Consider the following 239814-nt stretch of genomic DNA (forward strand, 5'->3'; position numbering starts at 1 on the left):
ATTATTGTCCATGCAGGGGGTGACATGGGATTTATACCTAATTGCCAACTAATATTCAAGTCGGGTACAAAATCGGGGGATTACCACTCTGAAATGAATTCTGAAAATTATGGTAAATGGTTACAGGAAAGGTTAATCCCAAATTTACCTGTAAATTCGATATTTGTGACCGATAACGCTCCATACCATAATGTTCAAATTCATGCAGCCCCTAATTCTAATTCTAGGAAAGCTGATATGATAAATTGGTTGCACGAGAAAAACATTATATTTGATCGTAGCATGCTCAAACCTCAGTTATACGAGTTAATCAAAATAAATAAAAAACGTCATATTAGGTATAAATTTGATGAAGTAATGCTTGCTCACGGACATACCGTTTTGCGGCTTCCACCCTACCATCCGGATTTGAATCCCATCGAACTTATTTGGGCTACCGTAAAAAACAACGTGTTTAAAAAAAATATAACTTTTAAGTTGGAAGATGTGAGGAAACTGGCAGAGCACGAGTTTGATCAAATCACTCCAGAGGAATGGCAAAAGCATTGCCAACATGTAATAAACATAGAACAAAAATATTTGGAAAATGAAGCTTTTACAGACATTCAAACGGAAATAAATCCATTGATAATAAATTTAAATGACGATAGCAGCACAAGCAGTAGTGAAAGTGAAGAAAATCATTATTCGGATAGTACTGAATAAATTTCATTTCAAATTTAATTTCCTTTATCATTTGTTCCCCTTATTTAAACTGTCTATGTACGTCACTGGCCTGCCAGTTGCTTTAGGCGAATGATGCTTGAGAGGGGAGTGTTCTACCTGCGCGACCGCTCGCCATCACGTTTGGCGTTGGCTGTACTAGTTTGTCTAACGTTGCGAAGCTAGCGGCACATGCCAAATTTGTGTGGGTTTTCAACGCCAACTGCGATGGGACGGTTTGGGACAATCATTTATAATGACCCTGTATTTTCGAGGTAGAATGCACTGTTGGTGGATTTTTGATTTTGAAACAGATTATACAGTAGCATAATGAACGCTTTAAGTGACATTACAAACATCGAAAATGATACAGAGATAATTTTTGTTCATGCATTAAATATTAAATAATCTCTTGTTTGTGTTTAGCCATTTTCGAAAAAAGCTTGATATTTTAATTTCAGTAGCCAGCTTTTTTCGGAAATTCGAAAATGTATGGTGCGTTGCATTTTTTAATTCCGTTGGGCACATTATCACTCGTGAAATACCCTGTACTAATTAAACCTAATATATTACTCCTACTATACTGAAGTTTTCTTTCGTCTTTCCTAAGTGCAAACATGCAGAATAATAATAAAACATCACGTGTAAACCTGCTCTTTCCATTTTTTTTTTAATTTCGCGTAGAGTGTAGAGTGTAGCGTAGAGTGAACACTTTTAGTAACATTTATATCAAGCATATATCAAGCAATCTATGAGTGGACCGTAAGTGCAGAGTTTATCTATAGTTGACTCAAGTTGCAAAGAACCACTTGTCATTTGCAACAGCACTTTTATGGCATTAGTCATTTGAAATTACTTCAAAACTGTACTTATATGGAAAATATTCAATCCAAACTATGATTTTCTGGTCCCGTTGTGCCTTTATTTGGTTCAAAAATATTGAAAAAATGCTGTTGCAAATGACAAGTGATTCTTTGCAACTTGAGTCAACTTTATTTTAGAAGATCAAATTGGAATACAGTCAGATCTAATTGTATTTCACTTTGACAAGAATCGACAGTACGGAGTAGAGAGCCTTGCATATCTGTAAAGCGAAACAAAATAAAAAACTGACGAGAAAAAGTTCTGAAATGTTACTCACGAACACCAGGAGGTCAAAGTTTATGACGAAACTCTCGGAAAATTTCAACCGTAGGGGTTGGGCAGTGTTCATCAAAATCAGAACTAGTTTCTTTCGGTTTCTGATGTTCCAAGTATACCATTCGGTTGCCGTAAATTTTAGGAACATGTTTTCTGACTGTAAAAGGACCTTCATATAAAATAAATTTGTTATTTACTTTTACCTCGTCCTGGAAACATTGTCCAGCCGTGATTAGACTTGAGATGGTAAAGAGCGCAACGACAGCCATCAAATAATAACGTCACGAGAGCACCTCCTACAATTTACAAAGTTGCAAGAGAAAACGATTAAATTAAATTTCTTCACAGTGACAGGAGTAGTAGGACGTTTTTATCGCGATAAACATTTTTGATTGGATGAACACGTACGTTTGATGTATGTGGGAATTAATCGATAATAATTTAATCAAATAATATATCAAATTTCAAATAAATAAGAAGACAGAAGCAAACAACTTACTTGCAAGAATGAAAGCACAATACTTATTCCAATGATGATAGCACAAATAGTAAATGGTATTATCAGATTACTCATCAGCATCAAACCGTTATTTGTCCATCTGTAAAGAACTTAAATTTATAAACACTATTCTCGTAGTTGATAATAATAATTGTTTCGCTCTATACATAACTGATTCTCATAGTATGTTAGAATAGAGTTAACGAATGAAATATTCCAATCAAAATAAAATTTTGATAATTTGTTTTTGATAAACTAATGAAATAAGAAAAATTGGAGAAATGAAAAAAAACCTTACCGAAGAAATACGCAGTGTCTGTCTATTATCATCTTCAGTTTCGACTCGATCTCCTTTTGATAAATGTTACTACGGATGGGATCCTCAAGCTCTTGAAAATGAATGTTAAGTCCTTCGATGAATGCGTTACAGAGATACATTTGAAATTTCACTTGTTGAGTGACATAAATAACTTGGTATGTATGTGCCACCATCACAAGACACCCCAAAGTCATCGTCGTTTTGAAAATGAAAACACAAATATTGGCCTCCCGGGGACACAACTTGTCGAATATAACTTGAATAAAAATTATTTCGGGGTCATTATGACATGATAAAATGTGAGAGGTGCTGCACAGCACGATCAGAGTTATGTTGACCACGACGAACGCGTTAATCTGCCTCGACTCTCTCAGAATTCTCAGTTTGACGTCGTTTCCGGCCGAACTGATGTCCCAGAGCTCTATGGCGCTCATAACATCATCGACCAGATGATTTTTAACCAAGAGAATGACGAACGCAAAGGAAACCTGAAATCATTTCTTGCATACAAGTGTCATACTGGTCGGGGCAAATTACGAAACACATTTGGAAGAAGAGTGGTCCGTATCTAATTAGGTCTTCCACATTAGGTGTTTGAAAGAAGTAATAAAGCTGAAGGAGTAAGAGTATTAAGTAGGCGATGAGCGTTAACTTCAGCAACTGTTTAACAAATTTGAACTGATAAATGTCGCTGCCTATCACACGGACTAGTTTTAGGTAGTCGTCTGAAAATATTCCACTAGAATTTATTTATTCATTTTTGATAAACTTACAGTTCATTCGACCCGGATTCATTATTTTATTTCAAAGAATGAGTTTCCAACAAAAAGACCACGACTATAACTATCGAAATTGATTCTGCTTCCGAAATATTATTTGTAATTGTTTCCTAATTTCATCGATCAATACACCTAATAATGATTCTCGGTAATGTAATAAAGAATTAGACTAACAACACTCTACTATTGGATTTTTTGAACAGTAGAGAATTCTTTCACTATTTGTTTCGTACGTCTGTGTCTAAGAATTAGTTTGCAAACTATAGTAGCGAATTTTCAAAATCCGATTAAAAGAAATAAAAATTTGAAGATGAATTTGTCAAAGTGACCCTGAAGTCCTTTTGCGGTTTTGTTTGGCAATTAAATGTGAAATCCAAATAATTGAATTTATTATAAGTCTACTATTTTTTTGACCCATTTTTTTCATAAAATCTCAATCGTTTCCTATTGTGGAGTTCTACCGGGTGATCAAGAAGGACTGTTTAAGTTGGCAACACAATTAAGAACATTTTTTTATTCGGCTATTTACAACACTGCAACCGGATATGTTTTGTGAGTTTATTTGACAGATATCTGACGTAGCATTAATAACGACAAAATGATAGGTTATGAGAGTAAAAATTAACGGCAAAAAGAAATCAAAGTTGGAATTCGGAATAATAATCTAAAAATTAAGTAAAGGAAATTCTCGAAGTGCTTCCCATTTTGCTCCAAACATAAATTAACTCTTCTCTCGAACGATTCACCAGCATGTTTAATTTAATTTGAAATGTCAAATTTGTCACTGATGCGGCTGTCAGTGTGAAGCCGTCAACAACCGGAAGTTAGTTCAGTTGTACCATTTAAAAATAAAATTCAGCATTACCAACTTAAACAGTCCTTCTTGATCACCCCGTATCACTGGTTAAAATATCTGCATAATTTTCAAAGTCAGGCTGTATACAGAGTGTATCTGAAATATGTGTGTTAATTTTAACCAGTGAAAGACCTCGTCAATTTATGAAACTTTTCTCTATAACATTTTGCAAAATTCGTAAAAGAATTCCAATATTTTTGCCTCCAAATTTTAAATCAATTTGTAATGCTTTTTCGTAAAAGTGTTACAGAGAAAAGTTTCATGAATTGGCGAGTTCTTCCACTGGTTAAAATTAACACACGTATTTCAGATACACCCTGTATAATTGTTTTCACTGATTTTGTACATAACAACAAAATGAATTGGTTGTCATAATGCGCACGAAGTAGTTAGAAATAGAATGATTTTGTTAAAATTTCCCAAAGAAAACAAAAATCATAATTGATAAACTGCGGCGAGAAGCGAAATCATAATTGAGGCTTCCTAGCGATTCGAGAACCCAAACGAATGTATTAATTGTTAATGGCATTGGGGATTTGCAATCGGCACATGGACATGAGGCATTATCACAAGAATCAAAAAATTGTGTTTTTTTGTTGAATTGATATTTTATTAGTGGTATTCAAATAGTTTCTTACTTACGAGTATGATAAAGAATTAATAATAATATAGCTCAAGATAATTAGGTTTGAATAATTTATCTATTGGCTCGTTGCCTTCAAGTAATATTTCTAATCTATCTCTTATCTACTATCGCGGCCAAAAAATAGTAGGACAATACGTTACTGTAGACACGTATTGTCCTACTATTTTTTGGCCGCGATAGTATACAATGTGGAAACTTTAACTGGAATAAAATTCATAACTTGGACATGGGCGATTTTTGTAAAAAATTCCAAAACAGTTCGATTTTTGTTTTTCGTTTCCCACATTCCTATATGGTTTTTGCATATCTCATCCCGGAAGTGCGCAACCACCCCTAACTTTTTTTTCAAATGTAAGGGTATGCCAAGTGACGGTTATACGGGAATTTATTAGACCCTTTTGTAGCCTATTCACAATCATTTAATTTGGTGTATAGTTAATTAAAATCCTCCGATAAACAAGGGAGCTATGGAGTCGCCTTTTTTTTGGGACACCTGTAAAACCAAATTTAGCAATAGCGAAGCATTGCCGGGTCCGCTAGTAGAAGAATGAAAAGCTGACCAAAGACAAAGCAATGAGCAAACATTTTACGACATGTTTGAACAAAGGAAAAACTTATTCCGTTTCATTTTTCTGCCGATAATTCAGAATCAATAAATGTTTAACCTTTTTCCAAAGTTAACAACAGCGCCGTTGCTTTAAAATTGACGTTTCTTTGACATTTCCGCAAAACATCTGCTTTACCAGTGGCGTCTCATGTGACAATAAACCTGGTAATTTACGCACTCTTAGAGGTCGATTTCAAGTTGACTTGCCACGGTTGCACTTGCTGTTGGCATGGTAACGGCGCAAGAGAGAAAGATGACGCATATTGGTAATTAATGTGTAGGACAAAGATAGCTACACATTTGCGCTGCACCACCTATTTGCCACCATAACTTGAAATCGGGTCCTTAGGAATGTAAAGTGTTGCTCTTGTTTATTTTATAAATGTTCTCAATTATCAGACAATAATAATAAAATGCACAATTTTACACCCATGCATTGAACGCTTATTTGCATAGGATTCCGCTACGACATGACCCATAATTTGCAACGCCTGCTTTAGTTTGTTTTCTTTTTGATCACTTTTTATATGGAACGTGACAAAAACATTATATTAACTTCAAGTGATTAACAAATAAAAATTTTGTGAGCTTAATCCCAGTCTTTATTATAATTTCATCGTATTAAAATTTTTCATGTACAAGCAAACTTCTTAATTTTTTTTTTGTTACAATAAATAAATTACCCTTTCCTTAAATCTTAACAAGAACCACGCTCACGCTTCAATCACATTTTCATAGCTTCCAGTTTTTTGCAGGTATCTGTAACGTTGATGTTGGCCAAGTGGGCGTCCCAGATTTTTGGAATTAAGAGAGAGGCGCCGGCGGCAGTGGAGTTGGTGGTTTCTTTTGTTGTTGTTATCGTTGGTAGTAGTGAAAAAGCGTTGGTGGCGGTTGGTTTGGTTGCTGTATCATGCTGGGTGAGGGCGGAAGCGGTTGTTACGGCGGTTGGGGGTTGACGCGGCAGCTGCCCTGCATCGACACGAAATACTTCTCTGGGTGTTGCTCCATGATAGACAGGAGCGTCACCACTGACGTTTTTGTAGTCTGCCGGTTGGTGTCGGCTTCCGCCGGCGGTTCTTCTTGGAATAAAGAGAGAGGCGCCGGCGGCAGTGGAGTTGGTGGTTTCTTTTGTTGTTGTTATCGTTGGTAGTAGTGAAAAAGCGTTGGTGGCGGTTGGTTTGGTTGCTGTATCATGCTGGGTGAGGGCGGAAGCGGTTGTTACGGCGGTTGGGGGTTGACGCGGCAGCTGCCCTGCATCGACACGAAATACTTCTCTGGATGTTGCTCCATAATAGACAGGAGCGTCACCACTAGCGTTTTTGTCGTCTGCCGGTTGGTGTCGGCTTCCGCCGGCGGTTCCTCTTGGAATGAAGAGAAAGGCGCCGGCGGAAGTGGATTGGGTGGTTTCTTTTGTTGTTGTTATCGTTGGTAGTAGTGAAAAAGCGGCGGCGGCGGTTGGTTTGGTTGCTGTATCATGATGAGTGGGGTTGGAAGCGGTTGTTACGGCGGTTGGGGGTTGACGCGGCAGCTGCCCTGCATCGACACGAAATACTTCTCTGGGTGTTGCTCCATGATAGACAGGAGCGTCACCACTGGCGTTTTTGTGGTCTGCCGGTTGGTGTCGGCTTCCGCCGGCGGTTCTTCTTGGAATAAAGAGAGAGGCGCCGGCGGCAGTGGAGTTGGTGGTTTCTTTTGTTGTTGTTATCGTTGGTAGTAGTGAAAAAGCGTTGGTGGCGGTTGGTTTGGTTGCTGTATCATGCTGGGTGAGGGCGGAAGCGGTTGTTACGGCGGTTGGGGGTTGACGCGGCAGCTGCCCTGCATCGACACGAAATACTTCTCTGGGTGTTGCTCCATGATAGACAGGAGCGTCACCACTGGCGTTTTTGTAGTCTGCCGGTTGGTGTCGGCTTCCGCCGGCGGTTCTTCTTGGAATAAAGAGAGAGGCGCCGGCGGCAGTGGAGTTGGTGGTTTCTTTTGTTGTTGTTATCGTTGGTAGTAGTGAAAAAGCGGCGGCGGCGGTTGGTTTGGTTGCTGTATCATGATGGGTGGGGGCGGAAGCGGTTGTCACGGCGGTTGGGGGTTGACGCGGCAGCTGCTCTGCACCGAAACGAAATATTCCTCTTGGTGTTGCTCCATGATAGAATTGATAGACAGGAGCGTCACCACTGGCCTTTTTGTCGCCTGCCGATTGGTGTCGGCTTCCGCCGACGGTTCCTCTTGGAATAAAGAGAAAGGCGCCGGCGGAAGTGGAGTGGGTGGTTTCTGTTGTTGTTGTTGTTATTGTTGGTAGTAGTGAAAAAGCGGCGGTGGCGTACTCGAAGGTCGGAGGTTTTGGAACAAATGAATCAACTGCAACAATTGTCACACACAAAACATGCAAAAAACAATATTAATTTCTACATGAATGACACAAAAATGTTTGAATTTTCTTTCGACGAAGACTTTGGATTTGTCAACATTAGACTAATATCGCAATCACAGATAGGTGGCGGTACTAGCGGTAGTTTTTGCCACCGGACATTTGTCAACTGTCATGTAGGAATGTATGTACTCGTATATACCTAAAGCGGCACACCTAAAATTAATCGCCCAGCCAACTACGATGATAGAAACATTTATAACAACCCTGTCTACAAAAAATTGTCATAGATGTCATCTATTTTCACCGAAAATTTTGATACCTTTGAGAACTTAATTGCAAACCATACAATCTATTACAGAAATTTTTTATCTGATATGTAGGTACTCGATCATTTTATCAATGTATTGTGTGCAATTAATGATATCTAATATACCTACGTAACGGCTGAGAAACTAATCTTTGAGATAATCAAGATTCAAACTAGCTTTTCGTCGTGTCTCTTTTGCCAACTATTGAACGAAAATAAAATACGAAGCACAAACTTATTACGAGGTGATAAAAGACATATTAAACGTTTTTACCGAACAAAATAATCTGGTTGGCTTTGTCGACATCGACCAATCAGCACCCAGCGTTTGGGCGGCAAGTTTAAATAATCTACTCAACTTACAATCTTTTGGTAAACAAAGACCGAGAAAGTGGCTTAGGTCGTCCTTAAAATTCCAACACACCAAACACTTTTCGCGTGGTTTCCCACTGCCGAGCTTGTACCCCGGGTCCAGCATTCTGTCGTACTTCCGTATCAGCCGCTCTTTCCTCGCCGCCGCCTTCTTGTCCTGGATCGCTTTTTGCTCCCGGTAGTACGAACTGAGTTCCAGCTTGATGGGAGACGGCGGCGGCGGCTTCTTCTTCTGCTTGGCTACCACGCAGGGGCAGGCCTTCTTATGGCTCTCGAACTGATTCCTCGGGATCGGTTCTGTGCAGAGGTGGCAGAGAGTGATGTTGCGGGCGCAGTGCGCCGTGTGCAACACGTAGTTGTGTGGGGGGATTTCTTTATTGCTGGGGAAGAAAGCGTCAGCTGTGAGGTCGAAGGACCGAAAGGGCTTACCAGTTGCCGCAGGCTTTGTGATCTGTCTTGCCTCTCATGGTTGACGATTTTGATGCCACTTCGCGATATCGATGCACTGTTTTTAAGGAGGCACTGAGTCCGCGACAAATGGTAATTCCCCCGATTGCCGTTATTGTTATCTTTCAAGTGGCTGATTTAACTTAATTCAGTGAAAGGGGAATTCACAAAGACAGAAAACTGTGCGTATGATGAAGGGTTTCTGGGCATTGATTATGCAAATTAGCAAAGTTCTTCGATTGGAAATGTTCCAAGAAATCCACCGACAATTTCCGGCGCTCATCAACATTTTCGAACGCACTCTGAGAAAATAAGTTTCTTGTCGTTTCTGGAAAACACTTTGACAAGATGGTTCACGAGTGGCGGCCGTGGCTACCACAATGAGTCCAAAGTGGAGGCTGATGATCGACAGTAGATGTAGATAGTGTCGTTGGATTTTTTTCCCAACTGGAAGAATGCACCAGTTAGGAAAAAGACACAAGACACAATCATGTAGCCCAGAAGTGGAAATGTGGCGTAGTACAAATAAGCGAGACAAGTAGAGCAGAAAGGTGCAACTTTTTCGAAGAAGAATTTCGCGTAGTAGATGTTGCGATTTTGACCAGGGGAAACTCGAGGAACACCATCGCGCCCATCATGATGTTGTTTTCCATCCTTTCGTACAACTCGGACGTGACGTTGAAAACCTAGAGCTGACCAAGAGTCCCAGAGGTCGCAAATGACAGCGATGCCCCTACCGCAGAGAAGAAAATTGGAAAAAATAAAGTACGATCTAGGCAACGACATGTATTTTAGAATCATTTCTTCACGTTCAAATTTGAATACAGTCATATCTAATTGTATTTCTCTTTGACAAGAATCGACAGTACGGAGTAGAGAGCCTTGCATATCTGTAAAGCGAAACAAAATGAAAAACTGACGAGAAAAAGTTCTGAAATGTTACTCACGAACACCAGGAGGTCAAAGTTTATGACGAAACTCTCGGAAAATTTCAACCGTAGGGGTTGGGCAGTGTTCATCAAAATCAGAACTAGTGTCTTTCTGTTTCTGATGTTCCAAGTATACCATTCGGTTGCCGTAAATTTTAGGAACATGTTTTCTGACTGTAAAAGGATCTTCGTACAAAATAAATTTGTTATTTATTTTTACCTCGTCCTCGAAAAGTTGTCCAGCCGTGACTAGACTTGAGATGGTAAAGAGCGCAACGACAGTCATCAAATAATAACGCCACGACAGCACCTCCTACAATTTACAAAGTTGCAAGAGAAAACGATTAAATTAAATTTCTTCACAGTGACAGGAGTAGTAGGACGTTTTTATCGCGATAAACATTCTTGGTTGGATGACCACGTACGTTTGATGTATGTGGGAATTAATCGATAATTATTTAATCAAATAATATATCAAATAAATAAGAAGACAGAAGCAAACAACTTACTTATAAGAATGAAAGCACCATACTTATTCCAATGGTGATAGCACCAATAGTAAATGGTATTATCAGATTACTCATTAGCATCAAACTGTTATTTTTCCTTCTGTAAAGAACTTAAATTTATAAACACTATCCTCGTAGTTGATAATAATTGTTTCGCTCTATACATAACTAATTCTCATTGTATGTTAGAATAGAGTTAACGAATGAAACATTCCAACTAATGAAATAAGAAAAATTGGAGAAATGAAAATAAAACCTTACCGAAGAAATACGCAGTGTCTGTCTATTATCATCTTCAGTTTCGACTCGATCTCCTTTTGATAAATGTTACTACGGATGGGATCCTCAAGCTCTTGAAAATGAATGTTAAGTCCTTCGATGAATGCGTTACAGAGATACATTTGAAATTTCACTTGTTGAGTGACATAAATAACTTGGTATGTATGTGCCACCATCACAAGACACCCCAAATACATCGTCGTTTTGAAAATGAAAACACAAATATTGGCCTCCCGGGGATACAACTTGTCGAATATAACTTGAATAAAAATTACTTCTGGGTCATTATGAAATGATAAAATGCGAGAGGTGCTGCACAGCACGATCAGAGTTATGTTGACCACTACGAACGCGTTAATCTGCCTCGACTCTCTCAGTATTCTCAGTTTGACGTCGTTTCCGGCCGAACTGATGTCCCAGAGCTCTATGGTGCTCATAACATCATCGACCATATGGTTTTTGACCAAGAGAATGGTGAACGCAAAAACGGCCTGAAATCATTTCCCGTATACAAGTGTGATACTGGTCGGGGCAAATTACGAAACACATTTGCAAGAAGAGTGGTCCGTATTTAATTAGGTCTTCCACGTTAGGTGTTTGAAAGAAATAATAAAGCTGAAGGAATAACAGTGTTAAGTAGGCGATGAGCGTTAGCTTCAGCAACTGTTTAACAAATTTGAACTGATAAATGTCGCTGCCTATCACACGGACTAGTTTTAGGTAGTCGTCTGAAAATATTCCATTAGAATTTGTTTATTCATTTTTGATAAACTTACAGTTCATTCGACTCGGATTCATAATTTAATTTCAGAGAAAGAGTGACCACTAAAACGACCACAACTAACTGTCGAAGTTGATTCTACGCTTACTTCGGGGCTAGTATTCGTAATTGTTTTTTAATTTGTTCGATCAATACACTTAATAATCCTTCTCTATAATGTAAAAAAGAATTAGGCTAAGAACACTTTACCTATTGACTTTTCTGAACGTACGTCGATCGTACGTCTGTGCCAAGAATTAGTTTGCAAACAAGAGTAGCGAATTTTCAAAATCCGATTCAAAGGAACGAAAAACCGCAAAAGGCGACAGTGAGAATAAATTTTTCGTCATCTTCAAGATCTGAATCAATTTCAGTTAATTCGTAATTTATTTTTTGCGCGACTGAATTCTGTTTGCTTGTTTACCACGTCTGTTTCGAAGACAGTACATTGTGTTTACTTGTGTTAAACTTGACAGTAATATCTTAATATCAAAAAGTCTTTGGATCGCGATAGCCATTAAGTGTAAAAACCCTCTGTAGAATTATTTACTTCTACTGCCCGTAGTTTTTATGTGTACTTCAAAGTAGCGCTAATCTCTCAAGGAACTCATTTAAACATAAACGAAGCGAATAAACCCATTTACAATTTTCACCACGATTTCCATTCCTGTAGCATGATTCAATCATAAAAAAATATGCTCTCTTTGAAACATTTTGAATTATAACCTGCTAACTTGAAAGTTGTCAAGTAAATATCAAAAATAATTGAAGTAAATAATTTCCTAGCGACTCGTAGCTTATTAATTCCATGGCAACCCTGATCCAAAGACTTTTTGATCATACGATAGTTGTTTGTATATCAAGGCCGCGAAATCGTTCTTTAACGTACCGAGAGAAAAATTGTCGTCGAGGCCGCTTGCGGCCGAGGCAAGACAATTTCGAAGATGTTAAAGGATTTCGCTGCCAAGGTGTACACAAAATTTTTTGTGCAACCGAAAATTTGTAATTATAAAATGAACAAGTAAGATTTACTTTACTGTCAATATGTAAATATAAAGTCGGCTTACATGTCGGCATGTCGCTATAGAAATATTGTTTGAAGGTAAATGTTAAGTTCTGTTATGATAAGTAAGATTGTAAGATTATACATGTTGCAAATCATCGGAAATTCTAGTTTACTTTAACGGCCTTCGATAAGAGCACCGGCCGCGAAATTGGATTTCGTCAATATTTTCACAAAAACTCCAATGGCGGTAATGTTTGCAGATTGCTATAGAAACGTAATACAAAAATCGACATTATGGCAACATGATGTGGAAGGGTAACATATATCGCATTGCCTATTCTACGAACGCTTTGTAATAAATATTCAATCGCGCAAAAAACCTCAAAGGGTCACGAACGTTAAGGACATTATACCGATCGAAGACAATTGTTGTTGTCTTCGATCGGTATAATGTCCTTACCTATCTTAATACTCATAAAATCTTTTGATACTTACGAGAAATTGCCATTTCTGTCATTTAAAAACCTTTGTTGCCAATATCAAAATGACTCGACAAAAAAGATCCACGTGAGACTTGGAACCACATTTCCTAACATTCGCTATTCGTTACTTATATTTAAATAAATGGACTACGTTAATACTTTTGAATTTAAATAACAAAAATGGGTGATTGATAACAAAACTTTAATGAATGCATGAACGTCACTCGACCGGCACCCTATTCTGAAATTAAACTACCGTGCGATCGAAAATTTAATAGTACATATTTTTTTAATAACATCATTCCTGGTATAGCATCTTGTTTTCATACAGATTTTTTTTCTGTTTATTTTTCAAATTGATATTATTATTTCTTTGATACATTTTTAAAGTGACGAAAGAAATTGTATGAAAACATGATGGTACAAATAGTTCTGTTAGCGGCTGATGGGGTTAATCTATATACGAGGGTCATCCAGAAAGTAAGGTTACAACATTTATGTAGGATCGAGAAATGCTTGTATTCAATTGAAATTCACAGGATACTTCACAAATATATTAAACTATTTTTCAACGTAATCGCCGTCGAGATCGAGATATTTTTGCAGTCGGGGCACCAGCTTTTGTATTCCATTGTCATAAACCTTCACCGCCAGCTCTTTCAGCCACTTCTTCGACCTCCTGATTGTTGTAAAAACGTTTCCCACCCAAAAACTCCTTTTGTTTAGTGAAAAAGTGATAGTCCGAAGGCGCCAAGTCCGGTGAATAGGGGGGGTGGGTCACAATATCCCATCCAAACGATGTCAGCAGCTCCTGTGAAACTGGCGCGGTATGGCGCCTGGCGTTGTCATGCAGGAGGCTGACTCCTCGGGTCAGCATTTCCCTTCTGCGGTTCTAAATGGCTTTTCTGAGTTTTTTTAGGGTATTGCAGTAAACCTCTGCATTAATGGTAGTCCTTTTAGGCATGAAATCCACCAAAAGGAACCCATTACGGTCCCAAAAACAGATGCCATGACTTCTCCGGCTGAATGGTTCGTCTTGAACATTCTGGTGGCTGAGGAAAATGAATGACGCCACTAAAGTGATTGTCTTTTGGATTCTGGGGTGTAGTGACACACCGTCGTCTCATTCCCCGTCACGATAGAACCCAGAAAAGCTTCTCCTTCCTGTGCAAAACGGAGGTGGCGGGAGCGCACGACGACCTCTCCATCGGAAAAATTTATTGTGGCTGAACAAAATGGCCGACAAACACGCAGAACCAAACAAACTTACAGCTAGGATCCCCCCTACATGCCAGGTGCTCCAACTTCGAAACAAAAAATTTCCCTCGGCCTCAGGAGCCCTTGTAACCTTACTTCTGGATGACCCTCGTAAATAAAAATGTACCGTGTTCGTTTGTTCAAAATCTAAGATCTCCGAAAGTTCTTCACCGATTGCTATGAAAATTTGACACAACGTTGCATTTGAATAGGTGCGTGTTGTTATGTAGGTACCTTATATTATACAGGGTGATTCATGTAGCCCGTTCGTTAGAAACTTTCTGATTTCCTAAAATCGTATGAATATGAAAATTGGTAGCCGACTATAATGGACGGCTCCAAATTCAAATAAAATATTTTCCAAATGGCGACACTTCCGGAATTACCGGAAATCGACGCCATCTTTGTTTTTTATGGAAAGGTTTCATTTTGATTTAAAATTTTGATTCTAAGTTAAATTTTAAGTTTAGAATCTCCTTTTGTCAACATTTATCTGTCATCGTTTTAGATTAATGTCATCTTTTTCGTAAAAAAGTGGGGTTACAGGGGTTCCATTAAAAAATGTATAACTCCTGAACTATTGCTATTTCCAATTTTTTTTTTTTATTAAATTTCTAAAGGTTTGGCCGATCTTTTGCGCTGTTAGTAACGGCAAAATACGAAAATCCACTATTTCTCAATCTATAGGTTCGTTTGTTCAAAATATTAAATCCCCGAAAGTTCTTCACCGATTGTTTTGAAATTTTGACACAACGTTGCATTCGAATACGCGCGTGTTTTTATTTACCTACAGGGTGATTCATATGGTATCATACAAACTTTAACTGGTGGTAGATTCCGACCTCTAGACACTCTTACAAAAATGCCTAGGTTCTAACGTTAAAATTGTTGAAGATAAAGCATGCTGAAGAGTGTACATAACTACCACCTTTTAAGAACCGCAGAAAAATGAAAATATTTTACGTTGAAACAAGCTGCCGGGGTGATTCGAAGGAATTGTTATCAAAATGAAACTAAAGCGACCTTCATGATACCAATATTTGCTTTATATCAATAATTGTTTGTTTCTGTTATGACATAAAGGTAAAGTGGAATAAATAATTAATAAATTAGCGAAGAAATAGCATTTGATAATAGTGAAAAGACCGATGTGGTAATTTTTGCCAATTTTTGATGTATGACTCAATATTTTATTGTTAAGAGCCTTTTGAGATCGGAATCTGCTACTGATTAAAATATGTATGAAACTATATGAATCACCCTGAATATTAGTTATAACATTTTAACCAAAATCGTGTGTAATTGATTTAAATATTGAAATAATATTTATAAAATTTTCACAAGAATATATTCCAAGGGTGTGGGATGATTGTTATTGTGACATTTTGTTTTGTTTGTGGATGTTATAATGACTTTTCATGTTTATTAACAAAACTGTGAGAAAACCTAATTATTCCGAGAGTCCGAGTTTTTCTCTCACTAGTGGGTAATGAATAACGATCTATATTCCTTGCCTCAAATGGTCAAATGACCACAATAATTCGCTTATTACACATGATTTTGGATAAAAATAGTATATTATTATACGAGTTTAATAAGACGCTTTATTATCACATGAGTGTGTTTAAAGCACGACGAGCATAGCCAGAAGTGCTTTAATGGAACGAATGTGATAATACGTCTTATTAAACGAGTGTAATATACTATTTTATCTACTTTGCTTTACTAATTCCTGAAATTTTAGCTGTTCAAGTTGTCATATGGACTAGGGACTTTCGCGTGGGTTGTAACAGACATTTTTCACAAAAACGTAAGGATATATTTACTAAATTTACTTCGTGACCTGACCTGACATCAAACGGCTGATGTTGCCAATGTAACAAAAGCTAAAAGTTACCAAAACCAGTTTAATAATATGATTCATTATTAAACTGTTTTCGATATAATAATGAGTCCATTTGTAATCCAAAGTAGATAAAAAAAAATTTGTGGCCGAGTACTTTTTTTTTACTGGGCCACAGCAACACGTGGCTGGGTACAGCTAGTTTACTAATAAATCGACCTGAGCGAACCACAGAACGGTCGAACGAAATAGTGTTGCTGCACCTCCCCACCTAATGTCCCTTCCCAAGCGACTGGAGTCTACAAAGAGATACTTTGCAGAGCGCAAAAAAACCGAAAATTTTTACTACTGATATGTTTTCGCTATTTCTTTTAGTTTGAAAATGTAAGCGGAAAACGAAAAACCCTCGGATTCCAGGAGGAGATTTCGTTTAATCTTTGATTTAATATTAATATAAAATCAAAGGCTCGGCCCTTGATAGCGTACGTTATGTCTGTGAAAATTGGCAAAGAAAGAACCGCTCGCCTGAATATTCATCAACTCTAATTAGTGCTCACAAATTCATTCGGTCGACTGTAAAAATTTGTTTCGTTGATTGCTGCGCTCTCTATGAGTGACATCCAAAAGTAAAATTTCTTGCATAGGGTTGCATTTAGGTGGCCAATTTAGTAATATAAAATCAAAGGCAATAGGAATTGATTTTTTACTCGTTTAGTCGAGATAATGATATTTAACGAAGTATTGGAATATGAGTATTAGGTATTAGGAGAAATCATTAAAAATTTAAATAAAGGAGAATTTTATAAATATTTAGGTATTAATCAATCAAATCATATTCAACACTCAATTATAAAAGAAAATTTAGAAAAGCAATTTTATTTAAGAATTAAATCTATTTTAAAATCAAAATTAAACGGTAATAATTTAATTAAAGCAGTTAATACATATGCTGTTCCATTGTTGACCTATTCTTTTGGTGTTATAAAATGGTCCAAAACTAATTTACAGAATATAAACATTAAAAGCGAGTTCTTTTTAACAAACTTAGTAAACATCACCCCAAATCTGCTATTGAAAGATTTAATTTACCACGTGAAAACGGTGGTAGGGGTTTTTCAAATCTAGAAATACTGCTAAAAAATCAAATTGCTTCAATAAAAAATTATTTCCTCAATAGAGCTCGTGATAACACCTTTTTCAATGCTTTGGTTTCAGCCGATAAAGGCTACACACCTTTAAATTTAAGTGATAATATAATTTCAGACATTGTTAAGCCAAATATACCTGACACAATAGCAAATATAAAACAGAAGTCTTTACATGGGAGATACTTTAAAGAACTGGAACAACCAGAAGTTAATATTCAGGCATCTCATGCATGGCTTAAGAAATCAAATATTCACCCTGAGACGGAGGGTTTTATATTTGCAATACAAGATCGTGTTATAAATACAAGAAATTATAAAAAACACATATGCGGTTTACAATCGATAATTGATAAATGTAGGATTTGCGGAACTAAAGGGGAAACAATTGAACACATTATTTCTTCTTGCACCGTTCTGGCTCAAAGCGAATATAAAAAACGACACGATATATTCGCTAAAATTATACACATGAATTTAGCTGTTAAATTCAATTTATTAAAGAATACACAACCACATTATAGTTATACACCAGAAAGTTGTTTGGAAAATGACAGTTACAAGTTATATTTTGATAGAACAATTTTAACTGACATTCATATTAAGCATAACAGACCAGACATTATTATTTTAAATAAACAACAAAAGCAAGCATATCTTTTAGATATAGCTGTTCCAAATTCACACAATATAACACAGACATATAACACAAAAATTAATAAATATTTAGAGCTGTCCGTTGCTATGAGAAATCTTTGGTGTTTAGAAAAAATTTCGATTTTACCACTTGTAATTTCAGCAACGGGAATAGTACCGCAATCTCTTTTTAAAAATTTAAAAATTCTGAATTTAGATAACAAATTAGTAGTTGAAATTCAAAAAGGTATATTATTATACTCATGTCACATCGTGAGGAAGTTCCTTAAAATTGACACAGAACATAATACACAACAAAGTCAAAATGCGGAGGCGAGACGCCGGTAATTATGTTGATAAGCACTGCACTATTACTTGATAGTAATATCCGTAATAGTGTATGTACTCCGGCAAAATTGCCGTGCCGCCGGGTGGAGGTGGGATAGTAAAAGGTAACATAAGTATAGTCAGAATCACGAGGCGATGCGTGTACATCATTACGCATCCATGACGTCACGACATTACTACGTTTATCTACGTTAGTCAACGCGAATATTCGTTATCTTCGAATGTTTTGAAACTTGCAGGGATCGTAAAAAACACAGGCAAAAGTTAGCTCCGAAAAGAATTGTTTTATTACACGTAGGAAAGCAATGAAACGAGGATCTCAAAAGGAACGTAAACACTAAACAACAGCGACGACTTTTTCTAACCTCACAATTTGCTTTAATCGTTATCGATCAACAAGATAATGTAAATTGACATTCAAGACTTCCTTGAATGAAGACTAGAGGTGACCTGCTTCGATACTGTATTGCACCCCAAATTATAGCACCGGGTGTTAAGCCAGAATGGCGTCGAAGTTCGAATTGCAAATTTAGCCTTTGTCCTCTAGGTCTTCTGACATGCAACCGCCCATCAGATTGCCATAGGCAAAACCGAGATTCATCACTAAAGATGATTTGGTGCCATTCATCGATCCAATGCTCCCTCAGCGTACACCACTCGATCAATTGGTCGTTATGAGCTAAGCCATGTGAACGGATTCCGCGATAAATTGTTCGCATAGACACCTGTTTTTCCAAAACAAGCCTCCAAGTAACCTCCACCGACCGAGTTGTCTCAAACGGGTTAACTGAAGCCAGTCGCCGAAGACGCCTTTCTTGACGTTCATTCGTAATTCTTGGCCGACCACTACCTTTCCTACGTCATTCTGAGCCTTCGTTGGACCAAGCCCTCCATTCTCGAATGATTGTAGAGTCACGTCGGTCCAATCTTTAATTTAATCATTCATTCCTTCGTTTGAAGAATTTCAAGCTCGTGCGATCATCCCTTCTGGGTGCTCTGCTTTTTTTGGCGAATAGTGTAGATTCAAATTAACCGTGAAGAGAAATGTTTTGAACAAAAAATGACGGAACCTCAGACTTTATCCAAAAAATGCTGCTTCTACAGAGAAGAAAATTGTGAAAAATAAAGTACGATACAGGCAACGAGAGACTACGTCCACTGATAGAATGACTTTTTTAAATAACCTTAGATAACAAAATCCCTAAACCATAACATTAAAATATTAACAAAGTATCATAGATTGTATTGGTAGTATCTTGAAACATTCGCGCCACTGATTTTCATTGGTTGTTATGAAACCCACGCGAAAAATTAATTTATCCAACATTCAATAGTAATATCGTGTTTTACTAGTTAGTTTTAATTGAGTAAACTGGGCTATAACTAGTCTGTTGTTTTAACCCACGTTGCCATTTGCACCGTGGGTTATAACATACATAACCCACGTTGCCATTAGCACCGTGGGTTATTAACGTTCATAACCCATCGGGAGCAGAATTTCATCAATAATGTCATTATCTAAAAATTTTGGAATATTGGATAAAACGTTGTATGGCATACGTGGGTTATTAAGTACTACCCACTCGAGGTAATAACCTACTCGGGCAAGCCCTCGTAGGTTACAAATACCTCTCGTGGGTAATATCTTAAATAACCCACTTATACCATAAATAACTATATTTGATATTTCAAATTTGAATTTGTCAGTGCTGTCAACTGGTTTAAGCATTTAGATTTGCGATTTTTCATCTTTAGACTTTGTTTTGCGTTCCACTGGTTTTAATAGTACATTATACAACAAGATTTGTAAACGGCACTTTAGATTAGACACGAGTTTTATGTTAGGCACGAGTTGAATACTATACTTTTTCTACAACCAAATAAACAAATGAAACAAGCAACTTTTTTATTAAACGTTAATTTAAACATACAAACTAAAGAGAGTAGGAGTATAATATAGATATTTCTCAGGCAGCAAATCATGGGGTGGCTTCAGGTCCATATTTAAAAAATAGAACGAATTATTTCACTGCAATGACGTTTTCTTTTACGCCGGATGCGAAACTGTTAAACGTCAAAATACCAACTTGATCTAGGGCTAAATATGTCCAAAAAATTCAAGCCGTGTTTAAAGAAACTTCGAGCGTGTTTAATATTCCGAAAACGCGCTAATGGACACCAAGTTGTGACTATACTAAGGACAACGTAACATTTTATCTGCCCCGCCCATTTCATTTTCTTAGTTACCAATCAAATAGGTTGTTAAGACGATCTGATTTACACAGTAAAAATTTCTGACATTCGAATTGTCTTAATGACATTTTATTTTTTAGAACCTAAAACAATAATTGTGGACTTGACAGCAAAATTCTAACCTTAACTTTTTTTACGTGGCAAATGTGATGAAAAGTTGTACAGATTGAATCTGACTTTGATTCTGATTGGTCAATTTTAGTGGGCGGAGCAGATAAAAAGTTATAACGGCAATACTATAATATAATTAAAGTGACGTTTTATACACTATTTGTCAGTGCAAAATGTGTCACTTTAGAGAAGGAAGTAGAAAAAAGTTATCAGTTTTGATCGTGTTGCTCTTTTGATCTGTTTCGTTGGGATTTTTGTTGATTTTTTTGAATTTGTGAAGTGAGTGCAGGCCTCAAGAATCTGTTTCAAAATCAAAAATCCACCACCTGTTGAATTATGTTGGCAGAAAAAAAGAAATCCCTAGAAAAAGTTTAATTCAGCTTAGTCATACAAAATTATTTTTACCCCGAATAAAATATACTATTTTATCTTCAAACGCAATAAAACCATAAAACGAACACCATTAAAATGCAATTTTAGTGATTTAAATTATTAATAAGTATTGTGTAATGTTCGTGGTTAAACATTAATAAATGATTTCGCTGAACTGATTTTTGTAGTTTATGTGATTTGGCACATAAAATAGTCAATTTTGCTATTCATGTGTTTAATCACACAAAATGACACTTTTATTTTGTCATTTGAGTGACACAATTTGTCACTTTTATGACGTTTGAAGATAAAAAGGGTTTTAGCTACCATATCATACTTTTTGAGTGAAATAATAAAATGAGAATAAAAAACACGATGAACTACGACCAAAACGACTGTCCAACAGTTTTCTCTCATAACTCCACTTTTTTCTGACACTTGCAAACACATTAAAAACAAAAGTCGGCAACGTTGTCGGTCGTATTTTCGAGGTAGAATGCACTGTTGATGGATTTTTGATTTTGAAACGGATTATACAGTAGCATAATGAACGCTTTAAGTGACATTACAAACATCGAAAATGATACAGAGGCGTAGAGTACAGAGGTAATTTTTGCTAATGCATTAAATATTAAATAATCTCTTGTTTGTGTTTAGCCATTTTCGAAAAAAGCTGGATATTTTAATTTTAGTAGCCAGCTTTTTTCGGAAATTCGAAAATGTATTGTACGTTGCATTTTTTAATTCCGGTGGGCACATTATCACTCGTGAAATATCCTGTATTAATTAAACCTAATATATTACTCCTACTATACTGAAGTTTTCTTTCGTCTTTCCTAAGTGCAAACATGCAGAATAATAATAAAACATCACGTGTAAACCTGCTCTTTCCATTTTTTTTAAATTTCGCGTAGAGTGTAAAGGGTGTTTTTTTTAATTTGGCGTCGAAGTAGGCGTTGGAGAGTCGATTGAGAGCGCACCACTCGTGTAAAATTTAAACAGCTGGGGTGCGTTCAGAAATCGTACCCAGGTGCACCTAGGTCGCCATGCGCCGTTCGTAAATTACCGGTAATGCAGACATGGCCATCTGTCATGCGTTCAGAATTGTTTGGGTGATTGCCTGACGGTGTTCCCAAGTTACCATGCTCCATGAGTGTGGGAAGAATTGCCGCACATGCGCAATAATAATAATAAACTGTCAATTCACCGTCATTTTGGCGCCTCAATAATAAGCTGGGTGGCTAAGTCGCTAAGGACTATGTATTGCCAATTTGGTGATTTTTTTACCTTTACCTATATTTTTCTAATTTAATAAAATAATATAGGTTGAACGGAGTAAAATAATGTAATATTTGTTTTAAAAAGTTTATTTGATTTATATAATTTTCTTCAGTTTATATTTGTTTTAAAAGGCTTATACAGTGAACGGCAAAAGTATGGAATAAATTCATTAAAAATGAAACAAAATTTTTTTCATCTTTGGACAGGTCAATTTTAGTTTTTAAAAATACATATTTTAATACAAAATAAAATTTCAAGCAGTTATTTGTTTCCGAGTTATGACATCATCGATAGTTTTTTTAAATGGAAACCCCCAATAGAACAACTCCCACTCCTACCAGTACCACAAAATTGCAACAAACCGTTCACAAATGTGATGTTGCCGCGGCACATCTCGGCAATGACGTCATAATCCTTGGGTGTACCATTACCTTACCATTACCTATTCCCACAGCACATTTCCGAACGCACCCCTGATCCGTAATCCGTAACCTGTATAGTGCGTTCACAATCGACAGTTCAACGCTTACTTCGACGCCAAATTAAAAAAAACACCCGTTAGAGTGTAGCGTAGAGTGAACACTTTTAGTAACATTTATGTCAAGCATGTATCAAGCAATCTATGAGTGGACAGAGTTTATCTATAGTTGACTCAAGTTGCAAAGAACCACTTATCATTTACAACAGCACTTTTATGGCATTAGTTATTTGAAATTACTTCAAAACTGTACTTATATGGAAAATATTCAATCTAAACTATGATTTTCTGGTCCCGTTGTGCCTTTATTTGGTTCAAAAATATTGAAAAAATGCTGTTGCAAATGACAAGTGGTTCTTTGCAACTTGAGTCAACTTTATTTTAGAAGATCAAATTGGAATACAGTCAGATCTAATTGTATTTCACTTTGACAAGAATCGACAGTACGGAGTAGAGAGCCTTGCATATCTGTAAAGCGAAACAAAATGAAAAACTGACGAGAAAAAGTTCTGAAATATTACTCACGAACACCAGGAGGTCAAAGTTTATGATGAAACTCTCGGAAAATTTCAACTGTAGGGGTTGGGCAGTGTTCATCAAAATCAGAACTAGTTTCTTTCTGTTTCTGATGTTCCAAGTATACCATTCGGTTGCCGTAAATTTTAAGAACACATTTTCTGACTGTAAAAGGACCTTCATACAAAATAAATTTGTTATTTATTTTTACCTCGTCCTCGAAAAATTGTCCAGCCGTGATTAGACTTGAGATGGTAAAGAGCGCAACGACAGCCTTCAAATAATAACGCCACAACAGCACGTCCTACAATTTACAAAGTTGCAAGAGAAAACGATTAAATTAAATTTCTTCATAGTGACATAGTGAGTAGTAGGATGTTTTTATCGCGATAAACATTTTTGATTGGATGACCACGTACGTTTGATGGATGTGGGGATTAATCGATAATAATTTAATCAAATAATATATCAAATTTCAAATAAATAAGAAGGCAGAAGCAAACAACTTACTTGCAAGAATAAAAGCACAATACTTATTCCAACGATGATAGCACAAATAGTGAATGGTATTATCAGATTACTCATCACCATCAAAGTGTTATTTTTCCATCTGTAAAGAACATAAATTTATAAACACTATTCTCGTAGTTGATAATAATTGTTTCGCTCTATACATAACTGATTCTCATAGTATGTTAGAACAGAGTTAACGAATGAAACATCCCAATCAAAATTTTGATAATTTGTATTTGATAAACTAATGAAATAAAAAAATTGGAGAAATAAAAAACCTTACCGAAGAAATACGCAGTGTCTGTCTATTATCATATTCAGTTTTGTCTCGATTACCTTTTGATAAATTTCATTACGGATGGGATCTTCAAACTCTTGAAAATGAATATTAAGCCCTTCGATGAATGCGTTACAAAGATACATTTGAAATTTCACTTATTGAGTGAAATAAATAATTTGGTATGTTTGTGCCGCCATCACAAGCCCCCCCAAATACATCGTCGTTTTGAAAATGAAAACACAAATAGGTGTTTGAAAGAAGTAATAAAGCTGAAGGAATAACAGTGTTAAGTAGGCGATGAGCGTTAACTTCAGCAACTGTTTCACAAATTTGAACTGATAAATGTCGCTACCTATCACACGGACTAGTTTTAGACAGTCGTCTGAAAATATTCCACTTCCGTATCTCACCTCCAACGGGGGCCCGGCAATTTTGCCGGAGTACATACACTATTAGGGATAATAGTAATACTATCAAGTAATAGTGCAGTGCTTATCAACATAATTACCGGCCCCACATTTTGACTTTTTTGTGTTTTATGTTCTGTGTCAATGTTAAGGAACTTCCTAACGATATGATATGAGTATAATAATATACCTTTTTGAATTTCAACCACCAATGTTTTCTCTAAGTCCAAAATTTTTAAATTTTTAAAAAGAGATTGCGGTACTATTCCTGTTGCTGAAATTATAAATGGTAAAATCCAAAATTTTTCCACTAGAATTTATTTATTCATTTTTGATAAACTTACAGTTCATTCGACCCCGATTCATAATTTAATTTCAGAGAAAGAGTGACCACTAAAACGACCACAACTAACTGTCGAAGTTGATTCTACGCTTACTTCGGGGCTAGTATTCGTTATTGTTTCTTAATTTGGTCGATCAATACACCTAATAATCCTTCTCTATAATGTAAAAAAGAATTAGGCTAAGAACACTTTACCTATTGACTTTTCTGAATAGTCGATTGTACGTCTGTGCCCAAGAATTAGTTTGCAAACAAGAATAGCGAATTTTCAAAATCCGATTCAAAGGAACGAAAAACCACAAAAGACGACAAGTTCAAAGGCGATAGTGAGAATAAATTTTTCGTCACCTTCAAGATCTGAATCAATTTCAGTTAATTCGTAATTTATTTTTTGCGCGACTGAATTCTGTTTGCTTGTTTACCACGTCTGTTTCGAAGACAGTACATTGTGTTTACTTGTGTTAAACTCGACAGTAATATCGTATGATCAAAAAGTCTTTGGATCGCGATAGCCATTAAGTGTAAAAACCCTCTATAGAATTATTTACTTCTACTGCCCCTAGTTTTTATGTGTACTTCAAAGTAGCGCTAATCTCTCAAGGAACTCATTTAAACATAAACGAAGCGAATAAACCCATTTACAATTTTCACCACGATTTCCATTCCTGTAGCATGATTCAATAATACTCGTAAAAAAAATATGTTATCTTTGAAACAATTTGAATTATAACCTGTTAAATTGAAAGTTGTCAAGCAAATATCAAAAATAATTGAAGTAAATAATTTCATAGCGACTCGTAGCTTATTAATTCCATGGCAACCCTGATCCAAAGACTTTTTGATCATACGATAGTTGTTTGTATATCAAGGCCGCGAAATCGTTCTTTAACGTACCGAGAGAAAAATTGTCGTCGAGGCCGCTTGCGGCCGAGGCAAGACAATTTCGAAGATGTTAAAGGATTTCGCTGCCAAGGTGTACACAAAATTTTTTGTGCAACAGAAAATTTGTAATTATAAAATGAACAAGTAAGATTTACTTTACTGTCAATATGTAAATATAAAATCGGCTTACATGTCGGCATGTCTCTATAGAAATATTCTTTGAAGGTAAATGTTAAGTTCTGTTATGATAAGTAAGATTGTAAGATTATACATGTTGCAAATCATCGGATATTCTAGTTTACTTTAACGGCCGTCGATAAGAGCACCGGCCGCGAAATTGGATTTCGTCAATATTTTCACAAAAACTCCAATAGCGGTAATGTTTGCAGATTGCTATAGAAACGTAATATAAAAATCGAGATTATGGCAACATGATGTGGAAGGGTAACATATATCGCATTGGCTATTCTACGAACGCTTTGTAATAAATATTCTATCGCGCAAAAAACCTCAAAGGGTCACGAACGTTAAGGACATTATACCGATCGAAGACAATTGTTGTTGTCTTCGATCGGTATAATGTCCTTACCTATCTTAATACTCATAAAATCTTTTGACACCTACGAGAAATTGCCATTTCTGTCATTTCAAAACCTTTGTTGCCAATATCAAAATGACTCCACGTGCATGAGACTTGGAACCACATTTCCTAACATTCGCTATTCGTTACTTATATTTAAATAAATGAACTACGTAAATACTTTTGAATTTAAATAACAAAAATGGGTGATAACAAAACTTTAATGAATGCATGAACGTCACTCGACCGGCACCTTACTCTGAAATTAAACTACCGTGCGATCGAAAATTTAATAGTACATATTTTTTTAATAACATCATTCCTGGTATAGCATCTTGTTTTCATACAGATTTTTTTTCTGTTTATTTTTCAAATTGATAATGGTATTATTTATTATTTCTTTGATACATTTTTAAAGTGACGAAAGAAATTGTATGAAAACATGATGGTACAAATAATTCTGTTAGCGGCTGATGGGGTTAATCTATATACGAGGGTCATCCAGAAAGTAAGGTTACAACATTTATGTAGGATCGAGAAATGCTTGTATTCAATTGAAATTCACAGGATACTTCACAAATATATTAAACTATTTTTCAACGTAATCGCTGTCGAGATCGAGATATTTTTGCAGTCGGGGCACCAGCTTTTGTATGCCAGTGTCATAAACCTCCACCGCCAGCTCTTTCAGCCACTTCCTCGACCTCCTGATTGTTAGAAAAACGTTTCCCACCCAAAAACTCCTTTAGTTTAGTGAAAAAGTGATAGTCCGAAGGCGCCAAGTCGAGTGAATAGGGGGGGTGGGTGACAATATCCCATCCAAACGATGTCAGCAACTCCTGTGAAACTGGTGCAGTATGGCGCCTGGCGTTATCATGCAAGAGACTGACTCCTCGGGTCAGCATTTCCCTTCTGCGGTTCTGAATGGCTCTTCTGAGTTTTTTTAGGGTATTGCAGCAAACCTCTGCATTAATGGTAGTCCTTTTAGGCATGAAATCCACCAAAAGGAACCCCTTACGGTCCCAAAAACAAGTATGTGACACACCGACGTCTCATTCCCCCGTCACGATAGAACCCAGAAAAGCTTCTCGTTCCTGTGCAAAATGAAGGTGGCGGGAGCGCACGACGACCTCTCCATCGGAAAAATTTATTGTGGCTGAACAAAATGGCCGACAAACACGCAGAACCAAACAAACTTACAGCTAGGATCCCCCCTACATGCCAGGTGCGCCAACTTCGAAACAAAAAATTTCCCTCGGCCTCAGGAGCCCTTGTAACCTTGCTTCTGGATGACCCTCGTAAATAAAAATGTACCTATATGTAAGTGTTCGTTTGTTCAAAATCTAAGATCTCCTAAAGTTCTTCACCGATTGTTATGAAATTTTGACACAACGTTGCATTTGAATAGGCGCGTGTGGTTATGTAGGTACCTTATATTATACAGGGTGATTCATGTAGCCCGTTCGTTAGAAACTTTCTGATTTCCTAAAATCGTATGAATATGAAAATTGGTAGCCGACTATAATGGACGGCTCCAAGTTCAAATAAAATATTTTCCAAATGGCGACACTTCCGGAATTACCGGAAATCGACGCCATCTTTGTTTTTTATGGAAAGGTTTCATTTTGATTTAAAATTTTGATTCTAAGTTAAATTTTAAGTTTAGAATCTCCTTTTGTCAACATTTATCTGTCATCGTTTTTGATTAATGTCATCTTTTTCGTAAAAAAGTGGGGTTGCAGGGGTTCCATTAAAAAATGTATAACTCCTGAACTATTGGAAATAGATAATTGATTTTTTTTTTTTATTAAATTTCTAAAGGTTTGGCCGATCTTTTGCGCTGTTAGTAACGAAAAAATACCAAAATCCACTATTTCTCAATCTATAGGTTCGTTTGTTCAAAATATTAAATCCCCGAAAGTTCTTCACCGATTGCTTTGAAATTTTGACACAACGTTGCATTCGAATACGCGCGTGTTTTGATTTACCTAGAGGGTGATTCATATAGTATCATAAAAACCTCAACCGGTGGTAGATTCCGACCTCTAGACACTCTTACAAAAATGCCTAGGTTCTAACGTTAAAATTGTTGAAGATAAAACATGTTGAAGAGTGTACATACTACCACCTTTTAAGAACTGCAGAAAAATGAAAATATTTTACGTTGAAACAAGCTGCCGGGGTGATTCGAAGGAATTGTTATCAAAATGAAACTAAAGCGACCTTCATGATACCAATATTTTCTTTATATCAATAATTGTTTGTTTCTGTTATGACATAAAGGTAAAGTGGAATAAATAATTAATAAATTAGCGAAGAATAGCATTTGATAATAGTGAAAAGACCGATGTGGTAATTTTTGCCATTTTTTGATGTATGACTCTATGTTTTATTGTTAAGAGCCTTTTGAGATCGGAATCTGCCACTGATTAAAATATGTATGAAACTATATGAATCACCCTGAATATTAGTTATAACATTTTAACCAAAATCGTGTGTAATTGATTTAAATATTGAAATAATATTTATAAAATTTTCACAAGAATATATTCCAAGGGTGTGGGATGATTGATATTGTGACATTTTGTTTTGTTTGTGGATGTTATAATGACTTTTCATGTTTATTAACAAAACTGTGAGAAAACCTAATTATTCCGAGAGTCCGAGTTTTTCTCTCACTAGTGGGTAATGAATAACGATCTATATTCCTTGCCTCAAATGGTCAAATGACCACAATAATTCGCTTATTACACACGATTTTGGATAAAAATAGTATATTATTATACGAGTTTAATAAGACGCTTTATTATCACATGAGTGTGTTTAAAGCACGACGAGCATAGCGAGAAGTGCTTTAATGGAACGAATGTGATAATACGTCTTATTAAACGAGTGTAATATACTATTTTATCTACTTTGCTTTACTAATTCCTGAAATTTTAGCTGTTCAAGTTTTCATATAGACTAGGGACTTTCGCGTGGGTTGTAACAGACATTTTTCACAAAAACGTAAGGATATATTTACTAAATTTACATCGTGACCTGACCTGACATCAAACGGCTGATGTTGCCAATGTAACAAAAGCTAAAAGTTACCAAAACCAGTTTAATAATATGATTCATTATTAAACTGTTTTCGATATAATAATGAGCCCATTTGTAATCCAAAGTAGATAAAAAAAAATTTTGTGGCCGGGCACTTTATTTTGACTGGGCCACAGTAACACGTGGCTGGGTACAGCTAGTTTACTAATAAATGGACCTGATCGAACCACAGAACGGGTGAACGAAATAGTGTTGCTGCACCTCCCCACCTAATGTCCCTTCCCAAGCGACTGGAGTCTACAAAGAGATACTTTGCAGAGCGCAAAAAAAACGAAAATTTTTACTACTGATATGTTTTCGCTATTTCTTTTAGTTTGAAAATGTAAGCGGAAAACGAAAAACCCTCGGATTCCAGGAGGAGATTTCGTTTAATCTTTGATTTAATATTAATATAAAATCAAAGGCTCGGCCCTTGATAGCGTACGTTATGTCTGTGAAAATTGGCAAAGAAAGAACCGCTCCCCTGAATATTCATCAACTCTAATTAGTGTTCACAAATTCATTCGGTCGAATGTAAAAATTTGTTTCGTTGATTGCTGCGCTCTCTATGAGTGACATCCAAAAGTAAAATTTCTTGCATGGGGTTGCATTTAGGTGGCCAATTTAGTAATATAAAATCAAAGGCAATAGGAATACATTTTTTACTCGTTTAGTCGAGATAATGACATTTAACGAATTATTGGAGTATGAGTATTAGGTAACATAGGTACAGTCAGAATCACGAGGCAATGCGTGTACGTCATTACACATCCATGACGTCACGACATTACTACGTTTATCTGCGTTAGTCAACGCGAATATTCGTTGTCTTCGATTGTTTTGAAACTTGCAGGGATCGTAAAAAACACAGGCAAAAGTTAGCTCCGAAAAGAATTGTTTTATTACACGCAGGAAAGCAATGAAAGGAGGATCTCAAAAGGAACGTAAACACTAAACAACAGCGACGACTTTTTCTAACCTCACAATTTGCTTTAATCGTTATCGATCAACAAGATAATGTAAATTGACATTCAAGACTTCCTTGAATGAAGACTAGAGGTGACCTGCTTCGATACTGTATTGCACCCCAAATTATAGCACCGGGTGTTAAGCCAGAATGGCGTCGAAGTTCGAATTGCAAATTTAGCCTTTGTCCTCTAGGTCTTCTGACATGCAACCGCCCATCAGATTGCCATAGGCAAAACCGAAATTCATCACTAAAGATGATTTGGTGCCATTCATCGATCCAATGCTCCCTCAGCTTACACCACTCGAGTCTGGCAACTCGATGCTTTAGGGTTAAAAGAAGCCGAACAATTGGTCGTTATGAGCTAAGTCATGTGAACGGATTCCGCGATAAATTGTTCGCATAGACACCTGTTTTTCCAAAACAAGCCTCCAAGTAACCTCCACCGACCGAGTTGTCTCAAACGGGTTAACTGAAGCCAGTCGCCGAAGACGCCTTTCTTGACGTTCATTCGTAATTCTTGGCCGACCACTACCTTTCCTACGTCTTTCTGAGCCTTCGTTGGACCAAGCCCTCCATTCTCGAATGATTGTAGAGTCACGTCGGCCCAATCTTTAATTTAATCATTCATTCCTTCGTTTGAAGAATTTCAAGCTCGTGCGATCATCCCTTCTGGGTGCTCTGCTTTTTTTGGCGAATAGTGTAGATTCAAATTAACCGTGAGGAGAAATGTTTTGAACAAAAAATGACGGAACCTCAGACTTTATCCAAAAAATGCTGCTTCTACAGAGAAGAAAATTGTGAAAAATAAAGTACGATACAGGCAACGAGAGACTACGTCCACTGATAGAATGACTTTTTTAAATAACCTTAGATAACAAAATCCCTAAACCATAACATTAAAATATTAACAAAGTATCATAGATTGTATTGGTAGTATCTTGAAACATTCGCGCCACTGATTTTCATTGGTTGTTATGAAACCCACGCGAAAAATTAATTATTTGACATTTCAAATTTGAATTTGTCAGTGCTGTCAACTGGTTTAAGCATTTAGATTTGCGATTTTTCATCTTTAGACTTTGTTTTGCGTTCCACTGGTTTTAATAGTACATTATGCAACAAGATTTGTAAACGGCACTTTAGATTAGACACGAGTTTTATGTTAGGCACGAGTTGAATACTATACTTTTTCTACAACCAAATAAACAAATGAAACAAGCAACTTTTTTATTAAACGTTAATTTAAACATACAAACTAAAGAGAGTCGGAGTATAATATAGATATTTCTCAGGCAGCAAATCATGGGGTGGCTTCAGGTCCATATTTGAAAAATAGAACGAATTATTTCACTGCAATGACGTTTTCTTTTACACCGGATGCGAAACTGTTAAACGTCAAAATACCAACTTGATCTAGGGCTAAATATGTCCAAAAAATTCAAGCCGTGTTTAAAGAAACTTCGAGCGTGTTTAATATTCCGAAAACGCCCTAATGGACACCAAGTTGTGACTATATTAAGGACAACGTAACATTTTATCTGCCCCGCCCATTTCATTTTCTTAGTTACCAATCAAATAGGTTGTTAAGACGATCTGATTTACACAGTAAAAATTTCTGACATTCGAATTGTCTTAATGACATTTTATTTTTTAGAACCTAAAACAATAATTGTGGACTTGACAGCAAAATTCTAACCTTAACTTTTTTTACGTGGCAAATGTGATGAAAAGTTGTACAGATTGAATCTGGCTTTGATTCTGATTGGTCAATTTTAGTGGGCGGAGCAGATAAAAAGTTATAACGGCAATACTATAATATAATTAAAGTGACGTTTTATACACTATTTGTCAGTGCAAAATGTGTCACTTTAGAGAAGGAAGTAGAAAAAAGTTATCAGTTTTGATCGTGTTGCTCTTTTGATCTGTTTCGTTGGGATTTTTGTTGATTTTTTTGAATTTGTGAAGTGATTGATGATTTCGCTGAACTCTTTGATTTTTGTAGTTTATGTGATTTGGCACATAAAATAGTCAATTTTGCTATTCATGTGTTTAATCACACAAAATGACACTTTTATCTTGTCATTTGAGTGATACAATTTGTCACTTTTATGAGGTTTGAAGATAAAAAGGGTTTTAGCTACCATATCATACTTTTTGAGTGAAATAATAAAATGAGAATAAAAAACACGATGAACTACGACCAAAACGACTGTCCAACAGTTTTCTCTCATAACTCCACTTTTTTCTGACACTTGCAGACACATTAAAAACAAAAGTCGGCAACGTTGTCGGTCGTATTTTCGAAGTAGAATGCACTGTTGATGGATTTTTGATTTTGAAACAGATTATACAGTAGCATAATGAACGCTTTAAGTGACATTACAAACATCGAAAATGATACAGAGTCGTAGAGTACAGAGGTAATTTTTGCTAATGCATTAAATATTAAATAATCTCTTTTTTGTGTTTAGCCATTTTCGAAAAAAGCTGGATATTTTAATTTTAGTAGCCAGCTTTTTTCGGAAATTCGAAAATGTATTGTGCGTTGCATTTTTTAATTCCGGTGGGCACATTATCACTCGTGAAATACCCTGTATTAATTAAACCTAATATATTATTCCTACTATACTGAAGTTTTCTTTCGTCTTTCCTAAGTGCAAACATGCAGAATAATAATAAAACATCACGTGTAAACCTGCTCTTTCCATTTTTTTTTAATTTCGCGTAGAGTGTAAAGGGTGTTTTTTTTAATTTGGCGTCGAAGTAGGCGTTGGAGAGTCGATTGAGAGCGCACCACTCGTGTAAAATTTAAACAGCTGATCCGTAATCCGTAACCTGTATAGTGCGTTCACAATCGACAGTTCAACGCTTACTTCGACGCCAAATTAAAAAAAAAACACCGGTTAGAGTGTAGCGTAGAGTGAACACTTTTAGTAACATTTATGTCAAGCATGTATCAAGCAATCTATGAGTGGACAGAGTTTATCTATAGTTGACTCAAGTTGCAAAGAACCACTTATCATTTACAACAGCACTTTTATGGCATTAGTCATTTGAAATTACTTCAAAACTGTACTTATATGGAAAATATTCAATCTAAACTATGATTTTCTGGTCCCGTTGTGCCTTTATTTGGTTCAAAAATATTGAAAAAATGCTGTTGCAAATGACAAGTGGTTCTTTGCAACTTGAGTCAACTTTATTTTAGAAGATCAAATTGGAATACAGTCAGATCTAATTGTATTTCACTTTGACAAGAATCGACAGTACGGAGTAGAGAGCCTTGCATATCTGTAAAGCGAAACAAAATGAAAAACTGACGAGAAAATAAAAATATTACTCACGAACACCAGGAGGTCAAAGTTTATGATGAAACTCTCGGAAAATTTCAACTGTAGGGGTTGGGCAGTGTTCATCAAAATCAGAACTAGTTTCTTTCTGTTTCTGATGTTCCAAGTATACCATTCGGTTGCCGTAAATTTTAAGAACACATTTTCTGACTGTAAAAGGACCTTCATACAAAATAAATTTGTTATTTATTTTTACCTCGTCCTCGAAAAATTGTCCAGCCGTGATTAGACTTGAGATGGTAAAGAGCGCAACGACAGCCTTCAAATAATAACGCCACAACAGCACGTCCTACAATTTACAAAGTTGCAAGAGAAAACGATTAAATTAAATTTCTTCATAGTGACATAGTGAGTAGTAGGATGTTTTTATCGCGATAAACATTTTTGATTGGATGACCACGTACGTTTGATGAATGTGGGGATTAATCGATAATAATTTAATCAAATAATATATCAAATTTCAAATAAATAAGAAGGCAGAAGCAAACAACTTACTTGCAAGAATAAAAGCACAATACTTATTCCAACGATGATAGCACAAATAGTGAATGGTATTATCAGATTACTCATCACCATCAAAGTGTTATTTTTCCATCTGTAAAGAACATAAATTTATAAACACTATTCTCGTAGTTGATAATAATTGTTTCGCTCTATACATAACTGATTCTCATAGTATGTTAGAACAGAGTTAACGAATGACACATCCCAATCAAAATTTTGATAATTTGTATTTGATAAACTAATGAAATAAAAAAATTGGAGAAATAAAAAACCTTACCGAAGAAATACGCAGTGTCTGTCTATTATCATATTCAGTTTTGTCTCGATTACCTTTTGATAAATTTCATTACGGATGGGATCTTCAAACTCTTGAAATTTCACTTGTTGAGTGAAATAAATAATTTGGTATGTTTGTGCCGCCATCACAAGTCCCCCCAAATACATCGTCGTTTTGAAAATGAAAACACAAATAGGTGTTTGAAAGAAGTAATAAAGCTGAAGGAATAACAGTGTTAAGTAGGCGATGAGCGTTAACTTCAGCAACTGTTTCACAAATTTGAACTGATAAATGTCGCTACCTATCACACGGACTAGTTTTAGACAGTCATCTGAAAATATTCCACTTCCGTATCCCACCTCCAACGGGGGCCCGGCAATTTTGCCGGAGTACATACACTATTAGGGATAATAGTGATAATACTATCAAGTAATAGTGCAGTGCTTATCAACATAATTACCGGCGTCTCGCCTCCACATTTTGACTTTTTTGTGTTTTATGTTCTGTGTCAATGTTAAGGAACTTCCTAACGATATGATATGAGTATAATAATATACCTTTTTGAATTTCAACCACCAATGTTTTCTCTAAGTCCAAAATTTTAAATTTTTAAAAAGAGATTGCGGTACTATTCCTGTTGCTGAAATTATAAATGGTAAAATCGAAATTTTTTCCACTAGAATTTATTTATTCATTTTTGATAAACTTACAGTTCATTCGACCCGGATTCATAATTTAATTTCAGAGAAAGAGTGACCACTAAAACGACCACAACTAACTGTCGAAGTTGATTCTACGCTTACTTCGGGGCTAGTATTCGTTATTGTTTCTTAATTTGGTCGATCAATACACCTAATAATCCTTCTCTATAATGTAAAAAAGAATTAGGCTAAGAACACTTTACCTATTGACTTTTCTGAATAGTCGATTGTACGTCTGTGCCCAAGAATTAGTTTGCAAACAAGAATAGCGAATTTTCAAAATCCGATTCAAAGGAACGAAAAACCACAAAAGACGACAAGTTCAAAGGTGATAGTGAGAATAAATTTTTCGTCACCTTCAAGATCTGAATCAATTTCAGTTAATTCGTAATTTATTTTTTGCGCGACTGAATTCTGTTTGCTTGTTTACTGCCCGTAGTTTTTATGTGTACTTCAAAGTAGCGCTAATCTCTCAAGGAACTCATTTAAACATAAACGAAGCGAATAAACCCATTTACAATTTTCACCACGATTTCCATTCCTGTAGCATGATTCAATAATACTCGTAAAAAAATATGTTCTCTTTGAAACAATTTGAATTATAACCTGTTAACTTGAAAGTTGTCAAGTAAATATCAAAAATAATTGAAGTAAATAATTTCATGGCGACTCGTAGCTTATTAATTCCATGGCAACCCTGATACAAAGACTTTTTGATCATACGATAGTTATTTGTATATCAAGGCCGCAAAATCGTTCTTTAACATACCGAGAGAAAAATTGTCGTCGAGGCCGCTTGCGGCCGAGGCAAGACAATTTCGAAGATGTTAAAGGATTTCGCTGCCAAGGTGTACACAAAATTTTTTGTGCAACAGAAAATTTGTAATTATAAAATGAACAAGTAAGATTTACTTTACTGTCAATATGTAAATATAAAGTCGGCTTACATGTCGGCATGTCGCTATAGAAATATTGTTTGAAGGTAAATGTTAAGTTCTGTTATGATAAGTAAGATTGTAAGATTATACATGTTGCAAATCATCGGATATTCTAGTTTACTTTAACGGCCGTCGATAAGAGCACCGGCCGCGAAATTGGATTTCGGCAATATTTTCACAAAAACTCCAATAGCGGTAATGTTTGCAGATTGCTATAGAAACGTAATATAAAAATCGAGATTATGGCAACATGATGTGGAAGGGTAACATATATCGCATTGCCTATTCTACGAACGCTTTGTAATAATTATTCTATCGCGCAAAAAACCTCAAAGGGTCACGAACGTTAAGGACATTATACCGATCGAAGACAATTGTTGTTGTCTTCGATCGGTATAATGTCCTTACCTATCTTAATACTCATAAAATCTTTTGATACTTACGAGAAATTGCCATTTCTGTCATTTCAAAACCTTTGTTGCCAATATCAAAATGACTCGACAAAAAAGATCCACGTAAGACTTGGAACCACATTTCCTAACATTCGCTATTCGTTACTTATATTTAAATAAATTGACTATGTAAATACTTTTGAATTTAAATAACAAAAATGGGTGATTGATAACAAAACTTTAATGAATGCATGAACGTCACTCGACCGGCACCCTATTCTGAAATTAAACTACCGTGCGATCGAAAATTTAATAGTACATATTTTTTTAATAACATCATTCCTGGTATAGCATCTTGTTTTCATACAGATTTTTTTTCTGTTTATTTTTCAAATTGATATTATTATTTCTTTGATAAATTTTTAAAGTGACGAAAGAAATTGTATGAAAACATGATGGTACAAATAGTTCTGTTAGCGGCTGATGGGGTTAATCTATATACGAGGGTCATCCAGAAAGTAAGGTTACAACATTTATGTAGGATCGAGAAATGCTTGTATTCAATTGAAATTCACAGGATACCTCACAAATATATTAAACTATTTTTCAACGTAATCGCCGTCGAGATCGAGATATTTTTGCAGTCGGGGCACCAGCTTTTGTATGCCATTGTCATAAACCTTCACCGCCAGCTCTTTCAGCCACTTCCTCGATTGTTCCTGATTGTTGTAAAAACGTTTCCCACCCAAAAACTCCTTTAGTTTAGTGAAAAAGTGATAGTCCGAAGGCGCCAAGTCCGGTGAATAGGGGGGGTGGGTCACAATATCCCATCCAAACGATGTCAGCAGCTCCTGTGAAACTGGCGCGGTATGGCGCCTGGCGTTGTCATGCAGGAGGCCGACTCCTCGGGTCAGCATTTCCCTTCTGCGGTTCTAAATGGCTTTTCTGAGTTTTTTTAGGGTATTGCAGTAAACCTCTGCATTAATGGTAGTCCTTTTAGGCATGAAATCCACCAAAAGGAACCCATTACGGTCCCAAAAACAGATGCCATGACTTCTCCGGCTGAATGGTTCGTCTTGAACATTATGGTGGCTGGGGAAAATGAATGACGCCACTAAAGTGATTGTCTTTTGTATTCTGGGGTGTAGTGACACACCGACGTCTCATTCCCCCGTCACGATAGAACCCAGAAAAGTTTCTCCTTCCTGTACAAAACGGAGGTGGTGGGAGCGCACGACGACCTCTCCATCGGAAAAATTTATTGTGGCTGAACAAAATGGCCCACAAACACGCAGAACCAAACAAACTTACAGCTAGGATCCCCCCTACATGCCAGGTGCGCCAACTTCGAAACAAAAAATTTCCCTCGGCCTCAGGAGCCCTTGTAACCTTACTTCTGGATGACCCTCGTTAATAAAAATGTACCTATATGTAAGTGTTGTTCAAAATCTAAGATCTCCTAAAGTTCTTCACCGATTGCTATGAAATTTTGACATAACGTTTAATTAAAAATTAAATTAAATTTTTGAAGTAAAATTTGTCATTTTCTCAAAAAAATTGTTATCTAAGGTACCAATTTTTTTCATTAATCGCTTAGGTAGTAGTAAGGTCTATCAGAAAAAGAAGAAAAAAGTCAGTGTTGTCATTTAAAAAAAATGGTGATGACGTCATAGCTCAAAAATGGATGACGTCATGAACAAGTGAAGCAACTTAAAATAAGCACCATGAAAAATAAAAATTTACCTGTTTCAGCGTTTTTGACAAATGCCATTAGTTTTGAAATTACTGAATTTATTCCATAAGTAATTTCCACAGTATATTAATACGTGAAGGAAAACCTTTGTACCCCTTTTTAAGCAAATTGCGCGCACGGAGGAGTGTGAGATTTGGCATAGTTAAAGTTTATGTGGAGAAGAAGTGCAGAAAGATAAAATTTATGAATAATATACAGGGCGTCTTCAAAAAAAGAGACAAATTCATAGCTCCCTCATTTATCGAAGGATTTTAATTATCTATACACCAAATTAAATGGTTGTGAATAAGCTACAAAATGGCGTATCTACTAAATTCACGTAAAATCCAAAGTACTTCAAGGTTAAACTGTCAAAATATTTTTTTCAAATACAGATACATACTTTTTTTAAGTAATTCTGATAGAGATTCTTATTCTGAAAACAACAATGTATGACATGTGTAACCTCATACAGTCGCCTGAAAATATTCCACTAGAATTTGTTTATTCATTTTTGATAAACTTACAGTTCATCTGACTTGGATTCATAATTTTATTTCAAAGAATGAGTCTCCAACAAAAAGACCACGACTATAACTGTCGAAATTGATTCTTCCTCCGAAATATTATTTGTAATTGTTTCGTAATTTCATCGATCAATAGTAGAGAATTCTTTTACTATTTGTTGAAGTTTCGTAGGTCTGTGCCTAAGAATTAGTTTGCAAACTATAGTAGCGAATTTTCAAAATCCGATTAAAAGAAATAAAAATTTGAAGATGAATTTGTCAAAGTGACAATCAAGTCCTTTTGCGGTTTTGTTTGGAAATTAAATGTAAAATCCAAATTAATGAATTTATTATAAGTCTACTATTTTTTTGACCCATTTTTTTTAATTACATCTCAATTGTTTCCTATTCCTAGTGTGGAGTTCTAAATTTAATAAACTTACAGTTTATTCGACTTGAATTCATCATTTAGTTTTTTTAATAAGGAACAGTCTCAATCAAAGTGACCACGACTAACTGTTGAAATTGATTCTATTTCGGAGATATTATTCCTAGTCCAATCAATAGGGAGTTTTACCTTGCAAAAGGTACATCAAAGTTTATACTTGGCAGGTATCTTCTGTCAGGCATATTATTAATATTGTTGAGTTTGCGACCTTGGGGGGTTGCCGCTCGCCCTGCCATACTGGAGAACCCTGAGGAACAAAAGGAAAATTCTCAAGAGGAATTCCCGAATTCATAAACTCTGATGAATTCAGCTCATCGATACCGATCGATCCAGATCATTTGGATCCGTCTACGTTACAAAGAGATCAAAAAGAGTAAAACAGTAAACTTCTACTGCATCGTGGACTATGCCCACTGGGGACACCACGTCAAAAAAAAACGCACCCTATTACTCTACCTCTATGGTGGTGTGGAAAAGAATAAAAAGTACAAAAATAAAAGAAATTCTCGATTTATACACGCTGTAACTACGAAACTATTGATCTGACAAAAAAATATAAACAACAAAAAATGTAGAGAATTGTACGCTCTACATTTTCTATAATAACTTAGATAGACGTATATCGCACGGATAATGAAATAATCGCAGAAATGTGATTTTCCACCCCTATTCTCCAGTATGGCGGGGCGAACGGCAAACCTCCAAGGTCGCAAACTCGGCAATATTAATAAAATGCCTAATAGAAGATACCTGCCAAGTATAAACTTTTCTGTACCTTTTGCAAGGTGGAGCCATTTTTATGTCTCTATTGACTGGACTATCCTAATGTTTTATTAATTTGATCGATCAATAGGTATACCTAATAATCTTTCTCAATAATGTAAAAAACGAATAGACTAAGAGCATAGCACTCAGTAGTAAAAGAGGCACATTAGTAGGCTCATTAAAGGTCGTTGGCGACCTTGATGAGCCATTAAAGGTCCATTAACCAACTTGGAAGTGACTGTCGCCGCCGGCTTTAATTACAATTACAGGAAACGTTCGTAAATTTTCTCGAAATCGAAAACTATTTTCAAGGTTGCTTTAAAACTGACGTTTGTTTAAAATTTTACCAAAAAATCTGCGTACCAGTGGCGTCGGGTTTGGGAATAAAGCTTGTTCTTACGAATGTAAAATGTTGCTCTTGTTTATTTTTTCCAACGTCTATAATTCATGAGGTATGATTTATTATAAAGTAGCGTTCATCAATGCTCAAGTATTGTTTATAAAACACAAATCGAAAGTCAAGTCTGTCTCAAGATTGAGTCTAACTTAAGTTTGGACCTAAGTCAACCGAGGGGAAAAACATGAATATCTCCCGTGGTGCATACAATATTTTATTTTTTTGTGTATGTGTTGCGTTATAATAACCAATAAAAATGCAATTACTAAAGATGCGAACGTTTATTTTAGGACTGTTCGTCTTACAAGCAACAAGCGACTGCCCAAATTACAAGCGGGGGTGAGCAATGAGGGTGGTAACCCCCCTCTGTAAATAGGCGTCAACAGTATGTACTTAAAAGTTAAAACTTTCTTAAATAGTTATTGTATATCAAGAATGCGAAATCGTTCTTTGACGTACCAAGAGAAAAATTGTCGCCGAGTGCGTTTAGGCCGAGGCAAGACAATCTCAAGGTCGTCAAAGGATTTCGCAGCCACGGTGTAAAGTCCTCGTCTAGAAATAGTCAATTTTGACTTAAATTGTAAATCATTTTACAATAGGACAGCAAACCGTCTTATAACTACCATAATACCCTCTAACTTTATTGCCCCTTTGTTGTGCAGTGCCGACCTAAGGAAGAGCAAACATCAGGTAAAGTAACAGCCCCTATTTATTTATGGAATTATTTATGGTAGTTATAAGACGATTTTCTCTCCTATTGTAATTAATTTACACAACATTTTGTGTGCAACCGAATATTTGTAGTTATAAAATGAACAGGTAAAATTTCCTTCGCTGTCAATAAAAATAAAATCGGCTCACATGTCGCCACGTCGCTATAGAAACGAAATAAATAAAACAATTCGTTTTGAAAAAATTTGTAGAAATGTCGGAGGAAAATTACGATGTTTCAGTTCCGTAATTATAAATAAAATTGTGCAGTGTCGAATTTGAAACCTGAAAAATCGAAACGGCAATTTGAAAAACGTTACACTGACTTCAGACTGGTGTAACAAGAATAATGTGAAAACGGTGTCGGAAAACGTATTGGCTTATTTACTGGAATTTATTTATTGTGGAAGGTAAATGTTAAGTTATGTTATGATGCATCATCTGCCCCCCCTCACAGCCCCCATTGGTCAACCGTTCTCGCCGACACCACACCATCGAGAGAACGCCAACCGACGCCTACAAAAGATCAACACCCAGCAAGCATTTACAAGAAATTTTGCTTTCGCAGGGACTCAGCTCGTCTAACCTCTCTCCTATCCTGTATACCTACACTGCTTACTTTTTGTGACTTGTACCTATTTAGTTAGTTAGTTTGCTGGAAATAAACACCAATTATATTGAACCCCACATTCTTATACATTTATTACGGCCGTCGTCGGATAATTTATTTATTGTGGAAGGTAAATGTTAAGTTCTGTTATGCTATGTTGTATCATCTGCTCCTTTTTAGGTTATTTTCATCTTGGAAATATCAGGAGCCGTGCAAAGACACAAATAAACCAAAATGTCTGTTGATGACATTCAGGAAATGATACGAGATATTTCTCTTTGTGATCGGTGAAAAACTAACCAAAATTAACCTAATTCACATGTGTATGTTTCATATTAGACAATATTAGATGATAGATCGATAATGGGGATCTTTCTTATCGACTCCTCAACCTCATGCGGCTGTCTTATTTGAAATTGGCGGAAATTTCAAACCGGATGAAAATTCTGTACTATACTTGGGCCAACCAACAGATATATGTAGTAATAAAAAAAAGGGGATGTGGCCTAGTTGCGTAGAACGATATACGCCGAAGCCTGTTTCACAATGAAGCAGGTTCTTTCTAACAAATAGAGAACCAAAAGTCTTGAACAAAAATTATTTTGTAATACAAATCGAAAAATGCCAAGGAAAACAAACAAACATAAACAGGTGGTCAAACTCCCGAAGCGAGGTTAAAACGAATGAGATGCCGGATGCCGTCAAGTAATTTTTGTGGATGTACACTTCTATTAAAAAAAAAGCGTACCTACACGTATTGAGGGCTACTGTAAATGGGGATAAAATTAATTAATCGTTTCCAAGAAAACGTATTACTGACATTTTGTATGTACGAGTATGTCAAAACACTGTTTTTTATAAATTTTTAAATTGTTGTTAGATTGTTGAGAGTTGCCTTTTTCCATTAATTTGTGAATAAAAGTTTGTAGTAATTGGTAATACTTGCCTAATAAAAGGCAAAACATTTATACACATTAAAATCTCTGAAGAATACATCGATCAAATCCAGCTATCATCACGGGTTTTGTTACAGGTTTTTAAGTAACAACAATTAAAAGATAGGTTTACGATATGGCAATCTAGCCTAAATTGTGCTCACTACTTGTACGCTTTTTTTTTTAATAGAAGTCAGGCTTTCGAAAATCTACGCACGTTTTGAATAAGCCAATTGGAAGCTGCTATTTAAAATACGCGGGCACTAAGGGGCGGTTTCATTACTATATCTGTTGGTTGGCCCAAGTATAATAGTGGCCGTTGCTGACACAAAATCAAACTTTAACTGTAACCAATCCAGATTTTGTAAGATTACACCGGAAATATGCAGATAGATATGTTGTAATTGTAATAATAAATAAATATAAAAATGACTTTTACTTTTACGGCCGTCGTCAAGGCAACGGCTGCGAAATTCAATTTCGCGGCCTGTTGTACGCACGCGAAGTGCTCATTTCGCGTACGGTTGCACACAAAATTCTTTATGAAAATCAAGATTTCAACATCCTCAAAATCACTAACCTAACTTTTAAGACTGACATCTGTTAATTGAAATCTCACGAATTGCCAACTGAAATGTTTGGTCAGCGCCTACTCTAATGTTTTTTTTTTTTTAGATCTCACGGTACGATGCTTATACAGGGTTATTCTAAATGATTGTAGTCGAAGTAGGCGTGAAAACTGAATGTAAAATGTATGGTTACCGCTCCATATAAGAAACATTAAAATGATGTGAATAAGTGAGTACACACCGTTCACACACGGGAGTTAAAGTGGGTGCAAAACAGCTCAATATTTCTGGATTCAATCGTTAATTTAACAAAAATAAATAAAAATCTCATCACGGCACTTTTCACCTAAAAAAATGACAATGACAGCGACAAAACTGACAGTTCACATGAAAGCGGCAAAAATGTAATAACATGGGTATGGCCTACTTCGACTACAATCATTTAGAATAATCCTGTCCAACGTAGATAGCACTAATAGTAATAGTTATTTATTAAACGAGTTTTATAAGACACCATTTTGTCTCACGCGTTTTTTAGAGCGCGAGGAGCTCAGCGACGAGTGCTTTAAGCAAACAAGTGTGACAAAATGTCTTAAAAACGGAGTATAATACAATATTTTTTCTACTTTGCCCCTTAAATCTAAAAAAAGTTCAAAACATAATGCTAATATAAGGGTTGGTAACGCTGGTAAATAGACAATTGTACGTTTTGAATTTAAAGTGTCACGTGAAATGCAGTGATCACGTAGCAACAACTCACTATGAGTCACTGCCAACATTAAAAATTTAAGTTTTAAGAAAAGAGCTCCTTTTCGAAACCCGTTTGAGTGTTATACTGACTGTGTTATAGGTGCAAAATAGAAAATAGTATATTAAAGAACGAGTTTTATTAGGGTTGATTTGGCACACGAGTCCCAAGTGTAGAAAACGACCCGTAGGGGAGTTTTGTATGGGACGAGTGCGCCAATGCCCTTTTAAAACGAGTTTTTCATGTTATTTTCTAGAATTTGCACCCTTGTTTTAATTTTTAAATAAAAAAATTTAATTTTCAAATTCTAGGGAATTAATGGGTACTAATTGGTAATTCAAGGTAACGGATGCAACTTCATCTGCAACATATGTTAAAAAGTAGAGTTTGAACATTAATCTGTAAACAACTTAAATTTATAAACACTATTCATTCTCATAGATAGAACAGAGCTTTCGAATGAAACATTCCAATAAAAATAAAATTTTGATAATTTGTTTTTGATAAACTGATGAAAGAAGAAAAATTGGAGAAATCCTTTGAAGGTGTTCGTGTAGTGTGGTCTGTATCGAGTCTCTGAAAAACTAAAAATAAAAAAACTTACCGAATAAATACGCAGTGTCTGTCTATTATCATATTCAGTTTCGATCCGATCTCCTCTTGATACATTTTATCACGGATGAGAACCTCAAGTTCTTCAACATTAGTATTCAGCCCTTCGATGAATGCGTTACAAAGATATATTTGAAATTTCACTTGTTGAGTGGCATAAATAGTTTGGTATGGTTGTGCTACCATCGCAAGCCCCCCCAAATATATCGTCGTTTTGAAAATGAAAACACAAATATTGGCCTCCCGGGGACACAACTTGTCAAATATAATTTGAATGAAAATTACTTCGGGGTCATTATGACATGATAAAATGTAAGAGGTGCTGCACAGCACGATCAGAGTTGTGTTGACCACGACGAACGTGTTAATCTGCCTCGACTCTCTCAGAATTCTCAGTTTGACGTCGTTTCCGGCCGAACTGATGTCCCAGAGCTTTATGGCGGTCATAATATCATCGACCATATGGTTTTTGACCAAGAGAACGACGAACGCAAAGACGGCCTGAAATCATTTCTTGCATACAAGTGAGACACTGGTCGGTGCAAATTACGGAACACATTTGCAAGAAGAGTGGTCCGTATTTAATCAGGTCTTCCACGCTAGGTGTTTGAAAGAAGTAATAAAGCTGAAGGAGTAACAGTGTTAAGTAGGCGATGAGCGTTAACTTCAGCAACAGTTTAACAAATTTGAATTGATAAATGTCGCTGCCTATCACACGGACTACTTTTAGACAGTCGTCTGAAAACATTCAAAAATAATTTGTTTCTTTATATTTAATAAACTTACAGTTCATTCGACTCGGATTCATATTTAATTTCAGAGAAAGAGTCTCCACTAATACGACCACACCTAACTGTCGAAGTTGAGTCTACTCTTACTTCGGAGCTAGTATTCGTAATTGTTTCTTAATTTGGTCGATCAATACACCTAATAATCCTTCTCTATAATGTAAAAGAATTAGGCTAAGAACATTCTACCTATTGACTTTTCTGAACAGTCGATCGTAGGTACGTAGAAAGTGGGTCTGTATCCATGGTTACCAGTGGGTGAAGGTTTCACTTTCGCTCATTCTCTTTCGCTCACGCACTTTCGCACACGGACTTTCGCTCACGCATAATTGAAATTCAATTTTATGAAAAAGAAGTTGTATATTGAAAATAATTACATACCAATAATAATAGAAATCAAAGACTTTATTACAGAAGTTACATATTTATTCTAAACGACTCAAAAGATATAAAAATAATAAACAACGGAAATTTGAAAACAAACTATTTAGAAATAATGAGAAGTTGTTTTACAAAATTTTAACAGATAATAAAACTCAAACTAATAATGGTACACCAAATATAAACGAAATTAAAGAATTCTGGTCAAACATATGGTCAAATGAAGTTCAATTTAATAATCAGGCAGAATGGATTCCTCATTTAGAAAATGATATACCAGATAGTAATAATCGACATCATATTCAAATTAGCCTTGAAATTTTAGTTAAAAATATTAATAGTTCACATAATTGGAAATCCCCTGGAGGTGACCAAATTCATAACTTTTGGTTAAAAAAATTTACTTGTATTCATAAATGCTTACTTGATCACTTTAACGGATTTATTAGGGAACCTAACACATTTCCAGAGTTTTTGGCCCATGGTATAACATATCTGAAACCAAAAGATTCCGATACTAAAAATCCATCAAAATATAGGCCAATCACATGTCTGCCTACAATTTATAAAATTATGACATCTTGCATTAAAGTAATAATTTACGACCATTGTCAAAAATTAAATATACTTAATGAAGAACAAAAAGGTTGTGTTAAAGAGTGTTTTGGTTGTAAAGAACAACTCATAATAGGTACGGTAATAATGGAACAAGCTAGAAAAAATAATAGAAATATTTATACCGCATTCATAGACTACAAAAAAGCCTATGATTCAGTACCACATTCATGGTTAATTAAAATTCTTAAAATTTATAAAATTAATTTGGATTTAATTAACTTTTTATCTCATGTTATGACATTTTGGAGAACTACTTTAAATTTATCAATAAACAATACTAAATTAAAATCCGAGCCTATTCAAATTAAACGGGGAATTTATCAAGGAGATTCTTTAAGTCCTTTATGGTTTTGTCTAGCCATTAATCCTTTGACAAATCTATTAAATAGCACTGGATATGGTTTCAATATTAGAGTTAATAATACCACACTATCCAAATTAAATCACCTTCTTTATATGGATGACATAAAACTTTATGCATCAAAAAAGAATCACATTTTATCTTTACTAACAATAACTGAAAATTTCTCAAATGATATTGGGATGAGTTTTGGTATTGATAAGTGTAAAATGCAATCAATATGTCGCGGTCATTACGAACATTTAGAATATATAACTCAAGAAGGAGAAATCATTAAAAATTTAAATAAAGGAGAATTTTATAAATATTTAGGTATTAATCAATCAAATCATATTCAACACTCAATTATAAAAGAAAATTTAGAAAAGCAATTTTATTTAAGAATTAAATCTAGTTTAAAATCAAAATTAAACGGTAATAATTTAATTAAAGCAGTTAATACATATGCTGTTCCATTACTGACCTATTCTTTCGGTGTTATAAAATGGTCCAAAACTAATTTACAGAACATAAACATTAAAACTAGAGTTCTTTTTACCAAATTTAGTAAACACCATCCTAAATCTGCTATTGAAAGATTTAATTTACCACGCGAAAACGGTGGTAGGGGTTTTTCAAATCTAGAAATACTGCTAAAAAATCAAATTGCTTCAATAAAAAATTATTTCCTCAATAGAGCTCGTGATAACACCTTTTTCAATGCTTTGGTTTCAGCCGATAAAGGCTACACACCTTTAAATTTAAGTGATAATATAATTTCAGACATTGTTAAGCCAAATATACCTGACACAATAGCAAATATAAAACAGAAGTCTTTACATGGGAGATACTTTAAAGAACTGGAACAACCAGAAGTTAATATTCAGGCATCTCATGCATGGCTTAAGAAATCAAATATTCACCCTGAGACGGAGGGTTTTATATTTGCTATACAAGGTCGTGTTATAAATACAAGAAATTATAAAAAACACATATGCGGTTTACAATCGATAATTGATAAATGTAGGATTTGCGGAACTGAAGGGGAAACAATTGAACACATTATTTCTTCTTGCACCGTTCTGGCTCAAAGCGAATATAAAAAACGACACGATATATTCGCTAAAATAATACACATGAATTTAGCTGTTAAATTCAATTTATTAAAGAATACACAACCACATTATAGTTATACACCAGAAAGTTGTTTGGAAAATGACAGTTACAAGTTATATTTTGATAGAACAATTTTAACTGACATTCGTATTAAGCATAACAGACCAGACATTATAATTTTAAATAAACAACAAAAGCAAGCATATCTTTTAGATATAGCTGTTCCAAATTCACATAATATAACACAGACATATAACACAAAAATTAATAAATATTTAGAGCTGTCCGTTGCTATGAGAAATCTTTGGTGTTTAGAAAAAATTTCGATTTTACCACTTGTAATTTCAGCAACGGGAATAGTACCGCAATCTCTTTTTAAAAATTTAAAAATTCTGGATTTAGATAACACATTGGTAGTTGAAATTCAAAAAGGTATATTATTGTACTCATGTCACATCGTGAGGAAGTTCCTTAACATTGACACAGAACATAATACACAACAAAGTCAAAATGCGGAGGCGAGACGCCGGTAATTATGTTGATAAGCACTGCACTATTACTTGATAGTAATATCCGTAATAGTGTATGTACTCCGGCAAAATTGCCGTGCCGCCGGGTGGAGGTGGGATAGTGCTAGTAACTATAACAATTCATCACTTTACATAATTCATCACAACGATAGCCACCGAATATGCCCATCATCAGTACAACTTTTTGAAGGATCCACTCTTGGTCCGCCGCTTCCAGTAAAATAGCTATTTGTGTATTAAGAGCGCAAAGTGATACATTGTCGATTGAGAGATTGTTTTCGACAATCGACAATGTACATTTGCGCTCGCAACACACAAGATTTTTTCTACAATCGCAACTATCACTACTACATATTATTTTATTTGGACCAAATAAATGTAATACCTTCTTAAAATCACAATATTGACATTAAAAGCACTAATTACGGTATTTGAAAAGTAATCCATGCTCTGGAAGTGTGCATTCTGGTTCTTTTGCTGCACTTACAATTTCGGAAGGTGTACACGAAAACGCTTCCTCAACAGTTTCCCTTCCTTCTACAGGCTTTTGAGCAATGTTTTTTGTAAAAACACAAAGAACACCGACACAAACTGACAAAACAATTCTTTCTGTTTATTCGTTGTCACTAGTTACAATAATCACTGGACATCTGATTTTAACAAAAAAAAAAGTGACAGTCCTCGGAAAACGTCAACTTTGCGTTGTCAAATGCAAGCGCAAAGACCTACTTTCTACATCAATTGTAGAAAAACTTCATTTCTTGAAAAAGTTGCAGCTTTTTTTGGCTGATGGTTTCTGCAATTTTGTTTTAAAAAAGGAGGTGAGACTGCTGAACCTGTACCATTTAGGCTAGGGCCACACTACAGACTTTTCATCGGCCGACAATTTAGTTGGTTCTTAATAAGTATGAGGACTTATGTGAGTGCGCACACTAAAGCGATTGTAGTCGGCCGACAGATTGATCGAAAAAGAGTTGGAATTCCCATTCAACAAGAAAGTTGGCCAACTATTGATAGAGTATGGTGTACAATACGAGTGCGCACATTCACCGACTATCCAGTCGGTGATCCACACATATTAGGCGCTCAGTGGCTCTCTGCAGTGCAAAAATTTCGATTTTTAATTTATGATTATGAAAGTAATAAAATATATTGAACCAAAGGATATTTTAAACCTATGTCAAATCTCATATGTATTTAATTAATATCGCGTAAGATTTATTAAGATACCAACAAAAGTAGGAAATATTCCAGCAAAAAATGAGACGTGCTTTATTATTTAAATATCTATAATTCAGAATTAAACTAGATTCCTTTACACATATTTTTATGCGTTAATACAAAGGTAAAAACGCAGTCGGAACGCGCTACTATGAACTATGACAATAACAGTTAATAATTATTCGTTATTTTTGTTCATTACCAAAAGTGAAAAAAGACCATGAATTCGAATGAACTTTCAGATTCTATTAGGACCCCTCGTAAAGTTTAATTTTTTGTTGTTTTTTTACTCTCTCCTTTATTGCACCGACACGTTCTTTTAAACCACTTTTGCAATCCCTTTTTTATTGCTGTCTTCTCCGCCTTCACATTACCCTTATTCCTTAATTAATGACTCGTTATTAGAATTGAAGAAATTGAAAAAAGACCAGCTTTATGTAGTAAATCAGCAGTGAGTCCTGGCACAGTGCAAAAATTTTGATTTTTAATTTATGATTATAAAAGGTATTCAATATATTGAACTAAAGGATATCTTTATCCTATGTCAGATGTCATATTTAATTAAAATCGCGTTGATTTTATCAACTGTGCATAAGCAGTCGGCCGATTAATAGTCGACTGTCTGCGCACCAACGCCACCAACAGCCAACCAAACAGTTTAGTTTGCCTGGTGTGCGCGGAAGCCACACAATCGGACTAAATTATCGGCCAATTATTTAGTCTGTAGTGTGGCCCTAGCCTTAAAGAATAAGTTTTAAGAAATCAGTGTTGTTGAGTTGAATTCGTCTATGATAAAGTTAAAATCGAAAAGTCTTTGGTGTTGATTCATCGTTTAAAGTACCTACTCTTTAACATAATGTCGGAAAAGAATTGAACAAACGTTCCAAAAAAAAAAGTTATTACGGAAACTTCTTCCTCTTTCTGTAGGCTAATTGCCTATTCAGTACCTTCTGGATTTATACGGACAATTGTTTTTCAATTGGATTAATCAACATATTATTTGATAATGACCCTTGTTAACGTGGACAGTTGACATAATCGAAAATTGAGTAATTCCAAATCGATATTGATTGATTAAAAATCTACAACTTATCGAAACTAATGCTCACATTGTCTCCCTTCCATTGTTACAACAAACTATTCTTGAAATTGTTTTAAATGTAATACTTTGTGTTACTCTTGCAATGTGTGGCTTAGCGTTGTCTTGCTGAAAAACACTGTTGCGATGCCTTTGAAGATATGGCAACAAAACTGGTTCCAAAACTTCGTTGATGTACCGGGCTGCATTCAAGACTTCCTTGAATGAAGACTAAAGGTGACCTGCTTCGAAACTGTATTGCACCCCAAACCATAACACCGGGTGTTAAGCCAGAATGGCGTCGAAGTGCGAATTGCAAATTTAGCCTTTGTCCTCTAGGTCTTCTGACACGCAACCGTCCATCAAATTGCCATAGGCAAAACCGAGATTCATCACTAAAGATGATTTGGTGCCATTCATCGATCCAATGCTCCCTCAGCGTACACCACTCGATCAATTGGTCGTTATGAGCTAAGCCATGTGAACGGATTCCGCAATAAATTGTTCGCATAGACACCTGTTTTTCCAAAACAAGCCTCCAAGTAACCTCCACCGAACGAGTTGTCTCAAACGGGTTAACTCAAGCCAGTCGCCGAAGACGCCTTTCTTGACGTTCATTCGTAATTCTTGGCCGACCACTGTCTTTCCTACGTCTTTCTGAGCCTTCGTTGGACCAAGCCCTCCATTCTCGAATGATTGTAGAGTCACGTCGGCCCAATCTTTAATTTAATCATTCATTCCTTCGTTTGAAGAATTTCAAGTTCGTGCGATCATTCCTTCTGGCTGCTCTGCTTTTTTTTGGCGAATAGTGTAGATTCAAATTAACCGTGAGGAGAAATGTTTTGAACAAAAAATGACGGAACCTCAGACTTTATCCAAAAAATGCTGCTTCTACAGAGAAGAAAATTGTGAGAAATAAAGTACGATACAGGTAACAAGAGACTACGTCCACTGATAGAATGACTTTTTTAAATAAACTTAGATAACAAAATCCCCAAACCATAACATTAAAATATTAACAAAGTATCATAGATTGTATTGGTAGTATCTTGAAACAATCGCGCCACTGATTTTCATTGGTTGTTATAAAACCCAGGCGAAAAATTAATTATTTGACATTTCAAATTTGAAATTGTCAGTGCTGTCAACTGATTTAAGCATTTAGATTTGCTATTTTCCATCTTTAGAGCTTTGTTTTGCGTTCCTCTGGTTTTAATAGTATATTATGCAACAAGACTTATAAACGGCACTTTAGACACGAGTTTTATGTTAGGCACGAGCGAAGCGTAGCAGAGCGAGTGTTTAATAAACAAGTGTCTAGAGAAGTTTATAAATGAGTTGAATAGGTACTATACTTTTTCTACAACCAAATAAAGAAATGAATCAAGCAACTTTTTTATTAAACGTTAATTTAAACATACAAAATGAATGAACCAAGTAGGAGTATAATATATTTCTCAGGCAGCAAATTGTTGGTGGCTTCAGGTCCATATTTGAAAAATAGAACGAATTATTTCACTGCAATGACGTTTTCTTTTATGCCGGATGCGAAATTGTTAAACGTCAAAATACCAACTTGATCTAGGGCTAAATATGTCCAAAAAATTGAAGCCGCGTTTAAAGAAACTTCGAGCGTGTTTAATATGCCGAAAACGCCCGAAGGGACATCAAGTTGTAACTAATGAACAATCGGTTTTAAAGTGACGTTTTATACACTATTTGTCAGTGCAAGATGTGACACTTTAGAGAAAGAAGTAGAAAAAAGTTATTAGTTTTGATCATGTTGCTCTTTTGATCTGTTCCGTTGCGATTTTTGTTGATTTTTTTGAATTTGTGAAGTGAGTGTGTGCTTCAAGAATCTACTTAGCATAATGAACACTTTAAGTGACATTACAAACATCGAAAATGATACAGAGGTAATTTTTGTTCATGCATTAAATATCTATTAATCTGTTGTTTGTGTTTAGCCATTTCCGAAAAAAGTTGGATATTTTAATTTCATTAGCCAGCTTTTTTCGGAAATTCGAAATGTATATTGTGCGTTGCATTTTTTAATTACGTTGGGCACATTATCACTCGTGAAATACCCTGTATTAATTAACACTAATATATTACTCCTACTATACTGAAGTTTTCTTTCGTCTTTCCTAAGTGCAAACATGCCGAATAATAATAAAACATCACGTGAAAACCTGCTATGCTCTTTCCATTTTTTTTTTAATTTCGCGTAGAGTGTAGAGTGTAGCGTAGAGTGAACTCGTTTAGTAACATTTATGTCAAGCATATATCAAGCAAGGAATATAGAAGTAATAGGGCGGGGACATACGGCCGGCCGAGTGAAGCCGCCTTAATGCGCATGTCTGCTATTAGTACGCCTCAAAAAAGTAAATAAAATCACTTGCGTTGTGATATTTAGTGTGGTTTTCTAGTTTCTCATACTCCGAATACATTTGTGATGCAAAAAAAATATATAGTGTTGTATTTTCCTGCAGTTTTATTGTTAATTACCAACATCTCAAGTAGTGTTAAGTGGGGCGTACCTCTCGGGTTGCATAAAATTGCGCCCGTTTCCTTGTCCTTCACCGCTTCAATTTACCGCGCCCATAAGCTTGCGTATGTCCCCTCCTCATTACTTCTATACTCCTTGATATCAAGCAACCTATGAGTGGACAGAGTTTATCTATAGTTGACTCAAGTTGCAAAGAACCATTTGTCATTTGCAACAGCACTTTTATGGCATTAGTTATTTGAAATTACTTCAAAACTGTACTCATATGGAAAATATTCAGTCCAAACTATGATTTTCTGGTCCAGTTGTGCCTTTATTTGGTTCAAAAATATTGAAAAAATGCTGTTGCAAATGACAAGTGGTTCTTTGCAACTTGAGTCAACTTTATTTTCGAAGATCAAATTTGAATACAGTCAGATCTAATTCTATTTAACTTTGACAAGAATCGACAGTACGGAGTAGAGAGCCTTGCATATCTGTAAAGCGAAACAAAATGAAAAACTGACGAGAAAAAGTTCTGAAATATTACTCACGAACACCAGGAGGTCAAAGTTTATGACGAAATTCTCGGAAAATTTCAACTGTAGGGGTTGGGCAGTGTTCATCAAAACCAGAACTAGTTTCTTTCTGTTTCTGATGTTCCAAGTATACCATTCGGTTGTCGTAAATTTTAAGAACATGTTTTCTGACTGTAAAAAAATCTTCATAAAAAGTAATTGTGTGATTTACTTTTACCTCGTCCTGGAAACGTTGTCCGGCCGTGATTAGACCTGGGATGGTAAAGAGCGCAATGACAGCTAGCAAATAATAACGCCAGCAGAGCACCTCCTACAATTTACAAAGTTGCAAAGACAGGAGTAGTAGGATGTTTTAATCGCGATAAACATTTTTCATTGGAGGAACACGTACGTTTGATGTATGTGGGAATTAATTGATAATAATTTAATCAAATAATAGATCAAATAAATAAGAAGACAGAAGCAAACAACTTACTTGCAAGAATAAAAGCACAATACTTATTCCAACGATAATAGCACAAATAGTGAATGGTATTATCAGATTACTCATCAGCATCAAAGTATTATTTTTCCATCTGTAAAGAACTTAAATTTATAAACACTATTCTCGTAGTTGATAATAATGGTTTCGCTCTGACTGATTCTCATAGTATGTTCCAATAAAAATAAAATTTTGATAACTTGTTTTTGATAAACTAATGAAATAAGAAAAATTGGAGAAATAAAAAACCTTACCGAAGAAATACGCAGTGTCTGTCTATTATCATCTTTAGTTTCGACTCGATCTCCTTTTGATAAATGTTATTACGGATGGGATCCTCAAGCTCTTGAAAATGAATGTTGAGCCCTTCGATGAATGCGTTACAGAAATACATTTGAAATTTCACTTGTTGAGTGATATACATAACTTGGTATGTAGATGCCACCATCGCAAGCCCCTCCAAATACATCGTCGTTTTGAAAATGAAAACGCAAATATTGGCCTCCCGGGGACACATCTTGTCGAATATAATTTGAATAAAAATTACTTGGGGGTCTTTATCACATGATAAAATGTAAGAGGTGCTCCACAGCACGATCAGAGTCGTGTTGACCACGACGAACGCGTTAATCTGCCTCGACTCTCTCAGAATTCTCAGTTTGACGTCGTTTCCGGCCGAACTGATGTCCCAGAGCTCTATAGCGCTCATAATATCATCGACCAGATGATTTTTGACCAAGAGAAAGGCGAATATAAAAACGGCCTGAAATCATTTCTCGCATACAAGTGAGACACTGGTCGGTGCAAATTACGGAACACATTTGCAAGAAGAGTGGTCCGTATTTAATTAGGTCTTCCACGTTAGGTGTTTGAAAGAAGTAATAAAGCTGGAGGAGTAACAGTGTTAAGTAGGCGATGAGCGTTAACTTCAGCAACTGTTTAACAAATTTGATTTGATAAATGTTCTTGCCTATCACACGGACTAGTTTTAGGCAGTCGTCTGAAAATATTCCACTAGAATTTATTTATTCGTTTTTGATAAACTTACAGTTCATTCGACCTGGATTCATAATTTAATTTCAGAGAAAGAGTGACCACTAAAACGACCACAACTAACTGTCGAAGTTGATTCTACGCTTACTTCGGGGCTAGTAATCGTAATTGTTTCTTAATTTGGTGGATCAATACACCTAATAATCCTAATAATTCTTCTCTATAATGTAAAAAAGAATTAGGCTAAGAACACTCTACCTATTGACTTTTCTGAACGTACGTCGATCGTACGTCTGTGCCCAAGAATTAGTTTACAAACAAGAGTAGCGAATTTTCAAAATCCAATTCAAAGGAACGAAAAACCACAAAAGACGACAACTTTAAAGGCGACAGTGAGAATAAATTTTTCGTCACCTTCAAGATCTGAATCAATTTCAGTTAATTCGTAATTTATTTTTTGCGCGAGTGAATTCTGTTTGCTTGTTTACCACGTCTGTTTCGAAGACAGTACATTGTGTTTACTTGTGTTAAACTCGACAGTAATATCGTATGATCAAAAAGTCTTTGGATCGCGATAGCCATTAAGTGTAAAAACCATCTATAGAATTATTTACTTCTACTGCCCGTAGTTTTTATGTGTACTTCAAAATAGCGCTAATCTTTAAAGGAACTCATTTAAACATAAACGAAGCGAATAAACCCATTTACAATTTTCACCACGATTTCAATTCCTGTAGCAAGATTCAATAATAAAAAAAATATGTTCTCTTTGAAACATTTTGAATTATAACCTGCTAACTTGAAAGTTGTCAAGTAAATGTCAAAAATAATTGAAACAAATAATTTCATAGATAGCTTGTTAATTCCACGGACCACGGCAACCCTGATCCAAAGACATTTTGATCATACGATAATTATTTGTATATCAAGGCCGCAAAATCGTTCTTTAACGTACCGAGAGAAAAATTGTCGCCGAGGCCGCTTGCGGCCGAGGCAAGACAATCTCGAGGCTGTTAAAGGATTCTGCGGCCAAGATGTACACAACATTTTTTGTGCAACCGAAAATTTGTAATTATAAAATGAACAAGTAAGATTTACTTCACTGTCAATAAATATAAAGTCGGTTTACATGTCGGCATGTCTCTATAGAAATATTGTTTGAAGGTAAATGTTAAGTTCTGTTATGATAAGCAAGATTGTAAGATTATACAAAACATGTTGCAAATCATCGGATATTCTAGTTTACTTTAACGGCCGTCGATAAGAGCAACGGCCGCGAAATCCAATTTCGCGGCCTGTTTTAGGTACGCGAAATGCTCGTTTCGCGTACGGTTCCACAAAAAGTATTTTTCCACTTCCCTAAATGGTAAACACATCTGTACCTACACCTGTACTGCTTCTTTTTTAACACGACTGGCGTCAATATTTTCGCAAAAACTCCAATGGCGGTAACTGTTTGCAGATTGCTATAGAAACGTAATACAAAAATCGACATTATGGCAACATGATGTGGAAGGGTAACATATATCGCATTGCCTATTCTACGAACGATTTGTAATAAATATTCAATCGCGCAAAAAACTTCAAAGGGTCACGAACGTTAAGAACATTATACCGATCGAAGCCAATTGTTGTTGTCTTCGATCGGTATAATGTCCTTAACGTTCGTGACCCTTTGAGGTTTTTTGCGGGATCAATTGTTGTTGTCTTCGATTTTAATTTAGTCGGGGTTTGATCTCCAAAGTAGCCGGAGCTACGTTCAGTACTTCCAGCAGCCATTTTGTGACCGCGTGCTTAACATTTACAAGGTAAATTATTTTTCTACTTCTTGTACTATGCCGGCCAAAAAATTTTGGCCGTCATTGTCTGTCAACTCAAAAAAAAAAATTGTAATCCGTACTTTATTGTCATCATGATTACCGGCTTGATTATGAACGTTATTTTTTGGGTGGTAAATTTCAAAACTCAAAATTATTTTGTCATTTCTACTACACATAACGTTTACCTTAGATTATCTATGTACGATTGCTGTAATTTTATTCATTCATGTCGGATTTTTGGAATATCTGAGCTTCAAACAGTTTAAATTGATTGTCAAAATGACAAGAATCGAAAGTGGGGTTACGATTCCTAAAGGTTTATATACACTTTACTTGAATGTCAAGAAAGTGACGGCTAAAATTTTTTGGCCGCCATAGTACATTATTTGTAATCGCGATTTAATTACTCAAACAGCATTTAGTTCCTTATCCTTCTAAAGTAAAGATTATATTATTTTCTTTGAGCATTTGACGACCACGTGACTCTTTAGAATCTTGAATTAAATTCTTTATCGCGAAGTATGTGATCGTCTTGCATTTACCGATTGGGGAAACGTGTTCTTGCCAAGGCGATCTATTACAACTTATTATAAAATAGCTTCATTATTTATTCATTACTTGGGGGCCTTCACCGTCGGGGAAGCTACCGCCAGTGTCCGTCGCACTCAATTAGCTGTGGTCCGGCATAAGGGCACAAACCGCCATGTCACCCGTAAACAGGACAGTGACCAAACTAGGCCAGCTGACACCTGAAGAGGGGTACCCTATAAGTCTGTTAGAACCTTTTTCCCTTTTATTTTCAATCATCGGAGTAGACCAGGCTTTGACTGAAGGTTTCCAGGGCACCGCGTCGGGATCAATTAAATTGTGGGGTAATTTAAATCTACATCGGATCACATAGTTCGCATCTCAAACTCTTATAATGCTGTTCGCGCCATAAACTCCTATATTTGCCCAGCTCAGTCATTTATTCATGAGTCAGATCGCAATTCGTGGGCCGCGAGTCAAAGCTCATTGGGTCAAATTTCCACCAACTGCTGTTATTAAAGTCATTTATTTCTTTCTATCATTTGTTGGGACCAAACGCCATCACACTCGATTATTTGTTAAATAAAATTTAAGTGAAGTGTGCTCAATCGTTTTAATTCTATCTTTGAAAAACTTTCCGAAGGTACGGTCTCTCGTTAGAGCCCAATTAAACAAAATAAAAAATAAAACACAACCGTAAGATCCATAAATATTTGTTTTCTCATTATTTTTGTTTCGTATTTTTCCACAAAAATTAAATCCGAGGGAATGCGACAACCAACAATACACCAAATGAGGGAGGAAAGTTTCATCGAGGAAAAATCAAGATAGTCGAAACGTTTCAGTATGTACATGTTTGTATTTATTTGTCGCTACAATTGTCGCATCGGTTACATTAAGAGTAATCAAAAAACTACTTACTTAACTTACTAACTACGTACTTTAACTCGTACACAAAATTATACATATAAGTAATTATTAATTATATAGTTACTGTCCACAGTCGTTTTATTTGTTGCCTCTTCACCCAGATTCCAAAGTAATATTCTTTCTAATATTGAAGGGCGCGTCTGAATTAATTCTTAAATTATTTTCCAGTTTATCAAGCGTTTATTGCCTTGATACGAAAATTAGACAGTTTTTGAGCTGTATTTAGGACCCGAAAATTTATATTTTCTGGAATTTATTCCACTTAATAAGAAAATGTTGGCAATAAAAAATATTTATTTTTTGGCTCTGTAATTATGTTTTGTAAATAGTGACATGCAGCTAACCAACATAATGCGAATTTAGCAATGCTCAATCCAACGTGAACGGTATTTACCTGCATGTCACTATTTACAAAATTATTTGACCTTGAAATGTTTAATTCAACGTGAATAACGTATACAGTGCGTTTTTTTATAACTGGCCAGAGGGTTTTACATGCTAATTTTTCAACCCCCTGTTAACTTTTATTTTTGTGAAAATTACAAAACCTAGCGCTGTTTTTGCAACCCCCACTTGACCAAAGTGACCAATCCGCTCGGTTCTACTTTACCCCGATTGCGACACCCTTTCGATATCTCTAGAACTTTTGAAATTACAGTTTCCGTTTTCCATCATAATCTTAAATGTTTAAATTTAGGCTTTTGTTAGGACCAGACCGAATGTACATAATTTATTGTTGAATTAGAACTCTGAAAAAGAACACTAACATACTGACTCTATACAATAATAAACCTCAACATCAAGAAACAAACACAATCTAAAAAATGGGACAAACAGAATTAACAGGAACACTGAATTACTGACTCTATACAATAATAATAATAATCAGCACCAAGAATTAAACAGAATTTAAATGAAACAAACAAACAGAAGTAAAATGAAACAAACAGAATTAACATATGAAACGAACATAATCAAAATGAAACGAACAGAATTAAAATGAAACAACCAGAATTAAAATGAAACAAACAGAATTCAAATGAATCAAACATAATTAAAATGAAACGAATTAACCTTATTTTGAAACATAAATTGGGCTTGAAACGCTGGTACGTAAGTGTCATGTCATGCAACTAAATTCCGTTGATCTGCTACTTCTAAAAATTGTTCTACATTGGTTTGGTTCCCCAAAACCGTTCTAATTGATAATTACTTCGTAAATTTCATTCTCTCTCTCTCACTCACCGTGTTTTCTACCGACTCCCTTTCTACTTTGCTTTGTTACTTTTTTAACTAAAAGTGCAAACGATTCTAGTTATTTTCTACGATAAAGCGCTCTGTTTCTATTTTGCAATTCTCGCCCTTTAATTACAAATATGCCACAAATTTGAGAATGCTATAAAAAGTAAATTAACCTAATGAACATTAATTTTGTTGTCCTCTCAATTTGAAACCTGCTAATATCAAATTCATTAATTCAATTATCCCCTGATTTTAACTGGACTCCCCAAATTGTCGAACGAGTAAATTTTCCAATGTTTCTTTTCCCATAAAAACTGTTATCTTTGTGTTGTGTTCTGACAGGACGCGTACCTGCATTTTCAAAGAAAGGTTGGCAGATTTCACTTGAGGACACGGCTTCAATAAAATTTACAACTGACCAGCATTTCCGTCGCAAATGAAGGGTATTTACAATATTTCATTGAAATTATTTTAAAATTAAAATTCTTAATTTATCGAACCTATTCGGACCGTTACAATACTGAAGTTTCCTTTCGCCTTTCCTAAGTGCAAACATGCAGAATAATAATAAAACATCACGTGTAAACCTACTCTTTCCATTTTTTTTTAAATTTCGCGCCGGATCTATTTGTTGTAGCGTAGAGTGAACACTTTTAGTAACATTTATGTCAAGCATATATCAAGCAATCTATGAGTGGACAGAGTTTATCTATAGTTGACTCAAGTTGCAAACTACCACTTGTCATTTGCAACAGCACTTTTATGGCACTTATATGGAAAATATTCATTCCAAACTATGATTTTCTGGTCCCGCTGTGACTTTATTTGGTTCAAAAATATTGAAAAAATGCTGTTGCAAATGACAAGTGGTTCTTTGCAACTTGAGTCAACTTTATTTTAGAAGATCAAATTTGAATACAGTCAGATCTAATTGTATTTCACTTTGACAAGAATCGACAGTACGGAGTAGAGAGCCTTGCATATCTGTAAAGCGAAACAAAATGAAAAACCGACGAGAAAAAGTTCTGAAAGTTTACTCACGAACACCAGGAGGTCAAAGTTTATGACGAAACTCTCGGAAAATTTCAACCGTAGGGGTTGGGCAGTGTTCATCAAAATCAGAACTAGATTCTTTCTGTTTCTGATGTTCCAAGTATACCATTCGGTTGCCGTAAATTTGAAGAACATGTTTTCTGACTGTAAAAAGATCTTCATAAAAAGGAATTGTGTGATTTACTTTTACCTCGTCCTGGAAACGTTGTCCGGCCGTGATTAGACCTGGGATGGTAAAGAGAGCAATGACAGCTAGCAAATAATCACGCCAGGAGAGCACCTCCTACAATTTACAAAGTTGCAAGAGAAAACGATTAAATTAAATTTCTTCACAGTGACAGGAGTAGTAGGATGTTTTTATCGCCATAAACATTTTTCATTGGAGGAACACGTACGTTTGATGTATGTGGGAATTAATCGATAATAATTTAATCAAATAATATATCAAATAAATAAAAAGACAGAAGCAAACAACTTACTTGCAAGAATAAAAGCACAATACTTATTCCAACGATGATAGCACAAATAGTGAATGGTATTATCAGATTACTCATCAGCATCAAAGTGTTATTTTTCCATCTGTAAAGAACTTAAATTTATAAACACTATTCTCGTAGTTGATAATAATTGTTTCGGTCTATACATAACTGATTCTCATAGTATGTTTTAATCAAAATGAAATTTTGATAACTTGTTTTTGATAAACTAATGAAATAAGAAAAATTTGAGAAATAAAAAAACCTTACCGAAGAAATATGCAGTGTCTGTCTATTATCATCTTCAGTTTCGACTCGATCTCCTTTTGATAAATGTTATTACGGATGGGATCTTCAAGCTCTTGAAAATGAATGTTGAGCCCTTCGATGAATGCGTTACAGAGATACATTTGAAATTTCACTTGTTGAGTGACATAAATAACTTGGTATGTATGTGCCACCATCGCAAGCCCCTCCAAATACATCGTCGTTTTGAAAATGAAAACACAAATATAATTGGCCTCCCAGGGACACAACTTGTCGAATATAATTTGAATAAAAATTACTTGGGGGTCTTTATTACATGATAAAATGTAAGAGGTGCTCCACAGCATGAGCAGAGTTGTATTGACCACGACGAACGCGTTAATCTGCCTCGACTCTCTCAGAATTCTCAGTTTGACGTCGTTTCCGGCCGAACTGATGTCCCAGAGCTCTATGGTGCTCATAGCATCATCGACCATACGGTTTTTGACCAAGAGAATAGCGAATGTAAAGACGGCCTGAAATCATTTCTTGCATACAAGTGAGACACTGGTTGGTGCAAATTACGGAACACATTTGCAAGAAAAGTGGTCCGTATTTAATTAGGTCTTCCACGTTAGGTGTTTGAAAGAAGTAATAAAGCTGAAGGAGTAAGAGTATTAAGTAGGCGATTAGCGTTAACTTCAGCAACTGTTTAACAAATTTTAACTGATAAATGTCGCTGCCTATCACACGGACTAGTTTTAGGCAGTCGTCTGAAAATATTCCACTAGAATTTATTTAGTCATTTTTGATAAACTTACAGTTCATTCGACCCGGATTCATAATTAAATTTCAGAGAAAAAGTGACCACTAAAACGACCACAACTAACTGTCGAAGTTGATTCTACGCTTACTTCGGGGTAGTAAAATTATTCGTAATTGTTCCTTAATTTGGTCGATCAATACACCTAATAATCCTTCTCTATAATGTAAAAAAGAATTAGGCTAAGAATACTCTACCTATTGACTTTTCTGAACAGTCGATCGTACGTCTGTGCCCAAGAATTAATTTGCAAACAAGAGTAGCGAATTTTCAAAATCCGATTCAAAGGAACGAAAAACCACGACAAAGTTCAAACGCGACAGTGAGAATAAATTTTTCGTCATCTTCAAGATCTGAATCAATTTCATTTAATTCGTAATTTATTTTTTGCACGAGTGAATTCTGTTTGCTTGTTTATCATGTCTGTTTCGAAGACAGTACATTGTGTTTACTTGTATTAAACTCGACAGTAATATCGTATGATTAAAAAGTCCTCGGATTGCGATAGCCATTAAGTGTAAAAACCATCTATAGAATTATTTACTTCTACTGTCCGTAGTTTTTATGTGTACTTCAAAGTAGCGCTAATCTCTTAAGGAACTCATTTAAAAATAAACGAAGCGAATAAACCCATTTACAATTTTCACCACGATTTCCATTCCTGTAGCATGATTCAATAATAAAAAATATGTTCTCTTTGAAACATTTTGAATTATAACCTGCTAACTTGAAAGTTGTCAAGTAAATGTCAAAAATAATTGACATAAATAATTTTACAGATAGCTTGTTAATTCCACGGCAACCCTGATCCAAAAACTTTTTGATCATACCATAGTTATTTATATATCAAGGCCGCAAAATCGTTCTTTAACGTACCGAGAGAAAAATTGTCGCCGGGGCCGCTTGCGGTCGAGGCAAGACAATCTCGAGGAAGTTAAAGAATTTCGCGGCCAAGGTGTAGACAGCATTTTTTATGCAACCGAAAATTTGTAATTATAAAATGAACAAGTAAGATTTACTTTACTGTCAATATGTAAATATAAAATCGGCTTACATGTCGGCATGTCGCTATAGAAATATTGTTTGAAGGTAAATGTTAAGTTCTGTTATGATAAGTAAGATTGTCAGATTATACAAAACATGTTGCACATCATCGGATATTCTAGTTTACTTTAACGGCCGTCGATAAGACCAACGGCCGCGAAATTGTATTTCGCGGCCTGTTTTAGGTACGCGAAATGTACGGTTCCACAAAAAGTATTTTTCCACTTCCCTAAATAGTAAACATATCTGTACCTGCACCTGTACCGCTTCTTTTTTAACACGACTGGCGTCAATATTTTCACAAAAACTCCAATGGCGGTAACTGCAGATTGCTATAGAAACATAATACAAAAATCGACGTTATGGCAACATGATGTGGATCGCATGGCCTATTCTACGAACGCTTTGTAATTAATAAATATTCAATCGCGCAAAAAACCTCTAACGTTCACGAACGTTAAAGACATTATACCGATCGAAGACAATTGTTGTTGGTTGTCGTCTTCGATCGGTATAATGTCGAATGTCCTTACTCATTAAATCTTTTGATACCTATGAGAAATTGCCATTTCTGTAATTTCAACACATTTGTTGCCAATATCAAAATGACTCGACAAAAAAGATCCACGTGAGACTTGGAACCACATTTCCTAACATTCGCTATTCGTTACTTAAATTATTAATTATTATTTAAATAAATGGACTACGTAAATACTTTTGAATTTAAATAACAAAAATGGGTGATAACAAAACTTTAATGAATGCATGAACATCAGTCGACCGACACCCTATTCTGAAATTAAACTATATTCAGTAACTTGGTGAAAATTTACGTAAGTATATACTTATTTGTATTTATTTGTCGCTACAATTGTTGCATCGGTCACATTAAGAGTAATCAAAAAACTACTTACATAACTTACTAACTACGTATTTATTATTTAACTCGTACGCAAAATTATTCATATAATTATTAATTATATAGTTACTATGCACAGTCGTTTTATTTGTTGCCTATTCACCCCGTTTCCAAAGTAACATTTTAATAAAAATGCTTTCTCGTTAATGATGAAACCCATTTTACCATTTATTCTGGGATAATTGTTACTTACAATTACAGTAAACGTCTGTAAGCTTTGCCGAAATCGAAAAGTTGTTTTCTAGGTTAACAACAGCACATCGTTGACGTTTCTTTGACATTTCACCGAAAAATCTGCTTACCAGTGGCGTCACCTGCTCTGATTTGTTTTTTATCACCCTGTATAAAAACTACAATTTTTGGCAAAGCTGACAATTTGAGTCTTCAAGGTGACAAAATTTTGTAGCTTCAACATGATTGACGAAGCTCTTTTCCAACAACGCCTCAACGACTTCAAACCAGAACCTTTAATAACCTCAGTGGACCCAACGAAAGAAATAGAAATCCTCATGGTGGCAGAAGATGACGACAACATCGACTTGGCCAAAGTGAATTATCTGAACGTATTAAACAACAACGAAATTAAAAAGACTTCTGAAGATACAATCAGAGAATACGGTGTGGGGACATGCGGACCTCGAGCTTCTTACGGTAAGTGCCACAAATCTCTTCCTTCGTTAACTAAGTAGGTACTACTGTCAATTTAGGCACCACTGACGTGCACTTTGAACTGGAAAAGAACCTCGCCGAGTTGCTCCATAAGGAAGACTGCCTAGTTTACTGCTACGGATTTGTAGCGATCTCGAGTTCCATCGCGGCATTCTGCAAAAAAAGCGACGTGGTTTTTATCGACGAACGCGCAAATTTACCAATCGAACAGGGTCTAGACGATGCTCGCAGCAAAGTCGTGAAGTTCGCCCACAACGACCCCGAAGACTTCAAAGCCAAAGTCGAGAAAGAGACAAAGAAAACTAGAAAGTTTCTGGTCGTCGAGGGAATTTCCTGGCGCACCGGAAAGCTCTGTCCCCTTCCCGAGTTCATCGCGGTCGCTGAAGAATTCAAAATTCGGGTCTTCCTCGAGGAGAGCCACACTTTGGGGGTGTTCGGCGCAACCGGTCGGGGGTTGACCGAGTTTTACGACATCGACCCGAAGAGAGTCGACATGATCTTCGGGACGCTCGAAGGAGCGATCGGCTCTATCGGCGGCTTCTCGGCGGGTTCTCACGACGCAATCGAGCATCATCGGTTGTTCGGTTCTGGGTACATGTACTCGGCGTCGCTTCCCACTTATCTGGTCAAGGTGGTATTGAAATCGATCGAGTTGTTGGGGGATGCGCCTCAAAAATTCTCAGGGTTGGCCAAAACCTTCCACCAGTTCCTGGAAGAGGAATGTAGGTTTAAGGTGGAGAGTCACCCCGAGGCTCCCTTCAAGTTGATTCGCATCGAACCAAAGATGGACGAGACCAAAGTGCATCAGTATTGCAAAGAGAAAGGTGTTCATTTTATACAAAACGACGAAGGGTTGGTGATTAATTTGAATGTGAGGTTGCTCGACGAGAAGGAGAGGCTGGAAAGGGTTTACGAAGTCTTGAAGGGCGCCTCTGAATTAATCGCTTAAATTATTTTCCAGTTTTATCAAGGACTATGTTTATTTGTATTTTATTTCCGTGTTGTTTACTTCATATTTTGATAAAGGAATTAGGGAATTACTTGTGGCGCCCTCAGCAGGTGCGGCGAAGATTGTCCACCGATTCCAACATAAAAATTAGGTTATGATTTTTAAATTAGATTGGCAACATTGACTGTTGACAGCTTGATTTGAATTGTCAAAGTGACACTTCAAAATGTTTACTTTAGAACCTAAATTTTTACGGAGAGTCATTTTAAGAACGCTGAATGGCAGCAAAATGGTAAATGGAAGTATACCATACAAGATTGCGTTGGAGATTTTCGAAATACATTGGTTCAACAAATTAACACATGTGTGGTGAGGTTTCGTAAAGTAGGAACTGTTGGTCAAAAAGCTGGTGGTGGAGCCCCCAAAAAAAAGCACCTGAGGTTGTGGAGGATGTTGCAGCAATAATGGAATAGTCTCCTAAAAAATCTCTCCGCAGGTTTGCATAGGAAACTAGAAACTTGCCAGAAAATATTGAAAAAATTTAGATCCATACATATGGCTGTTCAAGAGCTGCTCCCATGAGATTTTCGTATTCAAAGGGGAATATTGACACTGGTTTTTAGATCATTTGAATAACAACAACCCCTTGGATTTAAAATTTTTTTACGGACGAGGCATGGTTTCACCTTTCTGGCTATATAAACAAACAAAACATGCGTATTTGGTCCGCAGAGAGTGCAGAGACTTCCCATGACTTTGTTCAATCGCCTTTTCATCCGGAGAAAATTGTTGTTTGGCTGGCAATCTCCAGAAGACGCATATTTGGACCTTTTTTTTAAGGGACTGTCAATGTCCAGACATATCGAAATAATTTACTTGAACCTTTTTACCAAAATCTTCGTGATGCATGGGTATTTTCAACAGGTCAATGCTACAGCTCACAAGACAAGGAACGAATTTACGAGTTTTACAATGACCGAGTCGTGGAATTTCCCCTCGAAGTCCGGATCTGACTATTCTAGATTTTTTTATTTTTCCATACTTCAAAAACACCATGTTTAAAAATAATCCCCACAATCTTGAAAAACTGCAGAAGTGCAATTGCTAATGCAAGCAACGCTGTAACTGTTCAGTTGTTGGAAAATGCGTTTGAAAATATAAAACGGGCAGTTAACAGTTATATCCAAGCCGGTGGAGAACACTTTGAACATTTGTTATAATTGTTAATAAAAATGCATTATTCTCTAGTGCTTCATTTCCTTTAAATTACAGATTAAAACGACTGAACATAAGAGAGAACTCTAAACCAGAGATATCTCCATATCTCTGCCCTAAACGTCAACCTGTTTACATAACCTCACAGGATCTGCACAATCAACACTCAATGTTGCCAAACTAATTTAAAAATCATAGCTTACTCTAATTATAAATTTAAGTGATTTCTCAGTATCAGGTGCAGTGTTGCAAATAGTCAAATAAAAAAAATCTTCTTAATAGTATTGCCAACATGCCAACTCAAAGAGTCCTTCTTGATTAAAATTAGTATATTAATTCTTGATCACCCCATACTAAAATACATCATGCGTTCAAATGAAATCCTGGACTGAGTAGGCGTTGAAAAAAGTAAACCAATTGGAACAGTTTTAAGTTTGAATTTCCCGCCGTTTGACACGAATGACATATGTTTAATCGGCACATAATTGAACATGTTTGTTTTCAGCAAAGGGTGCCCTTAGATATTTGTTTCGAGACTAGGAATCGTTAGTTAGATAAGTATTCTATTTTTAATGTACCTAAAACATTGCAAAGAGAGAAAAAAACATAAAGATGTTTTGTTTATAAATTGTAGGTTATGTCAACATGCTCTAATTACAACTGCCAATTTACACTTTAAAAAAGCAAAACAATTGACGGCTTCTAACGCCTTCCCAGCCCAGGACTTCATTTGAACGACCGATATTATCATACGAGTCTTATAAGAAGCGTTTTGTAGAGATATTTTCATATTTGATGGCGGAAACAAAAGACTGAGAAATGTCACAAATTTGTATTGTCAGTGCCAAATTTCTCAAAGACGTTCGTGATTTCGACAGAAATGCAGCAAATTAGCAATAAGAAAGTTATTCATCGTCGAATTAGAGACAAAATTTGTAATCCGTTTGATTACGAGTATACGAGAATAACTTTTCCCTTTGAACCACTGACAAAAATTGGTTTCCTTAGAATTTATTTTTTCAATCAATTTAGCGAAAGTTTAAATTTACCTAGACATTCCTTTTTACGGCGTTTATGACAAATTTGACACTGACAATACATTTTTGTGACATTCATCAGTCTTTTGTTTCCGCCACCAAATATGAAAGTACCTCTAGCAAGCACGGGTTTATACCTATATTATAATTCAGAATAAGTGGCATCGCGGTAGGCTTTGGAAATTCAAATTTACGTTGGCAACAAGGCCCTTGCTAATAATACCCTAGTTTCGATGCTGTTGGTAACCTTCGCTTTTAATTTGGCCTTGATATTATCATTGGAATCGTTTTGTGTTTATTTTCTTGTTATAAGTAGTGATGGATAAATGACCGGTCATTTATTTTTGGTCAAAGTTGACCGGTCCTTGAGCGGTCAATTACCAGTCATTATTGGTGAAAAAGTAGGAATTAGTTAAACATCACAAAATGATTCTTTCAATGTCAAGGATTATTTTAATACCAAATAATGGTTCTTAATTAAATTTTTTATAAGATTTATTGATCGATAAATTATTGTTCTAAAATTGTGTAAGTGAGGTTAAGTTTGAATTGTTTGAAGTTATACTTTAATTTTTCTTTAACATATTTGCTTGAATTTGAACTTTTTGTTAATTTAAAATGCTTTAAAACTTTCAACACAACTGTGTGTGTGTATTTTCAGTTTTTTAGTTTCTTTTAAAATACTTAAACATTCCTTTAGAATTAAAAAAAGTAAGTGCATAAGTATTTTATGAAAATAAAAATATATCGTGTCATGTTAAGAAGACACAAAAACGATTGAAAAACAAAAACCACTTCTTCCTATTAGATAAAAAGCTTAGGTAATCGTTTTCCACAATGATCTTTATTAAAGTTTTAGATGTTTCATTGTCATAATTTACTTATTTATTGTCATAATCGATTTCTTCGTTGTCAGCAGCTATGTAAATGACATCAGACAACCCAACATACCCTCATCTCATCAGTCAAACAGTCATCATATCCTATAATCTTCAACATTATAAGCGGGAAATTTAAATTTTAAAAATGACTGGTCAAATACGTCAAGTCATTGACAATTATTGACCAGTCAAATGGGTCATTGACTAAGTCAATTACCGGACCTCACAACACTAGTTATAAGTATTTGGAATTTCCTTGTTTCATTTATGAAAAGTGTATTATTTGTCTGGGGGTTATCTCTGCTGTGGGTGAAAACCATGTCAAAATTATGTAACGCATAACCTCAGAATAAAGTAATGACGGTTTCGCATGTTTACTAAATTTTTTGACATAACATAAAGCTCACTTTAGAGAATCAACGCCTACCGCGATGCCACTTATTCTGAATTATACTATAAAATAAATTCATAATGGATTGGGTATTTCAAGGTCAAATAATTTTATTTTTTGGCTATGTGATTATGTCTTAAAATAGTGAGATGCAGGATGCAGGGAACCAACATAATGTAAATTTAGCGTAGTAAATTCAGTATGGATTTGGTATTTCAAGGTCAAATAATTTTATTTTTTGGCTATAATCGATTCACGCTGAATGTGGATAAGGGGTGGCTATGACATCTGGTAACATTGTTGGTAGTCTAGTAGCTGTCTTGTAAATAGTGACATGTAGGGAAGTAACCAACCAACATAATGCGAATCTATTTAGCAATGCTCAATCCAACGTGAACGGTGTATAGGTCATGCCAATACCAAATAACCACCATTAAGTTGGTGAAAACAAAATTACACAAAGTGTACTAATGGCAATTATGATATTCCTAGGATGCTAGATCAATCAAATCTAAGTACACAACGTTGCCGATTGATTTTCTGGGTAGAATGCAATATTGAAACACAAATTTTATAAAACTTTGGTAATATTAAGACACGAGTTAGATTTGCAGCACGACTGTCGCAAACAGGTAAATGACGAGTAAATGAGTGCTCTTAAGTTTTATAAAACGAGTTTTTGGATATTATTTTTTCTATGCATGTTTTTTTACAAATAAAATACCTAAATTTTTGTAATTTAGGGAATTTTGTGACAGTTGGTGACACTTTTATTTCAAAGTTGACATTTAAAGTAAAATTTTAAATTTGAATCAAGTAGACTATACATAATTGCCATTTCTCACAAGTGCAATTGCAATTAAAGATGAATTATTCGGAAATCTCTTGCACTCTTGCAATTATTCAGAAATATGGCAGATAGCAGTAAAATCCGAATTTTAACCACTGCACTTTTTCAAAAAATAATTGTATAATTTGAATGATTTTCCGTATCTCATCTGAAACCATATAACAATAACCTCAAATTCACACTGACATTCTAGATTTCTGGTTTGTTAATGGTTTATAAACGCATTCACAACGAATGCGTCAACAGCCTTTTTAAAACAGCAAATTAGAAAAACAATTTACATTGATAACCTCGATTTAAATAAATTTATGGGCGTCAATCATAACCTACAAATTTTAGATGTGCATCTGATATCGTGCGTTCTGTTAAATTTATCCTCAAAGTTGGCGTTGGAGAGTCGATTGAGAACGCACCGGTCGTGTAAAAGCGTAAGATTTAAACAGCTGATCCGTGATCCGTTATCTGTATAGTGCGTTCAGAATCGAGTTTTCAAGGCCAACTTTGCAGAGAAATTTAAAAGAACGCACGATATCAAGTGGCCGTCGCAGCGCAACTTGACAGCATATATCTATATATGCTTGGCAGTCTTGACACCGCCATATTGCGATGTCGCTGCGACCGGGGTTTGCGACTCGATTTCAAGTCGCTAAATTTTACCGGCGCAACGGCGTCGCAACTACGAGAGGATTGCGACCGTGCTACGAACGTTTGCGTCTATCACGTGGCGTGTCATTCTAGAGCGTTACTTTGTATTACATTCCATTGCATTTTGTACGTTAAATTATTGTTAAGATATCAATATGGAAAAGCAAACGTAAGTATTGTATAATTTATTGCGACAGTTTTTACTCTAATCGACGGCAAAAAAAAAACTTAAATTAGTGCTTATCTTTGTTTATTTTAGCTATAAAAAAGGTCGCCGCGCCAAGAATTTTACACACTCCGAAACAAGTGTTTTGGTTACGGAAGTGGAAAAACGAAGGCAGGTTTTGTATGGGCCGCTTCGAGGGCCCTCCCTGACTCAATTTCATCGAGACAGGGGATGGGAGCAGGTCCTCAGTTGTGTCAACGCGGTGGCACCCACATTAAGAACAGTTGGGGATCTGAAGAAGAAATTCAAGGATCTAAAGAGCCGCGTCAAAGCAAAAGCAAATGTGTACAAGCAGGAGGTGGAAAAAACAGGAGGTGCATACAAAGTGCCCCCTTTCAGTGCTCTAGAGAAAAAAATTCTTTCCTTTCTTGAGACTGAAAGTAATGAGGGAACTTCATCGAGGAAAAACCTTCCACAAAACTGGTAAGATCATAAATATACAAATAAATATGATTTACTCAGATTTATTGAGTTTGCATTATTTTGTTGAATCATATTGTATGTTCTGTATAGTTTTGAAGAGCAATCCTCTTCCAGTGCAAATAAAGTGCCTCCTCTCACTGATCTAGAGAAAAGAATCCTTTCTTTTGTTGAGACTGAAAGTAATGAGAGAACTTCATCGAGGAAAAACCTTCCACAGAACTGGTAAGATCATATTGTATGTTCTGTATAGTTTTGAAGAACAATCCTCTTCCAGTGCAAACAAAGTGCCTCCTCTCACTGATCTAGAGAAAAGAATCCTTTCCTTTATTGAGCCTGAAAATAGTGAGGGAATTTCATCGAAGCAAAACCTTCCACAAAACTGGTAAGGACAAATATACATTAATCAGATTTATCTAGTCTGTATTGGTTGTATTATTTTATGTTCTGTATAGTTTTGAGGAACAATTCTGTACTATTTCTCCACCTGAGCCCCCTCTGGAGAGAGCACTGAGCCCAGAATCAATACATGTAAAAAGTGAATCCCGGTCGCCACCGCCGTCACCATTGGAAATTTTGGAAACTTCCACCACCTCAGAACTGTTGGGGCAGTTGGTGGAAGAGTTTCGTGGCTTCAGGGAGCAGTTTGGTCAGTTTCTACAGCTGAAAAAACGCGAGCTCGATTTAATGGAAGCAACTGCCAAATGCAAAAAAGAGCGAACGTGATAACTTTAAAAAAATATATGGTTTTAGTTGTATGAATTAATTTCTATTATGTTACTTGTTTGTTTTTCAATGAAAGAATTATTTTTGCCAGTTTTATTACTTCCTCCTTGAGATTGTTGTGAAAGCATCCAGAGGGACTATGAAGGTGTTGGGTAATGTGAATACAAAACATTATGCAACACAAAATACATTTGGATTATGAGCAACTTTACTCTCTGATTGTATGGAGTGGCTCTTTTTCACCCTTGGGCAAAAAAACATAGCCAATTCAACCTTTTATGATATCATATTTATTTCATATTAATTTTTTTACTCCAGGTGCAGTTACTATTTTTTGCACGGCCCAAAAATTTTAATCGAAAAAAACCAAAAGGTGAAAAATTATTTTTAACTGTCAACATGACACTTAAACTTAACCTCAGTTAAAAATAATTTACAAATTTTCGGCTTTTTTCAATTGAAATCGTTGGGTCGTGCAAAAAATAGTATACAGAGTGTTTTTGAGATGCGTGTACAAATTATAACCACGAGCTACTGGCTTGATGTAGAAGTCGGAAAAAATATTTAAAAAATTCAGTCAAAAAATAAAATGACATTTTTTGAGTTACAATTTTTTTTTAATTGCTTTTAGTCTTTTACACCACAACCTCGTAGGTAAAATTTCGGCACATTTTAAAAATACACCCTGTATATCATATTTTATAAAATTTACGCCAATGCGAAGTAACATCTAGGAAATATGCTTTGAAACAAGGAAACCGCGGCATACACAGCTAAAATATTATTGAAGTAAAAATCAGACTGCCAAAAAAATAAATAATTTGACCTTGGCGAGGAAAATCCAACATGAATGAACTTTACAAATTTGTCTTCGCTCATTTTTAATTTGTTATTGACAATTGAAATTTGAATCTTCAAATAATATAACATTTGTTGCCAACCGCGACAAAATACCCCAAATTTAAAAATCGATAGGTAGGTAATTATTTTCACTTTGACAATTCAAATCAAGGTGTCAACACTGTTGCCAATCTCATTTAGAAGTCGTGGCCTACTTTAATTATAAATTTAAATGTGTCTCCGGAAGGAGTACCCAACTACATCATTTGTGAGTCTAGCAAACGTGATTCTGTGCAATACGTGTTTCGATTTCTAGAGAGAATCAATCGAGTTTTCTTTTCTCACAATTTTTTTCCAAATATCCGAGGGGAAGAGGTGAAGAAGCAAACTCTTCAAAAATATCCACAAAATGGCAAACCTTACAATACTTGAAGACACATTGCTTATAAAATTATAAAAGAAAAATTAAAAAAAAACGAAGTTAAGAGTTTTTTAAAAAGTACTATGTAGCGTTTTATTCTCCTTTGTCTTCATCATAAAAACTAAAACATTTTTTTCTGCCAATGATTCGAACTTAAATTTAATAAACCAAACATAAAATTACATTATACGGGGAGGGCCAAATGAAATGAACAGAATATTGTTAGAGCTCCTGCCAACTCTCATGATCGATGACGCAGAAACCAAAATGCGTACCGAAGCGTCTGTACTATTCGAACTAAAAACATCGGTACCATTTTGTCACGCTTTACAGATTTGTGAGCTAATTTATGTTGATATTTATTTGGCGAGAAGCCGACAAGTCTTTAGATAATGTCGGACATTCTAATCCAAATCCTTGAACAATGTAAAATGCAAATTGCTCGCCACCCTGAAAATTTGAACTAAACGACCAACGTTTTTACGTTTCACTTATCAAAATTGGGCTCCGCTTTCGCGCAGCTTTTGTCAAGGTCATCGATCATGACAGTTGGCACAAGCTCTAGTAGAGGTCTTGGATTTTCTCATGGGCTATGAGTCATATATCGGTCTCAAGTAGGCGTTACAAACCGACCGCAAAACATCGTCATTGCTTACATTAGTTTTGTCTCTCTCTCTGGTCTATTTGTATGTACAGTCGCGGACAAAAAAAAGTACGACAAGTCTTATTCAGAAATTTAGTCAAAATTAAGTTGAGTAAACCGGGCTTACTATAATAAATAAATAAATATTTTAATAGTAACCATAGAAAGAGTAAACAGACTTACATTAGCGAAAAAACATTGTCCTACTTTTTCTGTCCGCAACTGTATGTATTTGAATTTGAAAGTAGTCGACGCCTTCGCGCAGATATTTCCAAGGTCACATCCCATGAGAGAATCCAATACCTTTACTATTATTAAATTGAGTGAATTCTTTTATGTTCGAAACTACCATCATCTGCAAAATAACCACCCCTTCTTTTTTCAAAGAAATTTGAGTTGCGCGAGGCGATAGCGTGGACCAACTAAATTTCTCTCTGAAAGTCCTTTCGACTTTATCAGTTAAGCTTACTATACAACTATCGAACTACATATCACATTGTTCTCAATTTTCTTAAGCCAAGACTGAGGAATTTCAAAAAGAACTTAAGCTACTAATCTCATAATCTAGAGAAAACCAGATGGAGGTGAGGTTCGCGAATTCAAGATAACGCTCAGTTTAACAAATTTATATCTTAAGTAAATTTTTACATAAAATGGCCTTACTTATTAAAGGTAGTCACGTATAGTCAGAAACTAATTACAGTAGAAACAAAATTAAAATTGGTGAACATTTTAAGGGCCAGTTTACACAAACGAAATAAAGTTAATCGTAATCAAATGCGAGATTAACTGAACACGCGATCAGATTGAACCAATCGAACTTTCGGATTCATGAGTTAATCGCCCATTAAAATTTAATTCCAATTAAATATTTAATTTGCTTTCTATAAACTGGTCCTAAGTCTTTTAAATCATATAAATAAACAAGGAGTTATTTTTAGGAGACATATTAAGTCTATTATGTAGCGAAGTAATTAAAGTTTTAATATATCGGGGTATTTCACGAGTGATAATGAGCCCGATGGAATTGAAAATGCAACCCACAATACATTTCCAAAGTTAACGTGGGTGTTTTAAATGCCAGGTTGTGATTTGCTTCTTAGTTCAGGAGTAGAGACGATCACAAAAATATGAATGCTAAAATTTTTGAGAAATGAGTCAAGAATTAATTGCTCCCAGCACTAAATGATGTTCCATTTGTATTTACTGCGATTTGTTGCATTTATTACACAAATTCTGTCTTTTGTCTTTGATTTCGATCGTTTTTCTTTTATTGTTGACACACGTGTCTCAAACTCACAAACAAATGCAACATAACATCAATAATGATCTAGGGGAAATCTAGGGTGAAGCTGAGATAGAACTGGACCAAATGTCAATTATTTTTAATATACAGTTTGGTCTTTTTCAGTATTTTGACACTGACAATTGATTATACAAAAAAAACGGACTATATAATCTGTTTCAAAATCAAAAATCCACCAACAGTGCATTCTACCTCGAAAATACAACCGACAACGTCGCCGACTTTTGTTTTTAGTGTCTGCAAGTGTCAGAAAAAAGTGGGGTTATGAAAGAAAACTGTTGGACAGTCGTTTTGGTCGTAGTTCATCGTGTTTTTTATTCTCATTTTATTATTTCACTCAAAAAGTATGATATGGTACTGGTAGCTAAAATCTTTTTGTACATAATAATTATTTTTTGTTTCATTTCAACAGTTCAATGTCAAATTTTGGCGGGAGGTTGAGCCAACCCAAAAAAATTAAACTTTTTCTAGGGATTTCTTTTTTTCTGCCAACATAATTCAACAGGTGGTGGATTTTTGATTTTGAAACAGATTATAGTTTTTAGTTTTTAAATGTATGAAAATACCATCTCGGGCACTAGGTGCACAAATCATAAATTTTCTTAGGATCAGAACAAAGGTAGTAATCCTTTATTAAGATATATTGATTTTAATCTAAATCCAAAACTTACGAGGATTAGAGACTATTGTTTTTCAAAACATAATAGTTATAATTGATCTGATAAGAACAACGCAACGTAACAAACATTTGTTATGTACAAATTGTCACTAACTGGTGTCCGATTGCAAAGTTTACAGTGTATCAATTGATATGTAACTCAGTAAAATCTTCAATTTACTTCTTTTCGGGAGAAGGGTTCAAGGAATCTTCATTTGTTGCCTGAACGATCAGTTTTGGTAACAACTAACTTTACAAACCTATCAGTAGAATCTTGATCTGTTTTCATTTTGGATTTGACAATTAGTGACAAATCGTCAAGAAGTAGAAGCAAACTTATTATATCTAATAATAATTACCTACAATTAGGAAACGTCCGTAAACTTTGCCCAAAATCGGAAACTTTTCCTCAAGGTTAACATCAACACCGTTGCTTCAAAACTGACGTTTGTTTGACATTTCACCAAAAAATTTGCTTACCAGTGGTGTCGCGTTTGGCAATAAATCTATACATTTTTTTTCTTCGTCATCAGATAATAATAATAATAAAATGCACAATTAGAATTCCAACGTCTAAAATTCATGAGGTATGATTTATTCATTCCTAATGAAAATTTGAGTTTGTCCATTTGTCAGTTAATTGTTTAGTTGACAATACCTATGAAATAATTTTAAAAAATGTCATTAAATTTTGACGTTAATTCTAACCTCTCTCGTAAGAAGGTTTCACACTATGAAAAAATTCTAAAAATGTGTCAATTTTATTCTGACAGTTCCTGTTTTTTTTGCAACCAACTGTAAGTAATTAATTACGAAATGTAAATTGCAGGATAATCATTTTTGTGTCTTCCTTGGAAATCTACAAACACAAAGGGCCAATTGCCAGTTTATAGAAAGAGAATTAAATATTTAATTTCGTTTCTGTAAACTGGTCCTAAGTGAATTAATTACAGTGTGGTGATAAAGTAAGGAACAACATTTATAATTGCGTTATTTAATGTTTTCAAGCAAAACACTCGGACAGAGCAATTTTATCCTTTAGTTGGCCACCTTACGACATAAAAATTTTACTTATGACGTCATGTATTTTTGCACAATGACGTCATCATGGTTTTTTTTTCAATAACAATCCCATTTTTTTTTGTTTTTTATAGATGGTCCAACTACTTAAATCATGGTGTAAAAAAAAATTGCTATGTACCTTACATTACAATTTTTTTTGAGAAAATGACAATTTTTATAAAAAAAAAATTGGAATAAACAATTGAGAAAAAAGGAAGACGTGAAAACAAATGTAATTTCAAAGAAAAATAAAAACGTTAGTTGTAAATATTTTAAACAAGTATCTTTAATAATTGTGGATTAATTCTTAATCAGCGAAGATCTGATCGTTCTTATCCAAGGCTCTATAAAAGTGTCATGTAATGTAATATTCTTTTGTATTCTGTCTGATTATTTACTGATTAGGAGTTTGTTAAAGTTAATCGACACAGTAAAGCAAAATGTATGTTTAAAATCGAAGTGGTGCAGAGATGCCTGGTGTAAGTACCTATAGTTTATTTTGAAAATATTTATGTAGTAAAAAAATATAGATACAAATAAAAATAAAATAAATATTATCGGAAATTTTTGTATTATAAAACAAAAATGTTTATGTAATTATGTTATTAATATAACAAATAAATTATTTTATAAGCCGTTAAAATATATAAAAGTCATAATTTTTACACAGGAAATTCCGAATTTTATTTTTAGAATATATACAGGATGTATCTAAAATGCGTGTGTTTATTTTAACGCGCAACAGAGCTTGCTAAATGAAACGTTTTTTCTATTAGAATTTTTTTACGAAAAAGCGTTTAAATTGATTTAAATAAATTTTTAAAGTTTTCTGTGGTAATAGAAACGGAGCCTTGTTAAAAAAGTTACAGTGTTATAGAAAAAATTAAATAATTAAAATTAACAATAGAGACTAGTTAATCGCACAAAACGACTCGTTTGGTGACAATTGTGGGGCAAAATCTTGGAAAACTTTTGCGAATTTTGTAAAATGTTATAGAGGAAAGTTTCATAAATTAGTGAGTTCTTTCACTGGTTAAAATTAACACACTTATTTCAGATACACCCTGTATAAAAGAACTGAATTGTCTCGATCGTCAATGTGTCTTGGATATTAAGAAAACAAATTACATATTTATCATATTATTATACGTATAGTCTATTTTTTAATCAAAGAACCACAACACCGCAATTTACACCCAAAATAGAGCTGACAACATAGGGTGAAAAATCTCATCATATAAAAATTGAAGTTATGAAGTTAATAACAACTAATTTGAGAGTTTAATAAATGTCGTACACGTTCAAATTTTAGATGCGAGTTTGCGTACTTTCAAGGACAAGGACATTAAAAATGACAGACGTTGGCTGGTATATAGCCAATAGATATCATTAAATTCCCTAAATTTAGTAAAATTTTATATTTGCAAACCTAAATCAACAGGTCGTGGTTCTTTGATTAAAAAATAGATTATACAGTGTGGAATAAAATGATTTACATCTAGTTACCTTTAGAATTTTTGCACATGTAAATTTTCCTGTACCGCTCTACTTTTTTTTTTGAAGTGCCGAACTATTAGTTCTGTCAGTAAATGTCATCAATCGAATTGACAATTGTTACAATTAACTAAATTGAATTAACAAACGTTGGTGGCCACTTTCAACACTAGCTGTGACTTGCTTTTGTTAGCTCCTTTTTAATTTCAAATCTCTACTTTGCATTCATATCATCCCTTCGCAATAAATCACATTTGGAATTTTGGAATATTTTGAGGTTAGGCTTTCTTTTTTTTGTACAGCGGCCTTTCGTATTTTTACAAGGGTAATGCAAAGGTAACTAGATGTAAATCATTTTATTCCACACTGTATATCTACTTAATTATTAAGAATTAAAATCTTTGACACTTGTATTAGAGCATGTTGACAGCCAACTTAAAATTTATAAACAAAAAATCTTTCTGTTTTTTCCTTTCTTTGCAATCTTTTACATTAAAAATATGTAGGATAATTAACGTTTACTCGAAGCAAATAACTAAGAGCTCCCTTTGCTGAAAACAAACATGTTCAATCATGTGCCGATTAATGTCATTCGCGTCGAAGGGCGGGAAATTCAAACTTTCAAATGGTTTATTTTTTCAACGTCTTCTTAGCCCAGGTTTTCATTTGAACGCATGATAATTATAAGCTCTACAGGATACTTCTTAAATGCAATGAAACATCAAACTTTGAACGATTTTCATTTCTCGTTCAAGGTCTTTCATTATTTTCGTAGCATTTGGTGAAATTAACATCGAAATTAAATTTCAGAGTTCAAAACAGATCGCACCACGGAAAAAAGCAAATGTTTCAAGACGCTTTTCCACGGTAAGTACTTTTTGTTGGAAGAGAAACGTCAAAATAAACACACAACTTATGGGCCGTTATCAGTTCTTTCTGCGTGTCAAAACGTTATTTATACAAGTTCCACGGTTTTGTAAAAATAGATCAGATTATTTTCTCCAAAACGTGCTGAAACTACACTCGCTTGACAAACTTTTGAATAAAGTTTATCTTTTAGATCTTTGAAAAAAGAAGCGGAACCACTGATCGGGGTAAAGACTACGAACATTTATACATCGCACATTTGATTTTGAAACTGATAAAAAATGACAACATCGAAGATTTTTCAATATCTTCGAATAACAAAAAATTCGGAGATTTTGACGACGTGGTCCTCGAAATAAAATATTACAACCAAAACTCACAAACCTACGCTTTGCAGTTAAAACACATAAACAAGAGAAGGGTACTGACTGTAGCCGGATTGACTGGCAAAAATGGCAATTTTAGTATCACAAAGTACATCAAAGGATTTAAATTTGTCGACGACTCCGTCAGAGTTATTCTTTTTACCAACTCTCTCTTTAACGGATCCGAAGGACAAAGAATTAAATTCGAGCCGAACTTCATCATAATACTACATAAATCTCCACAAGATTCGCTCCTGGCAACTTCGGAGAAAGGACACTCTTACAAATTCACAATCGAAAATCCAGTCAATCTACCAGAACCAACAATGAAGTTTTTTGACAATTTTCTCGCTTACACAAATCAAATGAACGTTGAGGAACTCGAAGAAAGGACTCAAAGTGAATTTCAAAACATGTTCAGTTCCGAAGAGTCAGTTTTTAAAGACTACATTTACTTCGTCAACAACTGGAGTCTCGCAGAAGGAAAAAAAATGAAGTTGGGGAAATCGTGGGTGAAACGTGCGATTGCTCTTCAGTTATTAACACCTTTTATAAAACCATTGTCGTTCGCTCCTGGTCCAGTTAACGAAAACACAAAACTTCTACGAGAGGCTATCTCAAGATTTAGAATTGCAATTTTCGACAGAAAACATCGTAGAGAAGTTACGATTTTGTGGAAAGACTTCAAGGATGAAATCAATGATTTTACACTAGTTAATAAAATTAGAAAACAATATCAGATAAGAGTGGGTCATATTCACAGACTGGATGATTTGAGCAAGAAGGAACTCAGCAAAATGTTGTGGTTGATGGGAAAATGCCCACTGGTTGTCGATGGTAGAAGCAACATTTCTGCAGGTCTTAAACTATGTCTTGACGACAAGTTTGTCATACTTAGTCCAAATTTTCCAATTGATTCTTCTTCGAGCTTTCAAAATTTATCTGACTTGCAAGAGGACCCAGAGATGTTCCAAAATTTTCTAAACAATTTCACTTACTCACTGCCCTGTACGGAAACAGTGACTTTGACTGACCTGGATGTGGACATCAAAGACATCACCACAGATGAGCTACTGGAAATGTCAAGAAGTTACAATCTTGAAGACAAAGAAGATGAGACCTTGCCACCGCACTACATTAAAAGAAATTTGGGAAGAATCATGATAGACCCAACATTCTTGAACCAGATTTGTAGAAACAATCTAATTCTAATTAGTTCTGTCACAAATGTGGACAGTTTAAAACGCCGCTTCATCTATGTCACCTTTGTTAAATTAGAAGAGTTTTCCAACGATGTCTGCGACGACATCGTCACTTACGTCACCGACGGTGAATATTCTCAAAAGCAATTTGACGAATTGTGTCTCAAGAGACCACACACTCACTGCCATCACTTTCGATACGTCAACGACAACTGTCTAGAGTGGATCAGAAGCAAGAACTCTATCGAAAAGTTGCGAAAATATCTGCTGGTAGGTGACAGCTATGACAAGTATGTCATCAGCGAAACTGAACTGTTTGACAGCCCGTCCACAAATCACGTGAACATCATTTGCGCCAATCCCGGAATGGGAAAAAGCGCGTTGATGAAGAATTTGAAAAAGGACGCTCCTGCGACAGTCTTGAGAGTCTTGATCTACGCCAGAAATCATGCATCGTACTTTCGCAAGAAAGACCCCGACGCTGGAGCATTCGTAGACTACATTCTTAACGACACGCACAAGAAAGATGGAAATTTCAACAAGCGGATTTTGAAGATGTTGAAAACTAGAGGAAGACTCGAGTTTATCTGGGACGGACTGGATGAGATTTCTGAAGGAAGTCTGGTGGTCGTCAAGGAGATTATCAAGAACGTTTCGAAAAAGGGACACCGACAGTGGATAACTTCCCGCAACAATTTGAAAACTGAGTTGGAAAGTGAGTTTAACGTTTTTTCCAAAACGCTAACTCAGTTTGATGATTCGGAACAAAGAAGATACGTCGGCAACCGGCTAGACTTGTACGGTGATGATTTGACCAAGATTTTCCAAAAAATCAAGAAAACCATTCTGCACAACAACAATATTTTGGGCATTCCGCTTCAAATCTTCATGTTGACGGAACTGTTTGTCCAAGATGAAGAAAAGTACTGTGACTTGGTGAATGAGACATTCTCGGCGGCCGACTTGTACCAACATTTTGTCGACCAAAAATTCAAACTCTACTTCAAAGAGAAAGAAAATCAGGATGACAAATTTGACATAATTTACGCGAAAATCAAGACTTCAAAGATATCTGTCATAAACAATTACAAAAAGGTAGCTGCTGCGACGTATTTAGGAAAAGATCACTCAGAAGATGTAGGTTATCAAAACTTTTTGAAAAAAATCCAAAGCGATAAAGATCTTTTCGGGTTTATAACTTACGTGTCGGATCCCGAATTTTGTCACAACTCGTTCGGTGAATATTTCGCAGCTTTGTATATTTCGGAAAAATCCAGCGAGATCTTCCAATACAACGAGTTTCTGTACAACGAAGAGTACAACAACATTCGATTCTTTTTTGATCTAATTGTGTCTCAAAACAGCAAAGCTCACATCGCGGTGTTGTACAACAACTTTGAGCTTTTGATAGAATGTAATGAAGAAGAGTTGGTACGAAGGGACAAGATTGAGCGTACAGCTTTTGACTTAGCACTCAACAGGCGTAGAAAGTACCCTATTTTGAAAACTAGTAAAACAAACCATGGCTGTTACATTTACTATTCGAACGTAAAACTCGAAGGATTCAAGGATGTCGCTTTTCAAAAGATTTTGAACTTTCTCTGCGACTACAACGGCAACCATCAAAACTCGATTTTTTCTGCCAACAACTTCTTTCTGTTACCTCTTATTAGGTTGTCCGAAAAGGACAAAACGAAAATTTCTGAATTGAGAAACAAGTTGTTGCCAACTCTTTTGTTTTACGCGGTACTTGAAGATTCCACTGTTTTTGAACAACTGAAATACATACCTCTGGTAAAAACTGACTACCGCGAAACCCTCTTACACTTGGCAGTTACCTGTAAATCAGTCAACAGTTTAAAACGGATATTGTATAACGAAAACTACAAAAACTTCCTAACCGAACATACAAAACTTTTAAGCACAATGTGTAATTCCACATTTGGCAAAATTTTGAAAATTCATCAAATAGATCTGAACGTGGTAGACTCCGACAAGAAAACACCCTTCCACCATGCCTGCGAGAGCAACAATCTCGAAGCAATCAACTTCTTGATCCAATCTGGAGCAAAACTAAATACGCGAAGCAAAAATGGCGAAACTCCTCTGCACTGCGCTCTAGATTGTTGCTCCCTAGAAGTGACGCAACTGCTGATTCAAAATGGCGCCGATGTGAATATCAGAGATGCGTCCAGTAAAACCGTGTTGCACTATGCATGTAAAAACCGTCGTCGCGACCTTTTACAATTGCTGATTGAAAATAATGCAGATTTGAATGTTGCCGACGGAAGTGGCCAAGCTGCGATACATTACGTTTGTCTGAAAGGCTCCTCTGATACTTTGAATCTCCTGATTCGAAACGGAGCCAATGTGAATTTGACAGACAAGACTGACAAAACTCCGCTGCATTACGTTTGTGCAAATCAGCAAGTTTCTGACGAAGTTGTGACAATTTTGATCAAAGCTGGGGCTCAGCTGAATGCGTTAGATACAAGAGGTGACGCCCCCATTCATTACGCCTGTCAGAAGGGTTTTTCTGAGAAGGTGAAACTGTTGGTCAAAAGCGGTGCAAAAGTGAACCTTGGAGACAGAAAGAGAAGAACTGCGCTGCATTACTGTTGTTATAATAAGAAGATTTCTGACGACGTTGTCAAGTTGTTGATTAGAAAATCAGCACGAAAGGATGTCACAGACAAGACTGATCGTGCTGCTGTACATTACGCTTGCATGAGTGGTTCGCTTAACAAACTGAAGTTGTTGATTGAAGGGGGCGCCAGTGTCAATGCTACAAATTCATATGGACAAACGGTGTTACATTATGTGTGCCAGCACCAGTCTATTTCTCCATCTTTTATCAACATCCTAATTGACAATAAAGCAGATTTAAATGTTGCCGATGACTGTTGCCGTACCCCTCTCCACTACGCCTGTCTAAATGGTTTATGTGAAAAAGTGATATTGTTGATTCAAAATGGCGTCCGTTTGAATATCAAAGACGACGTCGGTAGAACTCCGTTGCACTATACTTGTGAAAACCCCAATATTTCGTTGGATTGCGTCGAAACGCTTATCAAGAACGAAGCTAAACTAAATATTATCGATAAGGCAGATTGTACCGCTATACACTACGCTTGCGCGAGTTCTTCACTCGAAAAACTGAAGTTGTTGATTCAAAATGGCGCCGATGTGAATATCAAGAATTCAGCGTCCAGGACAGCTTTGCATTTTGTGTGTGAGAGATCGTCTATTCCACACAGCGTGTTACAAGTCTTGATAGATAGCGAAGCAAAGTTAAATATTTTTGACAATCACAATTGTTGTCCGTTACATTACGCATGTTATAATGGTTCTTCTGAGAAACTCATCTTGCTGATTAAGAGGGGCGCCAGAGTGACTACTAAAGACAGCGATGACAAAACAGCTCTGCATTATGCTTGTCAGAACGATTTCTTTTCGATCAAGGTTGTCAGAGCTTTGCTTGAAAGGGGTGCACATGTGAATGCTGTCGACAGGGACGGACGTACCCCGATGCATTATGCATGTATCAATAATAATAGTCTCAAAATTGATACGTTATTAGGGAAACGTGCGAATCAGAATATTAAAGACAGGAATGGTAAAAAACCTTTTCAATATGCATCTCAGGATGTGTGCAATAGTCTTAAAAAACGTCGTTCTTGTTTATTATCGTGTATTATTAATTAATTAATTCATTAAATCTAATTTAAATTAAATCTTGTCTCATTCTACAAATGTTTGAATTTACTGTTGAGACTTCGTCCTCGAAATTTGGTACCAAGGTCAAAAGCAGATCTCTTGCAATAAGTTGAAATGTATTTTTTTTTTTTAATTAATACTACAATTATAATTCTGTATTGTTTCTCTTCTTTGCCTAAAGTACTAAGTAGTTTAGTTTTATTCTGTAATATCTAAGTCCCACTATTGTTATAACGGGTGACTATTAAAATTTTCACTTAGGGTTGGCTATGGATCATTCTTTGTTTTACGTTGCACCTTAGACACTGACAAGTTTGACATTTCAATAAATGTTTTCAATTGTACTGACTGACATTTGTCGTTTGTTCTTGCGTGCGTCTAAAGTAACAGAAAAAATAAAAACTCGTTCAAAGCCAACTCCAAGTGAAAATTTTAATAGTCACCCGTTATTTAGAGGCCTATGACAATTTTACCACCTTTGTACTTCATTCATGAAATTAAATTAGATATTGAAGTTAATTACATTTATGCACCTCGTTAAATCCTTAACCTTATCTTCATAGAAAAATGGACGATTATTGTTAAAATTTGCGACACCTGCGTTAGTTCTATTTTGGTAAGAACCCCCTTTAGAAAAATTTACTCTTTTCCCTCCAATCAATTTTATAACATTCTGCCATATTCGTGTCAACATCGTGTACCTAATAAACTGGATGCATTATTAGCTACTCTTTTAAATGTCTATTAATATCTGAGAAAACCTCATTTTAACATTATGCCCCACGTTGTGGAGCCACTTTTAACAGTGTTTGTGTTGTAAATTGTTTATTTACATTAAGGTAAACAAAGTTAATAAAGGTTTGCAGTGAGACTCTTGAGGGAGCTCGAATGATCATATGAATAATGATTGATTTGTCCATGCGTGCATCCCTTTTATAGCCTGACTGGGGATGGTGCGGCACGCTCCGACGGCGCGCAGCTGATGATGATGGTAGGGGCGATTAGATTCTCGCTGGCGACGGTAGCGCTTGGAAAGGGTTAGTACGGGGCGCTTTGGTACTACATCACTGATTTATGCTAAGTACACAATATTTATTTTTTATGCCAATGTAGAATATTTTTTTCGTTCTCATACCAATTATGCATGCGACACCAGAAGAAGCATTGTAAGTGGTCTTGTAAGACCTCTTACACCATGCTCAATCAACAATTACAGAAATGTACGGAATACCATCAACATCCAGGTCTCCTGCTTCTACAGCCAAAGCTCTTTCTTGTTTACCTGCCTCTATGTGCTTGTGAATCGTTCGAGAGAAGAGTTAATTTATGTTTAGAGCAAAATGGGGAGCACTTCGAGAATTAGTTAATTTTTAGATTATTATTCTGAATTCCAAATTTGATTTCTTTTTGTCGTTAATTTTTACTCTCATAACCTTCCATTTTGTCGTTATTAACGCTACGTCAGAAATCTGTCAAATAAACCCACAAAACATATCCGGTTGCAGTGTTGTAAATAGCCGAATAAAAAAATGTTCTTAATTGTATTGCCAACTTAAACAGTCCTTCTTGATCACCCGGTATTATACAGGGTGTTTCTGAAATACGTGTGTTAATTTTAACCAGTGGAAAAACGCGCCAAATCATGGAACTTTTCTCTATAACATTTTTACGAAAAAGCAATACAAATTGATTTAAAATTTGGAATAAATTAACCATCAAAGTGTATACCCGCCAATGGGTAAGGGCGAAAATTTTCTGTTGTGATAGAAACAGAGCTTTGTTAAAAAGTTCCATTGTTATAGAAAAAAATAAATAATCAAAATTTAGATTCTCATGGTTACAAAAAATAGAAACTAGTTAATCACACAAAACGACTCGTTTGGTAAAAATTGTACTTTTACGAATTTTACAAAATGTTATAGAGAAAAGTTTCATAAATTGGCGAGTTTTTTCACTGGTTAAAATTAACACACGTATTTCAGAAACATCCTGTATATACAGATGTCCCCAAAAATGAAGACGAGTCCATAGCTCCCTTATTTATCGGAGGATTTTAATTATCTATACACCAAATTAAATGGTTGTTAATAGGCTACAAAACGGCTTAATAAATTCAGGTATAGCTCCAAGGGCTTCAAGACTAAACTGTCAAAATATTTTTTTTCAAATGGGATTACACACTTTTTTTTAGTAATTCTGATAGAGATTTTGATTCTGAAAACAACAATGTATCACAAGTATAACTTCACATAAAAAAAATAACAGTAACTTTTGAAACAATTCATAGTAACCAACAACCAGCATTCAAAATTACTTTTGAAAATTCTAGTTACACACAACATGAAAAACCGTTATTTCCCTAAAAGTTCGAATTCTAGGGAGTAATTTATTTTTGACACGAGAGTAATCGTTTTCAATGACATCCGTGCTGTCAATATGACAGTATGTTGGCATCACTTGCTGTTTCAGTTTAGTAATTTTGAATTTCCTAATTTGGCAATTTACCTTGATATGGCAAATTGACAAATTCAAATTATTATCTATCATTTCCGACAAATTAAAGAAAATATGTGGTCTGATTTGGATTCCGAGGATAACTTAGTTTAACCATGTTGGAGATCGAGTTTTATTGTCTGTTGTTGATGTTTCACGAAATCTAAATTTTCTTTTCCCATAACCTCAATTTCTTGTTTGACATTTTTTTAACAAGGATTTGCTTATACTCTGAATACTGGTTATGAAATTGTGTGTACAGTTCGAGACACGGAATTTCGGGCATCACTATCAATATACTGTCAAAAAATGTAAATTAGGCTTTACATTACTAACCTCAATTTTACCATTTGCGACGTAGAGGGTTTGCGGTGATATTGATTGACATGCAATTGACGTGAACAGAAAATAAATTTCAAAACTTGACTTTTGAATGTCACGTTGACAATAAAGAGTGATTTACGTCGCAATTTTTTGAAGTGACAGAAAAATGATGCCCGAAATTTCGTGTCCTTAAACTGTACAATCTGCTACAACGTATTAAAAATGACACCACGGATGTCATTGAAAACGACTATATTTGGTATTTACTGTCGCGAGCAAAAAATTCTCGTCGTCAGTGTCACTTCAAAATTTGGTTAAATTGTCACAAATGAAAAAAAAATCCTGTCTGATTATGCCCATGTCAACAAAGTGTCAAAAAAAAAATGACAATTACAGTCATACAACATGATGATAGGCATGATAGAAAGAAGTCTTATGTATATCGTGATGATAGGTTATGATATTTATAACCGTTTTACAGTGGAACATTTTCCATTGCGTCAAAGTATCGGGTGTTTTTTTAAATTTCACCTCATAGTAGACGTTGAAGAGTCGATTGTGAACGCACTCTACAGGTTACGAATCACGGAGCAGCTGTTTGAATCTTACGTTTTATACGAGTGGTGCGTTCACAATTGTCTCTTCGACGCTTACTTCGAGGTGAAATTTAAAAAAATACCCAATATGATTTTGACGACCTGTTTTTTTACATTCATTACTAAAACATAAACTGATTTTTAAAACTTTTCTACACAGCGGTTTTTTTGTAAAACGATTTTCTTTTTCTCGAATTTGTTTCTTCCAAGCAAATGTTGTTTTTAGTGGTTTTACAGTAATAACAATTAGTAATTTACATAATTCAGTACTGAACAGGAGAAAAGAGAATTTTAAGGTTGTATCACTTCAATTACCAAACTGACCACATGTGTTTTTGCAATCCAAAACAGGTAACATTTGCTGCACTATGTCAGCAATTTTTTAATAATCCCTACAAAAATTTAATCCATTTTGACCGGGTGATTGGATTCACAAAAACTTCAAATAAAGGAGGATTTTTATTTTTACAAATAATGCACATTTTAGCCATGTTTTTATGTTTTGATACGTACTGTAATTCTTTACAAAAGTGTACAATAAACTCTGGATTCCAACCAGATTTAAACAGTCAAAATTTTATTGTACCAGTATTCTTTGACCGCGATGGTATGCATGGAATAAAAGACATTTTCGTTTACAATATATTTATTCTAGCTTAATAGTGTTGCCATTAATTTAACGTCTAATAAAATAACATAAGAACTGGAATGACATAACCTCAACTGTCGAGACCACGTTACAATCTAATTGAGTTAAACATTCTTGATGAACGCATCGTACGCTTGAAAAACGTACGGAGCCACCTCGACCGACCTCGACTTGAGACTCAACGTGGCGTGGCTGACCCCCGGTTGCAACTTCAACTCCAGCAACACCCAAATGTTGTTGGTCAGCTTCAACGACTGGTACAGCATGTCCTGTCCTTCGACGTTGCGTTTCGCTATCGTGAAAATATTGTTGTGGGTCATCTTCCCCGACACCGAATCCGCGTTCCCTCTGATGTCGCTTATCGTGTACTGGACCTCGTTGGCGGACGGTATGTCGCGCCAGGTGGTCAGAAACACTCTCTTGTCCAACGTGCCGTCTTCGACGAACAACACCTGGATCGGGATCTGACAGGCGTAGTAGAACACGTCGACGTTGTTCTTGATCGCCACTTGCAGCGTCGTCAGCGGCTCCATCCGCTGGACCGGGCCGTTCGTGTTCAGGGGGAGGTTGTACTCGAGGGTCTGGCCCGGCTGGAGGGCCCCCAGATTCATGGGGGCGGCGGGGGCCACCCCGAAGCTGTTCTTGTTGAACTGGATGGCGAACGCTGACATTGCCTGCGCACGATCTCATTTACCTCTCAATTCATGTCTTGCAGGATGGAGTACTGACCTGCATGGCCTTGTTGGTGAAGGTGAGATCCATGGTGACCTGTCCGGAGCGCCGCGAGAACGTACCCATGATTTCCATACCTTTGCCTTTTTCAGCCGGCAACCAGCAGGTCTTCGGGGGGGTGTACATCGTGGGGGCCGACGTCAGCCCGAAGATGTCGCCCAGGAGGCCGGTGGTGGACGGGGCCACGCCTCCCCCCAAATCAGACGTGCTGCCGAGCTGCAATCACATCTTTTGCAACTCTGCGGACCGCAGACTAAACGGGTCACATCACCCCTCTACTCACCAAAACGTCCAATCCTCCGCCCAACAGGTCCACATTGCTCGCGGGTTGACTCGCTGGGGTCGGCTGCGCCACCGAACTCCCGATATCCATCGACAGGAGATCCCCGATGAGCGACTCCTGGTTGGGTATGACCGTCGCTTCTGGAGCGGCGGTCTCTTCAGCTGATCCTTGTCTCGCCGGTAGTGTCTTCCTGATCCCGGCGCTTCGTCCTTCGACGAACGCCGTCGGCGGCTTGTGGTACACGCTCGCCAGAGAAGATATGTGACAGATCAACTCGTCCAAGAGAGTGGGTTCCAGAAGGTCCGTCTCTTCGGAGATTAAAGGCTTGTCGGCCAAGACCACTTCTTTGGCGGCTGCTGGATCGGTGCTCAACAGTCTCCAGTAGATGAAGCCGCGGTCTCGCAAGTCGGGATTGTCCGAATCTTGAGTGGCCAAGCTGAGGACGTGCTGGACTAGTGCTTGGGTGTGCGCCGGACGCTTGAGGAAGAGCTTGACGACGGCGGTGAGGAGCTGGAGCTGGACTTGAGCGTTTTCGTCGGCGAAGCCTTCCAGGAAGCTGTCGAGGAGCTCGTCGGCGTTGTCGATGCGTTCCGCGTACTCTCCTATGATCCAAACCATGCTGGCTCTGGCCTCGGGTTCGTCCAGCGTGTCCAGATTCTCGCAGAGCGTGCTGATGATGCTCTCGTACTTGTTGGGGTACTTGCGGAAGATATCTTTGATGACGACAATCGCCTCCTGGACGACGTAGTTGACCTTGGTCTGGATCAGATCCAGCAGCGTCGAGACGCACCTCTCCGCCGACGGTTCCACCTTGATGGCGCACCTCCCAATGGCCCTGACCGCCTTCCGCACGAAGTCCACGTCCACCTCCGTGGCGTACTCCTTCAGCTCGCTCAGCACTTGCGCAATATTGGCTTGCGACGCCAGCCGGATCATGATGTCCAGCTTCTCGAGCTTGACGTAGATGGGGTCGTTGTACTTGACGAAGAACACCTTCATCTCGTGCTTGAGGATGTCCGGCTTCTTCTGGACGATCAGGTTGATATTGCGGAGGGCCACGTATTGCACTTCCGGTTCGGACGAGAGGAGGGTGACCAACGGCGGGGCCAGCTTCTTGCTGAGGGTGCCGCAGAACTCGGTGTCGCCGGCGAGGATCTCCATCATCTTCATCAGGACCTTGACCGCCGACAGGACGACGGCGGCGTTGGCGTGGGCCAGGCGCGGCGTTATGCGCTCGCAGATGCTCTGCGCCTCGCGCTCGTCCTTCGGATTGTAGTTGGAGAGCGAGTCCAGGATGAAGACCTGGCCCCACTCGGTGCACTCGTTCAGGGCGGTCAGCAGCTTGTTGATGGTGGCGTGGTTCAGCTCTGGAAAGATTCGGAAATAGACTCGGGGGGCGGCGGAGCGCCAAAAAAACAATAATCGCGTTACCAACTAGCGGCTGTCCAGTGGGGCTGCTCTCGTTGATCTCGGACAGCGCAGCCACCGCGTTGGCGACCACCATCGGGTTGGAGTCGCTCAGCAGCTCCTTCAGCTGCTCCAGGAAGCCCTGGTCCTCCACCAGCCCTGCAACCGCGATTGACTCACTGTGGTCGCGTGGCGAGCCCAAATACCTGACGAGATGTCGTACAGCTTGGCCACGCACACCGCCGCGGTCTTCCTCACGTAGGGGTCCTCGTCCTTGAGACACTTGCGCAGCGGCTCGCACAGATACTCGGTGATTTTGTCGACGCGAATGCAGCCCATGGTCCGCACCGCCAGCGCCCTGATCAACGGGTTGGGGTCCTCGCAGTCCTTGACAACGAACAAAAACGCAACTTGTTGTAATGCGGTCGCGACCGTTTTTAATAGTAATTCTACGAGAATTAGAACTGAATTTACCTTGACTAGCTGAGATGTAGGCAAATCCTTGCAGTAAAAATATAATTGAGAGAGTGTTGCGATATAAGCAAACTCATCTTAGGAGAGGTTGGAAAAAGCGTACATACCTTGACGAACGTGTTGACAGCCATGATGGCCATGTCCGGCTGGGACTTTGCATAGTTCATCAAGTACAAGTACACGAGCTTCTTCAGTTCGAGATTGTCGGTCTGCATGCAGTTCACCACGTCGGGGAACAAGGCCGAGACGTCTTTGCCAACTGTCATCGAAGCGATAACCTAAAACACCACTAATCACACGACGATACACCCCAAAACTCTCACAAATACCTTCTTCACGGCCTCCTTCTTCTTCTCCTTCTTGTCATTGTTCAGTTCTGATTTTAATTCGAATATTTCACCCTTTTTGGTGGTCGTGAAATATTTAGAATCCGTCATTTCGCGTCAGCTCCTGCAAACAATCGATAATCGCTCTGTTGGTTGCAAATCACCCCAAAACCAAACCACACAGTTTAAAACATGATTTAGCCATTCCAAAATGCACAATTGATTAAACAAACTGCAATATTTACCTTGCAACAGCCCGGTTTTATCAAAATAAGGGGCGGAGAGCGAACGCCTACTGACAGCTGACAGACAGCAACGTCATACGTCAATCGTTTAGGGAATTTTGCTCCATCCTCCATCACCAATCTATTTTTATTACTTTTAGATAAACCAGTCGTAAAAACGTAAATATTGATTACGTTTTGGACGCACCAATTTGTAGTCAAATCAATTAAGCTTTATTATATTTTTTAGGTGATGATTGTACAATTTCCTGAATTTTCTGAATACGGTTGGTAGCTCTGCGTGTGCGATTTAATTTGAATTTTCTCTTCGAGTATCGGTGAGTAGAACTATTAGAAATACGATTTGTTTATTTACTTGGATAGTTTGGTAAATGTTTCAGTTTTGGTTAGATTTAAATACAAAAGTAGACCAGAGTTTCTGGGGATCGTATCGAAAGTGAGGTTAGATTGACTTTGACGTCATCATGGGGGCTGTCGAGGGTTTTCAGTTTATTTTCGTTGGCGTTTGTTTGGGAGTGGGGGGCGAATTGAAACGAGAATTGATATAAATACTGATCTTTTTTTAAAAAAACAACACATACAATCACAGAAAATAACATAATTACACTCATACAAAATCATACATACGAAATTTAAATCCTTAACTGAATTAAAATACACGTCGACTTTAGTCGACAATTAAAATCATTTTAATGATTGGATTATACGTATACCTAATATTTGAGAATAAAAACGAAACAGATAAAGCAGGAAACAGACTAGCTATGAACGAAAAATGAGAGAAAGAGGAGAGAGAGATAGGACCGATCTGTCGGCGAAACAAACTATATGGCAAAAAAATTCACTTGAAACAAAAATCACAAAAAAAATTATACAATAAAAATGTGAAATAAATAAGTTTTGAGCATGCAAAATGATAAGATATGACACCTCGTTAACCTATCCTAAAGTTATTTTGAAAAAATCTACTCTTTAACGTTTAAATAATGTATATTTTGTTACAATATGGCACTTATGGAATGAATTACTCTTTTCAACTGTTTATTGTTCGGTACACCTGAATTTTGTTCGTCTCTACCCAAAGTACCCGAGAAGGCACCGAAATTATATGTCTTTTCTAAGGCACTAATCTAGTATTTTTTGTTTTTTCTTGTTTGAAAGAAAGGCCTCTAAACTACACCTAAAAATACTATGTCTTTTTCCAATTTACAATTGTTCCCTACGATAATACTTAGAAAAACTACATCTCGATATAGTAAATAAATTTTCCTCGATAGTTTTACAGCGACTCGCTTTGTGTGTTTGTCCAAAAACACGATTGACTTTCAGTCGGGCTCGAATAATCTCAGTCGACATCAATAAATAAATAAAACTGGGCAGGGGGGGCCCCCGTTTTTCCTCGTTATCAAATAGTCGAGGTTAGTTCCACTTGTTGCAACTTATTTACATACTCTATACAGGCGAGCGAAATGTACAAATATATACAGAGTTGAGCAAAAACGCGTCGTCCGACTCAGCCTTCCATGTGTCGGTACTTGTGCGCGGACATCTGGGCCAGCCCCAGCACGGCGTACTGACAAGACAGACAGTGGTAGTGGGTCTGCTTGCCGCTGTGCTGGCAGTTGGGCACTCGACAGTGCTGGCTCGGGGTGAACTTCTCGAAGCCGGCGGCCTGGATCGAATCCAGCTTCTGGTGCTGTCTCCGGTGCGCCACCACCTTGTTGGTGTCGGTGCAGACGAAGTCGCACTTGAGGCAGTGGAAGTGGGACGCCTTGTTCTGGGTCGACCCTGCAAAGAACCATCACAACGTGAACGTGTCGCTGGACAGGGATAAAAAGAGAGCTAAATAGTTCTTCCTTGTAGGATTTATTTATAGATCTCCTTCAAATAATCTTTATGTGTGTACAGAACATTGTGAGAACCTTTTATCATTTATTACTTCTCAGTATGAAAATATAATCACACTTCATATTGATGAAGTAACGTGCGTTCAAAAAATTAGTGTGCGAAAGGAAGCGAAAGAGAAGAAAGAGGAAACAATACAAATTCAATTTGTCATTAAAGTGTGATCGAAATGGGGTTACGCATTTGATGGATTTGTCAAGAAGCCGACCTACGTTTGGACAAGACCTGCTTGCTTTTTTTGAACACTCGTTACAAGATATCTTTAGCGCCTACGATTTTACAAAGCAATAAACGAGCCCACTGGAATAATTCAACACTCTGACACATATTAGATGTTACTTTTGTGAATAGTTTTAATGCGATATCTGCTCGTGGAGTACTAAATGCAGATTTAACATCGACTGTTGTGGCATTTATTGCAAATTAAAATGTTCGTCATCAGTTACGATATCTCGCATAATTTGGTGTGGAAAGTTTGAACATTTCTCTGTCGACAGCAAAGATTTAAATGAGATATCATGGGAGAAATTTGTGACAGTCTTGTTGCTCCAAGACTAAATTCTGTGCGCCCTGGCTGACCGTTGACAGAAAAGAAATGATGCATCCACGTGGCGTAGCCTTGAGAAAATACAAAAGAACTGAAGATGGTAGAATACAAACAACGAAGGAATCCGACAGTTGCTTCAATGACATGTGGAAAAGAAGCGTATTTGTGTTATGTAGGTCGCAATTTGAATACGAGTGAATTTAAATATCAAGCAAAATATGAATTCGTTAGTGGTAAATTCCGCCATAGATTTTACGTTTTTTGACAGACGCTACGCGATGAAAAGTAGAACGGCTCGCGACGTGTTTAGTTATTTTCACTGCGTTGTGTTTTGCAACTAGAATATAAAAACGTAAAGTCTCTTAGGAAGGGGACTTTTTTACTTACCCAGATTGGTGGTGTAGGCACAGTCGGGCCTCCCGCACGCCACGTTGGCGCGGTACTGCTGGAAGTCTCCACCCATCAAAGTGTCGAGTCTCTCGTGGCGCGCGGTGTGCTGGACGAACCGCGTCTTGTCGCAGAAGCTGTACCCGCAATCCTGCCTCTGGCAGTGGAAGTGCGTCTGGTGCTCTCTGTAGCCGCAGTGTTGGTACTGGCAGTCCTCGTTGAACCTGGACAACTCGCTTAGCAACCAAGAGACTAAGACACTCTGGGTACCAACCTGAATCGGAGATAGCCTTCCGGCACCGGCTCGTCCTTCAGTATCCTCATCGAGTTCTGTATCCTGGCCTTCTTCTGCTCGGGCGAGATCTCGTGGTGCGGACTCAGCGCCCTCTTGTTCAAGTTGGCGGCCATCGCGGCCAGCGGACTCGTCATGTTGTCGGCCTGGTAGCCGTGCTGGGGCGCCAGCAGCGGGCTCTGCATCAGCTGCGAGTGCTGGAACATCAGCTGGGTGGGGATCCCCGCGTTCTGGTACAGCCCTTGCGGCATGAACGCGTTCTGCATGCTCTGCTGCTGCGACATCAGCGCGAACTGCGTGGCCAAGTTGGCGGGAAAATTCGAAAAGTGGTTGTAGGCGTCGAAGGTGGGCGTCAAGTAGGGCGTCTCGTGCTCGGATTTGACCAGCACGGGGTTCTGGAGCGTCTGCAAGGGGGCCACGTTGATCTTGGCCTCGTTCTTGACCGGCGTGGACCCTCCGGAGCTCTGCTGGTTGTTGTTGTCCTCTTGGAGTTGGCTGTTGAGGGCGCCGGTGCTGTGCTTGGCCACGTGGACGACCAGGCGGTCCATCTCGGAGAAGGCCTGCGAAAGCAACGGTCAGACGAGGACTTCGCCGTCGGCGGGGACTTACCTGGTTGCAAGCGTTGCAATGGTAGTGGTACTTGCGTTTGAGCTTGCAGAACGGGCGGGAGCAGCTCAGCTCGGGGCCGTACAAGGTGCTGCTGCCGTTGCCGGCGTCCTGGACAGGGCTCGAGTCTGGAATTTGGGAAAACGGGACTTGAACAGTGGTACTGAAAGCTCTAAACGTCCAATCGAAGTAACACATCTAGTACCACTTTCTACCAAGAACTGTTACTTCTGTAGCATTCTTGGTGGGAACTATTTAGTTCTGGTCACCACACAAATCTGAACTGTCCCAAGTTGCTTCGAGATATCTCGAGTAGTTCCGATTTGTGTAGCGACAGAGCGATACAAGACAACACAAAGAGCAAAGAAAGAACGACGGCCAACGAGAGCAGATTTGAGCAAGATCGGAATGACGATTAGTACCGGACAATAACTTTAAAGGGTTAGTACGTGCGTTCGTACCTGTTGGTAAATTTTTACAAATTTCTGGCGACTTTCGTTCAGTTGGCAATGTAGAAAGAGGAAAGAAAGTTCCTGAAGCCTTCACCACTAGAAATAAAGATAGTAAACGCTATATACACACCAACGAACTACAACACAAGAGACAAGTGACCCCGCTTACCTGACACTTTGTTCTCCACGTTCTGGCTGAGATTCATCGCTTTGGAGTCGCTGTTCCTGTCTTCGGCCGGTTCCGCCTTGACCTCGACGGAGTCGTCGTCGAGGTGCTTCTGGTTGTGCTGCGCCATCGTGGAGTACTGCACGAAGGAGTAGTTGCAGTTGGGCCGAGTGCAATGGAAGTGCCGGTTGATCTTGTTGCTGGGACAGTCCGCGAGACGGCAGTCGACGTTGCGGTCGTAGAATTCGAAGCCGTCGAGGATCTCGATGTTGTCGTGGAAGTCCTTGCTGTGCATGATGAGGACGTCCTCCTTGTCGGTGACGTAGAGGCAGCGGTGCTGGTTGCAGTGGAAGTGGGTGGAGCCCAAGTAGGGGCACAGGCTGTCGGAGCACTTGGAGTTCTCCTTGAAGACGTCGAAGCCTTGCAAGCTGTAGTCCTGCAGCTGCAACGGTTCAAAATCGTGATTGGGCGCGGCGGGGGCAGTGAAGGGACTCACGGTGGGGCTCTGGGTGCTGGATCTGGAGTCGCTCGAGTCCTGCTGCTCGATCTCCTTGCTGCTGGAGGGCGTGGCCGAGGGTTTGGGCAGCTTGAAACTGGTGAAGATCGCTTGGGGGGAGTCCAGGAGGCTTTGGCTCCCCAATGGAGACTGTCGAAATCGAGCCATGTAGACTGACGCGGGTTGTGCTTTGATTGTACTTACGTAATCGTTCCACACTTCGATCACTCGGTTCTTGGGGGGGCGTCCGCGCTTCCGGCAGAACATACCATCGATGGACGTCGCCAGATGGGTCATGGTCAACGGGTCTTTCGTCAGACTCAACTTTCTGGAGTACTCGTGCATCTTGTAGTGCTCCAAGCGACGAAACGGTTTGTCCGTTGGGAGTATCACTTCGCGACAGTTGTCCTGTGAAGATTGACGTTTGAGCTTGGTACATTTCGAGTGGTCGCAAACACATACCCAGTTGCAATGGTAGTGCTTCTCCTTGTCCTGGTATATGCAACCGTCGTCGCACCCCCCGTTTTGGCTAGTGACAGTTGTGAAGTAGTTGTCGGTGACGATCTCCTGTTGTTCGTGGTTTCTGGCATGCTCCCGGACGCCATCTTTGGCATTGAAGACCATGTCGCAGTTCTCCACGACGCAATGGTAGTGGTCGGAGTAGTTGTAGTCGCACTTTTCGCTGCAACTGTCCTGCTGACTCACGAACTGGCAGTACTTCCTCCAGAAGTCCTCGCTGTTCCAGTTGGTCTCCTCTTGCATGAAGTTGGAGTCACCCGCCGTCAAATCTATGGCGGACTCGCTCTCTTCGTAGCTGACCGGGGAGTTCCTCTCGCTCAGGCTCTCCGTGTTGGACATGTTGGAGGTGCTGCTGTTCTGGCTGAACATGGACAAGTTGAGACCTTCCAGTTGCTGTTCGTACTCGCGGGCGAAGGATGGGTTGATGGCGCCGTCTTGCAAACTCTTCATCATGCTCTGGGCCAGTTTGTACTTCCGGTAGGCCAACTCGGAGTCCTTGCGTTCGTGTTTCCGCTTGTGGGAGAAGAGCTGACCGGAACTGTGGAGGACGTAGCTGCACTGGGGGCGGATGCAGTGGATGTGGTTGCAGACTTTGGAGAAGCGGCATTTCTCGAACGGGCACACTTCGTTCTTCATGAACTTCTTGAAGCCGTCGCGGGACAGTTGCTCGTCTTTGATGTGGTAGGATTTGTGCTTTTCTGCAAAAAATGGCAACTGTCAGAAACCTTCAAAGAAGAATGGAAAAAACGCTTGGAATCTCTTCGGTGGAGCTCCGACTCACCCATATCGGACTTGTTTTTGAAGGTGAACCGACAGCCCGCCCTCCTGCAGTGGAAGTGCGTGGTCCTCTGTCCGAAGAAGGCGCAGTAAGAGGCGCCGCACTCTTCCGTCGCCCTGTACCTCTGGAAGCCCTCCTGTATGATGGCGGAGTCCTTCCTGTGGTAGTTGGCGTGCATCTGGACGTCCGACGTCGAGATGTATACTTTATCACAGCCTTCCTTGATGCAATGATAGTGTGTCTGCTTCTTGTTGTGGGTGCAGTTGCCGAAGCGGTCGCTGCAGTCGTCCAGCGGGCTGTACCTCATGAAGCCGTGCTGGAGCGATTCGTCGCGCTTCTTGTGCCACTTGAAGTGCCGTATCATCTCCTCCTTCTTGATGAAGACGCGCGAGTTGCAGTCGAGGCAGTGGAAGTGCTCCCTGGAAGAGGTCTCATAGTAGTCGGTCCGCGCAGACGAACTGTACGAGTGTAAAGCGTCGCCCGAGGGCGACGTAGAAAGTGGAGGACCTCCGAGCGGCGCATACCCACCTGTAGTTGAGGTCCTTGCAGTAGGAGCTGCCGCACTCGAGCGACGACGAGAACTTCTTCACGTACTTGGAGTAGTCGAGTTGCGCGGCGGGCTTGTTCAGCAGCAGGTTGGGCGTCGAGACGGCGTCCCTGGGCGTCGGCTGCAAGGACTGCGCCATCATCGCTGCAACGACGACACGAGTTAAGCGCGGTGACGCAACCATTCGGATCGCTCCGAAAGTCCAGATGTTCTCCTGAAGGGTCAAAAGGCGGCGATTTCCGCGAGTGAGAGTCGCACGGCGGCCGCGGATAAGGAGCGGAATCGCGTCCCACGAGACCGTTTTGTTTGGACAAGTGTTTTCAAGTCTCTTTCGGTTTTTTTTTCCGTCGAGTTATTATTATTTCAAATCCAGATATTAGATTCGAAAGCATGTCGCGTTTCAATGAGCACTCGACGATTAGTCTCGATGGGAACGAATTTTCGGTCCTTCGAGCCGGATTTTTTTCCGTTGGAAATCCGGATCGGGTTCGCACACACGTGTTTCATTTAAATACAATAAAAAAACTACCCAAAATAAAGAGGTATAGAATTTCGAAAATCGGGGTAGACGCACAATGAAAAAACAGAGTATTTATCTTCAACCCTTTCACGGGGGAATAAAAAGAGTCGGAATATGCGGAGATTTGGGCTGCGGCTCGGCTGAGTCGTGCTCGTGCGGGCCATTCGACCCTCCCCACCCATCATCTGGGCGACAACGGAATTATACACCCGACCGACCCATCGATGGTACTGCCCCGATTAGATCTCGTCGAGTGCTGGGTCTGGCCGGCTGCCCTTTAAAAAACTAGATTTTACATTTATACGTGAGGACTACTTTAAATACGCGACCGGGCTATGGGGGCACCCTCATGACGCCGTAAAAAAGGGTGGCCGAAAGGGGTGCGCGCTGCGATTTTACACAGCGCCCTTTGTCGGTTATTTCGGATTTTTCTAATTGAAATTTTTTCGTCCGCCGCCCCTCCGCTCCGCCGTAATTAACGTCGCCGCCCGCGTCCGTTTTTACCAGCGTAAAAACCGACGAACGGATGTCTGCTATTGGATTTATCTTTTTTTATTTCGAATGTGTTTTGAGTATTAACAGAAACATCAGGAATGATCGTAAAATATTAAAGGCGAAACAACGCTCACACATATCTGGTTTCTATTTTTACAGCAATAATAAGAGCGATTCGGGGATTCTGGACGGGGGCGTTGACGGGGAGGGTGTCGCGAGGTGAGGAATCCGCGGCGGCGGCGAGTGCGGTGCTTGGGGGCAAAACAATCGCTTTTACGACGGAAAAATCGGGATTAAGTGCCGCGACGGTTCGATCGGGCGGGGGTGAAGTGGGGGCGGAGGTAGAGAGGGGTGCGGGCGGATCGTAAAAAAGTTGGAGAGAAACGAGTAGGAAAAGTTTGACACAAATATTTCAGATTCTAGATATAAATAATAACACTTTGATTTATTTTGACGTTTGCACTGTCACATTTGAATTTGACAGTTAAGTGTACCAACATAAAATCGTAAATGTGTTCCCTATCGAACAAAAATAATTTCAATCACATATTAAATTGAAGGGCCAAGATCCGGCTCGAAGGACCATTTAATGTCGTTTATGTTGTTTCGATTTAGACGCAAATGATAAATGCTTCACGCGATTTGTTGTTGAAGAGGTGGAATATGTGAGGGTTGAAAGAGCGTGAAGGGGCGTCAACCCCGACAGGGATACATATTTGTAATTTGGGAACTGTGCCTCTTCCGTGCGCCGCCGCCTCTCGCGCGAAATTTCGAAATCGCCGCCGCCCCCGTCGCCCCAAAAGGAAACACTAAATCAGGAGAAGTGCACGCTATTCCTGTCCCATTCTATTTGTAAATAAAGCATAATCACTACAATTGAGTCAATGAAAATCTCCACAGCCTGTCTCACGACAATTGAACGCCAATTTAACCAATTTAAAGCTTTTTATTATTCATAAAATTTCATAAACCAACTAGGCTCGTTTGTAATGGAGTTTGTTTGTTCTTCGGACGTCATTGTTACGGAGTCTAATTGAATAAATGCCATCAACCGGACCCATCTCTGCCACCTATTGTGGGTCCACGCCCCAAGTCCCCACGGATTTCGTGGCGATTTGTATATTTTTTTGTGTGTCGTATCTGGCGCTGATTTAATTAGGCGCGATTTATCGTTTGCCTCAATCTAACGAATTAATGATTGACGTATTTGACAATTAATTGGGTGAAAGTCTGGATCGCCACGGGCGTGGGGTACGGTGGAAAAAATTTCTGACGGAAAACAAGCGGAGGCATGTCGGACGGTAATTTGAAACGTAATTACGAAATACTAATTAATTGTAGGATTTCGGAGGTCGAGATCGGTGGTGAGATAAAGCGGGAATCGAGTTGGAAACGCGGTAATTAAGAAATTGGAAGTTCAGAGGGTGTGGTGCAAATTTTCGTGGCGAATTTCGACTGGCGCCAGATTTTGAAAAAAAATTTGAAAAAAAACAGGCACTCAGCTTCGCCTCGTCTCTGAAACCTAGTTTTCGCGGTGTAAAACACCCCTACCGTACTCTAATGTAATTTTTTTTTCTCTGAGTCCTTTATTGAGCTTTAATTTTTCCTTTTGGTTTATTTTTACATAAATAGTGGTTTAGTGTCCGGGGGCGGCGTCGATCTGGAAGATTCTCTCTTGAGCGGCACAGTCGTGCCGCTCGCGCCAGCCGCGACCTCCACTACAAAAAATGTGAAATCATATTTCATGTGATTTTTTTATTTATTCCTTATTGAATTTTAAGACGGAGCCTCGGAGGGGCCCCGAGCGAGTCTCGACCTTACGCGGTTGGCCGTGCGGGCCGGTTCTGCTCGGGCCCCTCCGCCGAACGTATTTATTTTTACAGCTCTTTATTGAAGTTATATTGTGAATGTATATTAAAAATTGGTATTTCTGTCTTCGCCGTTGGACGGTCTGCACGTCGGCGGCGCGCCGGAGCGAGAGAACCGCCGCCGGTGCCGCTTTCGGAGGCGAAAAATGCAGATCGGACCCTTCGCGCCTTTCCCCCGGTGGACTTCGAGCGTTCGTTGACGTCATTCAATCATTGGAAGTGTCAAATTTTCGTAAACAATACTTGACCTTCCATCAAACGGAATTTATTTGATTAGGGATTTTTCGACGAAAATCATTAATAATCATCACCGTCAATGATGAAGAGAGGCAAAAACTTACTTCATCATCCTCTAATTACCGGAGGAAATACCGAAAATTAAAAACAGTGCGATCGAAAGAACGAACAGATGGTCGGGAATAATTACTGGAAATGAATATTATCAAAAGGAACTGGTGCTCTGGTAAAAAAGACCCACTAATTTATGGATGCGTGGATTAATGGAGGTTGCGTAAGACATGGTGGTCGGGGCGCAGAGCCGGACTGGCCACCCCGATTTGTTCGCCTCGAGGGGCACAGTCGCTCAAAGAACGCTCTAACAATCTCCGCACGTTATACACGGTGTGGCCAAAAATACGATCGACGATGCTTCTTCCCATGTTGGAATTTTATCAGTGGAGCTACTGTTTTTTCGACCGAAACAGTAACTTATCCACGTTAAATTACTCACATTCTGGTTCAGGTTCGTAAAAACCTGTTCCTTTTTTTTTACCGCGTTTTTTGTACGATGGGTGGATCACAACAACCAGCTAGTATTTATTAAGTATTGTGTGATGGATGTCGGCGAACTTTTACGATATTGAAATTTGAGTTATTTATTTTTTTGAATTAAAATTTTAAACAGGTGGGAAGGTTGCCTTTAATGTGTCGTGCAAGTTCTGAAATCGACTTTCAATTGTTATTTTTGGCGGTATTTGCTGCAAAACAATCTTTGCGAATTTTTTTCTGACATTCCTAGTTTTGTCAGTCAATTTTTTTATCTTGTTCGGGGTCATTAATTCTCTTTTAAATTAACTATCTAATTTATTTTGTGTTTATTTATTGCAGAATTATTAATGTTATGCAGAGAGGAAATCAGTCAATCATGATTTGTATTATTTTGTTAGGCACCCTTAATGAAAAGGGTAATTTTACGTACTCACAAACGGACGAAAAGTAACTCTTTTTCGGACGGTGACCGTGGGGACATCTTTTGCTCTGTTCAGTAAGTTAGCAAAGAAACCGACAAAACCGATAATTATGTAAACAAGTATGTAATTGCATTGCAAATAGTAAATTTCTAGTTTTGTTGGCAATTAATAAATTTATCTATTTGAAAAAGGTGGATACAAAATAAATTTGTGTCTTTTGCTTTGTAGTTCGTGCGGTCGCCTAAAAAATTTAATGTGCACCTCTGCCAAAAATCGCTTGTTCCTCGGCTGCGCCTCGGATGAAAAAAATGCACTTTTTAGCCTTGATACATTAAAATTTTCAAATATTTTAAACCAACAAAAAAAGCTAAAAAACATCAAAAATACGGCGCAAATCATAATATGTAATAATATACACTACGATCCTAAAACAAAATAATTTATTTTCTCTGGGGAAGAGACAATGTTTCATTTTTCTATTTCCTTTTTTTTAACTCAAATTTCAGCTTTTGATTCATTCTTTATAAGAGTGTAGTCCTGGAAGGTCTTGTATTAGTGCATTTATTATTTAGGAAATTTTTTTTGGAAAGTTTCTTTGGAAAGAAAAAAAAACAACGGAGAGAAAGTTGTAAAAAAATAATATACAATGTGATTCCAAATATGTAATTCCAAATTTCTTCGATGGTTATTTATTGCAGAATCACTTATTTTCGCCTGATTTCAATTTCTTTTTTCTCATAATTTTTTATCATTTTTTTCAATACACGAAATGATTCTGAATCAATTCTAAATTCTCTTTTGTAATTTATAAAATAATAATAATAATAATAAAAAGCGACTTCTTTACTTTTGTCTATTCTTTGCTTTATTTATTCCTGATTTAATTATCCTTCGCAGTTGTCTTTTTATTTAATTTTTGTCAATTTTTCTGCATTTGCATGCAATAAATAAAAACAAGCAACAAATTATGTATAAAATCCACCTAACACATTGTGCGACTCTGAAACAATTTAAACTTTTATTGTATTTTATTGAACAATAATTTCTCTTCTCCGGCAAGGACATCAACTTTTTCACCGTATCCTTAATTGACTTCTTTTAAGTGAATTTTGTTTGTTATTTTATTCGGCTGTCACATTCTCTTTGAAATACATTTTGCGATTTCTCAACGGAAACAAATGAAAATGTTCCTGGCGGTTTCTCAGCGCATTAAAAGCCCGTGTGAGTTATCGGCGAACGGAATTTTAAGTCATCGTCGAAGTGGCTTTGAAGGAGTTTGCTTAATTTACGACATGTAAAAACTTCCGCGAAGTCTGCAGCGGCAGAAGTGTCCGCCTCGGGGAAAGACCGGGTGCGCCCCTTTCGGCGGGAAATTCAAGCGTGTCGAATTTTTGCATCGTCTCGGTTGGTACGCGTGCCATTAAAGTGTCACAGTGTCGTAGTGTATAAAACGATATCGCCTGCAAATGGACCATCACATCGAGTTGTTGGTAATTGTAATTTACGATTGAAAGCAACACTAAATAAATATAAATAAATATGCAATAAAACTTAATTCTCTATACAAATACATTGTAAGTTTATGTTCGGATCCGTGTATAATGATCATTTTATGATACACGAGAGACATTATAGTGGTGAGGAGAGAAAAGATGCATGGCCGGACGTAAAATCGTATTTTTGCGGCCTCGCTTTTATACAACTCTACACGTTTTCACGAGCTTTTAATCCTTTATTGCCAGCCTTTCTGCGCAAAAGAACGTTCCGAGAAACTACTCACCCCGTCTAGATGCACCGCGTCCGTCAGACTGCAATAAAATTTGCCCTTTCGACGTGCTAAATATGCATGGCTTCGCGTTCAAAACGCACACATTCGACAGGTAAAATAAAACAACGCTCTGGTATCGCTGCGATACACGGTGATCCGCTCAGATCCGCAAGAAAACGTCTGCAAAGCTACGACGCGGACTACACGGTGTGCCAAAAAATTCTTCTCTTCGTTGGAATGTCTCCCAAGAATTAAAGAAATTTTGAAGAATCGCGGCCGCGGTATCCCTGCGATACACGGTGATCCGCTTTACGTTCGTAAAAAATTCTCGCTGTCGCAAGAAAACGCTGCAAAGCGACGACGCGGACTACACGGTGTGCAATAAAACATACGTATTTTGAAATCCAATAAGAATTCTTCAAAAATCAAGAATTGGACAAAATCAAGATGGCGCGTTTTTTCTAGAATGTTTCAAAAGAATGAAAGAAATCGTGAGGAATTTTTCAAATTGAAGTGCTCGAAACGACCATTTTATAATTTGCTTCGACTGTTTCGATATTGTGATTGTCAAGATGCTAAAAATCGAAAAGAAAGTACTAGTGCGAGAATATAACTTACGAAACATGTGCTAAATTGAGAAGAAACTCTATAAGCTTCGGGAAGCAAACTAACTCAGGGTTGTTGCCTCAAAATATTAATATGATGACTATTTATGTATTCAACAATGCCCAAGGGTTATAAAAGAGCATTTAAACATTTTTATAAATATTTCTATTTAGTCTTATAAGTTCAGGGATTTCAATAAATCAAAAGGAAACTAGAAATTCTTTCGAAAGGAAACTATCTCAGCAACGTATCATATTTGATATGAGAGTTTTTATTAATTGTTTCAAAATATTGATAAGAGGCATAAAACTGGTGCATTTTGATAAGTAGAGTAATTATTGTGGCGCGGTAAACTAAGAAACTATATCAAAATTCTAGAGACTATAAAATCTACTAAAACAAAACTATCTCAGAAATTCCCCTGTTATTGCAAAATATGTTGTTTTATTTCGATATGTGAAAAGAAAACTAAATAACTTTTTTAAGTTTTTTTAAATAAGAACTGTCTGAAAACTATTTGACTTATTAATACACTAAAAAGAAACTGAATTTTCAGTGTTTTGTTTGAAATTGTTCATTTATCTGATACTTTTATTGTTATATTTTAAACAATAACTCGGTCTTGTCAACTGTGAAAAATTATTATTTGTGATTTAAAGCAAACTACCTCATAATTGATATTGATTGTCTCAGAATATTTAGGTTGAAACTAAATGTCTCGTCAAGATCTCATTGTTTCATTCGTTTAATTAAAACTGATTTAGCTTATGACTAAAATTCTAAAAAAAATATCTTAAAAAATCTGCTGCGTTGTGTCTAGGAATGTCTAAGAACTAAGAAGAGACTATTTCAAAAATAGTTTACGTCTGATTTAGAGCGGGTTCTTGTTGGATAAAAAAATGGATCACTTGTCATTTTCAGATGTTTCTCACGCAAGATTTTAAAATGCTTGGTGAAAATTGTGATTCTGACGAACCAAGAGACTGTATCAAAAATTTTAGTAGCGAAAAGAGAAACTCTCTCAGGGCAACTATGTCTTTCTTAGAGTTGTTGTAAATTGGCCTCAAATTATTATATTTTGAGTTGCTATGAAGAAACTGTCAGTTAAAATTGTTAGTAATAAATAGAAACCACTGAAATTAAATATAAATTGTCTAGGAATTTTGGTATTTCGCTAAATTAGGAGAAAACTATCTCAGAAATAATTTAGAGCGGCTTCCTGTTGGATAAATAACTGGATCACTTGTCATTTTCAAATCTTTCTCACGCAAAATAATTTTAAAATGTATGGTAAAAATTGTGATTTTGACAAACTAAGAGACTATATCAAAAATTTTAGTAGGGAAAAGAGAAACTATCTCAGAATAAGTACGTCTTTCTTACAACTATTGTAAATTGGTCTCAAATTATTATATTTTGACGTCCTATGAGGAAATTGTCAGTTAAAATTGTTAGTAATAATATAAACCACTGAAATTAAATTAATTAGGAGAAAACTATCTCACAATTAATTTTTGTGCTGCCGTAGTTGCAATTGGCATTTTAAGTGGACGATTAGCGTGCGGCAATGAAAATGAGAACACTCTAGTGCTGCAATGGACCAACAAGAAATCTAAGGCAAGAAAAAATAAACTAATTGTGGCAAATCAAGTATTACTGAAAGATAATTATGTCTCTAATGTTTTAAAACAAAAGGTGCTTCGTAAATATTTAAAAAATGCTAAAATGTGTTAATTTTAGGTTTGGGGGGTTTATTTATAAAAATTTCGATTGGTGACCTTGCAAGCTATAAAGTTGCGTTTGAATTTGAAATTCGAGCACTGATAGATTGACATTTGACATATTTAGTGCTAAATTGATTACCAACATAATTTTGTTTAAGTAATATTTATTAAGTTAATGATTCAAAAATATGTTTTATCACAAAAAGCAGCACAAAAAATATTGTATGGTACTCTTGTGAAAACTCCATTGCTTTACTCACTCACATACAGCGCTCGACTGCGTCTCGCGCCATATTACCGTTCGTAAAGCAATGGATCGTTTTCAACACTTGTAACATAAATAACTATTACAGTGGTGTATTTGTTTTGCTGCTATTTTTCACTTCGTTGAAATTGTATTACATATAAAGAATTAAACCAGGAAGCTATATCAAAAATCTTCAACTAAAACTATCTCAGAAATTGAAATACATATAAAAACATTTTCACGATATGTCTATATTTCAAAAACTTTGAATTATTTTTTATTTTCTCTAACTATTTAATAGTTTTAAAGCAGTGCAAGAAGTGTATCAATCAAGATCAAATAAAAATAGTTACATTACATCTACGAACTAGGTTCGATAGTTAACTCAACTAGGAGGAAACTATCTCACTTTTGTGATTTTCATCACTTTTAATCACACGGTTTCAGAATTGCTTCCGACAGTCTAAAAATTGTACTAAACATTTCATAATATGTATATTCAAATTAAGCAACTATATCAAAAATCTCGTTGATTAATTCCACAAAACTATTTCAGAAAATGTCTATTTTGTCACATTCTCCCCGGTTCTCAACTGAGAAATTTTGCAGAGCTTTATTTTCTTTCAAAGTAAATTATATCAGTACTTGCCAATTCATGGTATCTCGACATTCTAAAAACTATATCAAAACTGTCACCGACATCATAAAATCAACTAAATCAAAACTATCTCAGATTCTTTCACTTAGTGTACGGAAAATCTATTGGATTTAAATGATATTTTAATCTTCTCGACTGTCTAAAAACTGAGTTGTTGCTCTGATTGTTGATTATTCTCGGAATTGATATTTATTATGTCGTAATAGTCACAACTAGTTCGGAATTTAGTCTTCCGACCTCACCTCGACACTTCCGCTTCATTTCACAACGCTCTCGGAATCATTTTAATTTTTCTCATTTCTTTCCATCAACAGAGTTATCTGGAAGCTATTTTAACCGTTTTATTTTAACCTCCCAAAGAGAAACTATTTCAGAAATGTCGGAACAATCTGACTCCCATGTCCAGCGATAATTCAAATTGTACCACACGAACCGACCAACTATGGCAACTTTCTTCGATTCGGACAACAAACCAGTACTCCAACTTATGCAATTTTTCAATATTAATTATAGATTATCGATAGAATTTAGATCCGCAATAAAAAAAACACAAACGGTTCCGAAAGTCAGTGTTTTGGTAAACTTTTCCAATTACGTAATTATAATTGGCATCTGGGGGCAATTAAAGGTTGTCCTAGTTGGCTGAAAATTAATTAAATTTCTCCGCGAACTTATGCCTACTCGAAATTAGTTTTTAATTAAGAAAAACTGGCTCAAGATTGCACATTGTGCACTCCATCCAGGACCCGGAGACTAATTAATTACTAATTAATTCGTCGATTGGTATTTTATTGTGACAATTATGTCGGAAATTACTCGTAATTCCGATGCCAAGCGAACGTTTAAATAAATTCTTACAAGCAGTTTGCAAATTGTCGAACACGAATTTTATTTAAACGATGAATAATTTATAAATTCTTGGGTATTACGCGATTCGCTCGAAAATGAGCGATCCCACGACGGAATTAATTAGCGTAAGCGCGATCAATTAAAATTACAACCAGATGGATTAAAGATTGTCGTAGGGCGAGGTTTGAAGAGATCGGAGTCACGTCTGAGCTCGGTTCGCAGTGACTGGAACAATGTGACGACGGTAATTAATTAGTGCAATTAGACCGAATTAGCGCCAATTAAGACGGGACAAGTGTCCACGATCAGAGCCGCGTTGATTATTAGATTTTTGTAAACTGGTGAACATGTGCGGATGTGATTTAACAGTCGGAAAAAAATCCGGCGATCGCATTCCTGTCATGATCGCAGATAATTTAAATGAACGTTTGAAAAAATCGCGGTAGCCTTGAAACGTCACAAAACAAAATATCCGGGCGATGGTTTTTTGTTCGATATGGGCAACTGCGATGGATCGAAAAACTGGGCCAGGCCCGCCGCCATCGCTCGAATTTTTCCTCAACTAATAAAACTCAAGTGGATGTGAAACGGAATTAAATCTGTCACAGTCAATTTAAGGCAATTTGTGCGGCGGTCGTCATCGTCGGCCCCCGATCGACGATTCCCGACTTACGTAAAGCGTGCGCCGCCGCCGGGCGGGACAATGGGAGCGACGGAGACGGCGACGGCGTCGGTAATTAGCCGGATTGGATCTATTTTAAACGAAAACGCGGCTAGAAAATTTCTGTTCAAATAGAATTTCGAGTCGTCGACGGCGTCGGCCAAAAATTTGGCATTTGAAATTTAAAAATCCCAAAGCTTGGCTTCGGATAAACTTGCATTATGCTCTTTAATTAGAATTTGAACGGCCGGTGTGAGACGGCAGGCTAATTAAAATCCGGGAAAAGGTTGCGGTTGTGACACCGTATACAGGGTGAAACCGCGAAGCGACGAACTTTTACGAACCAGCTGTCACTAACTGTACACAACGCCGGTGGAAATGTCTCTTTTAATATTCATGATGCTCGGTTTGTTTGCTTGCGAATAGATTTATTCGCGCAAATGGAATCCGGATTTTTTTTTCTCGATGCCTGACAGGTGGTCGTCTTACCTTGACAAACTGCAAGTTTTCATTTTTATGTTTTACGCGGTGATGTTTGATTAACTGTGTGGTCGGTCATGAATCGATTAAAAATGTCCGCGAGGTGCGAGTGTGCGATTCGAGGCGCGCTCGTGGGTACAGGGCGTCCCAAAAATATTTGTGCGAAGCAATTTTGGCATATCAGAAGAGGTTTTTGAAACTGTGTGAAATATCGGGTTTGTATGAGAAACTAGAAATTTTTCAAAATTGGAAAGGGTTGAGGTGTTTTTGGATTTTTTATTGAAATGTGGGTGTCCCAAAAATGGCACCGCGGATGAAGAAAGAAAAGACAAAAGACGTTCCGAATGTTTTCAAAAAACATAAAATTGATGGACCAGATGCGAGTGTGCGATTCGAGACGCGCCCGTGGGTACAGGGCGTCCCAAAAATATTTGTACGAAGCTATTTTGATAGGTTGAAAGGTTTTCGGGGTTTTTGAAATTGTGCAAAATATCGGGTTTTTATGAGAAACTAGGAATTTTTCAAAATTGGGAAAAGTTGGAGCGTTTTTGGAATTATTATTGTAATGTGGGTGTCCCAAAAATGGCACCGGGGAGCGGGGATGAAGGAAGAAGAAATGAAAGAAGTTTCGAACATTTTCAAAAATCGGGGCACCCTGATCTATTTAAATTTATAAATTTTTGGAAATTAGTCAAGTACCTATACTGTAGTATTTGACAATTTGACATATTATACTACGCAGTGTCCAAAAAAGTGTTTAGGCATTTCAAAAATCGCGTTAGAAAATTTCTGTGATGATTTTTTGAAACTGACCGCTTTTGAAAACTAAGAAACCGTTATTCGTTTGTTTGTGCAGCGTGTCACTAGCTTAGGTGAGATCCAGCTAATTTTAGATTGATGCAGAGCATCAAACATAATTAACTTTTTGAAAAAACGGCCTTTTAAAAACACTGAAAAAATGTATACAGGCTGATCAGAAAAATGTTGAAATTTGAGCGGTAACTTTTTATTTTTGAATGTTTACCTTGAATGAAATCGTTATTCATTTGTTTGGATTCGTAGTGAGCGTTAAGAAATCATTCAATCAAGTTGAGAAACTCAGAAACATTTTCGGAAAATATATACAGGATGATCAGATTTTTTTTTTAATTTAGTGGTAATTTGAAATTTTTTGTAAACTCATTACTTACGATTTATTTTATTATGAAATCATTACTCATTTTGGACCTAATTTTGGATTTGTACAGAGTATCTAAAAATAATCCGCTTTCGGAAATACCCTTTCAAAAACACTCTATCAAAAGATATACAGAACAATCTGAAAAATGGTGACAATTGAGTGACCCCTTTTATCAAACATACACAGGACGAAAAAAAAAAGGATCCGTCAATTTTTGATTGTGAAATCGTTATTCGTTTGTTTATATAATCCAGTAGCAACAGTTAATACAGAATTGAAATAATTTTAGATTTAATCATATAAAGTTATAATCATAAACTTCAAGAAACGTTTTTTCAAAAATTAAAATGAAATTTTTTTGGGAATTAAGTAGAAATTTTTTCTCTTTCAAATTTAACTGCAAGTAAATTCGCGTTGTTTTGGGAGGCCATGGAAATGTTGCATTTAATTTGGTAGTAAGGGTGTCTGTTAGGTTATATTTTTCAAACTTTGAGGTTATAAATAGCGTCAATGTGTAGTGCACTGTTGCCAGTTTGACTAGTTTGCAATAGAAGAATCAGACATCGGGGGAAATTCAGCAACATGTTATGGTCATTTTGATGGGTCCGCATGTCAGGCATTTTAGTGGCGGAAATCAGTGTGTCCAACGTAAAAAAATAATAAATCATGACCTCTCATTATGCCAAAACAACGTGAACGTTGTTTCACCAGCAGTTTTTTATTCAATTGTTAATTTGGACGATATTTGACATAAAATTGAAACAAAACGAGATTATTCAAAATTAATTTTTGAAAATATAAAAATATTTGAATATAAAACAACCATAAAAGGGGGTAAGATCTTCATTATTAATTTCTCTTGGTGTAAATTCCAATCAAATCGTATCTTTAGCAGAAATAGTCACTTTTCTAAAAAATATTTCAAAAAATGTATATACAGGGTGACAAAAAAAAAACACGCTAGTAGTACTTCCATAATTCAGAGAAAACTTTTTGTTCTTATTATTTGAGACTAGTTTTTTCATTCTAGGACAACAACATTAGTTGGCTGCGTGATTTCGCTGGAAACAATTTCAACTCTGATTTTATCATTCCAGATCTATAATTTCATTCAAATTTAATTCTTTGTCTAGAGTGTTGTGCTATTCTGTAAATTACATTCGACAAGAAATAAATTAAGATTATGCTTCTCTTTAGGGAAGTGTTATTTAGAGTGTTATTTAAAAAGTGTTATTACAAAGAATTCAAAGATATAAAACAGAAAAAAAATACAGAAATGTCAGTCCACCCAATCTGGTAGAATTTTTTTTTTGTTCCTTATTTTTTCAAACAATTTTTACATTTGTAAATGTTTAAAATTTTTTTTTTTTTTAATTTTTTTATTTTTTAAACATTTACAAATGTAGAAATTGTTTGAAAAAAATATGTTTAATATTATTATTTTGTTAAATAGGATAATTATAAAAATATCGGGTGTTGAATAGTCGATTGTGAACGCACCACTCGTCAAAAACACAAAACGTATAAAGTAAGGTTAAATTGAAACAGCTGATCCGTGATCCGTGGTGCGTTCACAATCGACTCTTCAACGTCTACTTTGAAGATAAATTTAAATGAATAATTATATTTTGTAAAATCTTGTAATAGTAAAAATTATTTTTATACCGGGTGGACAATTCCAAGCCATAAATCATGACATTGTTTTTTAATCATATTTTTTAAAACGTTTCTTTATGCATTTTTTGATTATCTAACTTCTAAAAATCTAGTAAAATCTCAGTCACAAAAAAACAAAAGCCAAAAGAAGAAACAATTCTTCAAACTAATGAAATTCAAAATGATTTATAGATCGTAGAATGGGCAAAGCAAAAAAAAGTGAAGAACTGAAAATTGAGTTCTTCCCTTCTAAAAATTATCCAACATTATTGAGACAAAAGCAAAAAGAAGAAACAAAAATTCTACAAACTGATGAAATTCTAATTAAATCTTTTCTAAAATTTCTGAGCGCTCCTATAATAATCAATTATAAATTATTTATAATTCGTAAAATTAGTAAAACAAAAAAAAAGTGAAGATTTGCAAATCGAATTCATGCTTTCTAAAAATTATTATAATTGTGTAAAATGTATTTTCTTTCAAAAATACAAAATTTTGCAATTCATTTTTTCTTTTAAAATCTCTCAAGAGACCCAGAGACAAAAACAAGAAAATATTTGTGAAAATGTCCCTCGCGTTTTTTAATTTTTGTTTTTTTATTTTTGAGCAATAATAATTTATCGCTTCTGTATTTAGCTCATCAGCATCCGCCTCGGAGTGACAGTTGACGGTGGCGAAAATAACCCATTGCCAAGTTCACCAGTGGCGTACTTACCGTTGAGGGGGCTCTGTTCGAAAGGCGGGGGGCTCGACGAGTCAGTCTTGAGTTGCGAAGTGGCGAACGGGAGAATGCTCGACGGAAAAATTCCCTGCGGCACAGCAAACAGAAAAAAAAATGCATTAAACATCGCCAACCACCATCAAGATCTTGTACTGTTATTAGGCGCAATTTGCCAACACCGATTAGATTTACTAATTAATGCAAATCGCGAGCCGAGTCGCGTCGAAAAAGAGCCGAATAACAGTACAGCCGGGACAAACAATGGCCGAAGTGGCTCTCAAAGCGGAATATAAATAATGAAAAGGTTATAAAATTTGTGTGAAAATATGTAAAGTACACACAGAAGGGGGACCCGCCGCTCGATTCTCATGGTTCAGATTTGGAGGCCCCGGCACAGTTAGGCGAGAAATCGGACGAAAAACGCAAACAACACGAGTAATTTACGTTTTAATTGTGCTCGGAGTGGATCTAAATAAAATCGTAACGATTCTCACAATTTTTCTTCGCGTTATCATCAAAATTACCGTGAAAGGTAATTAGGAGAAGGAACAATGGGCCCGGCTGAGATGGTGATTTTTCGGCGGAAATCCGATTTGCTCGAGAAACGAACGATTCAGGAAAATGGAATGAACTGTCGTAATGACGGCCGCTGCTGCCGTTGTTTGCTTTGGTGTGAGACCGATTTTTAAACACTTTACAACCGGATCTATGTTGTTCGCTTCGTTATCCGACATTAACGTGGAGCGCGCCGGTTATTTTTGAGATTGTTACGATATGGGACGTGGGGGCGGCTCCAGGGACCGGCCTCGAGCCGTTCCCGTTACCGATCGATTCGAATATCGCGAAAATCGACCGAAAAATACAAGAATGACCTTGGACGCGGAGTTGAACCTCCATGAGAAAACGCCAGGGATTTTGGGGGGTTATCTGCTCATGCGGATTTCTACGAAAAATGTGGGAAAAATCGAGTGTTTTGAAATTGCTAAGAATACTTGACTGCATATTTTAGTTCTTTGACAAAAAAAAACAAGAAAAAAGATAATTGTTGGAAAAGAATTAAATCAAATACTCGTATGTGCTTGATGCAAATTATTGTCAATGTTGACTTAAATTGCGGTTTTACCGGTTCAAAAGTCAGTTTTTTAATTACTTATTCTTGAATTTGCATTAATTTATTTAATTAGCGATTGGTACAAATTTTGAGTGCAAAATGACCCAAGCGAAAGAAACTGTTTTAAAAATCTGAGAGAGATCTTCACATCTATACTTAGAAAATTTGTATTTAGTCAGAATAATTACTTAATTGTAATTTATTCAAATTTATTTAATTGGCGATTAGTATGAAGTGTTGTAAAATGTGATAGAACGCTCCAAACATTGTAGTGGTTGGGATGATAATTGGTTAATTTAATTAGGGTAATTTGTTCAAACACATAATCAGGAATCGGCAAAAAAGTAAATTTTAATTAGTAAATTTAATTCAATTGACTTGTCATGATTTGTCCAAATTTATTTTGTCAGCAAATGTCGTTCAGATTTGGACAAAAAGGAACTCTTCTAGAAAGTGATAAATTAACGTCAATTGTCCAAAAACTTCCAAATAATTAATGTACTTGAATTTGCGTATTTAGAAATTAGTATAAATTAAATTCCAAAATTTGGTCCAGTCAGAAACAGAATTCTAAAATCTTTCGAATCACAAGATATATTTTTTTTACTAAAACGTTTGTAGTAAAACAGTGATCAGTATTTTTCGTTTCGATCATAATTAGTAAATTTCTCTGTATTATTCATAATTTTATTGTTTTAGAACAAAATTAAATTTGCAATTATAACAAAAGTGGTGATTTTCCCCAAGTTTTGAACATTATTCAACATTTTTCTCTTCTCCCACAAAATACAATTCATTTAATTCAATGTAATCATCGCAATTTACTTAAAACTTATTTCACTTGAAATTGGTATAAATTTAGATTTAATTTTTTTGTTTTGAAAAAACGCTAAAGAAACTACTCTGCAACTTATTTGTAATTCGTAAAATTAATAAAGCAACTTAATTTAACTGAATTTAATTAACGTAATTGGGTAAAATTTATTTTAATCGCGACTAATACGAATTGAGGTTAGATTATCTAATTGTGAGTTGGAAAAACAAAATATTCTTTAAAAGTGGAATTTTCCAATAAGAATTTTTTGCAAAATTTCTAAACATTGTTAAGTACATGCTTGTCTTTCAGCTGATCTACTAATTAATTAATTTAAGTCCGTTTTAAATACCAGTGGTGATTTTAATTGAATCTGATTGAACTAATTTACATTTTTTTTAAATTACCGTTCAAATTTAGATTCCAAAATTTGGGTGTAGTGACAAAAAGTTGTTTAAAAACTGCTAAACGTCAACATTCCTGAGCTCCGGATGTGGCTTTTAAATCATTCATAATTAACAAATTTGATCCAATTTAATTGTGTCCATTGGCTAAAATTTATTCCGTTCCCAATCAGCACAAATTAAAGCCTCGACTGAATTTTCATAAGAAAACATGCAATTAATTGTGCAATTGGATTAATTAATTACCTAAAACAGTGAGCGAAATCAAAAATGAACTGATAACTTGCAAAATAATTGAGAGAAAAATTAGAAATAATTGGAATTAATTATTGTACATAATGTGTTCATTTGCTAAAATATATTTCATTAGCAATCAGCACAAATCAGTCTCGAGTGAATTTTTAGGAAAAAATTGCAATCAATTATGAAATTGGATTAATTAATTGCCTAAATAGTGAGCGAAATCAAAAATGAATTGAGAACTTGCAAAATAATTTAGAAAAAAATTAGAAATCATTGGAATTAATTATTGTACATGATTTGTCCATTTGCTAAAATATATTTCATTACTAATTAACACAAATTAAAGCCTGGAGTGGATTTTTGTAAGAAAACAAGCAATTAATGATGAAATTAGATTAATTAATTGCCTAAAATAGTTAGCGAAATCAAAAATGAACTGATAGCTTGCAAAATAATTTAGAGAAAAATTAGAAATAATTGGACTGGAATTAATTATTGTACATAATGTGTCCATTTGCTAAAATGTACCTATTTCATTAGCAATCAGCACAAATCAAAGTCTCGAGTGAATTTTTGGGAAAAAATTGCAATCAATTATGAAATTGGATTAGTTAATTTCCTGAAATAGTGAGCGAAATCAAAAATTAATTCAGAACTTACAAAATAATTTAGAAAAAAATTAGGAATCATTGGAATTAATTATTGTAGATGATGTGTCCATTTGCTAAAATATATTTCATTACTAATTAACACAAATTAAAGCCTCGAGTGATTTTCTTGAAAGAAAAAATTGCAATTAATTATGAAATTGTATTAATTAACTGCCTAAAATAGTTAGCGAAATCAAAAATGAACTGATAACTTGCAAAATAATTTAGAGAAAAATTAGAAATAATTGGAATGGAATTAATTATTGTACATAATGTGTTGATTTGCTAAAATGTATTTCATTAGTCATTACCAATCAGCACAAATTAAAGCCTCGAGTAAATTTTTGTGAGAAAACATGCAATTAATTATGAAATTAGATTAATTAATTGCCTAAAATAGAGAGCAAAATCAAAAATGAATTGAGAACTTTCAAAATAATTTAAAGAAAAATTAGAAATCATTGGAATTAATTATTGTACATGACTTGTCCATTTGCAAAAATATATTTCATTACTAATTAACAAAAGTTAAACCCTGGAGTGAATTTTCATAAGAAAACATGCAATTAATTATGAAATTGGATTAATTAATTACCTAAAATAGAGAGCGAAATCAAAAATGAACTGATAACTTGCAAAATAATTCAGAGAAAAATTAGAAATAATTGGAATTAATTATATGTAATACATAGTGTTTATTTGCTAAAATCAATCGGTACAAATTAAAGACTCGAGTGAATTTTAGGAAAAAAAATTGCAATGAATAATGAAATTGGATTAATTAATTGCCTAAAATAGTGAGCAAAATCAAAAATGAATTGAGAACTTGCAAAATAATTTAGAGAAAAATTAGAAATCATTGGAATTAATTATGGTACATGATTTGTCCATTTGCTAAAATATATTTCATTAACACAAATTAAAGCCTCGAGTGAATTTTTGTAAGAAAACATGCAATTAATAATGAAATTAGATTAATTAATTGCCTAAAATAACTGAACTAATACCTTGCAAAGCAATTTAGAGAACAATTAGAAATAATTGGAATTAATTTATTACACTGTACAATTAATTATGGGTATTTACTAAGTTTTGTAAATATGTACTGAGTTTAGTAAAATTAATTAAAATTAGTTGTAAAATTGTAAAGAATTTGGCAACGACGTTCTAGTTTTGCAATTAAAGCGTTCAATTCAAATTCTATCGGAGAGAACGAAATCAATTACAATAAATTTTGCATTTGAAATTGAAATAATACGATTAGTGCATTTTTTCCAGCTCTGGCAATTACGCATTGTGAAAGAATTTTTGTAATCCTTTCAGTCCAGCCTTGTACCGAAAGCCTCAAATAACTGTTATTGGCATCAAAAGAACTGTTCGACATTACAAAAACGTAATTCGGAATTATCTAAAATAGATATCTGACAACCGGGGGACCACATGAGATTGTGGAATTCGAATAAATTGTCTACGAATGACTGTGTATTTTTCCAATTAACAAAAAACCACTGACAAAAGCGCGATTAACTAATTTAAAAAAAATATATAGTAGAGTTGTGCTCACCCGGGACGCTTGTCCTCCCTTCTGGTCCGCCCCCATCTTGGCGTCGTCGACCTTCCCCCTCGCCTCCAGGTCAGCGAAGGAGTATTCGCCCCCCTGCAGCCCATTGGCGTACGTCGTTTTTGGCTTGAGCCCCAAATTGAGGGGCGTCTTCTGAGCGGTGGCGAAATTTTGAGGTATGTTCGGACTAGAATTGTGCGTTATTATTAGGTTAGGAATGTTGGGGATGGTGGTTGAGGTATATTTATTTGACAGGTCGCCGGCGGACTTGGGCGACAGCGGCGTGCTCGGCGGGGTGGGCGGCTGGCTGGGGGGCGAGCCCCCGTCCACTTTGCCCCCCGGATTCAGCGTGAAATTCTCGAAGATTTTACCTGCAACAAGACGCGGAGATAACCATCACTGATCGCCTGTCAATTGTCAATAATGCATGGCACGCTGTGTTTATAATAAGCTGAAATATGCACGTTCATATATTAGATATTGGTCGGGTTGGGACGGGGGTCATCGCCCTCCGGCTCCTCCACGAACAATTAAAGTATCTCCATGTACATGCCAATCAGATATCGTGTAATGTAACCTAATAGACAGATGGGAACCGTGATACCGGACGCCTTAAGGGGGGACTACACGAGGACGGCGAGTGGCGGCCTCTAGGGCGCGCCGCGGGAACTGAAAAGAGGCAGGAAATACGAAATTTCTTGGAACAAAAATGCGGGGAAAACCAGAAAAGGAATGATGAAAGAAAAGAGAAAAGAAATTAATAACAAATCGTTTGATGTGCGGTGACCTTTAAGATTAAAAAACAAGTTGGCTGCGGCAAAAATGCGAAATCATTTATCAATGGGTGCGCTGGAAACAAAGTAATTCTCCCCGGGCAACTTGATTATAATAACCAGATAGAAAAAGAAAGTAGGTAAGCGATATAAAGAGACAAATATTCTTAAAATGCGAAAGAAAAAACCGCACAAAAAAAAGGAAGAAATTTGAGTAGAAAATGAGGAAGTACGACAGGGTTGCGCACTGAGGCCAGGTCTATTTACAAGTTATGTTAGTGGTCGGACGAAGTTACGTTCGAATGTTATAAAAAAAAAGGGAAAAAAAAAGAGCAAAAGGATAATAACCGAAAAAATTGAAACATAAAGTAAACAATGAAAAAATAATAGAATCGAGTAATTTTATAATCGAGTTAGCCTTGGAAATATCGGTGATTTAACTGCACCGCTAATTGTCTAATAAAATGGAAGAAAAAAAAACAAAAGAAAAAATGACGGAAATGAAAATTAATAAGTATGGTTTTATTATTAAAAATACGTGACTACTGCGAGGACACATATTTTAATAAATTGTAGCAGAAACGACGCCAGAATACACGAATGCGAGAAAGTAAGGTTAGGACGTTGTGCGTTGACGCTTCACAACATGTGGGAGCAGTGGTTGAAGTTACAACGAAACAGAAACCGCGAATGGGAGAAAGTAAGGTTAGGACGTTGTGTGCAGACGCTTCACGCCAACATGTGGAAGCAGTGGTTCAAGTTACAACGAAATGTCTACCAAGAAGCTGACGAAAAATGTAAATTGACGTCGAAAAATAAGTTGTAAAGGTGGCACATGTGTTTGAAATATCATGTGTAGCAACTAAAATGAATCGTATTAAAGTTTTCAAGCGACGTAGCTTTAGATTAAGCATATCAGTCGGAGAAGATGAGAAAAAAATATGACAGTTTAGGTAGAGTGGAAAGAAAAAGTGTAAAAGGGTCTTAATAGGTAGGGTAATTGGAATAAGCGAGAGAATGACAAGTGGAAGAAGTGAAAGAAAAAGAAGAAAGAAAATAATTAATAAAATGATCGGTATGACAGATGGGTCGGCGTGCAGCGACCTCTAGCCATCGATTCGAAAGTAAAAAAACCTCGCCGGCCAGAATAAGAATGCGAAGTCAAATCATTTATCATTGTGTGCGCTGGAAACAAATGAATTTTCCCCGGCCAGCTTGATTATAACTGGATAGTGGGAAGGAGACGGCGGACCATCTGAAGGAGATACGAACAGAAGCCTTTCGGGAAAGAAATAAAAGAAACAAGAGGGGGGCTCGAAATAGAATCGGCCACGATGATTAATATACAAAACACAATACGGTCGCGCGGGGTTAAAAAATACACAGGATTAAAACCGAAGAAAAAAAACCAACTCCGAAGAAATAAAAACCCCAACACGAGTGTGCGGAGAAAGACCGAAATTAATGAATAAATAAGCTATTTATTATCGGAGAGAGACGGACGACCAACGAAATTTAAAACGAACCTAAACCGTACCATTAATTATAAACCACTTAAAAAAAAATACGAGGATGGTGGTGGTGCGGGGTGGGATTCGATCGTCGAGTGTTATCGCGATCCGGGGGAAAAGCCGCGCATTAAAAATGGTGATTTGACAGTTTGCGCGGCGCCAAATTCGAACCGGCGCGGCGGTGCCAACCGCGCGCGGTTTCCCCCAACGAAAAAACCGCGAACAATGTCCGCGCTTTTATTAATATTAATGATTCGAATTGCAGAGTCAACATGAGATTTCAATAAGTAATGCCTGTAATAAGAGATGAAGAATTTATAAAACGCCGTATTGTGTTCGGTACAATATGAATACGAAATTACCTGTTTTCATATTTTTAATATCAAAACACAATTGAATGCTGGCTGTTATGTATGCACGTTCGCTTTTTTGCTTTTGCCTCCTTTTATATTTAAAACTTGTCGGTTTTTTTTTCGCTGGGTTCTCCGTCTCGCTCGGTTGGTACAGCGGGTTGCAAGAGCGCTGCCTCCATCGGGTATCGGGATTTTCGCGGGGACGGCGACACCGCTGCCCCCGTGAATATTTACGTTGCGGCGAAAATAATGCGAAAAAATCGATTGGTGATGTAAATGGGAGCGTCGAAGTATTACATTTCCATAAGCGCGACCGTTCGTTGGGACAGTGGCGATGATTTATCGGTGAATTTTGATGTTTTGGCACATTTAGGACCGGGACGCGGTAAACAGCGAGGTCGTTAGCACCGACGATGTTTTTGCATATTGAAGAGAAAGAAGAAAACGGGAAAAGATGAAAGGACGCGGGGAATGGAAATGAAGATCAAGTTGGAACAGAAATTTTTTGATGGTAATAGTAATAGTAGTAGTAATAATAGTAAGTAGTAAGTAGAGAAAGATTTATTCGGGATGGTTGGTAAATGAAGAATGATCAAAAAGAGAGATCTGAAAATGTTTAAAGAGAAAGAAATTTCAATTTTTTTTTGTATTATTTGAAAAAAAAAGAAGAGAAATGTATACTATATGATTTACTGGTGAAAATGAGTAAAGAGACTGTTTTAGATAGAATTTCGCAAAATATCAACAATTGAAGAAGAAAGGAAGAATTTCACAAAAGGATGTACAAGAAACAAATGTAAAAACTAATTCAAATTTATAACCATCTGCAGAAATAAGTTAAAGATTTTTTTGAAGAAAGGAAAAGAACAACTTTAAACTTTTTTTTTTTGAAAAATATAATTTGTTTTTGAGATTTTCTTCTCGTAAGTCCGAAATTGTCATCAAATGTCTAAAACTGGTCCAAAAGAAATTGTATGATGTTGGGTATTACGGATACAGTATCGAACTTAATAATTTTGTGTAAAAGTAGATATAAGTTTTTTGAAGAACTTCTTCAAGTTCTTTGCTTTGAAGAATCAAGAATAAGTAAATTTTTTGGATGGAATTTCAATATTTCAAACTTTCAAACATCTTCAGTGTCAACAATTAAAGAAAGACCTAAAACTTACAAAAGCAAAGAAAGAAAGAAATGTACAAAACGAAGAAGAAGAAATAAAAATTAAAAATTATGGAAATTTATAACCACCGGTTGAAAGAAAATTTAACCATTCTTTGAAAAGAGCTGAAAAATTTAATATCAAAGAAGAATTTCGAGTTTCTTCTGTGAAGAGTACAACTTGTCTTGGAAATTTTCTTCTGCAAATTTCAAAATTGTCTTCAGATTTCAAAAATTGCCTCGTAAGATATTATCCTGGACTTGGACAAAAAAGCGTGAAAAAAAATTTGTTTTTATTTTGGTGTGGCAGTTTTCATAATTTTCGAATTGTTTCAATTTAAAATTAGCAAAATGGATAATTTGTCCTTATCCTAGGATAAATGAAAGAGAAATAGACCTCTCGGGGCTAGATTTTGAATTATTCCAACTTAATTAAGAATAATTACGTCGAACTGACAGTAATTACGATTTTTCAAAATTTTATTTGAGCAAGAACAGACTGGAATGCCTGAAAAAAATTCTGTTGAAAATTTTGGGAGTGTGCTCGACATGTTTTTCAAAAATTTCTTGCTACTGGAGTAAAATACATAGAAATTTCTGACGTTTCAAAAAATTTTGACATTGTTTTTGCTTAAAAAAAGGTGTTTCTTTCTTCATTATTTCACCAAGCTAGAAAGAGTAAAGAGAACTTTAGAAATTTTATAATGTTCTAGATTTTTTGGTGATGATTTTAATTGAAAAAGTTTTATGAGAAGATAATAATAATAGTAATAACAATACATTTTAATACCCAACAAAATTTTCCAATTATAGGTACATACATTTAAAGGAATAAAAGTACATAGATAAAATGCAAAGTTAAAAAAGACAAAACAAATGAGCAAGGAAGAGTCTGTAATGATAAGAAAATGAATGTGAAAACGGTACCAAAAGTGACAGTTAAAAAACAAAGAATAGTGAAAAATAAAGTAAAGAGAAATTGAATGTACTTTAAAAAAATGTAAAAAATGTCTGAAAAAATATGAAATGGAAAAAAATAAAACAGAAAATTATGTATGCGCAAAAAAACGAAAAAAATATAATAAAAAGAGTAGAATAAGAACAGAACGATTTTCCACTGATATGATTCTTAAAAAAAAAGTAATATTTTCAAGATTATTTTTTAATGGAAATAAACTGAAGGGAAATAAACAAAAATGTAATCAGCCAATAATTTGAAGAAATAAAAACGAAAATTGAAATGAAAACGTTTCCAAAATATTCCATTTATTGCCACTTCAAATCCTAGGAGTTGAAATGTCCACAGGCGGCTGACCGAGTCAAATGTAAAGTCATTTGAAGCATTTCTCACGATTTATTTGAAAATTCTCATTTTACTATAACTGCAGAAAAATAAATGAGTCCATGTCCGTTTTTTTTGTGACTCGCTTGGAGCTAAAATAGTATATATCATTCAGAATAGAAGGTCTTTTTGCGCTTCACCCAGGTGGCAACCTCGACTTCGTCTCGGTCTTCAATATCTGGGCTATGCACAAAAAGACTCACTTCTACTCTTAATGATATAATCTATTATTATGGTTGAGAGTAGAGACCAAAAAATAAATATTTGGGCAACTGGACAAAGTAAAAGCAGAATTTTAATTTTCCAATCACATGTTCAAAAAAAAATAATCAAAAAACATGTCAGGTTTTAGAAATATCGTTTCATGCAACAAATTTAAAATGTTCTAAAAATATTTCAAGGTCAAAATGTTGTCTTGAGCACTTTGGTAATCAAGAAGGCACAACGTTTTGGTGATTTCAATTTTATCAGAAGACAACGAGAAGAAGAAATAAAGGAGGAAAAGTGTGTAAAAAGGGAGTGTTTATGAATAAAAATAAAGAGAAATGTGTAATTTAAGATATTTTTTTCGAAAAATTATTTGAAACATTTTAATGAAGAGTAACAAACAAAGTAGCAACAAAGAATATATTGAGATGTACCAAAACAAGAAAGATTAAAAAGAAGAATATGGATATAATTTTTGTAGTGAATAAAGTACCAAAAAAGAAACAAGAAATATTGACTGAAATGATTGGAGAGAAAGAACGAAGAGAAAATTTTATAACATGGAAAGAGATTAAAATGGTAAAAGACAAAACAGAGAAAAAATGAAACGACATAACAAGAAAGAGGTCAAGAAGGAGAACAGAAGCCGAACAAAGAAAGAAGTCTAAAATTGATGAAAGCACATTTATCTAAAACAAACGACAGCGTCGGAGAAAGTAGTTCGCGGTCCTCGCCCAACAATCCAAAAACCACCGCACTTTTGAAAATGAAATGAAATCGGTTCAACTCCTTCATCGATCTCTTCCGAAAACAATTAGAAATTTTCATCATTTTGGGCGAACGACAACATTCCTCGAACCGTCGCGCCGCCGATGCACCAGATAAAAGCCGCGATCCCCTCCGCCGCGCCGCCTGAAAATCGAACAAGTGGCCGAAAAACCTGTGAAGGCAATAAAAACATCGCCGCTGATAGGACAATATTTACAGTGAAAATACGAACACCGGGAGACGAAAAAAACCACAATGGACACGGTCATGTGTGCACAGCTGCATACGTAACGCAACGCAACCGGACCAATTTCCACGATGAAGCCCGGTTCACGGCGAAAATTAATAACAATAATAATAACGATGATTGTAATAATGATGGTGGGCAGACAAAGAAAGAGTTCTGTTGCGGTCGAATTTTTCGATATCTTTTCATGGGTGACTATGTAAAAATTCCATTTTATCTACGTCATTATTCGATATTCAAATGTCTAATTATTCATACGAATATGTCAGGACTGTCACGGGTGTCTTTGTCTGGTCGAAGAGAGCAGCGGTGGCGGCGTCTCTCTCGCACCACCGAAACAGATACCATCTCATTTATGATAAATTGAAAATGTGTTCTTTAATAATACCAAACCAGAGGTATACGGTCGAGTTGGCCGTGTTGGAACAGTTGAAAATCGGGTTTCTGGCCGCAGCTAACTAGACTTATAGATCAAATTGCATCACAAAGCCTCATTGTTTTATTATTTGTCGAGTGCTCCGGTTTTTTGGAATTTCGATCGATTCGGTCAGCATTCCGGATAGGATTTGGCCGGGAGCGGGTCCGTAACGGTCCCGAAATTACGTTATAATGTATAATTACTTGGATTGGCTTTTTTCGCGCTGACGTAGCCCGAAAATCTACACAAACCAGATAATTTTGTTACATTTGTGCGTTTTTTAACGGTAATCTGGGCTAGGAGTGGCCCCGACGAATTTTTTACGTTTGTGCAGATCCGACCACACGGTAATTATTTATTCGGAATTACTTGATGTGCGTAATATGTAATTTTCGGTGAATTTTTTTCACGCTTCCAAGGTTACGACTACGTTTTTCCTTGTTTTATTAGTTCGCGGCGAAATTATTTATCGGTGTGCAAATTGCGGACGTGTGTGGAGGCGGCCGTAACGAGGTGAGAGACATGCGATGAACCCATGGACGACGAAGCGACCCTTCGACGAAGAGCCGCACGCTAAAATTAAACCGGGTGGGTTATATTTAAGAGGATCCAGCAGGTGGGACCGGGAACCGACGATGAACAAAGAAACGATGAAAAACGAACGAGTTTTCGAGACAATTTGCCGTTTTGAACGCAACGGATTTTGGATTAGTCGACGTGAGGGACGTTTGGAACCAAAATGAAAATCAGTCGGCTGTGAAGCAGGAAAAAAGAAATTTACCGTTCGAGGCAACTTTGAAGGCAACAAATTCTTTATTTGTCGACGTAAGCGAAATTCCAATGAAAAAGAAAAAACACCAGTTGGCTGTACAGTAGAGAAAAGGGAACAATTTGGACCTAATTTACCGTCTGCGGCAATTTTGAAGGCAACAACAAATTCTTTATTTGTCTACATAAGTGAAATTTCAATGAAAAAGAAAGAATAGTTGGGTTTAAAATAGGCAAACATTGAAAATTTTGAATGGAATGTATCGTTCCCGGCAAAAAAAAACATCAGTTGGCTGTACAGTAAAGAAAATGGGCAATTTTGAAGGCAACAAAATCTTTATTTGTCCACGTAAGTGAAATTTCAATGAAAAAGCAAGAATAGTTGGGTTTAAAATACGCAAAAATGAACAAATTTGAATCGAATTTCCCGTTCGCGGCAATTTTGAAGGCAACAAATTTTGAACTGGGCGAGGAGTGAGATTGGGAACCAAAAAAAACATCAGTTTGCTGTACAGTAGAGAAAATGGAAACTTTTGGACCTAATTTACCGTCTGCGGCAATTATGAAGGCACAAATTTTTTATTTGTCCACGTAAGCGAAATTTCAATGAAAAAGAAAGAGTAGTTGGGTTTAAAATAGGGAAAAATTGAAAAATCTGAATCCGATTTACCGTTCGCGGCAATTTTGAAGGCAACAAAGTTTGAATTGGGCGAGGAGTGAAATTGCGAGCCAAAAAAAAAACATCAGTTGGCTGTACAGTAGAGAAAAGGGAACAATTTGGAACTAATTTACCGTCTGCGGCAATTTTGAAGGCAACAACAAATTCGTTATTTATCTCTACATTAGTGAAATTTCAATGAAAAAGAAAGAGTAGTTGGGTTTAAAATACGCAAACATTGAAAATTTTGAATGGAATGTATCGTTCACGGCATAAAAAAACATCAGTTGGCTGTACAGTAGAGAAAATGGGCAATTTTGAAGGCAACAAAATCTTTATTTGTCCACGTAAGTGAAATTTCAATGAAAAAGCAAGAATAGTTGGGTTTAAAATACGCAAAAATGAACAAATTTGAATCGAATTTCCCGTTCGCGGCAATTTTGAAGGCAACAAATTTTGAACTGGGCGAGGAGTGAGATTGGGAACCAAAAAAAACATCAGTTTGCTGTACAGTAGAGAAAATGGAAACTTTTGGACCTAATTTACCATCTGCGGCAATTATGAAGGCACAAATTTTTTATTTGTCCACGTAAGCGAAATTTCAATGAAAAAGAAAGAGTAGTTGGGTTTAAAATAGGGAAAAATTGAAAAATCTGAATCCGATTTACCGTTCGCGGCAATTTTGAAGGCAACAAAGTTTGAATTGGGCGAGGAGTGAAATTGCGAGCCAAAAAAAAAACATCAGTTGGCTGTACAGTAGAGAAAAGGGAACAATTTGGAACTAATTTACCGTCTGCGGCAATTTTGAAGGCAACAACAAATTCGTTATTTATCTCTACATTAGTGAAATTTCAATGAAAAAGAAAGAGTAGTTGGGTTTAAAATACGCAAACATTGAAAATTTTGAATGGAATGTATCGTTCACGGCATAAAAAAACATCAGTTGGCTGTACAGTAGAGAAAATGGGCAATTTTGAAGGCAACAAAATCTTTATTTGTCCACGTAAGTGAAATTTCAATGAAAAAGCAAGAATAGTTGGGTTTAAAATACGCAAAAATGAACAAATTTGAATCGAATTTCCCGTTCGCGGCAATTTTGAAGGCAACAAATTTTGAACTGGGCGAGGAGTGAGATTGGGAACCAAAAAAAACATCAGTTTGCTGTACAGTAGAGAAAATGGAAACTTTTGGACCTAATTTACCGTCTGCGGCAATTATGAAGGCACAAATTTTTTATTTGTCCACGTAAGCGAAATTTCAATGAAAAAGAAAGAGTAGTTGGGTTTAAAATAGGGAAAAAATTGAAAAATCTGAATCCGATTTACCGTTCGCGGCAATTTTGAAGGCAATAAATTTTGAATTGGGCGAGGAGTGAAATTGCGAGCCAAAAAAAAAACATCAGTTGGCTGTACAGTAGAGAAAAGGGAACAATTTGGACCTAATTTACCGTCTGCGGCAATTTTGAAGGCAACAACAAATTCGTTATTTGTCTACATAAGAGAAATTTCAATGAAAAAGAAGGAATAGTTGGGTTTAAAATACGCAAAAATGAACAAATTTGTCTCGAATTTACCGTTCGCGGCAATTTTGAAGGCAACGCATTTTGGACTAGTCGAGTCATTGACTGTACAGTAGAGAAAATTGACAAATTTGGACCAAATTTACCGTCTGCGGCAATTTTGAAGGCAACAAATTCTTTATTTGTCCACATAGGTGAAATTTCAATGAAAAAGAAAGAGTAGTTGGGTTTAAAATACGCAAACATTGAAAATTTTGAATGGAATGTATCGTTCGGGGCAATTTTGAAGGCAACAAATGGGAAAACTAGGACACGAATTTACATTTCGGGGTAACTTTGAAGGCAACAAATGTTTCACTAGTTTAGATAAGCGAATTTTTTTAACCAAAGGAGAACAGACTGTAGATCACGACAAAGGGAGAAATTTAGACGAGTTGGCGTTTGTGGCAATTTTGAAGGCAACAAATGTTCTTCTAGAAGAACTGTCAAGCTAAATGAAGAATCGTGTGCAGACAAGCAGAGAGTACAACACTGAACAATTCGCACAATGTTTACCATTTTCAATGCCAAATCAAGACTTAACTAGCGACGGAAGAATGTCAACTATGAAAGCAGCAAAGATTCAACTAGATCAATAGAATTTACCGTTTCAGGCAATTTTGAAAGTAATAAAGGTGTTTACCACAAACTAGACTTTGAACAGGAAATTTTTCAAGCAATAGTTTAGTGTTGGTAACGAGAAAAATGACAAAATGGTACCACGGAACTAAATTTTGAACTGGCAATTTACCGTTTACAACAAACTCTGACATTTACTGTTGAAATTGTCTCGAGAAATATGTATTAAGTTTCAAGCTAGAACAAATTATGAAGAAATTGTGAGCGTCACAAGTTACAGTTAAATTTGAAACACAGCAACAACGTGTGAATATCAGTGGCTAATAATATCAATGTGTCGTTGCGTAAAGTTTATGAAGTGGTAAACGGTTCTTTAATTACATGTTTATTTATGTGACTGTCAACTATCTCTATAAATGTAAATTTATGAAATTTGTAAAACTAGACCACAAATATTTTATTCATTTTTATTTACAACTTATTTACACAACACCTGACAACACAACTAAATCACCGCACAAACGACTCCAGTTTACCGTAAACCAACAACACAAACCGCTTCCCTTAAACCAACAAGTTTCAAAGATATTTTTGAACGGCAACTGATGTGGCACACATCAAGCCAAAACATTTTTCCTCGACACTCTCCACGAATCGGCTAATGATCTGTTTCCTCTCAATTAGATTTATTAAACCGAGGACTGTAATCTCGTCTAAATGATTAATCCCAAAAGCAATTACAGTTCGCGGGAAAATTATACAACAACAAATCAGCTTCGGAAGTGTCTCTTCGTTCTGAAATCACAACAACAACAAATCAGCTTTGGAAATGTCTCTTCGTCTGAAATCACAACTCGTGTAAACGCCGCATTAACTGTAATCAAGTACCAACAAACGATACTGCAATGCTGTAATTAACGCTTCCTGTACAAACAATGGCCAATTACAATCTATAAATTGGAACAGTTTCCGAAATATTTAAATCACCCCACGACGAAATCTGACAGTTCATTTTGATAAGGAAATAATAAAAATAATAGAGGCAATTTATCAAAGCGGGTTGTTTGAACCGGCACAAACCAAGAAAACTAACGGAAAAGAAGAAATCAAGTTCAATCGTCCTTTGAACTGGTATAAAAGAAGAAAGAAAGCTCAATCGTCGCACAAACCAAGAAAGCAAATTCAATCATTGCACAGACCAAGAAGGCAAGTTCAGTCGTCGCAAAAACTAAGAAAGCAAGTTCAATCGTCTTCTGAACTGGCGCAAAAGAAGAAATCAAGTTCAATCGTCGCACAAACCAAAAAAGCAAGTTGAATCGTCGTCTCAAATGGCAGAAGTTAAGTTCAAACCTAGTCTGAACTAGCATAAAAGAAGAAAGTAAGTTCAATCGTCGCAGAAACCAAGAAACAAGTTCATACGTAGCAAAAAAACAAGAAAGCAAGTTTAATCGCGTTTGAAATGGCACAAATCAAGGATGATTTAGTCCTCACAAAAGAAGAAAGCAAGTTCAATCGTCCTCTGAACTGGCACAAAAGAAGAAAGCAAGTTCAATCGTCGCACAAACCAAAAAAGCAAGTTCAACCGTCTTCTCAAATGTCACAAGTCAAGAAAACAAGTTCAAACCTCGTCTGAACTGGCATAAAAGAAGAAAGCAAGTTCAATCGTCGCAGAAACCAAGAAACGAGTTCATTGGTAGCAAAAAAAAAACCAAGAAAGCAGGTTTAATCGCGTTTGAAATGGCACAAATCAAGGATGATTTAGTCCTCACAAAAGAAGAAAGCAAATTCAATCGTCCTCTGAACTGTCATAAAAGAAGAAAGCAAGTTCAATCGTCCTCTGAACTGGCACAAAACAAGAAAGCAAGTTCAATCGTCTTCTGAACTGGCACAAACCAAAACAGCAAGTTCATTCGTCCTCTGAACTGGCATAAACCAAGAAAGCAAGCCGAATCTGCGTCCGAACTGGTAAGTACGTTGCCACAGTGGCAACCACAATAGGTTTGAAATGTTTTAATCGCCTACTGCGTTTCGCTTTGGAATTTAAATTGGGGGAGTGCTCTCTTGATCAATTGGTCGGAAACCAGCTGGTCCGCAGCGGTACGGTTTCCACCGTGGATAAAACAAAAGACATCGCAACATACCGGGTGTGTTGTTTTCCCTCGTCCGTTGAAAAAATGCGATCGAGCGAAAAATCGAATCGACAGAGGTGGAAAAGTGTTTTTTCGGCCCCACCCCAATTAACAGCACAACAAAACAAGGCCCCGATTTCAATATTTCATCCGGCCGGGTGATTTATCGCCCCAACAACGTTTTCTATAAATCCTGACCAGGCTACCACGAGACTCGAACATATTACACCGTGATCTAATGTTTCAATAAAGCACTTTATATTATTCTTACACAATCCACTCGGACTTTATTAGCCTTCGAACAGGTTCTCGGAAAAAATCCGACCCACACGCACCATTACCGCATATCAAGCGGTATCGCCGCAAACACCCCAAAAGGACGACCCTCGCCGTTTTTTGTGCGATTTTTTTCCCCCGGGGTTGGAAGATGATACGGGATTAGTAAATGATGTTGTTACCGCCGTTAAAGACCATGAGAAAATTTGGGGTTAAACGCATTATCGACGGTAAATTGCGCAATTTTTCGACGTTTAGGGTAAAACGGGTATCCCGACGTCTTTGTCATCCCTTTGTCTGGCTCGAGGTGAAACCGATACGGAGTGTGTGAAATTATTCCCCCTTTCGAGGGTAGGATCGAGAGATTCGGTGCGATCGGAAAAAATAACTGGACCGGTCATTTCCCACAGATTAGCTCTTAATTTGAATAGGCGACCACATTCCAGTGTCGAATCGACTAAATTTCTAAAAACACTGGAAGTTTCCGCGGCGTTGGGATTTTTCTCGCAGATGCGAGATCGAGTCTTAACTGTGAATCCAATCATCTTAATTAACGGCTGTCGGTGGCTATTCACAAATCCGGAGATCTGCACATGTGCTACTCTCCAAAAATTATTTTCCGAATTGGACGAGGCGAAGAGGCGAACGAGTTCATCGGCGCTCACGAAATGCTCACTTCTTGCAGATCGTTTGTTCTACTAAGCTAGAAACGGTAATTTGTCGGGCTGATGTTTATGGATCACGAGAAAATAAATTGACCGGTCCATTTTCGTAATTTATTAATGAGTCGCCTTGCCAGATCACGGAATCGAGGCAACAAAACAATCCGGTTGCTGACCGGACGGGAAAAAATTGGCACAAAAATTTCAGATTTCCTTAATTGTATCTCTAACGAGGCAAGGTCGAGGGATTCGGTGCCGGAAAATTAGAGGTTAAGTTGGGGTCGTGTCCGGCGGAACAAAAAAAATTGGAGTGTGAAACAAAAAGAAAGAAAATGGCACAAAATAAGAAAGCAAGTTCAATCGTCGCACAAGCCAAGAAAGCAAGTCCAATCGTCGCGCAAGCACAGAAAGCAAAGTCAATCATTGTAGAAACCAAGAAAGCAAATTCAATCATCGCACAAACCAAGAAAGTAAATTCAATCGTCGCACAAACCAAAAAAGCAAGTGCAATCGAGGCACAAAGCAAGAAAGCAAATTCAATCATCGTAGAAACCTAGGAAGCAAATTCAATCGTTACACAAACCAAGAAAGCAAGTGCAATCATCGCACAAAGCAAGAAAGCAAATTCAATCATCGTAGAAACCTAGAAAGCAAGTTCAATCGTCGCACAAAGCAAGAAAACAAATTCAATCATCGTAGAAATCAAGAGAGCAAATTCAATCGTCGCACAAACTAAGAAAGCAAATTCAATCGTCGCACAAAGCAAGAAAGCAAGTGCAATCGTCGTAGAAAGCAAATTCAATCGTCGTAGAAAACAAATTCAATCGTCGCACAAACCAAGAAAGCAAGTGCAATCGTCGCACAAAGCAAGAAAGCAAATTCAATCATCGTAGAAACCTAGAAAGCAAGTGCAATCGTCGCACAGAGCAAGAAAGCAAATTCAATCATCGTAGAAACCTAGGAAGCAAATTCAATCGTTACACAAAGCAAGAAAGCAAGTGCAATCATCGCACAAAGCAAGAAAGCAAATTCAATAATCGTAGAAATCAAGAGAGCAAATTCGATCGTCGCACAAACCAAGAAAGCGAATTCAATCGTCACACAAAGCAAGAAAACAAGTGCAATCATCGCACAAAGCAAGAAACCAAATTCAATCATCGTAGAAACCTAGAAAGCAAATCAATCATCGCACAAACTAAGAAAGCAAGTTCGATCATAGCGCAAGCAAAGAAAGTAAGTTCAATCGTCGCAGAAACCAAAAAAGCGAGTTCAATCGTCGCGCAAGCAAAGATAGTAAGTTCAATCGTCTCAAAAACCAATAAAATAAGTTCAATCCTTCTCTGAACTGGCACAAACCAAGAAGCAAATTCAATCTTTGCCAGACGGAAAAAAATGACATACAAATTTCAGATTTGCTTGTTGTTTGTTGTGGAAATAAAAAATGTATCTCTAACGCGGAGAAGTCGAAGAATTCGATGCCATAGAATTAGAGGTGAAGGAAAAAACAAGTTGGAATCGTGTCCGGCGGAAGAAAAAAATGGAGTGTGTTGTGGTGAAACAAAATTTGGGATTGCAAAAGAAAGAAAATGACACAAAGCAAGAAAGCAAGTTCAATCATCGCACAAGCCAAGAAAGCAAGTTCAATCGTCGCGCAACTAAAGAAAGCAAAATCAATCATCGTAGAAACCAAGAAAGCAAATTCAATCGTCGCCCAAACTAAAAAAGCAAGTTCAATCGTCGCTCAAACTAAGAAAGCAAATTCAATCATCGTAGAAAGCAAGAAATTAAATTCAATCGTCATAGAAAGCAAGTTCAATCATCGTAGAAAGCAAATTCAATTGTCGCATAAACCAAGAAAGGAAGTTCAATCGTCGGTCAAACTAAGAAAGCAAATTCAATCTTCGCACAAACCAAAAATGCAAGTTCAATCGTCGTAGAAAGCAAGAAAATAAGTTCAATCCTTCTCTTAACTGACACAAACCAAGAAAGCTACTTCAATCATCGCCAGATGGAAAAAAAATTGGCACAAAAATTTAAGATTTGGTTGTTTCTTTTTGTCGAAACATAAACTGTATCTCTAACGTGGAAAAGTCGAGGAATTCCATGCCAGACAATTAAAGGTGAAAGGAAAAACAAGTTCGAGTCGTATCCGGCGGAACAAAAAAATTAGGTGTGTCGTGGCGGAAGAAAAATGGTGACAGAAAAGAAAATTTTTGGATGTCGGGACCAGTATACAGCGTGTTCAGAAATGTACAGTTTCATTGTTATACTGGGTGACAAAAATATTGTGTGGTGATCGTATTCTGTCTCTTGGTTTTTGAAAATATTTCCGTTTTGGGGATGTGTCAGAGATTTGTGTTTTCTCTGCAGTTAATTGAGAATTTTCCGGCTTGCGAATTTTCCAGTCCGCTGATTTATGTAAATGGGGAGAGAAAAGCCAAAGGGCAAACTGCCAAGTCCCAGCGGTTTTAGTAAAAGTGTTACATGAGGTCTTCAATTTCTCAAATATATTATCAGATTATCAAAAATAGAAAATTAATGGCGGTCAGTTGGCATCAGGGATCGTGGTGGACGTCAGTTGGATGGTTTGAAAATTTTTGAAAATTTTGGCGAGCTGCTGGTTTGCAGAAAGTGGAAAAAAAAATTGAAATTTGACAAATCAGATTTTTTTTACCGCATTAATGATGTTTACTGCTCAGAAATCTGTTTTTGAATTCACTTTGAAAATTTTTACAAGAAATTGTTTACTGGTTACAAAAATATAGAGCCTGAAAAGTTTGTTTTTCTAAATTATTTTTTTATTCCCAATTCATTACTTTCCTCATTATTTCTTTCATTGTAAAATAAAAAATTTCACAAAAAAATTCGTTTCATTTTCGAAAATATTTATTACACTAAAAAAGGTTCAAAGCATCTTCAGTTCTTTTTTCAAAAATGTATTAATAGACATATTTTTAAATTAGAAAACTTGTGTTTCCTTTTTGCACGTTTCTAATTGTTTTCCCCTTTTTCAAAATATTTGAAAAATTCCAAAAATTAACGGAACCACTAGTTTTTTTTTTTGTATTTGTCAAACTGTTCTTGATCTCACTTTTCACTTTGTTACAATAACCGCGCAAAAACTTTTACACTGTTAAAAAACCAACAATAAAAACTTAACAAAGAGTGTTCTCTTGTGTTAAAACGTTTTCAAATATTGACCTCCACTTTCTACATTTGAAAAAAAACAGTCTCTCTTTGCGGTGAGGAAAAGTGAAAATCCGTCGGATTTTGAAAATGTTTTATTCGAGCTGTCAGTCAGCTGTCAATCGCGCACTTGTGCCAACCTCGCTCAAACCCCAGTGCCACCAACTGTCGTCAATTATCCCCACAGAGAAAGATTCGTGAAGGAGCGAGTGTCAACCCGTGAAAAAAACGTGACAATCAACAATTTAAACAAACCGAAGCCCAACCGGATTCCGGTGCTGGAAGCTAATAAGAATTTGCCCGAATCGGTGTTATTTTTTCACTTCCTCTGGGCCAGAGGAGCGAGATGGAGATGTGAACGAACTCGAATTAATTATGATATCGGAATTATTCGTAAAAACTTTCTAAACTCGTACGTGTATGGTGTGTCTGTGTGTTGTATTTTTTCGTCGGTTTTTACACCAGGAGTGGTGTTTATCGTCGTGGAGACTATTCAAGTGGTTTTTTGACGGAAAACAGACTTAACGTCACGAGCAACGCCCATTAAATTGCTTGGCAGCGTTAATAAGTTGTTTACTTTGGGCTCGAATATGAGAAATATTACCCACAATGTGCTCGGTCATAGCTGAAAAACATAAACCGAATCGAAATACAGACGCTCTCTATCTCCGCACATGTGTCCGGACACATTGCGCCTCGTTTTGTTCCATTTGTCCTCTCCGCCGGGGAATTATCCGAATTGGGCGCAATCAGCGCTACCGGAAACGCCGATTGCTCCTCGAGGACGAGAGAACGGCGCGGCCCGGCAACGCCGCCGCTCATGAGGGACACGCGAAACCCCTAAAAACAACGCCGAAAACGCCGCACCAGATCGGCTCGCTTGGACCAAATCCGGCCGGACCGCGGGCCGGTTGCGTAAGCGGTGAGTCGCAACAGATGCGGCGGGATCGGGTGACGAACATGTGAACGCTGGGCTGTGGCCGCCGCCGCCGCCACTCGCCCTTCTGGTTTTTGGCGCGTACGCGAATCAGGGTTTTTTGGCAGCGCGTCTTGCCCAATCGAAATTAATTGCGTTGTGGAAAAGAAGTAGAATTGGCGGTGCGAGCAAAGCGCGAGACAATGTCATATTTGGGGCAGAGATAAGAGGTGTTGGAGGAAGAGCGAGCTGGACGGCTAAAGAGTGGAGTTAACGTGTCGTGGGAAAAATACGCTAAATAAACAATACGAAATGGACCGATGGCGAAACGGATAAATAAATTGAGAGGAGAGTGAAGAAACACGAGTGCTTGGAAATATGAGTCAGACAACTGTTTTGAATGATTTTGGAAAATTCGTGACACGGCGTCCAGGCCGGATTAATTTATGGGTGCGAAGAAGAGTAGCAATAGTCTCTTCGTGACAAAAAGAAAAACAAACTTTATACAAAGAATTGGCAAAAAAGTATTTCAAGATCGTTTCAGAAATTTTCTAGAAGCAGAAAACGTTCAGAATGAGATTTGTGCCATTCAGAACGTAATACAAAGAAGAGATTAGTTTCTTCTGTGTGAACAAGTTGCTGAAGATTAGCAGAAAGGCATCTTGAAATTATTTAAGAAATTTGGTGCCATCAGGAAGCATTTTTACTATTGCTGGATGTCATGGGTATTACAAAGTAGTGTCTTTTCGCTTTTAAAAATCGCCAGAAAGTGATATTTGAATGATTTTTAAAATTTCGCTGGATCAGAAAACACTCAAGATTGAGAGTAATAGAACGGCGATATATTGGGTGTTTTTCGAATGAAAACGAATTTTCTGTATTGTGAATTTCTCGAGGATCAGCAGAAAAGGAGTCAAAATCTTTTCGGAAATTTTGTTCCGTCAGAAAGCGTTTAGAATGAGATTTGTACCGCATAGAAATAGTTAAGGTAGTACAACAGAGAAAGATTGGCATGGTCAAGGTGCACGAAGAATTATTTCTCTTTTAAGAAGTTACCAAGAATTAGCAGAAAAAGAATAATTTTAGAAGTTCGGATCTATCTAGGATGAAATTTGTCCTATTTATTATTATTATTGAATAAGTCAACTAACAGACTTAGAATTTAGAAGCACGGAAACTCTTCATGACAGAAGATCCGTTCTTCAGCGCGAGAATTTTGCTTAGAATTAGCAGAAAACGTTCTTAAAACTATTTCAGAAATTTGGTACCATCAGAAAGCATTAAGACTTGTTGCGCTTAATTGTACTTAAAGTAATAAAATGGCGTTTGATGTGATGAAATCATCTCTCTTTGATTTTATAATTTATCAAGAACCATCAGAAAGAGATGATTTCAGAAATTTCGCTCCATCAGAAAACAGAGAAAGATTTGTACTATTTCAAAGTACTGAAAGTAGAAGAATAGCGACGTATTAGTTGTTGTTTCTAATAGAAAGCGACTTTTATGTATTTAGAAGATAATCAGAAATAAGAAGAAAAAGATGGCGGAACCCTTTCGTAAAGATGGTTCCATCAGAAAGCGTTTAGAATGAGATTTGTATTGCATAAAAATAGTGAACAAAATAAAATAGAGATAGACTTGTCTATTTATAAAGCGAGAATATTTTTGTTTTTCTGTTTTAAAAAGACTTCAGAAAGTTGACTTCTTCCAAGAAATTTTTAGAAAGAAATTTGTCTTGGTTAGAAAAATTTTGTAACTTTCTTCCTGACACAAGAAAAATGTTTTCCCATTGTTATTATTATTATTATTCAGTACAAGATGGCAACGATATCGCAAGTTTGATGACTTTAGAGAGAAACAAAACACAGGCGTATTTAGAAATATCAAATAAATCTCATGTTCTCTATTAAAAAGAGCCTCTAAAAAAGCGAAATAAGGAAATGATTCCCCAATATTTAATACACATCTGCTTTAAAAATAAAACTAGCCCATTTGCCCTAAAATCCGGGTCCTACTCATCAGTGTTATTATTACAATTTTATCTTTTTTTTATCCGGATTTAGGCAAGGACACATCCGGATTTTACAATTTATTTCTGCTCCACATTATTATTTTTGTCGTAAAATATCATTACGAATATTTCTAACGAGTAATGAAGTAACGACTACAATAAATTGAGAAGAATAGAGGAAGGTTTACCAGCGGCCACCCATCCAAATACTGACCGCGCCCACGGATGCTTAACTTATCTGATCAAATGATAATTACTACTTTTAAGCTGGTACGATCATCACAATTATTATTAATACTATTATTTTGATATTTTAATTATTGAAATTATCAAGATTATTAACTTTTGAAGAAATAACGATTCCTTTTTACGAGTAAATCGTTGTAAATTTGAACAATCTTCAAATATCAACCCCTTTTTGAATGTTTTGTGCCTCATTTTGAGTGTTGAGAGAGATGGTGGCGGTTTGGGTCTTTGATCCCCTCATCGAGTACTTATCCGGATGAAGAAATAAGAAAAAACGCTGACAATACTAAAGGTCTGGGAAACAGAAGAGCGGGGTCGATTTCCGGCCGCCGTTACGGTTAATAGCCCCGATAAACCTTCCTCCGGGACTCTCGAGGGATTTTACGCCTTTCAGGACCACCCTTCCTGCGTTAAAAGGGCGTGAAATGCACTTACCGCTGCTGAAGGCGGCGATCGGCAACTGGCGCGAGATGCTCTCCGCCACCTCCGAGGTGAGACCGTAGATTCCCAGCAGCTCCCGCATCGTGTTCATGGCGTACTCCCGCATGTCGCTGACCTGGGGGTGGGCGCCGCCCGCCTCCGCCACGTGCGGCTTCGACAGCGTGTGTATCGAGAAGCTCGACGGGATCTTGGCGGCGTCGTCGTCGTTGTAGTCGTCGGTGTCGCTATTCGAGTCGCTGTCGTTGGTCTTGCTCAGGTCCATGGGCGAGTGGCGGGCGTCCACCACCAGCCGCCGCGTGGCCAGCGTCTTCCGCCGCCGCACGTTGTTGTTGATGTTGTCGTTGGCGGCGAAGTCGCTCAACGCCTCCGCCTCCGAGTACGCGGCCACGTTCGAGCAGCGCGGCTTGAAGTTCTTCCGCTTGTTGCGCTTCGGCAGCTGGTCCGACGCCTTGGGGGAGGTCGCCGGGTACGCTTCCGCCTCCGAGTCGCTGGAGTTCACCGCCGACGGCCCGAAGACCTGGCCCGTCCGGTAGCGGTCGTAAGTGTCGTTCTCGGCGGTCATCTTCGCCGCCACTTGGTCTGCAAACAACTACAGGTCAGTCCCCCAAAGCACCGCTTCAGATCACATCTTGTCACAAAAACATATACACCAAAAATATATTTCTGGGCTTCCGGACTTGACCCTCGCAGTTCTTGCGAGATCAGTCCCCCAAGGCACCACATCGGGACCCAGTTTATTCATCACGAAAAAACCACAAACGTTACATAACAATGAGCAATAAACAGACCATTTACAGAATGACGTGAGACGAGGTTTTTTCGAAAAGTGCACGTTCTAAAATTAGCCCAAATTTATTCAAATCGATGCTGCAGTCGGTGTCGTCAGAACTGGAAGTTTGCGCCGCGCAAAAAATAAATAAATAAAACAAATAGAACTGATTTGCGGTAAATCTCGGCCCGCCATTTGCATAAAAATGGTATTTACATAAAAATCGTGTGAAAGTGCGAAAAAAATCGGGTACGCCACTGGTGCCATAAAAATTCACCGAAACCAGTCGCACCAGTTAATTAAATAATTAAATTAAGTAATTAAGGAAAGCTGAAGTGCAGTCGAATTTTCGTCGCTTCTTCGCCGATAAGAGATAAGATAAGGCGAAAATGGGAGAGCAAGCGCGCAAAAAATCTCTAATGGGTCGCTGGTATGTTATTAATGGGCAGAAATTTGAACGGAATGGATCGAATAAAACCGAAAAGAAGAAATTGCGTAACGTTGACGCGAGTGGAGGAAGAAATGAGGACAATGCAGGCGAAGTGAAGAGGAAAAAAATAGTTTTGACAATTTTTGTCGGATCTCCATAATTCGGGTTGTCGAACAATGCAATTTAAAATTCTAAAGTGGTGTCACTTCCGGCAAAACCGAATTAGAATAACAAAATAAATGTCCTTTTATGATATTACAACACATGTACAAGATTTTTACTCGGCAGACTAATAAAAAACACGATAACACATGTTTGGGTGACACTCCGTATTTGTCAGTGTGGTGATGTACCGGGTGATAAAAATACAGTAGAAATTTGCGTAGATCGAGGCTGCGGCAGATGTAAGTTAAGGTCATCTCCGTCGTCACCGAAGGTGAGAAAATCGTTAATTACGTCAATTAATCGAACTTTACACCCGTGCGACGACTGCAACGTTCTAATTGTCTTAATGGGAAAATCAACAAGATATATAGGGTGTTCCAGAATAGAGGGGACGCTTGGAAAGTTTCTTCGGCACGTCGTTTGAGAATTATTCATAAATCGCTTTGTTTGGAAAGGTGAAAGATGATTTGCCGAGCCTTCGGTTTGTTGTTCAATTGAAAAACACTCTTACATGCATATGAATAGATCACCAGATTAATTCAGAGTTTCTATTAGTGAATTTGCAAATTCTGAAAACTGGTTGTGAGACTTGATGGTGCGATACTTCCGTCGGCCTGTTCCCATTTGTGCAGATTTGACACTGTTTGAAGTTGCTTCCGAAAGTTTGTGCAGACCAGAAAGTAGAAGAAAAAGAACATTTTGTAACAAAAAAAGGAGATAAATTGTTTTGTTTGGTGGAACAACAAAGCAAGTTTATTGCAGAAACGAAAAAAAAAAAGAACAGGAACCTCAAATGTGGCACAAAAGAATTTAGAAATGCTTTTATTCTGTTTTAAAATTATTCATAAAGCGCTTTGTCCGGAAAGGTGAAAGATAATTTGCCATGGCCGCGCCTTCAATTTGTTGTTCAATTGAAAAACACCATCTTACATGGATTATCGAGTCAACAACAATTAATTTGACATTTTCATTGGTGTGCTGACATTTTGAAAAATGGCTGACAACTTGCTTCTAAACACTGAAGAATATCACGTTTCTCGCATTTGCGAGTCACAGTTTTGTGGAAATTTGACAGAGAGCAGAACAGATTGGTCTTTTTACTTCAGAAAAAAATTACTTTGGGAATTTTGTTCTACCATGTTTTGTAATAGAAGAGTCTTTTTGTGATGGTAGAAGAAAGAATCTGAGGCGTTTACAGTGATATTTTTGCCTTCCAGAAGTGTTGAAAGCACTACAATACAATCAGTGTATTTTTTCGCATTAAGAAGTTACCGAGAGTGAGTAGAAAACATCTCAGAATTCTAAAAATTCAGAAATCTAGCAGACGACAATTCCTTCAGAATCAGGCAATACCTTCTGCTATTTAACAATATTGAAACTGACAGAAGAGCAAGCCATTGGTTGATAAAGTAGCGATGTATTAGTCTTCAATACACAAGAAAAACTGTTCGGCAGTCAGAAATTAAGAAATGACACAATTAATTCAGAAAGCGTTTGGAATGGAATTTCTTTAATGCTAAGGAGTAGCAGTAGATTAGTCTTTAATTATTAAGGAGTTAAGAGAAGTTAGTAGAAAGAGATTTCAAAATTGCTTAAGACATTTTGTACCAGCAGAAAGCATTCATAATGTACTATTCAGAAGTAGTAGAAATAATGGAGAAGAATTCGTTTCTTCATGATGGAAAAATGTCTTTTTCGTATTAAGGAGTTACCAGAAGTTAAGATAAAGAGATTTTAAGGCTATTTTACAAATTTGGTTTCATCAGAAAGTATTCAGAACGTGATTTGTACTATTTATTTACAAAAATAGAAGAAAATTGCAGGGATAGGTTGGTTTCTCCGTTATACGGGAAGAATTGTTCAGTCTTAGGAAGTAGTGAGTAGTCACAATTAATAAAAAGAGATTTTTTAGAAATTCAGAAATTTGGCTTCACCAAAATGCACTTAGAATGGGATCGGTAGGAAAGAATTAAAGCAGCAACAGAATGAAGATAGACTGGTCTTTTTGATGAAAATGGAATCTTTTTCTATTAAAATTCTATTCAAAATAAACAGAATGAAATATTAAGAAGACTTCAGAAATCTGGCTCTATCAGAAAATGTTTGAAATGAAATTTCTCCTATTTAGACGAACTAAAAACTACAAAAATAACGAGAAATGAGTCTCTTCTTAATAGAATAGCACTTTTTCTGAAGAAAAGGATTTCAAAATTATTCCAGAACCTAGATGGACACTTGGAGATAATCAGAAAATATTTAGAATGAAAATTCTGCTTTTTAAAATTGTAGAAAAGAAATAGTTCCAGATTAAGAGCTGACAATTACCAAAAAATATTCAAAATGAGACTAAAACACATCTAAACATCCTGAAAATGTCGCCTCTAAGAAATTTCTGAAAACAACTTACAGATAATTTCCAAAATTTAGAGTATACACTCTCTTCAATCATACTGTTAGTGTTCTTAAGTTGCTTAAGAAACAATGTTTGGAATGCAGGGAGATAAAAGTGTTAACGATTTTTGCCACATCCAGAAATTTCTGAAATCACAGAAGTGTAGATGGGAAGAAACAAGGAAAAAAGATTGCGAGAAGTACGAATAGGGTAAAAAAGAAATCGAGGAAAAGTTAGTATTCGGAAGATCCAGAAGATTTTGCTGAAAATTTCTCTGCGGAGGAGATAACAGCAGTAGTAGACTAATGTCAAAAGGAAGAAAACAAACAAGCACAGAAGAAGATACTTCTAAATGGTGTCTAGAGGCACACTAAAGACGGGAAAATAATGGCAGAAAACATACTATAGCAAAACAAAGAAGAAGGAAGAAGCATCAAGTCGAAGAAAAAAATGTCTTCTGAGGCAGAAAATAAACGGGAGAATTGTTCTTCTGGGAAGGATGTTTTAGAAAGGACTTGGACAATATCACAAACATTCAGAAAGAGAGAACGCTTTTGCAAAGGGAAAACTACATTTATGGAATTATGTAGGTACTTTCAATCCTGGGAAACACGCAAGGAAGAATCAATAAAGCAAAGGTAAAAAGTTTGTGATTTTTTGAGATAACGAATCTTCAAAATTTAGAGTATACACTCTCTTCAATCATTCAGAAATTTCTGAAATCACAGAAATGCTCATTTGCACATTCATTTTCTGAGCCGATTTGGATCTTCTTCAGAATGACACAAACAACACATTCCAATTAATTTTATCTGGTGTACTACAAGGATCCCACGGACCCCTCCTTACAATTCAAAACAACACAGATGCCCACTTGTATAAAAAAAATCTCCAGTCTACAGATTTTGCAAACATTTCTTTTGCTTTTTTACTTCTTAGTGTGATATATTATTCGGCGAAAGAACCAGGATCCGGCTCGAAGGACCACTTTATGTTCGGCGAAGAAACACACATCGAATAGGACACGATTTATTTGACTATTTCATTATGACATCCACTTCTCGGTCCACCGACTTTTAAGGTATAAATTACTCAGACCTGATGCAATTTTAAGTGATTTAAAAATGATGTCTAGGTATCACTTTCTCCGCTATTGGTACGTGGGAAATACCATAAATTAATCGACCGATTAATTGATTTGCGGATGAGCCGACCCGTCCAGTCAAATTTTGATAATGTTGGCAACCGTGACCTTTTCATATCACGCAAAATGGTTTTGTTTTTTTTTATGTTCCGTTTTAAATGTTATTTCTAATCCTTTCTTGTGGCTTCTTCACTATCATAATTATTATTACCATCACAAGTAAAAGCGTCTTGACAAAACATGTTTTAGAGAAGCAGAAGAATTAAGGAAAAGAAGAAAAAATGAAGAACAGAGCTTTGTGAGATGTGGGAGTTCCTGGTTGCAACAAACGGTCGTAATAACAGAAAGTGCCATATTGTTCCACATCTCGTTTGAAAATTATTCATAAATCGCTTTATTTGGAAAGGTGAAAGAGAATTCGCCACGGCCGTGCCTCCAATCCGTTGTTGAATTGAAAAGCACGTTCTCGCATGTAAATTAAGTGATCGAATCCGCAACGATCAGTTCCGGTTGAGTGGCTCGGTCTTTTGGTAAAATTTGACAGTTGTAGTGCGCCCCGGTGGCCAGATCGGGCCGGTCTCCCATACTGCACTTGACAGGCGGCGAAAAAATATGCAAATGGCGACGTTCTGTTACGGAATTTAATAGAACCGTCAGAATTAATTATAACTCGGCGAGCGATCGAAAAAATGCCTTCGCCGGCGCGAGTCAGTGGTGAGTTCGTAGTTTATTTAAGAGAATCGGGAAATGCGAGCGATGTCGCATGGATGCGGCTCTGGGCGGTGTTTGTAGAAAAATCGGGAATACCGTTGAGGTAATTACAAGACAAAAAGAAATGTTGTCGACGCATTAAACAACATTTGGTTAACGTCGGAGCGCGAAACGATGCTAAGAGTTTGTGCAAACAGAGGAGCGCGAAGGATGCTCGGAGGCCGGTTCGGCCCGTTTTTTGGCCCCGCCGAAAATCCACCTCGGTCTGCGTCAGTTTTTACCGAAATATTTCTCGAAATGAATACGGCAGGACGTGACGGTTTTACGAAATCCGGTAAAAACTCGCCGGAATCCGTCCGCCGTCGCGGCTCACAATTAAAATTTGAGCTTCTCGGAATCGAGAGGGCCGGATCCGGGCCGGGCAGACGCTTTTTGCCAGGAATTCAGGAAATATTTCCAAGCGAAATGCCAAAAAATTATCACGACGAAGAAATGTCACCGAGATTCCCAAATTCGGGTGAAATCTGAGACTGACTGAACAAAGAAGTATTAGAAAAGAATGAGAGAAGGTCAAAGAGGAGAAAGAACTTTGGAAAAGGCATGAAGATGCATTGAAGAACGAGCTAGAAGCAATAAGAAGATATATTATTTGCAAGAACATCTGGAAGTGTAGATGGGAAGGAACAAGAAAAAAAAGGTTGCGAGAAGTACGAATAGGGTAAAAAAGAAGTCGAGGAAAAGTTAGTATGCGGAAGATCAAGAAGATTTTGCTGAAAATTTCTCTGCAGTGGTAGACTAATGTCAAAAGGAAGAAAACAAACAAGCACAGAAGAAGATACTTCTAAATGGTGTCTAGAGGCACACTAAAGAGGGGAAAATGATGGCAGAAGACACACTAGAGCAAAACAAAGAAGAAGGAAGAAGCATCAAGTCGAAGAAAAAAATGTCTTCTGAGGCACAAAATAAACGGGAGAATTGTTCTTCTGGGAAGGATGTTTTAGAAAGGACTTAAACAATGTCACAAACATTCAGAAATGGAGAAATCTTTTGCAAAGAAAAATGTCACACCAGAAAGGGAAAACTACATTTATGGAACTATGAAGGTACTTTCAATTGCTCCTGGGAAACACGCAAGAAAATGGTTAAAGAAGAATCAATAAAGCAAAAGTAAAAAGTGTTTGTGATTTTTTGAGATAAAGAAAATAATCAGAAAGTTCGTTCTTCTAATTGGTCTTCCGAGACACATAAGAAAGTGATGACCATTTAACAAAGCAAAAATCACGTAAAAAAATACAACAAAGTGAAATGTTTGTATTTTTGAAATCTTCTCTTTTTGCTTTGTTCTACTGTGCTGCTGCTGATTAAAAAAATGTTAAGGATAATTAGTAGAGAAACTGGTTTTTCTACCATAGAAATCAAAAGAAGAAGAAAAGAAGAGTTAGCGAGGATGTTGCAGAGATGGAAGATCCTAAGCAGAAAATTTCTTAATCCAAAATAAAAAATTACAATGACAATTGACTTGGGATAATAGAAAGTTCAGAAAAGACGCCAGTTCTATTTTTGATTCCGCTCAATATCAAAAAGTAGCATATTTTTATGAGAAATGGAAAAAATCTACTTCTGATTGGTCCTATATAAGAGAATAGTGAAGCTCATAGAACGTTTGTTAAATCGAAGTCTTTTTGGGGTGTTTTCTTTTGGAATGTTTTAATTTTTCGTATTTACATAAAATGTTAAGAACAATAGTGGGGGAATTGATTTTTTTACCAAATAAGTACACACAAGAACAAAGAAAGAGTTACCAAGAAGGGCGTAAGAGATCAAAGGCCTTTGGCAGAGAATTTCTTAATAAAAAAAATGATAAATGACTTGAGATAGGTCAGAAATGATGACGGTTCTATTTTCGCTTTTGGTTAATATCAAAAGATCTTCAAAACGTCTAACGTTTGATATTTAGAAGAAGAGAAGAGAAGAATGGTGGAGGAGTAGCAGCTTCACTGTGGAAAACCTGTCCAGAGCGAAACCTTCCCAGTAGAATTCTCTGAAGATGATTTTCGTAGAAGCTTTGATAATCTAGTTTAAAGAATCTGTTGATTCATTTTGACAAAAAAGAATGAAAATAGGAGAATGAGAAACTTTAGAACTTGGTGTGTATACTTGTGCAATTTTCCGAAAAAGAAACAGTAAATTGTGTCTAAAATAAACATCAGAAGTAGCAAAGAAGAAAAAAGAGAAAGATGGTGATCTTAGTTGTGAAAAAATCAATAAGAGTGCCAAAAAGAAGCAGAAACTAGCACAGCTTGAACAGAGACTTCAAATTAATCTTCTTCTGCTTCTGGTACTTCTAAGGTACTCTCTTTACCGCGACCGCAATCGAGAAGTAAACCATATTTTGTTCGAGTAGCAAAAACATTTCCTTCCGAAAACAACCAAAACGGTTCCCCCGAAAATTCCGTAGAAGTCTTCTTACGTGTTGTTTGTCCAACGCGATTCACCGTAATGGTTCGTAATGACGCAATTTGTATTCTCTAATTTAATGGTTTCTGCTTTGTTATTTAGGCACCTAATGAATTTCTCTTAATAATTTTAAATGATATCCTAGGCACATAATTGTCAGTGTTGATTCCACGAAAGTGCGTGACCGGATTGCCAATCTCTTACTCCTCACACACACGCACCAAAAATTAATATGGCGCCCGAGATCCATCTCCTCTGACACTTCCACAAATCGCTGAGCAAAAAGGATATAAAGGGTGTGGCAAAATGATCCAAATTCTTGCAGAAACTGGTAAAATTAATTCCGATACGGTACGACCTAATCACCAAGTTTGAATAGAAATGCTCTCACGGTGAAGCAATAAATTTGATTAATTCGATTTTGGGTACCACCTCGAGAACCAAAATGTTCAATACTCTTGATTTCGAATGATTCCGATTGTTGTCGGCGGTTCTGTCTGTGGGTGAGGCTCAAGAAATAGTATTGTCTGGGTTCACCTTGCCCGCGCGGGGGGCGCCGGGGCACGGGGGGCATTTGATGAATTGAGAAAAACCGCACACGCCGACGTTGCTATTATTTAAATTGTGGTCAGGGTTCTGTCTTAAAAATTCGCGAGTAATTGAGCGAGGTGGCTCTGGAGAAGAGAATGAGTCGATATTTTGAAATTTTGAGAATTTTTGATGCCGACTGTCAAACTTCCAAATTTGTTTGTTTTCAAAAAGCATAAAAATGTTTAAATTCAAAATTTTGGAAGGGAACTGCATTTAAAAAAAACATGCATATTCTGATTTTGGCGACTTATTTACTACATATTTTGACTAAGATTGTTTAATCTGGCCTATTTGCTTTCATACCTTTATGTTTATATGTAGGTATTTTGCAGCGCTCCAAATAATCAGACACTCGGCTTCGCCTCGTGCCTGAAACCTAGTTGTCGCGCTGGAAAATACACCTACCGTACTCTAATGCAAATAACTACTGGAAACAGCATTTTCCAAAAACTGAAAAAATTCACAGTCGTTTATCACTATGTATTTCCGAAATTACCAATAATTTTTGAGTTTTTTTTTTCGAAAAACTGTCGTCGCATTTATCAGAAGTAATATCGCGTGGTCTTTGAAAAATTCCGCGAAACATCGCGAAAGTTATAAACGACTCTTTTCCATTTTTAAAGGTACATTCCTTCACGTTTCGCCGCGAAGCTGTCCGACTCGGGCATTTAAAAAGCTTCGTTTCCCTTTCCTCGAGTCCAGCGAGCTTCTGGCGCTTGCAAAAGCTCTGCATCCGCGAAAAATCGCCTCACCTGGATTCAGGCCATACGAATTTGGAGACAGAAGGCCGGAAGTAACTGTAGCCATTGTAGCCAACATCCAGACATCCCTGGAACAGAAAAATCCCCAGATTAACAGCCGCCACTTCTCCGTACACGCAGTCGTAAACGAGCCGCATTACAATCAAAATTTCAAGAAAAACAATTAAGCCGCGGCTACGAAGAAGAAAGTCTCGGCTAGAAATCGCAGTAAATGCCACCGTTGCACTGCCACCGCTCATAAATCACGTCCCGCGCTTAGAAACTGTCGAAAACTAGCGGACCCAGATCTCGCCGCGACATTTTTCTCCCATCGGAATTCGTCGCGCGCGACACCAACTTCTTCCCCACGCGACAAATACGCATCCGAAGACGTGACGGAATCGAGCGTGACGGACGCGTCGTCGACTTCTGGAAACGTAGGCAAGCTAAAGCAGGTCAAACGTAGAAATCCTGCGTGTGTGTGAGTGTGTGTATAGGATGTAATAAACGTTAGTAATGAAACATTCGAAACTTATGGACACGCCCTAATATGAACAGAACAATAACTTAAACAATGCCATAAATATTTATTAGAGGCTAGCGGTGTGACACTAAAAATCTTTAATTGCCTCTTCTCTCCAGGCCCGGTCTGGCGGACGCGAATCGGGTCGGTAACGATGACACCGGCGTTATTACTGCTCCCAGAACCATTAAAATCGCGTTCGGACTTTCGCAGAAGCGGATTTATTGCATGGGCGGCGTGGACGGCTGGTTTCGTATCGAAAACAAAAGAAAGCGGGACCGTTTATGGTGTATGTGTGTATGGTAGGTGGCCCATTAAGCGGAACCCTTAAGAGCGACGGTTTTTCGATGAAGGGCACGGATGGGAGGCGCTGGCGATGTCGCGTCCGAGGCTAATTCGAGAGGCTATAAAAGGTGTGAACGGGCGATCAGAGGTGGAGTAAATGATCCCAGGAACGAGTTACGGTGGTTAGTTGATCACAATGAGCGCCATTCCGATCGGAAGAACTGGACTGGATGGGTTTGAGAGGCTGTGGGTTGAGGTTCAAACGGTCTTGATGAGACCAACTTCAGTTCTCTTATTCGCGCGTCTTTTTTGGACAAACCTCGTTTTGGTCATTTTTGAAAAATTTTTGGAAGAACCAGATTTGACAATATGGTCCAACTGGAATTTCTTGTGCGATCTGGACAGTACGAGCGATGAAAGCGACTGCCAAGAAGTGTAACGCAGATTGTGTATAGGAATTTTTCTGTTGCATTTTTGAAAATTGTCAAATTTGACAAAATTGACACATTTGTCAATGAAAGTGACGGTAAAAAGACTGTCAAGAAGTATAACACAGATTGTGAAGAGGAATTTTTCTCCGTTGCATTTTTGAAAATTGTCAAATTTGACAAATTGACACATTTGGCAATGAAAGTGACGGTAAAAAGACTGTCAAGAAGTATAACCCAGATTGTGAAGAGGAATTTTTCTCTGTTGCATTTTTGCAAGTTGTCAAATATGACAAATTTTGAAAAATGACTCATTTGAAAGGTTCATCGTGAACGAATCGTGCCATTAAAATGATTTCTTAATTGATTCACAATTGAAGAGTTGATGATTAAAAAACCAAAATGAAACACTGTTGCCCCTTCTTTTTTCAATATTTTTCCAAAATGTACTGACAAAAATGTTTGTCAAATTGTGCCGGCTTGATTTAAATTTGTTGGTTTGTTGTTGAGCGTAAAAAAATTGTTGATAATTAAAAAATGGTGGGAAAAATCCATGAAATTGGAATATTTTACCTACTTCTTTTTTATACAGAGAAATTGTCAATTGAAATTTTTTTCTTACTTTAACAACATTACGTGCCAAGGTTCTTCAGTTGTTTACTTATTAACAAATCTAAACTAGTAAGTCCAATACTGGAAAGTAAGGTACGTAAATATAATCATTTTGAACAATAAAACAAAATTTAAAAAAAAATCTTGATCAAAAAGATCTTCAATATTTTCAAATTCAAAGTGTTCTACTTTGATTAATCCTTTATGAAAACTATTTCTTTGCAAACATTCCTTTAAAAAATTCTTAAATCTTAAAATATTGAGTGTCATAATCACATTTTTTTCTTATTCTTGTACAATATAATTGCTTTACATATATGTATCATGCGTTCAAATGAAAACCTGGGCTGAGCAGGCGTTGAAACAGTGTAAAGTTTGAATTTCCCGCCGTTTGACACGAATGACATTTGTTTACGTTTAATCAGTATATAACTCACATGTTTATTTTTAGCAAAGTGTCTCTTTAGATATTTGTTTCGAGAACAGGAATCGTTAGTTATTAAATTTTTAATGTAAAACATTGCTAAGAAAGAAGAGAAAACACAAAGATTTTTGGTTTATAAATTTGAGGTTAGTTGCCAACATGCTCTAATTACAACTGTCAATTTACGCCTTAAAAAAGCAAAACAATTGACGGTGTCCAACGCTTTCCCAGTCCAGGATTTCATTTGAACGTCCGATTATATGTATAGTCGCGGACAGAAAAAAGTAGACAATGTTTTTTCGGTAATGTAAGTTTGTTCACTCTTTCTATGGTTACCATTAAAATATTTATTTATTTATTATAGTAAGCCCGGGTTACTCAACTAAATTTTAGCAAAATTTCTTAATAAAACTTGTCCTACTTTTTTCTGTCCGCGACTGTATGTATGTAAATTTTATTTTTATGTTATTTTCAACAGAATAAAAAAATTAGATAATAGATACATTTATATTGTTGGTTTTTTAAATGTTTATAATTTATTAACAAATTGTAAATATTGTTCCAAATAATCCTAGATACAAGTATTCGATAAAAAAAAATATAGGTATGTTATGTTTTACTTTTACAGATAATATGTGATTATCAGTCGCATTTTTTTTATTCCATATTTTCAAAAATATTTCTTTTTCAGTAAACAATTTGTAAATTGGGTTATCATAACTTTTTTTTCGACAAATCGTAACTGCAATGGATCAAAAAAATTCCAAAAAGAGGAGTGTTCCTAGAATATTTTGTATAGAACTTAAAAAAATCATTCTTGGAATCAAGATACATTTCGTTTTTGATTTGTTGCTTGAAGAAGTCTGCAAGTTGTTGGATATTTAAAAAAATTCAAAAATGAATTCTTTATTTTTCAAAATTTTTTCATTGAATGTTTCCCGTAGGGCGCAGCACAAAAACAAATAAGAATCTAGACACATTTCGCTCTTGGTTTGTCGTCTGAAGCAGTCTCAACATTTTTGGATATTTGAAAAATGCAGAAATGGATTCTTTATTTTTCAAAAATTCTTCATTGAAAGTATTCTCGCAGCGGCTCATCACAAAAAAATAAGAATCAAGGTACATTTCGCTTTTGATTTGTTGTCTGAAGAAGTGTGAAAATTCCTGTATATTTCAAGAGTTTTCAAAAATCGATTCTTTATTTTTCAAAAATTTTTTTGTATGAATGTTTTCTGACAGTGCTCAGCGGAAAAAAAAAGAATCAAGATACATTTCGCTTTTGATTTGTTGCTTAAAGTCTGTAAATTGTTGGATATTTAAAAAAATTCAAAAATGGATTCTTTATTTTTTTTTAATTTTTGGTTGAATGTATTCCCGCAGGGCGCAGCACAAAAAAAAATAAGAATCTAGACACATTTCGCTCTTAATTTGTCGTCTGAAGAAGTCTCAACATTTTTGGATACTTGATAAATGTTCAAATGGATTCTCTATTTTTCAAAAATTTTTCATTGAAAGTATTCTCGCAGCGGGGCATCATAAAAAAATAAGAATCAAGGTACATTTCGCATTTGATTGTTGTCTGAAGAAGTGTGAAAGTTCCTGTATATTTCAAAAGTTTTCAAAAATCAATTCTTTATTTTTCAAAATTTTTTTGTATGAATGTTTTCCCGCAGGGCTCACAACAAAAAAAAAACAGAATCAAGATACATTTCACTTTTGATTTGTTGCTTGAAGAAGTCTGTAAATTGTTGGATATTTAAAAAAAAACAAAAAATGGATTCTTTATTTTTCAAAAATTCTTGAATGTTTTTCGGCAGGGCGCAGCACAAAAAAAAATACGAATCAAGACACATTTCGCTCTTGATTTGTCGTCTGAAGAAGTCTGAATATTTTTGGATATTTGTAAAATATTAAAAATGGATTCTTTATTTTTCAAAAATTCTTTGTTGAAAGTTTTTCCGCAGGGCGTATCACAAAAAAAATTAAGAATCAAGATACATTTCGCTTTTGGTTTGTTGCTTGAAGAAGTCTGTAAGATGTTGGATTTTTAAAAAAAATCAAAAAAGAATTCTTTATTTTTAAAAAATTCTTCGTTGAAAGTTTTCCCGCACAGCGCATCTATTAATTAGTTCTTATTATTTTTACGTAAGCACGCCCAGAACAGAATTCACACGAACCCCCGATAAATTTGAGTAATTTGACACTTAACCTAAAAGTTACAATTCTCACCAAATTTTACACCAGACAGCGTTGCCGATAGTAATTATCGAGGAAAATGCGACGTTGGTGGTTTTTTGATTTTCGAATGGACTTTAGTTTTGAACTATCGCAACAAACGTCACATTTAATGACAATTGTAAAACAGAAAATGGCGAATTAACGATTCGAAGGATTAAGATAAAAATTACAATGGTGATGTTTATTTTATTAAATAATATTACAACATCCGTTGCAAATTTTCACCATTTTGTTCAAAACACAAACGGGCCCTTCGTTTAACTTCACTGCCACCATTTTGTAACATGATTTGATTGTTATTGATTTATTTAAATAAGTGTATCGATTCACAAAAGACCTACGGCTCCAGTTCCAGCGCCATCTTTAATAACAAATTCAATGGATCGCTCGATATTTCGCTCTTCGTTTGTCGTCTGAAGAAATCTGAACGTTTTTGGATATGTCAAAATCTTTCAAGAATGCAAAATGGATTCTTTATTTTTCAAAAATTCTTCGTCAAGCAGCACAAAAAAAATAAATAAGAATCTGGACACATTTCGTTTTGGATTTGTCGCTTGAAGCAGCGTTTGGGATATCTGAGAAGTGTTCAAAAATGGGTTCTTTCCTTTGAGAGATGGTCGACTACTGTGTCTGTAATTTCCTGAATGGAATTTACCCGTTCCGCGACGTCAAAACGCGGAAACGATCGCTTAATTTTTTTCCCAAATTGATGATTTACGAGTCGAGTGGTGGATCGAGCCGATCGAAAAAATGATTTAGTTGACTGAAACCTCGCGTGACTAATTTGGCCCGACCAATTTTAAACTAAATTAAACCTATTCGATGATTTATCTCCGTAATTATACAGACGCCGATTAATAAAAAAAAAACCAACGACCGCTAGAAAAAAGTGGAATCGCCGAAAATCGATCCGTGTCGAATCGGCTGATTGGCAAAATTCAAATCAGCGCTTATCACCGCGACTTAATGCCATCCTCCATTATAATAATTTTTATGAGGCGATTTGTGCGACGAGGAGACAAAAGCGAGAAATCAATTAACAGATCAAATCGACTAGATCTAAGAGGAATGAAAGTCCTTTGTGGTATCTCGACCATCGGCCATAAATTAGGCGCAGGATGCAGGAAGGTCGACCGCCCCCACCGCGGTTGCATCGAAAACGGCGATTTTCGATAAATAATCGGATTAGGCGCGGGGGCCGAAAATCCCCACCAATCGGGGCCGAAAAAATTTTAATATCAACTTTTTCAAAGTTGATTTATGGAGCAACTGTTCGAGGTGGTGGACCTGAGGAGTCGCCGCCGGCGACCCTCTGGGGGAGGCCCAGTGCGCGTCTGATCGACTGAATTATTTAAATTCGGTTTGTATACACAGAGTGCAAGGGTTCCGAATTTGCATACGGCCATCTGTGTCCGCATTACAACCCCCGAAAAAATAAAAATTATCCCTTTCAATGTTTCCTTTATGAAGAGAGCGCGGACTATGAAATATTGCCGGGGTTTTTTCCGGGGGCCCCTCTTTGCGACATTAATGGATTTATCACCCTCATTGTTTCGTTGTTTCCTTACGGGAGCGACGACAGGGACGGATCCAGTTTGCGCCGAAAGGGGGCGAGGCCTCAGTTGACACCTTTACCGCCATTTTCACCGCTTTCCCTCGGACACTTTCGCGAAAAATTCAAACACGTCAATTATTATTAATCACTCGCCTGTCAGAATTCATAATTTCGTTCGGGCGTTTGGACAATTGCTGACGAGAGGAGAGGAGGAGGACGCGAAGGAAATGCTTCTCTAATGACGACCTAACGGTACTTTATTAATAACATTTTGGACAACTTCTTTTGTGTCAAGTGCGCCAACTTTTCTTGCCTACTGCGAGAGTGAACGCTCCTACCTTTCCTTTCAAAATTAACACATTGTTCTTCTAAAATGTTCAAATCGATCAAATTCTCATCAGATCTGGTCCAAATTCGAATTGTTTATACAACATTCCAAAACAGACAAAATTTGTCAACATCTGTTTCTTCATTCTTTGCAGATTTTATACTGACATCTGTTTGTTACAACTGAGAAAAATATTTTGTTGGACTAGTTTTACAGAGCATTTACCCAGATGTATAGTCTGAAAATTTCAAAAAGAAACGTTGGATATGAAAAAAATTATCGGGAAATATGTCTTGGCAGCTCGTGCAACAAAACCGCTGTGACAAATCTGTCCGGATCTAAGTTTTGCCAAAGAATCACGGCAAGCTACTGGATTTGTATTAAAGAGCGTTTGTCCAGTTAGTTCGTGTGATAGTTTCAAAGAAAAATATGCAGAAATGGGAAAGTTACACCTAGATGGAGCTGACCACAGAAGCTCCGAAAACTGCCACCAACAGAAACTTATCTCGATTTTAGTTTTTCCCAAGAGTTACAGTTAGATACTGGGTGTGTTTCAAAAAACACTTCCTTAGTTATGTATTTTCAAATAAAAAAAAAATAAATGTTCAATAAGAAGAGAGTTATCTGCTAACATATCTTGGAAAATCTAAATGTCAGACTTGCAAAATCGCCGTCAGAAACTCATCTGGATCTGAGCTCTTGTAAGGAGTTGCGGCAAGATACTGCACTTGTTTTAAAGACCATTTATCTACATAACTAGTGTAGAAATTTTAAAGAGAAATCTTCAATAATTAGAAAGTTATCTACAAATATATTTAGAGTAGTCCAAAAACTAGTATTTCAAGATTTTCACTAGACTTTTAGGAATTTTAGCTTTTCCAAAGAGCTGTTTGCATTATAGATGTTTGTAAAATGTCAATAAGAAAGATTTTACAAGATCTTGATTATTTGCAAATATATCTTAGAAAACTTACATTCCAGATCTCAAAACTCCCTGGCAGAAATTGCTCTAGATCTCAACTTCTCCAAAGAGTTGCGTTAAGCTGTTGTGCTTATTTTAAAGAACACTTGCCAGGCTAGTTACTGTAAAGATTCGAAAGAGATATCTTCACTGACGAGAAATTAGCAATTTAGAAAGTCTTAATTGTCAATCTGTCAGAAACCTGTCTGGAATTCAAATTTTCCAAGGAGCTGCACAAAATTGTTGGGCTGGCTTTAAAGAGCACTTATCCAGATACATATTGAGGAAATTTCGAGTAAAAAGACTCAGTAATAAAAAAGTTATCTATAAATGTATCTCAACTGAACCATCAGTGTTCAAAAATCATCATCATAAACTTGTCTGGATCTCTGATTTTATAAGAGTTTCCGGTAAGAAATCATATACGTTTTAAACAGTATTTGGATAGATATCTGGTGTGGACATTTTGTAAAGAAATATCCAATAGCAAGAGATTTATCTGCAAATATATCTTGAAGCACCACACTTTCAACACCGCCATCAGAAATCTCTCTGGATCGTCATTTTTTTTCACACTGTGTCTTGACTATTCCAGGGAGATGATTTAAAGAACACTTTCGAGGATAGTTATTGAAGCAAAAGAAGAAAATCTTCAATAGCCAGACAGTTATCTATAAATATTTTTACGGAGGGGTAATCATCAGTCTTGCAAATTCGTCATCAGAAACCTAATTGGATTTCAACGATTCCAAGAACCTGTGCCAAGATGTTTGGCTCGTTTTAAAGAGCATTTGCCAAGATACATTTGACGAAAATTTCAAACAGAATAAATGACTCAATAACAAGAAAAGTATCTTCGAAGACTCAACGGTCAGCTTTCAAAGTGTCCATTGCAAACCTGTTTGGGTCTTTGCTTCTCCAAGGAGTTGATCCAAGATGTTGGGCTTGTTTTAAAGAGCACTTGTCCAGACAGCTGGTGTGAAAATTTCAAAAAGAAATGTCCAACAACAAGAGAGTTATCTGGAAATATATCTTAACATTCTTATTTGCTAGGTCTCAAATCCTTGGTACCAATCCATCTTCATCTCAGCTTTTCCAAGGAGTTTCGTGAAGATATTGGACTTATTTGGAAGATCACCTGACTCTACACGTTACAGGAAAAATTCAAGTTGTAACAACTAGAGAGTCATCTGGAAATATATCTTGAAAGATCCAATCACCAGTTTTCCAAGCTCTTGTTTGGAAACCTGTCTGGATCTTAGCCTTTCCTAGAAGCAGCACCAACATATTGATCTTGTTTTAAAGAAGATTTGTCCAGACAGCTGGTGTGAAAATTTCAAAAAGAAATGTCCAAAATTAAGAGAGTTATCTGGAAATATATCTTGACATTCTCATTTGCTAGGTCTCAAATCGTTGGTACCAATCCATCTTCATCTCAGCTTTTCCAAGGAGTTGCGTTAAGATATTGGACTTATTTGGAAGATCACCTGACTCTACACGTTACAGGAAAAATTCAAGTTGTAACAACTAGAGAGTCATCTGGAAATATATCTTGAAAGATCCAATCACCAGGTTTCCAAGCTCTTGTTTGGAAACCTGTCTGGATCTTGGCCTTTCCTAGAAGCAGTACCAACATATTGATCTTGTTTTAAAGGAGATTTGTCTAGACGTGCAGTAACAACAACAGCTTTTCAAAGACCAGACCAGAAAGAACCCAAAATTTTGGCAAAGTGTAAAAGTTTATGGGACTTGTCCCAAAATTTTGGCAAAAAACTTCTCTCCACACTAATCCTTGGATACTGAAGAAAACCAATACATTTTCTTCGTTTCTTGGTGTAATGGGAAAGTGTGGAATGGGCGATACCCATCGGTCAGTTAAGGTGCGTGCACACTACAATGTTTATTGGTCCATTATCTGTTGGTCAGTAGAAAAAGTGCACTCGGTCGTATTTCACAGACGGAATTAAAACATATATGGTATAAAGTCCGGTATAAAATAACTTGGGATAATAAAAGTAAACTAGTAACATTAAATCATATTTTCAATAAAACTAATTTTTCTTTGCAATGGAGAATTTATTACGGAAAACCCATAAAATTTTATATCCCAGAAGACTGTAAATTTTAAATACAATAAAATATAATTTTAATTCTAAGTAGGCTGTGTTTTATTCGCGTCCGTGAGGCGTTTACGCGCGTTTAATAATTTCATTATGAACACAGGCCAATTAAAAAATTGCGTGTCGCGAGGGGCCCAAAAAAAATCCTTGGAAAACTTATTTCCATAATTTTAACGATCGTTTTGCTTGTTCATTGTATTAGCCGCTTTGATAAATGATGCATACAATTCTTTTATTTAAATGTAAAACCCTTGAATGATTAATGATCGACCAGATACTTCACAATACGACTTCTTTTTTTATCATTATTATTATTTTTCCACGTCACGAATTAACATCGGATAGTCTAATGATTTTTCTATAAATCAAGCGCCCCAGGCTGGACAGATGAACGTCGACGCCCCAGCCCCCTAGATGTGGGGCTCGGATTCCGGCCGCTCTTCCACAACTATTCACCTTTTACTGTTTTATTATCTGTGTGGAATTCCGCTTTTACGATTATTTCGTCGTCGTGGCCCCGAAAAAAACAAAACGAAAAAACGCGCTGGAATTATAAGTCGATAAGCTGTTTTATTGGAGCTTCCTGGAAGGAAACTTGAATAAATCATAACCTTTGAATCAAATGGAAAAAAGACGAGAACGAATTCTCTGTCGACCCGTTTCAGGTTTTATTAGGTGTATTCTTGTGGGAGCGGTAAAAAAATCATTTGAATGGATTTGATTTGTGTGGACTGATCTGCCGGTTTTTTTGGGGATTTTCGACGAAAATTGCTCATTTACCTGAATATTAAATTCATAATCCAGAAAATGACGAAAGTGTGACGGAATATGTGCAAAAAATGGGTTTTGTTTGTGACCCCGCAGCAAAATTGCTTGTTTGGCAGAGGAATGTGTCCTGGATTTATCCGCAAAAGAAGGAATCTGGAGAATGGCTCAATTTTATTTTTTCGCGTTTTTGCCGACGGACACAGAATTTTTCACATTCTAGTGGTGGTGTACAGGGTGGACAAAAATAGATGGGCGGCTGAACGGTATTTTCACCCTCTTGGGTGGAACTGGATTTTTGAGTGATTTCGAAAAATTCCAAAAATCCGTCAAAAATTGCCAAAATAAATTATTGAAGGTTTCTTCACAAATGGACACATCTAGAATGGAACACACTTTTTCTCTTACATATACCGGGTGTTCATTTAAATTTATCCTCAAAATAGGCGTTTAAGAGTCGATTGTGAACGCACCACGAATTACAGATTGCAGCTGTTTAAATCTAACCTCACTTTTTGCGTTGGTTGTGTTTTTGTGGTGCGTTCACAATCGATATCGGATGAAATGAACACCCGATATGTATACACACACACACACATATTTAGTGTATTGCATTTCAGACATTTTTTCAAGTAACTGATATAGCAATAAATTTAAAATGAAAGAATAATAAAAATGACAAGGTAATAAAATGATGGTTTTTTATCCAATCTGGAAACAATTTGTTGATCACGGAATTGTTTTTCATAATAATGAAACATATTCTAAATAGGTAAACAATTTCCTGGTGAAATGTCAAAAATAATTGTTTGTCGAGGCAAAAACAAGATAAACTTGAATTTAAAATTAATAAGAGTATCAGATTAGACAAAACTTTGTGAGATTTTTCACGTATTGCGAACTTGTAATGGATTTCTCAAAAAGGAAAAACAAAAAGATCTAGATCTAAAAAGAAATAAAACCGAAAAAACTCGTGTCATGCATTTTTTTTAGGCACTCTTATTGAAACCGGTAATTTTACGTACTCACACGCGGACGAAAAGTATCTTTTTTTTGGACGCTGACCGTGGCGCCCTCTGTTTAGTAAATTAGAAACGAAACCGACGTAACCGTCTTTTGCTTTGTGGTTTGTGCGGTCGCCTAAAAAATTTAATGTGCACCTTTGCCACAAAGTGCCTTTTGTAGCCTGTTTTCAAGCCTCGGCTGCGCCTCGGCCAGAAACCTCAACTCGGGCAAAAAAAGATGCACTTTTTGGCCTTAATACACAAATATAACTATTCTGGTGTGTTAAATGTTTTAATTTTTTTGGTTTTAGAAGTGTCATCAATGTCTTTATATTGTTAGCTATACAAATATTTTTATAATCAATAATTTTGTATTGCAAATTTTTACTTCAAGACTGTCAACATCGCACAAAGATCAAGCTGACTCATGAGAAATTTCATCTGTTGGTAAAAATGTGAAGAAAGTTCCTGGAACGCCTTCGACGTTCCTAGTTTCAATGACTTTCTTGATCTTTGTAATCAACCTTCATCAGGAGTATATACAGTTATGACCTTTATACAAAACACAAACATTTTTCAAACACCTTCACCTGGGCAAATTTTCCTAAAAACGTTTGTACAAAACGTCAAAAATAATTCATTGCTCCAACCATCATGGTCCATCTTCACCCAACATGTCCAACAGATTCTTTAACACGTTTCCGCTATTTTCTTTAAATAGTTCCTTTCCAAGGTTTTGCATTATCCAACAATTTGCTTTCTCCAGAGCCACGTGAAGGTTGCCTCAAATCTTTTACAATCTGACGAAACACTTACTTTTCTATTTTTGTTTTTATTCACCACTCATGGGGTCCACAACAAATCAACAGGTGCCAAATCAGGACTCTAGGAAGGTTACACCACAATTTACTTACAAATGGCAATGAGAAAAAAGAAACAATCATCTATTTCCTTTGCTTCTAGACAGACTAGAATCTGGAAGACGCATCTGCTAATCAATCAACTGCTTTGGATGTATTGCTTCTAAGATTTTTTTACACCAATTGACACGCTACTGTTTTTAGGCATCACAAACTCTTTCTTCCATGCCCAAAGTACTTCTTCGAATTCTACACATGACTCTATTATCATCTTCTCTAATTCTTCTTCGACTTAAATCGTCTCCAAGCGAAACCCTTTCAAACTTGGCTCCCTTGTACCAGTCGATTCAGAAGGTACTTGTTTGCCAAAAGCACAAAAGAACTTTTCAAAACACTATTTTGGCGTGAAAAAATGTCTTGTTTGTTTTTTTATCCAGGCAACATCTCATTCAAAATCTTCCAAAACCAAGAGAGTTACAATTGCCAATGTAGTACCACCCAAGAAGTGTTTTTTCCTTGTGTCTACAATTTCACAGAGCCACTTGGGAAGTTTTGGAGCAACCTTCTTTGAACTTATTAAACTATTAAAGCACCAATCTGTCCAAGTGACGATGACAAAAAAGAAGCAATCATCTATTTTCCTACAGTTCTGGACAGACTTAAGTGCGTGGAAGACGATTCTGCTAATCAGTGATTATTCTGCGGATTGCTTCAAATGTATCTTCTATGTATTGCTTCTACGATTTTTTTCTATCAATTAACGCGTTGTTTTTGGACATCTGTCCTACCATGGAGCACCACAAACTGTCCCAACACCCAAGTGGTAGTGTTACATGTTAATAGCACACTTTCCAATGCCCAAAGTACTTCTTCTAATTCTAACATGGCTCGATTGTCATCTTCTATCATTCTTCTTCGTCTAAGTGAAACCCTTTCAAACTTGGTGCCATTGTACCAGTTGTAACCATCAGTTATGTAGGTACTTCTTTGTCAAAAAAGGAAGAAATTTTTCGATGCACTATTTTGTTGCGAAAAAAAAAATTTTTTTCAAAAATTTTCTAAAACCAAGAGAGTTATCTCAACCTAATGTACCACCCAAGAAGCATTTTCTGCACTTGGGACGTTTTTGGAGCAACCTATTATGACAAAGCCAAAAGCAGAAAGAAAGTTTTTGATGCACAATTTTGTTATGAAAAAAATTCTTTTTCAATTCTTTTTCTAAAACCAAGAGAACTGCAACTCCCGATATACCACCCAAGAAGTTTTTTGTACGTTTTTGGAGCAACCTACTTTGAGTATATTTAATTAGAAGCTCGATTAGTTTTAACATTTTGCGTCGCAATTCCCTTTTCTGGCATTCTTCTCCGTGATGCAACAATTCGTTCGTTATCTCCGGCCGCCACGTGAATATTAAATTTCCGCGACAAAGCCGTGGAATGTGAAAATGAACATTTCCGAGCTCCGTCCGCGTTTTTAAACGGTGACACACGACAACTTATTAAAATTTCTTGGATTTCTACAAAAACAAAACGCCCGAAATAGCCGCCTGACGCGTCCATACATCATCGGAAAAGTCTGGGCGACGCTCTCGCTCTCCGCTTTTCCTTCACCCGTGACCCGTGACGGATTTTCTGGGGGGCTTGCGAAATCGGTCACGTGACACTGGCCCATTGAAAATGAAGCCGTCTGATGTTTAATTAAGCGTAACGCAGCGTTACTCGACATTCCTCGCTGCTAGCGCTATGGAATTATGTTAAGCGGAGTGATAATGGTATTGTTGTTAAACCCACATTCGAAATTTGAATAAAATCAAAATTTATAACGAGAAAATGGGTACGGCGCGCGCTCAAGCGGGGAGGGGGCGCGCGACGCCACTGCCTTGTCCCGCGGAATTTATGGGGGCCAGCCGATTTCGACAGAATCGCGAATTGATTAAGGAACGAATAAATTGCGCCAAGAATGCTGTTTTGCCAAGTTTTTCAAAAAAAGACACTTCGAGGAATCGACACATGTACAGAGTGTTTACTGAAATGTTTCCAGCGCATGACGAAAAAATCATAACAATAAAAATAATAATTGTTATTATTATTAATCTCCAAAATTGCATGCACCATTAAAGAAGGAACAAAACTAGTATGCGATAAATAAATAAATTCAATTCAATGGCTTGATAATATAATTTAAAAAGAAAACAGAAATTAACAATTCAGTTGGTTTATATAACAAAAAGTATGTGAAATATGTCATAAATAAAAATCACCCTGTATACATTAATTATATAAACGAGTGTAGAACGAAATTTTATAATATGGCGGTTCAAAGGAAACAAATCTACTGTCATTGGTTTAGCAGTATCACGTGATCCATGAGTATGTGATTAGTTGTGCGCCTATTCGCGCCGCCACTGTGTGGTCGCGCCGAATTTATGTCCCCCGTCCGAGAACCAGTTCTTAAAATCGAATAAAATCGGAAATTCTTGTAAAGGAATTAAGCAAAAACCCGATAAAAGCGGTCCGACAGCGGCGGCCGGTTCGGGGGCGGTGAACCGTCCGTCGCGAAACGGGGCGAATTAAGCCACAAAAATCCGGAGACACTCCTACGTTTCGGCCGGGCAACATCAGCTTTTTTCCTTTATTTATTTCGTGTCGGCCCCGGCGCACCGACTTGTCGGACACGTTTTAAACGAACCGGAGGAATTTTTGGGGAATGCTCTTTAAAAGACATCACGGACGACACCGATAACGCCGTTTTTATATCCCTTGGACGCATTAAATTTTTCCGTTTTATTGCTATATTTACCGGACACCATAAAATAACATCATCAACGGGGGAGCTTAATCGCTTTTCCATTTTTAAAAGCCGAGAAACGTGGATGAACTTAATTGGGGGGCCCCAATAAAATTGTTTAAATAATCCAAAGCGACCGCCGAGCCAGATTACCACCGATTTATGGTTGCAACAACAATGTTTTTCTAGCGGCGCTTTCAGCCGGCAAATATTTGGATTGAATTTCGTAAAAAATTATAAATTACGCAGGATTAGAGAGAGGATCACGCCGTCAACAAAACAAGCGCCGGATTATTCCACCCTCGACGGACCAGTGGCGGAGGCGACCCCGCCGGACTCCTGCATTACCGACCGAGTGGGTCGAGTCCGATTATTCAAATCATTTCCTGTTGATTTATTAACTGAAATTAATTAAAAATATGTACAAAATCGCAAGCACGTATGTGTAATTTGTCAACGCTGGTCGCCATCTGTTGACTTGTGGAAAAGGTGAAGGTCACCGCTCCAACACACCAATTAATAATTTTTCTGCCGGAAAGTCAAGACTCGACGATCTTTTCCCCAAAATTCTACAAATCGCCCGGACGTCACCGCCAAATTTGACTTTTTGAACAGTGTCACGTGACGCGGCCATTGTTCCTCTCATCGTTACATTATTTATGCCGACCTCGGCTATTTTTACGCTTGCAATTTCAAAAATAACGGAAGAATTTGTAGCTTTTGCCAGATGACAGCTGACAGGTCGTAATTTGTGTCAACGTGGTACGACACTGATTTGCATAAATATGAGGAATTATTAAAAAGAAAAGTGAAGAATTTGGGTGTGGACCGTGACGAATTTTTGGAAATTTATTGCTGTCAGGGACTAGGTTTCATGATGAAACACAAAAAAAAAAAAACTTGTTGGTTGAGTAATTTTAATCAAGTTATTTTAAAACAAAACTTAATAATCGTGACTTGAAACTGAGCTGGAGGTCTTGATTTTGATTTGTAAGTGAGACGCCCGATATATATGTTTCTATCAGAAATCAAAAATTATTACTACCTACATATTAGTATTTGCAAAGAATTTAAAAAAATAAATATTTTAACAATTTTTATATGAATCACATTGTAACTTTCTGGTGTACATATACAGAGTGTTTATTTAGAATTACAATGAAAATTATTTCTTTAACCTTCAGAAGTTCTGAAATAGTTTGTGGTAAAAAATAACTTCTCAGTGGTTTTTTTTTTCAAGATTTTGAAGATTTTGGGGGAAATTTTGGAAAAATAAAAATGACAGCTCAGAAGAGGAAACTGCAATGCTCTTCGATGACTCACTCAAAATGTTTAAAAAAAAATGTTTTTGAATTTAAAATTATTTTCAGCGTTTAAAAATCATTCAATTTCAAAATTTTGTCAAAAATCTTAAAAAAATACTACAAAAGAATCCTTTAAAAAAAATAATAATTTCTTAATTATGTACTTCACTTGCACTAGCTTTGAGGATGTTGTGGTAATTTAAACCTCCTAAGTGATTTCATTAGACTGGAAGTTTACTTTGAAGGTCTTGAACAACATAATTTTGAAATAAAAGCCTTTTTTTTTCAAAAAAAGTAAATATATGTCCTACTTCTCTCCACTAGATTTATTTCTGTTTAAAAAAATTGCTACCTCTGTTATGAATTTATTTCTCAAAAAAATATGCTTCTGTAATTTTTTTTATTTTTATCTAAACCTTTGTGGACGTCAAAATCAAAATTACGCAAAAAAAACCGCTTCATTGTGTTCCTTTGAAGAAAAAAAGTTCTTGCAGAACTCTTGTGGTCAGAAAATGGAAATAAAAACACAATTTGAGAATCACTCTGTATATATTTGTTTAAGTAAAAAATGCCCAAGTGGAGAAAATATTTTTTGTGTTCTACCTCACTATACCGAGTGGTTTATATTTGATAATATAATCTGCTCATAGAAAAGTACAATTTGGGATATTGCTATATACGAAAGTAAAAATTTTTGAAAAAAAATCTAATACAATTTATTTTGAAAAAATACAAATTGTGCACGAGGCAAAAAAAAATATTTGTGGTTCATGTTGTGAAAGTAACAAACATTGAAGTTGGAAAGAACAAAAAGTAACAAATGGGAAAACGCAAAAAAAATACGAGTATAATGAGCACATAATAAAAAAAAACTATGTACCATATTTGGTGACTTGAAATAATAACAAACTATAAGCTCAGTTTTAATGAATTTCAATTCTTTTTTTTCCTAATTTTGATTTTGCGAAATATGACTTCAACTTCCAGTTTTTAACTGAAACACTCTATATATATATTAATTATACGGCATTACTTAGGTTTTTGAGAAATCAATTAGTACTGGCAACGCCATTACTCGAGTAGTTATGTTATTGAAAAATCCAAACATAATATTATACAGTGTGTCCCATTTAAAAATGTAACGTCAACATTATACAAACTCTTTTAAATATCTTTACAATATTCCTGTGACGATCGTTGAGAATGGAAGAACTCAACAACTATCGGGTGTTCAATTAAAATTTCCCGTTGTCCGATTGTGAACGCACCACTCGTCAGTGTGCACAATAAACGCAAAAAGTGAGGTGAGATTTAACCAGCCGTGATCCCTAATCCGTGGTGCGTTCACAATCGCCTCTTCAACGCCAACTTTGCGGGGAAATTTAAATGAACGCTCGTTACATCTTAATAATGATTATAAAAAATATATAATTTTAGGTGGGAAAAATTATCAACAAAATAAAGTAGGTACATGTGTAACGAGTTTTTAACACAAGACCGAACACACTGGCTATAAAATTTTCTAAAACAATAAAATAAAAATTTATTCACTATTCAGCTTTATGCCAACAAAGTTTACGGTTTCGGAGGTAATTCTGTTTTCTTTTGTTAATTTTACATCGTGCAATTCTCGATTTTGTTCCACTTTTCTGCAGACCCACACATCGACAACACTAAATTCAATTGTTTCACAATTTTTGAAACAGAATATGGTGGTACTTTGTAAATTGCGAGAAGTATTGAGCTCGCTTGCGAGAGAGGTAGGGACGTAGTTCTTTGCTTGTCTTCAAAACGAATCGCTGGCACCCCCCCAAGAGGGACTCTTTCTGTCTTGCAAGGGTTGGAAAGGCCCATTGCACCCGGCTTAGAAGTTAAAGCGACACTGTGAGTGTCATAATCCAATTAGGCGGCCAGGACTGGGTGGGGAAAAAATTTTTTGGTGGCAAAATTGTCCAAAAAGACGGGTTTGACAAATGGGAGAAATGGACGGGCCACGTATCGGCCTAGCCCATTAATAACAATAAAACACAAATAAAACAAATTGGTGCAATATCAAGGGAAAAGATTGAGGACATCCGTATTTACGTGGGAGAAAGATAAAAAAATATCAGTTTCCTAGTTTTGAAGAAAGAAAGGCGACTCGCCAGAGATGGTTATTATATTATGGTAGCTATTTTAATTTGTCCATATAAATGTTAATTTAAAACGATAAAAATCGCTACTTGAAAACTAATTTGTGGCCATCACATCTAATTAAAATTTATGAAATATTATTCTCGGTGAGGAAGTCGTCGGTCTCGGGTTCTTTTTCCAGTTTCGGGCGACGCCCTCTTCCACAAAAAAATAGACGAAAAGGAACATTTTCAGGCAAGTGTCAAGTCTTTTGCTAAACCCGGTCGGGGTCGAAGGGCATTCATAAATTGTGACAGTTTTGGGTCTTTGCAATGGGTTCGCCGAAAGTGACCTCGACTAGTCACATATTTTATAAGCATGGAAAAAAATTCCTAACTACTTAATTAGTCTCGAAATTGCAAAAAAAAATACTAAATGAAGTTAAAGAAATGTTGTTTGATTTTGTTTTTCCTGTTTAGTGTTTTTTTGAGATTTCAAAATGGTTTTATAATTAAAAAATATCATTTGGGGAATTATGTCATTATTTTAGAAGTCTAGAACTTGAACTTGAGTTAATACAAGAATTAAGAATAGGAGAGAAACAGAAAAATACAAAGAAAGTAAAATAAAAAGACAGACAAAAAAAACAGAGAAGTACATAATGATTATTTTGCTTGCTCTTCGAGACAAAAAAAAATATTTAAAAAGAAACAGTAGACCAATCATTATCTTTGGTGTTTTTTACAAGGACCAACAATTTTGTTTCACCCTGTAAATAGAGCTTATGTTAAAAATTTAAGTTAGTTTTGGAAACTTTTTGGAAAATTACGTAGAAAAATAATAATAAAAAGGAAAAAGGGAGAACAATAAAATAAGTATCATAACAAGGTAGGTACATAATATTTTGATTTTTCTTTGTAATGAAAAATGTTGTTTCTTCCTATTGGTTGCCCAAAAGTGGTAAACCAGGTGGTCAAAAAAAGCAAATTTATTTAGTTTCTGGAAAATGTAGATTACACTTGATAGTCCTTCAGATTTACTCTAAAAAAATTGCAAATGAAATGATAGAATGAAGGAATTATTGAAAATAATTAAAATATTGAAATGAAATAAATAAAAAAATATTTTCGTGCATTTCTTTGGAAGTGAAAATTTGCAGTCACTCTGTATATAAATTTATAGCACAACTATAATTTAAATTTGGAAAATAAATACATATGTACTTAATAAATACATAAATAAGTACCTAAAAAATTATTGCAGATCGTTTAAAAATTACGTAATATAAACAATACATAATATGTAAAACAAATATAACGATGAGGAAATAATAGAAAAAAAACAGAGATTAAATAATTTACAAAATCACGAGTATGATTATCTTGGTGTCCTTGTTGGTCACAAAAATGTAAAAAAATAAAATCTATCTGTACAGAATTAAAAAAAAAATGCATGTAATGAAAATATTAAAAAAAAATTGAACGGAAAACGCTAATGGCAATAAAAATTACTATTGCCAATGATGAAGCTTTTTTTTCCCTATAAAAGAGTGGGCCAGATTTTCTTATTGTTTGTTTTTTTTTATAAATTTCAATTTCTCTTACAGATTTATTTAGTTAAGGAAGAATTATGCAATGCAAATAAAATGAGAAGAATATGAGAGATGAAAGAAAAATGAAAAATATAAGAATATGTGCAAAGGACTAAAACAAAACTTTTGTTTATTTCTTTACAGTTTTTTACAGATTTTTAGAAATGTGAAGATCTGCAATTAATGTAACAGTTTTAACGGAAAAATATGGAAAGGAAAAAAGGCAAAATAAAATAACAATAATTTGAATGCATTTTTGCACTCGCAAAGCTAGAAAAAGTGAGAATAGAATGAGAAGAATAAAAAGAATGGAACGAAACGGAACAAACAAACAATAAATGAACGAAACGGTAAACAAGAAGTTGGTAAAACTGGTAGCAAAAAACAAAGCAATAAATAGGAACTTAACACGATAGCGATAACAATAACAAACAAAACTATCGGGTGTTAGACGAGATAATTTAAATATAATCACAAAAAGGAACCGAATGATAAACCGACGAAATTGTGGAAGTGTGAGGGGAAATAAAAAAATTAAATTCGCACAGGAAATATGTAAGAAAAATGGGAAAAAACGCAACAAAAATTACTCATTATTAATTCGAAAAGGGGGTTCACCAAAAAATTGGGAATTTAATATTTCACAAAGATTTTAATAAGAATCGTACGGACGTGAGAACTGGGAAATAAAATGAGTGAAGCTTGAAAAGCAGAAAAAAATTATGCAGGGTAAGCGAGAAACGTATTAAATAACTAATAGCAAGTGGTTGATCGTGACAAATGCGTGAGAAATTATGAAAGACAGTTAGTTGATGGGGAAAAATAGGAAAAGGAAACAAATCGCAGCTAAAACCATTTAGAAGGAAAAGAAAGAATTCTAGTTCAGTTTAAAATGTCGCAAATTTTTTTGTTGCGCGATATAAAAGGATTGAAGCGAAGGAGAGAAAAGGAAAAATGAAAATGTCCCGAATTCGCAACGCGCCCAACGCGACATTTCCACGCGGAAATCCTAGTTTCCAGCGCCTCATTGCGCAACAAAAACACCGAGCGCACCATTTTCCGCGGCGTTTCCACCGCCAACAAACAAACCGTGCGGCGATTCTTGCAATTCCTTCCAGCCGAATCATCAGGTTCGCCGGGGGCCCGGGGGCGGCCGAATTGGCGGCGACTCAGCGTTTTAATTAGGTCCGCCGCATCGATCGCGCAATCGGAAGAATCCGCTGACGGTGAGGGCGCAAAGTCGGTACCTTGAACTTGACTCGGGGGGGGTGGCGGTCCACTTCACATGCCGCCTCCGCACTCAGCCACAACACAAAAAAAAAATCAAATAAATCCGGCGCACGAATCACTGGGGCAACGAAACGGGGTGGAAGAAGCACACAAGAGAACTGAAAATGGGGGTTGTGCGACACGAGGCCCGTACTTCCCTGCTGAAGCCACGGAGTGCGACTGAAGCCGTACGGAATTCGAAAATACGACGTTTCCCCCACTCCCGCTCCGGGTGCCCCCTCCCTGCCCCAAAAAATTTCAGCCAAATCTTGGATTTAGATTGGCTGAAATCGTAAATAGAGGTACATTTCGTGTGTGCATCGCGCCCGTAAAAAATGCCACTGCGGATGCGTCAATTTCGCAAATTCCGACTGTACTCCACACGAGAGAGAGAGAACGCACGAGAGAGAGGGGGACAGCGATCGGCTGTTGTTTTCATTCATCGCGGCCGCTCCGTGCTCGACTTTTCGGAATTTTTTCTTCGCCGTTTTCGGCGTGGGTGGACGGCTGGAATTCCGCCCGGGGCCGGGGGCGGCGAGGTGCCGCCGACAGGTGGACGGACGGTTGCGAAGCGCGAAGCTGGACGCAGAGGATGGAGCGATTATAGAACTTCGACGCGATAACAACGATAACAATAACAGACGAAATTCCTGGCTGCCTCGAAAACCAGATTATTTCAATTCAACCGCAAAACGGAACTGGATGATAAAAGACGATGTGGAGGAAAGGAGGTTTTTTTTCGCTTGGGGTAGTGGGAGGGAAAAATTGATACGAAATTTAATTAAAACGGGGCTGGGAAAGAGGAGCTGATAAAGATGGCGATGAAAGAAAACGACCAACAAATAATTTAAATAATAATAAACCCAAATTGGAAATAAATTAAATAAAATGTAATGTTTTGTGATTGGAACGATTTCCAATTTAATTAATTAAAAATTAAAACTAATTACAATTTGGACAATCACGAATTAAATTAACCCGCAGAAAAAATGCTTAGTTTGATGTGTCCACTTGAGTTTTCATGTACCAATAATAATAATAATAAATCAATTAATTAATTCAAACTATGTAATTCCACTACGATTACATTTTGCCCAATTACTATGTAATTAAATTAATCAACACAAAATATACTGGACTGTACTCTTCACGTCGATAGAATTTTCCTGTGCCAATAGAATAGTAATAATTAAATCACTAATTAATGCACCGAAAAGAGACTCTATTTCGGACGCATTGCCAAAAGTGCCTTTTGTCCTCGCCTGTTGTCAAGCCTCGGCTGCGCCTCGGCCACAACTATTCCATTTCACTTGATAAAATCCTTGTTCCGTTTACATTAATTACCCACTGATTAAAATGCATCATAATTAAATTTTGTGCAGTCACTAATTGCCGCACCAAGGTGCAGAGATTTTCGTTTCTGCTTGTGATAAAATTTTCTTGTGTCGTCTGTGCTAATTAAAAATGTTATTTAAACGAATTCCGCTGTAATTACATTTTATTCAATCACTATTTGATTTGATTTTCTTTATTTACGATTACATTACCTTGCGCTAATTCAGATTAAATAAAATTAATTCTACTAGATGTTAAATTAATATACGGAAAATGTGTTTCATTTGATTTTTTCATACGTTCCACAGGATTTTCTTTAATAATGATTTCTTTTTAATAATAATAATAATCCAATCAGTAATTAATGCACAGATGAACGGAAAATGTGTTTCTTTATTTATCATAAAATTTCTTGTGTGGTCCGTGCTAATTAAAAATGTAATTCGAATTAATTCCACTATAATTACACATTTTATTCAATTAGTAATTTATTAATAAACAATGTATTTTCAGTTGATTTGATTTTCATTAGAAAAATTTTTCTGTGTTAATTGAACATTTAATTAAAATTATGTAACTAAAAAATTTTCTTCAGTGACTAATTAAAAGTGCGTTTCCAATTAATTCGATTTTCTCAATTTACCATAAAATTTAGAAACCAAATAATACTTGTGTATTTAATTTGACTATTTAATTTAATTGTCTAATTCTGATTTAATTCCACTGGAGGTGGACTAATAATTTTTGCTAGTTGTTTGTTCCAGTATTGATAATAATTATTTTTTACGACCTACACAGCCAGTAAACGTGGCTTATCGGCTGGAAAATAGATAAAGAATTTTTACGTAAAAAATCTAAACACCGTTCACATTGTTTTGGCATAATAGGAGGCCATAATTTATTTTTTTAACGTTGGACACACTGTCACTAAAGTTCCTGAAATGCCTGGCCTGTCAAAATGAATATGACATGTTGCCGAGTTTCCCGCGATGTCTGAGTATTCGTCTATTGCAAACTAGTAAAACTGACAACAATGCACTACACATTGATGCTGTTTATAACCTCAAACTTAGAAAAACATAACCTAATTCAACGCACAGTTCTAAACATCACGAGGATCATAGAATAATAGAGAGAAGTCGATTTACGTAAAAATGGAATTTAAAAAAGAAAATGCCAGATAATTTTGAGAGAGCAAACTGCAACACAAATTAGACGGAAACAAGTACAAATTGTGAAGAAGGGTTTAAAAGGAAATTAATGGGTTGGCTGGCGAGGGGGAGAGAGAGAGACAGAGAATTACAAGGGCAGTGGCAGTTGTAACACTAAGGGTTCAAAGGGTTCAGCGGTAAATAAAGCACTTATCAACACCGTTGAATCGATGTTTTAGGAGTTTGAAACATGAAAGAAGATGTGAAATTTCAGAAAAGTGTTTAAAAAATTGAGTGAAATCTAAAACACTGTAAAACTCTTCAGCTCTTTTCGGACACTGCTATATAATTTTTTTTTCTTCAAATGTCAGTCATACTGATGGATTGATAATGGTAAAGTGTCATTGCCAGGCATCTGACGAGCTGACGAGCGGCAGATAAAGTTATTATCTCCGCTGACGAGCGGCAGATAAAGTAAATTAGCTAAAACATTTGAAATGCCTAACTCAAATTTTGACAAATTCGTTTATGAGTCTGAAATATTAAAGCTGAAGAAGCTGAAGAAGAAAAACATCTTTAATAAATAAGACTAAGAAAATAAAAATAAAAAAATTATTTGTCATATTAAAATAATAATTGGTTTGGTGTATTTTGACGTCACAAGAAAAAAAAGTGCCCAAAAAATAAGTAGAACGCAATAAGCAAGCACTAGAGGATAGATCTGGGGAGTGGGAAGGCTGCTCCAGCTGGCAATACAGATTTGGCTCAATTTTGCTTCCTCCTTTCTTCCAGGATCGCAAAAAAGTGCATTTTTTCCTGCTCAGAAAATTTCCTGTGAACCACCCTCGTGGTACAGTGTCATTGCCCAACGGATTTATTTTCCCAGAGAAAAGAGAATGATCTGAGAGACCACCGGTACGTGACCGACATAGATAAAGCCAGTTGAGAAATTTAAATCCAAATCAAACACACAGAGAGACTTATTGTGTCTCGTTCCAGTCGGTGTGGGTTCAGATGTGTAAAATCCGGCTCTGCGAAACCACTTCCTATTTTAGAATTGGGAAAAATTTACATTCGTTTTGTGTCAGCTCCATTAAAATTTAGTGTGTCAATTGAAACCTAATAAATCAAGTGGCAGTCCAACCTTGAAACCACTCCCTGTATATTCATTAATAATTATTTCTATTGTTGAGTCAGCCATTTAAATTAAACATCACAATCTAATTATTTGTAAAGTAATGACCATATTATTTGACTTTAATCTGGAATTAAATTTAAAATTATTTGTTCGCAAACTGACTAACCCACGAAGTCGTTCGCGCTCCATTCGATCCCCTCAATAAACAATTTCTCTCCATTTTTATTTCCCATTTCCGAAAAATCTCAAACCACTAAATATTTGCAAAGCACCAAAATTAAAACAGCTCAAATTGATTATTGGGAAAAATATACAGGGTGGAGCATTAAAAATCTTAAAAAACTTGTGTCAGGTTGTTCATTACACTTCTGGTTGCCGCAGAGTGATTGAAAGAACTGTCCAAACTGTCAAAATAATAAAATAAGTTCTTGGCTGTCAAAAATGACGAAAAAACCCCCCAAAAAAAAAAATCATCATGATGATAAGTGCTGTGATGGATTAATTATTTGGCTTTAAAAACGTTAGTAATAATAATAATGGATAGATTTAGTTCTTACGTCCAGCCTTTCTCCCGATTGTCAGTTGTTTTCAGTTGTTTTTCCCGATGCACTGGCACAATATCAGCGCGAAGCGCGATTTTCCAAGTGATAATTTGTTAGTGTCATTTTTGAGGTGAATGCGGTCGGTCACGGCACACCGCGATTCCGGTTTCGCGTAGTCGCGAGATTCGCGTTTTTCGGCGGGAAATTCGAACGGAGGGGACCGCCATCGGGAGCCGGCAAAACCAATAAAAGATGTGTCGGTCGTAAAAAATGAACGTTAATCGTGGTGTATCAGGTGCGAGATGAAAACCGAGCGCGAGCAACACCTCTAAGGTAGCGGATCGAAATACCGTCGAGGGACATATCGAATATCAGGTTTGCAAGCAACCGAAGAAAACAGTAGTAAAGTATAGGTAGGTAGGCTGTTCCACTCTACACGTAGGTTACTTAACACAATAAAATATCAATCGAATCAATTTCGAATTTCTCCTACGTTATATTATATTTTATTGTAATGAAACAGCTAACAGACAAAGAACATTAAAGCGCTCGCTGCTCGTATCGCAATAATAACAACAACAATAATATTTTATTATTATAAAATAATTTTAATGGGATTAATTGAAACACAGGAAGTTCGATGCGAAAGCCGTCAAATTACACGACCATTGTTTATTTTAACAACATTTTAGGCACGCCGAGCCGCCGATTTGGGGAGGACGGAGTGCCGCCGAGCCCCACCCTCCCCTACCGACAACTGAATTGTTAAGTAAATCGTGCGAAATTGCCTACCCTGCTTCGTTATACATGAAATTTATTTTTTAATCGAATCGGACAGTGGCGCCGGCAAAAATCAATCAACGAGCTGAATGTCAAAAAATATGTACAAAATTTGTCAAAACTACTTCTTGTTGTGTTTATTTGTAAAACACGAAGAACTCTCTTTGCCACCGGTGCAACATTTTATTTAATAACAACGTGCAATTTTTTTTTTGTGATGAGGCGTGGTTTCACCTTTTTTATAATTCTCAAAATTATAGAACTGGATCAGAAAAGAATTTCCACGATGTTCTTGGGAAGCTTTTGGAAACCTAATTTAACAGAAAATTAACAACATTCTGCGCTTTTCGTCTCTTTCCACACTTTATCTGTTTTCCTTCCCGTCCCATTTTCTCCTCGCGTACGTTTCCACAAACAATTGAGATTCTCCTCACGTCCCCCCATGCACGCCAACTCTGGCGTTAGCGCGTAATAAGTCAACGATGTGTCACATTTGCAGATTTTAAATGTCCGCCATTGACGTCCGCCTCGTCTTTATATTTTCTAAGTACAAAACGCACATCTATAAAAAGAACTCTTGTTTATTCATAATGAGATTGACGCGTAATTTTTTCAATTAAAATGTGAAATGTGCAAGACATGACTACATTATAAAATTCTTTTTATTGCTTGCTCGCTTCCTGTCTTGATAATGATAATAATTATTCATCGAGCATACAAATTAGACAAAAAAGATGGTGTGTCATCGCTTTATTTATTTATTTTTTTTTTTTTGTGGCCGCTTTTCGGGGGAAACTGGCCTAACGGTCCGACCGCCAGTGGCGTTCGTCCCGAGCAAATCACAGTTTTTCGAGCTTTGAGGCGTCCTCGACGTCCATCTGCTCTACCCGTTCGATTTTTTTTTTATTGTTTTGCAAATTCCGACTGATCTACCTAAGTTTTTCCCAAGAATGCTCCCTGTGACATCGCACGAATGAGCAAACTTAACGCCAGGTGGCTGGAAAAAAAACCGCACCTACATTTGCATTTTTACCTGTTTTTTATCAAAGGGTGGAAAGGATTCGGATGTCGGCCAGGTAAGGGTCGGACGGGGTGTGCGATACGTTTAGACGGGGTTCAAAGGGGCAAAAAATCTCCGGTTGTGCAAGAAAACACCGAATCTAGAGAATCTTGCCCAACCAGGTAAACCACTCACAATTATTATTATTATCATCGTTATTATCTCAAACTCGGTGTGAAAACTCTTGCTCAACCATGTTAAACCAATTATTATTATCATTATTGTTAAAGCGCTAAACCACAAAGCATAAATCAAATAAATGAGAGAAGAAACCAGAATTTCGGAAAAAATAATACATAATAATCACAAGTATGTATTAGCTAATTTTTTTTGTAGTTACTTAACTAAGTCAGTTAATATGATTTTAAGTTAATCTAGCTCAAAAACAATTTTATCCTGGTGGCATTTAGATTGGTAATTGTAGTAATTTATTACAAAACGATTTTTGATTGGTTGCAATTTGCGCTAATGCACTTTGTAATTTTCACAAGTGCAGGAGTCTGTCAGTCAATTAAGTATACCGGGTGAATCGAAAACCTAATTGTTCTAGGTGTTTTTCTTTTAGTCTGCAGCATTTGTTGATTTCTTCATTTGAACAACCCTGTATTTCACATTTTTGGACTTGGAAACAACGTGTAATTATTGCAAGTTCTTAGAATTAATTAAATCTAAATATTTTTTTTTTATTGCTCAAGTAACTTCATTACATTTTTATTTTGTTGTTTTTATTTTAAAAATCAGACTCAACACGCATGAGCAAATGTGCATTTAATCACTTGTACGGTTGGGGTTCTCGCCTTCGGCTCAGACGCCCAACTTCCGTACTCGTGATTAAATGCACTACTTTGCTCACTTGTACTGAAAATACATATTTTACACTTTTTTAAAATTATTATTACATATTATTTCATTACTCATTCGATTTATAAAAAAAATAACAGCAATTATATTGTACTAACTTCACTTTACAAAGCCTTTGAAGACAATTACCATTCCGTTATATGTTTCTGTTGTGTAACACCATTTCGTAACTTCTAATCTACTTCTAATGACGTTGTAACTGTTGAAAGCTGATTAAGTCGATTGATAAAACGAGCCGATGGTAATTCAGTGGTCATGTTTATGAAACATCTTCAACACTCTTTTTGTGCTACTTTTTACAAAATATAATCTCATTTAATGAACAAGACAAGGAGCTCTAAGCGATCACAGAAGTGTGCCAGTGAAGATAGCACCAGGTGGACAAAAACATATTTTTTTCTTGCTACAACAAAAATGTTGAAGATTTTTTTGGTGGAATGGTGTCAGAACAATTAAAAAAAGCAGTCACGAGATCGAAAAATCTTGAATTTCGTTAATTTATCAAAATCAAAAAGATTTCGATTCTTCAATACATATTTGTAAAGGTGTTGGATTTTCTCATGGGTTGTGAGTCATATCTGCCACAAATTTTTACAGATTTTTCACTGGTTTATCGCTCCGCCTTCGCGCAGATATTTCCAAGGTCACAGCCCATGAGAGAATCCAACACCTCTACTTCTCGTAGACAAAAAGAAAAAAAAAGACTACACGGCTAGTCATTGGATCTTGATCTTTTAAAAAATAACAAAATACAGTGTAGTTTTTTTACGGAGCTCACTCTGTATATTAAACAAACTAGAAGTCATGTTCCAATATAGAACAAAAAAATTCAAAATAATGCTGTATTTGATGGAGACGACATCCCATGAGGATGCAGTCCAAAGATGACTGACTCTTTGGTCGCCTGATTTAGCATCACTGGAAATTATCTAGTACTGTGCAAGCCATTTTCGTGTTGTTTCTTTTTTGTTCCTCCAGATTTCTTCCAGTCCCTTCAGACGGCATCCAGTAGCGCCGTCGCCGATTTGTCACTCATGTCTACAGTAACTAATTTAAGTTGTTTTATTCATCATGCTTCATCAGCAGCTCGATGTTCATGCAGACTTCTCGAAGGCGTTCGATCGTGTCGACCGCACCATTATTCTTAATAAATTAAAATTTTATGGTCTGAATGACGAATTGATTGAATTATTGGCGTCACATTTGCAGAATAGACAACTTATTCCATTAGTATCGGTGCGCGCAGGGCTCTCCACCGGGACCTCTCCTATTCCCGCTCCGTACATTTCGGCACTTTGTCCGGCGCTCATTTTAATTTTGTTGCGTCAATTTGTTCTACATTGTCTTATCCAGCGATTGGATTCTTGTAATCTGTTTGACAATGAAGGCAATTAATATAAAATTTAACTCAAATACAGTTTATTATTATTGTTAAATGAGCCGCGCGACCGTATAATTCGAGGTTTCATTTTGGTTTTCGACCACGATCAGTGTTTTCGATATTATGAATTAATTAAAACTGCAATTCGACTTCTACTGGATTTGGACGCGAATTAAACGGTTGTAATTCAAGCACTTGACAACAAATCGGTACAGAGCTGAATCCTACGGAATTTGCGTGGAAGAGCTGTTCTGGCTTGACCAAGATAGGGAACGTTTCCTGCAACCCTTGGCTCGTCGGAAGGGGTCAGATTAATGAAGGGGTGGTGAACGCATAATAGAGAAAAAAATCTAAAAATGAGATGAACACGTACCTGCGATATAGCGGAGTAACAATGAAACCGGCGGTAAGAGGTATCAAGGATCAATCGGAAGAAGAAATTTGGGGACGGGACAAAGGAAGTGAAGATGTTTGATTTATTCGAGGGGAGATGTTTTGAAATGAGAGGGTAGATGAGGAAATACAGAAATCGGGCATTAAAAATGGGATGAAAGGTCGCCTATTATGAAATAAACGGCAATAAAGAAATAAAAAAAATCACGAAAAAAATACACTGGGAAGCTTGGTGTTTTCAGTCAAAATGTGCTGCTCCTACAACTTGGTGGCTTTTCGTTCTTCTTTATGGAGTCTTGTCTGGATTCTATCCAGATTACTGGTGACTCTCAGAGGACAAATTGCTCCCAAATTATTCACACACATGAATTCAGGAGATTTTTTGATAAGGCGTGGTTGGTCGAGCGTTGTCAAAATTTTTGGCATCTCCTTGGTGTTTATTTTTCTTGTGGCCAAACAACAGAAGAAGATCACCAAGTAATTTTATACTAATCTCCAACACTTCATCTATCACATTAAAGCAAATTGCAATAGCAATAGATAAGAAAAATAGAAGAAAGAAGATATTAGGAAGGTTTGGAATTTTTGGTCACAGTTTTTTCCTGCAACGTTGTGTTTTACCGATGATAAAAATTATTAAACATGGAATTAACGAATAAGAATGAAGCAGAAAATAGAAAATGCGCTGCTCCTGAATTTTCTTTGGTAGCTTCTTGATCTTTATCCTCTGCGTCCAGATCTACCTTACACAAAAATTCAGAAGATTTTTTTGACTTGCTGTTGTTGGTCGAAAGATGTCAGAATTGTTGGCACACCTGTGGTACTCACTTTTGTCAAAGCTAAATGACGGAAGATATCACCCAGCCATATTTACAAATCTTCAATTCTTCACCTGTCATGTCTAGATTCTGTAACCGGGGACTCTCCCAGGACAAATTGCTCCCAAATCATCCACACACATTAATTCAGTGGAATTTTTGATACGGCGTGGTTGGTCGAGCCATGTCAAAATTTTTGGCATCTCCTTGGTGTTTATTTTTCTCGTGGCCAAACAATAGAAGAAGATCACCAAGTTTTTTATTAATCTCCAACACTTCATCTATCACATTAAAGCAAATTGCAATAGCAATAGATAAGAAAAATAGAAGAAAGACGATATTGGAAAGCTTGGAATTTTTGGTCACAGTTTTTTCCTGCAACGTTGTGTTTTACCGATGATAAAAATTATTAAACATGGAATTAACGAATAAGAATGAAGCAGAAAATAGAAAATGCGCTGCTCCTGAATCTTCTTTGATAGCTTCTTGATCTTTATCCTCTGCGTCCAAATCTACCTTACACAAAAATTCAGAAGATTTTTTTGACTTGCTGTTGTTGGTCGAAAGATGTTAGAATTGTTGGCACACTTTTCTCAAAGCTCAATGATGGAAGATATCACCCAGCCATATTTACAAATCTTCAATTCTTCATCTATCATGTTTAGATTCTGTCACCGCTGACTCTCCGAGGACAAATTGCTCTCAGATCATCCACACACATTAATTCAGGAGAATTTTTGATACGGCGTGGTTGGTCGAGCGTTGTCAAAATTTTTGGCATCTCCTTGGTGTTTATTTTTCTCGTGGCCAAACAACAGAAGAAGAGCACCAAGTGATTTTTTATTCATCTCCACCACTTCATCTATCACATTAAAGCAAATTGCAATAGCAATAGATAAGAAAAATAGAAGAAAGACGATATTGGAAAGCTTGGAATTTTTGGTCACAGTTTTTTCCTGCAACGTTGTGTTTTACCGATGATAAAAATTATTAAACATGGAATTAACGAATAAGAATGAAGCAGAAAATAGAAAATGCGCTGCTCCTGAATCTTCTTTGGTAGCTTCTTGATCTTTATCCTCTGCGTCCAGATCTACCTTACACAAAAATTCAGAAGATTTTTTTGACTTGCTGTTGTTGGTCGAAAGATGTCAGAATTGTTGACACACCTGTGGTACTCACTTTTGTCAAAGCTAAATGACGGAAGATATCACCCAGCCATATTTACAAATCTTCAATTCTTCACCTGTCATGTCTAGATTCTGTAACCGGGGACTCTCCCAAGACAAATTGCTCCCAAATCATCCACACACATTAATTCAGTGGAATTTTTGATACGGCGTGGTTGGTCGAGCCATGTCAAAATTTTTGGCATCTCCTTGGTGTTTATTTTTCTCGTGGCCAAACAATAGAAGAAGATCACCAAGTTTTTTATTAATCTCCAACACTTCATCTATCACATTAAAGCAAATTGCAATAGCAATAGATAAGAAAAATAGAAGAAAGAAGATATTAGGAAGGTTTGGAATTTTTGGTCACAGTTTTTTCCTGCAACGTTGTGTTTTCCCGATGATAAAAATTATTAAACATGGAATTAACGAATAAGAATGAAGCAGAAAATAGAAAATGCGCTGCTCTTGAATCTTCTTTGGTAGCTTCTTGATCTTTATCCTCTGCGTCCAAATCTACCTTAGAGAAAAATTCAGAAGATTTTTTTGACTTGCTGTTGTTGGTCGAAAGATGTCAGAAATGTTGGCACTCACGTGGTGCTCATTTTTCTCGAAGCTAACTCTTGTAACTGATAAAATTGGTCAGCGTAAATATTTTAGAAGATTTATTGTTACTGTTGACAAGTCGCACAACAAAAAGTACGTTTTGTCCTCGGCTGTGTTAAGCCTCGGCTGCGCCTCGGCCAGAAAACTCAGACTCGGGCACTTTTTGGCCTTGATACGCAAGTAACTATAGTTTCAGCTTAAAACTGATTCGATTTAATCTTTAATCGTTCTTCATGTGGTTGAAAGAGATGAAGAAGCGAACGACAGAGAATGAAGATAGATCGTGTGAAGAAGGGAGTAACGTGTGGGTATTAAAAATTAATGGAATTGGTGTTTTGCGGTGGAGTCCGTCCCTGGGCGTCCGTCTGGGCATTTTATTATATATTTTGTCGTAAAAACAAAGAAGTCGGCCGAGTTGTGCGAAGTGGCGTAGTAGAAGAAAAAAAGCATCATGAGAGAGCCCAACCATCAGCGAAAAGAAACGAACGGACGAACGAACGCAACACATTTCAATAAGTCGGAGCGAGCGTATATAAAACCATTTCATTTTGCCGAAAAATATAAAAGCTCCCGGCCGTGGTATGGTGCAAGAGGAGGACAACAGCCGGCGCAAATAATGCCCAGACGAGGAGAGAAGCAGCGCTCATATGGGTCTGCGACCAGGACCAAAAAAAGAACCGGAGGAGACCGTGTGCATATAAGAGCCGAAAATATTAGAGTCCGTCCTCGTCCAACTTTATTACCTATACGAAAAGGATTTTTATGGTACGGCATTTTTATTGCGGACAAGTTTTAAAAATTCAAAAAACAACTGAAAATCGCAGACAAAATAAATCATAAAGCCGCGTGCAGACCGGAGAGAGGGAATTCGACTTGGACCGGCGATGGGAAAAAACAAAACAGACTATACCTACACATTCGGGACTAGTCTGGGGCCTTAAAATTCGACCGTTTTAATTGCATTTTTAAATGAGTTGTGCGAGTTTTAAGGGCACAATGCAGTGAATTTATATTGGTTTATTAATTTTAATTTGACAGGGCCGGCGGGGCCGAGACCGCAAAAACTAGAACATGTCTGGTGGTAAGGCACGCACGGACCGCGTCGGGGACCGATCCTTTTCAACGCCCGAACTATATTGCGTATGGTAATTGCGCGATCCGGGCTACCGGATTTTCGACTGTACGTTTTTTATCCACGAAAATTCATTCCTGATCAAATTGGACACAAATCTGGCGCTTAATAGGGCTAAATTGATAGCTTCTCATCAGTCTTGCTGAAGCAATTTTCTTCATCAAATTTTCTCTTTCATCTTTCTTCCTCCTCTCTTTTCAATCCTCATCCTACTCATTGTTATTTTTTATCTTTAAAAATGTTTACGTTTATTTATTCTTTTCCCCCTATTTTTATTTCTTCAATCTTCCTCCTCATCGATTTATTGTGATTTTAGATTTTCTCTTTTACTTTGGAAATTCACCAATCATAGTTATTAATACTGACACAGAATTACCATTTACATAATTAATTTTGTTCCAAACGTAATTGATTGCACTTAAATCTGGTTGTACAGAGGGTCAGATATCGCAATATCCTACCTTTCGAAAATTTTTGACAAGTCATGTAGCAAACATGTATTTTCCCTCGCTTTATTACGTCCTAAACTTTAGATCATCTTCGGTTACTCTGAATCGTGTTCCAGGCATATTTAATAGGAGGCAAATCTGGTTGTAAAAGGGGTTGGGGAAGCTTCGCAACGTTGACCCCTTTCAACCGATATGGTGTACCGGTGGTGTGTAACAGAAGGCATTATCTTGTTAAAATGCAGGGTTGCTACATCTTTTTTTTTAATAAAAATAATCAAGACTAGCTAAAATCGCAGCTACTTTCCTCTTAGAGTCTCCAGAAATTTTTTTGAGTCCTCTCAAATTTTTTCTTATTTTATTCATGGTTTTTCCTTCCATTGACCTAATTCATCTAATCATTGCTAACTAATTCTACTGTTTTTTTTTACATTTTTTATTGAGTTTTCTTTTGCATCCTTGGTGGTATTTTTAAGCTCTTGCTCTATTATTCTTCCCTTATTTATTATATAATTTATTTATTTATTTTTTTTATTATATTAATTTTTCACTGGTTTGTCGCTCCGCCTTCGCGCAGATATTTCCAAGGTCACAGCCCATGAGAGAATCCAACACCTCTACAGCTACTATCTCCAATGTAATTAGACATCTTGTTTTGAAATGTATTGAAAATAGTACAAACAAGCATGAAAGATATTAAAATATAACATCTTTTTTTTCCTATTCTTGCAACATCTCAATACATATTTTAATTTAATTTAATTTATTTAACATTATTAAAGTATTTTCTCTTATATTCGCATTTTTCACACGTTTTCTCTCATTCTCATTCATTAGCCATTTACGTGCTTTATTTAAAGATATTATTTTTTTCTTTCTTTTAATCCCTTGTACTTCTTGCAGCTTTTACGTTTTCACAATATTTTTTCTTATTCATTATTTATTGTGATTTCTTTTGTTTCTTTTCTCTGTTTTTTTAATTCACATCCGATTCTATTATATGTAGTAATATTCTTTTCTTTGCCATTCTTCTTTTGCATTACTTAAACATTTTCTGAATATCTCCCCTTTGTTTCCCATTTTGTGCCATGTTTTTTTGGTGTATTTCTCATCTTGGTTTCTCTTTATCTTACATTTATCTTTCTTTCTTGTTCCACTTCACGTATTCTTCTTCTTCTATTTAATTTTTGGTCGATAATTTTCATTTTACATTTCCCTTCTTATTCTTTCTCAGAACTTGCCAAATAATCATTTTTCACCCTTATTTATTTATTTTTTGTAGTTTTCTCTTTTTTCCTCTTTCTTCTTTTTAACAAGCATTTTCTACAACTGAAGAGTTGTACCAGAACAAGACGAGAACATTGAGTGGTGCTGTCAATAATCTCTGGTTTACTGAGAATCCCTGAGACACTCCTTTACCAGCCTCCAGTTACACCCACCGTTGTTATTTCTTGATGTATTCCTCTTTTCAGATGTTTACTCAATTCTTTGTCTTCACAGAAAAGTTGTAAACACACTAATTAATTTTAAAGACTTGATAAACGAAAGAAAACGTTCTTGGAACTTAACCGCGATCAAAGTCTACCACATGTGTAATATTTATCCAATTATTTCACTTTTTTCTAAATAAAAATATTAATGAAATTCCAATAATTTTACCGTTGACGTTGTTTTGGCAAAAAATTGGAAACCTAATAAATTACTGCGAAACGCAAAATTAACAAATTAGCACCATTTACGTCAGCGCGCAGCTCCATCTATAATGTGGTCGCGTAAGGCACGCGAACCAATCCGGTTAATTTCAAACACCCTATATATTGATGCAAATGACCCTCGCAAAAAAGGTCAAAACCCGTAATTATTGTATTAACAGGGTATTAATTTCGCAATTTAAATAATTAATTCAACTTTATAATAAAGTTATTCTGAAGAATCGATTTACATAATTAATTGTTGGCCACTTATATATAAGGCGGGTCAAAAAACCCGAAATGTGAAACCGATAGTAATTTATTGCGCCGGGCTCACCGACACGGTGTGAAAAATAATTTATTGGCCGGATCTATAAATAAAAGAAGAAAGAAGAAGAAAAAAATGTGTGTTTATTTTTTTTCAGATAATTGTTTGCTTCCTATAATTTGCAATCAATTATTCTGGCTTGGGATGAAATAGAATCTCAAACAAACACTCGGGATTTTGTTTATTAGAGTCACCCTGTATAACAAGAAATTTGAAATTAAAAAAAAAATTGATGGTAATAAGAATAATAGTATTGGCGATGACGATAGTAATGCTTTTTTTCTGTGTGAATAATATTAAAAGGAAGAAGAATAAGAAGAAAGAGGAAAGTAACAAAAATAATAATGGTGGTAATAAATTTGCGAAATTTGTCTTGGTTGGTTTTGACCGATTTTTTTTTCCGGTAAAAAACTTCGCAACCCCGGCGGGTTTCCGAGGCCACCCCGTTTTTTATTTTTTCCCACAGACCGTGAAATCGTCGCACTCGACCTCCACATTGGCCCCACTCGAAGGTCCAAAACGGTCGAAATCGTAAAAATCCTCTCGCAGGATGTTAAAAAAGACGACGACGAATAAAAAAGGTCGACGAGGGCACCGTCCTGTTTATATAATCGTTAAATGGCCATTACCGACGCAACAATCCTCGTCCACCCTAAATTTCGCAGCAGGTGAGCAAGAGAGGCGACCGTGTCGAGATAATTTAGGAGCCGAGGGGCACCGCAAGACGGTCAAAAGGGTCCACTTACGGCGACAATGAGCTAATGGCATTATCTACCTGTCACAACACAAAAAAGTGTGAAATGCCGACTTCTGACCAGATGAATGCGATATTGGCAGCCGGCAGGGAATTGCCAATTTTTTTCGATTTTTTTTGTAACGACAGCGATACTGTGTGGAAACGGATCAAAGAAAAGAGAAATATTTATTAGCAATAGTAAAAGAGAAGGAATTGAGAAACGGAAACTGATAATAATTAATTAGTCCGGCCTGAATGCCGTGTCACCGTGTTTCTGTTTCTTTTTCGATTCTTAACCTATTATTTAGATGTCGTCACACCACATCTTCCTTAGTCTTCTTGTTAAAATGCAATTCTGGGTCATTTTGGGTGTTCAGAGAGTTAAAAGTACAAGATATTTCAAGGACGACGGAATCAAATATGGCTCTAATTACTTTAATTAAGACAGAAATAATTTTTAAACACGTTTCGTACTGCCTAAAAAAATTAAACTGTCCGTTTTGCCTAAAATCTAGGCCTAGAGATACCCAACGAGAGTTGTGAAAGTAATTACTGATTACTATCGGGTGTTCATTTAAAAATGTATCCACAAAGTAGGCGTTGAAGAGTCGATTGTGAACGGATTACAAATCACGGATCGCCTAACCTCATTCTGCAGACGACGAATGGTGCGTTCACAATCGACTCTTAAACTCCAAATTTGGGAATAAATTTAAATGAATACTTGATATTATTTAATGCGTTTAAAAACGAAACGGATATTTTAATATAATGAAAATGTTAAAAATTTAGCAGAACGGGAAAAGTAAAAAAGAAAAAAAAATGTATCTAAAAATATAATCGAAAAAATTAGAGATGAAGAGGCATAATCAAATAACACAAAACAATAACGAAATTAACTGTGAAATTAATGATCAACGGATTGAAATTAGTAGTAAATTTTATTGTCTAAACATTATTGACGTAGATAATAAAATAGTAGTGACTTTCCTGTAATTAATAATTTCATTATCACACAAATTTTCAAAATCGAATCGAGGAAAAGTTTAGCAGAGCTTATATATTCCACAAAGTGTCCATAAAAGAATGTAAGTATGTCAAGAGTCATGTGAAATTTGAATATATTTGATTTGTGCCGCTTTGTAGCATATAGTGGTACCAAATAGAAAAACAGAGGTTATGTAAGTCCAGTAGTGACAGGTTTTTAACAAAGATTGTTTAAATAATTTGATATTTGACTGTTGACATCTGATTTGACGGCTTCAACGCCTCGATATAGTTCCGCACAATAAAATTACAGAGCTGCACAATTCCACGGGACTCTTGATATACCTACGTTCTTTTATAGACACTTTGTAATTCTCACATTTAATACTAATCGGAATGAAACAAGGTGACCCATTAAGTCCTTTGTAGTTTTGTTTGGCTATAAATCCATCATCAGATATACTTAATAGTTCTGATTATGGATTTAACATCAAAATTGACAAAGGAATGGAATCCAAATTATCCAATACAAAAATTAGAACAACAATTTTATAGTAGAATGAAATGTTTACTTGAGACTCTTCTAACTGGAAATAATGTAATGAGGACTCTCTACTTATGCTGTTCCGTTATTTATTAACTTATTCATTTGGCTTTATTAAACGGAGATATTCGGAATATTAACATTGAAGTGAGGACCTAATTCACAAAATGTAATATACATCGTTCGAAACCAGCAATTGGAAGATTCAATTTATCACGTATATTAATGATAATTGGTCATTGCAGATATGCTGAGTTTATTAATTTGTTTGGTGATGATACATTGTTAATTAGCAGAGCTGCACAATTCCACAGGACTCTTGATATACATATACCTACATTCTTTTATAGACACTCTGTAATTCTCACATTTAATACCACGTGATAGGGATTTAAACGGTAGTGAAGACAACATAAATAATACTCTTAATGAAATAGTGGTAAATTGAAAGAATAATATCATCAGCTCAATAGAAATATGTAATAAAAATAAATTAAAATGGTCACAAATTATAAACTGATTCCTGGCGTAAAAACAATTTAAAATAATATTTTTATATTGTTAGAAATGGTTTTAACGTGGAACGAGATGGCATAGTATTCACCCTGGATTTATAGGGCGGAGGGTCTATATCGAAGGGTGGATTTAGTGTCGCTAAAATATTTTATCATTGCTTCATAATAACATCCGCAATGATCAATTAATCTGGCCTGAATGCTGTGTCACCTTGTATGGAGGACCAGAACATAATAGTAATAATAATAATAACCGGCTTTATTCAGGCGAAGTATGGCTAGGCTATTCCACTTAACCTCGTCTCATACAAAATAAACAATAATTATTGTACATAAAAAGGAGACATTTTATTAAAAAACAGACATGTGAGGATAAAAGAAAAGAAAAAATGCATCAAGTGTGTAACAATAATGATATTTTTTTGATTGTTGTCTAAAAACGTGAAATATAGTCGGACCGTTATAGATGTGGATTGGGGACTTGTCGTTAAGTTGGCAGTACCGGGAAAAGTAACTAGGCGCGCTTGTAAGATATTTGGAGTTTATGACAGATTTCTCACTAACGTACAGTTCAATCATAAGTTTTAAGCGACCTTGAGTTTGACAATCCGCATCTAAAACGCTTATACAATAGGTATTTTATTTTTGCGCTTCGACCAGAATCAAAAAAATTCTTGTCCTCGGTGGTGTCTTGGGAGGGTCGCCCTTTGGCCCTGGTAGAAAAGGCGCTATGTCCCCACCGCGCCGCGAAAAAAGGGGCACCCCCGGATTTATGCAAATCGGATTTATGTTAATTAGGCGTTGTAACACGTTTTAGGAGGACTTTCGCGATGTCGGGTACACGTTGTTCGTGACAATGACGGATGGCGGGCCGCCTGTAACATTTAAATTTTCGCAACTTTTTACCCATTTAATGCGCGACATCATTTAGCAGAACTGACATCAACAGGGTGTAATTTCCAAAGTCGGGACTCGCGGTTATCATCATGATAATTCGGGCGAGGAGTGGGCCACTTGTCATCAACTTGAAAATGTTGCTTGCCGCAGTTGGTAAGCTTGTTTTTGCATGACTGCTTCGCGTGCAGACGCCTCCGGCTCGATTTATTACGCCCGGACCAGATCCCGGTCCTGCCAACTTCGTCCTTCAGATATTATCCTGCGGTGGCTCCGAAACCACCACAATTATAGACCAAATTCACAAAAACTACCCGGGCATACTAGACTCCCCCTTTCGCACCTTCTCCAGGTTTTCAATCATTTTCCACCAAAAATTGCAGATTTTTGTGGTCCCAAAAAATCCTGCGACTCATGGACTCCCGCAAGGATCACCTCCCGGGCCAATTCTTTTCGCGCTTCTGGGAAAAAAGTGCGCTGGCTCGTTCAAATCTTCAGAATAAAGCGGAATGGTAATGAAGTGTCGAAAAAAATTGTACTGTCCAGCCAAGGTGACATCGGAAAGTACCAGATGATTCGATGGAGTTGACGACACCGCGACAAAAAAGTATGCATAAGTGATATTTGCCTCGTTTATTGCAGCGTCACGGTGGAAAATATTGTACGAAAATGACAATAATAATTTAAATACGAGGAGAATATGGCGGGACTTGTCGGATAAGGAGTATGGGAAGTGAATAGAAGGAAGACGGTTCTGGAAAGCGCTCGTAACCGTTTCCTGTCGCATACGTTTAGTACCCACATAAGGACAATATAATTATCCTTTGCGTATGGACAAAAATTCCCCATATTAATAAGCGATATGTCATCCGTAAAGTATTTGTATGTTATATTAAAATGAATGTTGTTGAGCATGTTATTATTTAGTTAGAATTCCTGTCGCCTTGAATAATTTTATTATGGTACCTAAATGGATGATTTATGAATTATTAAAAGTACGTTATTTCCAGCATTAAGAATACATTAAAAACGACAAGTAAATAGGTGGGTATACATGTATAAATTCGAGTTTTATTACTTTATTTTCATTGGCATTTCGTTTTATTTATTTTGGATTTGTGGAATGTTGTATTTTTATCTATCTACAGACTCTTCACCGATCTATCATTGCGGTGCCGCTCTTAAGGTGAGGCTTCGCCGCAATCATTTCCGCGCACCATCCAACCCGTTTCCATAAAAACATTCCTCAAAACAAACTGACAACTTGCAAAGAAGAGTGCAGCGACGAGGTAGGGTGAATCCTGTCGGACGAGTCCTGGACACTGAATCTCGAAATTATCCACACGAATACCGCTCGGGTTTCATAAATTAACTGTCTGACGGTCCAGCTGTGACAAAGGGGATTTTTCTATTATTTTAAAAGAAACGGTAGATTTGGCTGCGCAACACAGTGTTTTTTAATCTCTTGATATTGTAAAAATCAGTTGTTTTTGTATTCTTTTTTTTCATAAAATGCATTGTTATACTGTTGTTTAAACGTTGCTAAATCAAGTTTCTACCGTCGTTTGCGCCAGCGTATTGACCAACCGCCAGGTTTGCGGATCTAACACCTCTTGATATTCTGTGTGGTCACATTTGAGGCATTTACGAAGAAAGTATTTCATTTTTTTTTCTGCTTTGCTATTTTTTCTATTCATTTACAATCTACGGACTCTTCTATATGTGTCTAATTTCTTCTAAGAATTTAAAATATTTTAACACTATTCTACATTTATAAATTGCATCTGCATTATAATAGCAAAGACCTGTTCTGTTTTACAATACACAAGGTTGGCATCTGTGTATTCTAGGCATTCTTCTACACTTCCTTTACACACATTTTTGGCAAGATTTTTTTTTACATCATCTACATCTACAATACTAGATGTGTTTCTAACCTTTAATTCTACCCTCAAGTTTTAAAATTTCTTACTAACTTTACACTGATTGTTTCAGTGGGAAATTTAATCTAGAAATGTTGTTAACTTCCAATCTACATCTGTAGCATTCTTCTGCAAGTTCTATCGCACTTTTCAAAACACGAGCTTCAGTTTTTCTCTTCTATTTCTTCTAAACAAGAGTGTTACCACTTCTACTCTACGTTTCCTGTAATACTGATTTCTGCAGAAAATCTACTTCTAGATTCTTTATTACATCAGATGCATCAGATGCAGATGCAGATAGATTTTAAAATGACACCACCTGATTCGCATTCTGGATTCTATTCTCTCCGTTTGAATCTTCTTACAAAGTTTAGACTTCATAATTCATTTTCTAATTATAATCTACATCTGTAACATTCTTCTAAGTTCTATCGCATTTTTCAAAACACAATCTTCAATTTCTTCCTTCTATTTCTTCTAAACAAGAGTGTTACCACTTCTACTCTACATTTCGTGTAATAATGATTTCTGCACAAAAGCTACTTCTAGATTCTTTATTACATCAGCTGCATCAGATGCAGATGCAGATAGATTTTAAGATGACACCACCTGATTCGCATTCTAGATTCTATTCTCTCCGTTTGAATCTTCTTACAAGGTTTAACTCCATAATTGACTCCATAATTCATTTTCTAATCATAATCTACATCTGTAACATTCTTCTGTAAGTTCTATGGCATTTTTCAAAACACAATCTTCAATTTTTTCCTTCTATTTCTTCTAAGCACTTCTACTCTACGTTCCGTGTAATACCGATTTCTGCACAAAATCTACTTCTAGATTCTTTATTACATCAGCTGCATTTGCTGCAGATAGATAGATTTTAAGATGACACCACCTGATTCGCATTCTAGATTCTATTCTCTCCGTCTGAACCTTCTTAAAAAGTTTAGACTCCACAATTGACTCCATAATTCATTCTATAATCATAATCTACATCTGTAACGTTCTTCTACATATTCCACTGCATTTTTCTGCTACGCAGCTCCCCTTTTCACTTATAATCTACATCTACATCTAATAGCAAAAATCCTGTTGCATTTTACAACGTACAAACTTGATTCTAGGCATCTGTTTCTTCTAAGCACACTTTCACTCTAAATTCAATGTAACATTGATTCCTTGAGAAAACCAAATTCTCTATTTCTTATAGTTTTCTATTCAAATCTCTATTCTAAATCTTGATACCAATTCTACATCTAGATTCTTTAATTCTGATCTACGTTTGATGAAACTCTACTCTCTAACTCTTATTGCTTCGCTCTGTTCCTGTTGCATTTTACAATGTAGAAACTTGATTCTCAGCATCTGTTCTATTCTACTATTCTAATCTCTTTTCTAAATTTGTTACCAATTCTATGTCTACAGATTCTACCCTACGAATGATTCTTTAATTCTAATCTACGTCAGAATCTCTCTTGTCGCTTCTCTGTGTCACGTGCGACTCCGCTCTACATTTCTAACCTAAAAAATCATCATTGACAACAATAAATTGCTCATTCTAGTGCGAAACTTGCTTTTAGGATTAAGCTACTCTGTTCGCTCGAGCAGAAAATGTATTCTAGAATGTTTTTTGGTGTGATCACCATCTGTAACATTTTCGTGAGACAACACCGACTCTCGTTTAAAACAATCCTCCCAAAAATGTACTTTTGTGGTGATTTTTTCTTTTGTATTTTGTCGACAACAACAGATGTACTGGTTGTAATCTTGACGGAAACGTTTTGTCTAATCTCAGCGCAGTTGTAGTCTCGTGTTATTTGTTACGGTCAACGAATCACAAGTCGACAAAGACATCGGTGGCAACCTTCACCCAAAGCAAGAATCCTCAATTTGTTACTATGTACACAACCGATAGTGTGTGTTTAACTGTATTCCGGATCATCGCCGGAGAATTTACGCTCCTCGACGGACATCAATAATAAAAAGGCAAACAAACGCATCGAAACGAACAATAAAAACGTCAATACGCCTCGCCATTAAAAGCGCCTCGGCGGGAATTTTCCCATCGCGAAAAAAATTTCGCCGACCTCCAACCCTTGTGCGGAAAGTGCGATTCCTCGCGAATTATTCATAAAATTCCGTATGGATCACCTTGAATGGGAAACTCTATACGTGTGTGAATGCGAACGCACATTTTCACTTTTTAAGCCTGAATCGCTTCGGCACGGTCAGTTTACAGCATTTTTTTATTTTAGCACGTTTCTTTGATTCGGTAAAGGGGAGGCTAAGGTTACACAAGGAATCGGCGCTGAGGGGTGCGCTTTCGCCGAGAAAGGGTGCCGGTTTGCACCCGATACGGGAATGTGGCCAGTTTCCTTCAAAATTTGTAATTTGATCGAAACTTTATTGTTTCGATTAAAAGTCGATTCACAAAAATTAATTTATGGGAGGGACGCCTAGACCGTGACTGCTGTTTGTTATTTAATACCGGTACAACACAGTCTAATGTACCGTTAACTCAAAATGCGGCTTCGGAAATATAAACAATTCGAGAAAATTCACAAGTGCAGAGGCGACTGGAGCTAATTGTAATTAATTATAATTATTTCCACAAGCAGCGATAATTATTTCTTAAAATTATTCAAACAGTTATATTGTATCATGTATTTAATTTGCTTACTTTGTGTATTTCAATTTTAATTAATTAATTAATTTCGATTAATCACAGTCACAGTGGATGACAATAATGACTTGAGCGTACAAGAATCTCTTGTTATTAACTCATTTCACGACGATTTTTACACAATTCTATTAATTTACATAATTTCAACCGATTACTTTAATTTAATTTGTGAATTAATTTATGGAGGGAACGCTTAATTCGAAACTGAATTATTATTCAGTACTACCTTCACGACAACCCAAAGAATCGTTCTACTAATTCTTTTAATTAATTTGCTAATTTGTAGTTTCCGCGTGTTGTTAACCTTAAGAAAAATTAATTAACATAACATTCAGTAAAACAATATTTGAATGTTAATTCTTTACTTGATAAATGAATCATTGACAATTATTTTTTAAAGCAATAATTCGTAAATTATGTATAAAGAATTTTTAGTACATATTAGTAACTTTACTGATTAGTAATTTAACAATTTTTAGAAAATTATTTCCTTACGTAATAATTAACCAATTAATTAATTTTATATTACATTAAAAAATACTCGTGTTGGCGAACGTTAATTTATTAATTTAATAATTTTATGGTTTGAAGAAATTAGTAATTAGATAGTTAGTAATTTATTTTTTACGCAAAAACTATTTTATTAATTTTACTTAGGGGCTGATCTTTTTTATAGTATTAATTTCATGTAAATTAACTACATATCTATTAAGGATGAAATTTATTTGCAATGTAAATTAATTAAAGATATAATTAATTAAATAAACTAAATTAGTTTCAGTCACACTACAATATATTTAGTAATTTATTTGAGCATTTGTATTTCTTCAATACATTTAACAAATTCATAAATAAATAAATAAATAAATAAATGTATTCCCCCGATCAAATATTTGATTAATATGATTTGATTCGATCAATAATCAATTGTTTAAATATTGATAAACCAATTTATCATATTTTTAACGATCTATCACTGAGTCGAAAATACAAAATTCTATTTAAAATCATTCGACAGTGACACTCCGTGTCTGATTGCTTGATTGACCGATTGATTAATTGATCATATAACTGTTTCATTAAAAGAGATTGAATGTGAATATTTAACGACATCTCATTTTAATATTGATCGGAAAATCTAAATAGAGACGAAATTGTAATTAATTCGGTTTTGCAAAGGAACTCTCTCAAAAATGAAAAATCATTTATAAACTAGCATAAACATGTATTGTCTTAACGCTAATGAAATGCTTACTTAACATGGAAAACATCTGAGCGCTGTAATTTACAATATCCACTATATCATATTTATAAATACCATAACAAGAACGACTTAATTAGAATTTATTGTTTTTTATTTTATTATAACAAGTTTTATGTTGTTATTGTTTTATGTCCGAATTTATAGACTGGATTAGAAGTTTTCTAAAATCGATATATCATCGACGTGACTTAAGTCGGTTGACTTAAAAATGGCGCTCGCTTCCTCGGAGTGAAAATGAGACAGAAATTGGTTAAAAACACGAAAAGTATATTTCTTTTTGTATTTTGGATGATATTTGATGAACCGGTGGTCCCTCACGGGTCGCTCCCGGACCCCATCTTTTCTTTTTCGTTTTCGCGCTCACGTCCCGTCATAAAAAAATAATCCACGAATCGTTCGGAATGCGCATTGGCATTGTTTTTGAGGCGGAAATGGACACAGCGAGCTGTTATTTCACCATATTATAAATAAAAATTCAAACATCGTTAGCTTAACTTCCTTTTACTGAAACCAGCACCGTTTTGAATTTTAATCGATAACTATTCCACATTCGTGATTCAACCTTTGATGAATTTATTCTTTTTTAGTCGAAACGATCAGGAATTCGATCCGTGAATACTTTAACGCCGATTAACCTATATTAACCGGTCGGGCGTGATCGGGCGATGTCGGCAGCAGAGCCGAATTCCCCGCCGAGGGACTAATAAAGCGAAGGTGATTTAGTGGACGTTTGACGTTTATTGTCCGGGTTTTGTTGGCGGCATTTTTCACAACTGCAGACGTGGAGGATGCAAGTGCTAGCTGGGCCTAATATGGTCGACTGCGACCACGATCATCGTCGGATAAATCAATCTGCGCAGATGAAGAAGTGTGGCAACAGCAAGGTTGTCATTTGCAAATAATCTCTGGAAATTTCAAAATTTGAAAATTTTGGAAAATTTTCAAAAAATACTACTACATATTTTAATTGTGTATTCACAGTTTGCAAACCTTACGACTACGATATTTGCCAGATTTTCTTTAAAAAAAAAATCAATTTTGAAACTTGTAGTCCACAATTTTCCAAAATTTGTAAGTTCAAAAATGTGGAAATTTTCCAAACGACCAAAGTTTGACTTGTGATTGATTTTTCTGGGTTTTGTGCGTTAAACCATAGTCTAGGAGCCGTTCGGTATTTTGATTCACAAGAATAGTCTCAAAATTTGAACATTTTGGAAAATTTTGAAAAAATATTACTACTTTAATTGTGTGTTCACACGTTGCAAACTTCACGAGCACGATATTTGCCAGATTTCTTTAAAGAAAAATACATTTTTGAAGCTTGTAGTCCATAATTTTCCAAAATTTGTAACTATAAAAATGTGAAAAATTTACAAATTGATTGGCTACAGTTTACTTGTGATTGGTTTTTGTGGATTTTGTGCGTTAAAGCATGCACAGTCTAGAAGTCGTTCATTTTTTTGATTGACAAAAATAGCCTTAAAATGTGCAAATTTTGGAAAATTTTGAAAAAATGCTACTACATACATACATATTTTAATTGTGTACTCACTTTGCAAACTTTACGAGCATTATATTTGCCAGATTTTCTTTAAAAAAAATCATTTTTGAAGCTTGTAGTCCAGAATTTTCCAAAATTTGTAAATTCAAAAATGTGGAAATTTTCCAAACGACCAAAGTTTGATTTGTGATTGGTTTTTCTGGGTTTTGTGCGTTAAACCATAGTCTAGGAGCCGTTCGGTATTTTGATTCACAATAGTCTCAAAATTTAAAAATTTTGGAAAATTTTGAAAAAAACTATGTACCTACTATTTTAATTGTGAATTCACACTTTGCAAACTTCACGAGCACGATATTTGCCATATTTTCTCTTAAAAAAAATGGATTTTTGAAGCGTGTAGTCCTCAAGTTTCCAAAATTTGTAATTTCAAAAATGTGGAAATTTTCCAAACGACCAAAGTTTGACTTGTGATTGGTTTTTCAGGGTTTTGTGCGTTAAACAGTAGTCGTTCAGTTTTTTGATTCACAAGAACAGTCTCAAAATATGAAAATTTTGAAAAATTTTGAAAAAATTTGATTTTTTTCCATTTAATGAAAACTTTACACACATTTTTCAGGAGAATTTTTTTTTAAGAACTCGTTTTTAGAACTCAACCCAAATTTTTCCAAAAGTTCTAATTCCAAAAATAATTACATAACATTTTTAATTCCAAAAATGTGAAAAATTTGCAATTTGGCCACAGCTACCTTGTGATTGTTTTTCCCGGATTTTGTCCAGAACCAGAATCATTACCACAGAATTAGAATTGTTTGATTTACAAGAACATTCCAAAATTTCAAAATTTTCGACAATTCATTTTATTTCGATTTTGTATTCACATTGACAAAAATTCAGCAAAGACAATATTTAGGAGAGTTTCTTTCAAAACAATTATTTTTGGAGCTTCTAATCCAAAATTTCCCAAAATTTGTTATTTTGAAATATGGAAAAAGTACAAATCGGCCACAACTTACTGATGTTTTTTTTGTAATTCCCTTAATTTCTTAATTATGCTTAATTACTTCTTTATTACGCTCAAACCTAAATGAACTGTGTTGTTAAGAATTTGGATCAATCAGACTATCATTTGTTGTCTCTTAATTACTTGACGAAATTAAGTTAATCTAGAAATCATTTATACTAATTAATATAATTGTTTGAATAACCTATATTTATTAGTAAATGGGAAAATTACAATTGTGTAATCTTTTTAGTTCAATTTCTGTTGTTTTCAATTTTTTTTAATGAATTATTTATTTGTTTATTGCTTTCAGCCTTGAATGAATATTAAACTAAAAACAACTAATTTTTCTACAAGATTAATTCTCGCAGAGAAGTGGTTTTAATTATAATTATTGGTGTCATTTCTGACAAAACCATAAGCCAGAAGAATATCAGAAACGCCGGGAAAAAATCTCCAGGTACGACCAAATAATTATTGTTTCTGTATTAAATTAATTAATTTTGAATAATTACCATTTTTATGAAAGTTAATTTCTCAATTAATTTTTCTGCTGGGACTGCAATAATTTGTGCAAGAATTACATATTTTTTGTTACTTCTGTTCACCGAAATTAATTTAATTCAGTAAAAAATAGAGGGAGAGAGAGATAGAGATCGAGAATAATTTTGTTAATGGAGGAATTAAGTAAATTTCTTTCAAATTGTCTTAATTACTAACTTTGCCCAACTTTAATTAATCAACCAAATTACTTAGTTATCACTTCCAGATATAATTGAAGTTTAAATTGATGTAGATAAGAATGTGACTCCATTAAACCGTTAATAGCCGCTACTAAATTACTTGTGGATTAATTTGAAATTAAATGTATAAGCAATTAATTATTCTAATTAAAATAATTGACTTGTCTAACACTAGCCTGTAATTATTTATAATGGGAAGAAGTTATAACTTTATGAAGAAACCAAACGTCACGTATTAATTAATTTTCTTAACTGGAAAAAAATTACCTAAACAAAATTTTGGAAAATTTGAACAAAATTTTGAAGAAATTCGTCTATCTTAACTTTTTTGTGACACTATAAAAAAAACCCCAAACGCAAAATCTCGAAGATTTTCTTCGAAAGAAAAATTTTGGGAACTCGTAGTCTAAAATTTTCCAAAATTTGCAACCTCCAAGATTAGAAAAAAATTACAATTCGGTCGCGTTAAGGTGTAATTGTTATTTCGGGTCTTTTTCCATGAATTCTTAAACTAGGAACCGTTGATTTCTTAATTCATAAAAATCATTTAACTTGAAACACTTGAAATTTTGGAAAATTTTGATAAAAATTCGTTTTGATTTAACTTTTTTGTGACACTGTAAAAACTCTCCAAACACAATATCTAGAAGATTATCTTTGAAAAAAATCATTTTTGGAGCTTGCAGCCAAAATTTTCCAAAATTTGTAATATTCAAAAAAAAGTCTAATAGAATTTTGGAAAATTTGAAAACATTTTGAAGAAATTCGTTTGTCTTAACTTTTTTGTGACACCCAAACGCAATATCTAGAAGATTTTCTTCGAAAAAAATTATTTTGGAACTCTTCTCAAATTTTCCAAAATTTACAACTTCAAAAATGAGAAAAAAATTACAAGTCGGTCGCAGCAGCTAACTTGTAATTGTTTCTAGTCTAGGAACTGTTCATTTTTTGTTGCATAAAACTGTTCCCAAAACATAAAATTTTGGAAAATTTTGAAAAATTAATTTTATTCATATTTTTCATTCTCACTGTAAAAACTCATCAAACACAACATTCAGGAGATTTTCTTCCAAAAAAATCACTTTCAAAGCTTGGGGCCAAGATTTCCCCAAATTTGAAATTTCAAAAGCTCGAAACAGTCACAAATCAGTCGCGACTACCTTGTCATTGTATTTTTGTGGTTTTCGTCGATTAAACGTCAGCCAAGCAACGTTCTCACAAAGGTGCACGCGCTTACCTGGCCAGCCGGACCAGACAATAGCCCCGAAAAATCCATTTCTTACGAAATTTTAACACCTTATCCAAATAATAAAAAAGCGCCGGATCCAGTTTTGTGGCCGGTTTCTACCTCCGAATCCTTTTTAACGTGTCTAATGGGGTTTGGTCCAAAAAAATCCTTTATCATTGCAGATGTGCCTTCGTAATGGAATTTTCAATGGAACAAAATCTCTTTTCTATTTGAATACTTACTGTGCACTATCCGAGTCTTCGACGCAATCTCCGAAACTACTCCGAAAAAATATTCAACCCTTCGGTCACGCCCCCGGCTAGGGGAGTCGAGTGCTTCACCAGCTGCTGGATTCTTGAATCCATAATGATTTTTTCCAAATAGTTGGGATTGCTCGTGGTATAATTATGGTGGCATATGCGTAGAGGTGTATTCCGCTTTTTTTATTCTCCTAAGAGACCTGAGGGTATGTCAGAATCCTTAATTCCTTCGGAAATTTACATAATTATGTGAAAACGTCAACGCTGTTATTTGAAATTTTAATGGGGTGTCGGTGTCAGTTGTTTGTGTTTTTTTCAAAGCACATTTACAAACTAAATTACCAAAAATAACGCAAATCATTCGTAATTAATTTATCTTGCCACGAATTAATTATTCATTAGCGAGGGGCTCAAATACACAGTGTCGGGGGTAATTTCACGTGGCCCACAATTATATCGAACCCGCAATTAACACTTAAATCCAATTATGTAGTCACTAATTTATTCTACTAATTCTCAATTAATTTTATGAATTTTTATAAGTCACTGACACTGGTAAAATAATTTGGTACGTTAAAACTTACTTAGTAATTTGTGTGCAACGAATTAGTAACACTGTAACGCAATTCATTAATTTACTTTTGCTAATCAGTAATTAGCAGAATCAAATTTTAGTAGAATTTTATCTTTCTTTGATTTAGACAGTTTTTACTAGTCATTAGCAGAAAAACTAATTAATTTATAATACTGCAATCACAAGAATCAAAACTGGATTACCTTTAATTTCTTTATTAAATTACAAATAATTGCATACGACTGTCATATGTTACATAAGTAAATTCTTTAATTTCAAATTTTCAAGTAATTAATCAGTAAAAATTATTACTAATTAACACGAATTGTACTAATTCGTGCTAATTACTGTCTGATTGATTTTTTCGTCTCGCCGTTTCGCCGGAACCCTCCTCAACTTCCTAATCAGCTTGGGCAATTAATTCAAATTAATTAAGAGCAGTGGCGCAACTCCCAAAACCTTCCACAAGTGATACCGCGGTGAAAGGGCGAGGTCAAGTGTCATTTTTACAGCCTCGTGACATAACTTATGGTATTTTTGGCGGTAAAAAATGTCCATAACATGTGAGAATTTCGCAAGTGTGGTCGTCCTAGAAAAATGGTCAAAGAGGCCTCGATAAAATGGCGGGATCAGTTTCAAGGAAGCAATAAATGTAACGATGTAAATTCGGGACTGCAAGAATGACAACCCAATAAATGAGGTTATGCCAAATACGTGAAAAATTCAATGACACACAAACATTGTTGGTGTATGAATAGGTAAAATTTTTTATTGCCGTTATGAAATTTATTATGGAAACTAATTTATTTATTAGCGTTGCCCAACGTTATTGCATATAAAATTTTTTACATGTCTGCAATTTGTTTGTACACAATGGCGGAGTGTTCGCGTCCCGGCGATAAATATCCGCGACAAATCGCTCCTTCGCGTTTTTATCTCCAGACGAGATGATTTTCGGGATCAGCGATGTGGGCACTTTCGTATCTCAACGATACACACAATCGCCATTTGCAAATTGTAAACAGTTTCGCGATAAATCCGACACCATGGGAACGACGGAAGACTCTCTGGACTTCTTTTTCGCCGCCGTATCACTCGCAGGTGACACTTATCCGACACGCAATTTATTCAAGGTCGCCCTGCGGATTTTTCGTGGTATCGAGGAACGTGCGGCCACCTGGCTCCGTATTATTTTTCACATTCTTCACTTTATTATGGAACAAGAAATTCCGAGATTATCGCATTGTGACTTTACTGGAAACGCGGTCGGTGTTGGTATACAGGGTGGAGGGGAAAAGTCTCCAACAGTCAAATTTGATCTTGGCAGATCTTAAAGACCCAATCTTGACACCCTCAGAACTCTCAGAAATGCTTTTGGTATTTTCAAAATTCAAGATTTTTTTGAAAAGTGTAGTGCCAAGTGTGGGCCAACGATTTTTCGGTGTTGGTATACAGGGTGGAGCGGAAAGCGGCGCTCTTGGACGTCGCAAGTCTCCAACAGTCAAATTTGAACTTGGCAGATCTTGAAAGACCCAATCTTGACACCTTCAGAACTCTCAGAAATGCTTTTGGTATTTTCAAAATTCAAGATTTTTTTGAAAAGGCCAGTGCCAAGTGTGGGTCAATGATTTTTTTTACATTTTTGGATTCAAACTAGAACTGTTACATCACCCTCAACACATTTATAAACCAAAACAATTGGAATTGTTTACACAACAATAAATAAAGCGATTCGTTGAAAGCAACTATTTTGTAAGAATGCATTAGTTGTTATTTTTTCCCTGTTGCGACAGTTATTGACAAAATAACTTTTATGGTTCCAGCCAAAAAAAAACGTGTAGGCAAAAATTGCAAATAAGTAGAGTCGACATGTTTGACTGTGACGCATAAAAGAGTCAAAGTCAAAAAGAGTGACTGTAGAAAAAAATTTTGTACTTACTGCAACGAGGAGTGAAACAACTGAATGATTTGTAGTACTGACTAATAAAAAGTTGTTTTTATGAAGTGTCAAGAAAATCCGAGAATTTTTTATTCAAAATAATTAATTATCGAACTTGATACTTCTCGACGGATCTTCCGTCTCTGTTTAATCCAAAACAAAAAATGGTTTAATATTCTGTTTTGATTTATATTTGTTATTGACACCTTTACGACACTTCAAAACAAATAAAATTCTTTTTATTAATTCCCATACACATATTTTAATCTTACACATGCGTTTCTTCTCCAAACGTCGCTACATTTCCGTACATACCGGGTGTTCCATCGCGCACATTTTTTTACAATTTTGGAAATTCAAATTTCGCGGACTTTCGCTAATTAACTGGCAATTAAAAGCGTAACGAAGCGACTTTTCTGTCAAACGTCAACTGTCACGGTAAGAATCATCGTGACGCGGGAAAAGCACAATTTCAAAATGAAAAACTGTCGCTGGATTTGTCTGTCATTTCCCGGTCAATTTGTTCGCACTGGTGTTGCAAATGTCGCCACAGAACGAAACGTAAGTGCAGTTGTTTCCAAATGTGGAAATAAATTAACCGGCACGCTCACATTCACGCTTTTCCTATCCATCCATCACTTCTCAATAATTCGCAAAACTACAAAAATGAATCAAGTTGGCCGCGCGAGCTGTGCACCCAGGCGACTAGATTCCGCGCCCACGACGATCATTGTGTTTTGTGTTTTGTTTTTTTGCACGTGACTGTACGCTCATGTGGGCATTGAATGCACGGCACACCTTATGACAGGTGACAATTTAACTTGTCTGTCAATGAACGCTGCTACCCGCACTGATATATAGAGAGTTTGCAGACTGCTAAGTGTGTATCCGGTATGGTCTAGTGGCTAGGATACCTGGCTTTCACCCAGGAGGCTCGGGTTCGATTCCCGGTACCGGAACTTTTTTTTTTCTTCAAGATTTATTTTCAATTAGTAATGTCTACAATAATTACAATTAATTAAGTTACTAATACCAATAGTTGGAAGTTTGTGCCGATAAATATGGGAGAAGTTTCAATGAAACGTATTTTTTAAAATTGTAAAAAATGTTATTTTTTATGTCTATTAAGTGTTTTATTATTTTTTTGAAAATGATAAATATGAAATGAGATTAAAATGTAAAAGCAACGGTAATAAAGAAACATACTCTGTAAATTTGAATAAAAAAGTGCCAAAAAAATAAATGTTGAAAAAAATATCGAATCAGAGAATGTTGAAGTGTTTTTCGGACTGTTTCATTTGGTGTGTCATTTGTTCAAATCGGATAAAAAATAAGCAAGATACTGCGTCAAAGGTTTTTCGTCAGTCAGAGTGCCTCAAGGCTCCAAATTAGGTCCACTATTGTTCACAACAGTTACAAACAACATGGTTTGCGTCTTTTTTGTTGTGAATGTCTCCTTTTACGGATCAAACGACTCAAACCATTACAGGAGAATAATGCGAATCTTCTAAGGAATCTAAGGCATTTTTTAGACAAGAGAATTCACAGAAGCAGATCTAGAACTGCTGAGAAGAAAGGACTGTTTCGTCGTAACAACGCGTCTGTCTACACCATGGCAAAACTTATCAGCTTTTTGATCAGAGGTGTTAGCACACATGCAACTTGCTCCCAAATAGAATCTAAGAAAACTTCTAGCTAGAAGATGTGACAAATGAGGAAATCATTGCAATAGTGGAAAGATTTTTTGGAGATTTTCAAAAAATTACAAACAAGTCAAACCATCACAGGAGAATAATGCGAATCTTCTAAAGGATTTAGACAAGAGAATTCACAGAAGCAGATCTAGAACTGCCGAGAAGAAATCTTTTTGCGTTAGTATATGCAATACTCCCAAATAGAGTCTAAGGAATCTTCTAGCTAGAAGACGACAAATGAGGAAATCACTGCAAAATGTAATGGGAAGATTTTTTGCAGATTTTTGAAAAAATTACAAAGACAATTTTTTTCCAATATTTTTTGGCATTTCTGAATGCTCAAGAAGATCAAGACCAAACAGCCATCTAGAATGCAATCTAGAAAATTTCCTTTTACGTGTACTGAGAACGTTAGTGATCAAGAAAATGCTATACGTACACCAAGACGGTTCACCATTTATGGTTTCTGGTGCAGCAACGAAGATCTACGAAACAATTTAATTTCTTGATTTAGATCTCTGGTAACAACTGGTGTAACTGCTTCTGCGTCCAGAAAATAACCATCACGAAGACAAATCACTAGGGACTAGTTCTGGCCACCATCAAGCATACAACCTTGAGAGTATTCAAGGCAATGCAACTCTTCCATCTTCTCTTCTATCAACAAGCACTTCTTCTGGAATCTGTATTTGTCAATTTTTGGAAAAAATAAACTCTCTTCGACAGTCAAGCAGCGTGTTGGTGTCGATCAACGCCTGCTACGCCAGGAACAACAAACGATGAACCACCCTCCCATGACCCCCATGTGTTGTCGATTTTGGCACGATTTTGCCCGTTGTTGACATTCTCGAGACTGGTTCACTTCAAAATACACCTTCTATCAAAATTGTCGCATTGTTTCTACTAGTTACGTAAGATGTGAAAGTGACCGTGCGGGTTCGTTGGTGAGGTACCAGCAACCCAATCGTCGCATTCCACCCGGAAAACGCCCGACTTTCCCGGGCGTTCCCGTTCCGGCCACCGCAAAGTCCGCATCTATCCCCCATCGAGATCCCTCGGCGGGCCCGCAGCGTCGCAGATTCGGGTCGGCGTGGACATGACGATCGAAGGGCGACGAAGTTAAGTGACCCGCGATGGGCGAGGGCCGTCCCCGAGGAAAAAACGGTCACGTCTTGTCCCAGCACGTGCATCGAGTGTGCCCGTGCTTGCGTTGGAATGTACGGTACAGTCGTGGGCAGAAGCGGTGGTAACCCGACTACCGACCGGCCTACTGGATGTTGGCGCGAGCGTCACGTCAAACTGTTGTGTAGCCGATGACACGGATGTCTTCTTTATGGCCGCGATTAGGTAATTATTTATTGGAAACTTCCCGGTGAAGGTGCCTCCGTCGGCGTCGCGTGAGCACAGGCTCCGCCCCCTCCGATTCGACACGTCCTCGCCGGAGACGATTACGATTTGGCTTTTTCTCTTTCTTTTGGTTACTTTTCTTTGTGGAGAGTTGGTTCACCTGCGGATTGATGGACGCGTGCTAGATCGTTAATTGTTTGGATAAATAGATGAGGATTTTTGAAATAGTGGTCAGGGGCCAGGGAACTCTTGTTTGAGCTTGTTGTTATGAACGTGCACGGAATGAGATGCGAACGGATACGGTCACATCTTTCCCGTTTTTACAAATATTATACAGGGCACGGCATCGAGGCCGGATTTATTCATCACTACTCCTGTTTTCTATATAATCACACAAAGGACACGAAGATACATTTAATTATAATGGGACACCTGTACGCGTTAGAACCTAGTATCCGGCACGAAGGACCAATAAAAACCTCTCTCGACATAAAATTGCTTAAAAACCTTTGAATTAATTTATACAGCAATGCACTAAACCGTTCTAATTTGTGATCAATCATCGTTAAATATCGATAACGAGTTTGATATTAATTTAACATTTCCCTATAAAATGTCAACGACATAAAAATTCTTAATCGGTTTATTTCCTCTCGACGCGACCATTAAATTATTATGGTTTCAAATAACACTGAAAGCATTCCTCGTCAATAAATCCGGAAAAAAATCAAATTTTATCAGGCACAGGTGGCAGCGCACCCACCGGAAGCCAAACGTCGGGGGCCCTCGGGGGTGGGACGCCCCACTTGCGCCGCCACCGCTCGCACTCAAGACGTCCCAAGTTTCACCGCCAACATAAAACCGTGACGTTTATTGTCGCTTAATTTATAACAAAACCATTCACAATTATAAAAATCAATATAAACAAAATAATAAAAATATCCGGCGGATTTTTTCGACACCGCCGGCCGAAAACCAGTCTTTTATATCTCCGCCGTTGCGAAATCGGATATGATTTGTTGTGACCTTGACAGTTCACGACGCCCTCGATGTAGCGAGACATTTAGCCACAATGTATCAGACACCTGAAGGAAGACTCCAGGTGAGCAATCGTAAATCCTTTTATTACATCCGCAACGAGATTACCTATAAAATGTGCTGAGTTTAATTGCGACGTGATTTTTCCACTCGACTATTTTTCTCTGGGACACACTGTAGCAGTGCGGTGTGAGGTGCAGGTGGTGGTTGTTGGAGGTCAAGCGAAAATGCCGAAATTCCTGGCGGTTTGGCTGTCAGTGGGACGTTTCTGCGGGATTACCAGTGGAAGTCGGATGGGGTCAGATCGGGTCAGCGCTGGGGATTAAACTGTCTTCGGTTGTGTTTTTTCGTATCTGCACGACGGGACGTGCACTAGTTGGACTTCTAATCAACTAAATTAAAAAACCAAATTAATTCCTACAGGATTTGCTTGGTTTTTTATCCCTTTTTCCTAATTGATTTTCTCAAATGAAGAACATCTTTAACATCGAAACAATACTTTTCTCAATCTAGATGTCGTCTAAAAACATGAAACTTTTCATCCAGATGTCTACATCAATGGGACTCATGTCTGGTGAGATTTATGGCAACCTCTTCAGAAATACATAATAGAATCTGCTCTTTTTTTTACTTCTTGAAAATAACCCAAATCACATTGTTGCACCTTCACACTGTGCCGTTTGGCGCATTTCAACATTTTTTTGAACACTGTTAGGTACCACAAAAAGATTGCACGTGTGATATTTAAAAGAAATACACCTCCTTGGGTGTAATAACTTGGTGCATGCGATTTTCTTGTCGAATCTCGTACGTGCAAATAAATTTTCTTTTTACTAGTGGTTTGTAGTTGTTCACAAAATTATGGCACTCGGCTGCGACTCGTGCGAAAGCATTCGTGGGGAACTACAGTCGAAAAATAATAAAACATTGTTGTTTCTATATATTTTGAGAGAAAACAAGAGAATGAAATCAGAGTCTTGAATGAAAAAATGTATGAATCAAAATTATTTTTTTGAAAAACTTCACATTTGTACAAAATAGTAATCTAAGTTATCTAAGGCATTGAGGTGATAAATGTAAAGAATAAATGAAAAACGTAAAAGTAAGGGGCCTACATTAGACCTCTGAGGTACACCAAATAATTAAGTACAAATATTTTTTTCTTCATTAAAAATCACTATAAAATATTAGATAATCTGAAAAAGAGAAAATAATTTCATATTTTATAGAATAAGAAATTAGAGAAAACGTCCGATAACAATGATTTCTTCTATTTAAATCTTCACATGCTTCGTGCAGTTCTAAATGGGGAGCAAAAAAAAATCAAGAGGACTCAAGTCAGGTGGTCGGTTTGGTCAGAGTCCCACACTCATCAATCACCTCAAAATAATTACTTGTTGTTTCTACCGTGTGGGCAATAGCTGAATCTTGTTGGAAATAGCTGTGTGTTACTTCCACATCATCTAGTTGATTTATAAATGGTTCAAGAGGGAGTTTTTGGTATCTTTGAGCATAAATAGTTTCATTAAAGAGGAATGGGTCAATTTTAATTGGATGCAATAACATCGTGGAGAAGGGTGAAACCAAGCTTCATCACAAAAAAAGTAATACCTTGTATGTCATTATTAAGTAAACAAAAAAATCAGTAGGAGTGAGAGTTGTTGGACCAGAGAATATTTGTAAGGGTGTAAATGTAGATTTTTCTTGAGGATTCATAGAATAATTCTAAAATGAAGGAAAATGACAATTGTCAATGGAGATTTCTCTAATACAGTTCTCCGCTACTGAAGGAATTAGCAAGGAATGGTAAACGTGTCAATTTAATTTTTCTTTAGGATCTTTCTTGAAGATTCGTAGGGAAGTCCTAAAACAAAAGAAATTAATTTTGGATAAGGAAGGACAAAGGATAATTGTTAATTCAGATCTATCTATTTCTTAGGTGTGAATTTCGTTGAACAATTTGGAAATATTTTCTTCTACATCTAGATTCGTAATACCCTAGTTTCGACGCTGTTGGTATCCTTCGCTGTTTTGACATTATCGTTGGAATCATTTTGTTATAGTATTTGGAATTTCTTTGTTTCATTTAGGAAAAGTGTAAAAAAACTGCGGGTTGTCTCTGTCGCGGGTCAAAACCATGTCCAAAATGTGACGCATAACCTCAAAATAAAGTAATGACGGTTTCACATGTTTAGAAATTTTTTTGACATAAGATAAAGCTCACTTTAGATAATCCACGCCTACCGCGATGCCACTTACTCTGAATTATATCTACTATAAGTAATAAATGTCAAAATGATTTTTGTGTACGCCATTGCACTATTACCAACCTATCAAAAATAATTACAACCTTTTATCCTCACCTGGTTTTTCGTAGATACATATCTATCAATACCTAAGTAGGTATTGAAGTTTAAATTGAAAAATAAAAAGAAATCTGAAGCAGATTTGAGATTAAGATTCTGTAGATAAAAAATACAAAAAAAAAATTAAATGATGTAGGTATCGGGTGTTCATTTAAATTTTTCCTCAAAGTTGAAGAGCTGTTTAAATCTAACCTCACTTTTTGCGTTTTTTTGTGTTTTTAGCGTGCAGGCTGACACGTGGTGCGTTCACAATCGACTCCACAACCCCAACTTTGGGGATAAATTTAAATGAACACCCGATACAATTAAATGAAAGAAAACAAAAAACAATCAAACTCAGATAGGTAATATTATCGATAGTTAAACAACTGCGCTGTGACAGTTATACATTTTTTCTTCACAAGTGACAGCTTTAGGTACAGTTACAATAAATTGGGGTACCTAATTAGTAATTAATAAGGTGCTTTCTAGAGAAGAACCGCAAAAAGCTTTGAGCTTTGAAAGGTGAAGAACGCTTGGAAGAAATAGTGGTAAAAGATGTTTTGTAGTGTTTTTTGGTTCGCGTGAGGGGTACCAAGTAGCCGCTTTCCCATATTTCATAATATCAAATTAAACTCGTCGCCGGTATTAATTTCTATAACAAGCAGCCGGTCCGGACCCCTATCGAAAATTACCAATAAATTATGAAGGAAAAGAGAAAAGGAATTACGTCAGACGCGCCAACCGGATTTGAATATGAATGCACGTGAATGGTAGTCTCGTTAGCGGCGCATTTAGGGCCCTGGGCCCCTCTCCGCCGTATCGATGACGGATTTGCATACATCGGCGATCGCTAATAACGGCGAAAAAGGGCCCCGTCACGAAAACGCCAAATAATCAGCTCCGTCGATGCAAATAACCGCGACCGTCCTCCCTAATTTGAATACGACAACCCCTCCGTCCCGCGCGGGTCGATTTAATACAAAATGACCCTTTTTTCGAATTTGAATGCCACGTTCATATTTTATTGTATGCAAATCGGCCTCTCTCGCATACATTACGCCGCCGTAACGAATTTCTATTCGAGAATTAACATATTTTATGTGTTATAAATCGTGGATGCTATACAGAAATCACGGTAATATTCCAACGGGCGAAGGGTGCGCCCTCGTGCCCAATTTGCGACCGATCTCCCCTATGAGAGACGCCGACGCGCGCGCCGCCTAGCCCGTCAAGAACGCACTCGCTTCCGTAACCGCGACACTGTGTTTGTGGCGCTGCTTGTACCCGGCCCCGATCCCGTTGGCCGAACCTCCGAGCGAGGCACGCCTTCCGCGACCACCGCGACCGCCATTGGCGCGGGGGCGGGGCTACGCGCTGATACACGCGCTGCATCCACAAGTACAGACGGGGTCAACAACAAGGAAACTGGCATTTCCATCTTTGCGGAAAAACGGAGTGGGGGGATGACATTCTTCAAACAAAACAACATCCACACAAGAAACTGAAGAATTCGGCTGGGCACGTGATGGATCGGTACCACCAGCCGTTGACAGGTGGTCGAGATGGTACACCGGGTGGCCCAAAAAATATGCAAATTCAACTGGTTAATTGAACATAATGAATGGTTATTATTGTGACAAATAGAAAATTTCTTGGGGGTAGTGTGGTGAGGTGGCGCATTATCCTGTTAAGATTGGGGAATCTGGGACCTGTCGGATCCTTGACCTGTTGATGGTAGTATGATGGATTCCCATGAAATCAAGGGCTTGTCCCATTGTCGGTGGGCGCCGCCCGTATCCGCGCCATCCATCCGGTGATCGGCCGTAAGGGTGCCGTTTTTGTCCGAAAAAATGAAATCACCGGGTCGTGCTTGGCCGATGGTAATAATAATAAAGGTAATATCGAGAAACGTCGGCGCACCCGTATCCGGCAATTATGGCCGGAATTATAGGAAAATGGTTTTATAGTTGAGTAAATAAGGTTATTTTGTTTGAAATTTATTGTCCATTGTGTTTACTTACGTTGCTTGAAATGGAATTTATTTTATTCGTCGTAATGTGTGTGTAATTATCAAGAGCGCCGAGACACAATACGGTACGGAACGCGCGACCACAAATAAGAGCTTTCAACGAGCTGCGCGCTTTTTTCAAAGAGAAATTGTGATTTGTTCGAGTGATTGTTTGCGAGGTCGGCTCTGGGATTGCGAAGAAGTGCTTGTCGGATCGGGTTGGCGAGATTGGCTTCTGTTCCGGACGTGGTGTTCCGGGCGTGCAGCAAAGCGCCACTCTGGACCCCTTTCTGTTATACGACAAATGTCACGTCTGTAACATCGTCCTTTCACTTTTTTTGTGATATTTGATATTTTCATGTTTATCTTTTTCTTAGCATTTCTCATCTACACCCTCTGATTATTTATGGCTTAAAAATTATTTACATATTTTCGAATTATTTCTTCAAAGTTATAGATAGGTATGTATTTGTACCTAATTGCTTCAGTTTCTTCTCCTTCGTATTTGCCTTCTGTAATAAAAGTAGAACAACTGCTTTGTCCGTCTGATCGTGATTTTCTTCTTCTTCATTGTTTGATTTTATTCTCTCTTCAGGTTCCTTCACAATAATTTTATTCTACTCTTTCTAACATCTTCCCTTCACTTTTTTGGGATATGTGATATTTTCATATTTATCTTTTTCTTGGCATTTCTAGTCTGTACCCATTGGATTATTTATCTCTTCAAAATTATTTATTTTCAAATGATTTCTTTAAAGTTGTATTTGTAATTTCTTCAGTTTCTTCTCCTTCGTGTTTGCCTTCTCTAAAAAATAAAGAATAAAATAGTTGAACAACTGCTTGATCCGTCCGATCGTTTTTTCTTCTTTTTCATTGTTTGATTTTATTCTCACTTCAGGTTCCTTCACAATAATTTTATTCTACCCTCTGTAACATCTTCCTTTCACTTTTTTTCTGATATTTGATACTTTCATATTTGTCTTCTTCTTATCATTTTTTATCTACACTCATTTCATTTATCTCTTCAAAATTATTTATTTTCAAATTATTTTTTCTTCAAAGTTATATTTGCAATTGCTTCAGTTTCTTCACCTTCATATTTGCCTTCTGTAATAAATGAAGAATAAAATAGTTGAACAACTGCTTGGTCCGTCCGATCGTGATTTTCTTCTTCTTCATTGTTTGATTTTGTTCTCTCTTCAGGTCCCTTCACAATAATTTTATTCTACTCACTAACTTCTTCCTTTCACTTTTTTTTTTTTAATATTTGATATTTTCATATTTATCTTTTTCTTGGCATTCCTCGTCTATACCAATCTGTTTATTTATCTCTTCAAAATTATTCATTTTCAAATTATTTCTTCAAAGTTATATTTGTAATTGCTTCAGTTTCTTCACCTTCGTATATGCCTTGTGTAATAAATAAAGAATAAAATAGTTGGTCCTTCCCATCGTAATCTTCTTCTTCTTCATTGTTTCTTAGGAAGCAATTTGTCACCTTCTGCACCAACAAAGTTAATAAACAACATTCCAACTTCTTATTTTTTATTTTCCCTTTCCTACAATTTTTTTTCTTCTGTGTATTTGTCTGCTGATTGCCAAACATCCTAATGTATTTTTCTATCTTCCATTTTTTTATAACTTTCTTGTTTTCTTTAGTTCTTCTAGACTGATTATTTTCTTCTAAATATGTATATATGTACTCGTATTTTCTATTTTTTTACTAAGTTGTGTTTCATTGGGTGTTAAGATGTCCCTTCAAATTTTCTTTCTTCTGCGAAGCAAAATAGATGAAGAATAACTACGCTTTTTTTTCTTTTTTGGATCAATAAAACTTAAAAAAAAATGTAGGAATAACGAAATTAAAATATTTACAACTAGTTAAACGAAAAAACAAAAGAAACTAAGAAAAATTAAGGAGGATGTAAAAACATTATTCTTCTTTCGTGCTTTAGATCAATAAAATAAATAAAAAAAGAAAATTATGGAATTGAATTATGTTTATAATTTATATAGGGTGTTCATTTAATTTTCTCTTCAAAGTTGACGTTGAAGAGCCGATTGTGAACTCATCACGGATCAGCTGTTTAAATCTAACCTCACTTTTTGCGTTATTTCTATTTTCACTTTGCAGACTGACTCTTCCACGCCAACTTTGAAGAGAAATTTAAATGAACACCCGATACAACTAGATGGAGGAAAAAACAAACGAAACAAAGAAAAATTATGGAGAATGTAAAAAATAACAAATAATGGAACTAAACTATCTACAATGAGATAGATGAAAAATTGAAGAAGACTATTTACATGTCAAAAAACATAAGAAAAAAGTTCATATACAGGGTGAATCTAAAATGCGTGTTAATTACATATTTGTATTTTTACGAAAAAAAAAAAAATAGAGACTAGTTAATCACATAAAACGACTCGTTTGGTAAAAATTGGGGGGTAAAAAATCTTGGAAAATTTTTGCAAATTTTGCAAAATGTTATAGAGAAAAGTTTCATAAATTGGCGAGTTCTTCCACTGGTTAAAATTAACACACGTATTTCAGATACACCCTGTATATTCTTTTTAATATTGAGGAACAATAAGAGGACAATAGATACATATATCGAATTATGCAGAATAGTACCGCAGAAAATAGAAATTCTTCCTTTAAAACAAAATGGATATGGATCCTAAGAAACAAAAGAAAGAAATTGACAAAGCTAATAAAAAATTGATGGGGTGAAATAAAACAGTGGAACAGAAGAAATTACAATAAATTATAAGAAAGCCTACTAGAAAGAAAAAAATGAAGAAGAAGAAAAGAAAAATGAATGAAATCTAATATGGATAGGAAAAAGAAAATGTTTAGAAGAATGTAGTGAGAGAAGACAAAATAACATAAAGTGGAAGAAGAAAATTGAAGAACACTTAATGAAAATTAGAAATTTAATTTTCAAAAATGTACCTATTGTTTTCAAGAGAAAATTTGGAACAAATTGAGGCCGAATTTGATCTCTTTGTGATATCACAAATGTGAAGATCAAGAAAAAATGGTTGACATTTATTGCAAATAAAGAAGATTCTTGTTAGAAAATGATCAAATGCATCATAAAATTCTAGAACAAATTGAGGCCGAATTTGATCTCTTTGTGATATCACAAATGTCAAAATCAAGAAAAAATGATTGACATTTATTGCAAATAAAGAAGATACTTGTTAGAAAATCATCAAATGCATCATAAAATTCTAGAACAAATTGAGACCGAATTTGATCTTTTTGGGACATCAAAAATGTCAAATCAAGAAAAAGATTGTTGACATTTAATGCAAATGAAGAAGATTCTTGTTAGAAAATCATCAAATGCGTCATAAAATTCTAGAACAAATTGAGACCGAATTTGATCTTTTTGTGATATCAGAAATGTAAAAATCAAAAAAAAAAGATTGACATTTATTGCAAATAAAGAAGATTCTTGTTCGAAAATCATCAAATGCGTCATAAAATTCTAGAACAAATTGAGACCGAATTTGATCTTTTTGTGATATCACAAATGTTATTATCAAGAAAAAATTGTTGAAATTTATTGCAAATAAAGAAGATTCTTGTTAGAAAATCATCAAATGCATCATTAAATTCTAGAACAAATTGAGACCGAATTTGATCTTTTTGTGATATCATAAATGTCAAAATCAAGAAAAAATGGTTGACATTTAGGATGCAAATAAAGAAGATTCTTGTTAGACAATCATCAAATGCATCATAAAATTCGAGAACAAATTGAGACTGAATTTTATCTTTTTGTGATGTTACAAAATGTGAATATCAAGAAAAAAATGATTGACATTTATTATTACAAATAAAGAAGATTCTTGTTAGAAAATCATTATAAAATCCGAGTTAGTCATTTTGTGACGCCAGAAATGTTAAATTGGAGTGATATGTGTCGCATTTAGGCTAATTTGATTATCGATTCATAGAATCTATTGCATTGGAGACATTGATGAGTATTTTAAACGAGATGCGCCTTTTGGAAGTAGACATTACAGTCGCATCCGTGAATCCCACATCAAAGTGTGCAAGTTTAACAATAATTGGAACAAATCGAAGATCGCATCATCCCAGCGTGGCCACAACGATCGTCCGAATTCCGATGGTCGATCGATAAAATCCATTCCCATCAGCCCAATTTTTTTTCTTTTCGACCGTTTATAACTAAAAACACGCCGCATTAAAACAAATCATTCAAAAGCCGAGTTTCTATATAAATAAAATACCGGACAAACCCACACGGCGTTCTGCCGTCCTCGTCGGACCGGTGGGGCGCAGCATCGTCCTGTTCCGCTCGGCCCGCAATATATCATAACTGACAAAACCGGGCTACTAATTATAAGTCAGTCCAATATCTTCCTAATAATTCTCTATTTGAAATTTTGAATTATGTTTTAGATTCTCGACCGAAATTTCAGAAAACCTGTTGTCGGGTACAGTTCCGCCGAAATATCGTCCGGTGATTGTGGTGCTGGGAGTCGTCGTCGAGCAACAGGTGGGCGAGGAGGGTTGCGCGACGCGCACGAGGGCCGGAGTGACAGCGGATGTGTGGGAGGCGTCGTGGGGTGTCCTCGCTCAGGTTCAAGAACATGCTCTGATTTATTGCGATCAATCTTCAAGGTGGTGCACCTTGTTCTAACCGGGACCGGATGGTTTACGTTCGGTTTTGATTGGCGGTTGGGCTTTACAAGAGAAGCACAGGCGAGGGCCATTAATCAGGACTTTCTGGAATTGCACCCAAACTTGAAAACTTGCCGAAAGCACGATTTTTACCACCAAATCATTTCTATTCTTGCACGGACTGACTCATCTTCGTGTTCGCCAAATTATCACACCAAAACCATCACGAACACGAAAAAAGATGTACTAACTAAGATTGTCAGATTCTCAATTTGTTGTCAAACAACTGTTGATGGTAATAAAAACAATTGTTACATCATCAAGTGAACAAGAACTTGTATTTAAGGATCACGTGAATACTAGCCGTCGGAGGAATTTACATTGTGATGAAAAAATATATACTCAGAGTTAGGTAATAACAGAATTTTACTAGTTTTCTTGAGAGGAAAAAACAGACTAATTAAATGTTTTCAATCTCTTGACCATGCAGAGTATTTTTATAAATAAGGTAGCAAGCGCGAGCAGCAGTTGTAGCAATTGCTCAACATTTTGCTTTACTGCTCAGCGCCATTACGCGATAGAGTGACAGTACACATCTTATGTTACTCCTGAAGGACCAAGTTATGTAATAATGCAAGAATTTTGAAAGTGGGTCCGGTGGTTTTTGAGTTAATCCGGAACATACATACATAAAAAAATACACACAAGCAATTTTATGTATTGGTATGGAGATATAGATATATTTTTGATTGAAGTGTTCTAGAATGACAATTAGGCTATTTTTGATTTTGTGTTTTGATCTTTTCATTCCGAAAAAATGGATTATCATGCAAGAAATTAACAGAAAAGCTTGAAAAAAAAAATAGTTATCACACTACTCTACAAGTTATTGGAGGTAGTAAAAGAATCATTCGGTATATTCTGAATGTTTATTTTTATTTAATCCAAAACGCAATGTGGACATCTTTCACTTTAATAATTTTTTTAAAAATAATCTGCGAGATTCTAAAATGGTCCTTTTGGTCCACATTTTGAAATTTTATGAATTATTTTTTCCTGATGATTTTATTTTTATTTTTTATTCTTCCTTTCTTATGCGTGGAATTACAAGACTCGCTGCGCTCACGTATGTAAACTTTCCACTTGTAAAAAACTAGTACGAACAATTCATAAATATCTAGTGCAAGATTTGATCCTCGTGGTTACATTTAAATATGCAAAAAATAAATAAAACAATTTTAATTTAACTTTTTGTTATCGTAGACCGTAGAATCTTTATAAACCATCAACAATACATGCTAAATTCACGCAAATGAGTGTTAATTTGACAAATTAAAATTAAGTAATTTTTGGGCGCAGCCGAGTTCTCCGGCGGTCAAAAATGTTGTTAGATCCAACATACAGTAAAAACAAGATTCTTTACAATTTGTAAATACGGCATGTTATCATAATTTATCCTTGTAAATATCGTAAATAAAATTGTTTCTTTTCTTATCAGCGCATTTATTGCCAAGTCTTACTTTAAGAAAAATAATTATTAACTAATTCGCCTGACCTGACCTGACCTGACCTGACCTGTTGAAGATCTGCCGCGGTGATATAGGTACAGGTAAAGAAGTGACCGCCGAGAGGAACTCGGATACGATTATTTCTGAAAATAATACAGTTGTCCAAATTTATTGGAGGACCTGGTGAAAGAATCACTCAGTATAGTTCGAATGTTTTTTTTATCCGAAATGCAATGTTTTCTAGACATTCTAAAATTTTAAAATAATATCTTAGATTTTAAAATGGCCTTTTTGGTCCATATTTTGAAATTGTATTAATTATTGTTTTACAACAATCTTATTTTTATTTCTCGAATTTCTTTTATGCATCCAACTTGTGTAGAAGGCGTGGAAATGCAAGACTCGCTGCTCTCGTGTGTACAAACTTCCCACTTGTAAAACATAGTGCTACTTTATGTACATGTAAATAACTTATATTCAAATGTGCAAAGAAAATAGTACATTCTTCGAGCATATATTGATGGCTGTTATTCAAGGGGGTGAAAATTCCAACACGAGCCGTAGGCGAGTGGTGGAATCGTCCGACTGCTCAAAATCACTTTTTTTTCAAAATAACGCAATTATGACACTACTCTGCGAGCTTTGGAGAGAACGGTGATAGAATCACTGGATATATTTTAAGTGCTTGTACCGGAATGTTTTCTGAATATTTTCCTGGTCGCTAAAATTTTTCATCTGATTTTTTTTTTCATCAGCAGCTGCTGTTGAATTTCTTTTTGTCTGAATCTTTTGTTGATGAATTCTCGTCCTGACCCCGAAATTTTCACGCAGCATTCGGCGACCTTGAACCAAGTAAAATTCCTTGAGAAATTAATTATCGAAATTAAGCGTTACGACCTCACGAGAGCATCTTTCGTTGCTTCGAACTAGGCCGGGGTGTTGGACGATACCAGGGAGAAAGTGGCATTTATAAATACCCCAACAGCGGAATCCATCATCGGTGGAAATATCGTTCAAAAGCAACGGAAGACCGTTCTCGATGACCCTAATGGAATAACCGATAGCGTAAAAAATAGGAATCCACCACGTGGCTTTCTCAGATAAAATGTTATTTTAGTGAGACTGGTGCCGCCGCCGCGTCCACCCTCTCCGTCTCCGTCTCGCCGCAGGCGGCGCGCCTCCGGGAGCGGCGTGCGGACGCTTCCGCCCGGGATGGAGGAGATATGGCAGTTTAAGCAACGTGATGGTTACTTGACAGTTTAAAATAAACAAAACGTCTGCTCCGCCGTTCACATAAACATCGGATTCAGTTTGGTAACTTAATTTGTGGAAATATTTTAATTTGATTTTTTTACGACTTATTAACGTTATCGGATTTGTTTAGAGAGGGAAACGCACGCGGACGCAGATGTGCGCTCCGAGACCGGGACCGATAATTACTCCACCAGGTCTGGATTCCTTCCAGTGAGTGACAGCCAGAGGAAACTCGACGATTTCCACCAGATTCTTATTATAGATTTTAGGAGATCTCGCCGCAGATAAGAGGTTTAGATTACAGGTCAACGGAGTCGATGGTTTTTTGTGAAAACAGGTGTGCGCTGGAAGAATCAATTTAGGTGGGACACAATCCTCACATTTATTTCTATCAATTCAATTTCGATTTACGCAGCTTCCTGGCGTCGTATCGTGATGGAACAAAGAGGAGGACACAGTCGGAAGTCTTCTGTTTCTGGTGAACTTTGTTTGAAGAAAATCGATCGATTAGTTTTTGAGTTAAGTGGAAACAAATAGACTGACCATTATGCTATAGACTCGGCGCAGATTTATCGCTACCGCGCAGCTTCCTGACGTCGTATCGTGATGAAACAAAGAGGAGGACACACTCGGGAGTCTTCTTTTTCTGGTAAACTTCGCTTGAAGAAAATCGCTCGGTTAGTTTTTGAGTTAAGTGGAAACAAACAAACTGACAAAAATTCCAAAAATTGAAAAAATGTGTCCGAGTCCGCCAATTTGTTTTTATTGAAGTGTGTAGAATGTACAAAGTACAAAAATGAATTGTTGTTTTTGGTGCGAATTGGCGCCGCCACTGCCTCACAATAAATTTACCGCTACACCATAAAAGAGAGATTTTGGTCAAATATCACCATATGCTTGCTCTATATGAATATCAAATAATCCGTTAACGGTGAATTTACGACGAATTTCCAATATAAATCTTTCTATTGGGACGTGATATCCTGCTCGCACCTCTACGCGGTGGTCTTTATCACCTAGTCGTTATCACTTTCCGAGAACGATCCCACTTAGCAAATCTGCCCCCTTCAAGAATTTGCATCGTGTACGCCACCAATTAAGCGCCTATCAGTCCGCCGCAAAAAACCACCAAATAAATCAAAAAACGAATAAAATCCCCGATTTCGATCGTTCCCACCGAAACCAACTCGATAATTCGACAGTCGAACAGCGTTATTATAATTTTTATTAAACGGATGTGACGTCACGCCTAACTGTTTTCCACTTTAATACCACACCTTTTCGGACAAAACAATCGCTGGAATCCATGTTTAGATTAATAATGGCGCGCGGAGCGAGTCGGCTCCTGCTTGGTCCTCGGAGGGTCGGTGGCGGCGAGGCTGTGTGGAGGCGGCGCACGTGCTCTCCGCAAGAAGAGCGAAGAAGCGTTTGGGGGCCAGCACTCGAGTTAATTTTATAATTCTTGGTGATGGTGAATGCGGGCTGGAAGCGTTGTCATTTCGACTAATTGGGACAAATGGGGATAAGTGGTGTCTTGAATTTTTTCACTGTTTACATTGTGTAAAATCGACGGTAAACGAGGCGCTGGAGTGGAAATGGTATTTTAATTGGGTGGTGGGCAATGGGATTTTTTCACAGATGCAGCGAGAGACGCAGATTGAGATTTCGACAATTTGCAAAAGTGCTACAAATATTTTTCGAGTTTCCAAAAACTTGACAAGATGAGTCGCTTAGATGATGATGATCTTTTTACACGTTTTGCCATCTCTGTATTCTTTTGACAGATGAAGCGAGAGAAGCAGAATGAGATTTTGAAACTTTGCAAAAGTGCTAACATATTTTTTTAGTTTGCAGAACTTGAAAAGATGAGATGATCTCTGTAGATGATAATGATCTTCTACCTCTAGATTCTTAGCCAAAGGGCTTTTTTAACAGATGAACCTAGACAAGCAGAATGAGATTTGGCAAGTTTGCAAAAGTGCTTTTTTTTTTTTAGTTGCAGAACTTGAAAAGATCCGTAGACGATAATGATCTTCTTACACATTTTACCACCTCTAGATTCTTTGGGCAATAGGATGAAGCGAGACAAACAGAATTTGATTTTGAAAATTTGCAAAAGTGCTAAAAACATTTTTCGAGTTCGCAAAACCTGACAAGATAATCTGTTTCGATGATGATTGATCTCTTTACACGTTTAGACACCTCTAGATACTTTTGACACATGAAGCGAGAGAAGCAGAATGAGATTTGGAAAATTTCCAAAAGTGCTAAATTTTTTTTTTAGTTTGCAGAACTTGAAAAGATGATCCGTAGATGATAATGATCTTCTTACACGTTTTGTCACCTCTAGGTTCATGGGCAATGGGATTTTTTCACAGATGAAGCGAGACAAGCAGAATTTGATTTTGAAAATTTGCAAAAGTGCTAAAAATATTTTTCGAGTTTGCAAAACCAGACAAGATGATCTGTTTAGATCATGATTAATCTTTTTACACGTTTAGCCATCTCTAGATTCTTTTGGCAGATGAAGAGAGAGAAGCAGAATGAAATTTGGGAAATTTGCAAAAGTACTAAATAATTTTTTTAGTTTGCAGAACTTGAAAAGATGAGATCTCTGTAGATGATAATGATCTTCTTATTCGTTTTCCCACCTCTAGATTTTAATGCAATGGAATTTTTTCACAGATGAAGCGAAACAAACAGAATTTGATTTTGAAAATTTGCAAAAGTGCTAAATTATTTTTTTAGTTTGCAGAACTTGAAAAGATGAGATGATCTCTGTAGATGATAATGATCTTCTTGTACGTTTTGCCACCTTTAGATTCTTGAGCAATGGGATTTTTTCACAGATGAAGCGAAACAAGCAGAATTTGATTTTGAAAATTTGCAAAAGTGCTAAAAATATTTTTCGAGTTGGAAAACCTGACAAGATGATCTGTTTAGATTATGATTAATCTTTTTACACCTTTAGCCACCTCTAGATTCTTAGCCAATGGGCTTTTTTCACAGATGAAGCGAGACAAGCAGAATTTGATTTTGAAAATTTGCAAAAGTGCTACAAATATTTTTCCAGTTTCCAAAACTTGACAAAATGATCTGTTTTAATGATGATATGTTTACACGTTTTACCACTTCTAGATTATCTTCGCAGTGTCAAATTCGGCAAAAATTAAAATTTTGAAACACATTCTATTGCAATTCTAAACAGCAATGTTTTTCAAAAAACTCTCGTTTAAGTTATTAAAAAAACATATTTATCTGATAAAAACACAAAATGTGAAATTTTGAAAATTTTAAAATTTTGGTTTTGACATTTTTTTCCCAAACTTCTTGTATATGATGTTTCAAGTCTCACACAGATAATTTGAAACAACATTTGTTTCTCTTATTATTCCTCATTTTTTCACTTAAAACAATCAAACTTCGAGTGGTCAAAAACAAACACTTTTTGACCTTCTTGAAACACTCTCATATACTTCACCTTTAAATTCCAGTTTGTTGTTTTGTTCGTTTTTATCAAAAGTGGCTCTACGTGATCGCAGATATGTGTTGAGAAAATAGTCTTGACGTTGTCGCAAACGCCGTTAATTATTTCGTCCAGCACAAAATCCGGATTTGAATCCCACAGAAAATTTATGGAACGGTCTAGCATGGCGCCTGACAGCTGTGGCTCCTACCTTAAACGGGAAGATTAATGGTTGACATGCTCTTAATCAATTAATCATTAAGATGAGATAAAGTCGACGAGTTTAGGTAGCCCAGAGTTATCTCGACGATTCCAAATTTTTGTCATTTACTCGGAAGGAATTTTATCGCTGGATCGAACAGTTTCGAGTTTGTATCAAATTGAAAACAAATTTATTGTAGTTTTTTAACTGTTCTTGACGCAGATTTACAAGTTTTATGATTTTGGAGCAACACCTTGACAAAATGAAAATCTGAAATTTCGCAAAATTTCAAATTTTGGTTTTTGTAGCAAACTGGACAGACGATTTTTGGGATTTCAGCCAACATTTTGTCCCAATCCCAAGCGATTTTCAAAATCTTTTTCGAAAAATTCATATTTTTGGAATTACATATTTAAAAAAAATATTTATGTAACACTCTGTAGCAAAAATCCAAATTTTGAAATTTTCAAAGCGAGATGTTTGTCACAAACTGAACGACCTTTGTGATTCCGAACCAGCATTTTGTCCTTTGTAATTCCATCGAGCATTTTTTTTTTGGAATTATTTTTCAAAAAAAAATTTGTTCACCACAGTAGCAAAAATAAAAAATGTAAAATTTTGCAAATTTTGAAATTTTACTTTGTTAAGACACTTGGACGACTTTTCTCATTCCAAAAAAAATGTCCCTTTCATAATTCTTAAAAGCAACCTTGTCAAATTTTTGAAATTATTTTTCAAAAACAATTTTATCCGCTCAAATTTGATAGAGAATTCTGCAATTTTTCAAAAAACCCTCAACGGCCCCTCCGTACTGACCCGACGCCTCGAATCGCCCTGACCTGACCCCACTTGATCCATCTTGGCCTCCCCTCTCAGTCACACAAATAAAAATAGTATTCGCTCAAGACTGCAGTAAAACCGCAGAGTGTGCTCACTATTATCACATAAAAGTGTCACTCTGCGGTTGGGCGATTATTTTATGGAAGTCAGACCGTGCGGCTAAACCACACAACAAACTGAATCACCAATCGCGGATTTCTAGAAATATTTCCCCGGACAAAACACATTGATCGCCAAAAATTACTCGCATTTTCTTGCTTTTAGGTTATGTTGCTCTTGTGCGTGACACGCAGCGCCACTGTCGGCGCTAACCCAAAACTGCCTCCATTGTGTTGTTCCGGTAAAACCGAAAAAATGAAGTGTCCGTTTGACAGTTGCAGCCGTACGAATCAATCCGCGACTGGCGTTTGGTCTCGCGTGTGCAGTAGACTTTTGAATTTTTTAGATCGAATTCGATCAGTCGGATGGGTTCGTGGTGCTCTCGTTGTTTACCAAGAGGACGAGCGAAGCCGGTGAACCCGTCAATACCGAAAAATTAATTAGTAAAGAAATATTTCCTATGAAAAAACCGTGTTGAATGCTTGAGAATCCCGAGACGAGAATCCATCAATCTTTCGTGGATTAATTCATATACATAACACACACACACACGTATGATAAATCTGTTCTCTCTTTCACATTCCTCGACTTATTCCGAACGTTCCTCTTATTTACTTTTTTATTGTAATAAAATTTCGAATAATCCGCAGCACAATAGCTCCATATTCCACGGTAAAACCGCCTCTAAACGACTCCACCACAAGAACAACTCGTCCATCTCAAATATTATTCACAGCGGGTCACCTATTGTTTAAAATAATTATTATTATGACACGAGAATGTGACCGTACCCCCAGCGCGGCCCGTATCGCCCGATCACATTCTAACCTCGAGACTTTAAAAAATGAGTCAAGTCATTCTTCTTGAATTTGAAAAATCATCGGGTTTACGGTGTGCACCTCCACGACCTCACTCCGACACGTACAACGCTCCAGCGCGTGTGTCCGACAGAGACGGAAGATAGCACGGACGTCGACGCGCGACCGCCGCCGACTAGATCCCAGATGATATTTAATTTTTTTATTCAAAGTAAATTTCAAGTTTTTGTATTTGAATAGTTATTATAAAAGTGAAAAATGCTGCGTCGTTGTGGACGCAGAGAGAGAGATGGGGCGACGGTGGGCGGAGGAGGGAGAGAGATGGAGAGAGAGGGCCACCTATGTTGCGCGAATCTAGGATGGCTGTGCTGAAAGGGTTCAAACAGTGACAGACGAAGATATTTATGTGGAAGAGACAATGTCGCGGTTTTTTTAAAGCGAGTTTAGCGACATCTGACGATGAACTCGTAGGTTTCAAGGGCGAGGCGGGATTTTTGAATAAATTATTAGGTACTTATACAGCAAATTGGAAGAGCTTGAGCGGAATGTGATAAAAAGGAAGTAATAAAGCAAAGCAAATGAGCAGATTTTTCTAAAATTGGAAGTAGAATAGAAGAATAACAGAAGAAGAAGAAGAAAGGTTATACAAATGGCATTTACACATTCACTTTAAACAGAAGAACTAAATGATCTCGCCATGATCTTCAATTGGTGATTGGAGAACTGAAGATATATTTGGAACAAAAAATGAAGAAAGTGTTCAGGAAGAACACTTGGTCGTGGATACTACAAGTCAAATAAAAAAAAAAGTTACCTGATGAAGAAACTAACTAAGTAATGTAGCAGAGAAGAAGAAGAAGAAGAAAGAATATTTATCTAGGTTAAATAACGTCACCCTGATCTTCAATTGGTTTATTATATTTATTTGTAAAAAAAAATAAAGAAAGCTTCTTCTGTCGAAGAAGAAGAACACTTTGGACATGGATATTAAAACACTTTCAAATGGTTCTCACTGCTTCTATATTACGGACAGAAGTTTTGCTAGGGTTAGATAGAAGAAGAAGAAACAATTTGCAAGATGCTAGAGTGCTTCTATAAAAGAAGAAAATCTTGAATCGTTGCGGGTTGGTAAAGAAACTACAAATGCAGGTTTAAAAAAAATGTAGAATTTTCCAGTTCTTTCAAGATTCTGCAGAAAAGTTTCAAGATCTCAAAAATCTTCATTGGAAGAAACAAAAAATTCCCTATGCCATTTTGTGACATTTCACTTGTCTTGTGACTGTCACGCGTCCACTACTGGTGCCATCTATTACCACTGTGTCATTTTTGGCGTAGCAGTGGTCTGGTGCTAGGGCCTCGGTGGACCGCGCAGGCATGTGAGCTGTCATAAATTTTTTTTGACGGAGGTTTTAGCTCGGATTTTATTCCTTTTCAAATGAATATTCCTTATCTGATCGAAAAGATAATTAGTATGTATTGAAAATTCAAGTCATCTCGGAGATATTTATCGAGATATTCATAGCGCGGCCATCGGCTCGGATCACGTGCCCGATATTCTTTTGTCTTTCCAACGCCGTCCGGTCGCATCGTTCCGTCTCCGTCGCCGCCTTCCGTGGCCCCGGCCCGGACCGAGATGGAATTTCTTCGATTTATGGGTATATTTTCTTAAAATGTTCCAATCATGTATTATAATTGTTAATGCGAGTCTTTTTGTGGCCCCACTTCTCTCGCATGTCATTCATCCTCGGCTATTGTTCGCCGCTCATTATGGCCGCGATTTTTGGACGAAACCGCGTTTCGGACGACGACGCCGCCGCCGCCGCCCCCTCTCGTGGGCATTCCATTACAACAATGGCCCGTCAGCTCCGGACGATGATTCAGCTCTTCTTTGACGCCTATCAGCTCGCGCCCCGGCGGCGGGGGGATGGCGGGGCCAATATCAAAAATCATTGTTGGTAATCTCTTTATAACACCGATACAGCCTATTGAACCCACATGGAAGGACGGATCTGATCGCCGCCGCTGATTGGGACTTCACCTCTCGCATCTACACTCTTTCTTCTCCACTACCGGAGTTTCTACCCATTTCATGACGCACCATCCGCCTGGCGCCCAACTTCAAGGCCGCCGCTGCGACGTCGGCCAATAGCCGCCCTCTCTACAGTCACGGGGCCGTTCTAAACTCCGTCCGCGCTATACCCATGCGTGCACAAAACTGTTTTACTTTAAACCGTAATTGGAAGCTATTAAAATTTATTATACAACATCTGCTCCTCTTCCATTATTTTTCTTGACAGTTTTGCAATTGCGTCATCGATAACCTGTACACCCGTTCGTTTGTTTCCACCTAAAAATACGTGTGCCAACCATATAGGGTGGTTAAAAAGTACTTAATAATAAAGTGGTACCATATGGCTTCATTATGAATTTATTGGAATGATGTAAAAATTATGACAGATGAGTGAAGCACTTGGCTTGCTAATTGCAGGTGTCAAACTGCACCATGATAACAAGGAAAGTCGTGATGGTTCCTAGAATGGTAAAAATCGTGGATTTGTCTAGTGTGAAGAACCCAGCAGCAGAAAATTCCGGAAAGCTGTTGCACAAGCAGTAATCTACAAATTCATGGAATTGTTGTTTCCTCTGTGGTGACAACCTCCTGCGAAGTTGAAACAATTTCTTGACAATCTTCTTCATTTCGCTTCTGATCGCGTCGCAGAACAGAATCGGTACCCCCATCGCGGGCTACAAGTAGGTACTCATCTGGGAGTTGTTAAAACAAACCGCAACAACTTACAAAAAGCATCAAGAGTAGACTAATGTTGATGACGAACACCATGCGCAACTTCTCGTCGTTGTAGTTAGACATGTTGAAGAAGTCGTCGACATAGTCGAGGACCAGAAGACTTGAATGAAGGATGACGAAGAGGAGAGGCCATCCGAAGATGTCGTTGAAGCAGTCGACGGCGTCTTTCAAGGTGTAGAGAACGAACTCGACTTTTTGCAAGAAACCGGAAGAAGCAGATTCTTTTCGGAGTTCTTCTTTGACGAGACTGTTGAGGTGTTGGTACCGCAGCAGCAACATCTTGAGGATGGTGTAGAAGAGGTACTTGTAGAAGAAGAGACAGTACCATGCGAAAAGAATCATTACGAAAATTTCGACGATGTTGTTGTCGAAATAGCGGTTGAGGATGTAACCGGAGACGGAAATCACCACCCAGAAGATCACATTGGCGCAGAAGAATTCCAGATAGTAGAATCGAGACGTTGGTATGGGTGCTTCGGAGACAGACTCCAACTTCTTGACCAGCTTGAACCAACGCGTTCTCTTCGTGAAATTCACCGTCACTATGACGTAACAACAGAAGAAGTACTTGATGAGGTGGCGCAGTACTCGCATCACGAATTTGATGTGGATGAAGTGCATGTAGAGGCGACTCCGTGCGATGAACCAAATCATAGTGAAAGCAGTCAAGACAAGAACCAAAACTGTTGCCCAAATTTTTGACCAAAGGGTTTGCTTCTTTTGTTGGAGTGTTGGAGGCGTGATCGCGAAAAAATTGCCAGTTTTGAAGAGGAGTTTCAAGAGTTGGAACGTCATGATCGAATTCTAGCTTTGTACTGTTGTCGTTATTGATTGGTGCTCTTAGTTAAATTACTTGTTTTCATTTCGTGTTGCTTTGTTTGTTTGTGTTGGCTAATTGATGTATTAGTGAAGAAATTAAATGTGTCGTTCGATCAGGAGGGTTAAGCAACGCAATAGTACAGAAGAAGAACAAGAAAGAATACTTTTCTTCACAAATAGCATAGCAACTGGCTCCAGGGAAGAGCAACGATGTTAAATGACGTCGTTCTGATCTTCAGTTGGTGATTGGAGAGTAACTGAAGATTTATTTGTAAGAAAAAATAAAGAAGAAAGCATGTGTGGATAATTCAAAAAGAATAATAGATAGCAAAACGCTCTTCATTTTCTGAAACATCACTACAATTCTCCAAAAAAAATACTGAAAAACATTTGGAAGAATTTCTTCCTTCTTTCTACATTGGTAGATCTTTTGATGCTGGAGGCGGTTCGCATTGAGATGGGTGGCCATGCCGTACCGTTGTATCTTCATTGTCACTGGATGATGGAAACATCCATGATGATAAATTAATCCGGCCTCGATGCCGTGCCCACTTTTTAATAATACTTTGTAAATTTGCTAGGCAAATACTTGTGAAGTAACGAGAATAATATCCGCGATGATAAATTACTCCGGCCTGAATGCCGCGTCACGGGTGCGCGTGGTGGGTCGGAATGTAACAATATTTGGTGTAATTTCGCTGAAGAACCGTCTGGCGGACTGGACAAAGCACCTAATTAGCACCTTTGTGCTCTTCCGTATCTCGCTGGAAGCAAATCGCGCGCGAAAATGGCAAAAACACCATATACCGAGTGTGTTCAACTTGTGGTATTGTCGAAAAGTAATGACCGTTTTAAGAGCAACCTCGCATCCATCCTCTTAACCCATTCTGGTTCAGTTCGTCTACAAAAGTAAATCTCGCATCTCTCTCCACGTCCAAAAAAGACAAATGAACTTAGTAAAACAGATAAGCCTCGAATTTTAAATAAAACAAATTCCGGATGGTTCTCGGGTCACGTCGACCCACCATCTGTCTCTTTCTGTTCCGTTGCCTGGCCCGACACAAAGCCCGACCATCCATCCGACCACAAAACAACTTCATTGTGAACAGAAAAAAATCCCCCGGTCGGGGTACCAGAACATATTTCCTCCATTTAGAAGCATTGTCCGGCGCCGATTTTCGGGAATTTCTCGCATTCCTCCCGCGTGTAGTACACTGTAAAACGCGTAATCTGGCTGAAAGTGAGATAATTGTGTTTGCGGAAATAAATCAAACGGGTTCGAGGTACTCCGGTACGAGTACTGTGTGATTAAAACGCACTTTTGTCATCGATAACCCCTGAAATATCATCCACAGATGATCTGATGTGGTTCTGTGCGTTTTTTGAACTAGCAAATTTAGGTACCACCGAGATGGTACGATAAATGGTTGGATGTATATAACGTACTGACCACACAAGTCTTTAATTGATTCGGTACTTTCCGTACCAAGATAAGTAGTGTGGCGTTCATACTTTTGGCGTGGTACTGTGTGTGTGGTGTTTTAGGTACTCGTGTCTGTGAAATAATTAAAACGCAATTTTGTCATCGATAAGCCCCGATGTCCTAAAGAAGACATGATATGGTCCTGTGCGCTTTTAGGACTAGCAAATTTAGGTACTACTTTGAGATAAATGATTCAGTACGACGGTACTGACAACACAAGTCTTTAACTGATTCGGTACTCTCCGTACCAAGATGAGTAGTGTGGCGTTTATACTTTTTGCGTGGTACTATGATAAATAAATCAAACCTGTTTGAGGTACTCATATTGTGTGAAATGATTAAAACGCAATTTTGTCATCGCTAAGCCCTGAAATATCCACCGATGTCTTTAAGAAGACCTGATGTAGTCCTGTGCGCTTTTTAGACTACCAATTTAGGTACTACCTTTGAAATAAATGATTCAGTGCTACGGTACTGACACCACAAGTCTTTAACTGATTCGGTACTCTCGGTACCAAGATGAGTAGTGCAGCTTTTACACTTTTTGCGTGGTACTACGACATTTTGGGCTAAAAACAACCAGTACTATTTTTGATCAGATTTTAATTTTACCAATGCGAAACACAAAAGAAGCCGGTCAGTTCGTTGAAACTATGGAAAAGTGTTTCTAGTATAGTTTCTTGGGGTACTGGATGGTACCCAAACAATAACGATAACTATCAGTATTTCTTCAGCAGGATATTTAGGTAGTGTACGAGTTTGTGGGTCCAGAAGAGATTAGGTTCTGTCAGAATGTGTAATAATTTCTTGGATGCGGTACCATCAGAAGGTTTGAATTGGTAAAACATTTATTCGTTCCAAGAATCTGAGGTTGTGCTCAAGTTAATACAATAGTTTGAAGAGGACTTTACTGGTCTTAATCTTTATCTGCGTATGTTATAATTGTCTAGAATTGCAAGGTACCTTCAAGTACGACCTAAGATTTCTTCATCTGAACAATTAATAGCTCTGGTTGTGTCAGCACGAAGAGGTTCTTTGTCTGGGCATGGTTGTATAGACTCCGGTACCATAATTTTGGTACTGCCATAATCGACAAAAAAGTTACAATCTGTAATATTTTTGGATTTTTTACTTTGTTGGTCCATAATGGAGAACTTCTTACCGCCGCCGACTCTCGGTACCACCAACATTTTGTAGCAATTTTGTGGTACCACGCGCAAATACGAAGCTTTTTCCAAGTGGCTACAGTGAAGATTGTCCCTTTTTCCAAAGCACAATAGTACGATTTACGAGTTAAATACTTCATTCAAAATGGCGGAGTGACCTTGAGAAAGTAAAAATGGTGGGTACGACAAAACAGCCCCGAACGAGCGCGGCGAGCGTGTTTTTGGGGTGATTTGAGGCAGCATTTTTGGAGTTGTTCCCGGGGCCATAATTAGCTGAGATTCTCGTTAATCGTTCCGTGATGATGACTAGGCGAAACGTCTCGAATTCAAGAATCCGAACATGTGTACGCGTTTCTCCATCACTAAAAGCTTTCACGATTTATATTTTTTTTGTGTGTGGGGCGAGGAGGGCCGGGAGGGTGTCCGAAAATCCTGAACGGAGCATCGCCCACTGCGACGTAATAAGGCGGTCGGCGGGCCGCGCGCCTTCTTTTGTTTTCCCCGTGAAACATCTGAAAAAATAATTGAACATCGAACATTAATAACGACTCTAACCTGTTCCTCCGTCAAATATGTATCTGATTATGGAGAGGATGGTGGTTTTTTCGTTGTTGTCTGTGTCGTGGTTTCGATTTTTATGGCTGTCCGGGACTATAATTTCGGAATTCGATTTTTAAAAATTCTACTCTATATTTATGTGGTACGTGATAGCATTCGGTGGGGTATTTTTCATTCAATTTTCGTGATTCCGGCGCGATTCCGCCGGCAAAAAATAGATTTATGGATGTAATAATATCGGAGTTAATTGAGAACGGCCCCCGCTGCCCCCGACCCACGGCCTTTTTTCCCCGACCGGCCAGATAATGCTAATGCTAAATTTATTCATAGTTACTGGGAAACATTAAAGCGAGCAGAGATGCGTGTACTCTGGCTCTCTGGCTGGAAACGATCATGATTTTCCTTTAACTTTTAATTAGACGGACGGTTGGGAACTTATCTTAACGGCCCCAAGAGAAAAATTCGGACCGCCCGGGGTTCACACGTTTTTCTCTTTTTTCAAAAATTACCTTACGCCAAACGACCTTTTCTACAACAACAGTGGTGCGCAATTTATAAAACAAACTTACATCATAACACAGTTTTGTTATCAATCAAAAATCACCAATACCTAACCCTTTTTCGTCCCATTTTCACTTTCCTGTCAATCAAATACAAATATTCCTCGCTTCAACAACCCCTACCGCTTCTTTTTGATTCACGAATCTACAAATTACCTAATGGTGACATACGAGACATTTTTTTTTTTGTGATGAAGCTTGGTTTCACCTTTCCGGTGAATCATAGAGTACATAATCCTACAATGTTATTAAAGTGCCCACGCGTCCAAGCAAAATTGGTGTTTGGGTTGCAATGTCCGGAAGGAGAACAATTGGCGTGATATTCTTTAATAAAACTATTAAAGCTCAAAGATATCATAAGATTTGTTCTTGAATTATAACTCCACTGGATGGTGTGGAGCTAACAAGATTTGGCTACTGCTCACACGGCACGGCATTAACGATTTAGAGGAGTGACTGATAAGTGGCCAAATCCATCGCCTGACTTGACTCCTCTTGATTTCTTTTTGTTCCCCATTTATAAATCCGATTAACAATTTGCAAGAGGTGCAACAAAGCAAGAAATGTGCGACCTGGGTGTTTTTAGAGGTCTTGGATTTTATCATGGGCTGTGAGTCATATGTGCGCAAACTGACCGGAAAACATCTTCATTCGTTTTCGTCGACGATTTCAGTTTTCATTTACAGGTGTTTCACTGGTTATCGCACCGCTTTCGCGCAGATATTTCCAAGGTCGCAGACCACGAGAGAATCCAACACCTCTAATAATAGTTTAAATAGAAGAATTCAATGCAAAGGGAACATCGTTTCAAACATTTTCTCTAATCACTTCTGTATGTTTGTTAAAATATACAGGTTTTTCTTATTTTGACAAATATAATTTTTAGATTTTCACCTTTCTAAGTACGTACTTTTATTTTTTCGAAATAAAGCTGTTTTTTCAAGAAATGTCTTCATTTATATTTTAATATTTTACATAATCATCCTCACCATATTTCAAAATGAATGTCAACCATATATCTTTGCAAAGACCCCCCCTATATTTTTTATTTTATTTTTTCGAGATTCCTGAGATTTTTTCCTACAAGACCCCCGATTTGGAATACGTTAATTTTGCGACACCCTGTATAACAAATGAAAATCATCAAATTTTAGTTATTTATTTAGTTAAGGAAAATAAAAAAATATATGTACATACTATGAATTTTATTGCTTATTATTTCCAAAGATGCAACAATTTTTGTTTTCTTTGTTGTTAAATGGTTTTATAAACAATTTGTTACAAAAAATGTTACAACAAATGTTTGTCCATTCCGGACGTATTTTTTTTTTAATGTATACAGGGTGTACCTGAAATACGTTTGTTAATTTTAACCAATGGAAAACTCGTCAATTTATGAAACTTTTCGCTACATTTGGCAAAATTCGCAAAAATTTTCTAAAATCTTTTGATAAGTTTTTTAATAGAACTAAAAACAAGATTCGGTTTTAAATGATTTTTTCTATTCAACGAATTTTTTTTTTCAAAATATCTCGTTTTTTATTTAAATGCTCCCTAGGGTTATAAATGAATGTGTAATTTTTCCAATGACGTCTTTTGCTTTGTAGTTCGTGTGATCACTTAAAAAATTTAATGTGCACCTCTGCTATAAAGTGCCTTTTGTCCTCGCCTGTTAAGCCTCGGCTGCGCCTCGGCGAGAAAACTCAAACTCGGACGAAAAAATGCACTTTTGGTCTTGTACACCAATAACTGTTTAATCCGGTTTTTTTTATTGTCAAGCTTGCAATGCGGAAACTGTTCAAAACATGATAAAATTTATAAAACAAAAATGTTCATTTTTTTATTTGCTGAATAAAATTTTTCTTCCATTTTCTCGATATCTCCATTATTTCTCAAGATACATATTTGTAAATTAAACTTGGCTAGAGCCTAATGTTCATTTTTAGTTTACCAAATACTGCAAACACTTAAATATCTATAGAAATATTGGAGATATCGAAAAAATGTAGAAAAAATAATAAATAAGTAGATAAGCATTTTTTGTTCTATACATTTTTTCATATCGTAAACTGCTTCAGAGCGACAATCTTATAAACAATTAAGATGGATTTGAGATAAACGTAGAGAATAATTACCTAATCTTTTTTACCATTTCTATTAGAGACAAAATCAAGACATCAGAAAAAAATTAAAACGAAATCTTCACTTTTTGTTGCTTTATAAATTTCTTTTATGTTAAATTAATTGTTTAAATTTCTATACTAAATATTTTTTAAAGGAAAAAACAAATATTTATGCATTATTATTAACAAATTGTTTATAAAAATTAAAAGTAAGTGAACAATAAAAAAAATATTGTTTTCATTCAATAATTAAATTCCTAATAATTTTTTGTTTATTTTTCCTCCAAATTTAGCGATTTGTATCTAGAATTGATTCAAATGCTTATCTTTTGAAAATAAATATTTCTCCGAAAAGACAAACACAATAATATTTGCTTTCCACATTTTGGTTGCTCCACAAAAAAATGTTTGCAACGACGAAAATCGTTGAAAAAATTTTTGGAAATAATTTTTTTCAGAAATAAAAAAATTTTTTTTGGAAACATTTCCAGTCTTTATGAGGTATCGTAAGAAATCACAGATAACTAGACAATCCAAGCGTTGAATTGTCGTAGGTATGTACACCAATTAAATATTTTGTCAAGACATTACCAAGACAATAGGTAATTTAAAACGATGCTATCGCATCCAAAACGTCAAACTATTAGTCAGTTTTGGTCAAGCACACTATCACGATCAACGGTTCGCTAGAGATTTTACTTCCAACACACATGGGCCCAATTCACAATTTTTTTTTCGATTTTGTGACAACCATTGCAGTGAGAAACTTTTTGCTCAGGACTTTTCCCCTTTCGACCCACACGAATAATGAGATTATAGTTCATTACAATACTCCTGATATGCTACCAGCCATAAAATTTTACGAGGTACAGATATGTCGTGTTTACTGTATATAGTCACAGCTAACCAAAACCGTGCATAATAAAACGAGGGAATTGCTTCTGAATTGCAAAAATCCAAATTGCACATTCGGTGCAGATAATCACCCAGAATGCCCCAAACTTGGCGTCAAATTGTGACCACTTTCACATTTTTGGAATACGATCAAAATTGAGCAAGGTCAATGTCATTTTTATCCAGTCACGATAACGACAAAATTGTCTTTCATAACTGCAGAATGTCACGAAAAGTATTCAAAGTTCAGGTCTGGAAAATATTTTTAGACATTTAATCACATTATTCACAAACCAGATTAGTTTTGTAAACAAAAGGACAATTCGTACAATCTGGAGTGCCGCAGTGGCCCAGTTTTGGACCTCTGTTATTCCAATTTTATCCGTAATCGACCAGGTAAGAAATTAGTGAGGCGTCCAAATTAAAAAAAAATCAAATGCGGACTCGTTGGAAAGAAAAGTATCAACTTGCAGTACCGCAGGTACCACCGGGTCATTTTCACCACCAAACAAAAATATTATTTCCTGACGTGTTCCAAGGGGTGTGGTGGTACCTTCACTGATTTCTCGACGCAAATGTACTGATTGCACTTGCGGTACTACCTTGGTGCAGCAAAAAGCGTCCAACACGATTTTTTTGGGTCGTTATTGATCAATTGGTTTTGGGACGAGCAGGTACGAGAAGCGATGACAAACACGCCACTTCCAAATTAATCAGTACTTGATCGATAAGTGGGTAAAATTAATTGCTGTCACCCGGTATGCAAATGAGTGCATACGGGCCATGATATAAGCATTACAGAATGCACCCGACCTCCTCCGTTGTGCAACGCCACGCTCCAACCCAGAACCAGTACGTTAAGTACCGCAGTTGATAATCTATGTTTTCAGTTTTATATAAGACCACATCCGAGGCATTTTTCTCCAACAATTATAATAGGTATATATCGTCGGAACCGGTTCTGGCCATTCTTCTGTTCCTATTGTTTTAGTTATTTGTGGCCGCGTTCAGATACGAAACCGTAATAACGATAATGACCGGTCCCGTCCCAACTAGGCCGCAATGATATCTATATCGACGACCGTGATCATCATAGATTCGTCCAGGGCCGGCTCGATGAGTACTTTGCGGGACTGGGTGTGGGGGTCCCGCAGGGCTCGGTTTGCGACACTCTCGTTGTCCCGAGTGGAGCAAATATAGGCAAATTCTTGGTGCAAATTGGACAAATCTTCACAAATAATAAGAAAGAATCTTGGAAAAGATTTTAGAGAATTTAGAGAAGGTGGTTTGATTGGATTATGTATTTTGTTTCATTTAACTGTCGACACATTATCACATAATTTGTTATCGCTATTCTCTAGAATGTTTATTAAGTGTTTGGATTAATTACTTTGATAAGTAATATTAAATTTGGTACTTGCGATGTCGTCATCTACGCATTTGAGTGTAGAAATACATTATATAGTAGATTACAACGAGATTTTTTTTAATTTTATGCTGTTACAAAATAATGAAGTAAGAATTACAGGATTACAAAAAAGAAACAGATTGAAGAATTTTTGAGGATTTCGAAAGCTGTTGGACGAAAGAGAACAGTTTTTGAAAAATTCTGAAATGGAAATAATTTTTGACGTTTGTTATTTTATTGTGCTTAAGCAGCGAACAAGAGTTTGCGCTTTTGCGTAGTGAAAAAAATGTTTGAACTTAACAGAATGGATCCAAAAATTTTCAAAAAACTTCAAAATGTGAATACTGGTTCGTAATTTTTGAGTTTGGTTCTCTGAATATTCCCTTCCAGTTTTTTTTTGCTCACATACTTTCCCAGGCTCTTCATCATTTCTTTCATTTCTCTTTCACTCTTTCACTTGGATGGGATTGGTTCTACATATTTTTCCAAAAAAAAAAAAAAAAAATAAAATTTGGAATTATTGAAAGAATTTACTTCTTAGAAAAACCAAAACAAAGTATTACGAAAAATTCCAGTTGGTTTACTTTGTCAAAAAAGAATTGAAACTAGTACGTTTTTGCACTGCACTGGTACGAGTATGTCACACAAATAAAAAGAACAGTTAGAACAAAAATGAAGAATAAAAATAATTTTCAGATAAAACTTATTCAAAAGAAATAGGTGAATATGATTATTGTCGTAACAGAAAAGTAAGTATGTATATTCAAATCACATAAAATTATCAGAAATAACAACAGAAAAGGGAAACAAAAAACCATATAACGTTAAAATATAAATTACTCCCCCAAGTTTCAAAATGTATGCAAAATTTAAAAAAGCAGAGACTTGTAGGCGAGAATCATAAAAGCAAAATTACTTAATAGAAAATATAGTAAAGAAAAAATTGAAGAATTGTTATCAAAACAAAAATGACATAAAAATGCCTTCTTCAGAAGTGAAAAAAGTACAGAAATTACTAAAAAAATAAATAAATCCGTAGAACTGAGTAAAACATGCCGTATTAATTAATTTAATTGATTTAGACATTATGGAATAGTTACATATTTACATTAGAGTACGGTAGGAGTATTTTACAGCGCGAAATCTAGGTTTCAGGCTCGAGGCGAAGCCGAGGCTTTGATTAGTTTGAGCGCTGTAAAATAGCTTTTTTTTTAAGGCTAGATTTGACCTATTTTAAAATTATGGAAAATCTATTTGAAAATATTATTTTGAGGTCCTTTAAAATATTGAAGTTTTAACTTAAATTGACATTTGATTTGTTTGAATAATAATAATAATAATAAACGGTGAAATGCTTTTCAATTTTTTCGATTTCAAAATGTTTTCAGGAAATTTGACAGAAAAGCTATTTTGGCGCAAAAAAACGTACGGGGACAATTTTTTTTTGTAACCGTCTTTTCACCCCTTTTCAGACATCACCTTTGATGGACCACACGCGCTTATGGAAGCTCAACAAAATCCCAAAAAATTCACACTAATATAGAAAAGAATTAAAAATGCGCCTCTATCGCTATTTTTGACACTGTGAGGAAGCTTCAAATTGCCCCCAAGATTTTTGAAAACTAGTATCACGCTCGATTCTTACCCTGTCGAGCAGAATATTCAAAAACTGACTACACTAATCGATTCAAAATGGCCCCATTACCCAAAAAATGACAAACCATTCTGATTGTGGAATTTTTATTTTTTTTAGAATTTTTCGAAAATTTCCAGTAATATCGATTTCCACCCAAAACGACCCAAAAATCCGTTATCCGTCCAGATTTTTCGGGGAAATTTGACACCCTGACGTAGTTTAGTGTTGAAAATACGACAATGAGGTCCAATTTGGAGTATGGCAACAAATCAATTTTTTCTGATCGACTGTTTACATTTTGTCCCTCTGTGGACACCACCTCATTTGACCGATCACCACTAATTTATGGGGGTTTCAAAAATTCCAAAAAAATTCACACTTATGTAGAAAAGAACGGGAAATCCGCTTCTGGGACTGTTTTTAACATAGCCTTGCTGGTTCGATCGTGACAAAGCCTCAAAAAGCCTCCATGGTTCCTGAGAAATAGCGTTACCGTCGATTCTTCCCCACCTGGTCGGATATCGAAAAATTGATTGCACTGATAGACTTAAAATGACGCTATTATCTATAAATCTACGATCTACGTGATTCGGAGAACTTTTATTTTTTTATAAAAATGTGACTAATTTTCATTTCTTGGTAAAATGATAAAAACATTTAAAAAAAATCAGATTTGTATAAAAAAGAACAAGGATTCTTTTTCTGTCAAGATTTTCCACCTAGTCCTATTCGTGATGGAGCTTTAAATTGCCACCACGCTTTTTGAAAATTTTTACTAGTTTTAAAAATATGATTGCCTTTTCTAGAAATTTTCGCTTGAAAAAAAAAAATATGATTCCGATGAGGCGTAAGGTGAGAACTATTGATTAATTAATACTTATTTATATTAGAGTGCGGTAGGTGTATTTTACAGCGCGATAACTAGGTTCAGGCACGAGGCAAAGTTGAGTGCCTGATTACTTGGAGCGATACCTACCGCATGATATTTCTATTAGATTGACTTAGATACAGAGCTGCCAATCCAATAGGTTGTATTTTCCCTATTATCATTATAATTATTTATTAGTTAAACAAATTTATCGGAAAAATAATAAAACTAAAAAAATATATGTAAATATGTATCTATGTATGTATTGAAAATTCTAGAAAATTAAAAATTAAATTTTTTGGAAAACAGAAAATAGATAATGTATAGACATACAAAAATACATTAATTAAAATTTCTGTTTGGAGATTTCCTACTTTCTAAAGTAGAAATATTTTGAGAATACTCGTTCACATATTTTTTTGAAAATATACGAGTATAAGAATAAAATAAGATTTCAGATCTTGTTCCCTATTGCTAATTTTTTTTTTAAATATCAAATAATATTAATTTCTCAATATCGGCTATGACATTTGAATTGAAGATAAACGAACAAAATTAATTTCTGATAAAACCAAAAGTTGACAAAGTACTTAATTAAAAAATTAAAGACTTACGATTAGATATCTGACCTGTTGAAATTAGTTTCATTCGATATTTTAAAGCAAAATTTTAATTTAATTCTTCAATAAATAGTGTTTTACTCAAATTAATAACAATAATAATAGCAACTATTCATTATTCAGAACTAGATCGAGGCACATTAAAAACGACACCAAATTTAGCAATCAGAAACTACTTTGATGCGGTTAGGATCGTGAACGAACTGATATCAGTCCACATCTAAACCCTATTGAATTTTCGTGGGATATCGCCTCCAGTTCATCTCGCGCCACTCCAACCTTGATAAGATTGTCGTTTTTGGCACAAACTGACGCCGAATCGACTTAGCAAAATAGAAAAGCACGACTTTCCAGAATTTCCATCGAGCCACCACAATCGTGATACTTCCGCTGCCTCATCATAAGTTCAGGTTTATTTTTACCCGATCGAGCTTAGATTTATTCCGTCGCCTCCCCCAACCCCATTAAGCATAAATCGTCGATATTAATACTCACCGCGGCACATCCACCACTCATCACCCTTGCACAGCACCAGCACGACTCGAAAAATCGCGCGGAATTCTCTCGAATTATCGCGATCGTCTGAATTTTCACAAATTTGGCAAACCCAATTCGGAAACAAGTTTCGAGTGGTCCGATCTCGATCTTTTTGGGCGAGAATCTCCCGAATCGACTCAATATTGTTTGGATTTTATCTAATCTAGCAGACGATTCGGTGTGTAATTTTATAAATTTTGCAAAAAATATGATAATTCCTCACGTCAAGGTTATCATCGTCTCGGAGGCGAGGTTAGAAGAGAATCATCGGTGGATGAGTGCGCGTCGTATGCACAAATTTAAAAATAAAACCACTTATTCCCGTTCCTGAGGGAACACGCCGACATATGGTCTATTTTATAAATTTTTTATTTCGGGATAAGTTTTTTCGACCATTACAGATGTGTGTGCGTAAAAGGGTTAATCAAACCGGAAGTGGGACAGACTCCGCCGGAGGAGAGGCTTAATGCGACGCGATTACGCTTTCCATATTTGCCGGGGATGAGGGTGCGCCAGTGGCGTGGCCACAACTAGGGAGAAATTATCGCGGGACGTGCAATTTTTTTTGTCGACTCACTGTTTAAATAAATAATAGCCAGACACTCGTGATAACGCAGATCGTTTCACTGATAAGGTATTGTAAAAATTGGATTAAGGAATGTATAAATCATGTGACATTGGATTTCAAGTTTGTATGATTGTTGGTGATAATTAATTGGAGTTGGTGTCGTTGGTAGGAAAACCTTGACATTGGCTCCGGAGTAAGATAAATTAGCTATCGATACGATTGTGACGAAAAATTTACAAATTACATTTTTATTCTCGTGAAAACGAGCTCGGTTCATTATTGTATACAGGGTGAGTTAAAAATTATGAAATGAAGGTCTTTTTGTACGTCGCCCAGTTGCGGCCTCGACTTCGCCTCGGTCTTCAATCTCTGAGCTGAGCACAAAAAAACTCACTTCTACTCTTGATGATATAATCTGCTTTTTTCACAATTATTAAAGTATTTTAAAAACGGATTAAAAAAACTTTCAGTACAACATATTTGGCGCCCTCTATTCACAAACTCTCAAAACATTCACTTTGCTCACTAGTGAGAAAATATTATTTCCTCACTAGTGAGAAAATATTAAAGAATCCCGACGCAATTGCGTGTAAATAGCGGTGAAAAAATGCGAAGAATTTTTTAAGCGCTCCCTCGGGACACGTTTCTATATTTAAGATTTTCAAAAAATATGACAGGCATAATGACGGCTGACGGTAAAAGAACCCGAGTCTGCAATGATTAATTTCAGTTTGTCGAAATATCCGGTAAACCATAATTAGAACGGACCATAATTAAGTAAAACCTGAACCTCAGCTAGGAAAAAAACGATAATTCCACCAGAAACGGTTAGATAAAGATCACTTCTGGGCGAAGCTCCACTTCGGTACAATTCCACAACACATCTGGGCCGAGAAAACAATTCGATTCGATAATCCCCAGACGGTTTTTTTCACCCCGAACGTGTCCTCGTTAATTACTCGCGGAAATTAATAACGCACCACACGTTTTCCCTCATTTTCCCCTTTGTAAAGCGTCCACATCCGTCTCCTTAAAAATCGCCGGTTTCCGTAAGCGATTTTTTAGCCGGGATTCTCCCACATAAATCACCCCAACCCCCTACGCATAAAAATTCCCAGTTTGTGTCAAACATCGAGAACAAGCCGCGATGTTTGAAATTTCGTGAAACAATAACCCGTCACAGGGGTGGGATAATTAATAGAGAGGGAGTTTTTTGTGCGGCGAGAAATACACTCCGGCAAGGGTTGACAAACTTCTATTTTTACGTCGCCCTAGCGGTGAGAAAACATTTTAAATTTTATGGAGAAAATGTGACCCGGACTGGTTCTTGCATAACAGTTCTAGTGTAATTAATTTCAACAAATTCGCGATTCTGCGTCGTTTATTAATTAATCCGGGAGGAAAAAATTGTTGTTATTCGTGCGCGACCAGCGGGATCCGATTACCGATTGGTATCCGAAGACACGTGATGATGATGGAGCTTTTTCGGCGATTTTTACAGATCGTTATCGGCACCGTTATCTTCTTCTAATTACCGCTGACAATGATATTGTTTACGAGATAAAAACACAACCACGCATCGCTACAAATCTCTCTTCAATCATTTTACATTTCGCATTTTTTATTCCTTGTACAGTTCCTTAATTACCAATTTCTGAATATCCTAATTCATTCTCTTCTGTTTCATTAAGTATGTGGAATTTTTGCATTTTTTAAGGCTATGACGCTG

General features: G+C 36.5%; 8 protein-coding genes, 4 long non-coding RNA genes and 1 other non-coding gene across 24 annotated transcripts; 6 read left to right on the top strand and 7 right to left on the bottom strand.

Moving 5' to 3' along the window:
• Positions 1–956: 956 nt before the first annotated feature.
• On the bottom strand, positions 957–2160 carry LOC138127630 (uncharacterized). Its single transcript, XR_011158292.1, has 3 exons — positions 2046–2160; positions 1844–1999; positions 957–1786 (listed from the first exon to the last, which is right to left on the bottom strand). It is a non-coding gene; the product is annotated as an uncharacterized lncRNA (long non-coding RNA).
• A 3858-nt stretch (positions 2161–6018) lies between these two features.
• LOC138127631 (putative uncharacterized protein ENSP00000383309) lies at positions 6019–9333 on the bottom strand. The gene is made up of 3 exons (XM_069043691.1): positions 9019–9333; positions 8581–8969; positions 6019–7897 (listed from the first exon to the last, which is right to left on the bottom strand). Exons 1-3 carry the CDS (start codon positions 9054–9056, stop codon positions 6273–6275), a joined length of 2052 nt encoding a protein of 683 aa, XP_068899792.1. The 5' UTR covers positions 9057–9333; the 3' UTR covers positions 6019–6272.
• Positions 9334–20119: 10786 nt separating this feature from the next.
• On the bottom strand, positions 20120–45485 carry LOC138127632 (uncharacterized). Of its 5 annotated transcripts, XR_011158293.1 has the most exons (10): positions 45282–45485; positions 45046–45233; positions 44488–44996; positions 34146–34245; positions 33847–33939; positions 33645–33800; positions 23752–23851; positions 23453–23545; positions 23251–23406; positions 20120–23193 (listed from the first exon to the last, which is right to left on the bottom strand). XR_011158293.1 is itself a non-coding variant. In XM_069043693.1 (7 exons), the coding sequence occupies exons 1-7, from the start codon at positions 45301–45303 to the stop codon at positions 31054–31056; spliced, it is 1095 nt and encodes a 364-aa protein (XP_068899794.1). In that variant the 5' UTR covers positions 45304–45485; the 3' UTR covers positions 27235–31053. The 5 variants fall into 5 exon arrangements, 2 of the variants coding, with proteins under 2 accessions (XP_068899794.1, XP_068899793.1); XR_011158294.1 differs by lacking the exons at positions 44488–44996; positions 45046–45233; positions 45282–45485 and adding an exon at positions 36514–38050; XR_011158295.1 differs by lacking the exons at positions 44488–44996; positions 45046–45233; positions 45282–45485 and adding an exon at positions 34989–36479.
• Positions 40013–41703, top strand: LOC138127633 (uncharacterized). The gene is made up of 2 exons (XR_011158296.1): positions 40013–41431; positions 41479–41703. It is a non-coding gene; the product is annotated as an uncharacterized lncRNA (long non-coding RNA).
• A 6926-nt stretch (positions 45486–52411) lies between the features above and the next one.
• LOC138127634 (uncharacterized) lies at positions 52412–55031 on the bottom strand. The gene is made up of 3 exons (XR_011158297.1): positions 53812–55031; positions 53610–53765; positions 52412–53552 (listed from the first exon to the last, which is right to left on the bottom strand). It is a non-coding gene; the product is annotated as an uncharacterized lncRNA (long non-coding RNA).
• A 1779-nt stretch (positions 55032–56810) lies between these two features.
• LOC138128357 (serine palmitoyltransferase 1-like) lies at positions 56811–67237 on the top strand. Of its 4 annotated transcripts, XR_011158613.1 has the most exons (4): positions 63767–64063; positions 64395–64800; positions 64857–66207; positions 66264–67237. XR_011158613.1 is itself a non-coding variant. In XM_069044562.1 (3 exons), exons 2-3 carry the CDS (start codon positions 64563–64565, stop codon positions 65765–65767), a joined length of 1149 nt encoding a protein of 382 aa, XP_068900663.1. In that variant the 5' UTR covers positions 56811–56876; positions 64556–64562; the 3' UTR covers positions 65768–67235. The 4 variants fall into 4 exon arrangements, 3 of the variants coding, with proteins under 3 accessions (XP_068900663.1, XP_068900661.1, XP_068900662.1); XM_069044562.1 differs by lacking the exon at positions 63767–64063 and adding an exon at positions 56811–56876 and having other exon boundaries at positions 64556–64800; positions 64857–67235; XM_069044560.1 differs by having other exon boundaries at positions 64857–67235.
• A 3078-nt stretch (positions 67238–70315) lies between these two features.
• On the top strand, positions 70316–72244 carry LOC138128358 (uncharacterized). The gene is made up of 5 exons (XM_069044563.1): positions 70316–70955; positions 71046–71435; positions 71526–71657; positions 71710–71817; positions 71888–72244. The coding sequence occupies exons 1-5, from the start codon at positions 70942–70944 to the stop codon at positions 72156–72158; spliced, it is 915 nt and encodes a 304-aa protein (XP_068900664.1). The 5' UTR covers positions 70316–70941; the 3' UTR covers positions 72159–72244.
• Positions 72245–77476: 5232 nt separating this feature from the next.
• Positions 77477–85146, top strand: LOC138129533 (uncharacterized). The gene is made up of 3 exons (XM_069045845.1): positions 77477–77567; positions 79393–79449; positions 79643–85146. Exons 1-3 carry the CDS (start codon positions 77559–77561, stop codon positions 84719–84721), a joined length of 5145 nt encoding a protein of 1714 aa, XP_068901946.1. The 5' UTR covers positions 77477–77558; the 3' UTR covers positions 84722–85146.
• Positions 85147–88774: 3628 nt separating this feature from the next.
• On the bottom strand, positions 88775–92369 carry AP-1-2beta (adaptor protein complex 1/2, beta subunit). 2 transcript variants are annotated; one of them, XM_069046408.1, is made up of 8 exons: positions 92263–92369; positions 92021–92141; positions 91799–91969; positions 91424–91604; positions 91242–91376; positions 89811–91177; positions 89525–89743; positions 88775–89469 (listed from the first exon to the last, which is right to left on the bottom strand). In XM_069046408.1, the coding sequence occupies exons 2-8, from the start codon at positions 92126–92128 to the stop codon at positions 88900–88902; spliced, it is 2751 nt and encodes a 916-aa protein (XP_068902509.1). In that variant the 5' UTR covers positions 92129–92141; positions 92263–92369; the 3' UTR covers positions 88775–88899. The 2 variants fall into 2 exon arrangements, with proteins under 2 accessions (XP_068902509.1, XP_068902510.1); XM_069046409.1 differs by having other exon boundaries at positions 92195–92303.
• Positions 92370–92801: 432 nt separating this feature from the next.
• Positions 92802–237605, bottom strand: LOC138130039 (zinc finger protein castor homolog 1-like). Of its 4 annotated transcripts, none has more exons than XM_069046405.1 (16): positions 237476–237605; positions 147980–148056; positions 138563–139147; positions 118367–118734; positions 113575–113668; positions 98939–99101; positions 98414–98868; positions 97576–98330; positions 97318–97521; positions 97114–97263; positions 96621–97059; positions 96461–96547; positions 96003–96127; positions 95376–95953; positions 95102–95325; positions 92802–94050 (listed from the first exon to the last, which is right to left on the bottom strand). In XM_069046405.1, the coding sequence occupies exons 2-16, from the start codon at positions 148044–148046 to the stop codon at positions 93776–93778; spliced, it is 4569 nt and encodes a 1522-aa protein (XP_068902506.1). In that variant the 5' UTR covers positions 148047–148056; positions 237476–237605; the 3' UTR covers positions 92802–93775. The 4 variants fall into 4 exon arrangements, with proteins under 4 accessions (XP_068902506.1, XP_068902507.1, XP_068902505.1 ...); XM_069046406.1 differs by lacking the exon at positions 237476–237605 and adding an exon at positions 169112–169324 and having other exon boundaries at positions 98414–98829; XM_069046404.1 differs by lacking the exon at positions 237476–237605 and adding an exon at positions 169112–169324.
• On the top strand, positions 173323–218685 carry LOC138129602 (uncharacterized). Its single transcript, XR_011159277.1, has 3 exons — positions 173323–173712; positions 216478–216976; positions 217030–218685. It is a non-coding gene; the product is annotated as an uncharacterized lncRNA (long non-coding RNA).
• Positions 201645–201716, top strand: TRNAE-UUC (transfer RNA glutamic acid (anticodon UUC)). Its single transcript has one exon. It is a non-coding gene; the product is annotated as a tRNA-Glu (tRNA).
• On the bottom strand, positions 224518–225499 carry LOC138129434 (gustatory and pheromone receptor 39a-like). The gene is made up of 2 exons (XM_069045728.1): positions 224837–225499; positions 224518–224784 (listed from the first exon to the last, which is right to left on the bottom strand). The coding sequence occupies exons 1-2, from the start codon at positions 225497–225499 to the stop codon at positions 224518–224520; spliced, it is 930 nt and encodes a 309-aa protein (XP_068901829.1).
• Positions 237606–239814: the final 2209 nt, after the last annotated feature.

The sequence above is a fragment of the Tenebrio molitor genome, chromosome 4 (assembly GCF_963966145.1).
Source record: "Tenebrio molitor chromosome 4, icTenMoli1.1, whole genome shotgun sequence".
NCBI classification, from domain to species: domain Eukaryota; kingdom Metazoa; phylum Arthropoda; class Insecta; order Coleoptera; family Tenebrionidae; genus Tenebrio; species Tenebrio molitor.

Coding starts and splice junctions, on each gene's coding strand:
- LOC138130039 (XM_069046405.1), bottom strand. CDS start 148,046: ATGTTGGCTACAATGGCTACAGTTACTTCCGGCCTTCTGTCTCCAAAT. Junction 97,060..97,113: donor CCAGCACCCAGAGCCCCACC/GTGAGTCCCTTC, acceptor GAACCGTTGCAG/CTGCAGGACTACAGCTTGCA. Junction 94,051..95,101: donor TGCCTACACCACCAATCTGG/GTAAGTAAAAAA, acceptor GGTTCTTTGCAG/GGTCGACCCAGAACAAGGCG.
- LOC138128358 (XM_069044563.1), top strand. Junction 71,658..71,709: donor AAAAACCTTCCACAGAACTG/GTAAGATCATAT, acceptor ATCCTCTTCCAG/TGCAAACAAAGTGCCTCCTC. Junction 71,818..71,887: donor CAAAACCTTCCACAAAACTG/GTAAGGACAAAT, acceptor TGTTCTGTATAG/TTTTGAGGAACAATTCTGTA.
- LOC138129533 (XM_069045845.1), top strand. Junction 79,450..79,642: donor TTTCAAGACGCTTTTCCACG/GTAAGTACTTTT, acceptor TTTATCTTTTAG/ATCTTTGAAAAAAGAAGCGG.
- LOC138127631 (XM_069043691.1), bottom strand. CDS start 9,056: ATGAGAGGCAAGACAGATCACAAAGCCTGCGGCAACTG. Junction 8,970..9,018: donor CACAAAGCCTGCGGCAACTG/GTAAGCCCTTTC, acceptor TTTCTTCCCCAG/CAATAAAGAAATCCCCCCAC. Junction 7,898..8,580: donor TCTTTGTTTACCAAAAGATT/GTAAGTTGAGTA, acceptor CAATTGTTGCAG/TTGATTCATTTGTTCCAAAA.
- AP-1-2beta (XM_069046408.1), bottom strand. CDS start 92,128: ATGACGGATTCTAAATATTTCACGACCACCAAAAAGGGTGAAATATTC. Junction 91,377..91,423: donor GCTGTACGACATCTCGTCAG/GTATTTGGGCTC, acceptor TCGCGGTTGCAG/GGCTGGTGGAGGACCAGGGC. Junction 89,470..89,524: donor TCACCAACAAGGCCATGCAG/GTCAGTACTCCA, acceptor GATCGTGCGCAG/GCAATGTCAGCGTTCGCCAT.
- LOC138129434 (XM_069045728.1), bottom strand. CDS start 225,499: ATGATTTGGTTCATCGCACGGAGTCGCCTCTACATGCACTTCATCCAC. Junction 224,785..224,836: donor GTCTACTCTTGATGCTTTTT/GTAAGTTGTTGC, acceptor ACCTACTTGTAG/CCCGCGATGGGGGTACCGAT.
- LOC138127632 (XM_069043692.1), bottom strand. CDS start 45,303: ATGAATCCGAGTCGAATGAACT. Junction 34,246..44,487: donor AGACACTGCGTATTTATTCG/GTAAGTTTTTTT, acceptor TGTTCTTTACAG/ATGGAAAAATAACACTTTGA. Junction 33,592..33,644: donor ACTTTGACCTCCTGGTGTTC/GTGAGTAATATT, acceptor TTCGCTTTACAG/ATATGCAAGGCTCTCTACTC.
- LOC138128357 (XM_069044562.1), top strand. CDS start 64,563: ATGATTGACGAAGCTCTTTTCCAACAACGCCTCAACGACTTCAAACCA. Junction 64,801..64,856: donor CGGACCTCGAGCTTCTTACG/GTAAGTGCCACA, acceptor CTGTCAATTTAG/GCACCACTGACGTGCACTTT.